Source organism: Ammospiza nelsoni, chromosome 2 (genome assembly GCF_027579445.1).
Source record: "Ammospiza nelsoni isolate bAmmNel1 chromosome 2, bAmmNel1.pri, whole genome shotgun sequence".
Lineage (NCBI taxonomy): Eukaryota > Metazoa > Chordata > Aves > Passeriformes > Passerellidae > Ammospiza > Ammospiza nelsoni.
In genome coordinates, this window is record NC_080634.1 from 84,858,451 (window position 1) to 85,146,808 (window position 288,358).

A 288,358-nucleotide genomic window follows, 5' to 3' on the forward strand; every position below is an offset into this window, starting at 1 on the left:
TTGCAGTTTTGCTCTATAAATATATGAAATACTCTTTATATCAACACCTCTTTCTGTGTTGAAGTCTCAGTTACAGTATACACTCCATTGTACAGTTTGAACAGGGGATGTCTAAATAAAAGTTGACAGATTGTGTTGAATTGTGAATTCCCTCTGAAGAGACATAGAAGACCTTTTACAGTAAACAGGAAATGAGTAAGACAAAAAAGCAGTTTATGAAATAAATTGTTTAAAGATAGACTGAGAATTTTTCTTTCCTGCCTCATACAAAAGTAAAGGGCTATGCAATGAAATCAGAAGGTGGTAAATTATAAAATATTGTATATTTTGTGACATGATATATATAATCATATAAATAAAATGCAGCAGACCTAGAAGAGACAATAAAATTAAAAAATATTTTTGAGTATCACCTACCTATCAAATACATATAAAGAGACAATTAATGGCAATAGGATGAAAAAAAGGATATAAAATCTTCAAGCATTACTAAATAGCAGAATAATAGGTAGAGAAGGAAAGTAGAGATTACCACATAAGAGGTTGTTTGCTGAGAAGATTTTAAACTTCCTCTGAGATACCTGATCCTGGCTACTGTAACAGATATATACAAATCTGTGCTGATTTTCCATCTCATCCAGTGTGGCTCTTCAGTGCCTGATCTTGTCCCTGAACTACAGATCATGCATTCTTCCATATGCATTTCTGAAGCTGAGTAATTTTTTTTTTCATAATATCATGATTTAAACTAATTTTTTTTGATTAGCAGCAGGATCAGTTAATAATTAAATAGAGAGAAAAAAATCAAACTGCAGGTAGAAAAGAGGCCATTTCTTTGAGTCTGATTATGGGCAAATTTGTACACTTTTCTGTAAACAAACTGCACTTTGATGAAGCAGTAAAGATCTCTTTCATTTCATACTCTCCCTATTTATTCAACAACAAGAAAGACAGAACCAGATCCTTGATTGCTATTAATGACATATTGTAAGCATTGGTTGCAAGACAATGCAAAACAAGGGCATAATTGATATCATGACAAACAAAAAACAAGGGAAGCCAGATATGAAATCTTGGCTTCTCCTTGAGAAAAAAATCAAAAACAAACTAATAAACCAACTAAAACACAGTGAATTGGCTGTTAATAGTCTCATAATTAAGAAGCAAAACCCTAATAAAAGGCAGTCTGGCCAGAAGTGAAATGGGTGCAGGACCCAACATGCAAGTTGCAGGAAACCCCCTTGGTTTTGCAATTAGAAACCCAGCTAGTGAAACTATGAGCATAAAGCCACTCATCCTGTACGTAACATATGGGTCTTGTTGCTTATTCTGCTTTCATCTGAAACAGTAGTAAAGGCTTCTGGAGTTACACTTTTGATGGGTAAAAACTTGTTTGCTAAGGCTTGCAACTCCACTATATGGTTACCAGGAGAATTTGGACTCCATCACTGGTGTTTTTGTAGCTAGTCAGTGTTACAACCAATATAATTCCTTTATTCAAAATAGTAACAACGATGTAATGTGATTTATATACAAAAATCCCTACTCTTTTGAGTAAAGAAGTTACAGCATAAGCCAATACCTTTAAACACTTCTCCATTCACTCCTGGGTGCAGAAAATGCCATTCGCCTTCCACAGGCTTAATACAATTTGAAAATGTTATTTTACTCTCTGTACACATAAATGTGCACATACATTTACAATGTATATATATATACTTTTTTTTGTTACTAAAGTAGTCTAAACTCACTTTAGTAATCTAGACTTTGGATAAATCCGCTTTGAAGTGAAGTCAGGGGGTAGGAAAACATCTTCTAGCTGGGATTATGGAATAAAATGTTCTGTATTGCTAAAGCAGCTTATCCTATACTTATCAATTAACAGTTAGAGTGACAGTTCTGACTGGGTGATGGTATTTTTGCAAGTTTTTAGAAAACAAATAGGCTAGTTTTAAGAAGTAGGTTTAAAGGTTGCAAGTCATCTCTTTAATTGTTGGTTGGTTTGGATTACGGCCTTTTACTTGATGAAAAAATACTTGTTATAAAACAGTTTTAAAAGCTTCTTATGCATGTAAAATACCTATGTCATTTTATAATATAATGCTGGTACTTAAACACATGCTCTTAGACATACAAACACACACAAAAAATCCCCGAACTCAGACACTAAGAATTTAACATATATACAAGCAGCAATAGCTGAGTCCTTTAGGTTAGGCTTATTGTCATTAAATACTGAATGTAAATGGCTGATATTACTGAAACAGCAGCAGCAGATTAGAAAGTAATATGAAGCCAAGACTAATCCAGAATCTGAAATGCATCATTTCTAACCACTGCACCTCATAGGAATCTGAATTTCATCTATCAGGCTTGAGCAATTTCATCTCTCAGAGAAGCCAGAGGACTAAGAATTACCCACTTTGTTACATATTTGAGAATATCTAGTGAGAGATTTTAAAAAATGGCCAATGTTTCATTCTGTACTGTCTCAGGAGACTGGGATGTGATGATGATGTTGAATTAAACTGCCATCTTAATAGACTTTCAAATTAAATTATCATAAGTAATGGATTACATATAATCAAAATAGTTTATGACCTCTAAAAATATGAAGACTAATATCATATATAAAATTGGAATCAGACATAGAATCATAGAATATTTCAGGTTGGAAGGGCCTGAAAGTATTATTGATTGCAGGTCCCTGCTCCTTGCAGGACTGCCCAAAAATAAACCACGTGACTAAGAGCATTGTCCAGATGCTCCCTGAACTCTGGCAGGCTTGGTGCCATGACTACTTCCCTGGGGAGCATGTTCCAGTGATCAATCAAAACTGAAAGTGTGTTCTTAACAGCTGTCAGGATGAGCCTTTGGCTTTTTCCATCCTTTAAATTATTTTTATAAGCAGAATGAAATTTCTTCGATAATTTCTAGGGCATATATTCTAGGGGGTCAAACTACAATTCTGGAACATTTGGCACTTCCTCAGAGACAAATAGTGGAGAAAGTGCAAGGTGTAAACCCTGCTGAATCTTCTCTGCAGTTGTTCTTAAGGCAATTTGGCATTGATCACACTTTGATTTGCTTTTACACTGAGAAAAATGAGACAAAGAATGAAAAATAAAGCTCAGTGTTTACCGAGACTTGGATCATCCCAAGGACAAGGAATGAGAAATGTCTCCTCAGCCATCAGATGTCTCCTCTTACCTTGTCTATGCCATATGTGAATTTGTCCTCAAGAATAGCAGGAGTTACTTACTCTTTTGTTTAACTTTTCCCTTCAAATTTAAAATGTTGAGTCTGTTAATTTCTTGGCCATGAGAGCTTTTCACACAGTTCCTTTGTGTTTGGTGAATTAATGTAATGCTATAGAATAGCTGAAGTCCAAACCAGCAGTGCACAAGCCAAACATAAACAAGTTATATAACACTGCAATCATTCATTTATTAAAGTGGAAAATTCAAGGCATACGTAATCTTTTTGGACAACTGACAGGCAGGTGTGATCAAGAGAACAGAGAATCCAGTGATTGTAGGCAGATAGAGAGACAGGTTTGTCTGGGTGATTAGAAAGTAAAGTGAGATGGAATTGGGAAAAATGGGAGAGAGCATTGGCTGTCCCAGGACAAGGAGAAGTAACAGTGCAGAGATTGCTGAAAGGGTTAGAGGAACAAGCTGCAGCAGTATTAAGTGTCTAGGGAGATTGGGGAGACAGGACCTATTGACAAAGAGTAGTGCAAAGCATCTGTTCCAGAGGGAAGGAATAAAAAGAAGGGTAAAGTGGGTTTAAAGAACTGCCAGACCATTTCCCACTCTCAATAATCCCCCAGTGTATTTGGTATAGAAGGGAGAAAGATAACATTGGGCCCTGCACATGTCCCAGCTCAGGACACCATTGCATCCCCCCTGTTTGTGATTTCACCTCTCAGCACATCTCTGCCTGGGGTCAGGGAGGGGCAGCTGCCCCTCGCCCCACCACTGCCACAAGATACATGATTTTACTGCACCAGGCTTTTCATCTCCAGTTGCTTTCAAACATCCTCACCCTACAGACAGAAGGTTGCCCATTTTCATCCTTCCCACTGCATGACATGATCTAGGTTAGCAGTGAGCTGGAACATTTTTTAGCAAAGTTAAACCAAAGTGAACCAACCTCTAGGCTTTCTCACAGTTCCTATCTTCTGTCACCTGCATGTCTTCCTTTGCATCATTTTTGGCCTGATCTTCCCTCCAGCTTGTTTTACACATCTCTTTACCCATCACTGCATTTGCTCTCTCATATGCCACAGTCTTAGAGACAGGCAGCTGGAAACACCCAGTCAGTCTTTAAAAACATCAACAGAAATAAGAGATGCTCTTCCCATCCTTGGGGGAGCACTGATGTCAGAACTGCCCCCAAGGAACCAAGTGTAAAAGCAGTGTGGTCCTAAAGACAACATGTAAGAATCCAATCTAACAAGTCAATTGTCAATTGTTGAAGTCAATTGTTGAAATAGGAATACATGTGGAAAAGTATCTTCATACTGATATGAGACACACACAAACAGTGGGGTCACTTCAAGCTGTATGAAAAGCTCACAACAGGTAAGAAAAACACCTGCTTTTCTGGCAGCAGCAGGTGCCTCCACTGACTGTCTAAAATATCAGTCACAGTCCCAAACTCACTTGCATGTGCATGGGGCACAGTCGTTGCCATTTTGGTCAATTCTGTCCAGCTCTGAAGATCCTGACATTCAAACTCCATCTCTCAGCTTCCCTGACCTGGTCACCCATCTACCATCAGTGTGGGGACACCCTGCTTGTCTATAGCTGATATGCCCAAAACCAAGACTCTCATGTCCTCAAGGACTCAATCCCACTGCTTCCTGAAGCTGACTGGCCAGCTGCAACAGCAGTGAGTGCAATATTCAGGAAGTGTCCACAAACAGCACAGATGAGACCGGGGCACTCTGCTTTCAAACCTTCAATACCATCAGTAGCAGTGCTGTCACATGTTGTAGTGTGTTCAGTCCCGTTTGGGTAAGGGGATGGGCAGGATTACATGCACCTGAAAGCTGGTCTGCTGCATTCTCCCCACAAACCTTGCCATGAGCAATATTATTTTATGTGGCACTCAAGTATTCTTGCAAGCAGATGCAACAAAAATACAGATGCAGATCAACTCACGATCCCCAGTTTTTGAGGGGTGATTCTGCTTTATTATTTCCTTCTTAATAGAATAGTGCTAGCCACACTGATGAAAGATGTGTTTGTCTTACAGTATTGCTAAGGAAGAGATCAAAGACAGGTGGCGGACCTTGGTGTCATGGAAAACTCTTGCTCTGCACCATAATAATCTTTCTATCCATTTACTGAACCCTAACAAAATACCCTTAGCTATGGGCTGGGCAGTGTTGCATAGGGAACGCCACAGGTGCTTGCAGACATCCCTATACAAACATTGAAATAATCACATGGCAGTTGTTGACACTAGATATCTTTTAACACAAATGAACTAAGTGTCAACAAAGCCATTTCTACAGTGGGCATAAATAATCTTTTTTTATTAATAGCGTTATTTTCTTGGTGTTAGAATATTGCCAGTACACCCTGCTTGTTTAAATGTCTGAAATTCCTCTGCTCCTCTCCTGTCCTGACTAACAGAAACACCAAGCCATTATAATGCAATAGCTTTTCCCTTACCCCATCTGAGGCATTAAGGAATGTATTAGCCAGAGTTGGATGTTCAATGGAACCTTGACACCCTATTCTTCTTTTGCTGTGATTTTCTGATGAAAGTCAATTCCTTTGTTTCACTCTCTGTGGGGTTTTGTTTCTATTCTTCTGTTTCACATATATGCTGGTTCTTATCCCCTGACTGCTTATCATCCCTTGTGCACAAGATTTTGTCAAAGTGCTTTTGAAACTTCATGTATGTTAATCAATCAGTTAATCTACTTACAAACATTTTCCAGTAAATCCAGGAATTACATAAGAACTGATTTCCACTGCTGAAATAATGCTGGTTACATCTAGAATTTCCATAAAACTTGTTGTTCTTTCAGCCAAGTCAAGTTGTCCTGTACAGTGTGAAGCCTATTAATACCCTTGCTCAATTCTAAATATATGTAGTATTTTAAAGTGTTTTATGATAGAAGTTTTTAACAAAAGCTTGTGTATTTTTGTTAGCACCTCACCTGCCTTATGTCTCCATGCAAGTTTTGTGGGTAGATATGTTTTGAGATTTAAAAAAAAAATTGTATTTTTGTAATTGCTTTTTTTCTGCATACCTTCTTCTAACTCTTTGGTCTCTGAGTCTTGACTGAGTGGCAGGGGGGATGCTCAGAACTTAGCTGATATGGAGATGGCATATGAGAGAAGGGGAATGTCAACCAGACCAAACTACTCATGCTTCAGGCTTTTCAGACCAGATAGATCCTGAAAGTGTGACATACACTGAATACTTAGATGTACAAATACAAAAGTTGTTGCAGACATGATTGATTAAAAAAAACCAAAACAACTCAGCAGGAACGATAAGCACACTATACTTCTTGCATAATAGCTGAGTGGTTTGAGCATTTTGTGGATGAGGAGAAGCTGTCCCTATTCCAAGACTCCACTGCATTTATTAGTCCCTATTTCATCCTGTTCTTCTCTAGTCTAAAAAGTGTATATTCTTCAGAGAATGTGGATTTGAGCACTGTTGCCTCTTTCCCGTGAACTTAGATGCTAGGCTAAAAAACCTTCAGATTTCTTTTCTTTACTGTGTTCCTGGGTGTCACCTCCTAATAGCCACACTGGCAAAGGTAATTCTTTTCCCAATGAGACCATTTTCTTGAAAAGTGAAATATCTGAAAAAGGCTGATAGGGACCAAAAGCCATCCCCATTCATGGGGAAATGCTGTAGCATGGTTCTGTTACACAGAAGGTTGATCTTAGAGTTGATCTTAGAACAATCTATTGTCTATCTTTCCCAGTGTAACTGAAGAACAGTAACAGTATGTCCCTTCAGATTGCCCACACCAGAGGAGCCTGCTCTCAGTCCCCAGGACTGTGTAGCTTGCAGACACCTCTCCCTTTGGCAAAGTTTCTTTCTAAGTAACTACTACATAGTAAGTAAAAGCTTACTGCTCTGTACAGGCCTGCTATGGTCAAGTGCCCAATATTATGCAAGATGATGTCTAGTTTGAGGGAACCTAAAATTACTCTTCTTGCATAGAGGAAGGAAAAAAAAGGCATATGCCAAAAAAAAAAAACCCCAAAACAAAACAAAAAAGGCAGCCTGTCAAAATTGTCTGCAGGTAAAAAAAAACCCTACCATGAATTCCACATGCAATCCCAAGTGACTGTTTCCCAGCATTGCCTATTACTGTGAGCAACTCCCTACTGAACCTGAAAGCTCCTCAGGCATTTAACTATATTCACCCACACATGTTAAGGAGATCCTGTTCTGGGGAGATAGGCACTTATCTCTTGCCTCAAGTCCCAATACAATCCAGCTTAGGAAGACAGGCATTTAAATCCCTTTTAGAAGCCTGAAAAATTAGCAGCAGTCAGAATTATGTCTGGCTTTTTCGGACATGGGCCATCAGCTCCCACATGGGTGCAAAAGGCTGAGAGCATGACTTGAGCTAAGCACAGGAATGCAAGTGTGCATTTCACCATTAGAGAGGGACTGATGTGTCACTGACATCTTACAAGACTACCCCAACTATTACACCACACTTGGGCAGAAAGCATCAACCTCTGCTACTGTGTGTGGATACAAGGAGTTGTTGGCTCCAGTTCTCATCTCAAGAGAAGAAAAAACAAGGGCAGGAAACTTACATGTGGAAAAGATGTGTCATGCAACAGACAAGAAAAGCAAAGCATAACTTGTAACTCTCCACCCTGTGCCAGAGATTATCTGGGCTGCTAGGCCAGCCTTGGGTTTGCTTGTGTCCTCTGTGATGTGGCCCTGTGCCTCATGTGTTCCAGGCTGCACAGGCGCTCAGCTGCAACACCCACCATCCACACTACCCCATGGTTGCTGGTTCTGCCATTCTGCTGGGAAGTTGGGACTCAGGGCTTAATTAGAGTCTAAAAACATCACCCACTTCCTTTCCTACAAGTTTTTGCATCTTTACGCAAAATGTGGGTGGAAGCACTGTGATCTCATTAACGTCAGTCCTGCAGTGGGGATAGAGGCTGGATCCTGTGTTGATGGAGTGTTAGGAGTGTTTCAGATGAGTTTCCAAGAGGACATCAGTGCTCTAGCTGCAGGCTGGCTTTGCCACTGGCACTGGGAGCTCAGTTCCAGCCCGTGGAAAGAAGCAGGCACTCTAAGTGCCTCAAAGAAAGCTGTCATTTTCTGCAGGTCCTCAGAAGTGCCTCTCTTTGTGTCCTCTGCCCATACAGCAGAGCTGAGGAATTAGATTGCTCCTCTTGCCTTCCAGGGCTAAGACACCTAAAATTTCATTGAGGTAATAATGTCTCAGTGAGGTATCTAAAGTAGATGGATGAGATTACAGCCTGAATATTTGGGGCTTTGGAGTAAATGACTGCAAGAAAAACCGAAGTGTCAATAATAAGATGCAGTTGAAAACCAAAGAAAAGAAAGTATTGATTAAAATAAGGATGTATTCGAGGACTATTTGAAAAGAATCAAAGACTACAGCCTTTTGTAATTATTTTCATTCTTCCTCCATGCCCCATTATGCTTTAGAAAAAAAATTATTTAATATATTGTTGGAAAAAAATTTTCTTATCTTTTCTGTGACACTGTACTCATGAACCATGGAGGGCTGAAAATCATTTGTAACACGCTGAGAAAAAGTAGTGGGTCCAATAAGACTGTAATGTTAACCCATCAGTTTTCTCTCAGTCTAATTCCTTGGATAACATTGCCTGAAAAAAGACAGAGGAGTATTTATTGCAGTAGCTTGAATATGCATCAATTGATTTTATTATACTAGAAAACCTGAGAAAGTATGGTTTATTTATATACAGATTGTGTAAATACACTGTAGGCAAGTTTCACAGTTTAATGTTGAAAGGGCTTTCATTAATGGTTTAGTTCTGAGAAAAGGATGTAAAGCAACATAAAAGAGTCAGGATTTGATTTTTACTGAGATAACTTGAAAGAATAATTCACCTTTAGTAAATGTGTTTCTTCTTTCATGTTGTTTTATGTGTTGCTCTTTCTAGTACTCCATGCATGGTTGCAAAAAATATACATTAAGAATGAATCTCTCATTGATGTTACTTAATGATGTCTATAATTTATGTTTGCCTAATTCTCTGTGTTAATAAAAAAAATCACCAGAGATCCATAAAATTAAATGGTTGGTTTTGTCCTGGAGCAACTACACACTATGCTTTTACTTTAGGTGTATTTCTGACAGAAGACATGAAGTCAGTTCTGCTGAGCAATCTGATACTGAAAAAGTATCTTGTTAATTGTATTGTTTTTTAGAAAGTATGGAGGGGGGGTTTTTTTAAAGGCTAGGAGACTGCATTTCAAATACACTTTCAGAACTTTGTATGGCTTCCCATCCTTCTCAGAGACAAAAAGTTACCTAAAGATTTGGAATTGAATATATGGGCCAACGTCTCCTATTGTGCAATGACTGAGTTTGGTTTGTATCGATACTGAGGCTCATCTGCATTTTTGAAAACCCACCGGTTCTGTAAATGAAAGCCACGGCATCAGGACTAGGTGCTCTATTTCCTGTAGCCGAAACCAGCCACCTAACGCAGGAGCTGGCAGCTAGGACCCGCTTCTCTGTCCCGAGTACTCAGACTAAGGCTAAAACTGAAAACGCGATATAGCATGCGATACACCAGTTATCATTGTAAAGAACGTATTCGTCAGACAGGTGTAAAATTCCGGCTCCTGAGGTAGGAAAGCTCCGTACACCGAACTACATTTGGAGGAATCGGTACCTGCAACTGAGACCTCGAGAGGAGTGAGCCTGAGGGATGCCCGAGGTGAGAGGGGCCGTGCCCAGACCCGGCGACGCCGCGGGAGTCCGCAGCAGCCCCTCATTTGTGCCAGAGTGAAGGGAAATGGTGAGACAACCCGATGAGCGCTTTTAGCCGCGGCATCTTGAAGCAACGCCGTGTGCTCACTCCGCCCAGGCACTGACAGGCTTGTAGCTGTCACGGATGTGGCAGCACGAGTCCCTGCGCCCCAGCCCCGGCGGCCTCACCGGGCGGGCTGTCACGCCGCTAACCGCCTCCCCCCGCCTGCAGCTGCCGCCCCTCTCCGTCTCCCCCTGCCCAGCCGCTCGGGCGTCCCGGCGGGGGCTGAGCTGCCGCCTTGTCGCCGCCGAGGCCGGTCCGCCCGCCGCCGCCCCTTCCCTTCCCTTCCCCCGCCACCGCACATGCCCAGAAGGGCGGGAGCCGCGGCGAGCCCGGGCGCTGCTGTGACAGCGGCGGCGCTTTCCCTTCCGTGGGTGGGTGGGGGCCGCGCCGCGCCCCCCGGCCCGGCCTGGCCCGGCGGAAACACTTCGCCGGCCGCCTGCTCGCCCAGTGCCTTCCCCGCCGCGCCCCGAGCCCGCTGCCGCCGCGGGGCGGGAGGCGGCCATGTCGCTATTGTCTGCGCTGGTGCCCTTGCTCCGGGTGTACTGCATCGGCCTCCGCGTCATCCTGCACCAGCTGCGCCGCCGCTTCCAGCCGCGGCGCGCCCCGGCCTCAGGTGAGCACCGCAGCCGGCGCCGCGGGGCGGGGCGGCTCCGGGCCGGGGGACGGCAGCCCCCACCGCGGAGAGGGGAAAGTTTGCCGCGCCTCCCCCCACCCACCACGGGCAGGCGGCAGGGCGGCAGTTCGGGGCCCTGGGGCCGAGACCGCGCGGCCCAGCCGGGAGCGGCCGGACAGGGAAGGGAAGGAGAGAACAGGGCAGGGCAGCCGCGACCTTGGCTATAGCGAGGGGCGCTCGGGCCGTGCCGCATCCCCCGAAGCGGGGCAGGGGCCGAGGCACCGCGGCGGCCCCGGCACGGGCGCCGCCGCCGGACTCCTCCCCCGCTCCCCTTCGCCGGCCGAGCGGGACCCGCCGAGCTGCCCGAGGGCAGCGGCCCCGGGGGGCTGCGACTGGCGGGGCGCCCTCCCCACCCCCGCCGCACCCCGCCCTCGCTGCCGGCGCCAGGCCCCGGCCCCACCGCCCCGTCCGGCCCCCGGGCCGCGGCCGCCCCGGACGCGGGGCGGGGCGGGGCGGGGGGCCGGGCCCGGGACGGGCGCCTGGCTGCACGCCGGCCTGACTTGTGGCCTCGGGAGGCGGTGTGGGGGTTCCGTGGTCCGGGGGTCCCCGCTTCTCTTCTTCCTCTCTTTGGCTCTCTGACAGTGTCTCCCGAGACCTCGGCTCAGAGCCGCGCGGGCGCTCCCTCCCTCAGCCCAGGTAGGTGCTTGGAAGGCGGGTAGCGGCGGGCAGCTCCCCCGGCCCGGGCGCTCCTGCTGCCCGCTGTGCCCCCACCCCACCGGGCCCTCCGCGACTGCCGCTTTCGGCTTCCCTGTCCCGGCTGCTCCGGGAGGGGAACGTACTCGTGCTTCAAAAGCTTAGTATTTGATACCGGCTGACACTCGCTGACAGCCTTTAAGCTGGCAAGTGAGTGACATTTGCAGTTTTTTTCTAAGGGACTTCTAATTAGTCGTTAGTTTAAGAAGTTAGGTTTTTGCACTTTTCGGATTTGGATCAACAGTGTGTTAAATGCTGACTTAGGGGAAACTTTGAGTTTATCAGAAAAAAAACAATGATCTACTTGCATTACTCTTGAAGGCTAAAACATTTCTGAGTTTATAAACTTAGAGCAAACTATGAGTTCAGGCAGATGTGTAGGTTATCATCAGAGCTGACCATACAGCTGCGTTGAAGTCCTTTAACTTTCTCTCTTTAACAGCAAGTGAGCCTTTGTGGCCCTGTCCATAGTTTTAACCAGAGGAATAGTAAAAAAGTAATATTGAGAGGGCCTAGTGTTTCAGTAAGGAATTCAGGCAGATGAGGATATTGGTATAGACAATATCTGAAGTACTGGGAAGGGGATGGAACAAGTACGCCGCACAATAGGAGCTTATTTGTTCATCTTATCACACCGTGCATCCTTGGGTAGTGTTTTGTGTGCTTTTTATTCATTCCTGATTCTTCTGCTGGGGTTCTCTTCCTCATTCCCAGAAGGCAGCAATGAAACCCTCAAACAAACGAGAGGACCCCGCTGACAAAAAGGGCAGATGTGCACATGGTTTGAAGTCATCTGAGCATTTTTCTAGCATTAGCGTTTCTTGGCAGAGGAAATTTGGGTATTTTGCCCAGGGTGTGTAACACTTTCCAAATCTTTTTTTGAACCACAGAGAAACATCATGATGAAAATGTGACCCAGTGTTTTGTTGCACGCTGCTCTTTGCTGCTAGTGAAAAAAAAAAGCATTGAATTTGGAAATGCCAGAGGAAGGCAATGAAGATCCAACCCAGGAAATGTCACTTACCTAAGTGGGACCAAGACGGATTTGACAGATGTGAAAAGTTTTCTTTGAGCCTTAACTTGTGATCTTTTTTTTCCAAGGACAAGTGGTTTCCTCCTCAGCCAGTTCTTTGCATGCAGTTCCCTCTTGGCAGTTACCTGCTGCCTTGCTTTCACTCGCTGTGTCCAACCATTGCTTGAAGAACTGCTTCACCTTAACATCTGCAACCTTTTTACGCAGATGAACCATGTTTCCATAATAACTTCAAAATAGTGATGTCAGTGTAACAACAGTGTAACAAAAGTGTTGTTAGAACAAGCTTGGGTCAGTAAACTACAGTTCCTGTAAGAAAACCCTGAGTGCCTTTTTCAGGCTGTAATCTAGAAAGGTGTGTATGTTTAAAATTTTCTGTATATTTTCTAAGGGGTGTCCGTAACTCTCACAAGTACAGGCATTTCATTGTCAGGATGCTTTCCTCGGGAGAGCTTGGAGTGGCAAAGGGGAGCTGGGAAGGACAGGACTGGGAAGCAGAGATAGCCATTCCTCTTCCTTGGCCCCAGTTTCCATATCAGAGTTCCCACTCTCTGTGTAACAGCACTGCAGATTTCGCTTGGAAGATTTAAAAGAGAGAGATGTCTGCTGGCTTGTCCTTCAGCTCTGTGGATGAGTGAAAGGTTCTGGTCTCAATGCAGCCCTTCTGCCTCTGAATTTTCCAAGAAAATCTTGCTTTCTTATTCTTGTTGTAAAGAAGGTCTCAAGATTTTAATCCAAGTAAACAAAACTAGTTTCACTTCTATTTTTCCTTACCCTAACTTAAGAGTTGTGTGCTCTTGGCACATGTGCTTTTAAAACTGACCCATGTGTTCTTTCACATCCTACTGGTGTTCATCTGATTTTTATAGATGGAATTCAAGACATTTTTTTGGGGAAAGACTTTCAGCTCTGAAATCTAGGTTCACTCCAAAAACCTGGTAATTGAGTTGCAAACTGAAAAAATAATAACATTCTCTATTCAAGTGAATGTCCCCCACCTCAACACAGAGTAGGAAAGGTAACCTGAAAGTCTGATCTTGAAGCTCAGGGAAGGAAAATACAGAGCTGAGACTACAAACAGCATAGTTTGTAGTCAGTGATTGCTTCGCTAACTAAAATCAGCATAGAGGAAAGTGCAGAAATAAAGGGGAACTTAAGTTAAACTTAAAAATACTTCTCCAAGTACTAATTGCATAAACAGTGTAACTGCTAATACCTAGTTTTAGTGTTCAGTGGTTTAAACTATTAATAGTTTTCTTCGAAATTACTGTTTGGACTTCTTTACAGTGCTTAATCTTAGTTAATTGGAGGGAGGAAAAAAAGCCCTGCATGACTAAAGTTCCTGATTAAAACAGCTTTTTAAAAGCACAAATCTAATCAGTGGATTGATAAAAGATAAACCAATATTAATTGTGACACCAGGATATTACCAGTGGAAATGTGATCACCAAAAGTCATCCTACTGATAAGAAAAATGGTTCATATAATTAAAAACTTCTCAAGGAATTTTTTGGCATCTTTCTCCTGCATATTTTCTTAGGTACATATTTAATTGAAATTTAGTAGGGGAAACCTAAATCCTGAGTGTTACATAGTAGTTTTGAAGTCTTTGTAGTTAAATTTGGAACCTGTAATGTGTAGAAAAGGAAAACCTATCTGAAGAAGGTGGTTATGTGGAACAAGTTAAGGAGGTCTTAAATGTGACTCCTGTTCTTTTTAGAAGTTGTTGAAATTTCATACTTTTTAAAAATTTCCTCAGTTTTTAGTTACTCAGTATCCACATTTGTACCAAGTTTCTTTAGAGTTAATTGTGAAATGTTGATTTAGGATCATGCATCTCTTAATTTTGATTCATATTTTGAGGTCTCTTACTTTATATGACTAACGTGTAGTGGGAGCCTGAGCACTGCCTGCTCAAAGCTGTGTGAGCTCCAGGTAAATCATCCAGAGGTGGGTAAGGAAATGACCAGGTAGGAAGGATTGATGGCAGGCAAAAATGCAGTTACATCAAGCAGTTAAACCCTCTCCCCACGCATGCCCCTAAAAGTCATTAAGTTATTTTCAGAATGAGGAATCACTTGCTCTGGTGACTGAGGCAAAGGTTGTGGGACAGTGATACCCACAGGGTGCCATTGCTGTGCATGCACAGGGAGGCAGAGCTAAGGTTGCAGGGTGTCTGCACACCCCATGTTTCCTCACATCCCCGTGCTTGGTTTCACAATCCAAGTGACCGTCCTGCGGGTTTTGAACCAATTTTCTTTGCCAGTGGGGAAACTGAACCCTACCTGCAAAGGTAGCATGGCTGCCTTCCAGGACACAAGCCACCACTAGCATTAATATTTTGGCCCAAGGCCTGCTCTGGAGAGGGAGGTCTTGTGTTTGTGTTAGGAGAATGAGACAAAGGGTCTGAGAGGTGTGAGGAGACAGCACAGCCTGCCCTGAACAGCCCAGATGAGGTGCTAGGGCCAGAAAATCTGGACTCTTCTCGTCCTGTGGCAGCAGAGTTCGCTGCAAAGCCAGCAGAGGATCCTCTCTGCAGGCTCTTAGAAACCTCTGTCCTGATACTGGCTGGTGGTGTTGGCCAGCTGTGTGGAGGAGGCAAGGGTATGAAACAGCAGCCTCTCCAAAGGTGCTCTCCTCTGGGTGGGAATTCAGGGTTGCTGTTATTTTTGCCAGGAGTAGACTATGAACGCATTTTCTGCAAGTGAAGTTTATCTCCTCCTGGAATGAAAGTAGAGGTATGGGGTTTGGGTTTGTGTTCATAATGCTAGTTATGCTGTATAACACTCATTGAGAGGCAGGCATGATGAGGAGCCTATATCTGAGCTGTTACTGAAGGCAGTATTATAGTGGCACATCCTTAGCTGTGGCAGTGCTACTCTGGGCCACTATTGCCAAGTGCCTGATACATCACAAAATTAAGGCAAAGCTGTGACATACATAAGAATGAAGAGTGGGGTGAGTCTGTAACACTCCCATACTCTGAAATAACTTCTACTTTGTCAGTTGGTGACAAACATTTTATGATCCAAGGTGTGTCATACTAATTTTGAACATTAAAGATGCATCAACTCTTTTATTTCAGTGCCTTCCTCCTTAGTTTCAGGAATTGCCAGATAAACTGCAGGGGAAACCTAAGATTTAGTGAAATGCCATGAGCCTCTGTGCTTCCTCAAGACAGCATGTCATGAATTGAAATGGAGGAGTCTAAAAGCCATGATAGTATGTATCAATATGATATGTCAGTGCACTATCTGATGGCATGGCAGGGTTTCCTCATTACACATTACACCACTTGGTCTTTCAAAATCATCCGTTTTTGTGGGATTGCATACCTTGGTGCTGTTGATATGCACATGTTTGGAATTAGGCAGCATTACCATGTTGAATCAATAGTTTATCCTGGCAACTTAAAGGCACTGAATGAATCACAGTAGAAGGCATGCTAGTAGGCAGAACTTTGCCCCTCCCTCAGGAAAAAATGCAAAGTGTCTACACCCAGAAGTAAATCTTCAGAACAAATCCAATAAAATGCTTGCCCTGCATCTCTCATTCTGCTTCTAAACAAACAGCTGTGTTTAGATAAAGTATTGGTTAACCTGTCTTTGGTTTTCCATTCAAGGCATTCAGAAAATGTTGCAAAATACCAGCTGTAGTTCAGAGAGAAAACTGTCTTTTCTTGTGAATGTTCTCCAACAGCAGAAAGCACCCCAGAGAAGCTTGCACACATGCTTTTTTTTCTTTTTAAATATTCCCTCGCAGTAATATGAAAAAGTTGGATTGTTTCTTCCTGCCCTAACCAGCCAGTCTTACCACCTGAGGATTTCTGGGCTTGGGCACAGGTGCAGCTCCCGAGCAGCAGAGAAGTAGCAGTGCTGTTCTTTTCAGTCTGATGCTCCTTATGTTCCTCTCCTGTTCTCTTTCTCTGAATTTTTGTGAAGGAAGCTGCATCTGTGTCTAACTAATGTCTTCCTTCTCCTTCTCAATGCTGGCCAAGGCCCTGGAAAAAGGCTTGTTGCTGTCACGGTGGAGTGGAAGAAATAGAGAAGTGTTAGTCCAATTGTGCTGTGCTGTGACTTGGCTTTTTGGTGAAGTGAGATCAGCTCAAGTGGGTGCCAGCTGCCAGTACTGTTCACAGAGGCACTGTAGGCCTCAAGTAGCACTTGCATGTGACTGCTCAAGAAGTGTTTTCCTGTGCAGATAGCAAGGTACAGATTGCCAAGTCTTGCCTTATCACCGCATTCATCTCTAGTGTCATCTCCTCTCAACTTCTGTAGCCTTTTGAAGAAAATGCTGCAAAATTATTTTCCAGCTGATATGGATAATAACATTTATTAGTGCTTTTCTGTCTGCTTTTCCTGTAATTATTATGTACTGTTATTCCAGGAACCACAAATGTGAGCTAGTGCTTCAGGAGATGATTTTGATTTCAGAAGAAGAAGGACAGGAAAGGTGTCAGACATGTATTGTTGATCTGCATGTATGTTCAAGCTCCTTTTCCTTTTATTTCAGTCAGAAAACACCTTTGCATTTGAGAGGAGCAGATTATTGCCATAATTTGCATCACAGATTTTTTATTGCAATTTTTTTAAAGGGAAAGCTGGAACAATTAGATCAAGCTTACAAAACTTCTTTCAAAATAAACAAATAAGAAAACCTTTGCTCCTTCAGTATCAGGTTTCAGTTGAAATAAATGTTAACAACAAAGTTTAGTAATTCTTTGGCAAGAGGATGTTGATCTAGTTCTAAATTAAGAGGCAGGAAAATGCTATAGCAGATGACCAATTCTTGTGACAGTAATTTATCAAGTCTGTGGTGGTACTTTGGCTTTCTCTACCCAGAATTATGAAATTCCAAAAAAAATACTCGGGTCTTTTAGCTCTGTTTCACGTAGAATAAGATCTATTAAAACCCCTTTTAATTTTTGACAATCCAGTGGGCTTCTGATAGGTCACACTTGCTGCAAATTTCGTCTTTAAATTTGCAAATGTAATTAGTGAGTAGGTTTCTTGATACATTCACAGAAACGCTGATTTCACATAGTTGAGTGTGGTCAAACTTGTGCTTTCTCATTGTATCTTTATCTTACTGCCTTTATCAGGTACTCATTAATGAGTGAAGGATCAAAAGGTGGGACGGTGGCCAAGAAGCAATGGAGAATAAAAGTTTAGAAGGTTCCCCATCAGACCTAAAGTTAGTGGCTCACCCGAGAGCAAAGAGTAAAGTGTGGAAGTACTTTGGGTTTGATACCAATGCAGAAGGATGCATATTACAGTGGAAGAAGATCTACTGCCGGATTTGCATGGCACAGATTGCCTATTCAGGAAACACGTCCAACCTTTCCTACCACCTTGAAAAGAACCACCCCGATGAATTCTGTGAGTTTGTGAAAAGCAACACTGAGCAAATGAGGGAAGCCTTTGCCACAGCATTTTCAAAAATCAAGCCGGAGTCATCACAGCAGGTTGTTCAAGATAGCCTCATCATGAAGACCTACCAGAACTACGAAAACAAAAAACATCAGGAACTGACATCTGCAGTCATCAGCTTAATTTGTGAGGGCATGTATCCAGCCTCCATCGTCGATGAACCTACCTTCAAGGCCCTCTTGAGAACAGCGGACCCCAGGTATGAACTTCCGAGCCGGAAGTACTTCTGTACAAAAGCAATTCCTGAAAAGTACAGTGCTATTAGAGAAATTGTGCTGAAAGAGCTCACTGAGGTTCTCTGGTGTGGCATATCCACGGACATGTGGAGGAGTGAAAACCAGAACAGGTCATATGTAACTGTGGCAGTTCACTTTCTCAGCAGCAGTCCTGCCAACTGCCTGGCTGTGAATTCACGGTGTTTGAAAACATTCGAAGTACCGGAGGATAACACTGCAGAGACCATTACACGAGTCCTTTATGAAACATTCATTGAGTGGGGGATCAATACAAAAGTCTTTGGTGCTACGACAGATTACAGTAAAGACATTGTAAAAGCTTGCTCTCTCTTAGATATTCCCGTACAGATGCCTTGTTTGGGGCACACTTTTAACGCAGGAATACAACAAGCTTTTCAGCTCCCCAAACTCTGCAGCCTTCTTGCCAGGTGCCGAAAGCTGGTGGAGTATTTTCAGCAGTCTACGGTCGCCATGTACATGCTGAGCGAAAAGCAGAAGCAGCAGAATATTCTCCACTGCATGCTGGTAAGCGACCGTGTTTCCTGGTGGGGAAGCACGCTCGCTATGCTGCAGCGCCTCAAGGAGCAGCAGTTTGTCATTGCGGCTGTTCTCGTGGAGGACAGCAACAACCACCACCTCATGCTGGAATCCAGTGAGTGGAATACAATCGAAGGGCTGGTGGAGCTGCTCCAGCCTTTCAAGCAGGTTGCAGAGATGATGTCTGCTTCAAAGTACCCGACGATAAGTATGGTAAAGCCACTTCTCCACATGCTTCTGAATACCACTCTGAACATCAAAGAGAACGATTTGAAAGAAATCAGCATGGCAAAGGAGGTGATTGCTAAAGAGTTGTCAACCACCTACCAGCACACACCTGAGATAGACATGTTTCTCAATGTTGCAACTTTCTTGGATCCCCGCTACAAGAAACTGCCTTTTCTTTCAGCCTTTGAGAGGCAGCAGGTGGAAAACAGAGTGGTGGAAGAAGCAAAATGCCTGCTGGAGAAAGTAAAAGAAAATAGTTTTAGAACTGAGGAGAAATTCTTCACTGTTTCAGAAGAGCCCCCTATGAAAAAAATCATAATCTCCTCTACTCCTCCTCCTACCAGTGTCATCAACAACATGCTTGCAGAGATCTTTTGCCAGACAGGAGGCGTGGAAGACCAGGAGGAATGGCATGCCCAAATCGTTGAGGAGTTGAGCAACTTCAAGTCACAAAAGGTCCTTGGTTTGAATGAAGACCCATTGAAGTGGTGGTCTGACAGACTAGCGCTGTTTCCAGTTTTACCAAAGGTTCTTCAAAAATACTGGTGTATTCTGGCCACAAGGGTCTTCCCTGAACGCCTTTTTGGCTCTTCTGCTAATGTTGTGAGTGCAAAGAGAAACCGGTTAGCCCCGGCTCACGTGGATGAGCAGATCTTTTTGTATGAAAACAGTCGCAATGGGTCTGAGGCAGAACCGGAGGATGAAGATGAAGGAGAGTGGGGTTTGGAACAGGAACAGATTTTTAATTTAAATGACTCAGTAAACATAAACAACAGTTTCTTTAATATTCGAGACAGTGGGTTTGTTTGACAGGACTGCTGCGGTACATTTAATGACAAAGAAAAGAGGTATTTGTCTTAAGTTACCAAAAATTCTTTTGTTGTATGCTATGAATGCTGTAAATATTGAACAGTTGTAACAAACTTGATTTAGCTTCCATTGTCTGTGTTTTTCCCACTGTCTTAAAACATGAATGACTTGTGATCAAACAGCACTGAAATGAATGAGGAAATAAATTCTACAAAGACCGTGATTTCTGACTGTGGCCCAGATTTCAGAAAGCACTTATCCATGTGCTTCCTTTCCACTTGTTTCAGTGGGAGACAAACACATGCTTATGTGCTTTCTATCATAAAATTATTTTCCTGAGTTAGGACCTTGAGGAAGTTTTTTAAAATTTATGCCTCCATTTGTAAATCCTGTGTGACTCAGGATGCTAGCTTTAAATTTTGGATTTTAAAATGTTTTTAAAATCCATAGATCTGAGCAGTGAATATTTTTAGAATATATTGTTGCTATGGAATGAAAAAAGATCTTGAGCCTGATTTTCACTACCTCATGTCTTAGGTCTGGTCTATGCTAGTAGAGTTCAGCTGGTATAATTCTGTTGGTTAGGGGACTGATGTGTTATTATTTTAACTGATACTGTGCTGGCATAGGCTGTAGTGTGGATGCATTTATACCAGGATAATTTATTTTCCTTTCCAGTGCAGTGTAAATGGTTTGAACACTTAAACTGGTATTGCTGTGTCCGCATTAGTCCAGTTTTACCATTTAACTGCAGCTAAATGGCAAAATTGTTTTTTTTTTGTTTGTTTTGCTTTGTGTCTAAGCAAGTCCTGATTGTAGTCTCTTGTGCTTTTGCAAAGTGGGAACCAAGTGTGGGGTCGAGGCAGTGTTGTGTTACCTTTGCCTTGTGCCGATGCCATGGCTGATACCACACGGTGTGTAGCAGGCAAGGCATCAGCTCTTTGGTGAGGGAGGGAGGGGGAGAGGGCAGGGAGACATCCGCAGGCTACTGGTCTAATGGTTTATCTGTGTTATAAAATCCTTAACCTCTTCATTTAATGGGGACTTTGCCCAGGGTAGCTTGAAAATTTTGTTGGCAAGAAAACAAAATAAAAAGCTTTAATGTTATGTAAATATATTTAAAAGAAGGGGACCCCTGAATTTCCTCACATGTATTTAGTGAATCTTTAAAATTGTTTTTTGTTATGTTAGCACTTAAAAATCTTTTTTCACCTGTCTCTTTTTAATTCAGTTTGTAGAGTGGACTTCAGTCCTATCCAGTCTAATGTTTGAGTCCTGTTTCTGATTAGTTGTGTATTGTAACTACTCCCTTTGTGTCTCTGAGCTTAAGTGTTTTAAGCCCCTTTGAGAACTTGACAAAAAAGAAAAAAGAAACCAACCTGAGATTCCCCCCTCCCCCCCAAAATCTCTTATGAAATACTGCAGGTCGTAAATGGGATCAGAGTTCACGCTAGACACAAAATAGGATGCACCAGCTTTTTTTTCTGAGATGCAGTGGAGAACTCTTGGCATTTTCCAGTTACAATCAAGGTTTGCTTGGGGTTTTATTTCTGTTACTGGTGTCTCACCGCCCCCCCCCCCCCCCCCCCCCCCTTTGGTGTTAGTCTACAACTACGTTGAGCAATATCGATGTGTTACTGTTCTGGAGGAAGAAAGCTGGGGCTTTTTCATCACAATGACACCTGTGGACACTGGGTTGTAAAAAGAGCACAGACAGCAGGAACATACCGAAATGGAAATGGCGATGGAATTGAATCTATTGCTTTAATAATTTTTGGAAGTTTGAGGCCTCTGTGTTCTTTGTAGGTGGTGGGAAGGGATGAGTGAGTGAAGGGAAAGGACAGAGGTTAGGCTGAAAGAACACTGAAGTACTTGCAACTACATATAGAAAAATGTTTAAGCCTGGGAAAAATGCAGTTAGCAAGTGGTGCAGCCTGTGTTTGGCTGTTAGTAAACCTGGGGTTTCACTTTCCAGCCCCCTGAAAACTGATTTGCACTTATACAAAGTACATGCACTGTGCATCCTGTTGAATGTTGCTACTCTCCATGTCCACTGTAGAGATGTATATGTCTGCCCAAGGCGCAAAAACGCAGGCTTGGCCTAAAATTCCATAAGTAAATCTGCTATCTGTGAGGGCAACAAAATCAAATTATGGAAGGGAGTGAGGTACCTGAGCTCCTGTGACACCCCAGCAGTCTGCCAGGAAGAGCTCTTGATTTTTGCGGTCATCACTTGCAGGAGCTGTTCGCACCACTGCAAGCCCTTCCTCCAGGACCTGCACAAATGCTGGTGTGAATCTTGTCTTACGTGAGCAGAATTTGAAGCTGTGCCCTCACAATCAAGGCAAAGCCCAGAGCACCCTTGGTCTGCACTTGGCCTTCCCCTGTTGGCAGCATTGTGTCCATCTTCATCCTCCTAGGGCTGCACATAAACAGTGACGCTTACAAGGAGTTTTACTGAGATCAGTGCAATGCACTACTCTCTTCCTTCCAGCTTCTTTTTATTTTTTGGTATCCAAAATAAAATTGTAGTTGGTTCAATTGATGTGTCTCAGCATTCTTTGAAAAAAAGGAGAAGAAAAAGAAAAAAAAAAGAAAAACCATTGTTAGTCTTACCCATTGTCTGTGAGATTTTTTTTATTTAATGTTCTAAACCTGGAATACTGTTAAATAAACCAGAAAAATAAGTTAGTTACTAGATTATTTGTCTGATGTGTGGTCATATCTACAGCACTTTATGACTTTGAACTCTTCCGCAATAGGGGGAGGTTGTATTCTGAGGATTTAAAGCTATGCATTTATTTTCCTTTTGATCCTGTAAGTTATTTTTTAAAAATGCTGTACAAATCTTTTGGATTAAAAAAAATGAGGATGAAAAATATTGAAAGTTTAGATGGTTTCTCTCACTTTAATACGTGTGGTGTTTTTCATTTATTGACAAGATTTTCTGTTGTTTAGTTGGGTGGAGGAGGAAAGTTCCACAGCTGTTTTAAATACTGCTACAAATTGAGTTAACCCTCATGTTGCTGCTAACAGTGGGCCCATAACAATTTCCTAATAACACTTTTAAGTCAACTTTGTGTTTCTTGACAGCTTCTTTGAATCCATAACCTAATGTTTCCCTTTCAGTACAGATGAGACATCTTTTTGGAGGGACAATAGAGGAACAAACTTCAGCTTTTGAGTACTTTCATGCTAAAAAAGTGAATTTTTGAATAGGGTCTCAAAGTTCCTTCTTTGTGTCAAAAGAAGAATTGCCCTGTCACCAATTCGGTATTGCCAATTCAGTATTAAAACTCAGTGGGCTACGTGAGATTTCTTGGGGTAACAATATAACTATAGGGAGTTTGGGGTTTCTGACCAACTCCTGCACGAATTTCACCTCCCTCTGCCATCAGAGATTATGAGAAGACAAAGAAAACCTGAACCATACTGAAGTTGAAAAGGGGAATTTTTCCAGCAAACAATGTCTGAAGTGCTTTGGTTTAAAGGAGGGCAATAAAGTTCTGTATTATTTATGGAAAGGGTGTATGGTTTTAAGTTTCTATTGCAGCAGTCTGTTAGATTAATTTCAAGCATTTTCTTTAACCAATGTCATGGTGTCCAATTAGCTTTACGGGGGCATTTGTAAGCAGGCAGGAATATTAAAAGCAAAAGAAACACAAATTGGTTATTTATAATATTTTTTAGGACTTCTGAAAACTTAAAAGTCATGTGTAGTTCTTGATTTTTGTCCAGTTTAAAAAGAAGGGTCTGCTTGAGGACATCATTTCTGAAGGAGGGGAAATACATGTATATGAACACAGAAGTAGTGTATTTTACATACTCCATGACAACTGGGTAAAGAAAACTTCATGCTGGAAAAATTACATTTTAGTGTCTGCACACCATCCTCCTTTTGATAGTCTCCATTTCTGAGTGTCATTCTGAAGATCTGGTGATCCTGGCCCTGGTGGTATTATCTAGTCTAGACTGTCTTATTAGCTCTGCTGAAAGGACTCTCGTGGTCTCTTAAGTTTTGTGGCTTTTTTTTCCCCTTTGGACCAGACTATGTGGTCTGTCTTGCCTTATCTCCTCCAAATTAATGTTCTGCTAAATTTAAAACATTTTTAGGGAACATAGGGAAATTACGGAAATTGGTTTTGCTTTTTTAGTAACATTTGGTGCTGTAGAGAGAAGTTGAAGATACAGCTTCATTTTATGTCTGCCTTAAGAGCACATCAGTAAAGCATGTCTTAATGATACTATTTAAACTGTAATTTCAAAACATCTCTGCAGTTGCAGTTTATAATGCTGTTGTTTTTAAATAAAAAAGAATTTCCTTTAGATTGAATAATAAAAATCAATTAAATATATATTTACTGTTGTTGCAGTGCCCCTTCAGTGGCCCTGCAGTTGGGTTAAAATGCCATAGAGGAACTGAGTTTAGCATTAAAAAAAATTGAAAAAATTAAAAACTAACCACTGTTTATGAACTTACCATGTGTTCTAAAAACACAGTTGGATTTATATGTTTTTAAAAATTCAGAGGCTGTTGCAGCAAATATTTTCAAATAAGAGTCCCTCAGAACCTGGAATTGTTAAAATATTAAGATTTTTGAGCATTTCTGCTGACACTTCCACACTGAGTGGTATTGATTTCTCTTGCTGCCACAAGATCACAGAAGTGATATTGCCATCTGCAGTGCTTTGAAATGATGATCAGATGTAACTTTTTTTCAGAGGTTTTGAAAAGACTGTTACCTGCTGCACACGTGTGCTGGTTGCCTTGCATCACAATTACTTATTTCCAGTGACTTGAGTTTGCCAAATCCTCTGTCCCTCTCCCTGGCCCTGCCGGGGCAGAATGCTGGGTGGAAGCAGCAGGGAGGCAAACTCCACCTTCTTCTCTTATAGAGAGACTTCTTCAAGAGCAGATAAAATTCCCTTGAAAAAGAGTTTAAACTAGGTTCTTACTCCAGTCCATGGCAGCTACAGCACCTTTGCCGTGGTGTGAAAAGGCAGAGCTGGTGCTTCCTCTCCCCACAGTGTTGTACACTGGGACACATGGCTCAATTGAACCAAAATTGCCTGTGTAAGGGGAATATGCTGGGAATTGAGCTCAGCACAGCTAGCAAACTACACTCAGAGCCAAAGGCATAATAAGCATGTCAGGGTAGGAATAATATCTGTGCTGCTGGCCTTAGATAGGGGTTTAAGGTAAATATTGTAATAAGATACTGGTTTGTTCTCTGGGCTGAAGCTCTGCCTGGGAAATTTTGTGATTATTCAAGTAGCTATGTGTTTAATACTGACAGAAAAGAGGGTTCTGTGACATTTACATAAATATTTTATGTAGACAGTAAAGCTTCCATTCCTATTTGATAGATATTTTGGGGATAACATTTAGAATGCTTTTCCTAGAATAAATGCCATGGTCAGAAGTACACCAAGATTCAGCTATCAGAAGCAGTAGGGCAGTCCTGTTTTTAAGTATAAGAGACAGGAGGGGATACTTTCATTTGAAATAAGTGGGAAATGTTGTCTTTTATAACACTCTTAGGAAGGAGATAATTAAAATGCATCTGTAAAAGTGTGATAGCCTCATAATTTAGATATATCTGTAGAGAATTAATCCCTTTGTTTTGCTTAGTTCACTGAAAATATGGCTGTATTTGTCCATAGCTGCATGTGCATGATGTCATGTTCAACAGTGCTTCCCCAAACAATGCAGAATAAGGTTATTTTTAAAAAGGCAGTTTTTTTGATTACATACAATATTCTGTCTGTTCATTGTCCCCAAATACTTGCAGTTAGGAATGAAAAACTCACTTATTTTTTTATTTCTCAGTGGATACTGCTTTGCTTTTAAATTTGAGACATTTTGTGTATCACTGTGTCTACAGACACTGCAATTAAAAGGGTTTCATTCTCTTTTTCTTTCTTTTTGCTTTTTCTGTTTGCTTTTTTTTTCTCATGAGTCATTAGTTAGGTTTACAGTGATAGGAATTTGCAGTCATAACAAGGAAGATGTCAAGTCAGCATCAGGAGAGCTCATGCCAGAAACATCCTGTCCCATATTGTGAATGCAGGGCTTCAAGGGAAGCCTTCATCTTCACATAAACAACCTTCTGATGTGTGTGTGTGAAAGAAAAGTGCTTTTGCAAGCAATGCACAGTTCTGTTTTATGGGCGTTAGTGCAGTTTGGTGTGAGTTTGTGCTCTAGGATGCACTCAGTGGTTTGGCACCAAATAAAAGTTTCTTGAGCACACAGAAGAACTTATATGAACAGAAGGAATTTAATAACAACTGGGGAAAATGGTGTTGCTTTACTTATGGGAACAGATAGGAAGTGGGTCCATCTAGGGAAAACACTGAAATTTTATCAGGAGTCTCCAATTCCTGTCCAAAAATCTTGATAGCATTTAAAATGCTAAATGGCTAACCTTCCTGTAGTCTGACATTTAAGAATGCTGTAAAACAATTGTTTTACACACTTCTTGGTGTTCACATGCTGTTGGCAATGAGCTCTGTTAACATCAAAAAGCTCCTGCACTCCCAAATGGCCAGGGAGGAGTTCTCGTTAATGAGGTATTGGAGAAAAAGGGAGATTCAAGCTCTTACTGTGACCTGGACTCCAGCCCATGGGAGTATGGGCTGAAGGGACTGTTTCTGGATGATATTTTGACACATTGATCTACATAGATAAACATTCACATGCAGTCCAAGAACTTGCTACTGATCATAAATCTTTCAGGTCCCAAGGGATTGAGCGCTGTGGTGAGAAAGCCCGTCTTGTGGATGAGTGGAGCATGTGTCCCTTTTGGCCCTCCTCCTAAGCCCCACTTTATTTCCTGTGCAGGCAGGAGGTATGTTGGTGCTGCTCTTTGCTGTGTTATTTGCTGTGTGCCTCTTTTATTCCAAGTGTACGAATAGGAGAGTGTGACCTGCATGTTTTCAAGCCTTGGTGAATGCAGGCAGAAGTTCACCTGCACTGCTAATGATTTGCTGCCTGGTTTGAATGAGCACTGAATTGAGGATAAAACAGCATTTACCCCGTGGTCTTGAGAACACGAGACTGGCGTTGCTGCTCAGAAATTCCTGTGCACCTGCTCAGAGAAGTGAAGTGAGAAAAGCACAACCTTGTGTGTGTTGTATCTGAAGGTATGACTCAATGCCCAAGTGGGCTTAAAGTGCTCACATGAACAAGTTCTGCTGTAGTCTTGTATACAAACGTCCTTGCGCATGCTCTGCCCGCACCACCCCACCTCCCCTTCATCAGTGTTCACGAGGATTTCACAGTTCTTTTTAGAGAGATAAATTCAGAGATAATACATGAAACTATTTGCCAGTTGTTAAGACCATTGCAATATGCTTTTTGTGCCTTTTTTGGCAATGCATGCTAGAGCTGATGGAAGATAACATTCTTATTTTATCCCAGAGACAGCTCTTCCCTGCAGTGAGGGGAGCAGCTCAGTCACAAAGTTGATCTGTTGGCTGCACTTCTGCCTTTTCCCTAGGCTGTTTAGGAAAGTTGCTGTGCTCCACAGAAGGAAAAACAGATTCCTCCAGAGTGTTTTCCCTGTGTTTTTGTGTTGCTGGGGCTGCTTTCTGGTCTGCACATGCCTGAAGGAAGGGGATGGGCCACAGCTTTTGCCATGATTCTGCTTCTACTCTGAGCTGACTGGCCACCCCTAGAAGAAGATTGTGCAGAAGGTGACACTGCCGGGTGATAAGTTCAAACACCAGGGCTACAAAATTTGTTCATTTTATATTTATATTTAGGCTAAGATTAAAATGATACAAAATGTGGCCTTAAAAGGAGTCTGCAGAGTCTACACACCAACTCCTTGACTTAGGTGTCTAAATACAGATTTAGGGACCTTATCTCCAAAAGCAATCCATTTTGTATGCTCTGCTTTCAGATCCTCTAAAAATGCCAGCATCACAAGTCTTTTTATTAATATTATTAATATTATTATATTTGAAAGATTAATTTCTTTCAAATAATGATATCTTGAGGTGGACTGTGTGGACTGTGTATGAAATACAAACCACAATTTTTTATTTTATGTGTACATTTTGTCTTCCATTGTGCTTCCAAGGTTAGTATCCATAGAATTATTCTGTCTAAAAAAGCTGTCAGAACTCTTCAGTCCCAAGTGTAGGTGAGCTTCAGAAGTAAGAGAAATATTCTCCCCCACAATTCATAAGCTGGAAGGCTTAATTATTCTGTTGTTGAAAGAGGCAATTGTAACTGTATTTTACCCAAATATGGGAGAATGTGAAGTGCAAATATTTACATTTTTAGGTAAAATTCTGAGTAAAAGGCTTAAATGTAAGCACGTCATTTTGTGCCTTTACCTGCATCATAGCAATACAGAACCAGACCCATGGTGTTTCAGTGAGAGTACAAGTGAAAGACACTATTTTACTTAGTCATTATTCTGCTTGTGAGATGTTTCAGTTTCAATGATTTAGTCATTGCAAGCATAAAATCAACCCTTCCAGCAGATGTGAATGAGCATTTCTATTGCGTGGATCTTCCTTCCTCAGTAAACAGGAACTTAGGCTCATTTGTTAGTGTAGAACAAAGGAAAGGAGGCAAATGGGGTACACTCTTATAGGTGGAAGGTTGGTTGTTTGCTTTGTGCTCATGCAGCTGAAGCAGTGATGGATTTCAGAGCCAAGTGACGGATTCCATCTGTGCATTTGAGTCTAACGATGGGCAGATGGTATCTTTGCAAAGGATATATGGTCTTTGTCTTCAAATCAGCACTCTGCCAAGCAATGTCTGGTTGTGCAAATTCAAGCTTCTGCAGTCTTTTAATCTCTGCAGTTTTGGGAGCTATTTGGCCTAAGATCTTGTTTAGGTGATAGAGCAAACTGTTAGCTTTAGCGTCTCTGGTGCTAATGATGAGATGCTGCAACTCAAGAAAATGAGCTAGAAAATGTAATTGTTCCTCTACATCCTAAAAAGAGTTGTTTAACCAAATTCCACTCAGCTATGCTTCAGCTGAAGGCACTGGAGCTTGTAGGAGCTCAGCTGAGGAACGTAAGAGCTTTACCAGCAGTAAAAGCAGTTGGGTGGATTAAGGTCTTGAGTTATGCAGGAGCTTGGGTGGACTCCACTGTGAGTCTGCCTGTGTAGCACAAGTTGCACAACCTTGTGCAACGGCCTTGTCTTGTTTGGTTTAGATGTGAGTGCTGAAGCAGCCTCCTAACATTTTGCATGGCTGGAAGGCAGGTGGAAGTAGTGGACCCCCTGATGTTATTTTCAGAGATATTTTTGTAGTAGCTAAGTAATAAGTCAGTTTTCGTAGACCATGTAGGTACTGTCCCAGCAGGAATGCTTTCCTTGGAGCTCCCTTGCACAGTGCTGGAGTATTGTTGAAGTTCCGTGGGCACTGATGTGTGATTCCTGATACAACTCAGTCATGGTAAAACTTTTAATGCATTCAAAAAATGCGTTCTTAGGAAATACTTTGATACCCATGTCACTAAGATTACATGTGCCTTGCCTTGCAGACTGGGCAAGGATCAAGATTTGTGCAGTTAAGAGTAAAGAATGTTACATACCCACACACACATCAGTCCTCTCTTGGTATTTGCAGAAACTGTTGCCTGCCACTTTCAAGCTTTCTATCCTCAAAGTTTCTAAATTACAGATGTCATTACAGACAGTGATTTTCGTTTTGTGGCTTTGTCATACTGTCTGAATTACTGCATTAAAGCTGCAGATGTGTTGGAATAAAGCATGATTCAAATGGGCATTTTGCCAGCAGGGAAAGAATATATTGGAGATCTGTGGTTCCCAAAGCAGATAACCAAAAAAGCAGGGAGATTTTGCTTCACATTAGGATTGCTTTTAAGAAAAAAGAAAGTGACATCATTTTGTAATAAAATAATTATGTTTGTTTTCATTTCATCATATTTGTAGTCTGCTAGGAGAGCTTTGATACTTCACAGAACATTAACTGGGCACGAAAATGACATTCCTCATCCTACCCAAAACTTCCTCTGAGTTGTGTAAAGCTGATTTAGAGTGCTTAGCTCTGATACGCTTCTGCTTTTTGTTGTGTGCCTATTTTCTGCCAGAGTATGCTTTCTGGGTCATGGACATTTTGCTGTCTGAGGGAATGCCTAACCATGATTGCTAACATTGCTCAATATTTTAAATTATCCTGGAGAGGTAAAGAAAAAAAAAGGAAAGGTAGACCAAAAAAATGCACTGAACTTGTTTCTGAAGGAGGAGTTTGAGGGAACAGTTAAAACCTTTCTTTTTCTTCTTGTTGACACACTGGTAACACTGGTAACATGGTTGATATAACTAAACACCTGGTAAACTCTGCTCCAAGTTACCCTCTGACATGAACTTCACTGGCATGAGGAAACAAAGTCACACCAAATCAAAGCAAAGGTCTGGCACCTCCTGACCTCTCATCTCATGCTGGTGCTTCTCTTGTGTACATACCAGGGTCTGAAGTTAATGAACCTTATGAGTGTTCAAAGAATTTGGGATTAGGATTTTAATCTGCTATGCTGTGAGCAAGGGTTTGATTGCCAGCTCTGGCTGCCCAGGTGCGATGTGTTGCAGCAGGAGGCAGGTGATGCTCCATGTTAGCCATTTGTACCAAAACTGCTGGTTATGGCCCCAAAGTTGTGTTCTTTACAAAGCCAACCCACAAGGTGTACTCTGTTGTAGGAAGGTTATTTTTAAAACAGAAGCAGATAGTTCTCAAACATGTCAACCAGTCCCAACTAAGGAAATTACAGAGGAGTTGGAGTCAGACCTCATTCTTTAAAAAAGTTCAGTGGTACCACAGCAAATGGCGTATGAAATCTGCAATAGTCTGAGAATTACACAGAATGAAAGGACTTTGTAAACAAAACCTTACTGGCACTATACTTTCTGCAGACCAGGACTGACTCAGTGATGAAGCTTGTAATTTTTCTACTGAATGTATCCCAGTGAACAGAGTGCCTGCAGAGCAGTAACTGTGGTCTTTGTGGCAACTAACTATAACTAACTAGATAACTAACTGGTAACTAGAAATGGGACATTTGTGCTGTGAAGCACTTCTTATAGCTGAGGTAAAAGGACTTTTCTTGGACATATTTTCCCAAAAGAACATCGTGCTAATGAATAAAGTCATCCAGGTGAATGCAGATATCACCTAGCCTGCTGGCTGGAGTGTTTTCATGCTAATTAATACCACTACCTATATATGCCAGCCTTACTTGTGCATTCTCAGCTGGAATCACCACATTTCACAATGTATAATTTTAACATTAAATAGTCTGCTGAAAATTAGTAGGAAAAAGGTCAAGAAATGCAAAATCCATGTTCTCTTGATGATGCTGTACTTTCTAATTGTATGATACAGATATTTGAAGAACAACTAATTTGAGTCAGAAGTAAGTGTCAAGAGCTGCAAACGCTGCCATTTAGTAGTGCTTAGGTGCTAGCAGAGTTCTTTGCACTTGGTTGTAGGCATGTACTCTTCCTGTGGTCCTCATGGGTTCCTTTTTGGAGTCAATCTATTGAAGACATTATGTGAAGTCATCCAGCACTCCAAGGAGGAAAGGGATATTTGAAGGTATAGGAAAGGATGTAAAACAACAAAATAGGTGGGCAATGTTGAGGCCTGGACTTCAGCTTAAGCATGGCTCTGTTAAGGTTGTACTACACAGTGGCATGTGGACTTACTATTGTATGCTGTAATATAATGACCTTTAATGGGATTTTTGCTATTAACTGTATCTTCTATCCATCTCTTCCGCATCAATTTTCAGAGTGATTTATTTTTTATCAATATTTACTCATTAATACTAGTCATAAAGTATTCTAGTGAGGCACAAGTGAAAACCGTTATTTCTTCCCAGTCTTCTAATCCAATTATCAAAGTATTTGTTTTCTTCCCTAAAGAAGAAAAAACATATACATACCCACGTATGTATACAGAAAATTATTTCAATTTAGCAATGAAGTCCAGTTTTTTCAGTCCAGATTCTTCCAAGCTGCCACCCTTGGCTGTAAAGAACCAAGTAGTCTTGCAAGTTTGGTCTGGCTGATGGCTAGCACGTGGTTTTGCTGAGGGCTGTGGGGACAGGGACCGAGGCTCGTGGCTCTCTGGGCAGCATGTGTCTGGCATGTGTCTGACTTTTCTGCCAGCAGCCTCTCTGCAGGTGTGATCTATTCCTTGCAAAAGCATCAGGGTCCATGTCAAAGTGGCTTCACAGTGTGCTGCTCTGGCTTGGCACATGGCAGCTTGGATGGGGAGATGTTGAGAGCTCTTCTTCCTGCCTGGTCTCTGACATTTTTAACTACAAAAAGGGCTGAGTAAATAAAGGGCTGCCAAAGTGCCTGTGCTCCCTAGAGAAATGTCACTGCTGTCACAGGAGTGTAGGTGATGCCATCCTGGTGAGTAGCTCTGGATGTCCCTCTTTGTTCTGACAGTGCTCCCCTGTGCCTCACATTTGACTGCAACTACTGGTTTTCAACTTGAACACTTCTCTCCTCCAGGATAAACCTGCATGGGGCTGGCTGTGCTGGGGTACTCCATGCTGGGCAAAGCACTGCCCTGTAAAGTTACCACAAAGATTGGCAGGACAGCACTTGCAGAACAGGTTATTCGGTCAGATAATGTTTTCTGTTTTCCCAAGCAAAAGCAGAGAATGCTGGTAACTGCCTGAAGCAGAGTTTGGGCTTTGCTGGGACAGCAGCAGCACTGGTCACAGACATGCTGTCCAAGTGTCTTAGCATGCCTTGGGAGGGAGGTGGTACTGTGGCCAAAATGAAGGTGTGTGACCCTCAGCACTGCTGGATTTTCTGTGTGGATAGTTGCAAAGCTTCGAGTGCAATAACAAAAGAAATGCTGATGTAAGGGCTACAGAAGCTGCTGGTGCAGCTTGCAGAGTTGTCAGAGGTTCACTTTTCTCTTCTTGCAAGGAACTGTTCACCTTTTACCTTCTGTATCAGGAGGATTTTTTCTGGGAGGGGTGCAAAGCCCCGCCAGAGAACCGAGTGTGAGTGGGCTGCTGTTTACACTGTGTGTTACAGGGCACTGATGGAGATGTAAGGATGGAGTCTGAAACAGAAATTGCATTTTAGGTCATATCCTTCAAATCACCTAGAAGTCAGTGCACAGGGTAACACATGCGTTTCAAATGCCTTGTATATTTATGGAAAAGGCCTAGAGAGAAAAGTATTGGAAACAGCAGAGAGCTGCCAAACAAGCCAGTGCAAGCTCTTGGGCTTTTATTCCTCAAGTTCTTTTTTTTCCTCCCCTTGATATGTTTACATTGCTGAATTCCTTTATGCTTCTTAAAAAGAATGCTTCATTCAAATTTTTTAAATTATTTAGCACTCAACAGAAATTAAATACAGCTATAACTTTTTTGCTGTTGAGTGTGAGGTGGAATGCAAATGCTGTCTATTGGCTTAAAATCATGGTGTCATTTAGGTTGGAAGAGACCTACAAGATCATCAAGTCCAAACATAAACCCAGCACCACCATGTTCACCAGCAAACCATGTCTCTAAGTGCCACATCCCCATGCTTTTTGAACAATTCTCTGGGCATCCTGTTCCAATGCCTTCACCTTTGAAGGTAGCTCCAGGTATCAGCTTTACTGGAAACTGATGATCAGCTTGGTATGATGAAAATAGGACTATAAGATTTGTTATAGTAAAGAAAGTAAGAAAGGTTTTTTTTTTTTTTTTTTTTTTTTTTTTTTTTTTTTTTTTTTTATTCTCAGGAAAGAGAAAGGAATCATGCCTTGAAAAATATTGCACACCAAATTGGCTGTTGCAGAGCTGTAACATTTGAGCTAAATCCTCTGGTCAAGTAGAAAAAAAAAAAAGTCAGGCATGAAGCCTGTTTATACTACCAGTGATGCCTGAAAAGTGCTGGCAGTTCTAGCTGATGTCCTGAGAAGGACTGACATGGTGCACTGTGATGTATCAGCCTGTTTGACCACCTGGTTGAAGAGGGAGGTTGCAAAGGGGCTCTGCAGAGGGGCCAGTATAATTCCCGTAGCTGTCACCTCCCTTCTTAGGAGCAGAATGGTTGGAAGGTGTTCGTCAACACAAATGCATATTGCTATATGAAAGGAGCTAATCCCTTAAAATTTTGGCAAGTTATTTATGGAAGGTAATTAAATGTAGGAACAAAAATAGGATGTTTGTGTCATACTCCTGGAGCATTATCAATAATGGGACTTGTTTTCTGAGTAGTTACACATTTCTTCAAAGGAGCATGTGATGCTCTCTACTTGAAATATTAATAGCAGATAATGACACTGTGGAATGATGGCCTCTTAAATGGAGACATACTTTAACAGCTTTTAATCTGTGTGGTAACTGCATATTAAAAATCTTTGACAATTTTGATGAAGAGCAATTATAGAGCATGCACAGTAGCTGTTCTTCTAAGTTAACTAATTCCCCAAGTCTAGTGAATCTGCTCTAGATTGATGGGCTATACAATTTCATTCAAAATTAAGTTTTTCACTGAAGAATAAAAACATCTAATTAAAAAAAAAAATTCCAAACAATTAGCTTTCTTTATTGCAAAGTAGTTGTTTTCCTGTGAAAACTTCAGTGCATATTTTATGAGGAACAAGAAAGATGAAAATTGAAAGAATATCCATGAGTGTAAGATCACTCCAGCATGTGTTGAGAAAGAGGATTTTGAAAATAAATCAGATTTTTCCTAGTAAAGGACTGTTGAGACATAGTTAGGAAATTTTGTATGTAGTATAGTCTGGACCTTTCTGTACATTCATACTCCATTGCACATCATACTCTTTCTTGCACATTCATACTCCATTTGAAACCCCTGACCTGCTTGTGTTATCAAAGAAGAGACGAATGAATGAAATTCCATATTTGGAACACAAATACTGTAGCTGTCTTGAAGACAAAATATGTGCATGCTCTTTGTACTTTCTCATTCAAAGTTAAAACTGATTTTTAAGTAGTTTTGAGTACGAAATTGAGCTCCATCCAGAGGCTCAGGGGCTTCAGAAAACTATTTTTAAAAAATATAAAAATATAAATATAAAAAATTATAAAAATAAAAATATAAAAAATCTTTTAAAATATATAAAAAATATCTTTTAAAATAAAAAAAAACCCTCAAAGTTCTGTTCCACCAGGGATTTTTCCTGCTGGAGGTTGAGTGATGGCCCTGGGAGGGTGGCAGCAGGGGTTGGGCAGCCTGGTGCAGCTGGGGCATCAATGTGGGGCACTGCCCTGCAAAAGCAGCACCTCTGGGGCTGTGCAGCTGTGAGTGTGCCCCTCACTGGCCTGCTCTGCTTCCACAGTGAGCCCTGCTTTCCACGGCTTTGGGCTGTTCACCGGGCGGCACCTCTGGGAGTGACCATCCACACGCAGCTTCTGCCCCTGCCCCGGCTCCTCACCAGGTGCCAGCCAGACAAAGACATAAATGGGCTGGCCAGGGGTGGCTCTGAAGGATGTGGAAGCAGGGCATAGAGGGACAGGAAGGGATGTTGAGATTATTTTCTATGGTTTTATTGAGTGAGTAGCATCTGAGGTTAATCTCACATTAATGTCAATGCTGTAATGGCTTCTGATTTGCTTCAAAAAATTTTAATAATATGGAAATGTGCTTTTTAGCATTTTGTATTTTAATAAATTGCAGGTATCTCAGGGAAATTTTTAGTACTGATTGGTTTATGTGCTATGTTTCCTGTTAACTAGATTTTTCCCAATATTCTCTAATCACCTTGTACCTCTCTTCCTGATTCTAATTACTAGAGCTTTGTATATGATAACAAGCACTTCAGTTCACAAGTGATTGCAGTGTTCTGAAGTGAACTACTCCAGAAACTTTCAATTACCTTTTAAATTCTGTATACCAACTCGTGACTTCTGCTTACTTATTTGATGGAAATACTGTCACCCTGAAGCCATGGGAAGCAGAGGAGACTGTTTGAGTGGCAGCAGAGCATTTTTGTCAGCTGGAAGAGGCAGATCAGAATGTGACCTTCAGCTGGATGCTCTTAAGCTTGATTGGGATATGGAAATCACATTCTCTGTCTCTGGGAAGAGAGGAGGTGCAGTTTAAACTACTCTTAATGATCTTTCCAATGTTTTTTTCCTTCACACACACACCCACCCCCCTCATATTCCCAGAATATAATACAATATAGTAAGGGAATATTTAAAGAATCGACTTTCCCAATGTATTGGTTGCCCAACTGTATCTGTCCATCTGTGCTGTGAGCAAGATGGAATGATTAACTCAATCTTTTAATAGCATGGGCTCAGAATAAGAGTTGCTGGAATTCACAAGCAGTAAAAGTAGGAGCTGTAAAGATGACGTTGGGGATTGTGATACAATATATCCTGTACTATCTAGGAATATGATGATACAGTCAATACTGTCTTAAAAACAAAAATTAAAATATTTTGTCTTTTGAAAGGTATAGATCATAGTGCAAAGTATAAATTGTTTTCTGTTGTCTTTTTAATTCTTCTGGTGAGAAGCTAAGATGCAGGTGGCAATATTTTGCTTTTGGTTTGGATTTCTTGTTTGGCCATAAGTGGATCAGTCTTTCCAGTTTGACCATAAGTAACAAGATCACTGTGCTTCAGTTTCTGCGTATGAAAGTGCTGATGAATCATAGAGTCATTGAATCATTTAGGTTGGAAAATTCCACAGTTAACCCATGCTGCCAAGTCCATGACCAAACCATGTCCCTAAGTGCCACATCTACATGTCATTTAAATACCTCCAGGGCTGGTGACACAGCCACCTCCCTGGACAGCCTGTTCAAATGTTTGATAACCCTTTCAGGGAAGTATTTTTTTCCTAGTATCCAATCTAAACCTCCTCTGGAGCAGCTTAAGGCCATTTCCTCTTGTCTTGTTCACTTCTTACATGGGAGAAAAGATCTACCCTCTCCTTGCTAAAATGCCTTTCAGGGAGTTATGGAAAGCAATAAGGTCACCCTGAGCCTCCTTTTCTGCAGGCTAAGCACCCCCAGCCCCCTCAGCTGCTCTGTGTCTGACTTGTGCTCCAGACCCTTCACCAGCTCCATTGCCCTTATCTGATGTGCTCCAGCCCCTCAATGTCTTTCTTGTCATGAGGGGCTCAGGACCAAGCACAGGATTCCAGGTGTGGGCTCACCAGTGCTCAGCACAGGGGGACAATGGTCCTGCTGGCCACACTCTTGCTAGGATATTGATACAGGCCAGGATGCTCACTGGCATTCTTGGCCAGCTGGCACACACTGGCTCACATTCAGATGCTGTCAACCAGGACCCCAAGGGCCTTTTCTGCTGGGCAGCTTTCCAGCCACTCTGCCCCCAGCCTGTAGCACTGCCTGGGCTTGTTGTGACCCAAACTCAGGACCTAGAAGCTGGTCTCTTTGAATCTCATACCCTTTGCCTTGGTCCATCAATCCAGCTGGTCAAGCTCTCCCTATGTAGAGCCTTTCTGCCCTCCATCAGTTTGACACTCTTGCCCAGCTTGGTGTCATCTGAAAACTGGCTGAAAGTGCCCTCAATCACTTCATCCAGACCATTGATAAAGATGTTAAACAGGACTGATGCCAATCCTGAGCCCTGGGGGGCCTCGCTTGTTACTGGCTGCCAGCTGGATGTAGCTTCATTCACCCCCACACTCCAGCCATGGCCATCCAGCCAGGATTTTACATAGCAAGCACTATGTCTGTCCAACCAGCCAGTTTCTCCAGGAGAGTGCTGAGTTTCAGCAGTCTGAGCTTCAGCAGAAGCTGAATACCTGACTCTCCATATTTTCTGAGCTTTGGGAACTTAAAATGTTCTCCAGACTTGTGGGTTTATGATGGAACCTTTCTTCCATGCAAGGTGTGGGGACAGGCCTGCTTAGCTTTATTTCTACAGTATTTGGGATCAAATCAAGAATATCAGCTGTTCTTTTCTCCTTCTCCTTCTCCTTCTCCTTCTCCTTCTCCTTCTCCTTCTCCTTCTCCTTCTCCTTCTCCTTCTCCTTCTCCTTCTCCTCCTTCTTTCTCCTTCTCCACTTTTTTTCCTTTTTCCTTTTCTTAAGTCTCTTTGTTGTGAAATAACTATCATTTACAGTTTTCTGAAATTAGGTTTCTGCTCTGCAGTTAGTTATGACATTTACTCAGTCTGTAATGAAGCAACAGCAGCATCATGCTTTGCTGATTCATATTTTCTCCAGCATTTCAAACTCACTGCCATTACCCTGGTTTTTGGTCAAAACTGTAACCCAAATGCTAATTTTTCATAGTTAGGCATGAAATTTTAAAACCTTAAGAATTCTGTGCCACATTTCATGCAGATAACTGTCTAGTTTTTTTAGATATATAGGATGTGGTCTTTCCAAGGGAAGAGCTTTTCTGAGATTATTCACATTTCATTTTGGTTATTTATGGCTTCTTCACTGGATTTATGAACATGATTTGGCAAACTCTACATTTATTTGGGACTTTAGCGAGTGGGAAAAGTGTCTTTAAATGTCAAATGTTTGGTTAAAATGAAACTTTCTCTGTAGGGAAGTAGCACTTGGAAATAGGGAATTGCATTTGGGAAGGCTTTTGTGTGCTTGGGGGTATGTCTGAAAGCAAGGACTTGAAATGGTTTCTTACATCCTGAGGGATGTAAAGCATTGTCAGATGCAGCTGCATCTACTCGTTAGCTGTTCGGGAAATCTTGGAGCCTAGACAATCTTCAGTTCTTGGTAGAGAATGAAAAAATAATTCTAATGTCTCAAACTTCTGCAGGATGGGAAAATGCACTCTGCAGCTACTAGACTATGCAGAGCTATTTCCATTGCCCCTATTTAAATATCCTGGGATAAGCTTCTCTTTTTCATCTCTCATTTCACAACAGGAAAAAAGTATAATTACATGGTGACATGACTTGAAGAGCATTGGGAAGTTTTACATAAAATGACATTGCCCAAGGTATTGCAGAATTACATTTGCCCAGAGGGAGGGAGTATGGGAATAAGCATCACTAAATCTGTTAAAAGATAATCAGATGCTTTTTCTTGATTTAAAGATACACCTGTATATAACTTCCCTATCTTTAGTGTGACTGGAGTGAAAGAGAAGAAAGCCAAAGAGTAAGACTTAATAGGTAAATATATAAAAGGAATGAAAGATAAGCAGAGCAGGGAATACAAATGGAAAAATCTCCTTCTCTATTCTTGTGATAGTATTTTCCCATGTAAAAAATGATATGGGTAAGTGGAGCCTTTAAATATATGCATATGTAGGGAAGATTAGTTTTTTCTTGGAGCTAGCATCCTGTTTCTTCTCACGATATTTTTGACAAATCCAGTAATCTTTCATATGCAGGCTGTGTCTGTTCAGTGTAGTGTAAGGAATTAGTGGGATTTCTTCGTATTATTGCAACAACCATTCTGCACTTATTTCACAAAACCCAATGTCATATTTTGTGAATTGCCTTTTATGACTGAGGCTGGGACTGCTCACTGTCACTGAGCTGAGTTAGTGCCGTGCCTTGCCAGTGACAGTGCTGTCCCCCACACCTCTCCAGTCCAGCCTCATGGCAGCAGAGCCCCCCTTTCCAAGCAAAGGCAATGCCCATGGCCTCATCCAAGTCCCAGCTGGCATCTGTCCCAGCACAAAATGATTGCACAGTGAAGCAAAACATGCCATGTGTGGTGTAACGCCAGTGGGTAGTCAGGTGCCAGATATTTTTGCACAAGTTTGTCAAATGTACTATCAGCCTTTGTCTGAAATAATCCTTAAGACTAGTGTTTCTCCAGAAAAAACAAGCAAACAAACAAACAAACTCTGGCTTAAGCCAGGAATAGCAAGAATATGTAAGACTAGGACTAGTGTGTGATGGCAGGAGTTGCTTGATGTCCGCTGGGAACTTGCAGAGCCATAATTTCACTAATATAATTTGTACTTGTTGAAAGACAACTTTTCCATCTCTTGATTCTTTCTCTATCACCCCATGTCCCTCCCAGGAATCAAGTGCTCTCCTTTTCTGCACATTCAGTTGGGAACTTTCCTCCCAAGAGCAGATTGTAGGCAAACTTGAATTCCTGATTAAATTTTAGCAGATTTTAATGCTGCACTGTGGTATTTTCCATCTGACTGATTTGTATAATGGTGTTCAATCTATCTATTTGGCACTCATAAAAAAAAAATTAAATTCAAATATCTTATCTTCAGATGAATTTTGGCAAAAGGAACAAAGTACTCAGGAACTCTGGCAAACATGGCCAGAAGTGAGATTCAGGACTTGGGAACCTTACCCTCTCATCTACCTTTCCTTTCTTTTACCTTAGGGCAGCTTCATATTTGTTAGGATCAAATTTCCTAATATCTCTGTCAAAATCAGCCTGAACTTGTATTGTAAAAAGCTCATATATATGCTTCACCAAACAGTTTTTCAATGCAGCCTTATTTCCCATTGTCTGAGAGAAAGGCAATTCTGAAATGTCAAGACAAATTCCCAAATTAAAAGTCCTCTTTAGTTTTCTCCATTCTCACCCTCCTCTTTCTTGGGGGAGAGGTGGCAACATCCAGCTTTTTTGCTGTGGATGATCCATGATCCTGATGCAGAAGGTCTGCATAGGGTTTCCTGGGGGAGGAGGTTCTTCCTGGACAGAGTGAAGGCAGCATACATCAGTTTGGAAAATTACCGTCTGTATAATTTTTGAAAACTCCAACTATCATTTTCTCCATGCAGCCCTTCTGCCAAGTCCAGCAGCATCACAGAGTCCAAAACTAACATTACTGAGCATCCTATTAGACAAATAAAGCAAAAGCACTCAGGCTCCAGTGGAAAGATATATGAAAATGCATCTTCCCCTGGCTCTTGTAACCAGGCAGGACTTCTTCACTTGCAAACACACCAATCATATGTTCTGAAAAACAGGGCACTGAAAATACATGTGCAAGTGGAGAGGAAATATCTTTTTTATTACTTTGCCAATAGCTGTAGATTACTTTTCTAGCAGTCTGTGGATCAGTGCCTTGACTTACCCCACCAAACCATGGTTGATTTGCACCTGTAGGTAGCAGTGCCACTGTTCTCACTGGGGTCCTTTTTTGGCTTTGAGGACAATAACACTGTGCAGAGGTTTATGATTCAGGTGTATTAAATTGCTTAGAGCTGTGTCTCTTTCATCTGAATACCTGTGAAGAGAGGGGCAAAGGGAATGAGGCACTTGAAAATTACCTCATCTTGACCAAAAAAACCCTTTTCCTGTGTCATATTTGAAAGTCTAACACTTCCTTCTGCTTCCCCTTCCACACCCTGCTTTCCACACACATTTCTCCCTTTATCTGCATTTATGCTGTCTTTCCAAGAATCACTAGAAGAAATGCAGATAGGTGTGTCATGCAAATGAAATTTTTAGCGTAGCTTTCCACTCCCCTTCCCACTGTTAGAGAGATGTCTTTCCACAGGTCTTGTATTTTTGAGTGCCAAAAACTCTTGCTCTGAACAGCTGCCTTATTTAGGGTATTGTTATTTTTCTTTAGTAAAAGGTATTTCTTTCAGGACTGTAATGCTGGCATCATAACTTTCATCTTACTATTGCACCAGCTTATCTTACATATTTTCTAATATGTGGGGGCTTTTTCAAATATAGTTAGGTCTTGCTGTGGATACTCATGCTCCAAATTTGTGCTCTTCGACTCTAACAATATCTGTCGCTCTCTAATACCCCCCAAGGCTCCACAGTTTGTTCATGAGTTGAAAAAAACAAGAGGAAAATTAGCTGTTCTGCTCATTTGTGGTATGACTTCTGCATGTGTTAAATGAGATATCTAGGAACAAGTCCTGTAATGGATTTTGGAAGCTTGTATCTCAGCCTTCTGTGAAGGGCTTGTCATCTTGCCTGCAAACGTTATCACTTCATCCCTGTAAGCAAGCTGGCATGCTTATCAAAAAGCTAAACAAATGTTATAAATTTAGAGCAGCCTTAAGTTTGGTTGTTTTTTTTTAAGTTGTTTTCATTGGCAATTCAAAAAAAAAAAAAAAATCATTAGTCTGGCTCAGCAGATGTTTGCTGCTAACTCTGAAGAAATGTCACTTGTTCCTGTGTTGACAATATCAGGAAGGGATGAGTAAACATCTCCTTAGCTGGCTGAGCACTCTGCTTCTCTAGTTGGTGTATCTGCCAGCTCCTCTCCTTTTGTGTCATTTGCTGCCTTGCTGCACTTTGGCCATTTGTCCAGGCATCCTGGATATGTGGTGCCTTGGCTGGAGTTACAGCACTGGTTGGCAGCCCAGGCAGCCCAGACAAATTGCTCTGCTGTGTTGTGGAAATGTCCACTTCATGGGGCACAGGCTGAGTGTGCGTTCCCCTGAAATACAGGGATGGAACTTCTGTGAGTCTCCAGAATTGATAAGTGTGAGTTGTTGTTTGCTGTTTCACTGGCATGCAGCACTTCAGGCTCTGTGTGTGTCTTGTGCATTGGTTAAACAAGAAACTTTTGTGTGCCAGGGGTTTTGCTGTGGTTTTGTGAGAAGTTGTTACCAGTCCTATTCCCTGTCAGTGGCTGCGTGGGAGCCTTGTTAAATTAGGTCTTCCCCTGGCTGCTGAAATTCTTAGAGCCATCTGACTGCTGCTGTTCCATTAATAGCACCTTGAGATACCTATGAGTTTGTAGGGCAAGGGACACATTTCCATGGTTCGGTTTTCCTGCTGTTCTGGTTCTTCAACACCTTTCTCTTCCCATGAGTGACTCCAGGGCCAGCCTCTCCGATACCTCCACTTCCTCATGATTCTTAAAAGCTGGGAGGCTTGTCTCCTCTCTGATGCAGAACTCCAGCTGTGTTTGGAAACAGATGCTGTCCCTGGACAGATGTCTCCCTTTCACAATGCATCCAGCCATCTGAGGTGTGTTGGAGCTGCTGGCTGTGTGCCTGTGGACCTGCATGCGTGCATGGCAGTTGTTCATCAGCACTGAGCCCCGTGGCCCCAGCTGCTGAAACCGGCAGGATGCCTTCGCACAGAAGGACTCGTCGGGCTGGTTGCCACCTACCTGGTTTCCAGTCTTAAAGGCCTTCAATCTTGATTGCATATTGATGTTCATTAGGAAAGTGATTGGGAGCAGAAAAGATTTTGGTGTGCAAATTTGGGAAGACAATTTGCATTTGAAAAAATCCTCTGCACAGGCTTAGGACAGGCTTGAGGCACATGCAGTTTGTCTGGCTTATCTGTCAGGATTTGAGTACTTAAATTGTCTTCTGTTAGGATAGTCCTGGAATGACATTTGAATCCAGACCCTGTTGGCCTGGTTTCTGCCAAACCAGAATTTTATGGAGATGTTTCTGTAAGGCACACAAAAAAGGCAGTTGCTAAAAGCTGCATGGGCTCCCCAGCAGTTTACTGATTGCCTCTCAGAATGGAAAATGAATTATTTTTCTACATCTGCTTAATGGCTGTAATCTCAACATTGCCACGGTATAAGTCAGAGGAAAAGAGTCAGAATATTTTGCAATAGGAAAAACTACTCAATAATTCTGCGGTACGTTGAGCTATATGATTTCTTTAATCCATGTAGAAGAACTTGATTGTGCCTTGTCCTGTGGTGTTAGATGAGGACTGGAAATTACAGTTTGCCTTCTTTTCTCACTCAGTGTTGCTATACAGGAATCGCTCCAAACTTGGATCTTGTTATTCAGTCAGGAAACTAAATATTCATTGTTAGTTCTTTTCATTTTTTTTCCATCTGTGCTTCTGCCAGTTACCTTCAGGACTAATATTTGCATGTAAATTATTCAGTTATAGGAGGAATGAAAAAAACCAAAAAAAACTGTTGAGATTTGTCTGTAGGGATCTCTCCAGCACAAATAGCACCAAAGTTCCTGCACTGTGTGGCCAGCTCAGGAGGTGCAGGCAGGTCCCAGTGTGGCACCTCACAGGTGGACACCGACCAACATTTTGGATGCCTTCAGCTGTGCTCAGGTTTTGCCTGATAAACACAGGTGACTGATTTAGACACTCTAAATTCTACCCTTGGCCTTCCATGTCTTAAAAGGAGGGTTAATGAGGAAATTACTGGAAAGAAATTCTGTTGCAATGTCCACGTGACCCATAATGTGCTGGATTAGTAAATTAGGAGATGGAATTTTGTAAAAATTTGATGCAATTTGCTTTAAATAAACTTCTAATACTTTTTTCTTCTTTTTTCCCTTGGCCTCAAGCCCCGTGTGCTGTAAAGGTTTCAGAATACCAAAGCCAGCTACTCTCAAGGGAAGGTCTTCTTCTGAGGCTTGCATTGTCTGTGTTCACTTGGTGTATTTTTTAAAAGAAAGAGAAACCTTGGTGCTTTTGTTTTGATTTGGCTACTTCAATGACTTTAATTCCTGCTCCAGAGCTGAGATTTTTCTGGCAGGAACAGGTCATTGATATGGGTCTGCAGACTGTCTTATTTCCATGTGGTTTTGGCAGTTGCAGGGGCATCCTGACAGCCCTGTTTTAGAGTCCCTTGAAAATTAGTATTTTTTAAAATTACAGAATTGCCTTACATTTTTTGTAGTATTGAATTTGTATGAGGGTGTCTATGGACATGCAATTTAATTCTGATTAAGGACAAGTATATTTAAAAGCAAAATAATTCTTTTTAAATAGCCTCATATCAGGACATAGTAAATCTGGCTTATTTTCCTGTTTTATGGTAATCCACATGCAAAGTAAACAGGCTTATGTCGTCCAAATACGTTGGAATGCAGGCAGAACCTGCAGCTTGAGAGAAGCTTCTCCCAGCCACTGGTGTGATAAAGGAGCACCTGAGGACTGCAGGCTGGTTTCTTTGAACACAAGGGAAATTAACAGCTCCTGCTTGGTCAGGGGATTTCATTAGCACAGAGCTGTACTGTTCTCATGTCCCACAGAGATATCACTGGCATTATTCCTCTGAACTTGAGATCAGTATCTACCTCCTTACCAGGAGCAGAAGGAGAGAGAGATCTGGGGTGGTTTAAAGGAGATGCAAGGAGTGCCAGAGGGAACCTCTCTGGGCATTGCAAAGCTGGTGGGTCCCCACTGCCTCCTGCCTGGGGGGCTGTGAGGCTCCTGCTGCACTCAGCTCAACCTCTCACACAAAATAAACCAGTACCTGCTGAAAACCAGGCTGAGCCCAGGTCTGCTTTGAAAATTTCATGCGGAGTTTCATCATGGAAGTGGTGTTTCAACACTGAAAGTTGGGTGTACTGCAAATTCCACATGAGGTTGTAGTTCTAGAGGGAACAGGGCACTAATAAACTGCCTTTCACTGGAGTTGCTCCTGGATACACACAGAACCTATATTTGATCTTGACTGCTTTTGTTGAAATAAATACTAGCTGTATCTCATTTAAATGGAGATTCATTTTATAATAAGACATCTGACTTGATGGAAACTGTGCATATTTTTGAAATTAATAACAGTTAAGAATTAATTGAGGAGTTTCTTTTCTTCCTGTCCCACTCCCCGATGTACTTCAGTTTTTCTCTTTTCATTTCCCATTTTGACTGAAGTGGGTGGATAGACTGAGTTGTGCCATGCAGTGTTGTGTCTATACGAAACCATGTTATGTGGACGCTGTATCTCTTGGAAATAAAATAGATAATGACCATTTATCTGTGTGTCTGCAGCCCTCATTTCTCCCTCCCTGTCTGGTTTCTTAGATCCTTGGGGCTAGCTGCTACAAGCAGTTCTGTTTTAAACTTCTCTGTGATATAGGATTGCACAGAATGCATTTTTTCAGTGAAGTCTTCAAGTGGCCATTAAGACCAAAAACTTGTCCTTTTCTTTGCAGCCACTGTGGACAGGGTAGGACTGGACATCTTTTTTCATCTGCTAAATCAGGTCCTCTGCTAAGAACCACTTTATCACAGTGATTCCTGTTATTGCTTTGCTCTTCTGACTTTCCATTTTCACTTCATGTCATTGCCCTTTCCCCAGTCCTGACTTCTTTTTCTCCTTTTCTTTCATTAATTTTCTTCTAAGTGAATTTCACATTAAAATGTCACTTCTTATTCAATAGGTGGTGCAGTAATGGAAATGAGTGACAGCACCTGTATGCCGCATGTGAAACCCGAATGTCAGGTAGCAATGTGGTGAGAGGCCAGGAAGCAGGGGAGGCATGGGGAGGCAGAAGAGGAAGAGAAGGTACTCTGTAGCCCCACATTTCTCCTCACAGAGAAAAGCAAGGCACGGTTCTCCCAAGAGTATTTCTGGGTTTCATATTCTCTGAACATCAGAGAAAGAAAATACAGTTCTTATCTTATTTGCTGTGCCTGTGTTTGTGCAAATGTGGAATGCAGCATGGAAATTTTTTACCCAAAGTGATGGTGTTTTGTTTCTTGGCCTGTCAGGGCCAGCTGTGTGTGTGTGTTGGGACTGCAGTCATGAGATTCAGAGCAGGGTGTGCAGTGTCAGTGCACACTCAGATTCAGTTTAGATGGAATGTAACATAGTGTAATATAATATAATATAATATAATATAATATAATATAATATAATATAATATAATATAATATAATATAATATAATATAATATAATATAATATAATATAATATAATATAATATAATATGATATAGTAATTAATTAACCTCCTGATAAGATGAAGTCAGATGCATCATTTCTCTCCCCTCATCAGGGTTCCCTGCAAACACTCTAGTACTCAGGCCCAAAAGAGTGCATTTTCTCTTTACAAGATTTGGACCTGTAGGCATTTTGTTTAGAGTTCATGATTAGAAGTATTTTTGGTGGAAATTGCAGGGCTGCATATAGCTAAATTGAAGCCCCTTAAGAAGGCTCCTGGGGAAGTCATACTTAGCTTGAATTACATATGTCAGGACACCTGTGTGCATACATATCACTGTAATTGGAGTTAACCTTCAAAGAAATGCAAGCAATTTCTCTTCTTCATGGAAGGGAAGAACTGAGTTGTTAACTGAAGAGAAATTCATGTTGAATCATGATGGAAAGAACTATGTATTTCAAAAAAGGTGAAATGTGGATCCTTTTTGAAGTTGCTGTGAAGAAAGAAGCTTGTATCAGTGTTAGTCCTGTGTTTCATAACTATGTAAAATATGAGTTGGTGCTGTACAACAAAGCAATCCCCTAAAAACCTGGAAATCAAAATAGAAAGTCCTTTGAAAGATGAAACTTGGCATCTTTTTAACATTTTTTATCTATAGCATTGCCTACAGACACTGCACCACAGCAAAACGAAGTATTCAATACTATTTTTCCTGTGCAAATACCTCATGGCATTGACTCCAAAGCAAATTAGAAATTCACCTTGGTCACCTAAAGGCTACATGGTGCTTCACACGAAACATCTCCACCCCAAAACAAAAATTGTAGTTGATATTAGACCTAATTCAAGCCTTTCCCAAGCAGTTGAATGATAATGCCTTTGCTGTGCTTTGGCTGCATGACTCCCTCCATGGTGGGGGAATGTGCTGTGCAGCCTGCACCCAGTGTGAGAGCTCGTAGCTGGGATGGCAGCTGCTCTGCAAGGGCCATCCCAGAGGCTTCTTGGCTCACTTGGCAGGCTAAGGGCTCCTGGGGAGGCAGGAGACACAGGATGTGTCTAAGCCACCCCTGTAGCAGAGGGAGTCTGGGAGCATTCCCTGCCTGCCAGGCTGTGTGTGGGTCAAGGAGCACTTGGAGTGGAGGCTGACAGCGAGTGTTGGGGATGCTGGCTGCTGTGGGACAGGGCTAATGTGGGTGGGAAAAGCAGATGGGGGCTTTCATGCAAGAAAATTGCTTCCTCCTTTCTTTGGGGCTCAGGGCCTCGTGATTTCAGAAGGGAAAGTGCTCAGTTATGTGGGGAAATTGGGTCAGCTGGTGTACTTTTGAAGGCTCACCTTTGACTGAGATCTTTCCTCCATGTTACTGACAGAGGCTGGTCTTTTGTCATTCAAGAAATTTCCAGGGAATCATGCTGCCAATTGAATTTTTTCCCTGTACACATTGAGTAAGCCGCCCCTGAGCTGACGTAAGTGCCGCCACCTTGCTCAGTAACAGAATTATGGTGGAAATTGTAAAGGTCAGATGACTGCAGGATGATGAAATGAATGCAAATAGAAATGAGAAAATTTCTGAAGTGCTTGTTTGCTTTTCGTGTCGTCAACCTCAGTCTTTTGTGAACTGTTAACACTGGAAAATTATAGTGCGGTAAATAATGGTGGATGTCCCAAAGTTTTTATTTCCATACAGAGTTTATTTCTGAGATTGTTTACTGGCCTGTCTTGAGTGGTCTGTTAAGTGTACACTCTTTAAAATACATCTTAACTTCTTAATTGTGCTACTATTGTGAGCTAACCTTGTGTTATTTCTTTTTTCTCATATAGTTTTCCCTACACAAAATGGAAAGGTTGCTATAGTGACTGGAGGCACTAAAGGAATTGGTTACCAAACTGTGAAGTATTTGGCAAGACTTGGCATGCATGTGATAATAGGTAAAGTCATTATTTTCTTAATATACTTTTTGCTTCATAAAGTCTTTTTTTTTTTTCTTTTAAGGTGTATTTTCTTTCTGGCATCGGGGGAATGTAGAAGAATATTTTGTTAGTGTTTAGCACAACTAAAGATTAATTTGGGTTTTGCTTTGCAAGATCTTGAAAAAAATAGTGGATGGGATTTTTTCTGTAGGACTTGTAAGAGTTGTGCTAAACAATAAAAATCCTTAAAAATTAGTATTACAAAAGTATTTATTTTATTTAGTTCCTTGTTACTGGAGATGGGTCATGCATCAGCGTTGGGGTGTATGTTTTCATTAAGAGGAAAACAAATTAAAGACTTGAAGGAGTATTACAGTGTTTAGTGGGGGATGATGTATGTAAGGACAGAGCAAGCCCTTATAACTTTATCCATGTAAAAATTGCACATTTACTTCTCAATTTTGTCACTGTGAGAGACCTCTCTAGGCAGTGACAAGAAAATAAATACCTGGAGATTCAATCATGTCAGTCTGAGACGGATTGGGCAATTCACCTTCTGGAGGTGCCTGTTCCTCTCCATTGATAATAAAGAGTTGATAAGGTGGCTGAGTTAGAGTGAGACATTTCAAGTTAGGTGAATTTCTCTATGAATTCAAAAACTGTCCCGTGTGCACCATTTCTTCTTTCTACCACAGACACTATTTAGGAGACTTCCTATTTTTTCAAACTTCTTTTACTGCAAATATGTATTTGTAGTAGAGGAATATGTCTACTAATATGTCTACTAAATCAGAATGTAGTATAATGAATACTTTTATGTTTAAACTGCTACATTTGCTCACTTCATCTTTCCTTAACTAGATTTTTACCTAAACCACTGTAAATTGTATTCCATAGAGTCACTGAATATTGCTGTTTCATTGTACACTATCAAGCTGATAATGCCATTTTGTTCAACTTTTATACAGAATTTGCTCTCTAAGGTTCTGTACACATATCAGACCCACTCCAAACAATGGACAAGAGCACAGCAGCCATGTACTTTTAGTGTAGTGCAGTCAGTAACATAATGGAATTGTCCTGGAATCATACAGGTGTAATGTGGAACACCACTTACTCATACATGTTTTAATAGATGTGTCAAACCCAAGCGTTTGCAAAGTGCAAGTAGATGCTTCTTTATGTAGCTAAATGCCAGATGTTACTAATGTAGCTAGATGTAGCTAATGATGTCAGCATTAATATTTCACTAAAATTGCTTTTCATCTTTAAGGTGGATTGCACAAATGTACTCTGGGAAAACAAAAAGGGTAATTTTCTTCTCTTTGCATAGGGTCACAAAAGCATAGAACATTCTTTTTTTAAAAGATTTATTTTGTATCACTTAAAGTTTAGGGTATTCCATATAAGAAAATTCAGTGTGAGAGTTTTGGGAATGGGAAGGTGAGATTTAGGTGCACAATCTCTAAATAAGCTGAATTTTTTTCAACTCACAGTCACTCTGTCATAAATCTCCTTCACTCAGCCTCACACCCTTGTCTCATAAGCACCCAGATGTGTGAGCTCGTGTGATCTTGTGAGCATCACCTGAGTCTGGGAAAAGGTCATGCCAGCTGACAGTGCTTATCCTGTCCCTGTGGTTCCTCTTGATCAGAAGTGACAGGCTATTTTATGGCCATATCTGCCACAGAAGTTGTGCAGTCTCCTTCTCTGGAGGTATTAACAATTCATCTAGATGTGCCCTGTCTTACTTGTTCTGGGTGCAACTGCCTTAGCAGGGGGATTGGACAGAGCTCCCTTCCAACCGCTGCTGTTCACTGATCTTTTATATTGCTCAGCAGCTCTCAGTACATTTTTCCTGGTCTGCAATATTTAGGCTCTGTCTATAGCCTATTTTTAGGCTGGGCTAACAGGGAAAATAATGGTATTGGTAATGAGCTGTAACCTGGAGATGCAATCCTCCTGATGGCAGAGTGCATGGCTGTCTGCTGCCAGTCTTCTGTGCTGTGGCCTTGACAGGACAGCACAGGAACAGTGTCCTCTAAACATGCCTTTGTTTGTCAAGAAAGGGCATTCGTTTAACACTTGGCTCTTTCTTTTGGTGCCTACAAACCCACACACTTCCATTGACTCCACAATTGTATCAATCTTACTGTTTTCATTATGAATCCCTACAAATGTGAATTAATGAAATTAATTATAGGAAGCATTTGATGAGTAAGTCATCCAGCTGATTCATTTCTTCTGAGCAAACTCTGACCTAAACACTGAGCCCTGTGAGTCACAGCCATCTTCCTTGCCTGTGAAACTCTTCAGACCAAAGCAGCCCTGTTGGAAGAATGGATAGTCCCAGGCACTTTTCCAGCTGCAAGATCATAACAGTCTCAAAAGCACAATAAATGCAATGACCTTCCATCCTTGCTCATAACTGTTGGGCCCAAGTGTCCAGAGTATGTTTGAAATGTCTGCTGGCACATTGGCATGCATTAGCACGTTCTGCTTCAGGCCACACAAGGCTCAAATAAGAGAGCAAGCGTGCTCAAGCTTTCTCCTCTAGGATTGTTTTCACCCTATGTTTGTCTATAGACATGAACTTCTGTGAAAAAGGTGTGGATGTTAAGTGAATTTGGGCTTGCAAGAGAGAGTCACATGTAGCTTGCAGTCAATCATGCTCAATCACTGAATGCTTGTTACCCATTATAGGAACTGTAGCAATAAAGGATGATATCCCTGCAGCAGACAAATGAGTCAAGCCTGAATGTCTGATGTGAAAAATGATTCACCATTTGTGATGGATGTGATTTTGATGCAGTTTGACATTTTAGAGGAGTAAATATTTGAAACAACCTACTTTTAAATCCAATCCACCCATGGAAGGAGGAAAGCAAATAAGTAGGAAGCATGTTACCGTGTGGAGCATGAGTAGGCACTGTACAAAAGGCAGTATCTTCACTCAGAGCCTTTACAGCAGGTGGTTTCATAGTTCTTTCAAACCTCCTTCCTTTCCAGTCCCAGCACTGTTGCACAAGCCTCCATCCCCCACTGACGGTTTCCCTCTGCTCACCCTGCCCTGCCCTCAGCCTCTCCCTGAGAAAGAGGCTTTGGTGAATGCTAAAATGATGAAAGTAATTTTCTGTATATTTATGTATTTGTTTGATAGGTTTCATTGAGGCTTTCTTCCAGGCTGCTTTTCTCAGTAGCTGCACTCACAGTCAGCAGGGCTTTTACTTCAGGAAAATCTCATGGCAAACACCAAACCCCTGGTAGGGAAAATTGATGGCTGTGGTGAATCTTCACAATCCAGCTATACAGGGAGCTCCTGCTCCCTCCTATGCAATTTACTTGTTGATAAATAAACTTGAAATTTCATTTTCAGAGACAGAAAGTAAATGACACACTGTATTCAGCAGTGACTGATATTGAAGGTGATGTTTTGTATGCACTTACAAATAAATGAGGACATTGGAAATCAGGATATCCTGGACTATTCTATGACCTCCCCCAGTCCAGGACATAAAACTCAGTATGTTCAGGTCTGGTTCAAGGTTTTTGCCACAGTTCTCTCAATTTAGAATGATAAAAAAGCATAAACTATTCATATTCCTTCCATCCATGTTCACAGTTTAATTTTATGAGGATTCTGTGTGTGCATGTTAAAATTGTTGACTCAAAAAAGGAAAGCCTCAATTTGATTTTTTCTTTTTTTTTGCCCTCAGTATATTAATAAAAGAAGGCTGAGATAATGTGTGATAATATCTAATGTAGAAGTTTTGATAATTCTATCTGAAAACAGTAAATGAAAATCAAAATATTTGCACCTTTAAAATGTTACACTTTTGCTTGGTATAAAACACCAGGTTCAGGGCAGTGTAATCAATCTTTAATGTCTGAGTATATCAGTGTCACAGGTTTCTAAGACAGGCTCACACTTTGAAGGAAGCAATCTCATTATACTTATACATATGTATATATATTCAGGTGACTTATTTGAGCTATGCAATTTTGGCTTGAGCCCTGCAATTTGGCATAAATAAATGTACTTCCATCACCAGATTCAGCACTTCTGTGTGACCTCGGTAAGCTCTGCAGGACACTGAGCAAGAGATATTTCTGTCACCTCTTTCATTCCCATTAGTTTCCAATTCTCAAGCTGGATTCTCTGCACCATGAATCAGACAATTCCTATATTGTATAATACTAAAAAGTGACTTTCGAGGGATAATTAAATCCTATCAAGATGGTGCAATAGTTCATTTTCAAAGACAGTTTGATTTAATTTCAATTACTGAAAATTTTTATGGGTTACTTTAATAGTCCTTTTTAATATACATGGATCTATGAGATGCTTGGGTTATATATTTTTTTTTTTTAAAAGTATTTATCTTCCTAATTTCAGCCAGGTTTTTTAGGCCTGAATGAGTTCTAGAATTACTCAGGAAGTGTCAAAATTTTACCAGCCTATTAAAAGTGGGTGATGATTTCATTTTTCTGTATGAGCATAAAGGAAATGCATGCAGATTCCTTTATAATTGTAATTCAGTTCAGGTTTTATCATATCAGTGCACTGTAATCAGGGTTATGGAAATCTCTGTTTATTGTTAATTACGCACCATACATGTGCACACAGCCACACACAGTCTTCCAAATATGTTTGAATCTTGTCAAACACTTGAGTCCCTAACTTCTGTTGTAAGACTGTCACGTCGGTGCTTGTTTTAACATATGGTGCTTTCAACAAATAATTTTATAGGAAGAGCACATAATGAAGTGACAAGTGCTTCAAATTGTATCAAACTGTTCAGGGTGATAAAGACCAGGGATGTGTGAAGAATTTCAGGAAGACCATAAGAAGCTGAGTGTTAAAAGGCATGTACAGCTCAATGTAGATCAATATGGAGTGATGGACATGGGGAAAAATTTTAATGCCAAAACAAGATGTGATGGATTCTGTGTCGACCACCATCACTTTGGAAGTAGATCTCAGGGTTAAAATAGATCATTCTGTGAAATTCAGTGGTGCTCCATAGGGTGCAAAAATCAAAACAAATATTAGAAATGATTAGAAAATGAACAAACTAAACAGACAATATGAGTTGATTCAACTCTATGAACCCTTCGTGGGCCAGAACTGTAAATACTTTGTGTTCTGGTCTGCCTATTTCAAAATGGTCTTAAAGGGTCTAGGGGAAAACAAGTTTTATCAGGGAGATGGAAAAGCAACCTTATGAGGAGAAACCAAATGGGCTTGAAGTCTTCAATCTGTTCACTGTCTCTGAAGTATATAAAATGAGCAGCTAAAAAGATACAGATCTTAAAATAGTATGGAGATTGTTACAAATTCAGTAACAGATTGTTATAAACACAGTATTAGACATCAAAAAGAATTTAAAGCAATCTAAAACAGGCCACTGTGATTAAAACCAAAATCCATCAGAAGTGTAAAAGTATTTCTGGACTAGTATCTGCTGCATAAAACCTTAAATCATCTTTGGTAAAGAAGAAGTGTAAGGTGACAAATACAGTGCTGGGCAGTTTTGGGAAAATGTTGTGCATAGGCCAGTAAGTGTGTTTTTTATATTGAAAAATAAGTCAGGCATTTAAAAAAATGTAAAGTTAAATATGTGTTATTGGAACTTTGGAAGAGTTAGTGCAGTTTCTCTTGGTGCTTGTTCAATTTATTCATTAAGCATTTTTGCCTAACGCTTTGAAATATTCAACAACTGTGTGTATTAATTTAATCCTGGTTTTCCAAACCTTTTGTTAAGATTCATGCCAAGAGATTTAAAGTGGCTAGCTTGTCTTGAGATAAGAGAAAGATTTCTTGTAGTTTAGTAATGGATTAGCAAACAGAAAACAATATTGAGAAGTAGTTTATCAGCTTTGAGTTGGAGTAAAGATGCTTGTGGTCCCACAGACAGATGTTCAGTACATTTAGCAAAGATAGATACAGAATACAGGGTGAAGAGTGAGATGATGCATTTTGTTTAAATGTGTTTAGGGTATTCAAAATTGTTTGACTATTGATAATTAAAGAATTTGAGTTTCTGACATGTAAGGAGAGGCTGAGAGATTCAGCCTGAAAAGGAGAGAAGGGTTAGGAGTATTTTTTCCAGTGTATAAGTACCTAGTGGGAAAAAAACCACTCCTTTTTTTTCCTTTTTTTTTTTTTTTTTTTTTACATTGTGGGTGTTCAAACACTGGCACAGGCTGCTGAGAAAGGTTGAGTAGTCTCCATCCCTGGAAACAGCTGGGATCTGACTGTACATGGTCCTGGGCCACCAATTGTAGCAGAGGGTGGGACTGGGAGGTGTCCAGAGATGCCTTGCGAAATCTTAACTACTATGAGGAATAGGAAATAATCTCCCAATAGTGGATGACTGTGCTATGAAGGGATGGATAAATACAGAGCGTTAGTAAATGCAAATACAGAATATGAGAAAAAACAGCCACACCTCTGTATTTACAAGAATAGGACCTAAATTAACTGCTAGTCAAAGAGTTAAATAAATATTGTGATTTACTGTTGAAAGCTCAATGTACAACATCATCGATATTTCGTGCCAGTCATAAAGGCAAATAAAATTATATTACTGAGCAGGAAAGGAGATGAAAACAGGGCAGAAAGCGTCTCTCTTCCTTTATAGAAACCATTGGATCATCCTGTTGTGCATACTCAAAAGGAGTCTGGTTGAACTGGAAAAAACTAAAGAGTGATGGTTAGGAGTAGAGGATGGCTTTGTACAAGGTGGGGCCCAGAACAAACATCCTTGTGCTTCCAAAGAGATGACTGAGGTGTGATCATACAGTTATGGACGGTGTAGAAAGTGAAGGCGAAGGGATCATTCCCTGTATTATTGTGCACCTAGTAGAGAACATCCAGCAAAATAAGAAATACAACAACAAACAAGCTACTGAAGAACAACCTTTTAAACATAATTAGGTGTGTCATTAAATCACAGAGCCTGCTGTCCCAGGACTCTTAGGTGATCAAGCTCTTGAATGAACTGAAAGTGCAATTAGGTGAAGCAGCACTTCTTGCCATGTTCATTGAGAGGCCATGTGTGACCTTGGGTTCAGGAAATCTCTGAAACTTCCTGCTTCTGGGAGGGTGTATTGGAGCAAATCACTCCTAGACTTAATGCTGTTGTGTCTTTTCTTTAAGTATCTGCTGCAAGTTATTGTTGGAAAGAGGGCACTTGTCTAGATGCATCTTGGGTTTGGTGAACAGGGTTGTTCTTAACCTCTTGTTGGAACGGGTGGGTAGCTGAAACCTAAGTCAATAATGATGACTTCTTTTTTCCTTGCAAATCAACATTCTCTCCCTTGCTCATTTTTTGCTTCTTTTCTCAAGGGATCACTTACAACAATATTTTCACCTTTCATGTAAGGAAAGCATGTATTTAATTGTGACTGTTGCGTGATGAACTCAATGACAAAAGATGTGTGGTATCTCTAGACACAAGGAAGTTTGTATCATGTTCACAATTTATTTTTTATAGCTGGTCACATCCTTATACCTATTACTGAAATCCATGCCTTAAATGTTTTACATATGAGATGTAAGATCAATATTCTTTTTATTGAAGATTTTACAAATTCCTTTAAAGGAAACCTTACAAATTCCTTAAAAACTTGCTCATATTGTATTGAGTTCAAATTTCTCATCCTTGGAGATTTTGGGGGCAGTTATTCCTCTCTTTTAGGCATGTTCTATTTTTTGTGTACACTCATAAAATCATAATCTTCCTAACACCAGCTGATAGGATTTTGTTTTCTTCTTGAGGCATTGGGTGCCCTCATAAGCCCTGTCTTCAGGCTGGTGCTTCAAAGAAATCAGTTCCCCTTCAATCACAATGAGGATTATGCTACTCTGAGGAGGCATCTTGATTCAAATTTCCATTTAGGAACTTTTATATTCTGTTGCACAAAGGTATCTAACAATTATCCTTTGCAATTCCTTAAACAGATGGTATACACTCATACAGAATTGATTACTGTACCACCAAGCTTTTCCTGGCAAACACGTAAGAGTTTGTGGGCACCACTTCTGAACTTGGGTGGCTCGAAGTCAGCAGTGGGGCGAGGGAAGGGCCATGGGGCGTGCTGCACACCCTGGAAAGTGATCCATTGTTTCAGGGAGTAACTGCTCTGTCATTGTGGCTCCACAGATCGAGGGATGAGCATTATCTCAGGCTCCCCAGGCACTGGTGATGGAGGGGGTCACACCTGCCAGGGTGTGGGGTGTGTGGGGTGGGCTGGGAGGTGATGTACCTGCCCTGCCCCTGGGCAGCTCTCTGTCCTGCCTTCCCCCTGGGGCTCCCTGCACAAGGTGGCTCTCAGGCTCCAAGCTGGAGGAGTCAGGTCCTTCTCTTGACACCATGTTCTGGTTGTTTTGAATCTTCTTTATGTTCATCTCCAAAAGTTTTGTATTTGTCTTCATTTTGTGCTATCTTACTGAAAGTGAGGAAATTTTCCCTTGCCACACTTAAGTAAGCAAGAGCTTTTTTGGATTTGTGGGTTTATTCTCTCCGGGCAACCTTAAGCTTTACAGGCTCTATTGTTGATCAAAGACTATTTTAAATTTTTTATAATGCCCTGAAGTACATTTCCTTGAAACATCAAGATTGCAAATTCTTAGTTTTACAAACCCCATTTGGAAAAGCTCTTACTTTCTTTATCAGAATCAGTTTTGTATATAAATTCAGTGTGTGAGTGGCAAATACTCTTTTGAAGAGATAATTGCATTCAAAGAAATTAAAAATATAGTACAGAAATACACATAGATGTATCAGAACCCCTTAATTAGCAATAATGTGTTTTTAGCCCATGCAGGCTTTCTAAGGTCTGTGCTCTTTTTCAGCCTTGTTCAGACTGAGCAATCTCTGTGACAATTCTGTTGAAATCCCTGAAATAACTTTCAGAGTTAGGATCTACTTAAGTGACTGAGATGACAGAGCCTGGCATTTAAGAAAAGATCCAAAGCCTATTGGTGCTGATAAGAATTTTAATATGTACCTCTCTGGTGGCTTCATATCAACTTGCGTTGACTTGTGATGTTTGTGGAAGTAAATGTTGAAGAGATGAATACATTTCTTTGGCTAAAAGTTGTATTTAAATATGTTTTCCTTTTTTTCAGTATTTTATTAAGAACTATATTTTTTATGCCATTGAAATGATATCTGATTTTATACGGGTGCATCTGTTTACAATGAACTTATTTCTTTATATTATTAGGGCTTTTTTCAGAATTGATTATAGTCAGTGTTGTTATTGAATAAGTCTCACCCAAAATTCTTCACTATTTGTGGACTAAGTGGAAAAAACCCCATCAGGTAGGGCACTGAACTGCTTGCATAAACAGTTCTTGAGAAAACTATATCTATTTTGAGTTCCCAGTAGACATTTTAAATTAGCATGAAAAGCAAGATTATTATGGTTTTGGGTACTGTCATGATCTAAGCTCCCAAGACAAAGAATCCCTTGTTCTCAAAGCTTTTTCTAAGATTCCCTCACTGCATAAAATACATGATCATCTCTCTTCCCTTTCTTACCCTTCCCTTCAAACCATTTGAATTCAGAGTAGGCAGATCTTATGCTACAGATGCTATAACACTTAAAATGGATAAATTCTAGTATATGGAACATATGGAAATTATAGTGAATCATTAAAAAAATGTCCAGCCAGAGGATCAGTTTGTGTATCAAAAATTTTTTAAAGCATCATGACAAATATGATACTGAGGATTTAAACCAGCTGACAGCAGTAAGAATTTGACCTTGGTCTAGTAAACCATCCTGAATTTAGGGTGCTGTACATCTGCTCAGTGCACTTGAAGGTTGTGCCCTTTAGTGACCCAACTTCATCAAGAATATGCAGATTACTTTTGATTTTTCCCAACCCAAAGCTGACTGTGTTAGCTTGATGACTTAAAAAGCATTTTTTAAAAAAATGTTGAATAATTAATATAGCACTTAAAAGGAGGTTGATCTTTTTGATGCCTACCACTCACTTTGCTTAGAAGATCCCAGAAGGATGTGCTAGAAGGGAAGCAGTGCAAAAGTGCAATGGTCCTTTCCTCTCCCACCTGCCCTTGGCAAGGGGGTGCTGATCTCCTTAGCCTAGCTCAGAAGCCTAGATTAGCCTCCCAGTTTCATGGTATGCATCCTTCTGATCGAAGTGCCTTTGAGCTTTTTGTGAGGACTTTGATCATTTGTTCAATGTCTTTATTCTTTCTTGCAGTATTTTCTTTGAAAGAAGGATTTTTAAAACCTCTATTATTGTGGCAGTTTTCACTGAAGCTATTTCAATTTTGAAATACTCCAGCCTTCAGCATCTGGTTTTCAAACTCTGTTGGATCAGGCTGGAAACAGACATCTGAAGTGACTGTTTAGCAAAATAATAATTTTTTTTCCCAGTGGTCTAGAGTGAAAAATATGCAAATATAAATAAAATGAGCTCATTTGGAAGGCACTGAGCTTTAATGAATAACCATTTATATAACAGCAAAATAAAGCAAATTAAAATTTGTTGTGAACACAAGCTCTTTTAAAAGAACAAATTAAATGAACATACTGAGAGTTATATCATGACACTGGAGGCGTTAATAAGCCAGATCTCTGCACGAGAGGTGCTGAATAAAAGAGGAATCAAATAAGATGTTCACAGAATTGGCACACAAGTGTTCTTATTTCTAGCATAACCCTATCCAGCCTAATAAATAACAACACTCTGAGTTTGAAATCCTACTCTAGTACATTACTTGAGATGAAACAGTGAGGAAAATTAATCTGTTGCCCATAAACCCTGTGCAAAAATTTCCCCAGAAATGGCAGAATTTCACTGGAGGGTTTGTTTGTTGGTGCTGCATCTATATCTGGAAATTAGCATCAAACTGAGTGTTTTTCTTCTCTACAAGGCTGGATGGTTTTAAATGGGGAAAAGCAGCAAGAGGAAAATATTTCAAATATCTGCTTTGTTGTTCTGGGTCTTCCTTCCTTCCTTCCTTCCTTCCTTCCTTCCTTCCTTCCTTCCTTCCTTCCTTCCTTCCTTCCTTCCTTCCTTCCTTCCTTCCTTCCTTCCTTCCTTCCTTCCTTCCTTCCTTCCTTCCTTCCTTCCTTCCTTCCTTCCTTCCTTCCTTCCTTCCTTCCTTCCTTCCTTCCTTCCTTCCTTCCTTCCTTCCTTCCTTCCTTCCTTCCTTCCTTCCTTCCTTCCTTCCTTCCTTCCTTCCTTCCTTCCTTCCTTCCTTCCTTCCTTCCTTCCTTCCTTCCTTCCTTCCTTCCTTCCTTCCTTCCTTCCTTCCTTCCTTCCTTCCTTCCTTCCTTCCTTCCTTCCTTCCTTCCTTCCTTCCTTCCTTCCTTCCTTCCTTCCTTCCTTCCTTCCTTCCTTCCTTCCTTCCTTCCTTCCTTCCTTCCTTCCTTCCTTCCTTCCTTCCTTCCTTCCTTCCTTCCTTCCTTCCTTCCTTCCTTCCTTCCTTCCTTCCTTCCTTCCTTCCTTCCTTCCTTCCTTCCTTCCTTCCTTCCTTCCTTCCTTCCTTCCTTCCTTCCTTCCTTCCTTCCTTCCTTCCTTCCTTCCTTCCTTCCTTCCTTCCTTCCTTCCTTCCTTCCTTCCTTCCTTCCTTCCTTCCTTCCTTCCTTCCTTCCTTCCTTCCTTCCTTCCTTCCTTCCTTCCTTCCTTCCTTCCTTCCTTCCTTCCTTCCTTCCTTCCTTCCTTCCTTCCTTCCTTCCTTCCTTCCTTCCTTCCTTCCTTCCTTCCTTCCTTCCTTCCTTCCTTCCTTCCTTCCTTCCTTCCTTCCTTCCTTCCTTCCTTCCTTCCTTCCTTCCTTCCTTCCTTCCTTCCTTCCTTCCTTCCTTCCTTCCTTCCTTCCCTTTCCATAGTTAATGGAATTTATAGACAGCAGTTGTACACCTGTATGAATCTTGATTTTATGTGAGAATTATTTTCTCTCCAGTATCTGGAATGCTAAGTATATTAATTTTGGTTAAATTTATGTAAATGTTGGGTTTTCTTGCATATCATGAAAACAAAGATGTGTTTCAAGTCCTTTTTCACAAGTAAATACAAGCATGTACCAGCTAATCTGAACAGGGGGCTGTACCAGACACCTCCTGAAGTCTCTTCCAACTTCATTTTATTTTGTGGTGCTGAACAGGATACTTGCAGGCTGGCACAAAAAAAATCTTTACAGAAAGTTTGGCAGAATTTTACATAATGAGGAAAATAGGCAGCTTCATGAAATTCATAAGAGATAACAGTACTGTTATCCAATTTAGATAATAAACAATAGGTATTTTAATGTTCCATGCTATGGAAAATATTTTGATGGATAAATTGAATGTTAATTTTAAAAATTCAACTTGTGTTAATTCCTATATCTCTTGTGCTTATGTTTTTTCCTTTGATGTGTTATAAAAAGATTGCCAAACAAGTGTCAGACAATTAGTAACCACCCACCTAAGCGGAATGGTACAAAAAACATTTATGTGATGCCTAATTACATTTTATCTTAGCACTAATAAATCCTCTCATGAGCATTTGAGACAGGGTAGTCAGGACTTTCCTCCAACTGTGGAAGTCTTCATTTTGGAAAAAGAGCAAGGGGAAATCTGCTCTTACCTGTAGTGAAGTTTTTGCCCAATCTGGATGTGATACAATTCACTTGTCTCACAGACTCAAATCTCAAGTGTGCTGTTCCAGTAGATAGTTCTATTTTATATGAATAAATGAGATAAACTGGCAGAACTTGTGGAAATCATAGTGCATTTGTGCAGCCCTCTTTGAAAGCCTCTGCAGCACACCTTTCCACCTAAAACTTCACACTGGTTCTACACTGTGGTTGTCACTTCATAGGTGCCAGTCCTTAAATTGATTGCATTTCTAATTTTTCATTTTTGTAATTTAACAGCTGGAAACAGTGAAAGTGATGGCCAAGAAGTGGTGAGGAAAATAAAAGAAGAAACTTTGACTGGAAAAGGTACCATATTATATAATTTCCTTTAAGAAACCACTTTTCCTCTCTTTTTGCTGTCATCTCCTTTGATATGAGGACCCCTTGTGTAATGCTACATTTTTTTATTTTTTTTTTAATTTGGGGCACTGGAACAGGTTGCCCAGAGCAGTTGTAGATGCCTCCTCCCTGGAAATGTTCAGGGCCAGATTGGATGGAGCTCTGAGCAAACTGTGGAAGGTGGAGTGGAGGGTGTCCCTGCCCATGGCAGGAGGTTTGGAACTACATGCTCTTTAAGGTCCTTTTTTCTCAAATGGTTCTGTGATTCTATGAACTGAATTCCAGAAATAAATCTGACTCAGGGGTAAAATGCATAGGGTATTTCTTAAAAAATGTTTTCAGCCTGGTTTGACTTTACTGTTTGTCATTGACAAAGGGTTGCCTGCAACTTACACTCTGCCTGAGTATCTGTATGTGTATGATTTAATAGATGGGAAAAATTCAGAATACCAGTAATTTTTGCTAAAGGGAGGATGACAGCAGGTAAGAGTGTGTGCTCTTTTACTTTGCTTGTTTTAGGAGCTAGCAGGTTTTTTAAAGATCAAGGCTGCTTGATTGGGTCATTTGACACATGGTAAGAGCTTATAATACTTCACAAATAAAACCATTTTCTTAAACATAAATAGACCTTTCATATCAAACCTAAATTCCTATCTTCTGTGATTCTTCTCTTATTTCTTTTAGATAGATCATCCTTCCTGATGATCTATCATGTTTGTAGAGGTATAAGGACAGCATAGCTTGATAACTAAGAGAAAAGGCGTGTTCCACACTACCTGCTTTGTGATTGCCATTTGCAGTTCGTGGTGGAGGTTAGTGCAGCTCACATTTTTGTCCCTGGGTGTCACTGGGCGTGGTTCCTAATGGTGCATGATGATTCATTCCTGCCACTTTGACGCATAATTTCTTGGCAAAATTATAGAGCAGTGTTGCTAGTCCAAACTATTTGGGATCTTCATGGCTTCTTCTGAGATCTGATTCTGTTTTTGTACCATAATTACTGTTATGATTATCAAAATACATGTTAATTATTGTTTTAAAAAAACCCTTTCATTATGATTTATCTTTTGGCTTAAATAAATGTGCGTCCATTATAGCCTCAGGATACATGTATGCTAGTTAAAAGCATCATAAATTAAGGCACAGTTAGAAGGATCATAAAAGGAAAAAGGTAATTATCACATCATTAAAGTTTTTTGCTGGAAGTTTCTGTGCAGAGACCAAAACCAGTTGGAATTAACAATGTCATGTGACTTGCATGAATCTGAATAAACCAGGGTCTGTGTTATTTTCTCCCTCTGTGTGATCACAGGCTTTTCTAGCACTCCAGTCCTTCTTGCTTTTTCTAGGTAAAGTCAGTTATAGCCCTCAGTTATAAACTTTTAAGACAAAGATGTCAGTTTGAGGAAGCTGAAAGTGTAAAGTCAACTGAAGTTGTTCCTCACTGTAATTATTTTAACTGAGGTTTAAGTAATCTCAGGCCTCGATTGGTTTGTCCTAAAAATAAATTGGAAGAGTATTGTCTTTTCGAAATTTCTCACTGATTGAGGAAAATTTGTATTTAAAAGTGCAATGTCCTGTGCAAAAGACTTGTTCAGAACTGAGAGCCACCCCTGTGTTACTGTTTATCAATGAATCTGCACTTTGCTTTAAATATGATGTGTGTGTAGGTACTGTGACTGTGTCCTTGGTTGGCTAGATGATGCTTGTATCCAAATCAAAACACTGAGACAGGGCTGTGCAATTGTATTACTTTTCAAAGTTCAAGATCTGTTTAGTCACTGCATAAAAACATTATTGGTTGTCTTGACCCTTTCTCCCTGCTTTTTCTTTGAGCATTTTTCATGGCCCATATGAAAACACTTCTTTACAGAAACTGCTTCCATCAGTAACATCAGACTCTTGAAGGAGAACTACTCAAAATAGTACTTTTGGGCAGCCAGTGTGGTCAAGGATTGGGACAATATAGCTCTTATGGACAAACAATGTGAGATGCCATCAGTTTGTTATCTAGATCTCAGATTCCTTAGAATGAAGAAAATCTCCTTGCTTTTTATCAGGTTAGACAGCAACAGGGAGCAAAAGACCTTGTCCTCTCCTTGTTGCCTGGCTGAGCCATACATAGCACAATCATCCCCAGAGACAGCTCTGGGAAAATGCCAGGCTTATTGAATGCAAGTAATTACAATGTTTTAAGGCACTGTCATCCTTCTCTGTCTTGGCCTTGTCTGTCTGGGGCTCTGTCTGATATCTAAGGGTAAGTAGTTTTACTTGACATAATCTGTACTTACTTCTGGGACAAGTGAGATTCAAAGCATGTACATAAGTAATTCCTATGAAGCAGCTGAGGAGCAATAATGTGCTAACATTGCAGAGGAGGATAAAGGATAGTAATAAAAAGGGCTATGCATGCAGGTGATGGGTTTTGGTTTTTTTATTGTTTTGTTTTTTTGTAAAAGCATGGCAAGACATGAAAGGATGGACAAAGCTTCTGAATACAGGGAGGCAGGGAGCCTGGTTTCCCACCCTGGAGGCATGGAAATCAGAGCCAATGCCAAAAGAGAGTACAGAACTGGAGAGGAAAGCAGTTGCAGCCATTTGCTACAAAGCAGTGATGCTAAAGGACTCAGAAAATCTAAATAACATAGTAGTTCCTCTCTTCCACCCACCCCCTATCCTGGGGCTGCATCAGAAACCTTCTTGGTTCCTCTCCCTGCTGATTCCAGACTGTTTAAGTGTCCTCCTTGGTTTTGAGTCTCTGTTCTGGGTAACCTATTGCAAAGTGTAAGGAGGGAGGATGTACGTGGGCAGTTGAGAGGAAGTAAATAAGCTACAAGTCCTTGGGGCATGATAGACCCAGTCAGCTGAACCATCAGCACCTCCTCCATGATAAAGAAATCCCAGCCCTCAGATACCCAGAACAGGCCAGAAGTAGTGCTGCATTGTCATTAAAATTCTCACACTGGCGCTATTTCCAAAAGACCAAGGGCAACACATTGCTACAGCATGAATCATAAAGCTGGGAGAAGCCAGGATGTGTGGACGTTTATCTTGCTTCCATTTGTTAAATTGGGAACTTATGTTGTTAATAGTGGCAATTATATGGCTGGGAAAATTGTTGATGGCTTGGGATTGCCACAGAGATACTCTAATTGGATAAATCTCTGTAATTTGCACATAGGGTGTGTCTATGTTAGTGTGTTCATTATTTAGATCAGTTGGGTGCTTTTCAGGCAACCCTCAGCTCCTGGCTGCTTGCTGAGCACAGGTTCCTATCAGGAAGGGCACTGCAGGTCCTATCCTGGATTCCCTTTGGACAGGACTAGCCTGGGAGGAGAGTTGCAGCAGTAACAGAGCAGTTCTGCATGGGAGCAAACTTCAGAGTTTATCTGAGCCTTCCACAGACCTGCAGCAAGTGCCTATGTCAGGCGTCCAGCGCAAACTGAGCTCCAGAAATGGACTTATATTGATCCAAACTGCTTGTTTGTGCAGCCATAACCACAGTTACCAGTGGTGAACAAACCTCATTGAGCTGCGGAAATGGGAAGTTTCTGTGATAAAGTCAGCTCTCAATGGTACTGAAAAAGAATCTCTCAATTTACATAACAGAGTTATATCTCCTGACTCAGTTACCCTCAGCTTATGTCTCTGCAAATGAAAGCTGGTTTTAGCCTGATGATTACAAACATACAAATGCTGGAAACTCATATATAAACATGAATGAAAACTTCATTCATTCCAGCAAAGGTTCATGAATGCCAATGGAATCAGCAATTAGCAAAACTTTATGCATAAATATCAAATAGCACAGTACCAGGGGAAGGCTCTCACATCCAGAGATTGGAGTTGCAACTAGAGTCAAAGGAGAAAAAAATTATCATTTAGTGAGAAAAGAGGGTGTAAAAGTCTTATTAAGCGTAGACCTCTTCAAAAGAAGAAGCCTGCGTTTAATCTCACCCAACATTTTTGCGGCAATTTAAATAAAACCACAATTACAAAACTACCAGCTAAATTCACAGCCTTCATGAAACTTCCATTTGAAGTCAGGAGAGAAAGGAAGACGAGACTTTCTCCCTCAGAGCCAGAGGAATGCAGAGGTTAGCATAGTGGCAGCCAAATTGTGTCATTTACAGTCTGACCCACATCAAGACAGCATGGGCCAAATAGTAGAATGAATTGTCTTAAAAAAATTTGCAAGCATTTAACAAGCCTGGCTTTTTCCCAGAACTTTCTCTAGAGATGTTTATGCTACATGTGGCTCAGCCAGGGAATAAGGAGATGACAAAGTCTCTTGCTCCCTTTTGAAGTATAACTTGCTAATAAAAAAGGAATTTTTCCTTTTTGTTAGAGACCTGAGATTGAAGAATTGCTGTGAAAGAAGATGGGTTAATATAGTTGTACCATGTGTAATTACAGAATAACTCGTGGGTGGTTTCTCCACCAATGCTTGCTGTGTTAGGCACCATTTTTAACAGAGCAGTCCAGCTTTTTCTGCTCTGTACCAGAGAGTTTGTTGTTAGCTTTCCCTGCAGGCTAGAGGAAGTAATCTGCTGAGTTCTCAAATTCACAAACTTTTAAACGTGGTGGCGGTATTCCCATCATATAAGCTGGAGTTGTCTTCAGCAAAGAGTTCAGTTCAGCAAGGACTGATGCCTGGTTAATATGTGCAAAAATGTCTGACAGGACTTTTTCTTTTGGATGGCATGCCAAAGGCCATCATTATGGAAGCGGTTGTCCAACCAGTCAAAAATAGTGCAAAATATTTGTGTTTGAGACATATCTTCTACAAGTGTGCATAAGCATGTGTGAGTTTATGCTTGCCTTTGTGTAATTTTTTTTTTTTTTGGTGGCGTTTTGAATTGTAAAAGCGTCACATCTTGGGCTTGTGGCTGGACCTAATGTGGTTACTTTGTCTCTTCTACCACATCCTATTGAAATATCCTTTCTCTACCACTGCTGATGCTGAGAGACCTGCAGGATTGGTTTAAAGAGCTTTCTGACAATGACAGCGCAGTTTCCACCTGCCTGGTTTCTGTTCTCGGGCTGGTGCATCATCTCCAGGACTTGGCCTTGGCAGGTGAATGACTGCCCTCAGTTGGAGTTGGACAGCTGAACACCAGGCTTATGGAGACACCTTGAAAGCCAAGGTGGTGATGTGAATGGGAGCAGAGAAGTCTCAGTCTGACAGTGCTCCACTTTGCAGGACCCTGTGTGGAACTGCAGAGTTTTTCTGCTTTGTCACTTGATGAACCTTGCCTAAACATTAAGATTTATTTTCCTTCCTCATCTGAGGTTATACTAGGTATATTCAAGCCATATGAACATATTTGAATATTGAAAAGCATTGGGTGTGTTAATATAGATTTGTGACTGGATCCCCCCCATGCACAAGGATGGAAGACTCTTTTCTGGAGACCAAGAAAGTAATGCCTGGGCTGATACTTTTTCTCTGTGCTCATAGCACTTAAATCTCTTATCCAGTAAAGCTGGTGACTTTTTGCTTCATATTAAGCAGGGAAGATTTTAATCCACAGAAAGGTGTCTCCAGAGCCCTCTGATAAAATCACTTAGGTTAAAACTTTTCAAATCAGTTGTCCTGCTTTTCTGTTTGTTTTACATAATTCTTTGATGCAAAACCATGGTTAAGTTTGTTAAGCCTGTTTGCTTATGTCTTTTCTTGCTCTCCTTTTGACTTCCAGCGTAACGTGATAGAAGATTTCCCCTCTCAGTTCTTGTAGGTACTTAAAACAATAGAGAACCCCCTATTTTTTGTGTTTCTTGAAACACTTTGGGAATTGAGTGGTCATGTTAACAGTGTGGCATATCAGAAATTAAGAGCAATATGAATATGGTTCACATAGCTGAAGATGAGTTGCATATCTGGATTCTGAGATGGAGATAAAGTCTTTCAAATGTGAAATGTATTCATAATGCAGACACAAGCTCTGCCTGTTGGTTTCCTGAATTCCCATTTCCATTGGAAATGTGAAACACATTTCATTAACAGGCTCTGCCACTAGGAAATGTGATTTTCTCTTATTTAAATTATCTCTAATTGAAACTTAGAGACAAAGAAGTGCACAGGTGTAGCTGTAGGCAGAATAACAAAGTCCCATCAGATGTCTTGAAATCATTTTCTGACTGTAAATCACCAAAGCTTTGTGTGACTAATGGCACCAAAGCTCTGAGGTTAGGATTTTGCTGATTGTGCTGCCCTACTGAAGGCAATCTGGAGAAAGGGAGTTTCAAATGAAAATTGCCTCTTCAAGTCTGGAAAAAGCTCCCATTTCAGACTTTCACAGGATTTTGATCCTCTTGTATGCACTTGTAGAGTCATGATGTTGTGCAGTGGCTGAATAAAGGTGCTCCTGGGTTTGTCACATCCTTTAATATGCCATTATTTTTTCCATCTCGATCAGTAGTTGCAGGCAGGTTGTGTGTGAGCCATTTCTAGACCTTGTCTGTTTTCAAGAAATTTGCCAGCATATACTGAAAGACAAAGCCAAGAAAAAAGCAATTTGTGTTCTCTCTGGAATGCTTTCATACTTCTCTTCCAAGAACTACATTATATAGACCTATCTTCTGTGAGTTACATGTAGGGCTTTAGAAGCTAATTTGCTTATAACAAGTAGAATATTTTATGTGGAAATGTCATTGGCTTCTGTACTGGAAGCCCAGCTGCCAAGAGCATGGAGAAGTTGTGGGCGGAAGTAAATGTGGGATAAGCAGAGCCTGTATGCTGTGTGAGCAACCTGCCAGGTATGAGCTGCACATCAAACAGCAGATGCTGGTCAGCCTGTGTGTACAGGCAGTGCCAGGATTTCCTTGTCTGCTCCATCCTTGCAGCAATATGGCAAAGCTCCAGAGGAGGAACTGCTAGAGAGGAGCCTCTGCACCTCCAAGGACCAATGCCACTGTGCCCATGCTTAATTTGTTCTTCAAGGACTGTTTTTCAGTGGCACAGAATTGAAGCTGTGAATAGATGTCCCATTTCTTAAACGAGTTATGAGCCAGGCTCTCCTCAGCAGTGCCCAGTGACAGGACCAGAGGCACTGGGCACAACCTAAAATGCAAGAAAATCCATTTAAAATTAGAAAAACTGTATGTTTTTATAATTTTTTAGCATAAGAGCTTTTGGTTATCAGCACAGGTTGCCCAGTGTTTGTAGATTCTCTGTCTTGAGAGATATTCAAAGGCCATCTGAACACTGTTCTGGACAACCACCTCCAGAGGGCCCAGCATGAGAAGGGACAATCTCCTTCCAGCCCCAGGCACACTGTAACTCTCTATATCTTGCACATTTTAGCTGCCAAACCCACATGAAACCCTGTCTGCTTTGTGTGTCCAGACATGAGTATGGGTACTGTAACTACACAGCTTCAGGGCCTTCCAGACACTGCATCAGTGTTCATACAGTGCCAATATTAAGATTTAAGTGCATATAGTGATAGGAATAGCAATAATTTGACCAGAATGCAGTCTTGGGAAGCAGATATTTGAAAAGAACTTCATAGCAGTGTAAAAAAAATCACATCTATTCAAGTAAAAAAAAAAATTCTGTGGAAAAAAAAGAAAGTAATGCTGATATTTAGTGTAAGAATGACTCTGAAGCAGCTTCCATTCTTGTTTCTTTTGGCGTTTTGGATTTCGGTTTGTTTTATTGTTGTTGCTGTTGGTTTTTTATTTGTTACTGTTGTTTGGGTGTCTTTTGTTTGTTTGGTTTTTGTTTTGTTCTTGATTTTTGTTTGTCTTTATTTTCAATTTTTGTGCAGGGCAAAGACTTTTTTTTTTTGTTAAGACTTAAGTTTTAAAATACAGTTTCCAAATTTAATTTGTTCAAGATTACGTGATGTGTGTCGTCTCTGCCACATTTCCATCATTTGACTGTAAATTATCATGCTCATGTACACTTTGAAACCCTTCTTAGCCTAAAGTCTTGCAGAAAGTGTCCAATGCCAGCATTTTTTAATGTCTTTGTTGATAGCTGGTGCTAGAAATCCTTGCTTGTAAGAAGAAAAGTAAATATTCCTAAAGATATTTATAGGCTCTTCAATTAGCCAAACATTTAACATGATAATCATGACAAGCCTAATAATCATGTCTCAGTTTGGATTTCTCTTCATATATTGAGGCACTGTTTCTGCACAAGGTGATGTGAACTGTTTCCACCACCTGATTAATTTCCCCAAGATAATGCTCATCTGTGTTTCATTCCTTATTTGATTTTAACATGATGTCTGCCACTGACTTCTCTTACCAAGATTACTGTTGACTTCAGGCTGCTTGGCAGGAGTGGCTCTTCACAACTGATGTGACTTGAGGAGACAAAATAAATCAAATCATCTTTCCAGCATTTACTTTGACCTAGTTGAAAAATAATCCTTGCCAATGTTTTAGCTCCCAAGCATGAAAAATGTGGGCCTGTGGTTGGAGAGAGATCTCCCTGGCTCTGGGCAACATTTGCTGTTGTTCTGCATTTCCTCTTGTTGTACTCCAATCTCACTTATGCTCACTTGTGCTTTTTAAAGAAGTAATTTACAACAACTAAGCTTCCCGGAACATGGATCTCGTTTAAATGATACATTGTCTGTACTTCTGTCTCTTTAAGAATTCGATGGCATATCAGAGGGAAAATGAAAGGAGGGAAAAATAATATAAGGCAAAAAGCAATTTCTCCTTTTCAAAACTTTGTCATGGCAGCCGGGGGCTTCTGAACTGGAGGTTTGTAACAAGTTAATTTTCCAACCTAAATATCACAGGCTTTCTCCCAGCTTACACTCAACACTTGAAAGTCAGTCCATGCAAAAATTCCATGGTCCCAGTTGGAACAATTTTTTGTGAAGACAGAATTTTTCCAAGAGATATGTCTGTTTAAATGGGGGTATTTATTGGCAAAAGAGAGAAAGAAACACTTTTACACTCATATCTATAAAATAACACAGAGAAAGTGCAGAATCTCTGTAGAAGGGATTAACTTGAAAAGTGGCAGTTTGTGTTCAGCCCGATCCAGATCAAAGGCTTTTCATCCCAACTGTGTTTCTTATGTCCCAGCCTGCTGTACTATAGAAGACAATCTTTGGTTTAGAATGTAGACCTTTGAATCTTCTTGAATTAATAAACTTCAGCTTATCAATTTGGGTTTCTTTAATAAGAAAGATTTTGCAAAAGTTTGTTTAAAAAACATATTTCGTTTAAAATGGAAATATCCTGTGCAAAACACTTTTGTGTGAGTCTGAGCCCTCTTTCCATCAGTCTATTTGGTGTTTTTTGTTTTTTTTTTTTTTTTTTCCTTTGAGCTGATGCAAAAATTAATTGTTCTGTCCCTGCCTAAGTGAAATCTTCAAATGGGATTTCCTTCCAGGTTTTTGTTTCTGAAAGTAGAAGACAAAGCACACCTCCAGTGCCATGAAGGCCTATACTTTGAAGCACTAGCTATAGATAATAGATGGAGATGTCAAAAAATGTGCTTATTTGGGACAGAACAAGGCTGATGTACTGAGCAGCTCTCCTGAGAATCTTAGGCTCTTCCTCCAGTTAAAATAATCTCAAGTGGCTGGAAGAAGTCTGCTATATTAGAAGATACATGAAACAACTTTTTAGTCTGGAATCATAATACTGTAGTTACCTTGACTACCAATGATATATAATATATTGTGTTTGCCTCTCCAGGTGCCCTTTCAGTCAGCCCTACAGACGAAGAGACAGAATATTGTTTGTCTGTTTGTTTGTTTTTAATTCGCTTGAGTCATACCTCTAGAAAACATGACATGCTAGTTGGAAGGCAGTACCCATTTCTGTGTTTCCACCCAGCAGGAGAAAATAGTATGTTTGCCTTTACTTGCAAAAGAGGCCAATTTGTTGTATCCAATTAACCTTTTCTTCATCTCAGTGCAATCAGAGCATTTAGGGCCATGTTTGCATTGGTTGGTGAGCACTGTGCCCCAGGGTGTGTGTGCCTGTGGACATGGGCAGGACCTGTGGCTGCAGCAGCTCTGGGGAGCTGACAAGCCGAGCTGAGATGTCCCTCACCCCCTCTGAGCTCTGGGCTCTGCTCTGTCTCCCTGTCCAGGCAGAGCTCAGCCCTCTCCGCCTTGTGCAGGGGGTGCACAGTCTGCAGGAGAGACTGAGACAGAGATCTTAGTAGCTTTTATTTTGTTCAGATGACAAAGAGCTCCTCAGGTAATATAAATTGCTGGTGCCAAAGGTAATTTTTCAAGGGTAGTCCAGAAATACCGTTCTTAGGCTGTGTGAAAACTTAGCATCTATATCCTTAGTGTCTTAAATGTAATTTTACCTTATTTTCCAAAGATAATGTTTTGAAACAAAGCCATTCTTTTGTCCTTCCAAAGTGTTTCCATGGGGGTTATTTTTCAGAAGCTGGATGCAAAATGGCTAATCCCTCATTTCAGCTGGAAAAGTGCTACCTGCTAGCCCGTTTTAGGGATTTGTAAGGCAGTAAAATGAGGACAGAACAGGGGATTTAATTAATTTATTTCAGCCTACAGTAAGAAGATCATGCTCTGGGGAGTTTGAGTCTGTCATGGGGGACAGGTGTGTAAGGAGTGGGTGGGGGCTGGAAGGAAACTGTGGCTGTGGGTCCCAGCCTGGGTCTGTTCTCTGCAGCTTGAGGAGGAAAGGACCTAGGTTGTGCTTTCCCTGCTGTCTGGCTTCATGGACCCTTTCCACAAGCTGCCACTGCAGCAACCTTTTAAAACACACCATCTTCTGGTGCTAAAAATTAGTGATGTTTTTCCTCCAGTTCCTTTTTAGCACCAGGTGGGATTGTATGTCACTGATGATATAAAGAGTATTCCGTCTCAGAGGGATGGTATAAATTTATGCTGCCAGAAGTAAATTATTCTTTTACTTGAAAAATAGATTATTTTACTGAGCTATTTTTTTAAAAAACATTTAAAAAATAATTTCTCTTTTTTTGCAGGCTAATTTCAGATTTTGCAGATTCATTTTGGTTAATATTTTTTTAATATAGTCTAGCCTTTGAGTTAAATAAAAATTAGCCTTCTACTGCAATGGATGCTATAAAAAGGAATTGTACCAATGTATTCAAAGAGCAACTGAATCAGACATATAAAATGGGAGAAATGGGTGAAAAAAGGAAAACAGATAAGAGAATGATACAAGAAAAAAAACACAGCATGAATTCCACATTTCATGTACCATTTTCTTTTTGAATGATCATATTTTTTAATTTAGTTTTAAATTTAATCCAAAATAGACAGTTAAGACACTGATGTGCATATTGATGAGCATACTAAAGGCTGAGAGGAAAGGGAGACTAAGGAGAAAACCAGCACAAGTAGTAGGCAAGGATGAAGAAGCATGTGAAAACAGAGAGAAAGAAGAACCTGGAAAGAGGTTGCTGCCACAGGAACTTGAAGGAGCATAAGATCATATCCAGAAAATATGTGCAGGGGTTGACTGTTTATTTAGTGTTTATGCTAAGCAGACTTTTGAGTAGATGGTCCCTGAATAAAGAATTGGAGTTGCTCCATAGTTCAGGATTTTATTGTTGGAAGTTGTATTTACTACACTAAGGTATTAGAGAAACTACACTAAGATGTTTGAGTCATGTCCTGGTCAGCAGTGACAGATCTTTCCCAGCTGTACCTGCTTGCAGGGATGAGCTGGGTTGGCGCAGTGCACACAAGGCTTGTTTAACTCCCCAGGCAGCATGTGTGAGGCTGCAGGCTTTATTCTATCCCTTAGCTTGTATATTCCCCCCTAATGCTCCATCCAGGAAAATTGTGTGCTTTCCTTTCCATTCTGTATGCTTAACTTTTCTTGTCTTCTCTGAAGATCTTCCAAAGTGTTCAGCATTCCTGGCACATTTGTATTTCCATCTCTGTCTCTGTTTTTCCTTTCTCTTTTCCTCACTCTTTCTGTCCTTTCTTTACTCTATCTCTCTTTTTCCATCTTTCTTAAAATAAAAATAAAATACAGAATGGAAAATACAGCTTTGTAACACATATCTGCCTGTTTCATATTATATCTAAGATAGTACTCATGCACTCATAGGAATTGCTTTGCATTCTGTGCTTTGCATACTGCAAGCCAGCATTACATATCAATGGTAACAACCTGTAGTTTTATTGTGCTTTTTCATTTTCATTTTTAAAAATTATCCCACATTAATGGTGCTTGTACAGTCAGAAAAATTGCACATTTTTAAATGGAACAATGTGATTTGCTTTTCTCCATATTTTATCCACTATGCTAAGGTTTTTTAGTTTCTCTTTAGCTGGCTCCTGAGATGGAGACATCCTGCTGCCCAACCAGGAAAAACAAGGTTCTTCATTGATTTTATATAGGATTGGAAGAGTACACATGAATGACATGGATTGCATGATATCTTTTCTCTGGCAACTATTCTGTAGAATTAGTTTCAAAGCTGTCAAATTTAAAAAACATGGAGTAAGAATGACATGTTATGTCCAGTGGCTGTTTTTGTCCTAGGAAGAGGTATCATGCTAGCCTTGGGAAAAGCCTGAAAGATAACTTCCATTATTATTCAACTGAAAAGCAGAAAAGAGTGACTGAATCATTAAGCTAATTTTCTCTGAAGGGGATGAAATAGCTATTGATAGGTTTTCCTCTCTTCTTGTGTTTCTGCCCTCTTCATGTCAATGGCTCCCTGGCATCTCCATTCCCACTGAACCATCCCTCTGTCCTTTTCCAAAACCTACCTTCTCAAGCCTTTCTGGCTTCCTTTTTTTTATATCTTGGAACTACAAATTCTGAGTTTGGCTGCCAAAGGCAAGGCAGAAATAGGTATCAGTGGGCAGACACAGAAATTTAAAGGCAGGAACTTAACCTCTACTTATCCATCAGTGTACTTTCATCATGGCCCCCAACCAGTTCCTTGGCAGTGTGGCTCTCTTTTGCCTTTGACATGGGAGCTTTTTAGTCATTCCTTGCACAGATCAATTCAAACATTTCCTGCTTCTCTAGGTTAGCAGGGAAAGCCCCTGAGTGATGCTGTGAGGAAGGACATGGCATGGAGGCACAGAGCTTGCCCCTGCTGTCTGGGGACTGGAGACCCACACTGCTCCTTGTGTCTTGTACAATGGAGGCTGAAAGGGCATTGCAGATCACAACCACTGAGGTTAGAAGCCCTGTCCATTCCTCCCCCTCTCTTTTGTGGCTTGTGCAATTGAAGTCCTTCTATCAGCACATATTGACCCAATTCTCTAGCATTATTAAAATCTGGGAAGCTATTTTAGTGGTTTTATGTTCATTCTGGACATGAACAGCAAGCAGGTAGAAACCTGTGAAACCACACTGGAGGTCTAGGAAGATAGAATGGGAAAAAAAACCCCAACCCAATTAATGTTACTTTTCCTTTATTAACTCTTTTTTTTTGTTTTGTTTTCCTTTTAAGTTGACCTGTATCCTTCCCACCTAGGGGCCAAGTAACTCCTTAACTCCTAAAAAAGCGAACATTAAAGGAAAATAGATATAATATTATGGTCAGAAAAGAACTTGTCATTTATGCAGGATTAAGAACTGTGAAGCATTCTGTACCTAACAGTTTGTACGATTACGTTCAATAAACATGATTCACAAAGCTACTTGATTGTTGCATTCATATATTTCTAACCCTTGTGGGGGGAGTATTATAGCCTTCTAAATAATGGGGTTTAGGGCTGCAATTTCATGTCTTCTTGAAAACTTACAATTGACTTTAACCTAATCAGGGGTTCTATCTCATAATTTCAAACGGACTGCCTTAATTAGAAACTTGCCTCAGATTTAATGGGGAAGTGACAATTCCAGCAATTCATGTGGACAGGTGCTCAGAGGCACTGAAGGCACTGAGGCCAGAATTTTGATCCTAGTTGGCCATAAATTTGTTCTGGGAGGTGAGTCCCATGGCTCTTCAGATCTGAATCATAAGAAGTGTGCAGGCAGCTGTTATTCCCACCCATGTACACCCTTGCTACTAAAAGACCCACAAACTAAATTTCTCCATTTCTTCAGTCAGTAAGAACTGTAATTCAGCTATGTATTTTAAAATGCATGCCTTGTAATATTTTTGTTTCCAATGAATTTACAGTTAATTGCAAGGATTATTTTGAAGGCTTCTAAACCCTTATTTAGCCTGTACAGTGCTGAATAGTGGTGTGATTTCTGTATATGCCAGAGTTCATATATGCTAATCAGTCTGACTGCTTAGAAAACACTGCATAGCATTGGGCTAATTTGCAGGGAGAGTAGCCTGCAAAAGTTGGCTATTAGCTGGTTTCAGTCACCTTTTGTCTGCACATTGCCTGACAAGCAGCTGGATTCTTGTGCGTTCCCAACAGCCTGCAGTTCCAGTGCAATGAGGCTGAACCAGGCTTTTCTTTATTAAGGAAGAAATCAAGCCAAAAATATTCTCTGTAACTGCTGTTTTCTTTTATTCATGGTAGTTACAGGCAACAAATCAAAGATCCTAGTTGCTTTATGTCGCCCTGGTTTTCTAGGATTTTCTAAGCCTTCTGATGTTGACATTCTTATAGTGAACTTTCCCACACACTTTTTCTGTAAACAACTCATTGTTTTTCATTCCTTTTGGAGGAGGAGAGATTTGATGGACTGTCGGTTTGACCTTTGGCATTGCAGAGGTGTCACTGTCACCTTCCAATCCACTATCACCCTTGTAAAACTATAAATAGTGGAGTCAGAGAATAAAACTTCCCTTTTTTCCTTTCACCTGAAAGCGGTGTGTGCCTGTGTCCTTTCATGTCGGTCGGCGACATCTGGAGAAAAAGTGTGTGGGAAAGTTCACTATAAGAATGTCAACATCAGAAGGCTTAGAAAATCCTAGAAAACCAGGGTGACAGCTTTATACTGTACACCCTTGCCCAGCATATATACACACTTGCAGGCATTTTGCAGTCCTTCCTTTAATGAACTTCTCATTCTGAAGAGGTCACACTCTTCCAGAACATTGTTTGTTTTTCTCTGCTTGGGAGCAACGCCTTGCACGGATCTGCAATCATTCCCCTGTTAAGTGTTGTCTAATTGCCCACTTTTGCTTCATCTTTCAGGAAGTTCCTAATGATCCTCCCAAGACTCTGTTGAGCTAAATATTTCTGTGCTGTCAGCAACTTTCACCACCTGTCTGTTCAGCCTGCTCTACAGAAAATTCCTAACACCTGGCACCCAGCACTTGTTTGGGTATGGAGCAAATGAACCACGGCGTTTCTCTGGGGGCTGCTCAGAGCTGGCAGCAGGTAGAGGCAATGACTGCTCCTGGTGAGCAGGACCATCAGCCAGCCTTAGAGTCAGATGCACAGGGAAAGGTTCTCCTTAGAGTCCAAACAAACCTGACACTGAAAACCTGGTTGGTTCTTTTCCCAGTGATGTGTGTACAGAACAGCAAATACTCAGATAAAACAAACAAGCATGACTTGGAAATAGCCAGTGCTTTTGCTTCAAATCAACCCCATCTTATAATAGCAGTTTTACTAAGCTCTGTGGAAATGAAGAGTGAAGCTTGCAGGTTGCAAAAGCAGGAGCTGAAGGCACCAAGAAGGCAGCACACCAGGATGCACAGCAGCAAGCTGCTGCTGTGTAGCATCTTTGGAAAGAGGATATTTTATTCAGGAGTTGTCCTGTAAATTCCCTACCTCGGTGTGTGGGTGTCAAGTCTACTGAGAAGATGGAAGAGCAAGCAGTCAGACACAGAGCAATGGGAATGCTGTGTCGACTGATCAGAAACCTTGTCTGGAAAGTGAAGCTAGTTTTAAGTGAATGCAGCAAGGAAATATATAGGAAAAAGTTGGATAAATTTGGAGGTTTTCTCCCGTTTTGTTGGAGTGAGAGAAGGAGTCAGGGAAACATGAGCAGCAAGAACATCAGAAGGCTTTGTAAAGTTTTTTGTGAGCACTTCAACGTGTGCCTTTAACCTAGATATATTGAACTGAAAGGGTTGCAGGTACTAGCATGAAGATAGAAGACTGGATAAGTGTAAGAGTCTTTGAGTTGCTCTTTCACGACATAGAGGATTTTTATCTCACAAGGGAGAGGTTCAAGAAACAGATCCAAGCCTAGGGATGCAATAGTAATGGTGGAAGATTTAGCAATAGCTGAAGGATGACTGTGAAGTCAGCTGCAACTGGAGAGCTGCTGGCTATCTTGGACACATTAACTGTTTACACACAGATCCTTCACATTTTCTAACACAATAAATGAACAGCAGTTGGTATTGAATATCCATATTCAGTTTCAAGAGTGATATAAATTGCTGACTAAATGGTCATTTCAGTATCCTGGCTCATTTTGTGAGTCTCAGAAAGCAGAGTAGTATGTATGAGATAAGGAATAGTTTCTAAAGGTGAGTAAATATTGGACTTTTTAATTACAGTCAGCCTCTGAATTCATGAGTATGCTTTGTTCTTTGGACTTTCTTTTTTTAATGTGCTATTTATCATTACAGTGAAGATCTAAAGCTTCATTTCACTATGTGAGTATAGGGAAAATTATAAATTGAGACTTATTTTGGCTAGATATTAATCTTTTCTTATGTAAGCCAAAAGTGAAAACTCATAAAGGAAGTAATATTTTGTTTCTTCTGTAACATGTCAATAACAGCTTGTCTTTGGGAATTTAAGCCTTTCCAAATTCAATTTTATCACTTACGTGTTTATGTTACCTGTTTTAATTAAGAATTGGCAGGCATAAAAGAAAAAGAATCTATTTTATGAGCTGATATGATCTGAATTGAGAATGACTGGCTCTCATTGTCATTGATCACTTATTTTTGTGAGTTATATCAAGGTGCACATGAGTAATATGTAATACTCCCCCATGGCAATATCTAGCAGAAGGAGCTGAGAGAGCCCAGGTGTTTTAACAAAGGGGTTTGAAAAAGCTCCAGAAATAGTATGTGATTTTGGAATCATTGGAGGACACAGGGGCCAGCCTTCCACCTGGACTCCTCGATTCACCTGTAGGATAAGCTTTCCTTGCCTAAGATGTTGCAGCATATTAATCATCTTTGCCATGTTTGAACAATTCTTTGTGGTGGAGCTCCAGAACAAAGGTGCAACGTTTTTATGGAGATCCCATAGAAACATTGCCCCATAAAAAGTATTCTTCCCTGCCTTCTTTCCTTCAGACTTGCAGAAAGACTTTGATGGGCAGGGGTCTGGAGGAAATGGGGAATAAGAGGCCTTAGAATGCTTTAGAAGTTTATGTCCTTATGTATTGTCCCTCTAGTTACAGAGGGAAAAGTACAGATGCTTACCTAAATAATGGTTTGGTTTTTAGCTCAAATGCAGTTTCTGAGTAAAGTCTTTCAAAGTGTGCAGTTGTGATAGATCACACAGAAGCTGGGAGATGTTAAAATAGATAGAAGTAGGGGTTTATCTATTTTTGCTGTGCAGGAGGGAAAACGTGGGCACCAGCAAAGCATGAGAAAAAATGCAGTTGTGTCAGTGAAATAGTTTCATAATAAATGCATGATTTGAAATGTTCATTTCAATTTTCATGTATGCTATAAGCAAACTATTAAGTCTCAAGGTTATTTAAGAAAAAAAAAAAAAAACAAACCATGCAATGTACCAAAAAAGTTGAATCTAGTGAGATGTAAGATAAGATGGTCAGCAGACCTTTTCTTAGATCTTCATGGGAAGAAAAAGAGGCCCCAAGGCTACATGTGATGCAACTTAGGAAGAATATATCATGTGCAGTGTGAAGTGCTTATTAGTTACTGTTATTAAAAAATTGCCTGCTGTTGCCAGGCCTAACTTTAGCTTTTTGAAGTGCCTAACTTACATTTTTGAATCATGTTATTCTTTCATCTGCCAGATCAAAGAGCCTTGGACCTGTTTAAGAATGTTGAGACTGTAATAGGCTCAGTTAAGGTGCCTGTTATATAGTACCTACCCATGTCATGATTTTGGATGATATAGCCACATGGCTTTCTGAGGCTGAGAAATATAATCTGGTCCCAATTGCTCCTGAAGAGCTATGTGCAAACTAAATGACCACAAAGGTGCTTCTGACTAGTGGAATCTGCATCCCGTATCAGGGTAAGACAGTGGCACATATCAGTGCTGATTTTCACCTTTGTTTTTCCAGAGAGGAAATCTGGAAACTGTGGAAATCTACTTAGTTCTGGATAACCGGGGTACAGCACAACATGCTCCCACAAAATTACTTGACTTGGAAGGGGCCATTAAGTTAAAACCATTAGGGATATTGGTGGGGTTTTTTTGAATATTCCGCAGGGGGTGGGATATATTTTGGTGAATGTATCTTGTATGAAACATTGAGATTCTTGAGTTTCTGATCAAAGTGATTGAGGGATAAAATCATATTTCAGTATTATAAGAGTTGGAGATTTCAGGAGCTAACAATGTGGGTTTAGAGGGAGATATATATCCTAGAGGTTTGTATGAGGCATCTCATCCACCCTGCTGAATCAAAACCTCAGTTTCATAAAGACCTCATCTGGTACAAACAAGTTCTTCCAGATATGGCTTTTGGGTATATTTTTCTGAAGATGTCAGGAGACATCAAGCATGTATCTCTTTCACGTAGCAACAGACACCTTTGTAAGATAAGATGGAAGGAACTCAGGAGGGGTGAGAAAGTAACTCAGGAGTACTTAATGCATTTTTTATTCCATGAAAGACGCAAGGCCTTTTATTACTCAGCATGATATCCTCTTTAGAAACAGTTCTTCAGCAAAGCTAATGCTGGGCATGCTCTGGTCAGTCTGTCTAACCTCATCTATGCTGTTGCTTTAACTCAGTATCGGGGAAAGTCTTTGTGGATAGTCTTGAGTAACTTGTGGTCTTCTTCTCACTTGCTGAAGTGTCTCTGAGGTATACCTTGGGCAGTAAGTGTGTCTAAACCACCAGTGCCTGGGAGCTGATGGGAAGTGCTGTGGGAAGGGCTGGACAAGCCCTCCTCCTGCTCAGTTTCAGCAGCACCACTGTGTAAGAAGCAGCTCCGCAATGTCGCTGTGGATTGTGCACATTTGCTGCTGCTGATTGTAGGGCAAAACTCACCTGGACTGGTCCTGGGGAGCTGGAGTGCCCTTTGGCAGGCCATGAAGCAATAAAGAAACCAACAATTGGTGCTGCTGGTGAGGATGATTTTGGGAGCTTCAACTTGGTCTCTTGTGGTCCTGTGCTGTGTTCTCTGGCCCTACGAAACATCTCACCAGCTTCAGCCATTTGAGAACTTGAATCCTTCAAATTCTTTACCAAACACCTTCACTACTAACAGGAGAGAGACCGGCCCACCTGAAAGGTGATTTCCTGCAACTTAGACAACTCTTTTAAGGACAGCAGCCTAAGTGGCTAGATGGAGCTGGACAGCTGACATCTAGGCAACTCTATTTAACTGATCACCTCCTTTCTTTCTGAACCTTTGCTGCCATGCATAATTCAATCCTTTACAGGGAGGAAAAGGGTTTGTTGGAATTAGTGAAAGAACAGAATAAAGGCTCCCAGGTAGTTACATATATATATATATATATATATATATATATATATATATACACATATATATATATATATAAGTATTTCAGTCTGCTACAAAACAGTTTGTGTATCTTCGTAGCAAAATTTATATACTGTTTTTTTTCATATGAGATGAGGAAGAGTAATTTAACAAATAATACACCTACCACTTCCAGACAAACTCAAAGGAGATGTATGCTGGGATAGATGGCCTCAGTCCAGCAAAGCCATTAGACGTGGGTAACCCTTGACAAAGGAAAATCTGCTTAGCTTGTTCTCCTTATTCTTCTGAAGACATTGATCTAGTGTGATCCATTTAGCCTGTTGGGCTGGAGTGTTTGAGGACCCACAAAGGAAAGGCCAGAACTTGGTCCAAGGTTATATTTACCAGCCATCCTCTGCCCTCACCCAAAACCAACCTAGCAGATTTCTTTTGCACCCCTGAATCCACAGAGTTTTCATTTTCTACAGTTCAGTAAGCATCCTTTCTGTATTCTTTAGTATAATATAGTGTAGCATTCTTTAATATAATAGAGTATAATAAAGTAATAAATTAGCCTTCTGAGATCATGGAGTCAGATGCATCATTTCTGCATTTGTCAGGGCATTCTCTTGTTTACAATAGTGTCAAATAGTAGCTATTCATCAATGAGATACTTTGCTATGTAAGATTTCAGAGAAATGTAGGTATGCTGAAAGGAAAGTACAAAAATATTAGGTGCTAATATTGTGGCTGATCTATTCATCTATCTGTTACCTATGAATATGCCTAGTCATACCTTATGCATGTTTGTGCATTTGCTTCATGCAGTGGGATTTTCCTTACTGCCTCAGGAAGAAGCTGTGACCTCTGTGAAAGACTGCTGGTGTGATGGCCACAGCTCCAGCATCCAAGCCTCATAGAGAAGCACATTCTAGTACATGTACTCAGTATCAACATCTATACATGTTGGGTACAGCTGCAGTTCCATAGTTTCCAAAATTGTAATTTCCAGGCTAGCATGATGCTGCAAGTTGTCTAATGCCAAGAGCAAAGGCCAAGTCTTCAGTGTAATGTGAAATGTTTGGTCTGTTCTGAAGTGATTGGCACAGTGCAGTGTCAGTACTTGCTGGTGAGGTGCCTGTGAGCAGCATCAGTGTAATGCAGATGTGCCTTACCTTTCTCATTCCCTACTTCATGCAGATGCTCCAAGCTCAAAGCAGTATCATCTGCCCCTTCCATGAGCAGAGGACCCTTGGCAGATATGTTCCTTCCCACATAAAGGTCACAGGCTGCCACCACCATGAATGCTAAGAATGGCTCAGCTGAAGCCATCTTTAAGCCAGACAGAAAAATAAAGCTCTCACAGTGGAAAGAGCTCTTCAACATGATCCAGATTGCCTCAGCATACTCCCTTGGGACTATTTGTGCAGTAGGATACTCTTCACTGTGAATAGGAGTGACAAAATCTGGCCCAGAGTTAGTTCCCTAAGGATGTAAATATAGAAACTGCCACAGAAACACGTGCAGGGGCACAGAAGTCTTTTTTTTCCACCCATGATCTCTGCTAGTGAGGTCTCTCTCTCAGAGAGTCACTGCAGCAGTTCAAAGCTTCACTAGCACTGGGGGTTGGCAGGGGGAAACATTGCTGATCCAGCTCAGAGAAGCAGGCAATTTGCTTCTGTAAAATTACACTTAGTAAAGCTTTTGGGATTTCATGTAGGCATATCTGAATCACGTGTATATCAAGTGCTCTCAGTCATGAGTGGAAGAGGGGGTCATATGAGGATGAGAAGCTCTTCAGACAGAGAGAGTAACCTTTGATGAAATGCTCAGGCCACAGACAGGGAAGCTGTCTGCAGCTTGTGCAGTAATCTGGAAGTACTGATTGACAGTTTTGTTGTCTTTCATAGAGATTTGCAAAACACTGAAACCCAGAGCACACACATCTGCAGTACCCCATGGATGCTGTGCACCTGGTCCCTGGTGTGGTGGGAGGATCCAGGCTTTTGTGCAAGGGGCATTTCTTTGGCAGGATGGTTTTTTTCTTCCCCAGCTCTGCTGATTCTCAGGGAATTCACTTCACTGACTGAAGCTTCTCTCTATGCCCAGTAAGCACCGTTAAGCAGTCAGGGGCAATCAGGCTAAGGTTTTCTCTGTGTGGAGAATTGGATACCCTTGGCATAATGCTTGAGACCACTGAGTCAGCCTTAACTGAGCTCTCAGCCCCACGGCATGAATTAGCAGTGGTAATCTTTGTGGAGCTGGAAGTAACAAAACTGCTGGTCAGAAATGGGCACACAGTGCTGCTCTGAGCAGTATGAGTGTGTTTCTCTAAAGTTTCATTGTGATACACTCATTTCACTCATTTGCCAGGCATTGTTTGACCTTTCATTTGTGCACTGTATGTATGCAGTGCATGGAGGCTCCATCTGCAGCAACAAAATTTACTTCTTTCTTTAGAAAAGCCTTTAATGCTGGAAGAGATAGGGAATTTTTTGTTTTTGTTGTTGTTAACCTCACATAACTCTTCAGTTCTTTCCCCCCTCTTTTTTTTTTACTTTTTTTTCTTTTTCTTTTTGCTTTTCAATGCCAGTTACAGATCCCAGATGTCAAATAGCAGCAGCAGCTGGCTGCATGACAGATCCCTTAGGCTGCAGCTGGGTGAACACTACTGGACTTATTCTAGCTGTGTCATATAGATGGTATGCAGATGATTTCTCTGAGCTGTCATGCTTTTCAAATGCCTCTAGCTTCTTTTTTTCCCCCTTCTTTTATTCTGTTAATACACAGAGCCTGTAAAATTCAGCCTTGGAGAAATCTTGCATGTATGGTGTACAAGGTCTGTGGATCCAAAGGATGGCCTATCTGTGCATTATTCCTGTTACATAACTAAATTATTCAACTAATAAATATGCAATATTCCTAATACTCTATTAGATTAAGGTTGACTATGTCCTTCAATACTCTGCATTTATGACAATAACATTCTTGTAGAAGACGAGAGGAGAAACATTAATTCAGGAAGTCTGATCTCTCTTAAAAATGATGTACTGTCAAGTGTCCATACTGGTTGAATAGTACTTTTGGTCCTTTTTTCTTCATTAAGTCCATGTGAGTATATTGATTTAATGTTAATGACAGATGAGAGAAGCAGGAGCAAATTTTCAGTAGAAGTATAAATACAATATGCTGCATTATCTACAAAGAAGAGTTACCTCACTATATATTTTTAAGATCATCTGTGCTGGTGAATTTTCTTTAGTAGTTTTGCTGTACATTAATTTTAACTAAATCCTTTTTGTAATGTGATGTAACTCTGCCTAACATTAATGCAATCATAACAAATGTACAGTTTTCCTTTAAACTATAGTGTATGTTTTGCGAAAGTAGTATAATTTAAAGAGAAGCACAATTCTGATTAAACTTTAGTATCCTTACTCTGAGTCAATAATACCTAGAGAGCTGAATTAATTCATCTCAGTTTATTGGAACATATGCTTAAAACTTCAAGGTAATGTTTCAAATATAATTTTCCAATAATTTCACTCTCCAGTGCTGTCAAGGATATTAATAAACTCAAAACAGTTTGTTCTAGAAACATCATCAACTAAGCCATCGTTTTTTCCCTTTTGGTCAAAATCCAGAAAATAGATTTCATCAAGTTGGGCAAATGCACTTTCTCTAAATGATCTAATCACTTCTGTGTTTTTTCCTCTAAACATTACCTGCAGCTAAAATGAAGGTGGTTGTTATAGATACAGAGAACCCTTCCATTGCTCTTTTCAGAAATTATTGATTTTCCTTGCAGACACAATGCAGAACCCAGCTCAGAGCTCTGGGAAAATGCAGATATGGCATGCAAAAGTAGCTATGAGCCAATAGAATTTTCAGCACCAATGGAGGTGATTCCACTGTCATTTATAGTAAATCTAAAGATAGTGTATATGTTTCTTCTTTATAGTCACTGATTTATGTCTTGTGCCTTACTTTTGAGTGGAGTATCATACAGCCTTCACCTATATGGCTTCTCATAGCTACTTCTGCATAAATCTAGCTCATCTTGATGCTTCCTAGTCAGAATTTTCATCTTCCTAGAGATCCCTCATATTTACAGCTCTCCAAAGGACATTGCAAGCAGGGTGTCAATATATATAATTCTCATTGAAGTTATTAATGCTTTTCCCTGTATCTCAAAGATACTTTTATTCTCCCTTCCTAAAGGAAATTCTATGTATTGATCAGTGTTGAAGTCTCCTTTTGATGAAACTATGCACAGTCGACCTGTCCTGGGACACCCTAATGGGAGATTAGTCTGAGCGCATTCTTGTTTTCTGCCCTTGCTAGTCCAGAATAGAATCCTTCTGTTTTTCCTCTGGTCTCTTTTTCCCCAGCAGTACTCCTTCTCCAGCTGCAATTCTGAAGCAGACACTCAATGCAATTGTTTATCTCCTTTAATCTTCTGTTGTTGCCAGTAAACTTCCTGCTGGTCCTTTGTTGTGCTTCCAGTTGGTTAGATTGCTCATTCTCAGCCTCACAGACTGACTGACATGATAGAGTGGCAAAGTATCCTGACTTCTCTGAAACAGACTTGTAAACCTGCAGAAACATTATCTGCTAAGTGTTTTTCTATGTTCTGTTTCATGTCTTTCAGCAGGAGGCTTTATTGCAGAAGCACTTTCAAATTATCTTTTTTTTCTGACTTTTTTTTGGTATCAGATTTTTTCTGATTTGGCTACATTCAGTTATGTCTAAAAAATTTACAAGTATTGTATAAGCTTCATGCAATACCTAAGGGAGTAAGAAGTATTCTGCATAGAAATAGGGTAATATAGAACGTTCTCTTGGTGGTTTTTCCCCCTGTTGTTTTTTTTTCCCTGCTCAAGATATCAATAATTTCTTCTCCAAGTCTTATGCCTTATCTTGCCTCAAGCTAGTCTAAATTGCTGACCATCACCATGATGGATTTTTTTCCAAGTTACTGGTCATATATGCCTCTATTTTCACCTTTTGTGATGTACATTCTTCTGATAATTCCCTCCAGTCATCTGTTCTTCCATCTGCCTGCTTGACCTCCTGCTCCTATATAAGCCCCAGTTTCTTACATCATGGTGTGTTACCTAGCCTTAGTCTGGGTCAATATGCACAGCTTCCCCTAGGACTTCAACGGTCTTGATCATTATCCTCCCCTTTTCCAGTTTGTTCCTCTAAAGCCTCCCACTGATGTAAATGTATCTGACTTCAGCACAAAGAGTATCAGGCTCCACATGCATCACTGCAGGACTGCTGGAACAGTTTGAGATTTGCTTTGTAAATACTCGTGATCAAGCAGGCTACTTCTCAGCTTATTCATGGATGCTCAGTACAAAGAGGGTAGCTCACTTGATGTCAGTGAAAATTTATAAAAGAATGAAAATTTATAATGCAGAGCTTTTCAGTTAGGGCTTTTGTTTGTTTGGTTTTTTTTTTGTTTTGTTTTGTTTTGTTTTTTTCCCACCATAAATCATCATTGTAACACCATAAATTTTCAGTGAGAGCTTGAATTTTATGTCATGGAAGAAATTCTAGTATGCCAGAGATGTGGGATTTGCATTTCAGGTATCATACATTAACAGTAGCATATTGAAATAATTATTCGGAAAGAACCCACTACAGAGAGAATTGTAGAGGAGATCCCACCTTGGAAACACCTAAGACAGACTGTGATATTGCAGCTTTCATGTTTTCACAGGAGGGAAGGTGATGTTTTGTATGAAATATCTGGAAACAGATGGATTCCTCTGGCCTCTGAACATGTATTTTTTTAGTGGTGCCACTACTGCACAGAATCATAAAGGCAATTGCATAGAATTCCCTGTCTGAAGAAGAAATGTAAGTCAAGATAGGGAAAAGTCCAGCCAAGAGAAACATGTCAAGGTGGCATTGAGCTGTCAGTGAGGCAAAAGCTTCTTTTCTGTTCAAATCTCAAAGTTGGAGGTCTAGAGGAAAACGTGTATCAAGGAAAAACAGGGCTCTTCTTGTCAACTGTGATTAAAGGCTCTATTGAAATGCTTGAATTGTAAGTTTTGTGGTGCCATGGTGTGACATGTCTCTGTTTCAATAAAACAGTTTGAATGTGGGTTTGTGCCTTAGCTAATATATGGCATTTCTGCAGCTTGTTGCAGAATTCAATCCTTGTGTGTGAAAAGTTCACTTTTCAGGCCCTATGTATTATATGTAGTAGATAATGAGGAAATACTGCTCTAACCGTAAAACTTCAAGTATCTGCAGCTCATGAGTGTCTTCTGACTGATGAGGGGAGAAGAAACCAAAAGAAAGTACTAAAATATTTATTTTCATGACAGAACCCGATATTTATGTGGCATATACCACATTATTTATTCAATGTATATTTTGGTTGCCTGGTGGGGTTTGGGACTCCTGTGAGTAGTAGTACCTGGGCAGCAACTGAGTGTTCCATCATAATTCTGCATTCCTATAAAGCCACAAAACAAGGAAAAGCCAGGAGTTAATTTGAATAAAAGATAGAGAAAGGCGTGTGCTCTGAGCTGCATTCTGTGAGGGAGTATTAATGTTGTAGAAGAATGCTAATTTTATCTGCTCAGTAATGTTGGTGGCTTTCTAATGCCATTCAATACCACTTATATTAGCATTTTATCGATTTGAGTTCTCTTCATAAGCAACCATGTATTTTAAGGTTGTTTGGTCAGAGTGGTTATGCAACCAGAGAGAGAATAGAAATGACTGCAAGATGTACTGTGGAAAGTAAATGCTGATGTCAGATAGACAGTTTTAAAAATATGATAAACAGGAAAACCTCCAAGCAAACTGGATTTTCTATTTGAAATTCTGAATTAATTCTGCATGAAGTCACAGTGCTGTATAGTAATTATTTTCATTTTCCTACATTTTCCTTTTAAAATTTTTATTAAATGATTAATCTAGTTACCAATTCTGTATTTAATAATTTTCATAGAGATCAAAATCCCTTGGAATATGAAGCACTCCTTAGCATATATTTTGTAATTAGATGTAAAAATTTACATAATGAACTAAGCAGTCAATTTCTGAATGTGATTTGTGTCTGTGTGTATGAACCACAGACCCATGCCCAGTGCCTCTGATAAGAGATTCTCAGCTAATCAATTCCTGTTCTGGAGCTTTTGAGCCCTCCAGTCCTTTTCATTCTAGTCACTCATCTGGACAAATTCACCATGGCTAAGGAGCCGCTAAGTGCTACAAATAAAAATAATAGCCTTTTTTCACACTTCTATTGCCTGTGCTGTCCATACTTATAACTGCTGGGGCAAAATACAAGGAAAATCAGACCAACTATGTCTTCTCAAAGATGTAATTTGTAATACTCTGGCTACCTTCCTACCCAAGTATGGTATAATCTAAGGAGAGCAGAGTTTCTTGGTTTGGAGCTGTTGCCTCCAAATGTGTGTGTCTGAGTACCTTTTGGAAAGAATGTTTGTATTGTGGCATTCATTGCTCACAGCCCTAGCGTGGCAATGGCTGCCTCACAGACAGATTAGAGCCATTACAGTGGTGTCCTAGAATGGACATGTCAGTGGAAAAAGCTTGTAACACCTGAGGTGTCACAGTCCAAGGATGACACAGTTGTTGACCAACTTATATTGGCAATTTCTTCAAGTTTTACTAGGGATGGAATAAAATATGTGAAAGGGAGAGTTTTCTTTGTAGGAAATTATGCTGGTAGTTTCCACTGACTAAGAGTATTACTCTAAATATTTCTTTAGAGCCAGTTTTTGTTTACACCTTACAAGTTTCTGAAATACTTGGGGATTTTGTAGAAGGGGAAGTGGAAGAAGCTGTCCTGTAATTTGAAAAGCCCAGCTGAATAAGAAGTCACTTTAGCCATGACTCCTGCTGTCCTGCAAAGGTGACGTGCCCAGTCAGGAGTCATCAGCTAACCGAAACAGCTCTGCTAGGCAGCAAAGTAGGACAACAAACAATGGACAAAGGAGTGAAAAGTCCACAGTAAACTCATTTCATAATAGATTTGCTTCTCTGAGCACTGAGACATCCTGAAACTGGGGCTATGCCCTGCCTTGCCTGGATAGGACAACCAAGGCCTTATTTCTCTTATTTAGAAGATGGGTGTTCTTAATGTTTGCTCTTCTTAATAAGCTGTTTGAATCTATTAGGTAGGGAGGCTTTACTTGAATTGATTTGCTTTGTTTAAACATGCTCTAGCTTTTGCTCATGTATATAGCTCATAAAAAGAAACCAGTTTGAGTTTAGCCTAGTATTCCATGGTGATTACTTAGAAGTGCTGTCATAGCCAAGAGCTTGAGTCTAGGATTTTGCTGGCAACAGTGCAGCTGCAGTAATTACAATGATATGGAAAACTGAACCACAATTTAAAAACCAAAAAGACTATTGCAACTCTTACAGCTCAGAGATTGCTGAGTAATGTCCATTCAATATATGTAGGTAAAATTCATGATGCTTTATTATTTTTAGTAATTAATGTGAATCAAATCTGTTTCAGAAGCTCTAGTTTAAGCATGCAGGTAGGTTTGTTTGGCTGTTTTGTTTAACCAACCACTTAAGAGTCAAGTAGAAATTTTAGTGAAATTAATTTTTGTTAGTTAATATTTACAAAAGTCTTTGAAGATATTTATTGCCATATATTTGCTAGATTTTTGTCTCATAAGCAACTTCACCCATGAAAAGTATTTCAACAAGTTTTTGTACCTGTCAGCAGTAATTTTTTCCCTTGATCAGAGCCTGAAAAGGCTTGGATTTTCAATAGCTTCTGCCAGGGCAAGACACTGAATCCTTCTGAATGCTCTGTGCCATGAATTCTGATCCTTCATGTTGACTAAAGCTGTCACACATCATAATAACGAAAACCAGTGTAGATTTTGAATGCACAGCTGTGGTCTTGATTCAGTTGGTGAGGATCAGAAACAGTTTTTGAGATGAGTTTGACTAGAACACAGGGGGTTGTATTCAGCACCTTCTCCGAGGCTGAATTCAGATTTCTTATTGGGATTTCTTTCTATGAAAAACAGTTAATTTGCTTAATTAAAATACCTTTAGTTGAATTATTTGCTTGGTTTTAAATAGTTCTTCTCATTCTTCTGATGACAACTAGAGGTTGAATATACCAGCCTTTCACTGAAAAATCTGCCTGTGAATACACCAAACTTGCTTTCATTTCTGCAGTTTATACCCCATTCATACTATAAAGGTTTGTTTAATACTTGGTTTGGACAATGTTGACTTTAAGAGAATGATGTGGCAGTCTAGGAGAGATGGATATAATCTGAAATCTGGTCCCTTCGGTTGTAAGGATTGATCCACTCTGATTGTAATGTATGAACCAAAGAAAGCTGATGTGCTGTGGGGAAGTGGTCTGTAGCCTTATGAAAGAAGCAGCTGAAAAGTAAAATGAGTGCACCTTTTCAAAAAAAACCCATAGGTTTGTTTTCCCTCAACACACAGCTGTATGTCTATGTAATTGAGGAATAAAGAAAAATGAAATTTCTGAATAATTTCTGGTAATTAATTTAAAAAGAGATAGACTTATGGACATGCACACTATTTTGAGCAACCAGGAATTGTGTAAGCTACACCTCACAGACAAACTCTGTCTTCCATGTAACAGCAGGTTTGCCATCCTCTCTAACCAGCTTGTTTGGTAATGTTGAAGAGCTGATCTTCTGCTTTTGAGAGATTGTTTGAAAGCTGGGGATATGATTTTTATGTGTTTGGGCAATCAATCAGTTTTATTGCTTGGCTGCTTTCCCAGCTTCTGGTTGCTTCTACTACCTAATTTTGTGATGAACGAGCAAATGAATGTTCAAATTGTATATAAAGAGAACTGTTCTGATTGTCATGTTTTGAATTCTTAACAACAGCTTCAAGTATTACAGCTGTAGCCTATCAGCGTATCGTGGCAAGTCTTGTGAATTTCAGTAATGAGTATGAGGAAAATGATACTGAAACACTGCAGTACAGCTCTGACATATTTTTTGTAGCTGTTTCCATGTATTTTTCATCTAATGAGGATTTTTTTTTTTCCTGGAAGATGAGTTACTTGCACTGTTTCATCACAGGACAGTGTTTCCAAAATGAGTTGGGCTTGAATTGCACTGCAGCCTCCATCAGTCTTACATGGTTTGGGTGTCCTAAGGGTGAAGGAGACTGTCAACATGTTTGGTAGCTGCTGCCACAAGGAGCAAGGGGTTCTTTGCAGCAGCAGGAGGGTGCTTGCCCCATGGGCACCACGGGGTCCAGCCCCAATGGGCAGCACAGTGAGGAGCAGAGCTGTGGGTGCTCCAGCCCCAGCGTGCAGCCGCCATCCTTGGTACAGGTGCAGGAACTGCCACGGGGAGAAAACATTCCAGAGGGGCTGTTGGTAACCTCAGGAGGCCAGGTGGGAAGGAGGCATCATCCAGGCATTCCAGACTGAAATTTGCTGCAGATCTCTGAGACACCTGCCCACAGCAGCTACTGCTGCTTCATTTACCATTGAATGTCTGTCACCTCCTCTCCTTTTCGGTTGCTTCATATCTTCTTTGTGCTTGATCCCATGCTGAGGTCCATTACTTGGAAAAGCCCAATTAAAATCTGGCCAGCTGCTTCTCAGTTGTATGAGCAGTGTTGATGCAAAATGCTGGCTAGAAAGTCTGCTGCTGTTTCATTGGAAGTGGTTGGTTTCTGGGTGCAGAGTGAGATGGCTCCAATGCCCAGAATTACAGTTTGGCCTGGAAAACAAAGAATAAAATCCCACCCCTCAAATGATATACCTGTTAAATTACTTGCTTTGCATTAGAGTAATTGCACTGTTAACCTTAATAAATTGGGATAACCCATAGTCCACACAAAAGTAGGCAAGTCAAGAATCTGCCTTAAATAATTTTCTGTGTGCTCCTGATAATTGTATGCATCAATCTTTTTTTTCCTAAACCAACAGTGGACCAAAAATATAAGAACCTAAAATTAAGGATGTCAAGAATGCTTACTCTGTGAAGTGCTGTGCAAAATCAAAGGAAAGAGAAGCACTTTAAGTCCCTGAAATCATACTTCAAAAACCAGACTTGCTGCAACAAAATATGTATATGTGTACATACATACATGTATGCATACACACACATAAGGAAATTACTGAAGAACTGTAGAAAGTGCCTTAAAGGGAAAATTAGGTGTTGGAGCCAACTATTGACCAAGTTTATTTGCTTATGCACCACGCGACATCAAATTCCAGACCAGAGCCAGCTTGCATCCTGCCAGTTTACACCCCAGGCAAAAAATCTGTGTTGAGTTTCTGCCTGACCGTGTAGATTTTCCTTGGAATAGCAAAGTCCCTTGTCATAAATTTTAAGAGAAAAAAATGCAAAAGGTACTAAAACTAAAGGGCTGTTAGCAGCAATGGGAAAAATAAAAGGCACAACAAAAGCAACTAAGAATATGTTAGGGAGAGCTGCAAAACAGCTAGTTGTAATACAGCATTTTGCATGGTTATCACAGTGATTGTGTAAAGTGTGGGTTCCTATGAAGATTAGAAGTAGATTAAAGAATTTGAGCAGGGACAGTATCATTGGATGCATGTCCCTCAGTTAAAGAAAGATAAGGTCAAATGAGAAATCGAGTTTAATAACAAGGCTGATAAAACAAAATAAATGAAATAAAAAATTTCCAGAAGAGATGAATTTTTGTTGTCTAGTCTTAAATCAAAATAGCTTTTCTTTAAATTAATGAGCTCACCAACTCTCTGAGAAAGCTGTTATGAGGTGAATAAGAAAATAGTTACATGGGTCAATGGATTCTTAGCAAAAGAACAAAAGCTGGAATAGATAAGCAGGTAAATCAGTTTCATTTTTCAGCATCACTGTAGAAGTAGAATGTGCAAAGAATGCAGTCTCTCATGGATGATTATTATATTTGGACAGAGACTTTTGCAGCAAACAGGAACTTCACAAAACATCTCCAGCTACCACTCTTTGAGATAACTTTGACAAATGTAACACTGGGGAAGTAATTTACTTTCTTAGTACTCATATCCTATATAACTGCTAAAAATTATCATCTGAGAAAGTGGAAATATAAACATTTTTGTTTTCTTGTCATAGTTGTTTATTCTAATCCTCTAGGCAGAGAGTCACATTCCTGAATCCCTCTGACTTTCTACCCATTAATAAGCCAATTAAATTATGCTTTTATCCAACTGTTAGAGGAACCAAAAGCATTTCTTGGTTGTTTTTATCATTAAATTTCTAATGATAAACATGTTAAGTACTGTATCAGGTCATTGCATACAAGACTCGCAGTTAATGTATAATTAAATCTAATTTAAAAACAATTTCTGCTTGTTTCTTGCATGCATTTCATTAAAATTCTTTCCAACATAATGGAATTTCATTAAGAGAAAAATAGAAAACAAAGGTCACATGCAACCTATTTGCCGTTCATGTGCCTAAACATGCCATGCATTTTCTAATCCATAAGCATGGGGCCAGAGTAAGAATATGTCCACAAGTGGCAGCACTGGTGTGCAGTGATGTTGAAAGCGAAGGGAGACGACCCATCTTTGTTGATCAGCATCGACTCCGATTTATTGATCAAATCAGTCACCTTTTATAATAGTGTTAATTAACTTCATGCATATTGCAAAATCCGAGCTCACGATAGGTTACAGAGAAACTCTAACCCCTCCTTTTGTTTACAATACCCCTGGTTGTTTATTGAAACCAAAATTAGTGTTCTCACTGTGATATGAAAAGTTCTCAAAACCTTCATATCTGTTCTCAAAACCTTCATATCTGCTCCCAGAGCAGCCAAGGACTGTTATGAGAAGACTGTCTGAGAATCCTGCTGTTTATAGAAAAGGTGCTTGAGAACCTAGTTATTTACAAAATCAAGCCTGGGAACTGCTGCTTTACAGCTGCCTTTTACTTTCCCATCAGCTGTATACCTTCATGGCCTCTTTCTTTAAGCCATGCTTGAACCAGGCTCTCCACACAGTGAATCCTGTGAGATTTCAGGGTTGGGTTCACAAGCTTTGAGGGGGTACGGTTAGAGAAAGTTTTTCTGTCCTGGCCCCGATCACAGGTCTGGTGGAACGAAGATGAACTCTTTGATGTGCCGCTGATTGCTGTGGGATCCCCCAGGTCTGGTCTGTGCTGGAGAAGGCCTGGGCAGTGAGGTGTATGTTTAAATAACAGGACAGAGAACTGGGCCAAAAGAGGGAGATCTGACCCCACGGGGAGCTGCAGGAAGCAGGAGACAAGATAGCGAGTTGTTGGTTTGGATGTAGCAATCCCTCATGAGCAGATGGATTTCAATTACCCACCAGAGCCTGCACAGAGCACAAGTGCAAGAGCTATCTGTACACTGGGAAAAAACAATTCTTTCTGTGGCAGGTGCAAAATATGAAGGAATAATGAAAAAAGGCTTTGAATCACCAATTCCCTCTCCTGTTATAACTAAGAGCATGGTAAAGAGAGATATGATTTGATACTAGAAAAAAAAAGTAATGGATCAAAAGAGATATGATGGAAATTGTGATAGGACATACACATTGGTAGGACAATGTGCAATAATGACAAAGGGAGTACAAAAATATGTAAAAAATCAATATTATTTGGGTTAATATGGTTTATCAAACAGGAGTGAGGGAATAATCAAAAATATTAAAGTTTGTCATCAGGAAAGTAAAGTTTATTCTTATGTCTATGTAGTTCCAGAACTGGAGTTTGCTTGCCAGGAACTCACCCAAGCCAGAGGAGCTGCAGGTCTGCTGATTGTGATTGGGACAGTGTGTCTGGAGGACTTTGATTCCTCTGATTAGAATGCCAGTCAAAAATGGAAACCCAGCCCTCCAAGAACTAAGTGCTGTTGATAAAACTGGAAAAAAGTTTTAAAATAAATTATTACCATTTAAAAAATAGAAGAAAAACCAACAAACAAACATCTGCCTCCTCAAAACACCCAACCAAAGCAACAACAATAACAACAAAACCAAATACATCAAAGAAAGAAACCTCTATTGCCACAAGTCCAGCCAAAAAAAAATAATACCCCAAACTCCAACCATCTTCATGCTTATTTTTTCTAACAGTTCCTCATGGTCACCAGATGTGTTTGAAAAAAAAAGTTCTTCAAAACTTTGCTGTTTAATTTATCTCCTTCCAACAAAAATTTTCAGCCAAAGTAACTCCTGCCATTTTATTATTCACGTTACTACAGATTATTATACGCTGTGGAAACAGTCTTCATTTTTGTTTGCATTCTTGACATGTTTTATCTGGTGTTTTTCCATTCAATGAGATCAGAAACCTTTACCTCGAAGCACTGTCCTTTCTTCTGCTCTCCCATTTTTCTTCCCATACACCCCCAAAGATTGAGCAAAGGTGTAGTGTGTTGAAAAGTTGTTGTGGTATTTGGTGCAGACTTTTTTCTATGTGCCCTGTATGGGTACAAAGAGCATTACTTAAATGTGAACTTTTCTGAGCCTGTCATAGTTGATTTTTCCATGGATTGGTGTAATGAAACTTAAACGAATTTTAATGGCAGATTTTCCAGCATAGCTTTGTTGAACGTCTTGATATTAAATTTTAATCATCTCAAATGAAGCTCTGTGTGGTGCAATGAAATTCAGCAGAAGTATGCTGTGCTAATAAGCTGCAAAATATTAATACTGGGATGACTTTTTTGTCTGTCTGGTATCAAAAGTCTTCCCTGAGCTGTAACATAAAATAAGATTTTAGCTATAAACTCGAAGCTCATTTGCTAAAAATGGCTGAGGAAAAGGAGGACATCTGTGTGTTCAATGTTACGAGGATGACTAAAGGTGACAAAGAGAAGCCGTGTCTGTAGCAGTTTAGACTTTCATATAGACCTCTGGAGAAGACAAATGATCCTAAGATGTATTTGGTGGTGTGCACCCAAAGGAAATTAGTAAATTTTCAACTTCCATTGCAATCTATCTAAAATAGAAAGTGCTGTCCTACTCTTCAAATTCAGTAAAATGAACTCAAACTGAAATGGAGCAGACTTTCTGAGGTAAAGAGAGTTTGCTGTAACAAAAGAGGACTAAGTGAACTTGGCTGGTTTTGTCCAAAAATAATTAAATGTGAGAGAAGATGCTCTTGCTGCCCATGGATATGTCACTAGGACAAATAATGAAACCAGTAGAAGCAGATTCATAGCAAAAGGCAATTTATGAAACCAATGAGGTGTAAACTAGCCATGAAGGTTAGAAGGTTAGAAGTTATTTTCCCATCAGCTGGATAAGTGAAATTATGACTTAGGCTTCCCATAATACTGCAAGAAAAGATGTATTTCAAGTAGAAGTTGATGAGTTTTTGATGGGATATGACACAGGACATGTGGATATGCCCATTATTAGAAAAGGTCTGCTCACTCCATGCTCCCTACCTTTAAATTAAAATAGGTGGTTTACACATAACTTATTAAAGTAAGATAAAAATAATAATAATGCTGTCTCTTCCACAAACAAACCCATAAGGATTAGATAATATCTTGCATTGTTTATTATTACAGTGATTTCTATAACTCAACCAAGATTTGGGCTCCCATGCGTAAATAGAAGGTGATTAAAGAAACTTGCAATAAACAATTTATCACTAATTAAAGTAAGCCAACTGTTAAATTAATTTAGAAAATCATCATTGTATTTTCATTCTTAAAAGTTCTTAATAATTATTTTTCTTAGATCAATTTTTGCATTTCAATAGTGCAATAATTAATTACGAGTGTATATAATTTTTTTCCTATATTTTACCCTCCCTGATAAACACTGTCACTTTTGCTTACAAAGCTGTTTGAAATCTTGGGTTCAAGGAGCTCTCAAACATTCAGATAACAGGGAATATCTTCCCTAGCTAATGTTACATTTTAATGGATACACCCCACAGACTGCTGGAATAAATGCGGTAAGTGGCCAGGAAACGGCTCATAGGTTAGCGAGATGTCTTTCCATAGTCTGATGAATTTTTAACACTTTTTCAGAATTCATAACAGTTTTTCCCACTGCATTCTTTTCAGGTAGATTGGATAATGTGATATATATGCTGAATTAGTAATTTTTCAGTTCCACACTTTGTTGTGACTCTGATAATTGCACCATTTGTTATCCTCACGGACGAGCACTCGTATCTGTCGGGCCATCCCTGTGCACATTGGTATGCTCTCCACACTGCCCTGCAGAAATGCAGAGCTGGGAACAGATAATGGAAAGCCACAGCTTTTGCCACACCAATGTGTCATTATTTGACTACTTTGATGTTCTCACACAGGATAGCTTATCCTTTGGCTTCAAAGGGATCCCACTAAACTGTAACTGCAGCAAGGGCCTACAGGATTCTCGCTATTTGTAGAAAGCAATCTCACCTTTTTCTATTGTTCTTCTAATCCTGTGATGTTCCAAGTATATAAACCATATTGCACATTAATCTTTGCTAGCTCACCCGAATATTTAGGTCAAGGTTTTTCCATGACTAGTAGCTTTTCTAGAGCTGTGTCTTTTAAGGCTCTGCAGTCCGTGCTTCACTTTGTGAGTGTTTGGAAGTCTTCTTAAAATGCAAATGTGGTAAGTTTGGACAATATTGGTGCTTTACCTGCTGCTTGTGTAAGTAGAGTGATATTGAGTAAAGTATCTATTTAAAACATCTTTCTTCTTAATTGCTTAATTTTTAAAAAAATCCTTGCTAAAGTACAAATTGCTTTCACAGGTTTTATGATACATTTTTGAAAACACTCTTACATTAAAATAATAAAAAAATCATTGCTTTGAGTCACATCTTATGCAGACACAATGCAACTTCTGCTTATGTTAATAAAATAGATGTTAAAATATCAAAACCATCTTGACTAGAGCTAAAGAATGTAATAACTTGGAACAACACAAGTCAAGCATCTTAAAGGGTTTGTTTTCTTTTAGAAATTTAGATCTCTTAAAAAGCATTGCCAAGCTGAAACAAGTCTTTTATTCCACAAAAATAAAATTATGTGGAAAGTGAATATTACCCTCCAGCAGAATTTAATTCCACGTTCCCCAAATGTCTTTAAGTTGTTCTCTGTTCTCTCTGGCTCGAGCTTCCCTTTCTTTTTCATTAACTTTGCTGAGGCAACAGCAAAGACATCTTTAGAGAATAAGAATGGAGTTTTCATTTTAAATAGAAAATACTTATGATAGATTTACCTTTTTTGTCATGACTTTCAGAACAGTTTATCAGAGGATGGGTGTTAGAGATCTTTCCACTTCACTTGTTCTCTTTGGGAAGGTAGCCCTAAAACAGAACTGAAGGCTGAGTATGGTGGGCTGGCACCCACACAGGCTGTTTGCATGTGTATTATAGAAAGCTGTGCCTATCAACAAGGAGCAAATGAAATTTTCACATTCTCACTGTGGAGTTCAGGAAGTTTAAAGATACATTATCAGACAGATGCTGAAGCATTTGGATAGAGACAGCTGAAACGCTGCCTGGATAATATCAGGTGGATCTCTGCTTAGGAGATGCCAGTTTGTACATTGAAATATTTTTCCAAGGAGACATAAAAAGAACCAAAGCAATTCTCCATTGGTGTCATGAGCAGCTCTCCACCCCATTGGTTATCATGCAGGATAACCACTGCAGTCCCCCTTTCTCATCAGAGGCCAGGAAGATGTAACCATGGTCACATGGGCTTTCTACATCTCAGGATAACCAGCTCATGGAGAAGTAGCAGCATCCTTGTTTCTTGCTAGTAGCTCATCAAGCTCTGCCATAGCTCATTGAGAAATTATAGGTTTGACTCAGGAGTGAGTGAGTGAGTGTGGGGTCAGGCCCTGTGTCACACAGGAGGGCAGAAAGGTGGACCACACTGGTGCTGATCTGGGCATTCCTGAATTGTCTTCCCACCTCACAGGAGGTGATGTCTTTTTGAGCTTTTTAGAAAGATTTTGAGATAATTTATGTCTATAATATAATTATCCCATTTTAATTCAGGCCAAGGCTAGTATTGTTTTCAGGCTTGCTGGACAGGGGATGATGTCCACCTGCTCTTAAGTGCATCAGCACCTTGTGGCACTGTTCTTTCCCTGCCACCTGTGGAGAGCTGCTGCCAGTAGCTGGGAACAAGATATATTTCTCAGGAAAGCAGCAGCTGATGATTTGCTGTAAGCTCGAATCTCCTAAAAGAAGATTTTTTTCTGGAGAGACTGGAGATTGGGAGGAGAGGATCAGTGAAGATGGGAGAAGTGAAGTGAGTGTGTATGAAGGATGACTGGATGGGGATTAGTTCCTCCTTTGATGGTTTTGGAGGCTGAGCAAAAGAAAATACTTCGTTTTCCTCATCCATGAAAGCTGTTGGAACAAACAAAACATAAAAGTGGGGTACAGAGGGGAGTGATCCCCTGGGAGAGTACCCTAATGTTTTTGAGGGGCTCATATTTGTTTTTAGATAACATTTCTAATCCAAACAGTTATTTGTACATTAAAGCTATTTCAGAGCCCAAGTGGCATCTGGACACTTGCCTCCCTGCATCCACAAGCTACCACCACTGTTGCAGTGCAGATGGCAGTATGTCTGCCTTGGGGTGTAACTTATAATGGGGAGTGAAGGTCTGCACTTGCCAGAAATTGAATTACCAACAGCCAAAGGTCTGAAAAAGTGGAAAAATTAAATAGAGATAAATCACAGAGAACTGATGGCCGCCATCCAAGTTGTCTGAAAGAACCAAACAACAAAGCAGCCAAGCTGCTAACCCAAATATATAATTTACCATTAAATTAGCACTCTACCTACCTATTAGAAATGTGCTGTTCCAGAGCTTTATACATGGCTAACCAAATTTACTTTGGTTCCCCCAAAAAACAGCTGAGGGAGTCTGTGTCACTCCTATGAAGTAACCAGAGGAAGAATAAGTGATACTGGGCTGGGTCCAGGTCTCACAGCAGCCCCATTCCCTTTTTTCCCAGGCAGAGCTGACAAGCTTTCCCAGGTGGGCATCAGCTCATCTGCTCTGCCCTTTCCTGAACAGGAGAGGGAGGGCAAGAAGGAGACCCACCACCCCTCCTAGCAGCAAGGTGGGCTGTACGATGCTTTCTGTGGCATCTGAGGCCAAATTCAGCCTTTTACAGGTGTAGAGCTGAACCATAAACACAGGCTGATGGAGGAACTTTGGTGGGTGAGAATCTGCTAAAAGCAGGCAGTGTGGGTTTTATGTTATGACTTGCAACACTAAAATTTTGCATCACAGACTTTTGATCTTGCAGCACTATTAATCTGGAGCTCTGCAGCAATTCAAAATGTGTTCAAACAGTACCATTCAGATCCAGACCTGCTGTTAAAGGTTGTCTGCTAGAATCTCATGCTTAAATTAATAAAAGTTATTACCTGATTTTTTTCCCAATAAGTGTGTGTGGGGTAATCTTCCCCAAAAATGCTAGTTTATCAATATGCAGAAATCTAAGACCTTTATGTTCTCACATCCAATATCCTGCCAGGTGCAGATCTCTAATTTATCATAGTGTCAGGATCACAGTTTTCAGTGAATTAGGAGTAGTAGTCTATGGTGTGGAGAATTTCTAGCTTTTTCATTAAGTAAATGCCAATAATACATCAGAAGGCGTAGGAAGAATAATTTCATACATTATTAATACTCCGTAGAGGATGCAAAATTTAAAAGAGGTTTGTTTTTCTGCATTTATTTTTCTTAGGTTAGAGAATGGGGAAAAATCCATTTTAACTGTATTGAGTTATACTTGGGAATAAGAAGACTAATGAGAATCCATTTTCTCCCTCACCTCTCTTAAAGGCTTTTCCCTGAAGGGTGTGCACCGAAGGGAAATAACAGTGCTGTGACTTTGCCTTTTCAAAGACAGGCCATTCTGATGCTGATCTCCTCCCCACTAAGGAGAGAGCAGGTGTGCACAGAAATAGATTCATGCACTTTTTACGTGTCTAACTGTGCTATACATCTCTTTTCTCCAATTCAGCAGGCTTGGCTGCCTTCACTGTGGTACAAGTGACATGTTGATCCTTACCTTGTGTCCTTCCCGAAAGTGAGAAATTCAGACCCGGAGAACTATCTCACCATCATCTTTTAAAAATTAGTTTAGCTAATGAAGCATCTCCATAGAATCCAGAGCCTGAATGGGAATGCCAAGACTTACCTGTACAGGTAGTTCTTTCCCTAAAGCTGGTGTAAAGGGCAGTGGAAAAAGACTGTCATGCATAAGTTTGATTTTTGAATAGGAGAAAGACTTCAGTATCCTAGTTTTGTTCACCTGGTACCTCCCCCAAGATGCACCTTTAGATTTTTTTATTTTTTTTGAGAAAGGGGGTTATAGGCAGTTAAAAGTATCTGTTTCTTTCCTAAATAGTTCCCAAAAGAGTATATCTTTTCCAGCCAGACATAGCCTTCCCAGGGTTATTTTTTCTAACAAAAGGAAGAATTTTCACAACATGTCTAATGAAAGTACTTATCAGCATGAACCAATACTGAACAATACACAGGATGTATATTTATAAAGGAAAGAAATATACTGATGTCCAAAAGTGAGTTTGCCTTCAAGAAGAATGAAAATACCAGGAGCACTGAGCATTGAGATGGAGGAGAAGAACCCTGTGGCTCCTTGCTCAGCAGCTCTGTTTGACTGCCTGAAATTCCAGGTCAGCATTAGCAGTGAAGTGCTATGAAAGATAATTGCTTTAAAGCCCCATTACTGAGTAGGGACTCCACATTAGAGTGATCATGTTAAAAGTTCTGGAGGATCAGCAAGGGAAGTGAGATGAGAAGAACAACAAAGCAACAAAACAGAATGGGGTGAGGAGTGAGATCTAGAGATCTAGTTTCCTAAAGATGAATCCATCTCAAAGAAAAAAAAAGCAAAAACTAAAGCCTTTTTTATATTAATACATTCATAAAAAATATAAGAAATACGTATTTGTATAGAAGTCAAAAGAAAAAGGAGGTGGGATCCAGTGTGCAGGGCAGCTTGTGAAGCAGCAATCAAGAGACTGATTCTATTCTTAGCATTTTATTCTTCTGCACTTCTTTTCCCTGTCACTTTGCTAGCCTGAAAGATCTCTGCAGCAGATTAGTAGCTGTGAGAGGTGTGTGATTTATAGAGTAGCAGCAAAGCTGCCAGTTCCCACCTGGGATGCATAGCTATAGTGTTATTATTGTAAAAATTATGATGTCTTGCAGTTTGCTTAAGCTCAGTCTCAGTTACATGCATGTACATACACAATTTCACCAAAACCAGCCACTACAATTATCTTTGCTCTCTTTGACTCTTGGGATGTGTTTGTGAATTAGAGTGTGCAACAATATTTCAAATTTTCTGTTGTGAAGTCAGTTATTTCAGAGGCATTCACAATAAGGGAGGAATTTAAACACGCCCTGCAAGACTTCTTATCTTTTTCCAGCATGAATTTTCTTTGTGTTACAGCTATCTATGAGCCTTTGGCAAGATTCTTCTCGAAGTTCTCACTCTCTTTTTTTTTTTTCCCCAAAGCTCAAGTATGGTGAATAACACTGAGTCATCTGCACACATTCCCTGCTCTCTGATTTTTTCACCTCCTTTCTGTTTGTTCATTAGCAGTTGGAACTGAACACTAGGATTGCAATCAAGTAACTTTTGAGGTTTGTAATGCAGAGGTTTTAATCTGAGTCAGTGTCCCCAAGCTTCTTTTGCAGTCTGTGGAGAGGAATAAACAGTTGTAAAACATGATTCATCTCATCTTAAGCTAGATTTGTGAAACAGGTCAGATGAATCATATCTTAGAAGCCCTCTACAGACCTAAGCTTGCTTAAGCATGAAAGAGAAACAGTCTCATGTCAGATCAGAAGAAAAAGAAAAAATAAATCTGTGTATCTTGATTTTTGGAGGAGTGGGAAAGGATGACAGTATTGCTCTGCAAAGTTATTGATATTCCCTTTCCATAGCCCAGGTACCGTCCCAGGTACAGGCTGGGATGAACCAGGAGAAGCAGCTGCACCAGCAGACCTGTGTGGGTGGGATGAAGTGGGGTGAGGGTGTGGGGGGAGAGCAGACACCCCACTGGCTGCAACCAGGTGAGCTGTGATCAACCTGGCCCTAAATCTGAAGGGCCTTTTGCAGTTCCCTCACCCCGGCTACCTGCTCCTGCTGCTTTCTGCCACATTTGCTTCCTCTGCTGCCACAGGGGAGCAGTGACTTGATTATCCATGCAAAGAGTATCTCCAAATAAAGAGGAAACAAAAAGAAAAGAAAATGGATTGAAGCTGGATCCGAGAGCCCCTCAAGCTTGCCTCATGAGCACTAGGAATGACATGAGAGAGAAAAGCAGAAAACCTCTGGGAAAAAGGAAGGCAGTCTTTGTCAAAGTATGTTTTATGGATAGTTCTCATGTCTAGATGTTGTATTTTTGACAACTCCAAGTTGTTCTTGCCTGGAGCTTGGAAATATTATTCCCTTCTTTTTATTTTCTTGGACCCTGCAAGGTTTCTATCCTTGAAGTACTACAAAGCAGAGACATTATCAGCCTCTCTGTGGTACCTCAGAGGGTGTGAAGCAGAATATTTGCTGAGGTGTTTCTGCGGTAATACCGAAGCTTATTACAAACATGCTTCTTCACACCAGAGCTTTTTATTTTCGTGGTTTTGGAAGGGTAAGCAACTATTCTCAGAAAATGTATGTTCTTTTCAGGAAATGTAGCCAATGGGAGATATGTTTTGCCATCACATAATGATTCTCTGGTATTAACGTCTGGCCAGGAATCAAAATTTGATGTTATCTATGAAATATCTAGACAGAATAAGAAATGTCCTACTAGAAGTGATTTATGTCAGATCTCCAAGTATTTACTGGTTATTGGCTTACGGAAAGAAACTCCTGCATGACAGAATAGGACATGCTGGTTGCATTCTGAATTTTGACTGAAACATTTGATACTTAAATCTACAATGGCAGGTAAAATTTACAGGACTGAAGGTGACAAGACAGTTCACATCTCTTGACAATTACATCCATGACAGAAGCCAGACCTGAACCAACAATGACCAAGTGGCCCAGCTCAGTCCTACTGTGGGAACTGGGGTATCATCAGCGCTAATGATGCAGTCCAAAAGCAGTCTTATTGGATTTGGAGGTTTGTTATTGTAGCAACTAAAACAAAAAGTCATTTCTACAAATGTTATGGCTCTATGAGTGTCTGCAATTAAGGCCCTGTTTTAGTAAACCCCTCACTTTCTGAACAGCCTGTTTTTCATAGAAGCTCATGTTAATTCTCCCTCATATTGGGAATATGAGGGCTTCTTTCACACTAAAAGTTAAATAAATTAGGGAGGTTGAGGAAAGCAAGATTTAGGGTATACAGATATGAGCAAGGTATCTAATTTGAAGCTGGATTGAATTTGGTAGGATTTGGCTAGCTTGGAGAAAACGTTTTGAATAAATAAATAAATTTAAATTTCTTGTGAAAAGTAAGCTGTTCATGTAGAAAAAAAATCTGCAAGTTGAGACAGAAACAGCTCAAGATGAGTGCTGGTGCTTGTTTTAGTTAGGATACTCATTTAATAAAATATTCTGAATGAAAAGACTATCAGCAAAATGTCTCTGCCCCTTTTTTTGCCATCTTTCTTTCATATACTTGTGTGCATCCTTGTACAAGTGACTTGATATTTTTACTTTAAAGCTTTGCAACCCAAGATGCATTGGGAAAGTGCAAACCCAGAGCTGAGAAACTGGAAACAAATGACAACTCCGTATACTTGGCAAAACTACACCAGTTTAAGTCAGTTGAGGACTCAGCATAATCTCTAGGAAGAATCATGCTCCTTGCTTTTGCTGAAGCACATTTTCTTTTTGTCATCTTGTATAAGCTTTGCTGACTTTTATCTTCATTAACAGCTTGACTCTGTATTACATCCAAAAAGCTCTTCACTTGAGTTTCAGTCCCGACAGTGTCAATGGAGGACAATGTGCTGTGTGCATCACATATGTGCCATGTATTTTTAGGTTTTAAATGAGATAGAAGTCTCACTGTAGAGTTAAGCCATTCCAAGAAGTAAATGCCACCTGAGAAGAAAAAAACCCTCATATCTACAATTCACAAATTACAGCAATGAAATTTAATATAAAAATCTGTTCACCAGGGAGCAAGAGGAAAATATGTCTAAAAGTATAGAGAATCAAAGGGCAATAATAGTAAAGAAGGTATTCTAAACCATCTTCTCTTCTGTCCATATATGGTGAATCTTCAGAACATCATTATGAGCTTTTCTGTCCCCGTGAAGCAGAGAGATTTTACTCTGGCAATGTGCTTTCTGAGGCTGTTCAGGGGTCTCTCCTGTGATGAGCTGGCATTTTAGCAGTAAAGGGAGCTGCTGGTAGTGATGGAACTGGAACATTGCTCTTTGCCTTAAATTTTGTCCATTTTGATTAAGCAGTCCATAAGAGCTACTGGAGTGTTTCTTGACTGTAACAAGTTAAAGGGTCACTGTACTAGGCCACACACTCTCTTGTGGAAGCTGGAAGTAGCTAAGGCTGACTGTTCAGTTTCTGAAAGCAAATTCCTTTCTTTATTTTACTCTTCCACCTCTGAGAAAGAAACAGCTCCCAGATGAAGATGTTTTCTCCCATTTATCTCAGTAGAATGGGGCAAAGCTCTGTGGTTAAGAAATGGCAACACAAAGTGCCTTTATTTTATAATAGCTCTTAGAGCAGAAAAAGTTCAAACTTTCATGAAGAAGAAAAGGAAATAATTTCTAATTTTTGCCTAATGTTATTTCTCTTTATGCTGTAAGACTGATACAGAGCTCTTGTTTCCCTGAAGTGGCTGGAGGATGACACAGGGAGGCTGTTTACAAAGGCTGACATTAGGCACAGGAAGTTCATCTCTCTATACTGCCTTTAAAGTTAGAAGTGCTAGAAGGGATGACTCAGAGAAGAAGCAGCTGAATTTGGGTGCTCTTGCTTGCCTGCTGAAAGGCTGTAGGCAAACTAGGCTGCCTTAAATTGGGAGTGTATCTTCTAATATAAAAAGTACCCAAATGGTATATCTTTAAATATGCTCACTATTTTGATCTGTGCCACTGCACTCACACACTTTGACAGATGGATATCTTCCATTTGTCTTCTTCTTCAGTGGTATATCACAAGTGTAGCTTAAGCAATAAAGCTGCTCTAGAGTTACCCATGCTTTATTATTTCTGTTAATAGTCTATGAAAGATCAGTGGTCTGATGAAGGGCCAAAAAATTATTCAGGCTAATAAAATACAGAGAATAATACTGGGGAGAACTTATAAAATGCCCAGCAGGCCTTGGTCCAAGGTCACATGTTTATAGTAATTTGAAGGACTAGGAGCCAAAATTCTGCAAATTGTCACCATAACCACAACTGGAATTAAGCATCGACCAATGTCATGGGTAGGATTGCACATACTAGGATTTTCTGTGTGCTAATCAATTTAATGTTTCACCCTTGTGAATCTTGGCTGCTAACACAGAATGAAGGAGATTATATAGAGCTTGTGGTGTAGAGGCCATGGAGGTCATCAAGTGCATGAAGGGAGGAGCATGGCATAATCAGGAGACACTGTGCTTGCTGCATTTACGTTGGCTGCCTCTCGTTGTGCTCAATATGCAGTTGGTTGGTACATGCCTTGCTTGCCTGAAGGATTTTGTTTGGTTTTGTTTACTGAGAAGTCCTTTTACAGTAAGCATTTTATGGTCCTGAATAGCATGCAGTGCTCTGTCATCATGCATGTCTGGGCAGAACTTGCATCACAGCCCTTGTGTGAGTCCCAGACAAGGTAGGAAAGTTCTGTTAATGGGAGTTATGTTTTGTAGAAGGGGACTGTGTGTGCTGCTGCACATGCCCAGCTGGCAGAATGATAAAACACAAGTTTGTGTCAGCAGTGTAGAACCACTTTTGCACTTTCCACTCGCAGTAAAGACAGAGTGATGACAAAAGGCAAGTAGACTCCAATCAGTACTGCTTTATGTCTTCTTCTCCTCACAGCTCATGCTCTTTCTTTCCTGAGTTTTTCTCCTCTTCATTTTCACCTGCCACCTTGCTGACAGAGCTACCCTAGCTCTGCAGTGCAGCAGGTAGCAGATGGAAGGTTTTTGACTCATCAAGGGTCCTTTCTGATAAACATCCCCATGGCACTGTCCAGACTCTCAGAATCATGTTGTTTCAGTTGTTGTTTCAGCTTCTCAGTTGTTTATGAGCAGGACAGCATTTCGTTTTGCTGCTGTGCAGATGCCAAAGTATAATTCCTCGGTGGAGAAACAGAAACCAGGGTGTGGTATATCTGTGAGATGCTTTTTGTGAAGATGAATACCTAACTTCTGAACACCATTTTTTTATTATCTTGTCTAGGAAGCATTCCTTGTTCCTTGCTGAAGAAGTAACTCTTCCTTCTGCTATCTTCAGACACTGGATAGATGGGTGGCAAGTAGCAGGCAAAGCAAATCTTTCAAAGGACTCAGCTCCCTGCAGTTCTGGGCAGACTTGCAACTTTCCTTAGAATGTATCCCCTGCATGTTTTTTTAACACAAAGACATTGAATGCATGATAGAAAACTGCTGTGGCATAAGTACTAAAACCAAGTAGACTTGGACCTATTATTTCTGCTGAAGCAGAGCTGTAGCTGTCCATAAAAATTTCAACATGGTGAGTTAGAGCTGAATACATAAAAAATGGTAGTTAGTAGGTGGCCTGATCTCATCTTAATCTGATCTAAGCCATGCCTAAGTGGTATAGTCGTTGAGGGAACCATAACATTGCATTTTCCTCCATTCAGCTGATCAGTAAACATCTCAAAAGTTACAGTCATTCACTGAAATATCTGTCCATTCTTTTTTATTTCTGAATTTTCCTTCCATACCAGACTGAAATTCCCATTTCATGCTTTTTATGCCCTGTGGTACAGACACAGAGGAAATGTGCAGTCACAGTCAACTGTGCTGGTGTGGAAAGCAAAGGAGGGAACTCTGGATGTGAAGAAAGGTGTGGTAATAGTGTGAAGAAGCAGAAGGACAGAAATGGGGAAGTTGGCCCTGAAGGGGAAGCTCCAGGGAGTGTGAGCACTCAGGGGGTGTGTCAGGCTTTCCTAATGCTGGGTATCCTCCTGGATTTCATGGAGCTCAGGGTGTCAAAAGCTCTCCAGGAGATGCCACTCATTCAGGCTCTCTCCTTTTAGTGACCATGACCAAGCAAGCAAGAGGAGTAAAATGCAGGAGCAAGCATTGCACATGTGCTTTGCAGTGTCACACGTGGCAGCCAGCTTGGCTTTGTGGGGTCTCTATGTGCCTCAAGAGGTGCAGCCAGAAAACATTGTGCTGATTCCCTGTGGCTGAAAAGTTGCTGCACCAGGCAGATACATTTGAAAGAAGGCAATTAAGGAAAGCAGCAATTGTAGCACCATCATATATATATCTATTCATATGTGGTTAATAGCATAAGTAATTCTGTCTGTCTTTTGGGAAATTTTGTTCCTTCTGTATTTCATTTGCTAATAACTCTCTGACAACTGAGTCATCAAATTACAATAAAAGAATAGAAAAATGTTTTTAAGAGTGAAAATTTTAGCCAATGTCTGACAATTATGGATGTAGTTACTTTCATTGGAAAAATTATTTAGATAAGAACATGGGGCACATCCAGCATCTGTGAAGAAAGAAATACGGGCATGTCTGTCACTACAGAAGTACCTGAAAGCAAGTAATTCAGGAAAAGGAGAGATAAAATGCGGTAGAATTAGAAATCTGAGTATTTCAGTAGCATTAGCTGCAGATATTCTGTATGTAGCTTATTATGTTTGTATCTTCTACTCTCTATTTTTGTATTTAATAGCATACAGAAAATGAAAATAACTAGGTCATTTTGAAAACTTATTAGATTATTAAATTCTAAAGCAGAAAGGCCACTGTTGTGGTAAAAGACAAGAATTTTGGCATGTTTCAGTTTTCTTGATGTTAATGCACATCTTTTTGCTCATACCTATCCTATATGGATAAATATTGGCATTCTTGCTTCCCTGAAGTAATTCTAGTTAACTTCCTAGTTCACAATCCAGTTTGGTCATTTGCTCACATTATTAAAACCCTGGTCTTTATTAAATAAGGCATCGAAAAAATTGTTGTGCTTAGTATATTTGCGCAAGCTTCAAAATAGTCTAAAAACTTACCGTTTTTCTTAGCTTCTCAATTTGTAATTCTCCAATACACTGATAGAAAAAAAAAATCACTATGGGATGGAGAAGAAACTTGAATTTCTGCTCAAAGCCCTGCCTGTGAGTCAGCACGCGGCTGGGAGCACATTTTGGCACAGTTTCTTGAGGGGAACAGCGCCTCGGTCCGCGCGGTGCCGCGCCAGCGGATCCGCCTCCCTGGCAAAGAATCAGCACCAGCAAGGACTCTGGCCCTGTGAGCAGAGAGAAAAGTTTGGGGCTGGTTTGTTTGTTTGTTTGTTTGTTTCCTTTCCGAAGCATGTTCTGATCTTTTGATGGCACGTGCTTTACAAATGCCGAATATGGTGACATGCTTCCCAAGGAAGCAAGTAAATAAATTTAGTAATGATAGCCTTGGCCTAGTGTGCCATTAGTCTGAGCACTGTACAGTCATAATGAAGGACAGCATTTGTTGTGCAGAACTGGAAAATTAAGGGAGGGGAGATGAGACAGCTGCAGCAAAAAGTTAATTATCAGGAAGGATCAGACTGCATTGGTCAGGCTAAAAAGCACTCTCTTGGCACACATTGTCTAACCACCATTCTTGTTGGCAATGCAAGGCCAGATAAGGAAAGAGATTAAAATTTAGCTCAGTGGATGTCCTCAGAGGTCTGCTTTTCTTGCATATGTAGTGGCAATAGAGTCAATAATGTTGTCAGAGTCCACACTGGTGATGGAGAAGTGGTTGGAGCCTGCACTGTGCCACAAAATACCATGGCTGAAGAAGACCTAATGCCTCCTTTATCAGGATAAATATCTTAGTATTGAAAGGGACTCCTCCTTTGGCAGTGTGACTGCTTCCCAAGAAGAAGGTCATGCTTTTCCTAATCTCTTTCCTTGATGAGCTGCATAATGAAGTAGAACAACAACAGAGTCAGCATAAATCTTCATCTAGGTCTTCATTCCACTCATTGTTGCACTAATTATTAATAATTTATTATGACCAGGTTTTGGATATCTGAGCAATTACAGTGCCATTCATGTGGTTTTATACAGCAGCTAGGCCACAGGTGGAGTGGCCTGAGCAACACTGACAGAAGTTAAAACTTCTACATTTCCTTACCATCTCCAGGTGCAAGGCTTCAGTGAAATTAAAGAAAATTGCTGAGCACCTAAAGGTCTACAGAGAGATCAAGAAATTGTCCACTTCTATTCATGGGACGGTATTGTTGAAATGGTATTACTTTAGAGCCACTTTGAAAAAAAAATGTATTTCCACTATCTTATAAGTGGAATCTAAGAATTCTTGCTTGTTTTTTTGTTTAGAAAATGGCCACTGAATAATTTATACACATAACTACAACAATTTCAGAGGACTGTCTAGGTTCCAAATAGATAAGGATTATTGGAGCTTCGTATTAAGGGAACTAAAGAAACTGTTCTCCTGCAAAGAAATTAAATAACAGTTGTGAATATCTTTTTTTATTTATCTCATTGTTGTGCCTGCAGGCTTTCCTAATCTCTTACTGTAGTGACATGCTGTAAAGAGGCATTATAGCTCAGAGCCTTGGTAGGGAGAGGATGAACATCCCTGATGGACCAGGGAAGAGAGTAAGAAGAAAGGTCTTGTATTACAGTCTGCACTGGAGCCTATTTATCCAATAGTTTAATCCTCCTATCAGAAAGGCATTTTTGAAGAACCGTATCTCTTTCATTTCCCCTTCTTTCAAAGGCTGATTCTTTCATAAGAGGAGGTGGGGGAACCCATGTGCAAGGAAGGGGTGGCTGCTCCTTCCTGTGGAGCACAGGGCAGCAGCCCTGGGGCCAGGAGGAGGAAGGGCAGCAGGGAGGGGGAAAACATGGTGAGCCTCTGAAACCCCAGTCCTCTGATGGGGTGGCCAAAACCATCCTGGAGACAGCATCTGTGCAGAGGTTGCCACAGCTTGGGAAATCTGGGAGCTCTCTGAAACGAAACAGGACAGTAAGGGCTCACCCTGCAAGGACACAGTGAACTAGGGGAGATGGTTTGTACTGCCTTTGCTTTTCTCTCTGATGGACCTAGCCATGGAAGATTGCTCGGTATTGTTTGATTTTTCTCAATTTGAAACACATTTTGGTCTTACTTGGAAAAGTCACTTTATGGAGGAGGTTCAAGCAAATCCACCTCAGAGCCCCAGTGTCTTGGCAGGGTGGAGTTGACAACAGTTGGCTGACTTGGGCTCCCACAGTGACAAGTAGGAAACCAGAAGAGAGACCAATATCTGTGGCAGAGAATCATATTCTCTTCCTTAAAGCATAGCTAATGCTGAAACAAGCCAAAAGTCTGGCATGCAAAACATACTTTTTTTTTAAAGGCTAAAACAGCCAGAAAAGGTCATAATTTTCTTTTTCCTTTTGCAGAGCTTCTAAAGAATTTGGATTGTTTGTGTGGGGACAGCTACTGCTGTTGGCAGGGGGCAGTGCTTCTTTTCACTTCATAACTCTGGCCATGGCTTCATGCAAGGCAAGGCAATCAATGAGGCAGTGCTGTGAGAGCCTGGGTTTGAAAGCTGAACAACTGCAGTAGGAGAATTTTAAGACCTGATGGGTTTAAAGCTGCTGAGGCATTTTAGTAATATTTTTTTTTTTTGGACTAATAAATTTTCTAGCATTTTAGTGCAGGTCAATGCTTTGGACAAAAGGGCAGACACCTGTTTGATGCATGTTCTTTTAGCAATAGACACATACTGGTATCAAATATATTTTGAGACTGACACCCTGCCCCTTGAGCAATCTTGTTGTTTGTTGGATTTCCAGCCCCCTGCCACCCTGCCCTCGAACTGACATCAGCAGCAGCACAGGCACAATGCCCCCCACAATATTCATGTGAGCTCTGTTCCTCTCAAATCACACTGCCATTGCCAAAGCCAAGGGGCAGCACAACTCTTACCCACATTTACAAGGTATTTTCATGGCTGGTTGTTGTTCCCAGGATACCAAATGTCCCTGGATGCCTACAGGAGCCAGAGCATTATTTATGATTCTCTGTTTGCTTGTAGTGATCAGTGGAGTTGCTGTGTTCAGGGTGTGCTGCTGCTCATCTCTCCTACTGGCAATAAAGCATTTATAAACTATTCCAACCACAGGTACTTACCAGATAATCTTGGGGAAAAAACAAAGGACAACATATTTGCATCAGAAGCACAGGGAAACTTTGCAGTGTCTGATGTGCCTTCTCCTCTCCCCATTTGATTTCCAGCTGGCATATCCTGATCACCCCAGTGCTGCAGCGCTGTAGCTCCTCTTCTTAAATGGTAGCAGTAGTAAGAATGGTAGGACTGGTGCATATTTACTTCTTTGATGCCCTCCTTCACCTCCTGACAGCCACTTTTCCCATAGTTGCTCTGTGAAGAATCAGTAGTTTAAAAATAGAAATGTAGGGAAGAAGGAGAAAGAAAGAACCTGAGACCAGCTTCACCCAGGATTTTGAAAGTGTGTTTCCTTTTTAAAACTTTTACTCTACTAGTGACATTATCACAGGAGTCCTTGTTGATGTCTATGTGTTTTTATATCATTGTAAGTGACTTAACTCTGTTTTTATCTCCTCTTCTCTCCCAGTGGAGTTTTTACACTGTGATTTGGCTTCCATGAAGTCTATACGGCGATTTGTGCAGCAGTTTAGAGCAAAGAATTGTCCACTCCATGTCCTGGTGAATAATGGTGAGTTCTGGTTTTTTCTTCACACACCTGTAGGGGAAGATGTGACAAACTGAGGTCTTATGTATCACTTCAGATTTCAAATAGATTATCTGAATCATACAGCAGGTTACCATAAGACTGCATTAACTGGTATGTCTTTCTAGAGTTAAATTGCATTTTTGGAGAGATTAGCTGAGGAGTCTGAACACTGAGCCACACCTGCTCATGTTGTTATTGAAAGTCTGGTTCCTTTGCTGTGATTTTTTAGCTCTCCAGCACTAAAAAGAATGCAATTATACAGGAATTTGAGCATCTCTAAGAAAAATAAGAAAGGAAAGTGATGCTGTACTTTACGCCAGTAGAAAATCTGTCTTTTCACCTTTATTTACTTTCTCTCCCCTTAGGTTTTTTCCCTGTATAAACACATGTTTACTGTGGGTGACTGGTGATCTGGGCTGGGGGTTTAATCCACCTGAAATGTAATCTGACAAATTATCCAGCAAATTCAGAGAAGTCACTGCATAGATCCAGATGCTACTGGAAATCTGTTCATAAAACTGCATCCTCAGTGGTCAGAGCACAAATTAAAAGGACAATATTTATCTTGCATTCATGCAATTATCAAATGAATCTAATTATTTTTAGGGATTTCAGTTTTGTTATTCACATACTTGCTATCTCATTTTGTATTATAGCCACAGTATTTTTGGAAGCCAGCCTGTACAGCAATTTTCTTCCAGAAACCATGGATGCTCTGCATGCACTGTCCTAAAGGGGAATTTTCACCTGTCTATTTAAATAGGGGAAAAACCCACTAGCAACAATTTAGGTTTCTTTTAGAAGTTTGCTGCTGTGATATGCTGCTGTTCTTGTTTTCCCAACTATTTACATATTTTTTTATTAAGACATCCCAGAGAACACTTTCTGTTTCCCTGTGCACACTTCTATCCTAGTGAGAGCAAATGTGCTGTAAATAAATGTGTTTGTTATATTCATTGGTGCCTTAAAGAGCTCTCAGTAACACAAGTAAATACTGTAATAAAAATTCAAGTGTTTTTTATTTGCTGATTGATATAAAACATTTGTGAAATGTTCAGTTAAACATTCATTTCTCTTTGATTAGTCCAAAAAGCCTACCATTATTATTTTAATCATGCAATAATTAGAGGTGGATATATAAGCCTAGTTGTAGTTAATTAGTGAGTATTTAAACCTAGTTACAAAGTCTTTCCAGATTTACTTTTAAACATGCAGAATAAAAACTGTTACACAGATGGGAACAACACTATTTGAAAAAACAGCATTTTATGGGAAAAGGGTTTTTTAATTCTATGTACCCATCAGGCATCTCCTATCCTGCACTGGTTTGCACCATGAGCAAAGCCAGCATTGTTAGCTGGGGCTTGGAGGCCAGTTGGGGGAGAAATTATGAGGGTGAAGCAACTGAGCAGTCCTCTGGAATACAGGATTTTTTTCTGCCCTAGCTGCTGCTGAATTGGGTTGGATGAAAATTAAATGTGTCTTCTTATCCAAGAAACAAAGTTGTATTAAAATTAATCTCTTATTGTTCTTAATATGTTACAAGACCAAAGAGTGTAAGCCCAAAATTTCTTTTAAGAAAGGAGTTTGAAACTAAAATTTATTCTGCTTCAGTCTATGTATTTGTAATTTGCAATAAAGCCATTTGATTTCACTATGCCTTTTTGCCAAATACAGTTGGCAGGAGAAATCTGTTGTTTGATAAAATCCTTTTAGAATCTACAATGAAATGAATGGTTCAAGTAATTTTTTTTGCCTTAACAGAATCACATCCAAAGCACAGGTAAAGTATTCCAGAGAATTAGGTTAGTCTCTGGCCATTGCCTGGCAATGACTCCACTTCTGAATGCTCTTTCCACATATTTTTTCTTTCTTTTTTTTTAAGGTCCTTTTTATTTGCTTTTGTAAATAATCTGTAGCATTTAGTTTTGTTACTAGTGAAAGTACAGTTTCACCAGTAACTTTTGTTTCATAGTGAAAGCCCAAATGTTTCCTTGCTACCTAAGAGGAAAATGGACAAACCCAATAGAGGAGAAGTGGCCTGATGCAAAAACCACCAGCACTGAGCACAGTCAAGACAGGTGCTGACCTTGGGGCTATCTGGTTGGCTTTTCTCTTTCCCTTTCCCTTACTCTTTCCCCCTTTTTTATCTTTTTACTTTTTTTTTGTTTCAATGCACTAAGGAGGATGATTCAGTCCACCGTGGGCTGCAGAGCTGGAAGCACTACTCTCTCAGAAGCCTCATCTCAGTTGCCTGTTCCACTGCCTTCCCCATAGGTTTTGAAAATCAGATTTTGTATGCATCCCATGACTTCTGAATCAAACCATCAGCAAGCTAGTAAAATTTTTTATTTCTGTCTTCATAGGACCAAGCATTTTATTATCAGGCCTGCAGTCTTCTGTTACATTTAGTGTAAAAATGCAAGAACTGTTACACTGAGATTGTTGCATTATATACTAGTATTGTTTAATTGCTTAAGTCAAAATCTTTTAAATTGATTGATATAATCATGTGCATATGTTAGTGAACTTTCCATCTATTATCTCCATGGATATGTATCCTGTATCTATGTGAAGGTGTATGATATTCACTGAGGATTTGTGCAAACCTGTCAAAAGGCCAAACATTTGAAGATGACTTGATAAAAGTTCCAACATTTTACAAGAATGCAAGCTATTAAATTAACATTAAAACATTACTGAAGATAAGGGATTTCATGTGAATTACTGTGAATTCATGTGAATTTCATGTGTAAATTACACATTTACATGTGAATTACTAAATAAATAATCAAGACTACATGTCTGACCTGAGACTGTTATGAAATTCAGCAGTTTGTAAGGTCATTGGTGATTTTTTTTTAAAAAATATCTCTTCACCACTTGCTCTCTATCCCTTACCTAACTCGAGGATTCAGCTGGAAATTAAATTAATACTAAAATCCTGAGTTTCAAAGTATTCTCCTAGACCTTAGCATCCAGATCCCACAATAATCATGTGAAGTTTAGGTATCCAACTAAATGGAGATTAGTGCACTAGTCACCTCCTCTTTTTGTTGTAGCTTATTTTAGCATGTACATTTAACTTTCTAATTTCTAATTTAAAAGGAAAAATTTGGTTGAATGCACGCATTATTTCAGCTGACAAATAAGGGCTTGTTTTTCCATTACTATGCTTTCTGCATCAGTAATGTGCAGAATCAGCTCTTGGTTTTTAAAATAAACAAAACATATTAAAAATGAAAATAGAGTATTATATAAACTTTTTTTAAATACAATGTGCTTGTGCTAGAAAGAGAAAAATGCTATGACATAGAAAAAAATTCATTTTCTGTAGAAAACAAGAAGTAAGCTAAATGGCTGAACTGTAAGCCACAGAAAGAGGGATGCAGCGCAAGGAGTGAAGAAAGCTTTATCTGACAGAAGGTCAGAAGAATGTGTCTTCTACTCTGCTAATTAGCATTTGGGTGCTAATTTTTAGTTTTGTTTTTGAAAGAACTCTGTCTCTGTACAGCTGAAAAGCATTTAGCAAATTACAGCATGTACACTAGTGTTAATTATTTAATATATTCCTAAAAATGGCATTGCTGTTAAAATGCATTAGAAAGTCTGCTGTCTTCTTGTGGTTGAAAAAGGGACAGATACTAAAACACTTTGTAAAATTCCATGACCAGCAGTCACTGTTTCATGCCAGAGATGTTTTTCCCTAGCCTTGAAGGAAGTAATTTTCTCTGTGTGCTAGAACTGTTTCTTAGCACATTGTAGTTAATGTGTTTGCTTGTATGTTGTTTACAGTACTTAATGATCTTAAAACCAACAGAGCCAACACAAAAATCACAAGATATTTAGGGACACCAGGATACTTCTGCATGCCAAACATGCACTGTCTAACTCATTAACAATGAAATGCCAACTTAGAGATTTCAGGCTATTTATTAGTGGCCTATTGCAGGCAGATTACAGTTAATGTATTTCAGGTTGAAGCCTATCTAGGCCAATTTAAAATCAATATTCCTGAACTGGTAGCTAATTCAGATGATCATATTTGGTATTTTGTGGATCATCTGAGAAATTATCAGTATCTTGATAGAACGAATAAGTCTGTATAAGCTTACCTCTTCAGTTCCTAGAGCACATTAAAGCTGTATCAGTAGCTGAGTATGTGAAATATATGTATTTCCTTGTGTTACATACACACAATCCAGCCATGGAGTCCTTTGAATAGTCCCATAGATGCTGTCATGGTTGATCACATATTAAATTATTCTTGCATTTGAGTATTTGCAGGATCAGATCTTCAGAAGAAAAGTGAAATTCAATGGCTGGGAACAAGGACATGTATCAAATGCAAACAATTTTATACATACTTACCTACTCACAGGTCATATTTATAAGATGTTAAATTGTTAAATTGTTTGAAATTATCACAGTGAGATCTATGAAAAGATCCTGTCCCACTGGATTAGGTAAGAGCCAGCTCCCTTGCCTGTAGCAGCTGCAGGCTACACTGGCTGTTCTGATGAAAAGGAAAGAAACCTCAGAGATGTGGAAATTCACTGGAGAAGGCCTTGAGGGAAAGTTAGTGAGGAGGGTTGCTGTTACTCCAGTGAAACTTGGATTTCATTGAAATTAATGCTTCTCTTGCAGCCACACAGGAGAGCTGTGGTGAACTCAGGATATGATATCTCAATAAAGTTCTTCCAGTGTCTTACTTACAACATCATGTTTCATCTTTATCCTTCCTCAAAGACAAATTAGAGCAATACCCAAGCAAAGCTGTGATGGAAAAGGTTCAGAGGGATAGGGGCAAAGACAGAAGGGGATGAACAGAAGAGTAAATAGCCTTTACCTGTATGTAATGGATGATAAGTACTAGACATCATGGGAGAGCTGGGTCTTTGGGAATGGTTTTACCTGGAAAAATCTAATTTGAGGTGGTGGAGAGATTGACCTACAATGGATCTTCCATGTATGGTGAGAAAAACTGGGAAGATTCATAAGGACCTTAGCATACAGTATTAACACATTCTAAAATGAGAAGAAACTCCCAGAGCCATATTTTTTATGAAGTTCAGTGCATGACAGATGCCATCTCCTCAGATTTTTTGGCTGTGGGGAGGCTGGCTGGCTGCTCACACACTGCTCTTCCCAGGTATTAGATGCCTGGGGTATTGTGAGTAACTTGTCTGGGCACGTGTGTCAGAGCACCATGACACCTCTGGCAGTATCCAGCCTGGCTCATCCACAGCAAGTGAGGCTTGTGCAATGCCCACGTTTATCTGCCATATGGACTTTTAGCAGCAGTCATCAGCTGGAGATTTTATTATACTTGGATAGCACTTCTGTCTGCCAGAATTATATGTACCTTATAAGAAGATGTCAAATTTAATATAAAAGGTTTATTATTTATTGGAAGAACTAATAAGTTAGAGGGGTAACCTTAGACTCTTCTGGCTTTCAAAGAGTAAGGATTTCATTCATGAAAATCCTGACTTTTGTTTGATATTATCTTTCTCTTTCTGATAATTTCCAAAGCTTTTTTTTTTCTGTCTGTGATATCAAACACTTTTTGAAGGGGGAAAATATCTGAGGCTCCACATGCTGCAGGTTTTTGACCCATTTGCTTTTATGTCTTCAGTGTGAACATTTTATCAGTGGAAGACAGACACAAAATTCAGCTATTGATGGATTAGGAAACCCAACCAGTTCTACTTAAGTGTGTGGAACATTTGCCACTGGCTTTTCTGAAAGGCAGGAGTGAGCCATGTTTTATTTTTACTTAATCCTTTCATAGATTTTAGGTAGAAATATTTTTTATCCAAAATGCAAACTGAAATACTTTACTTGTGAGAGAATATCCTATTGAATTAGAAAGCTGTGACTCACTTCCCTATTTTCTGATTGTGAGTGGGCTAACTCACCATTGTGCCAGCTCAAATAACCAAGCAGTTACTGAGCATGTTTTTAGGAAACACAGGGTTATTTGAACCAGACCTAATTAGGAATGCTCTGATTTATTTCAGTCCAAAATAAAAATCTTGGTTATGGAATGTATTTACTTTTTTTAACTGACACATTTCCCAAGGAACTGGCTTGTGCTGTGTTCATGTGTTGCAGTGTGACCTTGATTCAGAACGTGAATCTGTTCTTATGGAGGTATTACAGCTGGTTTGGTCATGTTCTGAATCTACCAAGATTTTGTTGTTGTTCTCACAGTCCCTGAATGTGTATTGTCTGCAGTTTTTTATTTTCTTTAACCTAGTGGGAAACTAAGAATTTATTTTTTCTGGAAAGACACATTGCTTTGTCTTTGGCACAGCCAATACAGTGCACGTCTCCCTTGCGAACATTAGGTGGGTCTGGGAGCACCAGCAGCAGACATTACTCAGTTTTCAATTCCTCACTACTTTGCCAAACTTTTAGTGTTTGGGCTAAGAGTTTCCATGCCAATTATTTGCCTTAGGCTGGCTTTGTTTTTTTTTATTTTGTAATACCAGATAAAGCAGTTTATCTGTTTCCAAGAATGATAGGACAAACATCTTAGGAGCTTTTTTTTAATGTCAGAAATGATGGCAAATCTTTTCATAAAGGCTGTGGTGTTATCACACAGTGTGGAATTGAATGCAGACAAGATCTTGCCTTTGTGTCAATGCTGGCTGCATCTTTTGTTACATATGGAATATTCCCCTGATGGATCAAGGCAGAAGCCTGCTAAGCACTGCAATTTGTGAGCCACCTTTTATAAGTTCCTCTCAGAATATTTTGCCTATTCCAAGCATGTCCCAAGTCAATCCTGAGCAGGTCTTTCTGCCCAAATCACAGCCCTGAGCTGTGGTGGGAGATGCTGTGTGCAGGCAAATGCACCAGCACTGAGACTGGGCACCAGCATCCCATCTGCTCCTCCTGCCTGCCTCTGAGCTTGGTGGAGATAGGCACTGGGTCACATTTCAGGCCCCTCCAGTCTCTCACTATCGAGACTGGTGGCCTCAGTCTTCCATGGGCTCTGAGAGAAGTTTCTGTCCCATGAAAAATAGACTGTGAAAAGTTCATGGGTGGGAGGAACAGGACAGTTGGCTGGGAAGCATCAGGATGGACAGAAACCTTGATTGCAAAACATTTGAATTTTCTGATTGAAAGACTTCTGTTTTCATTATATTACAGAAGTTCTATTATCGATACACTGCAAAGGTTCTATACTGCTAGAGTTTCCTACCTCCTTGATGTTTTGTATAGGCAGCTCCTCTAGGCACTGACTCCAATTCCCCTCGCTCAACCCACCCACTCCTTTATCACACTCTTCTGATTGGCTACAGCTGTGGCCTGTTAAAGTCAGGCCTGCTCCTAATCCTTAATAACTGGCTCAGCTGCAACTCTTTAGGGGGTAAAATTACTTTCTATACTACTTTTATTTACTTATGTTCTATCCCCCTACAGATTTCTATAGAGAATTAAGCTAACAATATAGCATATACTCTTGTTAAATATCAGAAAATCAATAAGAGAGCAAGTACTGAGGTAGAGCTGGGGTGGGTGGTGAGGATGAAGAGAGGCATTAGGCATTTCTGAACTGTAGGAGATGTCTCAGTCCGAGGTTGGAAATGCTTAGACACCATATAATTCACAAGGATCAAGTTCTTAACCTTGAGGACTGGAGTCTGTATTGGGTACTAAATGATTGAATCTTTTCTCTATGGAGGCATTCTTGACTAGTCTCTTACTTGCAAGTTTACTGATGTTTAACAGGGATGAGAATTATTGCTCCTGGTGGAGAAGGAATTGGAACCTCTCCTGCTTGATCATCCAATTCAATAGGGTGGATACTTGTGACTTAGTCACATCTGGCTGATACTGAGGCAGGGATGGAGAAGCTGGGAGGAGCCTCAGAGCCAGAGATCATGGCTCCAGCAGGAAACAAGCCTCAGAAGTGAGGGTAGGGTGAGCCAGGTGTGTGACAGGCAGATGCTTGCAGGGTGCAGAGTGACGTCTGATTGAGACACAAATGAGTTACAGTGGCTGGGTAAGAGAATAGGGAGAAGGAACCTACTGTTTGCAGGGAAGCAGAGAGGAAGATGGAGCCAATCTACATGTCTGGAGCTGAGCCTCTCCCCTCCTTCCTGAGCACATGCAGTTCCTTGATAATATCAGCATGGGATCATTGGATTGTGGTAGTAAGGGAGGAGGCTGGGAAGCAGAACATTGTCCTTGGTTCATCATGGCCATGCATTTTGCCCAGCACAGGGAACTGGGGAAGCTGTCAGGAAAGGTAATCAGAAAAGGCAATGGATGATGCAGAGCATCTTGGGAGTAGGAAGCAGGAGGTGAGAGCTCATGGGAACTTGTTCAGTGCTGGAGCAGAGGCTCAGGCAAACTCCTGTGGAGGAGTGGTCCTGGGATGAGGCAGGAGAGACCTAATCCTCTGGAGATGGTTCTTCTCCACAACCCCAGGCTCGGTCCCTTTCCTTTATCAAACCTATTTTCAAAGTGGCCTGTAACTTCCAGGAAAGATCCATGCACAGGACACTGTTCCAGCACTGATGCCAAACAGACTACCAGGTGTCTTTGCATCTCCCCAGTGGTCAAATGCATTGGTGTGGTATCTATGTGTCATCCAGGTGTCTTTGTTGTGCCATGGGGTAAAAGTTCTTGCTTTGTTTCATTTACCTCCCATTTGGCTTTGGAAAATTGCATACACAAATATAAAACTCCAAAAGACATTAGGAAATGCAAGAGTCTAAGCTCCCCCTGGGGAGACAGGGAGTAACAGAAAATAACATTGGGAAGCTGCACCATTTTGTCTGTGTTTTTGTGGTTTTCTCCCAAACTGTTGGGATTTTTATCTTTTCAGTTCTCATGCACTGTTAATCTGGCTTCTCTGCATGGTCCTGTTGAGACTCAGAACATTCCTGGGATACCAAGAGGCACGTGGCCTACCTGTAGCACTGGACTCTGGGTTAGGGATGTGGCTTAGTGAGCAGCCATGTCACAGCTTTTAGAGCAGTGCTGTAGATTCACTGCTCTTCAGCCCAGACAAGGCAGGAAGAAGCAGCATCTGTAAGAAGCAGTCATGCGGGCCCAGCTGTGCCTCCAGTAAGCACTTCTGGGGCAATTCTTACACTAAAGGCATTGCATGTTCTTGTTGCTCACTTGTCACTATAGGACACGAAATAACACAATGTGGACACACAGCTCTCCCAAGGTAAAAAAGAGGGCTTTTAATTTCTGACTCCAACATTTATAGATTTCCAAAAGTGACAGTGGTTTGGAGGCTGACAGTGCCACCTCTCCAATGACACTGGACAAACCAACACTCCATCAAATTTCTCCTCCTCCATAAAAGAATGCAAAACAATAAGTTATTTACATAAAGTGAGTGAGAAAGTTTGTTACAAGAATGTAAACATCAGAAGGCTTAGAAAAACTTAAAAAGCCAGGGCGACACACTAGCCAGGAGAGACCCACAGGGCAGGCATACTCTGGGATTGCACAGTTCAATGGAACAAGGTGGAGCAAGCAATCTGCTACAGACAGCCTAGCCAGGGCATGCTGCTGTATGGTTCTCCTGTCACGTGAGAGGTGGGCCATGCATTTTACATGTAGGTACACCCAGAGGTGTTTTGTTGCATGGGTGTGCAGAACAGAGCAGTTTTGACATTCTGTGAAGTGGGGGTGGGTTTCCCTGTGTGGCTGCACTCGTGGGGTTGGAAATGCTGCTGAAGGCATCAGCTATGGAGGAAGGGCTTTGTGCTTTTACTGGAAGTAACTGTCTCCTCATTTTTCCCCTTGGGAACATGTTTGGTACAGTATGTATCTCTTCCTTGCAAATAGCAAGAATTGGGTGAATGTGATTATAAAGGTTCCCCTCCTGCTGTGAAGGTGTTATGTGTGTTTGTGGCTGACCTATTGCTTTATCTGCCCAGCCTTTGGTTGTCTGGAGATAAAAGAACTTGTGTGAGGGCGATCTGCCTCCAAACCCTCTTCTGTGGACCTGCCTGGGAAAGCAGACATTTTGTTCTGTATGTGAAAAAGAGATTTTAAATTTTTCTTTTGTAGTGAGTTTGAGAGAACTGACTTTAAAAACCTCCAAGCATCTCACTGTAAATAAATCCACATGAGTGAAATACTCGTAATTTTACAGCTCTTAAAACACATTTTATAATGGAGATGGAGGACGACTTTGCAGTGGGAGGTATGGGAGTTAGAGCAATATTTGTCATCATCTGCAGTACAAGCAGGCATAGTGCAAATTCTCCTGTATAATTCAATAAAAATGGGGTATGTCTGGCCTACAATATTTATAACTATCATAAAATTTTTTGTTATGCTGCATGGAGTGTCAGATCCATTTTGTTCTTTAAATTACATAAGATGGATCAGAAACCAAGAGTTTCATTACAAACTTTTATAGAAATTCATCATAAATTCCTTACAAAGACAGCTGTCTTGAAGTGTATTTATTCATTGAGTGAGAAATATGTTTATTGATTGCCTAGTCATAGAATTAAAAAAGAATATATTTTTTGTTATGCATTAAAGTGAATTAAAAATGTGTATAATTTGAACATTGAATTGAATATGACAATAAATGCAGAACTGCAGCACACTGGAATGTGTTGCCATTTCTGTAAGAGCAGTTGTTCAGCATCGTTTTGCAGAAAAGTATTTTCCTTATTCTAATTTATTACTACCTCTGCAAAATCACACATCCATGTTTTGTTTAGTCAGTTTTTTATTCCCATACTATCAGTCTTTTTGCTGGAATATTTCAGCAACAGCTAATCAATTACAAAGTAGAAGCTTATGTTCAGTTTACTTATTAATTCATTTTCCTATGCCATGATGTTATCAGTGATATTTTAAAACTGAATCTTCTGGAGACAATGCAGCTAGATCAAGGGGAAAAACATATAAGAAGGTTATATCAGATCTGAGGTGTTTGGCATTAATGGTTTGTGTGCTGCCTCTTCAAATTTCACATACACTCTGAAAAAAATTATAAGGCTGACTGTTGATAATTAAAATCAGAAAGATACTGAGTTGTGTGGATTCCATATAGGAAGAAAAAGTACAGTCATTATTAGTTTACAATGAAAAGACAAGGCATTTGTTAATGTTTCAAGTAGTATTGGATTAATCTAAAGAATTAAAAGTAGAACCAGCTTTCATTTTTGAGTTAGCATTTGGGACCCTTAAGTAAAGCTGAAGATGTTTCTGGATAAGAGAAAATCAATAGCGTGCCACTTTTAGTATCTACTGAATGTTAGGTAGCTAATAATTTAAGAAAGAGAGCTTGCTGCTACACTTACAAGGTTTTCCCTTTTGTAAAGGAAGGAGACAGGTTCAGTTGCCTGTTGGGTATTCCTTTGTATGCTCACTTTTAGTAAATTAAAAATGTCTTTTCCTCAAATAAGAGAAACTGCCCTCAGACTACAGGGCAAGATTTTTTGACAGCCTTGATATGAACTACCTGAAAGATGGGAGCCTTTAAAAAACAGAACAAGTCTTTCAAAGGTGTTTTGGCTTAACATTATTTGAGCAGCTGTTGAAGACAGAAAGGGAATTGTAATAGAATCAGATTGAGGCAGGGGTGATTGTGCCTGCTCAAGGTCTTGACCAGAATTTCTTCTCAGGGGATGCTCTTGAAGAATGAGCAAAAGAATATTGGGGAGCGTGTATCTTTATGGTTGTGCATTGCGTAAATGAAAATTTTTTCTGTCTCCCGACCTGAGCTCAGATCTATTTTTTTTTTGCTTCTAGGATGCACAGCACAGATGGTGGAGACTAATTGGGGTGGAGGGCAAAGCCTCTCCATGTTGTTGAAATCCTGTGCCCCTCTGGAGGTCGGGGGTGAGGTTGCAGAGGCACAGGCATCCTCGGGGCTAATGTGAGTGACGGCAGCTCCCTGGGCCTGCCTGCTGCTCACGGTGCAGCAGCTGTCCAACACACTTCTGCCTAACACACAGGACAAATTTCTCCATCCCTCCATCTGACCCAACCAACAGAAGTGTGTCTGTGCATGGAGGGGTCCTGTACCGAGCCCTGCAGCAATCCCAGCAGATGCAGAAGCAGCATTTGCCATGCAGATCAGCCTTGCTTGCTGGGGCTCTTTTACATTGGCTGCCTTTCTCGGGCTTGTATTTTATCAGTGTTGCTGCCAACAGAACTCTGGCAAATTGCTGCCTTTCACCTTTTCCAAGTGTCAGAGCTTTGGAGGGCAGGATGGCCTCAGAGATATGCAATCAATTTCCTTGTACTAGGCCTGGTGTCAGAGATGCAGCAATGTTTCCATGTGCCCTCCTACAGCTCATGCTGATCTCTGCCTGTGCTGAAACTTGCACTGTAGCAGGCTGTGACTTAGTCTGGGAGCCTGGGGTTTGTTTCATCCTCAAGCCGTTCCCATCCTTTCCTTCTTCCCAGAAAACAAGAAAAAGTCACAGCTGGGCTTGTCTCTCATTTGCATCTGTCCATAACCTTCATGGCAGTTCTCAGTCCCAGCCACTTACAGATGTGATTATACACAGTTTACAGCAGTAAATCACATAGGGAGATGCTAATCAAAGCTTTTGTGGAGCCTCATAATATAATTTGTGTTGTGTTTCTTTCCCTGTGCCACTGGTCAGCATCGCTCATGTCCAGTCTTAAGTTCTCCATTTGCAAGTATGCTGTGTTCCAACCAAACATTTTGTTTTCTTTGTGGCCTTCTTGAGTTTCTTCCCCTCCCGCTGCTTCTCCAGTTGTTATATTAAATGGCAGGAAGCCACAGGTGAATCCCTATGGCTGTTTGCCATACTAAAAAAGATTCCAAAAATATTTCTCTTTCAGCCTTAGAGACAGCAACAAAGCAGGAATGTCAAGTGGCAGGAACCCCCAAAACAAGTGATGTAGATGCACAGCATGATGGTCATTTAGTGTGCAATCATCAGTTCAGGCTAACATCAGGAAATGGGATGTTAAAGTCTTTTTAGTGGGCACATGAAGTAGCATGAGGATTAAGCTGATGCTCTGTCATATGTTGTGTGCAGGAGTGGCCTTTCTGCTGTATCATATTTATGGGTGTTAGACAGAAGCATCCTATAACAGGATTCTCCATGAGTTGTGTCCATCTACATTTAAATGACAAAGGCCATGTCCACTTGTACAGTAATTTCATTTTAACAAAATAAGAAAAATTTATAGCATTCCAGTTAATGTTATAACTGAGCAGGGTAACTATCCCTCACACGGGATATAATTTATGCATGAGCTCAGAATTCTCTGCAAGATGCTGAAATCAACATCGCATGATGGGGATGTGGATACTTATTTTAGACGCTGAGTTTGAAAATTGTGGTTTGTGGAAATTTATGCAAAAATATTGCCAAAATAAGCATTGAAAACCTAATTTCAATATGCAGCTGCTTGTAAGCATGGTAATTAAGATATATTGGGTAAATTTACTACATCTGTTCTCTGCCACACCAGTGAGAGAGAAGTTGCAGATTTCAGATGTAGACTCACCAGAGCTTTCAACTCCAGCCAGGACCAGGAGAAAGCTGTCTGGGAGAGCAGGTCTGCTGCTTAGCCTGGTCTTGTCTCCACTGCTCAGAGCTTTGATGGGGGGAATGTTGTTGGGATTGCCCAGCTTCCACCTCTTGAAAACACTTTTCACAAATGGACTCACAGTCCTGCAGGGAGGGAGAGAGAGAGTCGATCAGCACATTTTCTGGATAAAGAAACCAAAGTGAGGGTTCAGACATTTTTCTTGTCAGGAATCAGTCAGTGTCGACTTTACATGCCATCACCAGTCACTCACTGCTCAGAATGCTGTGTTTGCCCTCTGCAGCAGGAGACCCGTGCTCCTTTTAGATTGCTGCTCCTCTGAAATAAATCAACAGGTATTACCTCTACTTTTTCCTCCAGCTGGGGTGATGCTGGTCCCTGAAAGGAAGACGGAGGATGGGTTTGAGGAGCACTTCGGCTTGAACTACTTGGGACACTTCCTGTTGACTAACCTCCTCTTGGATACGCTGAAGCAATCAGGAACGCACAGTCACAGCGCTAGGATCATCACTGTCTCATCAGCCACCCATTATGTAGGCAAATTGCACCTAAACGACTTACAAAGCAGGTACCTATCCCTTTTTGGTATTCACTGATCTGTAGTAATCCTGTGCAGATTAAAATACAAGAGAATTGTTACTGACTATGAAGAACTGTTACTGACTATGAGATGGGGTTTTGTTGCCTTTTTTTTTTAAACAAAATTTATGGTGCTTCTCAAGCACTTGCTTAATATATTTAACATTTGATCAAAGTTGCAGCCTTGAGCCAAAGGTACCAACAATTTATAAATTCTGAATGGTGTCTTTTATTCTGGACTTGGCAAACCTCACTTTGCTTTCTGATGCTTATTCTGCGGTGATGCTCGTGGTGCGTGCGGCGCCTGGACTCGCCGCTACCTAACCAGGGAGGGATGCTCCATAGCCGGGATGTTTTGAAATGGCTTGGAGGGATGCTAATAGAGCTTATCCCCGAGAGGATGCCTGCACGCAGCCCTCAGATGAGCTCAGACAGCCGCCTGTGGCTGCATCGAGCAGGGATGCTGCCGGGGCTCAGGGGGCAGCTCGCCCTTGCTGCCCAGCTGCCTCGCACAGTTGCAGTGCCGGCCCTCTGCTGCTCCTGCCCTGCCCGCAGCTCCCTCTGCCTCCGGCCCTCTCCTTCTCCTGCTCCGCTCTGACATCCCAGTCCTGCCCCATCACAGCCCTTCTCCATCATCCCTCAGCCACCCCTGGCCCCAGGCTGTGTCACACTGCCTGTCCTGTCCCAGCCCTGCGGTCCCTGCCCTGCCACACATCAGCCTGGCCATCCACTGCTGCACCCTGGCTCATGACGGTGTGCTTCCCCAAGAGCTCATGGAGACCCAAACCCTAACCCAAACCCACCCTGGGTTTTTAATACAGTAAAACGGGCTTAAATGCATGCATAACTTCTGACCTCCTGCTTTCATTTAGGAAAACTCTGGATGAATGTCTGTGGGGTATTTCTAGCTCTAGGAAGACATCAAATGGTGTGATAAATGCCTCTGATGTCATACCGGAACGACATGGGGTGGTTTAGTAAGCAGAGAAACAGGCAGATAACTGAGATAAATTTGAAAATGTCCCCATGCAGTCATGCGTGGCAATGACGTGCTTACTAACAGGCTCAAGCAGAGCCTGCCTTCTCCTGGGCTCTAGAGAGCTTCTGCCTGCCTGCATGGAGCCAGTCTGTGTCATTTCCATGGCAATCTGTCCCCGTCCTTTGACAGGGACTTCAGCAGGTGATCAGAGGTACCTGGCCCAAGGTTTCATTTCTGAACAAAGACTGAAATTACAGGGCTGGGCTGTTTCCTCTGCAGACCTTTTACATATGAATGTTGCATTAGGCACGTCAAACTTCTGCTTACATATTATGGCATCAGTTTTATTATAAGCCATTGTTTAAACCTCTGCAGGGTAGTCACAATTTAATCTCTTGCTTGTAAAACAACCACAGGAAATTACCCTTACTCTTCACTTGATGTGTGTAGTCATTGTTTCTGATGGCCGTGTGCTGGATGGCACCATGCAAGGGGGCTAAGGGGATTAGTATTTCTTTGGGCTAAAGTGTGGAATGCAGAATTAAATATGACTGTTCTATGTCTCTAGATAACAGTAGTTTCCTTGATTATAGCAAGGCCTTGTACTGTGCCTCTTTAATTTAGGATCATCCCTATCTTTAACTTGTCATTATTAACTCATATTTTAAAGGAACCAGAAATGTTTCGGTTTGGAAAGTTATGATTGAGCAAGATCATGACCAGTCTGACATAAAGAATAATAATATACCAGTGAGATTTACCTGCAGCTTTTGTATCCTTTACCTTTCAACATTATTGATGTAAGGAGGGCCATAAAAGATGACAGACTATTGACTGGTTTTGCCTGCTCGTTCCCACACAGATGCTCTGAATCATTCAGAGGTAGCAGTGGTGCCTCCACATATGCACTCTGGTGAAACCCAGAGTGGGCTGTAAATTCAGTCCAAACCTTTCCTTGGTTCAGGTGTAAAAAGATGCTCCTGGGTTGGGTTTTTTTTTAGCCTAATTGCCAATAAGCCCCCACATAGGCAAATAGTTTGACATCATCATAATCAGTGCTGCAAAAACCAGTGAGATCACTTGTGTGTTTGAGTGTGTCCCTGCAGCATGAGCTTAGGGGGTTTAGCAGGAGCACTGCTGGGGGGTATCAGAGCCAGGCATTGCCTACTCCATGGGGCCCTGGAGATGCCTGGTGATGCAGAGCAACATTCATCAGATTTAATGCATGTGGTAAAGACACCCATGGTGAACAGTTTCCTGGTGATGCCATATCTCATTTTTGCTGCTTATGTGAATGGGAAATCATTCTAAAATTTCTCTACTCTTATTTTTTTTCCTTCTTTATTTTGAGTTGTGCCAGTTGGCCATAATTCATTTTACAACTTGGGTGTATTGTTCCCAGGTTGGCTGGTAGTCCTAACCTAGCAGGAAAGCAGCAAAAATCATCTGGAGTCATTACTGGTGAAAAGGGGATGTACTCTGTGCTGGGGAAATGACTGCTGGCAGCAGGCTGAATTGTTTACCACCCTCTTGTCCCATTATCCTAGATGCTAGTAGGGCTAGTGTCCTGACTAGGGATGAGTGACAGTACTGGAGCAGGGATTCATCCATCAAGCATGGCAGAGAAGGAAGAGCAAAAGAATTGTCTTGCCTTAAAGGAGATACTAAACTGAGGGTCAGTTCTCTGCTTTACCACAGACTTTTCTGTGGAATCATTCTCCCACCCATTTCTCCTCACTGCTTGTACTTGCTGCTGAGAGACCTGCTCTGAAACCAGCCATCATCCATATCAGAGACCACAGGGCGACTGCAGAACAAATAATTGTTGGAAGGCGTGTCCCATGAACAGTGTCAAATGAAGCTGGTGTTACTGTCCCCCATGCTTCCTATTTAGTTTGTTTCCTGCTGTTTTTCCAACCTGATTTATCCCATGTTGCCCCGGTTAGCTCTTTTCAGTATGATGGATAATTTAATTTTGTCTTTTTGCATTTTGCATTATTTTCCCTCCTTCGTGGTCTCTTTCTTCATGCTTGCCTGCTTCTTCATCTGTGTCTTTTGAGCATTTTTTTATTAAATTGCCTTTTCCCTCCCTATGTCTTTCTTTTTTTCTTTGAGGCTGTTTTATTTCTACCCACCAATTTATCTCCTCCTCTCCATTTATCTTCCTCGCATCTTTTCCCCTATCCCTCTCCTATCTCTTCCCTATGAATGCCATTTCTCCCCCTTCCTGCCCTTCCTCTTCACACACACACACGGAGCAGTGGAGGAGATGTGGCACGGGCATATCAAGGCAGGATAGAGCTTGTTCCAAGCAGGCAGGGCACAGCTTGTTTCATGTGTGTTATTGGAAATGCAAACGCACACGCACAAGAGCACTGACTGTTCCCCCAGCTCTTTTGCTGAAGGATATATATGAGGAACATCAAACGCCTTTGTGGTCTTTTAGATCCAGACCATTTTCAGCAGCAATCACATGAGTCGACAAGGGGATCCCTGAGGCAAATCATTCCCCTTCATCCCTACTTTGAACACGACTGTTTTCAGGGAGGTGAAAGTTTAAGAGAAACACAACCTATCTGCAAGCATTTCCACAGGGGTGATTTCAGCAATTCCATGCAGAGGAATTGTACACTGTGTGCTCCAGCAGCACGGCCAGCATGGCCTTCTTTCCTCTTTTGCCTGCCTGTAATAATACTTTGTAAATTGAGAGGAGAAAAGAAGCATGGTTGTGAGAGAATACGGCTGTCTGGTTTTAGCAAAAGCTTGAAGAATAGTTTACCATCCACTTGGATAGAGGTAGGCTTGAGTTCATGGTGTCCTTTCAAGGCTGAGATGTAGGACATTCCTTTGAGTGCTCTACCTACCAAAACAAGAAGGTATTTTGGGGAAAATAAAGAAAAAAAGACCATTCTCTTTCTCAGGCTGTGGATCACACTTGAATATGCTCCTTTCCCAGGGGTTAGCATCCCTGTGTGTTCTGTCTAGCTTTTTCTCCATGACTAACTATTCCTTTCATCATCCTCTCTTTTTGCATACCAAATGGGCCCTGTAATGCTGTGAATCACAGATCTATGAACTCCCCAGCCACAGCAACACAGCTCCTTTTCTGGTTCACATCTCTTGTATATTCAAGAACAGTTAGTCACACTTTCCTGCTCCCTTTCCTCTGCTCTCCAACTGCAGAAGGAGCTGATTTTTTTTGAAACTCTCCAAGCTGAATATAATATATTAGATATAATTTCTGTATTTTCCCCTGTAGCCCTAGTGCATGAATCATGTCAGAGACAATAGAAGTTAAATGAAAAGAATTGCAGAATTCCCAGCTGCCACATGTGTGTCCTAGCTGGTGTAAAATAGGATAAACAGCTCTGCCTAGACCTAGGAAGATTGTGGAGAGACCAGGCAGCTCCAGTTCATCTCCTCTGTTAGGCAGAGAACAAAGAACTCTAACAAGAAGGGTTAGGTACTGATGGAAAAATCTTCCTAGCAAACTGTCTGGAGATCTCCTGTTCTTGGATGAGGGGTGTCCTTCTTCCTTATTTTCTTCCATGTATGTGATGTTTGTTGGTTAAAAATTTCCTATTAAGTTTGGGCAGAAAGTTGAGGATTTTTTCCCATCAGCATTACTGAATTTTTTGAAAATATTTTCCATGAACAGCAACTAAAAGTTAAGATATTGAATTACTTTTGGAAAATATTGATCCATTTTTGAAACCAAAACATTTGATTTCAGTGTTCTAAAATAATTTTTAAAAATTATTTGTAATTATCCCTATGAGTACTTTGGTATTCAGATTTTGAAGTATGACGATAAAACTGAAATTCCCGACCTTTAATTTCTAAACTGTCCTTTTCAGGTATCTCCATCAGTTTCAAATTACTTTTTTTTTTTCGCTCTTTTTTTTTTTTTAAGCTGGACATTTGTGTAAAATAGATTGGTTTTTTACTAAGAATGATTTGATGAGTCAACTTTTTTTTTCTGATTAAAGGCTTCTCTCTTTTAAACACCCAATTAGTTCCTTCAGTGGCTTTTCATCATTGATCTGTCACTTAAAGTTTCTTAATTCTCTCTGATTGGAAGAACTGGAATTATACATTTTAAATTCAAGCAAAAACAAACATGAAGCTGTTGTAGCATAGTAGTAGCATAGCACTGTTGGGTATATTTATATTCTTTTATATAAGGAAAATTTGTAAAAGGAAGTAGGAGAGATTTTCATTATTACCCCTTTTTCGTAAATCCAATTTCATAATAACATATAAAGAGCTATGTCACTGGACTGTTGTTCAATAAAATGCTGGGAAAAAATACAGAAATAGTGATCATAAAAGATTGTTCTAGATCATTAGATAGACACATATTATCATAGGTTTTATTTAACTCAAGGAATATATGGTTCTGTTACAGTTCAGCTGTTTAAGCAGCTTCTGCATGATGTCTTCAGTTGCAAATTCTGGTTCTATTTGCAAGATAAATCATATTGCCTTCACAGGAGCAAATGCCAACTGCAGTACAGTGCTTCATGCATTTAGACATGTCCTTCCTGCAGCGGGTTATCTAGTTTTCCTGTATAGAGTTAGATGATAAGTATTTAAATGCTTACTCCATGCACATAAGTCCTTCTTTGCCAAATACTTTCTGTATAAATGCAAAAGGATTTGCTGCTTTGCAAAATGATCCCTTGTGTTTGCAGCAATTAGCATTAATTGCAAAAATTGACTGGCCTGGAAAATGAGTGTTCTGGGGAAGGCACAGATCTCAAATTCTATAAGTTAATTTAAAAAATAAATGGGCTACTGTATCAGCAGACCAATTCATCAATTCAAAAGACAACATTCCAGCTCAAATGCATCAAGTGTTTTATCTATTCTTATCTGTTCCTGCAACCAATGACAAAGAAATATTTAAGTCAGGATGCCAACTTCAGAAAGCTTTCATTTTACATTCATCAATGTATTTTCATTCTGTCTAATCAAAATGCTTTTAGGGTTGATGGACTTCTGAATCAAATAACAGAGTGTAACACTGATACCACAAAGGTAATGTCAGACTTAGATGTGTTTGGGGATATTAAGTGTAGCTACTTTGTTGTCACAATGTTAAATTCCTTTTTGTCTAAAAGTTATAGTTCTTCACAAAGGATTGTTAATAATGGTTACTGGTTTAATAGGACATGGTGTTTCTGAACTGGTTCAAAACAGCAGCATGCTGGGAAGTATGTGAGATATGGGTGCTCCTGCTGCCCAGCCTGTCCCTGCACCATGGCTTGGGTGGGAGAAGCCAGCTCTGTGTGGCACTCAGGACAGTGACTGTCACAGATGTGCTGTTTTCCAGAGAGGCAAGATGGCTCTATGGTAATTTAAAGTTAATGTATTGCATTCATGTGATAGACAGGGCAAAAGGTATTGGAGAACTGGGAGCAGAGAGAGAGCTTGTTGCCCTTGAGAGGGGAGGATTAGTTTAACACCTTTCTGCCAGCAAAAAGACTCATGAAGGCTGAATGAACCTTATAAGTTTGGAGTTCTGGTCTTGGATGATTATTCCAATGTTTTTAGCATTTCTCTCAATTGCCTTAGCTACCACCATCCTCCCTGTATCTCGTCAGTGGAGTTGCCCTTTGGGCTGCTTAGCAGCAGGAAGGCTGGCACACATGCCTGTAAATCCCTGGAATAATGTCTTAAGAGAAATGGTCAAAATGACCAGCTCACCTTCCAGAAACCCCCTCCAGGTTCAGCCCTGCTTTGTTCCTGGTTCTTCATAGCCATGTCTTGCTACAAGCATTAAGGATTAGGAGGTATTGTGCAGGGAGCTGAAGGCAGGTTTCTGCCTCTGTGATTTAACTCTTAACCTTTTCTCTAGTCCTCATCCTAAACCTCTTTGTTTAGAGAAGGAGAACTTGATTTGTTCAAAAGCAGACCAAGCAGTTGAAACCCACACCTGTGGAGAAAAATTGGTCTTTTGATTAAATCAAGGTCTTGATAAAAAATGTGTTGTGAAAACTCTACTTTCTAAGTAAAATGAACCTCTGTAAACATAAAATATTCTAGCCCCCAGGAATTTTAATACTGCCAGAATGTCTGATACAGTTGTAGCTTTGTTGCTGCATTTCTTCTGCTCTCATTCTGTGTTGGGTGCTGTGGTAGCCCAGCCTTTCTTTTCATGAGAGGTGGAGAGGGGCTGTACACAGCAAAATCTCAGCTTCTCAAGAGGGACAGAGACTGAGGAGCACTGTGGCTCACAGAAACTTTAGGAGAAGCTCAAGAACTTTTAACAGTGATGTTAAAGGAGCAGTGGGCATGTTCAGTGCCTGAATTGCCACAAAAAAATCAATCAATCAATCAATCTGTCAAAGCAGCAGTTTCTTTACATTCTTTTTTCAGCGAGGGCTGGGGCAGGGCAGCTCTGTGACTGTGTGGGTTTTTCAGGACATGAAGCTTCTTGTCATTTCCTGGAAAGCTAAACCTGCCAGATTTCACTAGGTTCTGGCATGTCTGCAAGAGTAAGAGGTCTTAAGCATTCTGGTCCCAGGCCATGCCATGCCCCTTCTTATGAAATGCTTGGTTTTCTATTACAGATCCCTGTTTACAGTATTCCAGGGTCACACAGTGTTGTGAAATTTATAAAGTGAACCCCAAAACTCAGCTCTAAGGCCAAGTGGTGCAGAAAGTGGTTGCTGACACTGTCCTTTACAGTGCTTAGAAATAACCACTTTGCAATGCTGGCTGAAGACTGCTTTGTATCTTACTCCTTTCTTGGTTTTTGTGTTTTGCTCAAGTTGGCATTTTTATGTTCCTCAGATAAGACCCTCCCCCTTCACAGGCCCCTTTCATATTTAAAGCTTATTTAAATCCCACCTGATTTGTGACAGTGGATGAGTGATGCTGTTGATGTGCAGTCTCACAAGAGCAAAAGCCTTTTATGCTGTGTCTGGACTGTGAGTCATTTTGTGGATGCAGAATACTTCCACATTTTAATTCCTCTGGTACCTGCTGGCATTCAGGTGTATCTCTTCTTTAACCCAGGAAGATCTTACAACTGAGGAGAAGGCTTTTTGTGATGGCTTTTAACAAATAGCTTTTTTATGAGTTTGTTCCTTGTCTTAACTCATATACTGAGAGTTAGTCACTTTTATCACTCAGATTGAAGCTGTGATGTTCCTATTCTCACTACATAAGAAAACTTCTAAAAAGCAGAAGTTGTTGAATTGTTTCAACAAGCAGAAACTGATTTTCAAAAGTATGTTGTGACAGACTTGCTAGTTTTTTGTTACTTCTGTAAACAAAGATTTATGGCATAGCATTTTCTGCACAGTAGTTATAGATATCTCAAAGGGAAACTGATTTTGCAGGCACATTTCCTCTGGTAAGACAGACCAGTCCTTCAGCATGGTTAATATTTGCTCTTGCAGAGCACATTCAGCCCCTCCTTAAATCCAAGGCTGTGCAGTGGGTTGAGCCCACCACAATTAAACCTTAAATTATCTTTGCAAATACACCAACATATTTTACTGTAAATCTGCCAACCACAGTAGGTACACTGTGCTGGATCTGAAATGGCAGCACCTCATTTTGCTTATTCAGACCCTACAGTTCCTTTTGAGTCCCAGAATGAGAAGCTCAGAACTTGCGACTCATCTACAAAAGTCTACACCAGTTTCAAGATGCTTTTTAAGAATATCTTGGATTGTTCAAGTTTTTGCTGGGGATTTTGTGGTCCTATGTTCATTCTGGTGGAAGCAAAGAAACCTTAAAATCCCCCATTACTTTCTTCAACTCAAAAGGTGTATTGCAGAAGAGGTAGGAAGCTCTCCACAAGTGGGTGGAGAGTACCTCTATAGGATTTATAATCCTGTAGATAATCTTACAAGATGTGTGACAATCTTCAATAACCTGAGATCCAGGTTACGCAAGAGATAGTATGAAAAGAGAGGTGTCCTTGTTGTTTCCCCATCCCTCAAAAGGGTCATGAAGACCCAGAATGCAGGTCTTGAAGCTGTGATCTTTTTCTTAGGTAAAGCAATGCAAACCCTTTCTTCCTTTTATATATTTACTTATTAATTTGTTTAATGGAGATTTTTAATTGAATAAAGGGATACTATTATGATCAAATGATTCTTCAGCTGTTAGCACATACTTAACACTGCATCAAATGCACTGACTGTAGAAAGTGGCAATTTATATAATTCTAAATAAAGTCATATATTTCCTAGAAGAATAGTTACAGTAATTATACCTTGAATTTGACATTGATATTGAAAATAATCCAAAACATCTGAAGTTAACACCAACTGTACACAAACAGAAAAATTTGACTTTTTAAAGGTACTGATTCTGGTGACAGTTTGAGAAGACCAGCCTTTGAGTTCATGTTATATGCATTTGAGAGCTATGCTGAGCGCACAGCTACTGAGCTGCACACAGCCAGTCTCAGCAGATCAGAATAGCTCTCAGCATCTCACCTCCTGCCATTAGGAGTAGGGATCAGCCAAATGAAAAATGATGCTCTGATTCCATCTGGATGACAGTAACAACCTGGATGATAAGCTCTGGCTTATTTTGCCTTTCGTAAATGATTTTAAAATAGAGACATTCTACATTTCTTTACTAAATGTAGTCCTCAAAGACAGTACGTTAATTTTTGTTCCCTCTGCATTTCCTAAAGGCTATTAGAAGGGGCTAGTCACTGAAAGCTATGTATTTATACAGTGAAGTGCTGAAGCTGGGAAGCATGGCTTTTAAAAAGAAACAAAAACCAAAACACCACCCAGCTTCCAGCTTGTGGCTTCTACTGCATTGAGGATTAAGCACAAGGCAGGAGTCACTGATCTGCTGAAATATCAGTTATTGAGACCATCACCAGCATTTTACCTGTTAGAGAGAGACAGAGAGCATTTCCCAGCTCTGGGCTTTTATGCTTATATTCTAATTTTAGGAAGAAAAATGTTATTTTCCTACAATTGAAAGATGCCAGCCAAAGCCTGGCTTTGTCCAGAGTTGTGTGTGAGCAACATGTGGAACTGAAGAGCTCACTGCAGGAAGAGGAATGAAAGGCAAGATGGATTGGTCTGCCACTGGCCTTTGACCACTTAAGTAACCCCCATGCCACAAATTAGGACATGAAGGATTTGCTTTTTACCTCATGTAGAACCACTAATTTCATGTATTGTTCTGGTGGCCTTCCTTTTGAACAAGTTCATCACAGGGTTGTGAGGGCTCTTCGGGAGTCCCTAACACTGCATTCCTTATTCACTCAAGCTTTCTGCTTCAGCCATCTTAACTGTTGTGTGTATACTGTCAAAATTGATTTTTTAAGGTTATACATCACATACATTGAAGAAATGTACATGAAGAAGTACACGAGGAGTTGCTCAGGGTCACACAAAGTGTCCAGTCATGTACATGAGATGAGTGACTGTGCAATAGCCTAATAGTAGTCGTTGGTAACAGGACAGCTGCTGAGCAAAACATAACTGCAGCAACATCTCAAGAGTAGATAAGTTAATACCTTAGATTTGAGATTTCTGTTTGGTGGGTTTTTGGGGTTTTTTTTGTGGTTTTTTTTTTTTTTTTGTGTGTGTGTTTTTTGTTTATTGGTTGGTTGGTTTTTATTGAGAGAAAAATCACAATTAATGAGACTCAGAAAATGTGTTCACAGGATAAGTATATGTAGTACTGCCAGGAAGCCTGCTTTAATCTAATAAACAATACTTAGGATTCAAGCTTTTTCATAAGAGAAGATAAAGAAACTGTTTAATATAACAGTAAAGATATGTTTATTTTCCAATATTTTCTCTGGCTGCTTCAAAATAAGCTGCAAAATCTATTAAAACTTGAAAAATCTTGTGCTGCATTCCCTGAAGAAAGAAAATCTAAGACTGTGAAAGCTTCATGAGTGTTTAATAATAGACTTTTATAGTCTTGACTAAGCAATGGTGATGATGTATTGCAAGATTAATACATAAATCATTAGGAAGCTTTAGTCATTTTAATACAGCCTATGTTTTGCCTAATTTCCTGATTCATCCTAAGGCACATATTGAAATTTTGTGTGGCCTTTCATTAAAAAGCCCAGCATGGCAGCCACGTTTTGCATCACTTGTCTTTTAATGGAGCACATAGCAGCTGGGCTCTCTGCAGTTTGATCCTGGTGCACTCTGCCCTGCAGGTAAATTAACACCCAGGGAACTGGGGAGCGCTGATGGGTGAGAGGAGAATGATGTGCAAGACAATTGTGAAAGGTTCACATCAGGAAACCTTCAGGGCTAGCACTGGCTGGGTTGAACTGATCTGTGTGCCAGCCAGGATGGTCACAGGTCCTCTGAGCCTTTTGCTGAAAGCTGTGGTGGGGCACAGGGTGCTGTCCGTGAGCCCATGATGTCTGTTAGGTGTGTGCACAACGTGAAAGGAGCCCTCAGTGAGGGTGGCAAAGCTGAGAGCAGCGAGAGAGCCCCGTGCACAGGAGGGTGAAGGGAGTGATCTCTGCTGGGCACCACAGCTTCCCCCTGACCTCACTTAATGCTCTTTACTAAACATGGGATCATCTGATTTAAGCGGGAGACCTCTGTAGAAAACTGAAGCCAGCCTGAGGAGAAACAAGTAAGACTGCCAAGAGATGTGCTAAACATTATTTCAGTTTTCAAACTGGGATAGCAGCTGAGTCCATATTTAAACACCTAATTAGCCACTGCAGGCTCCAGTTTGAAATTTGGCTTCTCATTACTTTTTGAAAATACATTCCATAGGGAGACTGCTTCTGGAGACAGCACCATAGAGATAAGTAGCAAAAATCAGCTAATCAGCTTCTGGTGGAAAAAAGAAAAAAATAAAAAAAAAGAAGAAAAAAAATAATCAGCAAACCTCAAGGCACTCACTCTAGAATGGAATACCTACTTATTTTCTTCTTGCAAAAAATCAAAACAATCCCTTCCTTTTCTCCTCCTGAATTTTTACAGTAGTAAGTCAAACCTGTAGCTTATATTGCAAAAATCTTAAGCCAGAAGTAAGAATTTTGCTAAAAGAGTATTTGGATACAAAATGCAGAACCTGCTTTAACTTGACCCTTTATTCATCCGTATAAAATCCATAAAAGATTATTTTTAAAGAAAGAATAAGGTTTTGTATATTGCTGCTCTCTTGGAGAAATTTCAAAGCAGCAAATTAAATTCTGCCTGCCTTAACTCCTTTTGTACTTTTCATTTAGTGAGTTGTGCACTTGTGAACCTTCAGAAAATATGGAAATTCATTACATCAATATTATTTTACTTAGTATGCAATTATATTTTTATTCATTGTAAATACAGAGCATAAAGTGCCAGGAGAGGCTAGATTTAGATGCATAGGCTTTAAAGCCAGATAATTCCATGTGCAAGAGCAATACATTTTATGGTTTTAAACTAAAACAGGGTAGATTTAGACTGGACAAAAGAAAGAAATTTTTATGATGGGGATGGTGAGGCACAGAAATGGGTTGTCCAGAGACAGTGTGGATGCCCCATCCATTCAAAGCCAGGCTGGACGGGACTTTGAGAGATCTTGTCAAGTGGAAAGATGTCTCTTCTATGGTAGGTTAGAGGAATTAGGTGATCTTTAAACTTCCAACCCAAAGCCTTCTGTGATTCTACAGGTGTGTACTTAGGAGACAGAATTGTGGTGTAAGTTCAGGTGCCTATTTTTCTGATACATGAAGTCAACACTGGATGTAATGAAGTCAAATAACTAGTGTTGATTTATTTTTTCAATGTGGCATTTAAACAATGTGATTCTAATAAAATGGGGTCTGACAAAAAACAGTTGTTCAACAGAAATCCTCAGCAGTTCTGTGTTGTGTTATTCCTCTGTCTTATGCAGTCCATTGGTGTTAGATTCCTGGAAAGCAAAAAACACACAGAAATTGGGAAGAGAAAAGCTAATCGTTGCAGGGCCTCTGCCAAAAGTTTTTGCTCTGTGTATCTAGTTTTATATTCTTCATATCTATATTATTTTATTGAAGTCTGATTCCTGGCTGCCTTGCAGATCATTTGCATCTCTGCACTGTGATATAAAAGGCTTCCTCATTGATTGGGTAGCTTTTATATCTTCTCAGCACTCATGTTTCTCTGACATACATACCTATGCAAAATATAACTCTTTGGAGGATCCAGCCCTTGTAGTTCATGCTTCATTGCCACAAGGTAAGTCAAAACAGCGCTCACAGAAAATGTGGGAATGGGGAGTCATGGGGAGCATTCAGCATCCTCCTGCCTGGCATCTGAAGATTACCAAAGGCCCAAATAGACCCAGGCAGAACAAGTCAGAGTAGTCCCCAGCTCTGCTTCCCTGTGAGCCCCTTGCCAGACACGATGGCTCTGGTTCAGCTCGGGAGCCCGTCCCGTGCCCCAGCTTGCGTTCAGTGGGGAATGGTGGCGCTGGTGGAGCAGTGCCAGGGGCAGCTGCCAGCTGGCTGCCGGAGGCGGCTCGGGATGAAGGCTGCTTCCCATGGGTAGTGTGAGCTCTGCCCCACGTGGCTGTGCACAGGAGAAGCTTGTAGCAGCTGAGGATCTGGTCCTTCAAGTTAAAGGGGTTGGAATATGCATGAAGCATAAGGTGACATTTTGAGCGTCTCAGATCAGAGCATGGACGTTACTGAATTTAAAATGTAACTGCAATTTCCTGACTAATACCAAGTCACTTTCATATTCATGCAGTGATTGTTCTTTACTCTTTAAATAGCCCATTTTGCCCAAAGGTGCAGGTGAAATCCTTATGATAATGAAGATATGTTATGCAGCACGGTACAGCTGAGGCAGCTGGTTGGTGCAAGGGCCACCTGTGATCAGCTGTCCTTTTTGGTCCTCAATTCATACCATGGTTTTGTAGACTGCTTGTGATTTGCTTGTACATAAAAAAAGACAGGAAAAAAAAAAAGATATGCACTGGAGGCTCAGTGTTGTTGTCTGTTGTTGTCTTTTCCTTCCTGTGGCTAAGCTGTATTATTTACTGTGGTGTCTCCAAGTTTCTGAGTTCTTGCAGATAACATGGACAGTAAAATTGCTTCAGTAGCCTTATACCTCTGTAGAGAGTCAGCCTGATTCTTAACACCCAGGGCTTTCTGTGATGAAGTGCACAGGATATTATAAATATGATCTTCAACAAGAATAAGATAACAAAATGAATTCATATGTTTGCTATTCATTCAAAATAAAAAAAAATCTTGCAGGTAGTAACGGCCACAGAAATCACAGGCAGGCTTTCCTGCAGAGTAAGGGCATCCCTAGTGTGGACATTTCTTGCATTTAGGGTGAAGGTGTAGAGGATGGAGCTGTAGCTGTGGCCACCACAGAGATAGGACAACATCTGGGGGAAAGGAAGGAATGAGGAAAGAGAGTTCTGTTCCTGGGTGGGTGCCTCTCACCTTTCACCAACAGGTTAAGGTTCTGCTGCTGCATGGACCTAACCCCTGATTCCACATGGGGAACAGCTGCAGCACCACTTCCCCAGGCTTTAGCAGAGCCAAAGCAGATGGGCTGGAGTGGTTCCACTGCTCCCAGGAGCCTGGTGCTTTAGGCTCCTGCCTGCTTTGCCTCTGAGCTGTCTGTAATGCCACCATTTCCCTTTGGTTCTGCTTAGCACAAAAAAGGTTAGATGAGAGGCTGGGGTAATTACAGGAGTAAATTGTTATGGCATAGAAATTTGTGGAAGTGGTGCTGAGGTCTCAGTCAGGAAGAGCATTTTAAGTGACATGCCTGCTAATTTGCCTGAAAATAGCCTGCTTATTAAAAAAAAAAAAAAAGAAAAAAATAGTACTTTCATTGCGTGCATGCAATGAAACTCAGCTCAGCAGTTCCTAGAGAGCTTGACTTGAAAGAAAGGCACATTTGACATCCAGATGAGAGAGATGCACAGGAGTCTCAACAGGTAATATTTTACTGTAACTCCTGGAATTTGTGTGCCTTTGTCATACCTCTTTGGCACAGACCCTGTCAGCCATCTCTGCTTCAAAGCTATATAAGGCCTGTAAACTATGGTTACACTTGCAGCTGCTCTCCTTGCTCTATCTTTCTATCCATCTCTTAGCTGTGCACAATCTGGTGTGTGACCAGGGCAGCTGCAATGAGTGCCTCACTCATCTGTACTGCTCCCAACACAGGAGCCTTCAACTAGTAGGTTCTGATGAAGTAAAAATAATAATAGCAACAAGAAGTAGTATGATCAGTCATGGATTTAACAGGGAATGGGGTGTGTATGTTTGGAAAGAGCAGAGTGAAAGAGGGGAGAGAAGTTTAAGGGCCTCCAGGTGATGATAGCCTAGAGATTTATGCCTCAGCATTTCTGGTTTAAAGAGTTTGACAGAGAGATTCTGGCAGGTATTGTGTAATTTTATTTTAGTATTTTCCCTGCTATAAATAAGACTTGTGTCTGATGGAATAATCACCAGAACTTGAGTAAACAACACGCCTGCCAGTGATAAGCTCTTTCTTCTGACGACTCAGTGTATATCTGGATATTGCAAAATGTGGTACATTTGATGTTTGTGCAATTCTTTTCTCCTTCTGGTTATTTTTACATGCATCTCCCTCTGTGTTTCTCTCCTGTGTACAGATGTTCGTATTCACCCCATGGAGCCTATGCCCAAAGCAAACTTGCCCTCGTGTTATTTACCTATCGACTACAGCATCTTCTGACTGCAAATGGAAGCCATGTGACTGCTAATGTAGTAGACCCTGGAGTAGTGAATACTGAGCTCTACCAGCATGTCTTTTGGGTTGTTAAAGTGGTCAAATGGATGACAGCCTGGCTATTTTTCAAGGTATTCCTTTTTAAAATAATTTTGTTGCTGTGCTCCTGCATTGTGAAATCTGCAGTCGGCCTGGAGCTGAAAGTGTTTCAGAGTTTATAATAGTGTAAGGTATTTATTTCATTTCTCTGTGCTGATGAGATGTACAAAATCAATAAGGACAGGCTTTCCAGCAAACAAACATTTTTTTTAAATGGAGGAAGCAAGCTGCCACAGTAGGGAAAGGGAATGCCTTTCACAGTCCTTGCCTGTGCACTGGTAATCTCTGCTCTGATCTATCCACGTGCTTCTGGGCTGGAACGGGGGCAGGACATCACCCTTACATGGAGCCAGAATATGCAAAGTGTTCTTCAGAAATGACTTGTTCATTCTCTTAAAGAGAAGCAGACATGATCTGGCATGGTCTACATGTACACAACACGTTACAGAGAGGAGGGCAAAGGGAAGAAGAAAGCTGTACAAAAGTGGCAGTGGGAGGTGGCTGTGCTCCAGGATGTGAGGTCCAGACACTTGTGCTCAGTGAGGTGGGACAATTTTTAATTAGCTTTTTCACTCTAACACATACTTGTAATGGTACTTGATTTTTTATTATCCAATCCTGATCTGCACTAGGAAACAAAAAGTTGTTTAATAAAATGGATCCAGAAGTGGGGCAGACACAGTTATGGGCAATGTTTTGTAGGGGTGTAAGTAGATTAAACTGAAATCAGTTTAGCTGTGTAGGTGAAATCTCCTCATGCACACAGGCCTTTGAAGGGCTTGTGCTGAGAGAATGTACTGCTTATAGCTCTTTCAGAAAGTAGTTTTGGATTAAGTAAATGGAACCTGATTCCATTAGAGAAAATTAAATGTCCTAATTAAAATGAAGTATTTTACATCAAGGAGCATGTCCCACAAAGCAAATTAATTTTAAACTTTGATATGGAAATATCAGTTGCTTTCATTTTAGAAATGAACTGGAGGCTGGAAGAGTGACTGTAAAATAAGATGCAAACAAATAAACCCATATTTAAAAAAACATAGATTCTTGTGAATGCACCTTGAATATTGCAATAAAATTGTAATAAGAATGCTCATAATCTGTAATGCATTCTTAAAGAAGCAGACTGCAGCTTTGCCAAACCATGTCCATTAAACCTGTTTTCCCTCTTGTGATTGCCATTTTAAATATCAGTCTTGAGTGGCAGTGTTTTTTCATTGGACTCACTTCACCTTCCTAATATAAAAGTTTCATGTAGATTTTTAGGTTGTGCTTAGAATTTCTTCTGGAGAGAAAAAATTCTTGCATCTGAGAGTGAGTTTCAAGTCTCTTGTTTTTTGCAGTTCTCAATCCCTCCCAGTTTTATTGACGTGCCCAGGAGACACTTTTGTATTATACTGGTGATGTTTAGACATTGAATTGGATGTTATTGAACATTTAAAATGATTTATCACAAGAGGGATTCCCATGCTTACAACTCTAACAGCCCTGCCACTGACAGTTCCTGATCATTTCTTTCTTCTTTGGATGTGATACTGCTCAAAAGAAGTTCTGCCTTGAAATAGGTGACAGACAGACATACTGATCTGTATGGAAGAGCAATGCCCTTACTGCCTGGAAAGCAAATGTATCAATTGCTTTCTGAGCCAGAATAACCTCAACTCTGGATATCTGAATGCTTCAGTTATTGAGGTTGAGATTTTCACATTTTTGTCTAACACTCAATGTGTTTTTCCCAAAACCCAGAGGAGAGGGAAATTTTTATTTTCTCTTTTCCCATTCTCCCTTTTACCTCTGAGCTCCAAGATCTACTCTTTGCTTATTGCTTAGGATATATCTGTGTGTTTGGGAGCACTTCAGCCCAGAGGAGCACCCTGATTGGCATCACAAGGAGATGTTTAGCTCCACAGCAAGCTCACATTGAAAGCCTGCCTGGCAATTTTAACAGTGCTCTACTGAGGGCTGTAGTATTCAACATTCAAGCCTGAGTGAGACTTGTGTTGGTCTCGTGCATTAGGGTAAATTTTCCCCAAGAAAAGTAAGAAAGAAAATACCAGAAAATTCAGTTTTCTGGTAATATTAGCTGATTGTTGGTAGTATGGATTTTATTCTCCCCTGGAATTTTGTTCCTGAGCACTTATATGAATCTTCCTTCTAGGATTATAGAAGTAATGCAGTGAAAATGAGGTGGTAGCTCTTTCATCATATTGACTTAACTAACTATTGTCACCCTGAAGTTTTCCAGAGTGGGTTCTAAATGTGTGCTGGAAATTGCTTCACTCACTTCAACATGGCACTCTTGAGAGCCAGCCCAGCCCAGAGAGCTGCAGTGAGGAAATACATCACATCGCATTCCCTCAGGAGAGAGTCAGCATCTTGTTTGATTTAATTCCCAACAAACTGCCAGAGCCCCCACCACTTTTCAATGCATTTCTGCCAGCGCTGGTGCCAGTCATGTTCAAGTCAAATACCTCTTAGGGATTGCAGCCTGGCCCCCACCTTCCCTGGGCTGCTCATGTTGGAGGCAGCTCAAAAGTGTGGCAGACAAGGCTGTCAGCTCAACATCCGCCTTGGAGCTGCCTCAAGATATTTAGGTACTTAAATGAATAGACTTGCAGTCTTGTAAATAGGCCATGATACATATGCATAAGTTACTCAAAGTATTAGCAGCTTGGTTTTCTTAAAATTGCAAAGCATGATCTTCTAGACTTTATATATGGCTCAGAAAAGTCTTGGCCAAATCAGTTTGGTGGTTTTTTTTGTCCCCACAGGTTACAGTGAAAGGCATTGCTGTAGAAATAAGATATAGAACAAACTAAAGGTTCTGGTGACAGTCATAAAGTTTGTGAAATTGGTGCTGCCCTTTACAAGTAACATTTTCATTCTTTCTCAGCTCAATTCTTTCTCAGAAAAGTTATTGTCTGCTGTGGTACTCTAAATTTACACTTTTCAAATGTTTTCTCTGTATTTTTCATACACATGGACTGGACCTGTCACACAAGAGACAAATTATGTCTATTACTCAAAAAAATATATTTCTATCCCTATGATTTTTTGGTAAGTAGAGCCTGATGAGCTGACAGAGTCTTCTGTAGAATGCAATGAAGTATGTCATCCTTTAGTAATTTTTAACATAAATTCATCTTCTTTTTGAAGAGATAAAGTCCAAACTAATAAACACTAACTAATAAACACTAACTAATTAATGAGATAGTAATAACTTGAAAAGTCATTCATTGAGCATCAAAATGCAGTTTAGCTAAGTGTGCAACACACCAGCTTTAGCATTGGGTACCGTGCAGGCTGGAAACCAGGAAGTACCATTTCCTTCCCAAGTATTTCTGCATCTGCAGCAGATCCTGAATATTCATTCTTAAACCAGATGGTCTCTGCTTGTGATACAATTAAAATGCCTAGAGCAAACCAAAAAAGTTGACTCTCATTAATGTCCGATAACAGGGACTGTTCTGCTTTGTATAACTTCATTGTGGCATCAAACTAGAGACATTTGACGGATAGCAGTGTTGTAAAATTCCCAAAACCTTGTTTATGACAAGCTTGGTGAACATGTCATTACCAGATATAGAGTATTTGGTCCTTTCAGCCAGCTCAGATTGGTATTTAGGGAGGCATTGTGGAAGGAAGGCTTTGCATCAGATCCTGTCTCAGCTGTCATTTCCAAAGACATAGTGCCAGATAAGTGATTATTGACTGACAAACTGAAAATGAGTAGGATTAGTGACCCTGCCAGCCTTTAAAAATGAAGGGAAAGGCTTCAGGAACATGTGCTAGATAGATATCAGTCAGTATAAACTAATTCTTTCCCTTCATCTTGTCAAAATAGGCTTAACATTAGTGCGATTTTCCTATAACATTTTTTAAAAAATGCTTCCAGTCAGTAAGCAAGTCTAGAAAACAAGATCTAAAGGACCTGGATTCATCATTCATGCCAGAGGACATAGTCATGCAGGTCTTATTGCAGCATTTCTTATTCAAACTGTCCCTTTGGCACTGTGAATATAGTAAATTTATTTCATCCTACCCCCCAGGTGTCAGAAGACAAACACATCACCGCACAATAACACCAGCTGTAAGAGAATGAGAGTAATTAAATCCCACAGCTGAAAGCAGCAATTCATCAGCATCAACATTTTCTGTGCATGAGAGTGTGTGGTCCTCACATAAAGCTAATCTGGGCCTTTCTCACAAAAATGAAAACTTGCAGAAACGTATAATTTGCAGTTAATTTTTACAAAAGGTTTTTCTGGTCAAAAACATAGAGAAGAAAACAGTCTGCTTGAATCGAGTAACACTGGTCTTTCAGCAGATACCATTTTTACACATTGGTACAGGGATTTAAGCTTTCAGAGCCATAGGTATCTTTTTCTATCTATTAAGTATTTTATTATTTGTACAGCCATAGAATGATTCTAGAGGGAAAGATGAGGGAACCATCCTGAGAAGGCTAGTAAATAATCCACTGTTTAATTCCCAAATCCTGATGATCTGGGTTTTATTCTTGTATATGATCTCCTGGACTTGGTTAAGTGTCCAAGATCCTGCCTGTTATGGGGGTATGTGGATGGAGCTTGGCTGCTTTATTTATTGTAACTGTGAGCACAGAGCCCTCTGAACACAGAGCCCTGTGTGGTGCTCCAAGTCAGATCAGACCCTCTAATGCAGGCTGGCCCTCAGTGCACACATAAATAGCATTGCACCCTCGTCTCCACTGAACCTGTGGCCCCCTACATCCCAAGATATCATTATTTTTCTGCATATTTTCTTAGCTCTAAGTGGTTAAAATATTTATTTGAAGGGACACGCTGAGAGTTGTGACAAGATGTTTTGATGGCAGGCAAATGAAGGATTTGTGTTGCTTGCCCCAGTGTATGGGACACAAAGGAGTGTATAGATTGCTGTAGAGGACAGCACAAAATGGGTGGGATTATGTCACAGTTCATCACAGGGAGTCAAGGATGTTGAAGTTCTTGTTTATAACTTATGTGGAGCAGCTGCTGCTGTGATTTATCCCCAAACCACACCCAAGCTTCCTCTTGAAGGGTGCCAGTTGGAACAGGCTGAAATACAGGCATGGAGCAAGCAAAAAATGAGGTAGTGTGCACAGAGATACATCTCACATCCTGTCCTGCAGTTTTAGTTGTTTAATTAAAATAAGCATCCTTTCTTTTCTTTTTCTTTTCCCTTCTCACAGTGTGAAATGGGAATATCGTTTTCCCTCTCTCAAAATTGTTCAGGAAAACTGTCTTTATGTCTAATATCGCCTACAGGATTCACCCTTTTTAGCCCAGGAAATGATCTAAAGGAAGACAGGTTAGAACCACACTGTGCACTATGTGAAAACCCATGCTTGCACTGTGTGAAATTGTTTTGGACATTTCAGTACGCAACTGAAATGTCAGAAGCTGTGTGTCTTACTGTGTAAGAGAGGGTTTATCCTTAACTCTGGTGTGTTAGAGGATTGCTGATTTAACCTGACAGCCCAGGAAGATTATTTATATGAAAGCATTTAAATTTGTATCCAAAAGAGTGGGAAAAATAGTCCCTCCATTGCTTTACTGGGGTGAGAGTAAGTAAACAGTTAAGAAATTGTGAAAATATATGAGCCTAACCACTGTTAGCACATCAGAACCTATCATCCTGTAATCTGTAACTGGTTTCATATTCAGAAACCACAGAGTTAGTTAGGAAAGACATTTTCCATCCATCAATCTATTCCTTGCAGTACTTTCCTAAGTATTTGATTAATACCTTTGTGTGGTAATCTATTGCCAGTCAGACTTGATGAAAATGGAAAAAACACAAAAAAGGAGGATAATTTTCCTGTGGCTCAAACACATATCAGGGACTCTGGACTGATTCCTCTCAGTTTAAAAGAAAGTCTCCTTGATGTCTCTGAAGTAAAGGTCTCAAAAAAGAGCCTGAAAGATTGGGAAATTAGAGAATCTTGAAATTTCCACTGGAACATTAGCACAATCTTTTAAATTATGGGTTATAATATCACACTACTGTAATTCTTCCTCATGCATCAGAGAAGTACTAAGTCAATCACTATGTGCTTAAAATTATCATGGAGTATAACTCTACTTGGAAACTTGAACCCACTGGCAGCCACTACTCTTTCTCTTCAGTCTGTCTCTCAGAGAAAGAACAAAAGAGAGAGAATGCAACCCCAGCCTCAGTGAAATGACCCATTCAGCAAGGGTAGGAACAGGAGTTGCAGGCAATTTCTGTCTTCAATGTGAATGAGTTGGAAAACAGAGTTAAGGAGAAAGAGCACTGGCTTCCCTTGGAAAACTCTCCAAATTAGCTTATGAGTGAGAAGCAGTTTGGAATTAAAATAAAAATATGCAGAAGAGTAAGTGGGGAGTGCATATTCAGGTATATTTTATATATATATTAATATATTTACATAATCATATATATATATGTATATGGTCTATCTAAATTCCTCATTGCTTTGCTATTTGTGAGTTATGTGTCCCTAAAAAATAAATTTGTATTGAAGAGTCCTATTACCTAAAGACCCTATCCACTACAGAAATATAATTTTAGGAGATGTTGGAGATCTGCAGGTCCTCCTTTCCTGCTCTTTGAATATGACAGTCTGTAAGTTAGCAGTCATTGAAGGAGACTGAAAAACGTTCCAGTGTGAAATAAGGAAATTCTTCCATGAACCACACAGACACAATTTTTGGTCGTTTTCCTGAGTTTTCAAAGGCTGACATAAAATATCATGTTCTACCAAGAAGCAGAAAAAAATCCCCTTTTTGGAGGTCTATGGCATTTATGCCTGGAAGTCACCTCTGACAGGTCTCCTGGTTCATAAATCTCTGCAATATAAATGCCAGCATCAGAGGTGTGGTTTCCTCATGGTCACTGCTACAGGACCTGCCTTATCCTAAGATAAATATCTACAGCTGGACAACTGAATTAAGTCCTTCAAGTGGCAGTTTATCCCTGTGAATGACAAAGGGCTCCTCTGGTGACTAGTTCACCTGTAGATGTCTGTGCTGTATAAAGCTGTTCAAGATGAATACTTTCCAAAGGTGAATAATGTTAATTTTCTAGGGTGTTTTTTTGTTTTTGTTTGTTGGTGGTTTTTTTTTTTTTTTTTTTTTAACAAACTGAAGGTGGTAGGATTTTGGATGTGCAGAGGAGAGAATAGGAACTGTAAAGGTTTGTTCTTAGATCTGGAGCACGAGTAATCTGCTATCAATCTGGTTTTGCACATGGCAGCTCTCAGCTGTTAGACCATTTCCCGTATAAGTGGGAAATATGCTCGTGGGCAGCTAGAGATGAGGAAATCCCAGTTACTTATGAAATGTCTTTCTCATATATGCTTATAATCTATTGTGTGCCTTCACTACAGCAGCCCTGGGTGAGGAAATCCCAGTTACTTATGAAATGCATTTCTCATAAGTGTTTACAATTCATGGTGTGCCTCCACAGTTTATCACACAGATATCGCCATGCATTTACATGGGTAGTTATGTGTAATGCAACACAACAGTTGTGTGTACTCCCTGTGATACTTGTAATAGCCTAATGTTTGTAACAAGGGAGAGCCATGGGAAGCAAACACCATCTCCTCTTTGAGGATGAACGGCAAACAGTAAACACACTTTTAAAAATAAAATAGGATCATCTGGCACCCAATTTGTGAGCTATGAAAACTTTTAGTTCAGAAGTCACATGAATAGCTCTGGCTTTGGTAATGACTATAATGATTATGATTGCAAGCCGCAAACTTCTGTGTTGCATTGTAGAAAGACTACTGAGGTACTATGTGATGTAGAGGTTCTTTTTGTTCCCATTATGTTCTGAGCTAAATACTTGGGATTTGGTGGATTTTAACAGGTAAACACAAGAAGAGACTTTGGTTTAGTGCCTCTAGTCCCCATTTTTTCTAGAAGGAACCTGATCTTAGATGTGGCACAAACACACCATTAATTCAATCTCTCAAGAGCTAGTGGTTTGTGGACATTATTACATATTTAAATATTATTCTGTTTAAATTGTGTCTGTGAGTCTCTTCAGGGAAAATTGACTACATCTGTGTGGTGCCATCTCAGTGCTGGGGAAAGGGGAAGTAACCACAGAGTTACATTGCCACAGACCAGGCACTCTGCAGGAGATGTAGAACAAATGCAGAAGAGGATTTGGATGAAACCAGAGCAATGTGCAATAAAACAAGAACAAACTTGGACAGCTTATCAGAGATGGGATTTATAGTGGTATTTATTTGGCCCATTGTGCTGACCTACTTTTCTGTCACTGAAATGGGAAGGAGGTGCTGCTGCTGGTCCTAGGCTCCGGCACAGTCTGAAAAACTGAGTTGCTCCTCATGTCTCCTAGTTGGTCATCTAATCTTGGAGCTAGCCACTACCAACTTACAAGCTTAACTTCCAATATTTTACTCAATTTAGTTTATCTGTTATCTTTTGAATCAATAGCAGGGGCCAGAGTTGGTGCCCTGGCAGGCCTGTTTTCCCAGGGCTTTGCTGCAAGAGGCACTGTGAGCCCCAGCCCAGCCATGTCACAGCCCTGCAGCCAGCAGCAGTTTGCTGAGGCTGGCTATGTCTCAGGAAGAGACTTACTCAGTATTATTGCCTGCCAAGCTTAAGATGCAAAATTCAGTCTTCTACAGTCTGTCACTTGTCATACACTATCCTAAGATGATTAAAAATGTAGAAAGAGAAAAGCTGTCTTGTTGTTTTTGGAGCTCAGAGTGTTGAAAATAAGCTTATACAGACTGTTAGTATATTTGGGTTCCTCCCACCTGGGGTGCTGCATCCAGCTCTGGGCTCCCCAGCACAGGAAGTGCATTGAGCTGTTGGAGCAAGCTCAGAGGAGGGACACCAGGAGGATTAAATGGATGGAGCATGTCTCCTACAAGGAAAGGCAAAGACAGTTAGGATAGTTCAGCCTGGAAAAGAGAAATCTTTGTGGTGACCTAGCTCTGGCATTCCAGTATCGGAGGCAAGCTTACAAGAAAGACAGACAGAGACTTTTTTTTACAAGGACATGTAGTGACAGGACAAGGGGAAATGGTTTCAAGCTGAAAGAGTACAGTTAGATCGGATGTTTGGAAAAAATTCTTTGCTGTGAGGGTGGTGATGTGCTGGAACAAGTTGCCCAGAGAGGCTGTGGATGCCCCATTCCTGGAAGTGTTCAAGGCCAGGCTGAATGGTGCTCTGAGCAACCAGGCATAGTGGAAGGTGTCCTGGCCCATGGAAGTTGTGTTGGAAGTAGGTGATCTTTAAGATCCCTTCCAACCCAAACTATTATTCTAAAAATGATGTAGGAAGGACACTGTGGAGCTGTATACTTGTTTTTTCTGTCAGGGCTGTACATAGTCCAGTTACAAAGGCTGTTTTTATGACTGCCCAAGCTGTGAATGTAGCCTGGTAGTTTTTTCAGAGAGGAGTTCAGTTATCACAACTCTCATGCATCACAACCAGTAACAAGAGCTTAGGTCCCCATTTTCCTTTGCACATGAAATGATGACTTCCATCACCATGAAGTTTGTGGTGCGCCATCGGTGGCTTTATACAAGTGTAGCTGATCAGAACCTGCTAAAGAAGTAAATAAGATCTGAACACAAAAGCATCCAAGTCTGAATCTTACTGCATATTCTTCTACCAAGGATTATCTGATTTGATTTCATATCCTCTGTGTGGAGTTCTGTTCTTTTGTAAAGCGTGTAAGACATGTCTGATCCTGCTCCTTAGAGGTTCTCCTTGATCTGGGGCTGGCCTTTTATTTTTCTTGCCTGGTTTAGGTTGTGCAGCATGTGTCCTATTTTATATGCCTGTTATCTCGGGAAGTGGATTAAGGCTGGCACAGATACACTGAACCCTAATCTCTTTAGAGAGCCTGCAAATCTCCAGAGGTAGTAAGTACTTCAAATGTTTATATTACTATGTTCAGCTGATGTTGCTTGAAATCCATTCAGGAAGATCTGAAAGAAAGGAAGCAGGGCATTTTGCAATTGTCTTTTTTTTTAATTACCCCGTTAATATTATTTTATATACACCTAATTCTCAGTTTTCATTTTAGTGGGTTTTTTTTCTCCTTATTGTAAGGAAAGCCTCAGGCACTATTTTCACTGCAAAATATATCTAAAACCTAATATCTTGGCTGTACAACTTCTCCCATGAGAGCTTTGACCCATTTGTTATAGTTCTAGGTTAAAGGCAGATTGCTGGTGTCATTATTTCCAGCTTTTTGAAAAAGTGATAAAATATGAAATGCATTTGTACTCAGTTACCTGGATTTGTCATCTACACAGTGGTTTATGCAGAGGAGGCAAGGGAATTATAAAGTACCTCCAGTGCTCAGAAGCAGCTCTTGTACACTTGATGTACAATCTGTCACATACTCTCCTGGTTGGAAAGAAAGAATTTGCAGTCATTAGGCTTTATAGATGTGAGCAGGTACCATCCTGCTCAAGGCTGGCACCAGCACTGTCACTCTTACCATAAAGACAACACACCTTTGGTGAGCTGGAATCAGTTTGACTCTGTAGAAACTCTTGGAAATTTTTTCCTTCTTTTTATTGTCAATTTATATCAAAATATCTAGTAATAGTCTCTAATCAAACAGGAGTAAGAAAGCTTTTAGGTAAAAAATTTACTCAAGATAGGAATGAATGAAAGTAAAGTGGATATGTATTTACTTTGAGAAACTGAGAAAGAAATAAGCAAAAAGAAGAAACTTGTTTCTATCTGGGAATGGCTTCCACAGTGTGGCAGCTATAAGAAGAGTGTTGTTTTTATGATGGAGTAGAAATAGGTTTTGGAGAAGACCAGCTGATAGGTTGTCTGCAAAATTAGATCAGAGATGTCCCAAGCTCAATTGTTGCTTCTGAATCCTTTTTGTATTTAAAATCCTGGGGTTTTTTTTGCCCCAGGTTTACCTGGTTTGCTCCCATGCTGAGAAGGAAAAATGAATCCAGTATAAGAGTACAAAAGCGAAGATTTTCTAAGAAATGTCCATTGTGATTTTGAACTTGTTGAGTACCTAGCAAAGTCATCTTTAGGAAAACCTTTGGTGAATATGCACCATTTCTTGCACTCACCTCCATCCTTGCCTTTCTTGACAGTAGTTCTTCCAGTTTGCTCATGAGCTGTGTTGAACTGTCCAACAGTCTCGTCCTTTCTTTTGGTTAGAGAAGTAAAAGGGAAGATGACAGCTATGGATCAGCCTGAGGAGCCTTCAGTGAAAATGAGATCAAAATATCTCTGCATGCTCTTAAAAAAAAGGACCCAAGATAAATTGCAAATGGAGCTGTAGAGATAACCAACATAGCCAAGCTACATGTTTTAAAATTAAAAAAAAAAATCATTTTTTAAATTTGTTTTCTGATTTTTGTCCCTTTTAATTTAAACCCTGATGTGATATTATAGGGAGGTCAAAACTGAGTGCTTGATCTTTCTTGAGTGGGTCTTTCAAATCAGAGCAACAGACTTGCTGCAGACTACTGGTCATGGATCTGTTGTGAGAGCTGAAATGTGTCAGTGCTCCAAAAGACTGAGTAAAAGTTTCCCCCTGATATAAATGACTGTCTAGATTTGAAAATAAATCCTTTGGATTATACAGAAAATTTGAACTGTCAAGAAATAAATGGTGTGGTGAACTGAAACATAGGTCTCAAGATACCTGCAATTTAGCTGTATTTCAGTAATCTCTCACTCACCTTTCATTGCTGTCAGCGGCCTGGGGGGTTTCTGTTATATTTATGATGGAAATATCTGTCAATGAATCATGTCACTGAGATGCATGTGGTTTTTCCACTTCAAGGAATTACTAAGCACTCCATAGTTTCTGTGGTAAACACCATATTTCTGGGTCATTTGTACTACTAGGCATTTCTTTATGTAAGTATCTTTCTTGAATAAAAAAATCTTTATTTTTATGTGGTAGGTGGAAGGTATTTTTGTTAAGCAAGCGCATATGATTTTATTTCATGGATTTACATGTTTTCACTCAGCTAGTATTTCTGTAAAACTTTGGATGGCAGTAGGTATTTATTAACAGAATTTTGCAAGTATTAATATGGCTTCTTAGTGCCTTTATCACAGAAAAATAGATGTACCTAAAATTCAGGAGACTGAGTACCTCTCATGTTTTGGAGTCCCTTTGCTTAAATTTGTGGAGATTAGAAAATTTTCATGTTAAAATATTACTTACTTTCAAGTATAGAAATTTTTAATATACAAAATTATGTTAATAAAATGCAATTTCCTTTTTATTCATATACTAACCAAAAATGTAACCTACTGTAGGTTTACAAGATAAACAGATATTACTAAGTAGTTTTCAATAATATTCTTCTACTCTTAACCTTACTCATCTGCAGTATCCAAGAATTTTTAGGGAAGATAGGTAATAACTCTAACAAAATGCAAAGGGCTGAATATTTTGGGAGACTGGAAGATCTGCTGTTTGTTATTGTCACCATAGGTTATAGATGAGAACATCTGCAATTGCCCTCCAGCTAATATACTTTTGGAATTAGAATAAAGGGCAGAGCTACAGAGCAGCTGGGAAGTGCTCAGTTAACCTCCATTGCAAATGCTTAAAACTCCTCTTCAGTGGGGCTTCTTAATGATGAAATACGTGGGGCTGGCTCTTCTGACAACTCGTGGAATGAGATCGATGACTGTAACCTTTTCTCTAAATTAAACTGGAAAACCAGGCCCCAGCAGGGCTGTATGCTCAGAGCTTTGGAAGAGCAGCTCCTTTCCTGCTCATCACCCCATAAATACATTTTTAATGTTTATTTTTAAATTATGTGAATATATTCTGGGCTATGCTCTCATCTCCATTTCATTGAGCCTACTTCATCGTTTATAGTTTTGAAATAGCTATACTTGAACTTATTCAATGTAGCAGCAGTTAGCTCCAGCCTGAGTACTGTCTAGATTTTATTTCCTTTTCAACACAAAAGTAAGCTTTATGAGATTGAGCAGCTGTCTACTACTTGCAAATGAGGTGTATGCTGGGACAATTTTCAATCTTTATTTTATGATTTCTCATACTTGCCTGAATAAAGGAAAAAAATACCCTGGGTGAGCTCTTTGGAAATGAGTTTATATTTTCAGAGAAGGAGTTAAAGAACAGACTTGGCTCAGGTATCTATTTTCCCTTAGAGAAACATGTTATGTAAAGATGTGTACTTAGCACTATTTTCTCCCTGTATTTCTCCTTGTGGTTATGTTTGTTGTTTCGCGTGCTTTTTTTCTGCTGTGGTCATCTGAAAATATTTGTAAATTCTTTTTAATATTAATTTAGACTAGGAGAGGAATCTCCCTGATTTTTCAAGAGCCAAAGTGCTTTTCCTCATTTTATGTTAGTAATTAAAAATGATTGCTGTTTTCTTATGCAGAACTAAAGCAAACACCCAGATATGCTTCTAGTCACAGCTGGGCATTTGTTCTTTTGAAAATCTGTCCCTCCTATCAGGTGCTGCTGGTAACTGTTGTCAGATGTTTGAGTAGCTGTGCTCCGATGGCAGGCATGATGTTGTTTCAATTCATTTCCTAAGCAAGGACCAGATGTTTGTTCTGGGCTAAGCAGAATTGATTTGCAGTTAAAACCTCAAGTAAAGGAGTATCATATCAGGCTGCAAACCAGCCATGTCTCAAGCCACGTGTGAATCAAAAAGAAAAATGTGAAAACCAGTGGTAATCATCTTCACTGCCCTGTACATCTCAGGTATTTGTTTATACAAGTGAAGAACAGATGTGTTCTTCTCTCCCCTGTGCTAACAAATGAGAATTCAGATTTGTACTTTGGACTGTTTCATGATTTTCCCTTGCTCTACACAGAGATAACAATAAAAACAAGGCAAATGGCTATAATTAGAGAATTAGGCCAATAGGAATTCAATGGTTCCCTGTGAGAGTCAGTGATAAATCTTCTCCTTGGGACACTTCAATAAGCCTGAGGCACACCATCTCCAGCTCTGGCCACCTCCTGTCCTTCCACTTGCTCTCAGCAGTAAACCATTGCAGGCAGAAAAAGCAACAGGGAAGACAGAAAATGAATTCCAGCAGAGTTATGCTGGACCTTTAAGAGGTGAGGTCTTGATCATTCTGTGACAAAAAATGTCTTATGCAAGAAAGAGCTGTGCATGGAATCCCATGGCTACAGTGCTCTGGTGATAGTCACACCACTGCTAATAGTTGGATTTATCCATCAGGAGTCTAGCTTTTACATTTTATTCTAGTTGTCATCAATATATTCACACTAACCTTTAATATATTCACAGTATAACAGGCAGGAAAAATTACACTGGGACTAAGGAACAAAGACAAATATTGCTGAAGAAATTTTAAATAATGTGCAGATCTCTAGTGGGCATTGATTCATGTGCTTCGTGGTGTCAATAATTGTTTGTGAATTGCAGTAATTTTTTTCCTCTGAATAGAGCATTACTTGTGAAATACAGTCATTACCTATTGATTAGCTCTGTAGTTATTTTCAGTAGTGCATCAGTAGTGCCAGTAAAAAAAATGAGTAACATTTACTTTACATCAATGTGTAAGATCTGTATATTGTTCATCAACAAGTGAAATGACTCTTTAAAATATATATATTTTTGTTATTGTAGAGACTACATGGGCATTTTCAGTAGTCCTAAGTCTCAGGATAAATGGGAAAAACCTAAAATGCTCATTTGGGTTTTTAAAGGTTTTTTTATCAGGGCATTGTAAATGTTCTGCTGTATCAGGACAAGAGTGCAATAAGAAGGACATATTTGTCACTGGTTAGTGCTAATGTAATTTCCTATTTTCCCTACTGTATGTCTTTCCATTTAATCTCAATTGGTGGTAATGTGCTACTTTTTGATTAAATGATGAGAGCTGAAATTCACCAAGGAGAAAATAATTAAAACTATTTGTTTCACAGACTGTCAGCAGCTATTAGGGAAATTAAATGTATTTTTCCCTGAACCGTGTTACAGACTTTGCAAAGTTCACAATCAGTTCACAATCAATCAATCTGTTATTGAACACAGATTTAAAAGCAAAGGTCAGTTATGTTTTGGACACTAAGGAATTGATGCAATTGATAAAACCCAGCCATTTAGATTATTTTTATATAAAAATTTCACTGCTTGGAAACCCTTGCTTTTTGACTGTGGCACCCTTATGGCCACATCAGCTCAGCAGATTTGCAGAGTGAAAGAGGGCTTTGCAGCTTGTCCCCCAGCTGCAGCAGTGTCCATGCCCTGGCAAGGGCCAAGCAGCAGAAGGGATTGTGCCTGATGCTGGTGGTGAGGACTGGCCTCACTCCTGACCCTTTACTGCAGCCCCACACATCCAGCAGGGTAACATCCTCTCACAGCCCTCTTTTGCTTCAGAGAGGAGCCTTGCTGTCTGACCTGCTCTAGGGCTTTGGCCCTGCTTGTGGACCCACCCATTTCTCCTGAATTGTCAGATTTGGCTGGGTCAATGTACTGACAAGGTTTCACCTACTATTTTCCTCTCCTTTTTCTACTGCAACAAGGCTTGGGCTTGCTCCTTTGTTTGCACCACAGATTGTAAACACCATCTACCCCAGCAGCTCATGCTTTGAGGTTTGCTTTTTACCCCTTTTTGCCTTCTGAAGGGGCTCAGTGGCATGGATGGGTGATATGAGGAAGGCAAGTGTTGGTGCTGCACTGGCAAACCCTCCTACCTTGAGCCTCTTCCTCCTCCACATGGCATGTGGGCTGCAGAAAGGGATCTGAGCCAGTGGGGCAAGGGGCACACTGATGGAGCAGCCACAGTCAGTGAGTTTGGAGTGAGGGCCTGGCAAGAGGCATTTTTTTCATGAAGAGAAGGGAATGAAAAAGCACTGGGACTGTCAGTGTGATTGTTGTGGGGCACAATGAAAAGGCAGGTGGAGAAATGGATAAAAGTTTTATCTGCAGACATGCTTTGCATACCACATAGAGAAACAGAACCTAATCTTGATTGGAACAATTCAATTCCACTGTGAAGTACATGTCAAATAACAATAGGTGGCTGCAGAGCTGTGCAGACTTGCAGGTGAAGAGCAGAATTTTAAACAAATGGCTGTGCAGGCAGGAGAGGCAGAGGAGAGGGCTGGGATAGCACCCAGCACTGGTGCTTGAGCTCTGCTCAGACCTCAGCCTGTGCTTTTATGAGTTAAAAGCAGTTGCTTAAACCTTAGCACAGTTCTGCATTGATTCAGCTGTAATTTTTCCTGGGAAGCAGAAGTTTATTCATTTGGAGCTTTGCTGCTGGCAGAGCATCACCTCAGGTGAGAGAGCGAGCTGGGGTAGGGGGGCTCATTGATTGAATTGTCAGGGCCAAAGGATGTGTGTAGCAAAATGACACTACCACAGAGCACAGTTCAATGCTGAGCTTCATAAATAAAGTGAATAATTTCAGCACCAGATGAATCAGTAAAATGTATTCATCAAACCACAAAACCTCACAGTATTTGTTTCCCATTCTAAACAACTTCTCTAAATTTTATGTCAAAAAGCCCTATGAATGCCAGTGCAACAGGAGCTCTCCTGGGGAGCTTAATGAAAAGAAAAGGTTAATTTTTGCTATTTTGTGTCTCAATAGTTCTGCAAGAGCAAGCCTTTGTCCATGGCTATGTAAGCCCTGAATTACTCCAGTATCAAAACCCCAGTCAGAAACTCTCAGAAATTCGTCTTCAGGAGCTACCTGAAGACAGAATAAAAGGAATAAGAAAACTTTCAGAAATATTGTTGGGATTTTTAACATTCGTGCCTCACAACCCCTTTTTTGTAAGGGTTTTTTCTTCTTCTTTTTTTAATGGCTTATTGGGGAAATATGCTTGGGATATGAAAGGGATTAAATGGTTTTCTCCTTTCCAGTTTTTCATTGTTCTGTTTCAGTTAATGAGATTTGATCATTTATAACAGATCTCATTTTTGGAATTTGAACCAATTCTTCCTCCAACAAAAGCTGGGACAATCAGTGTAGTCATTCACACAGGAATGGGGCAGGCCACCTCACCTGTGCAGCCATGTGACGCCTCTGCTGTGACTTCTGTCATCTGGAAAAGGAAACAAGAACATGGCAAGGACCACATCTGTCACCAAATTCAATCCTGACTTTTACAATGGAGTCACAATTTTTTTTTTACTCCCATCTGCTACGTTAATGAAAATTTACAAAAAACCTTTAGAAATAAGCCTAGGAATTAAACTGGAAAGCTCCTGTGTATAGTAGATCTGGGTCTTCCTACTTACCAGTAGTTAACAATTACATATAATAAGTACAGGCCATTTCATGCTTTCCTTTATCTGTTCCACTGGCAAGAACTGACACCACTTTTTTCCTTCAGAGCCCCTGCAAATGAATAGCTGTATCACCTCTCCATAGGCTTATAGTCCCCTCTGCACTATGAGTACCAGTCTGCCCTTCCTTCAGACCATTTAGCTGATTAAAGGTGATGAGCTTAAACTCTTGAGTAATTGTTTTCAAGATGAAAGTTTTTTGCTTCTGTTCAAACCTTGGGAATCATTTGTTTGGCTGAGGGTCTGCGTGTTTTCTCTCTGTCTAATGAGCTCTACAGTTAAAGATATGATGCCTCAAATCTTGTCTGACATAGTTTTAGAGACTAATCTCATTGAAATCAATGGCACTCTTTGCCTGTCTAAAATTATACATGTTTGTGGGTCTTTTCTGAATTTAAGGCATCAATAGATTCCTTTGCAGATAGTGAAGAGCCCTGGGGTTAATTGACTTAAACAAAAGGATTTAAGTTACAGAGCTTAAATTCACTTTCAGTCTACACAACAAAAACTTGATTTGAATAATCAGATTCAGTCATCCTTTACATTTGCATTTTTTGTTGTTTTGTTAAAAACAAGTTGATTCTGTCGAGTTAATAAGCATTCAGATATGTCAATTTGCAACTGAATGTTGCCTTTGCTTCTAAACTTAGAACTTCTCTTGGGTAACAAAGGATAAGCTATATAGACAGCCCCATAATGGTATGGTTTCTGAATCTATCCATCGTTTCATGACTTTAGCAATCTGATAACATTGTGATGGAAAATGGGAAGTGGTAGTTCTGTTTACAAGATTACATTTTGTTTTAAATTATTTATTTTTTACAAACTGCTTCCTGATAAAAGAGAGTTTAATTATAATGAAGAGAACTGTAATTTTTCAAGGGTTTTATTGCTTAAATAGAAAAGCCCTGAGCTTATTGGGCAAAATTGAAGATGTAAAATCTGAAATTACTTCTTTGAACTATCTTTTAAAAATACATGTTTAGAAAATTTGAGTCACTCTAGGAGTTGCACCTAATTCTAGTCTTCCACTAAAACAACTATAGAAAATAAGTCTGGTCTTCTTGTTTTCCATCTTTTGCTAGGTTACTAGGGACAGATGTAAATTAACCCTCTTGTTTATATCTTTTTGGTTTATCATTCAAGATTAAAGGATGAAATTGCCAGCAACTGGAATTATGTGAATTCCAGAATAAGATTCCTTCCCTCACCACCACTTTTATCTGTCCTCCAGTTTGGACTTTCTCGTCTCAGTCTGGGGAATACTGTGAAACTATAATTTAAGCACAATAACTCTATAAAAACCAGAAACTCAGACCAGCTGGGACATGGACATTGCTAAATGGTTGTTCTGGTTCGGGTTGAGATGGAATTAATTTTCTTCTTAGCAGCTGGTACAGTTTTGGATTCAGTGTGAGAGTAAGGTTCATAACACACTGATGTTGTTGATGTCCCTAAGCGGTGCTTACCCTAAGCCAAGGCCTTCTCAGTTTGCTGTGCTCTGCCAGGGAGAAGATGCACAAGAGGCTGTGGGGTGGCATGGCCAGGACAGCTGACCCAGCCTGGCCTAAGAGATATTCCATAGCACAGAGCATCAGGCTATGGATGTTTAAACTGAGGAGAGCTGGCCAGGAGCCATCGATTGCTGCTCACGGCGCTTCAGTCAGTTTGTAGCGAGCAATCATGGATTTGATCTTTTCCTGACTCTCTTCCCCACCCCACTGGGGCATGGGAGGGGAGTAAGTGCTTTAATTGCCAGTGACCTGCTTTAAACTCCTTTTTTCCCTGGCAGCTCAGGGACAAGGAGACAAAGGCTGAGACCCAAGGTGAGGATAAGCACTGCAAGGTGAAGGTCTTTTTCCATGCAGGAGCTTTGTGTGGAGCAGACCCATCAGCAGGACATATTACAGCCCAGCTAGCATGCCACTGCAATGTACAGCTAATACATTTGGGGGAAAGTGTATTTTGCTTTCATCTCTCCCATCTTCCCAGACACATTTTCATCTTGTTTGCTATTAATGCATAGATGTAGCACCCTGTAGTCATTTTGAGTTAGTTTGTGCACCTCACTAGTTCTGGTCCTCGTCTTTGGCAGTGCAGGCACATGGCTTGCCTGAGTCCCAGGGAAGGAGTGTTCTCTGCTGGGCTCACCTGGTGATCCAGGAAAGGATTTGCACTTTCACATCTCCACTGTCTGTTTGCAGGAGGTGCTTCCAGTGGGAAAGGTAGAAAACTGAGGCTGGCAGCCACCCTCTCCCAGCCCTCCTCCACCTGGCTGAGCCCACAGCTGGAAACAGTCCTGCTGCTGTTTGGGGTGCAAATGGGGGTTGGAGCAATTTAAAACAGAAGAGGCTGTGAAATAGCTGCTGGCTTATGTAATTTTGGGTTATTTCATGTTCTCTGTGTTCTGCACAGTCTTTTTGCTTTTTGATCTCATCATAGTTCCTAAAGGCTTTCTATATTGTGGTTTTCTTTTAAATATTTAGGAGTTCCATGCCCATCCTGAGTTTTTATAATAATTAAAAAATGAATAATACTCATTATGAGAAAGTTATGAAGTGGGAGATGTTTCAGTTTCTATTTCCTAACAAGGGAAAAAAATATATGTGACTTGTCAAATATTAAAGAGTAAGTAAACAAGTAGAGATGATGGTAGATGGCTACAAGTCAGAAGTTACCATATATATTATCCCTGAAGTCTTATGTTTTCACCAAAAGCCAGCAAAGATATTTTACTTTGCATGAGCAAGCAGTAATAAATTGTTCAGAGGTAAATGTACTCAGGAGCATCATCTTAGCACCTTGAGCCTTGCTGTGTCTCCTATTCTCTAGGGCTGCTAAAAAGGCAGCTACCACTTCAGACACAAATATTTCTTTGTGTGCTTTGCTGTGTTGTTTTGCTTGCCAAGATCAATCTTCTTTAAAAAAATTCAAAAATCTAAGGCTGGCCTATGTACTTGTGTAAGATAAGGCATTGAAAATTTAAGCTGGAAGTAAACACTAAATGATGCATTTTCCTGTACAAACACAGGAGTTACAGCCTAGTGCATGAGGCATCAGGATTAGGATTTCAGAGACTCATTCTTTCCTTATCTCTTCTGACCTGTGCATTTGCTTCAATAAATATCTTGTGGGTCTCTGAATGGAAGTGTTGCAGAAAATTCCAGATTATGTGAGCATCCAGGACAATTCTCAGTGATTTAACCCAGGCATCCTCAGCAATAGGTAGCTGCAGGATATCACCTGATTTGCAGAGAGTTCATTAACCAGGCAGAGTGTTGTGCTCACAGAACAGGATTCAGTATTTTGTGAAGTACACATACTTTTCATCTCTCTCTGCCTATTATTGCCTGCCTTATTTCCTAGAGACTGGATGTTCCAGCAAGTGAATGTCTCTGGTTGGATGTTTATGCAATGTCTGGGGCAGCAGGCTCCTATCTGTCAAATTTTGCATACAGTTACTGAGCTGAGGTAACAAGTGTGAAGTGATTTCAGTGGCTGCAGCGATATCTCAGTTCTGGCTTTGAAGACATCACTGTCTGCTGCAGAGCAAGCTTAGGGATCAGCCTGCAGGCAAAGTAATATTCCTCAATGCACTTGACAAAATGAATAAAGGAGTCAGTCATGATTAATGACTTTGACCCAAAGTTTCAAGTCCCTGCTCAAATTCAGTCATGTAAAGTTGGGTTCTTGTTACTATTCAAAATTGCTTAAAAGTGAACATTGTTCTTTTAGTGCTCTCTTCAATATCTTAGAAAATGCAAAGTCTGGATCCACAAACAATCCTGCTCACATCACCAACATTATATTCCTTTTCTAACCTGAGAGACTTTCAGTTAGAAATTAAGATACAAATATAATTTTATTATTTATATATATTTTTTATTTATAATATTTATTATTACACTGTGAAGAAAATTAACTCTGCCCCAGCCCAAAGCAGCCCACCTGCTTAGCCTGAAGTAGCTGCTGTAGAGGAAGAGGGCTCAGAGTCATGGCAGATGCCTTCCTCAGTGAAACTTTGCTCATGTTCTGAATCTGCAACCAGACTCACCCCCTGGCTTCAGAGCAGAGCTATTTGGCCATTTTTCAACAAAACAGATTTCTCAGAAGGCATATCTCTGACACAAAACCAATTAAAACATTCTACTGCCAACTCCATCAAAAGATTCATGGGAAATGAGGCGTTCAGATCTGGGCACGTGCCTGCTCCTTGGGTTCTCTGAGCAACAGGCTGACCCTGACAGGCTTTCCAGGACAGCTCCTTTCTTCCATAGCTTGCCTTATCTACAGGCATCCCAGCCACCCATGCAGGGGCTGATCTGAAAATAAGATGGGACTTCCCAGTCTCTCCATGTACCTGAATTTTTTAAGGTCTTTCCAGAGAATTTGCTTTCAAGAGAAAAGGAGATTTGGGATTTGATATTCTCTGTGTCTGTTTGCCAGCTGTCTCTGCTTCTGTTCTTTCAGTATGTTTGTGCTCAGGGAAAACTTCTCTTTTTCCCTGAATAGTCATGAATTATTCAGATTATAAAAGCTCCTTTCCTTCCAAATTTTGATTCATTTTTAGTGTGAAAATTGCTTTGTGTTCCTAATTCATCAGAGTTTCATCTTTTATTATATATTTATAACTTGATTGAGAAATTATTTCTCTGTGGCCACAACATTGTCAGGAGAAAGGCTTAACGCTTTAACTGAACCATTTCTGCTATTTCTTTCAAAGACAAAATCTGAAGAATTTTATTATGGAGTGAATTTATTAAAGAATTCTCATTGTCAGAAGTTGGGGATTGAAGAGAAATTAATTTGGTTGTGCTGACTGGGTATCTAGGGAGAGTTATATTCAATAAAATATCTCTTTCTAGTCTATTATCAAGGCAGAAATTGGATAGAAATAGCATAATAGCAAGCTACATATAAAGAATAGAAGGAAAGAGAGAGCACAGATGGAAACCAGGTTTTTTGAGTAAAGGCAGAGATTGCTGAAGAGCTGTGCTGCCACACTTGTCTGGCAGCTTTGGCTTCCTAGGGACCTGAGAGTTGGTCCTGGCCCCTGGTGCCACCAGGACATAAAGCCAGCTGCTGCAGCCTGATTGATCAAAGGCGGCTGAACACGTCCGCACACCTGCGTCATGGTTTCCTTTCTAGCCTTTGTCTTCGTACTCAGGATTTCAATGGATTACTTTTTGTCTGGAATTTTCAAAGCAGCAATCACATTAGGAGGTCTAGACAGTGCAAGTTACACAATGCACACTGAACACACACAGCCCCTGTGCTCACCTGGAGGCTGTGGCTCTACAGCAGCTGTTGTTATTTCACCTTGGACTCTTGCACCAGAAAGTAACCTGGTGTCTTCCCAAGACTCCTGGCTTTGAAATGATTCAGTGGTTCACTGATCATAGTAGTCAGTGCATCCCAGAACACAGGTAATATGCTTCTCACAAGCTTGTTTGCTTTAATATTCGTGGGAACACAATCCCAGCTCCTCTGTTTCTGAAATTTTTCAAACTATTCAATGTTTTGTGTTTGCCTTTGTTGTTGAGAGTCAAGCAGTGCATTCAGGGTGTCACCCCTCCACTAGCTGCCACCAGGTAGATGAAAGACTTTGCTGTACCAAGTAAGAGCAATTTCATGTTCTCATTGTTGTTGCTAATCCCTACAGTGTATATGCATAGGACTCCTCCGGTATCACAGATGAATATTGTCTTTCCTGAAGGAAGACAGAAAAAGAAGGAAACTCTTCACATACAGATTTTTCAGTACAGAAGTAAGTCAGTAATAAAGCAGCATTTTAAAAATATTACTAGAATAATGATCATCGATAAAGGTGAAGGAACACAGGATAAAGGTGAAGGAACACAGGATAAAGTGTCTGAGTACTGATGCCCAGAAGATGGCCTGTTCAGTGCTTTCTGAGTTTTCCCAGCTGGAACCAGGGAATTTGTTACCCACTCCAGGAAAGGCCTGATGGAACTCACTCTTTTAAAAAAGTGAAGCCGCAGAGCAAATACCATGAACACCTGTGGCAAAAAGAAAACCAAATCAAAAAACATCGGCAAGCTCATTTAACTCATCAGCTTATGAGTAGATTTTTCACATGAACTGAAAAGTGCATGATTTAATGAATGGTATATGAGCTAGGACCAGTGTTATAAGCTCACTTGTGATGAAAGTTCCTACAGCAGCGTCCTGGTTTAGGGAAAATTTGGGAGAGAATCTCCAAAGGGGGGGCCCTCCAGAAAGCAAACCCACAAGGTCCCTCCCCACAACCAGTTCGGGAAGAATTCCTCAGAGAGAAGTAGAGACAACCTGTTTATTTAACAGGCACAGCACCCCCCAGCACACAGAATGACCAATACCGGATGACACTGCTCTGAAAAGGGTGACGAAATCAGAAAGTCTCTTTCGGGGGTGGTTGCTCTGTTCTCAGTCCCTCCGGCGCTGGGGCAGCTGCTGCAGCCAAACGGTGCAAACCCTTGGTGTTCCCAGGTCCCAGTCTGGAGCAGGTTCGAGATGGTCGAAGAAGAAGGAGAAGAGAAACAGTCCAGGAGGGAATTTGGACTGTTTAGCTAGAACTAGCTAATGAGCAGAAGCAAAAGCAAGAAGAAGCGAGAGCAGAGAGAGAGAGAGAGAGGGAGAGCAAAGCAGCAAGCCGAAAGCAAGAAGCAAAAACAGCCCTATGTACTGCCCGTCTCTGTGTCCCTGATAAGAAAAACCCAAACACAACTTTCACTCTTCAGAGACAGTCTTAAAGGCACAGAACATATGAATGGGGATACAAGCATCATAACGTCACCCCAGGACAAGCAGTCTACCTAATGTTGCTAACTAGGGTTATTCCATCAATACTTGATGTATTCTGCAGCACAAATTATAGGGATAAAGGTGTTTTAACAGGTTTTTTCTCAGCATTAAGTGATCTTCCAGCTTACCAGGCAGTCCTGTGTGCACATCTCTCTGACCCCTTGTTCAGGTCTCTCAAAACTCAGCTGTGATGTCAGTGACTAATTCTGTCAGCATCTCTGTCCTCTTCACCCAACCTTCTCTCCTATAATCTTTTGAGATGGCAGACTCCTGAATTCATGGAATACAAATCAAGTGCAATTTTCTGATTGAGTGGGATGAGGAGAAGCTATCCCAAAGTCATAAATCCCCTGATACCATGGCTTGTATCACTGCTGCTCTTTCAATCATATGGCCAACTCTGTTAGCCAGTAGAAATACAAGAATATGCAGGCTGTCCATTCAAGTTATTTGTCACAGTGTTTAAGACACATAGAACAGTTGTCACTGTTTGCTGGTAGCTGCTGCAAGTGGTACTGAGAAAATGAAGGGATTACAGAGGAGGAATTATAGGAGCTTATTAAACTTTGTCCTGTCCAGTTTCTGTGGCTTCTGATGAGCATAACACACTGGCTACCCAGGACTCTGAGCTATGAATTCAGGTGAAGGTGGAAGTGAATGAGTACCTGGATTATCATGGTACTCAAAACCATCACACAAAACTGATGGAGACACACGATTTCTAAAGAGTTAAGCTGTTATTCCCTCTTTTAGACAAATGGAAAGGATGTAACATTTCATGGTGACATGGCTGTAGGAACTGACTGTTGTCAGCTAGCACATTTTGCAAGAATTAGCATTTAGTATTGACAAAATTATATTGCCCCTAAAATTGGACTAATTGAAGTGCATGAAGTAGCAAGTCCTAAAAAAACAAGACTAAAATACAAACCCTCTTAGCACTTGTCCCACTTTTTCTAGAACAGAATATGCCATTTCATACTGAGGGACAATTATTCTTTGTCGATGAGTTATAATTGATGAATATTTAAGAAAAGAAAGAAATATCAGAGCTTCTGTAAAAAGAAAAAGGCTTTTTCTTTGGGAATAGATAGTGCAAAAATAATGTCATTTTATGTATGTAGGCTACATTTTGCTTAAGTAAGCCGGTCACAGGCTATCTTTTTTCTCCTTCCACAACTTATATATCTAACAAGCAAAGATGTACCTTCAATCAGACTTTTTACTATTTACTTTTGAAGACAAACATAAAGGTAATTGAAAAAGAAAGTAAAAATTGTGATCAATACTATAACAAGCAAAGGGAAGTACAGGTTCAGAATTTCATTAGGAAGAAGTTAAGCAGAAATCAGTTTTACCTGTATATTACAAAGGCATTAATTACAGTTCCTTGGATACTAATAATATAATAGTTTGTAAACAAAAATCCAATTAAAAAAAATTCAACACCAATAAGTTGGCAACTGAAGAGTGAAGAATCATTGTGCAATTTATAGGCATACCCTTTCTCTTAGGACAAGTCCAGTCAATTAATGAACAAGATGTTACTGATTCTGTGCATACAAATATTATTCTTTTATTGTTTTTTAAGACTTTTTTACACTGGCAATGTGTAGAGAATCCTCCCCTGCGATTAGAATTATACTTGCTATTACCTCCTGTCTGCCTGGAACTCTTGGTATGATATTTCATGGAAGAGACTTTAAAGTCCATCTAGTTCCAACCCCCTGCCATGGAAAGAGACATCTTCCACTAGTCCAGGTGGCTCAGAGCTTCATCCAACGTGGCCTTGAGCACTTCAAGTGATGGCTAATTCCTTAATGTAGCATAGTTGGGTTTATTTCATTGTATGTTTGTATAGAGCATCATGACGAATATCCTGGGGTTTTATAGGTCAAGATATTTGTCCATTGGCTGGTGATTTCTCCGGTCCTTTATCAGGGGCTCTCCTTCTTAGAGAGCCACTGGCACCAAAGGGTGGGTCAGATGTGTTTCTTTGGCAGTAGTCTCCTGTTTGTGACCCTTTTGTTTTCCAAGGTCTTTGTGGTTTCTCCTCATCTTTTGATGGCCTATCATGAGGTAAAAGAAAAGCTATGGAAAAGCTCTTCAAAGGAAAGTTGACAACCAGGAGTGAGTCTGCCACTGCTGGAACAATTCATCCTGATCCTTGTCCAGATACCCATTAATTGCTCCAGTGGTTGCAGCCTGTTGCCAGCTCCATCCTTCCTGAGAGGTCCTCAGGCACTGGGGCACAGACAGGATGTCTGCTTGTGTCTGTGTGTCTTTGTTTGTTGCAGTTGATTTTTTGGGTGTGTAGTGGACCCAACACTTTCCCAGAAAGAATCTCAGCTTTGTGTGTGGATGTGCTGTTGTGTCATAGTAGGCATGGACAAGATCCACAGAAGGAATCACAGCATGTTCTTTACTTCAGCCTCTCAAATCAAAAAGGTCAAACTCCCAGCAGGAAAGTCAGGGCACTCCTGATGCAGGATTTCATTTTTACTTTCACTAAAACAGAAAACATGTCAAAACAATGAAGAGGTTTTAGAGAAAGGGAAAATAAAACTTTCATAATTAATTAAGCACTCAGAAGACAGAATAAGACAATTCATTAGTCACACACAAGCATCTCACTCTCTGTTGTACTGAAAAAACTTGTTTTCCTTATTATATTTCCATAATATCTAGAATCCTAAAATCATAGAATGGCCTGGGTTGGAAGGCACTTTAAAGTCCAGCTAATTCCAACCCTCCTGCCATAGGAAGAGAGGTCTTCCACTAGACTAGGCTGCTCAGAGCTGCATCTAACCTGGCCTTGAATGCTTCAAATGATGGCTAATTCCTTAATATAGTGAAGTTGGGTTTATTCTTTGTATGTTTAGATAATTGCTTCTAGCATCAGATGGTAAAAGCTAAATAGGAATTTAGCATACACCTTTCAATTCAGCATATTACATATGGTGGATTGCAAGAGCAAAATAAATCATATGAAAAGTTACACAAGCTGACTTTAATTGATGGTCAGTGTTGCAGTGCTTATAAGTCAAAGTGGGGGCGTGTAAGTACTTTCAACCAGAGCATAATCTTTATTTAAAATATTTTATATAATTTTGAATAGAAGAGAATAGAATAGAGTATTTCAGTTGAAAGGGACCTACAACAGCTGTGACCAGGTCATAACTGACCAAATGATAAAGCACATTCTTAAAGGCATTATTCAAATGCCTGTTCAAATGCCACTGACAGGCTTGGCATACACCACCCACCTCTCTAGGAAGCCAGCTCCAATGTTTACCACCCTCTTGGTATAGATCTCCTCTGGTTGGGAACTTAACTGGCATATCATCAAAAGTAAAAATCTTGGGAAATTCTGCATATCCTGGCAGAACCTTACCACTGAATCAGCAGAGGCAGCCTGGTATTTCTGATGCTATAACAATATCCATACAGACCAGTCTCTGACGTGGTAGAGAGCCCTGCTCATAAGAACATAATCACACAAATTCCACCCACAGGCAATTTTTCTACAGCATTTCAGTGTTGAGCTGTTGTCATTAAGATTTGGGAGTCATGATATTGACATTTATGCCTGTTTGTGCTGGAGAGCTGATAAATGCAGGAACATAAAGTCCAGTGAACCGTCACATGAAGTAATGGTTTATCTGTGTCACTACTTTTTTTAAGTAGAGCACAAGAGTACATAAAAAAACCTTTCGGTTATTCTCTGTCATCCAGAAAAAGTTATGTAAAAATAGGAATGCTCATAATCATCGTTGTTCTGCTACTTTACAATATCAAGATATTTTATACTGCTGTTCATAGTTGATCATTATCTTAGCCACTCTATGAACAAAAAATTGTGCAGGCCTTTTATGTTATTTACATAATGTAGTGAGTATGAATAAGCACTATTTTCCATAGAATAAAGAAGGGTGAAATAGCACCCTTAATAAAGTACTAAACCAAGGTAAATGAGCATTTTTAAGTGACTTTAGACAGAATATCATAGTACAATAATTTTCTTAAAAAAACCAAACATAACAAAAAGCTTCCACTTACTTAGATTTATTAGTTTTTATAAGGCAATGAGTAACCTATTCACTACTGTCTCATTCATCAAGTGAGGTCTTCAGGAAAAGACACCCTGTCAGGATCTGCAGAGAAAGCTCGGAGCAGCATCAGTACTGTTAATGCCTCAGATAATGACTGCAAGGATTGCAAAATAATACATTATTGTCTAGCAGGCATTGATCATAATTATATCGCTGATAAAGGCAAAGCATATCAAATGTTATGTTTTGAATATTTCCTTTAATTAGAATAAAAATGCCATGGAAATAATTTTAGTGGTAGCTGTGTGATTCTTCTGAATGCAGAATGTAAAATTTTTGCATATACTCAGGATGAAAGGAGTTATCACTCTAAGCTGTTCACTTATTAATTTTCATTTAATACTCATGGTATATCAGAAATTATAGATCATTCACCATTTTTCTTTATGACAGAGCAGAACCCTGATAACTATGCTGTGTCTAAAATGCAGTTCCCTCATTTACCTGCCTGCTTGGACTGAACTGCAGAATCTTAATTTGCTGTCATGGTTTCCATGATCCTTTGCTCATGTCACAATTGTTGTTACAATGAACACATTGCATGTACAGCATAGCCTTCATCTTCTTAAGGCAAAGCACAGACCCTTTCATCCTTGCAAAATGAATAATTAAACTAGGATTTTAATATTTGTGCTTGCTTTTGGGTTTATTAGCTCTAACTGTGAAAGCTAAATCAATTATTTTGTATGCTCCATCTGACTAACTCTTGAAAAAATAGACTGGAGTTTTCATATATCTGTTCTGGCTTTAAGCTATTTTAAAATAGCTCTATTGAAGAAATGGACTCTGCCAATTGAATAAATGACTTTTTTATTATTACAAGCTTTGGGTTCGCATAAAAACCAGAAGTGTAAAGCAAAATTAGGGAAGATGTTTGTCACTGATAAGGTCCTTTGGTGGTAATATAATTTTTCTGCTGTACCTGCCTCACTTGGATTTGGGTATATTTTCATTTCTGCAGAGCCCAGAGGAAGGAGCCTCTACAACCATCTATGCAGCAGTATCACCTGAGATGGAAGGAGCTGGTGGCTGCTACCTCTACAACGAGGAAAGGACAAAATCGGCAGACGTAGCATATGATGAGGAGCTGCAGAGAAGGCTCTGGACAGAAAGCTGCAAGATGGTTGGGATTTCTGATGAAGCCAGCAGGCTTCCCTAGAAGAAGCCACTTTCAGCTGGGTAAATGAAATGCATTGAAAAGCACCTTAGGTGAATTCTTGCAGCATCAGTCATCATCCTGGAAATCACTGTTCAGTCCCAAAGGCAAACGTGAACAGCTCTGTTCTTCACTTGAATCCCTAATCTGATAGGGTGTGGGGGGAATATTCCCACAGAAAGGTGTAGTGGTTGGTTTTAAATCTAACCATCAGTTTTGTAAATCATTCTGTTTCAGTCCGTGATTAAAATACAATCTTTAAACATGTGCAGAGATGAGTTTTCATTGTTTTGTTCAACAGAAATAATGCTTGAGCATGTTGTGCTGGGAGATTTTTGAACTTAAATCACCTTTGTACATATAAGTTACTCTTTTAAATCAGTTTTAGAAGTTGCAGCTTTATTTCCTTAAGCTTCATTAATCTTTAAGACACTTTCATCAGCTTGTTCTAATGCAGAAATTTGGCATTCATGATCATGATGTTGTTTCTGTCTTAAAGTCAGTTTTATATGTCAGCTTTTATCCAAAGGTATTAATTGAAGGTCAGAACAACAACAAAAAGTAAATAAACAAGGTCTTCTTCAAACAGGATACTGAATTCACTTGTTTCCAGTTTAAGTTCATCTCTTCTACAAAGGTGAGGAAGGGATCAAACATCATCATGGGAACACTGGCTTTGGTAGAGGATGCAGCCAGCCTATTGTCTTGTCAGTGGGCTAAGATTTACTTGTCCCCTTTTTGCCTGAACCCCTGTAATGCTGCATCTGCAGTTTCATTCATTTTCTTTGACAAGGAGAGTCACTCATGTACTGTTGCATGAAGGATCACCTTCTTTTTTTGGTTTTGATCCTAGCTCATATTAGTTTCAGAACTAGAGGTTCATGGTTTGGAAGAGACAGCAATTCATGCCAGCCCACTTTTTCCTGTCTCTGGAGATGTGCAATGCATCCGCCCTAAACTGTGTCTTTGCCGTTTTTAAGAATAGCCCCTGCCTACTCATCCAGCTTTCATAGGAGCAAGAGGGTATTTTCCCATTAGTTGTGTATGTCTTTCCTGAAATTTCCTAGCAACTGTTTTATTCTAAATTTTATTTGTCTGTCTCTGAGTGTGGAGCTGATGTATTTTATGAAGCTATTTTTAGCAAACACTTGGGTTTCCCCACTCAGTGGGATAGCACTTGGTTCAGATGCTATCAATTCTGAACACACTTCAGTTGTGTACAGTTCGGGGAACTCCAGGAATTCCACCTATGTCTACCAAAGAGAATCTTTAAGAATGATGTTCACATTCATGGAGTAAAAACCTAAACAGACATTGGGCAGTACAAAGATAGTTTGAATTCATACAAGCTCGAATAACTAGAAGGAAAAAAAACTAGATTGAAGATAGAAATATTTTGATGGGAATGGTTTGGTAAGCCATGAGAATAATTTGCAGAGAAACTTCCCTGGACACTTTCAGTCAAGATTTTATGTCTCACAAAAACATCTGGAAGTGTCTGGGCAGACTTTACAGCAGCCTTAGGGTACTTATAGGGGCATACAGGAAAGATGGGGAGGGGCTTGGGCAGTGTAGTGATAGAATGAGGGGTAATGGTTCTAAACTGAAAGAGAGAAGATTTAGGTTAGACATTTGGAAAAAATATTTCACTGTCAGGCTGCTGAAGCACTGGAACAGGTTGCCCACACTAACTGTGGGTGTCCCATCCATGGAAGTTTTCAAGATCAGGTTGGATGGGGCTTTGTCTAGTGGAAGATGGCCCTGCCTATGGCAGGGGAGTTGGAAACAGATGATCTTTAAGGCCCATTCTGATCCAAACCATTCTGTGATTCTTTGATGTCTTTTCAGTGAGTCTTTCCAAGCATGGGACCTTTGTCTAGGGAGCTCGAGGTCTCATTGTTAATGGAGTAAGGTCTACCCTACTCCCATCTTGTTGATTTTAGGTGCCATCTAAAAAAGCCACATAATCCTGTAAATGTCCTTGCATTTCCTTTTTTTCAAGATACACAGGGAAAAAGACTATTAGTTGGGCATAAAGCTTATATTCATTTTGGGGAGATGGAGATCCCTGCATGACAGAACCAAGTGCAAACACAGTGTTGTGCTTTCATTTGCAGCAGACTAAAACAGTAGGAACATGTTCCTATGCACTGAACCCTGGACTAATATCCTTTTTGGGCTCTTTAGCTCAAACTTAGTACTTCACTCCAAGTGACCTTATCTGCAGCCTTTGGTTCAGAGGAAGATCACATCTAAGAGAAAGTAAGCATTCTTGTCTCTCCAGAACCTAGGAAGAAGATGCACTGACGAAAAAAAAAATAGTATGACCAAAGAAGAGCATCTGGGAACAAAAACAATAAACAAATTGAAGGAGAGCATATTTCCTGTCTGAATTAAGCCATGGATGATCTATTTTTAGCTTCTTAGAGTTGGTATATACAAGGGTTAACAGCAGGAGATTTATCACTCAGTCACTATAGCACTTTCTCTGTGTGACTGGCTGACTTTTTTTTTGGTAAGTGAATGTAGTGCTTGTGAAATGTGCCAGACTGACACTCCAGGAACTAAATTCCTCTGTTTATTCATGGATCATGCACAGGATGCAGTAAGCCTGCTAGACAGCCAACATTTTGATGTTGCCATAGCATTCCTATGGAACATCATTGCTGCTAACAGCATGTCCAGGATTACACAAACTAGATGGGATGAGATTATCATCAGTTTTAACTCTCTTGAAGCTCCACAATATTTGCCCAACCAGTTTCAAGTGGCATAGGGATTAGTGAATTAACAAAAATAGTAAAGACTCATACTTTCAGTGTAATCGGAACTAATTTATTAACTTCCTCAGTGCAATGAAATCTGTTTAAACACTGAAAACATGGTTCGTGAGAACCGAAAACATGGATGTGGCTGAGTGAGGGGAAAAAAAAAGCATCCTAAGGCCAGGGATTTCTAGAGCATTCCAGTTCATGAAAATACAGTTGAGCTAGTTGCAAAACTGTTATCTCAGGAACTAAAAGCAGAAAACTGTGTCAGCTTTGCAGTGTCACACAAGCGCACGTGAGCTTATCTGGGGCAAAACCTGGTGTTGTTATAAAAGTACTTCCAGGGTGAATGAGAATAATCACTCGGGATACTGCTGTAAAAATCCAAAATAGTTCTTAACATATCTATCTAGGGAAAAAAATACATGAAACGTGTAAAAAGATGACAATGATTTTACTTTTGCACAGATAAATGGTTAGAGCTGATTTAATTTCACATTTTAAAGTCATGGGATTTCCAGAGATCTGGACAAGGCTGTATTTCACCACTGAATATGTGGCTGAGTAGTACATACATAGGTATAGAAAAAATACCTGAGAGCTCTTTAACATTGCAAAGAAAGGCTAAACAAGCCCCAATAATTGGTAAATTGAAAGTAAACAAATTAACCTTCCAGCATGAAAGCAGATCCTTTCTGAGAGTGATTTTATATCGGAACATGTAGATCTGATAACCGAAGATAATTAAAAATGCCTCTGAAAGGACACCTGGCAAATAGGCCAGGTAGGCTCCGAAAAATGTAGGTCACTCACAGGGAAGCCATACGTAGATTCTCCCTCACGTCCACAATGACAGCACTTATTTTGATTAGTGTGAGAGTGACTCATTGCTCACAATTTCTACAATGGATATTTCCTTGCCAGTATTCCTCCCAGGCTAATATTTAGTTCAGAAATCAAAGTGCCTCTACCTTGGCACAAAAAGGCACACAAAATCCATTGTCCAGTTCAAGTCTGAGATAAACAGAAGCATCCACTAAGTACCAAGGTGATCTGAGCCTACTGCCTTTGGTAGCAGAGTGAAACAATGGCAAACCAATTTTTTTTTCTCTTAAAAAGGATTATAAATTTAAAAGTAAAATTAAAAAATCTCCAAAGAGGGACCAAAAAAGATGACTCCTGTTATGAAGAATAGTTCAAATAGATATAGATCTTACAGGAATGAATGGATCTTATGAGAATGAATACAGTTGTCTAGGAATTGGGTAAGGCAATGTTATTTAAACAATGAACTTGTACAGGAAGTAAAGAACTTGCTGAAAAAAGCACTCTAAGGTTATTAGAAAAAATTATAATTTCCTCAATAATTAACTACTTTGTCAACTGTGGGTAAACTGAAAAGGCAAGTGCTATAATTTGTGTGTGAATACACTGTTATTTGCACATAATAAAGTAGCTACATTCTTGCTTCCAGTTCAATACTGACTTTAGGAACTAGATATGGAGCCACCAACCACACATCTGAAATGATATTTCATAAATATTTAGACTTCATAGTTGACTCTTTACACAACTATCAGTTACTTTAGTACACAGTGAGAATTGATATTGTAGAAACAAAGGATGTTGATATTTAGCATCAGGTTTGCTGCTGCCTCTTCCAAATGCACAGTAGTGTTAACTCTAAATATAACAGCACATGGGAGATATTTTAATGTTCTTCCTCAAAAAATTTTCTACATACAGGCTCTTATTCAGTTCTGGTGTTAGGCTGCCCTTGCTCGTTCTATGACACGGTTTCAGCTTCAGCTGCCTGCATGGAAAGACAAAAATCAGATTCCAGTGAAGTTCGCATGAAAAATCTGCCATAGATAAGATAGAACTACCATGATTTTAAGAGGGTGAGGCTGAGTATACTGACCCATTTGCAATAACTGAGGAAGCCAGAGCAAAACATATACTGTGCAACATCAGGCCAGGCAAGATGGCTAAGCCACAAACAATTCTTTGAAGGTAATTTTATTTCTTTTTAAAACCAATGTACTGGGCTTTGGCAATCTACTGTGGCAACACTGAAGGAAGGTAACAGGAAGAAAACAGACCAGTGGCCAAGAGTGCTGTTTCCAAATACATGTAGTTATTGGTTTCCATACTGTACCAACCCTTGTTGGCTTCTCTCCCTTTGTAAATGGACCTTAGCCAAGAATTCCTTTCACACATGCAATCAAGAAGAGTCAAAATGTAGCACTGACTCATTTATTTAGACAAACTGTCTAGATTGACAAACTGTCACTTTAAAGTACAAGATTTCCTAATTTTGGAAAGGAAAAAGTAAAAAAATAAAAAGAGCCAAAACCCAGGGTATGGCATTTTTTGAGTGGTATTAAATCTGGTCACCTCTTCACAGTCAGAATGCAAGACACATTAAGATGATAAGCTGCCTTATGTCCTTTCCAAAGAATAGAGATCAACAAACATTTCCTTCCCCTCTATCTTGGCATTGCCTGAACCCTCAAAATTAGCTCAAGTAACATCACTGTTTGCAAACAAACAGATCAATTTCATTTATCACTTTCCTGTTTTGAAAGTAGAAACAAAATTTATTTCAGCTTGCTCACATTTATGGAACTGATTATTTAGTCCACATTGATCTGCATATATTGAAGATGTGTGCTGTATCTCAGGCTTTTTTAGCAATACTGAAGGAAAAGAATAAATTCCTTTTACAATGCACAGGATAGCTAAGGGCCAAATCCCACTTCCTTTTTTTTCCTCAGGGCAAGCTTTCATTGAAGACAACGTCAGTTCTTTACAAGGAAACTAAGACCATACTCAAGGAAGTTAATGTAAAACATTTGCACAGAACTTTTCTCTTAACTACATTGCACAGCTCTGCTTAAGTTAATGAGACATCCCAGAATCACTGTATGAAGAAATGTAACTTAATAGCACAAGAAGCTATAAAAACCTTGTATCATTTAAATTTTATAATGCCTCAGAACATTATCTCTGGAGTGAAGGATAATTCATGTTTCTGCTGTATTATTTTAATATATTAAAACCCTCTCTTTGTCTTAAAGAAATTAGTCTGAAAAAGTTCAACCTAAAAATTCCACTGATATGGTGTATTGAGAAGAGAGAGTAGCATTTATCTCACTTAAAGTCATCTAAGAGCAGGATAGATGGTCTGAGCCTATGAGCTAGGCTCCATCTGTGGTCAGTGAGTATAATACTCCTATGGGACAACTCCTCTGTCTGCTATTGGAGTGGGAAATGAGCCATGATGCCATATCCCATGTCCAGAGAGGGAAAACAGACTAGTAGGCTGAAGTAAATTTCCAGTACCTGTACATTGTAGAATCACAGAATCACAGAATCAATTAGGTTGGGAAAGACCTTTGAGATCATCAAATCCAACACCACCCTGTCAAACAGACCATGGCACTGAGTGCCACAGCCAATAATTTCTTTAACACCTCCAGGTGATTGCACCTCCTCCCTGGGCAGCCCAGTCCAACATCTAATCACCCTTTCTGTGAAGAACTTGTTCCCAGGGTTCAACCTAACCCTCCCCTGGCACAGCCTCAGATTGTGTCCTCTTCTCCTGTTGGTTGCCTGGGAGAAGAGACCAGCCCTCACCTGGCTACAGCCTCCTTTTGGGTGGTTATAGGGAGTGATAAAGTCACACCTAAGCCTCCTTTTCTCCAGGTTAAACAACTCCAGCTCCCTCAGCCACTCCTCATAGGACTCATGTGAGCTCTTGTTGACTCAGCTAGCTGCTCTCCATGGACTAAAACTACCTGAGAATAAAGTTTTTCTTTTTTTCTTGTTTTTTTTTTTTTTTTTTTGGTCTTTCTTCATCTTCCTCCCCCCACAGTTTCTTAGCTCAAAATGCACCATAGCTAATTTACAGTAAGTTTAGTCTTCTGCACAACAAAGATCATCTAACCCTGACTTGAAATGGCTGGATCATCTCTTCTAGATAGTTATCAGCCCAAGTTTAAAATTTTCCAGTGAAACAGAGCACCTTAAATATATTCTTTTCAGCCACAAACTTTTTTCAGCTTAAAAAATGATCTTTATTTCACTTTTGAATCAGAGTAGCTTTTCAGCTCCCAGCTATTTGATGTAGTTACACTTTTATCTGCTGGGCTGAAGAACCCATCTTCTGATCCTGGTACAGATGGACAGGCAGTGAAGAAGGCATCTCTTGGCATATTTTTGATAAACTAGCTTGATCTTTGAATCTTTCATTGGAAGTCATGTTTTACATCTTGCAACCATCTTCTAGTCTCTTTGTGAGTCTTATCTGATTTTTCAACTTTCCTCCTGCTTTTGAGATTTTAGCAGCTCATTTTGATATACACTGGTAATATAGCCTCACTAGTCAGCTTATTTTTTTCTGTTCCTATGCCCCAAGACCTTATGGACCTTCTTCCCTGAAGCATCATAGAGGAACTCAGATTTGGAGATTCTATAAGCCTTTTTTCAGACACATAAAACCTTATCCTATAAATAAAGCCCACTTGATTTGTTTCAAGATGCATGATCTAATAGAACTCTAAATGCTTCTTTTATTGTGATTTATTTCCACCATTAAAGCCCTAAATCTGCACTGAAGAGTGCTTGAGAAAATTCTGGAGCTGTTGAGTCAGAAGATGCAACAGGGACTGAGAGTCAGAGCACTGACATCATGAAACCATGCCCTAGTTCAGCAGCTGAAGTCATAGATAAAACAGCGCACAGTGACTTGCTTCATCTGGAACATAACAAATTTCAGTAATTTCCTTTGTTTTAGAAATTATTTCTGTTATTTATCACTCTGACAGAATCTCCCAGAAGATGTTTCTCTCTCATCCCAGACAGAACTAGCAGGATAAATGCATATTGCCCTGCCCCTCTGAAGCAAAGAGATCCCCCAGCAATTACACAGTACTTCAGTACAGTGCTGGAGCTTCAGCAACTTGGCTACACACACTGGCTCTAACAGTGATTTAGAAAAGAAGATTAGGCTCTCAGAGATTTTTCTCTTTTTTTTTTTTTTTCCTAACCTCTTTCTTTTTTTCCTAACCTCTGTTTTCCTCTCATATGTGATTTCTCTTTATGGCCCTCAGTAAAGGTGTGGGCTTCTCCCAGAGCTGATGGAAACAAGTTTTGTTCTACACAGTCACTTGGCAGAGCAGTTGTGATTTGCAGTATTGTAACTCCCTCTTGCCCTGCTGGGTCTTATTCCTGGACACTGAATTCAAGCTGCAAATTCACAGCTTCTCTGCTTGTTATGAGGAGAAGCATTACCATCTGCTTTATGGAACTCTAAACCACATTTCATACCACATTTACTTGATCCACAATTGCTGCTGCGTTTATTGCCCATCCTCTTGCAGAGCAGAAACCATTTTACCACCAGCTCATTGTCTGAAATACTGAAAAGTACAATTCTCATTCTGTGTCTGAATAAAAACCCAAGATGCAGGTATTTCCTGAAGATAACATTGAAAAGACCATGGTATTATTCAAATCTCAAAATACGCAATCTTCCAAATTTTACTCAAGTTTGAAGTGACCTAGATCAATATGACTGTGTTCCTCATATTTTAGATGGTGCAGCATTTTGCAATGAAACTCTTTTTTAAAAAAGCTCAGAGAAAAGGCCTTTGGTGAAAGGCATGTCCTTCATTCTACTCTGAAAATTAAATTCTGTATCTTTAGCAGTTGTACTTAAAAGAGATTTCTCCTTTTGACAATGAAGACTTAATGACTTAAACTATAGGAGAAGATTCAAATTTTTCTTCCACTTCAAACTGCTGGGGTCCATGAAGATCCAGAAAGGAGGACACAATATATATGCTTGATTTTTCATCTTCTCTTCCTTCAGTTGTTTCATGTCTGAAGGCTGCATGAAAACAGAATGAAATTAGTAGTAATTTTCTTCCACTGGAGAAGAGCTGTTATGGAATATAAAAATAAAAGAGCAGTTATACAAATCTTAATCAGACTAAGTACTTCATATAATTGATGTATTCACTGGGATTTTTCCAGGTTGGATATCAGAAAAAACATCTTTGTGGAAAGAATTGTCAAACATTGGAACATGCTGCCCAGGCTGTGTCCTCATTCCTGGAGATATTTAAAAGACTTGAAGATGTGGCACACAGGAACATGGTTTAGTGGTTTAGGTTCATCCAACCTAAGTGATTCTGTGATTCTATATCCCAGGTTTGATTATGTTCTTGAAGAGTAGCTCTCAGGGTCAGAAGAATTAGAAAATTTGGTCCCATCTGCTAAGGGTATGACTTACCTTCTCTTAAAATGAGTCTTAACTTCTGTGCTTCTTCACCTTTGTTTCACCATAGCTGGTAGCATGAAGTGGCTGCTGTTTTCAGTACAGCTGAAAAGGTCAAATGCTGGGTGTTGTTCTTTTTTGAAATAGTAACTCCTTACTTCAGTGACAAATTCATGCAGAATCATTCAATTCTTTTTTCAAAGGTTTTGAGGTCTGAAGACAACAGCTTTTGAACTTGAATATCTGCAAAATAGTTTTATCAATGTTTTGATCCTACAAATACCTTTCTATCCTTCATTCTTGTAAAGCCAATGAAAAGATCTGGGGAATAGATTAGACTGAATTTGTAAATTTTCCTTTCCATGAAGTTCCATAAACCTACATGACCTATTTGCCCTGAGAGTAGATGTTTTGGGATATTGCACTTATAAAGCACATTAGTACAAAAAACATGTGCTTGAGCATATTCTAATAAGCCAATTCCTTTTAAGCATATGCTCAAATTTCTGCATGTGCTTTACTGACTTGGTGCTACAGTGTGTTGAGCTTCAAATGTGGGACAGGTGACAAAAAGGGTTTGAAATCACCCCTCAGTAGGTAGAATACACAATACAAGTTAGAGGGCTGATTTTTCTCTGAAATAAAGAGCAAGATAAATGGTCTCCATGTTTGAAAGTTTTTTTTATAAACAACAATGCTAAACAAAAGATAAGTTTAAACTTTAAGCCCTTTAGTTCAATCTGTTTCAATCAGAAAATCATTGTCTTCATAATCTCCAGAGAAAAACAATACAGACATTAAAATACATTTTGAAAATAGAAAACCAAAACTAGTGCTCTATTGCTGAACAAATAGTCATACACCATAAGTTCAAACCATACATCAAAGTTTGCTAAAGACAAGAGGCACAGAATTTTTATGTACAGTACTACAAAGGAACTCAAACCCCTGCACTTCTTTACAGGGACTTAAACTGGAGTGGTAACCATATTATGCCAGCATGAAATGGTTTATTTCATGAATGGAAAATAAATTCAGAACCACTTGGTTTTCATATGTTCAAAGCAATTGATTTGCGGAATACAGATGAACAGTTGTACTTCCTCCTATTTTTCTTTTGTCCTTTTTCATTTTTAATAAGTCTTTTGTTAGTCAGATGTGATAAAAAACTTTAGATCAAATCTCAGGAGGTAAAATCCAAAACTCTGCGGAAAACCAAGAAAGATTGATTTGTTTGGTTTCTAAAAACATAACCACATTGCCAAGAGCCTCCAGCTGGCAGGATAGAAAAATGTCTCTCCCGATTGCAAATTGCCAATTCTAAAATGGCACAGCAGCAGCTTTCCACCCTGACTACCTGCAGCTGGCCTGCTTTCCACCTGCTTTCTGCCAAGCAAAATAATAGCTGCCTCTTGCCATCTCTTCCATCCACCTCCCCAAGAATGCACATCAAGTTATGAAACACAGTTAAAAATTGTGTATTTGAGATGGGCCTATACTGTGGCCGTCAGGATCACAAACAGGAGTGAGATGAAGCACACATCATTCTCCAGACCAGCTGATATGGCTGTGGGGAGAAACAATCAGGCTTGCATCTCATAAAACCTTCTATGGGTCTGAAAAATTGCAATTACTGATCTTGGGACTAATTGCTCTTAGTTTAACTTCATTATGTTAGTCAATGAAAAAGCTTTAGTGACAGCTATGGGCCTGAAGAAATCTTCTTGGTAGAAGGAAACAAGAGCTTTCAATCCTGGGGGATGGAGATAGTTGTTCAGAGGCAACCAAGAAGTAGGACTAGTTTTTATGGGATTTAAGTGGCCTGAATGTTGCTGGAGATGAAAAAAAATTAAGAAAACTGCTCTGTAGATGTTAGAAAAAATTGGTGAGTCTGGTGGGGTGAGATGTGGGTGAGATAGTGTGTGAATTCTCTTAGTAACAATGAAAGTAAACACAAGCTTAAAATAAATGTGGGCTGAGATGATGCTCCAGACACCAGGAAACAGCAAGGCTGGCACCTCCCTGCTGCAGGTGAGTGCATGTTCGGGAGGCTGCAGGGCTTCAGACTTACTGTGTTGCTTTTCCCCCATTTTTGTGCTGTTCTGCAGCCTGGCAGAACTTCAGCGCTGGCTGTGAAAGAGGAGCCCACCTGCCCAGAGCACCTAATCCTTTGCTGTTTGTGCTGTGCTCCTGGAAAGAGGGAGATTAATTGGAAGAGCAAGGAAAGAGGGGGAGCTCACTCCCCTAGCACTGAGGAGGTGTTGAGCTTGGTAATTTATGAGCAAAACAGTCCCAATGCTTGCTGCAGGCATCCAAGAGAAACTTGGAAGAGCTTAGAATATAGTTCAGACAGTAGAAGATTTAAGCATGGATTAGCTTAATTCCTTGGTAAAAGAGTTCATATAGGAGCATCAACTATCAAGATGGAGAAGGTCCTTGTCATGCACATAAGCAGATTTCTGGGTGCCTGAGGGAACCCCAGGTGAGACAGGGAGTCTCTAATGAGTTAGACTGCTCCTACATTTAGGCAAGTCCTGAGCAGGATTTTTTTTTTTTTTTTGTGGAATATTTTGATATTATGGTGTTCATCCCTGTCTTATTTTAGAGGTTTTGGTTGTTTGGCTTGTTTTCACTGGAGCATAGTGCTAGAGCAGCCAGATCATTTTTCTTGCCGGGAGAAAAGTAGTGCAGGGCTGGTGGGGGGCTGAAGGGTATCTGCCTGCCCTGGGCATCCAAAATCCTGTTCAGAACATTAAAAGGAACTGCAGGAGACACAAGGAGCAATCAAACCCAAAAAATATTAAATTAATACAAAATCCCTGGCAAAAAATATTAAATTAATACAAAAATCAAACTGTTGCAAGGGATGGCCATTACACTCTCTCTGTGTGTTCTCCTTCCCTCTTTCCTCCAAAAAGTCATTACAAACAGCATCTATGTCAGGTGAGACCTGGATGGTAGGTGTCTAAACATATCCCAGCTGGGTACAGGAGTGTCCCTTTGGAGCAGCCCAGTGCCTGTTTCTCTGCAGAGAAACTCTAGCTCTCATCTGTATACACCCTGGGGAAAAGGAATATTTAAGTTAAAAGACAGGGGTGTTGGCACAAAGAGCAATAATTCAGTGATAGATAAATAAGCCTGATCAGCAGCAGAAATTTTCTTATGATCTGGAGTTTTTTCCCAGGAATAGTTTTAACAGAACTAGGGGAACTAAAGAAGTTTAAGTATTTTTAAACCTGGAGCCCCATTAGAGCAGAGGTGGCTAAATACACTGCAGCGGGCCTGAGCATGAGTGGCTTCTTGCAAACCTAAATTCTTTGACATACTTAGCATCACATTATTTGGAGAGCAGTTTGCATTCTGGTGAATGCTGGTTACTTGTGAAAACTGTTGAAGGATTTTTAGGAATGACAGCCCTGGGCAAGCCTTCCACTAGGAAAGATTTCTTGCACTGACTAGAATTGCAACATAAAGGAGAGATTAACAAAGCTCCTATTAGAAATTCAGAAAGCAATAAGACTCTGCCTTTAAACCACATTAGAGGCTTGTGCTGTAGCTCAGCATCCAAGAACAGTGAGGGAACAGAAGAATCCCCTATTTTTACTTTGAAGATTCCTCTTTCCAAGGGAGCTTGGTCTCTCGCACATTAATTAAGGGTAATCTTGACCAGAGTGTCTAGTCTTTGTCTGTGGTGACTTTGTGGTCCTCATACCTGTAAACAACACATAAACAATCTGTAAGTGTCTGAATTAACCTTCTCAGGGCAGGAGGAGACTGAGGGAATGGTGGTGGGAGAAGGGTCTGATAAAATTTGGTTTAGCTGCTCTTGAATTCACATCCTGATTTGAGTGCTTTAAATCCATGCCTACATAATACAGGTTTTGACACATACTGATCACATCATAGGTGATTCTTTTGGGTCTAGAAGGTCCTCAGAAGCCCTATGGGATGCTGTGAAAGCCTGGTGCTCGCTATTCCAAGAAATTGGGAAACCTCCTGTGGTTAAACTCCTTCAGCTTTCCTACTGACTTCAGTCATACAGTTCTGAGAATTTTTTGTTGGCTAATTTTATATAGAAATGCCTCTTCCCCTCCCACACTTCCCAAGTGGGTTATTGTCTTGGTATAATGTCCTCAGACATGAGTGATGAGGCGCAGATAGCAGTGAGCACACTGTGCTGCCAGCAGGGACTCTGGGAAGCTGGGGCTGGCACGGTGCTCTGGTGTCCCTGCTCATCTTCTGCAGGTGTGCAAGGATGAAGGTAGTGAGTGATGCTTGTTTGTCAGCATAGATCATATGAGCTCAGCTGAGATTCTAATTTTTTGGTCGAGCCTTGGCCTTTTTAACTTTTGCTATGAGTGGGAGTAGGATAAAAAGACATTCTGTTGGCATAAAGGGCAGAGATTTGCAGCTCAAAAATGGACTAACACACAGGAGTTTGGGTCATTCCCAACAGTAGGCAAAATAGATGGCATTTGAGAGAAGGTAAAATAGAGCATGATTTTTACTTAAAGGCTTCACTTATGTATCTGAATTATATGTGAATGCAGAAAGAACAGGAGATGGTCTTACTGCATCCAAGTTACTTTTCCAGTGTGGGAACTGCAGCAGAGTTCAGAGGCTTTGCTCTCCTGTGGTGCCCCAGTATTGCTGCAGGGCCAGAGATGAAGCTCTGAAAGAGAAATGCTTCAAAGAAAGAAGGTTTTGTGTTCAGATGTGAGGTGTTCAAACCAATCCAAGTTTGGGAAGGGCTTTGCTGTCTGTGCAGACAGTTTTTAAAGGGATGTAGGAACTGTTGGAGGAAAAAATCTGGAGAAAGCCAAAGGATACAAGTGAAAAATAGTAGAATGAAGGGATTAAACTTCAAAAATCTGTGTGACAAGAAATGTTAGTTCCCTTCATCCAGCTTGCTTCTAAATTCCAGGGTCTTAGTGAAACCAGCCTCTGAACTCCAGTAACTCCATTGCTCACCACAGAGCCAGTGGAGACTGAGAGGAGTCTGCAGTTCCCCAGAGGGAGATCTTGTCTGGCTGTGTTAGGTAACTGGAGCTCACCAAGGGCAAATTGCAATAGGAAAGTGGGAAAAGGCAGAGCAGAAAACAAAAGCAAAACATAAATATGCTGGCTGAGGAACAAAACAAGAGGTTGGACAGCAATTTCTAAGAAAGGGTGAGATAAAGAAATATGAATGATGCAAATATGATGATCTATGAAGGAAAAGGTAAACTGCCAGGGATAAAAGAGACTGTGGAGAAGGCAGCTGAAGAAGAAAAGAGAATATAATCCCAGCTAAGCACTTTGAAGAAAACAGAGTAAACAAATAGAAACTTTCTGTTTGTCTTGAAAGGTTGCTTCAGACATTGCTGCCTGGAGAGCAACACCTTTTGCTTATCACTATTTTATTGCAAGAGAATAAGAAGCTCTAATTATTCCTGATGTCTGTTTTGGAAGAAAATCTTCACATATTCTGTTTTCTTTATGCACTTTTAAATTAGTGCCCTGATCTTAGCATAAAATCAGAAACGGGGAACTGAAGCAAACATTCTCTCAATCTGTGCTTCTGAAACGGAAAGAAAAAGTGAAGCTTCAGTTACTAACAGACATTTAACTAAAAATAGTGAAACAAACAGCTCAGTGCTGGGTTAGGTGGGTCTTTTCCCCAGATTTCAATTCTAGTTCAGAATAGTAATCCTGAGATCCTCTCCTCCAATTTGCTACCACATTACTTCACCAAAATAGCTTAAAAGTTCCTCAGCTAGCTTTAATTATGTCTCTGCCCACACTGTGCTCTCAAGCCAGCTTGGTGTTTTCTTCTCGTTTGGCTTAGGTTGAAACCCCTGAGCCTGGGAAAGGAGCTATTCTCTGAGGAATTAAATAGGCTGCAAGGTCTATAATAAGAGGAGAAAAGTGGCACACAATTCACTTTTAAAAGCACCTATTTCTTTGTGGCAGACTGAAGCCTTCTGAAGTGCAGGTCAGATGCCCAGCTTTTAGGCTGGATGAATCTCCCTCTGGGTGTTCCTGCCAAGGAGACAGGCTCAGAGCAGAACTGGGGTAACTCAACAGGATTGCATTTGTGTTGCCCCAGAAAAAAAAGGAACGATGAATCTGACTCCATGTTCTCAGAAGGCAAATTTATTATTTTATGATACTATATTATATTAAAGAATGCTATTCTAAACTATACTAAAGAATACAGAAAGGATACAGACAGAAGGCTAAAAAGATACTAAATAAAAACTCGTGACTCTCTCCAGAGTCGCTACACAGCTTGGCACTGATTAGCCAATAAGTAAAAGCAATTCACATGAAACCAACGAAACTCACCTGCTGGTAAACACTCTCCAAACACATTCCAAAGCAGCAAAACACAGGAGAGGCAAATGAGATAATTATTGTTTTCCTTTTCCTCTGAGGTTTCACAGCTTCCCAGGAGAAAAATCCTGGGTGAAAGGATTTTTCAGAAAGTATGACTGTGACACAACAGGGCCAGGAAGTGCGCGGTTTTCTGGAGGTACCTGACTGCTCAGAGTGGCTGGGAGGCACCTTAGCCTGGGACTGACAAAGCCAAACAAGGTTTTCTTGAGCCAGAATTCACTCTACTTTGAGCAGAGAGTTGGACCAGGTGGCTTGTAGAGATCCTTTCCCCTTGGAAGGGGTCACCAACACTATGAGGTCCACATGTCTCTGCAGAGCACCTTGATTTTCCTCCAGGGAGGGGAGGAGTTCTGTGAGTCAGGAAAAACATGGCTTGGGGTCCAGTCATCTTCAATTGGCCATTGAGTCTGGAGTAAGGAGGGGAAAAGTATGCTAAACCCAATCCAGATATAGTCCATAGTTCTTAAACTTTGTGTTAATCGTATGACAGGAGATCTGTCCTGCCTAACCTGTAGTCTAGGTGAGACAGTAGTGTCCAGGATCTAAAAAAAAAAAATTAGCCTTGCACTTCAACCACCATGGAAATGTAGCAGTGTGCCTTTTTCATTCTTTCTATGTGAAGGTTAAGAGCATTTAACATTTATGGCAGTCTTCTGGGCTGCACCTCTGTAGTAGTCATCTGAATGCTGAGCTGAATGAGGTACCTGGAAAATGAGGCCCAAAGTTTCATTAATGCAAACTATTAGACAGCTCCTGACTCAAAAACCCCCTCCCTTTTAATTCCCTTTGTAAGGGAACAAATTTTGACCATAACAGAGACTTATTCAGAGGCCCAGGTTCAGCTCTGGAGGACCAAGAGCCTCAAAATTGACCATGAGACACCAGGGTCTTTGGTCAGATTGGGGCCTGGGAGGCTGACTTCCGTGTTTTCCATCCAAAACCAGAGCTCTATGTAAGAGATTTCTGTTAATTTTTTTCTCATGGAAGGTCCTTCAGTGCCAGTTGATCCAATCCTGTTCCTTTCTTCCCTCTGTGACCTTTCCATAATATTGCAATGTAATCCATAGGGTGTGTGTGTCTGAACATAAGTTCACATTTGAGTCTTGTGCTGCAGGATGGAAAAATTGCAAGAAAAAGGAAAATAAATTAGTGACATAGAGTCTTATTAATTTTATGAGCAGAATCAGATCCTTCCTCTTCTGCAACAAGGGCAAAAACCTATTTCTTCAGAAAGAATCTCTGATGATTAAAAGGTTGTTGGCAATAGAGCCACAGAGGCTAATTATGAATTCTCTCTTGCAGTTTTCACTGCTGTCTCAGATAGTTGGCTGGCATAATGGAAAAACTGTTTCATTCTAGATGAGGAAGTGGGAAAAAAGGGTTTAAGGCTAGAATCAGACCTGTCTTATCAATTTATAACAGTAAATCCTATCATGGAAGTAGATGGAAGTGGTATACCAGTTCATAATCTGTTACTATTTTATGTTTTTATGGTAGGTAAAAGATGGGGAAGATACATACAAAATAATACAAAACAGGAAAACAGGTAACGGTTCTTTAATAGTAAATGTCTGTGATTGCCCCACAGGGGATTCTAGATATCTGCACACTTATCCTTTTATTCCCTTCTCAAAGCCATTAAAAGTGTTTGTATATGTAAATGACATAAAGATATTCAGTTATCTTCCCTATAGACATACTGATTTTGGAGGAAGATAACTATGGCACGTTCCAGGCTATGTGTTAGCTATTCTTTGCATAAAAGACAATGGTTCCTTCTTTCCCCACAGAAAGATCAATGCTCAAAAAGGCTTTTTGTTCTATTTCAGCCATGTGTGGCAGTTATGCATTCGATTCTGAAGATCTTTAAAAAGGTGTGCGGCTATATTGCCTCTCAATTATGAGCTCATAGCGCAGACATAAGGGATGAGGAGACTGGATAAAGTACGTGTGCACAATGACAGCATTCTGGCATAGCAACAATAGGTTTGTGAAAGAGCTGAGCTGCCTTAAAGGTCTGACCTCATGAGAATAACAACATTCAGCCTTTGAGAAACACTGGTCTATTCAGGGTTTCTTTTCTAAACTTTTTTCCCTCTTTATGCATGTTCCCAAACACACTGATTTTGCCTCGAAAATAAAATGCATAGAGGGCACAGGGGGTTCTTTCACTGTTGGAAAAACAGCTGAACACCTATCTCTGTGTGGATGCCAAACAAGGACAGCCATGTTTGTATTCCAGTCATATTTCCTTATTGTTTGTGCTGTCCTGCCCATTACCAGAGAACAGGAAACTGCTTAGAGGGATGTAATTCTGTTTAAAAGTCTGTCACTATGAATTACCAAGGGGGAAATGGCAAATCACAGGGTAGCATAGCAGTACTTTGGTGCCAAAAAAAATCCTAGACCTTTGCAGTGTCAGGAAATAATTTGCAGTGAATACCCAAGTTCCCCTTTAAAATTTTCTTGAGGCTAGAAATATGCTAAAATATTCTATTTAGAGAATACTGCATATTAAAGGCAGATTTGAGGAGAGAAGACAGCACTTCCAATTCCTACCACTGCCAAATTTTAGTCCTTACAACATGCATGTAAATAAGTGCCTGGCATTTGACATGATCAGGTCTACCTGTTCTGTGTAAGGTTTCCTCCAGTGACACAAGAGCTCCATTTGCAGTTTGTTTGCCCCAACCTTTTTTTCATCCTTGTTCAAAAGTTGCATAACTACGTTGTCTTCAAGAAACAGGATGTTTATAATATAAAAACAGATGAGCCTGGGGTACTTTGGGATACTGTAGGTCACATTTAAAATAGCTTTCATATAAAATTATTCAGCAGAAAGTGGTAGCCTGGAGTTAGTCTGTGGTTCAGATTTGCTCTAGTGCAGCTAAGCAACCTAAAAGAATTTATTATTGGTCTTTTTAGAATTGTCATTAATCCCTGAAATGAAACCAATTCTGCTTGTATTTTCAGAAGTTTTATTCAGGAAGATTGTCCCTATGGGAAAGATCAGCAGAAAGCCAACGCATCAATGAAATTTTATGCTAATCCTCAGAAGAGGGTAGGAGAGAGATAGAGGTCAAGAATACAAAGTAAGAAATATACCCTATGATGGTCTATGCACAACAGCAGATTTAACTTCTACAGAAGCCTCAGCAGGGGAAAAAGACCCAAACAAAAACCTCCCTCTTTCATTTACTGAATAATAATTAGAACTAAAATTCAATTCAATTCCAGCCAGTAGGCAGAATGTCCAGAAAATGCCAATGTCAACAGTCTATTCAGACAGACAAACTTGGCTAAGAACCACATGTTCTTTATGGCCATTAGATTCCTTACATTTTTTTAAAATAAGATGCAAACTCATTATAGAGAATTTTGAGGTTTTGTTTATTTTTTTTTTAGATAAGGTCAGTAATGGTGGTTGAGCCATCACCCATTTGCAAGTGTCACAATGTGACTTAAAACCAGAATCTCCCATTTCAAGCAAACAGATGCAACATCACGTGAATGAATTTTTGAAAGAGACAGTATGGACAATGATTTACTTCTTGTTTTTAAGTGTAAATGTTTAATATGAAGGCATTTCTTTGCCTAGAAGTGACTGCTTGCTCTTAGTATTCAACAGGACCTAAATTGGATTGATGTTAAAAGATTAGATTTGCCAGTGAAAGGATTACCCTTGAACTGCTGACCAGGAGTCTGTCAAAAGACTCATGTTTTGTCCTTCTTATGTCATTTTTGTCCAATCTGAAAAAAAACCAACTAATTAACTGTCAGATTTACAAATTAAACATCATTTTCCCAATGAATGCAGGGCCTGACTGAATAGGGCTCTGATTAGCTGGCCAGGGCTTACCATTACAGCACAAAGTAATGAAACTAGTTTAAAAAAATCTGCTTCTTACACTATTTCAATAGGAAAAGAGAAAAAAAAGTAAAAAATTGTCTTCCTAAAAATTGTAAAAAATAAAATTTTAATCCCTGAAATTAACATTTTTAACTGCCTTAATTCCTATTTAAACCATTTCATTTTTTTCCATCCAAAAAGTGATAGTTTTTTTTCTCCATGCTTAGTTCAGTGAAAGAAGGTGGGGATTTGGTGTGTGATAGTCTTTTTTTAATCATTTTTAAATTATCCTTCTTGTGATTTTCCCTGCTTTTACCTGTTTCAGACTTTAAATTTTGCATTCTTGAAGAATCATAGAATATCCCGAGCTGAAGAATCCACAAGCATCACCAAAGTCCAGCTCCTATTCTCTCCAAAGAGAGTAAAGAATGAAAGAAGAAAAAAGGAAAAACTTCAAGACAAATATGTTTTAAAATTTGAGTTTTTAAAAACAAAGAAATCACTTTTATTTAAAAGGATCTTTTTAAAATTACCTGTGTTCCAAATGCACTTACAGGACTAAGATTTCCTTTGGCAATCCCTCTGAATTAACATTTGCTATACCTGACACGATCTGGGGAATGTTCTTTTACTCTTCAGGTGTTTACAACAATCACTTGATTCCATTACCATGACTTTTCAATGTAAATTCAGTTTTCCATTTTAGTTGCTCTACTAATTTTATATAAACCAGCAACTTCACAGTTTGCAGTGAAATCAATACTATGTAAAACAGCCAAACATGTCTATCAGCTCTTTGATGGGCACTTCTAATAGTGTTTTGTGTTTTAATATGCCTTAATATATCCAATATCCAAAATGCTTTTGCAGGGCTGGTTCAAACTAAGAAGCTCTATAAATTACTTTATAAGAATGTTGCATAAAATTGAAAAACATTAGGCGCAAGAAAGGCTGAAAGAGAAAATTATTTTGATTTGTGTCTTGAAAAATAATTTCAGGCCTCTGAAAGCAGAAATTATTAAGCATCTCAGAAACAGGCTGCAGCACTTGGAGAAAAGCACAAGATTGCAGTCTAATTATAACGTACTGTTGTACTATTTTCTGCATTTATTGCTATCAAAATCATTAAAATAATTTAGCATCAATCAAGAGAATAAGCTAGATAATTAAGTAAATTGCTCCCATACCTCAGAGATGTTGTTATGGTATTTCATGTGATGCAGAAGTCTCTGACCAGTGAGAGACTGCAGTGCTCTGGGAGGGTGCAAACCGCAGAGAGCCCTTTGCCTTCTAGGATCTATTCTGTGGGGCAAGGATGTGTTTCTGCTCTGTACTGCATCACACAGTCAGGAAAAGAAAGGGCCTCTGCCCAGGTGTGCAAGGAAGGTCATCCCTGTGGATCTGCTGCTGGCCATCCCTTTGGGCTTGGTTTGAAGCTCTCAGCAGAGCAGGGAGGGCACAGCACAGTGGCTGCATTCCAGTGGGCAAGGGGTTACTGTACCCTCTCTGTGAGCCATGAAAGGAAGCTGAACTATCTAAAGAAAAGGGGAAAGAATGTAGCAGGGGCTGATGGAAACTGAAGGCAATGGAATATTTCACTTCTGCACCTTTCTCCCATCTCTTAAGTACAATCCCATAGCAGCCCAAATATATGGAAGTGCAGCTGCCTTGGCCTTCTGGGATACTTTCCACACTGGGGATATGGGAAGCTGGATAGCAGTGTGTCCTGGTCAGACACTGCCATTGCTAGGCTCCCAAGTGAGAGGCAGCATTGTCATTGTCCTTATCCAGCCTTCCACAGAGTCAGCTAGATGTCAACCAGTGTCCCTTCTTCTCTCTAGACCCTTTTCCCATACCCCCAGTATTCCAAGAAACTGATGAGCAGTAGAGGTCACAAACACACAGCTCCCCAAAAATGCCCACCTCAGTATGGCAGGGAAGCACCAATGCCCAGGAGAGAAGCCTGTCCCTTCCCTCTGCTCCTAGCAGAGCAATTAGAAATCCATTTCTTCAGACTCTGTTGGAAGCTGTGATATTATCATGGTCAGGCAAGGGCTTCTAGACCTCCTTCCTGGCCTAGCAGAAGTGGCATTTATTTCTTGTTTCCCTGCTGGGCACAGAAAGGCTAAATCACCTATTCTATTTACACCATTCCCCTGGTCTGATGCTCAGTTGCCTGTGCAATCCTGGGCTGCCTGTTCAAACTTCCCTCAGTTGTCCACACAACCAGATACAACTGCAGTTAAGGAAGCAGCCTGGTTGCTCTGGAATTTTTACAAGACTAAATATGTCCACCGAGACTGACTCTTAAACTACAGTCATTTTATATTTACTCATCACGTTTAAATATCTTTAAGCCACCCATGTGCACAGATTTTTCATTACATTTTCAATGGGCTAATAACCACTCTGAGCCTGTGCCCTACTTGTGCACATTTTGCCAACCCTAAAATGCCAACTGGCACTGCTTGGTCATTTTCAAATGCAAAGGCAGATGTCTGCTCTTGTAGGCAACATGGCCTGGAAGGATTTTTGTTGTTCTTGTCCTTTTTTTTTTTTAATTTTTTTTTGCCGACAGGGTTTGTAGGCATAATCATCCTTTTCACTGATACAGGAGCATTTTTCTGAAATGAAGTTCAGCTTCCTGGCTCTCATGAGCTCTCTTTCATAAGAGAGCAAAGGGGGATTCCTCATTAAAGAAACAATCCTGTGCAGCTATAGAAGAAAGATGCTGGTATTTCATTTTCACTTTTTCATTTGGTTTGCCAGAAAAAAAAAATTTTTTTGTTAATTTTTCAGTCAAAGGAGATTGGACTGAGTGCTCTGTGTGTGATCATTAGTATATTATTTAATTGACCTTTTATTGATAGATATAGAATATATTTATTCTCTCTGTCTGAAAGAGCCTCTAACAATTTCTCTAAGAGATCCTTTTCTGTAAAGCACCTTGGCACAGCTGAGCTCAGCATCACCAGTTTGTTGCACTGCCAACATTAGACGGCTCTGGGCTCTTGGGGAGCGTGAGGAATGTGAGACCATTCCCCACAACAGCATGGAGGGGACCATCATTGGGGAATTCAGGTCTGCTGGCACAGCCTGCAGATCTTCCTCCAGCTAAATTCCATGACAGAATGAGGCTTCCCCGTCCTGTGACACCAGCTCCTGGGATGCATTCCTGTTCCCACCTACCCCCTTCCTCCTCATCAACTCTGTGCTTTTTTTCCACTGGCTTTTTATTGCCACTCTTCCCTGGCTTCTCCCCTGTGACTGGGAGTCCCCTGCCCACAAACAGAGGGTGCATCTTCTCACAGCCTTAGTCAGGCCATAACTAGGATTTCATGCTATGCATACTTCATACAACATACAAACTCAGAGGGATGCTTGTTTGCCATATTACCTTGACATATGCAAAATAAACCAAAGGGCCCACAGGGACCTTTTTCTGTAGTCATTATTCTTTCGTTTTACTTATCCCTGTCCCATCTATTAAATGCAAACAAGAATTATAAATTCTTTGGGACAGAGTGTTTAATTTTATTTGCCTATTGGCAACAACAATCATCTGCATGAGCAACGAATAAATAATAATTGCATTTTTTAATATAAGAGTGAGCAATGGAGGGGTTTTATTTTTATTCAGAGTACAAAAAATCAGCTAAAAAACTCCATCCTTTGCTTTCTGTAATGACTCTGGAGAACTCCTTCAGGGTTAATTTCAATTTGTGGGAACCTCTATTAGAGGGTTTTTCTTTACCACTTCAAGGTAAAAGATTATTGTCATAAGAGGATCACTCCTCTGCAATTATAAAAACATTTTAAAGAATAGACATCTATTTTTAAAAAATTGTGTTGTTAGTGAAATTGAAGATAAGTTAATCATCTTGTATTTTCTGTCTTTCCTGCCCTGTTCTAAGAATTTCATCTCCCTCTAGATTACTAACAAGACAAGAGTTAGACATGAGATAATTTACCACATCATTTATTTATACATTTTAATGAGGGGAAGATCATAGAAGCATAACAGGCCTGAAGTCTGCTGTCAGTTGGGTTGGGAAATGTATATAAATTCCAGGAACAACTTAGTCAGTACTGACACTATTTTAATTTTAAATGGAAATTATGCATCTGACAAGTCATATCCTGTGTTCTTGCTGCTGTTGATCTGCAAAGCAAGAATCCTAGAGGCCGTAATGGAGATCTCACAAAAAGTACTTCTCAGACCTCAAATCCCATATGTTATTCTCATTCAGTTTTAACTGCACTGCTGCACTAGTGCAAAAAAATTAAACCCAGGTATTTTAACATGCCTTTGATATTTAATTTTCTTATTTTGGAATCAATTAGGACCGTTATCTTGATTCATATCAGATCATTGGAAGTTCCATCAATGGATTGATTTAAGCCTAGTGGCAACTAAACATCATGCAGCTCCTCCCTCACACCCACATTCTGCCATGTCTCCATGGTGGGGTGGAAAGAAGAATTGGAGAAAAAGGTAAACCCATGGATCCAGATAAGGACAGTTTAATCATTGAGATGAAAATGTTACTTCTACTATTATTATAATATAACTGTAACAAAACAAGCAAGAGGAATGGAAGCTGAGAAAAGTGCTGGCTACCTGCTGACCAATGCCCAGCCTGTCTGAGCAGAGATTGGCAGCTCCCAGCCAGCTCCCCCCAGTTCATATTCTGAGCATGACATTCAATGGTGTGGGATATCCCTTCGGCTAGTTCGGGTCAGCAGACATGGCCTTGTCTACCTGGGCAATGAAAAACCTACAGATGGGAGCCGGTGAGAAAGCTTTAGAGAGCTGATAGCTAACTTTGATTGGTGCTGCTGCTCTCCTGTGCATAGTGCTAAAAAAAAGATGTGTTTAGTGAACACATTTTGAAGTCCCTGTGCTCCATTTAGGCTTTTGTCACATTCTTTCGATTCCCTCAGGGACCTTCTTCTGTGACAAGTTACTGTTCATGGGGAGATAAGACGTAAATTAAACCTTAGCTTTATTCTATACTTACAAATCAGATGACAGGCAATTCTGTCTATTCTGTTTCCCCTATAAGAGGACAAGGATCAATTAACCTTCTTTTCAATTTTCTCTGCTAGAATTTCTATTTTCTTATTAGCAGCCAAATAAAAATGTCAGCATTTTATAGTTATTCACTTGGCAAAGGGAGATAGAAAGATAAGGAAAACATGTGTTATCAAGTTAAATTCTATGAAATCATCAGAAATATTGAGGCTTGCTCTTTCATTTCTGCTGTGGTAAAGTTCAAATTTAAAAAGAACAAGTGTAGGTTTTTCATGATACTTGTGATTTATCATTTCATATATGCCCTGAAGTTATCTGTCTGAATTGTCACAACCTTGCTAATAAATCCTTTCCATTATCTAGGTTTACTTTCCCATATTCTTCATTTCATGACATTATTTCTTTGTTAAACCTCCAGAAAATTCTTATGAATCCTTCCTTAGCCCCATTTATTGCAGCAACATTTGGAGCCCATATCATATGGGGGGGGGGGAGGGGGGGATCTGAAATCTCCATTATCTAGCCTATCAAATATTTTTCCAAAACTGAGCCCATAATACTCAAAATTATATCTTGGCAAATACGAGAAAGGGTTTTTTTTTCCCCTATGCTTCTCCCTTTGCATGGCAGAAAACTGCAAAGTGGCTCCACTGATCATATGCAAGTTTCCTCTCAAAACTTATCTCAATTGAAATGCCAAAAGTCTGACAGTCAGACAGCTGGCATGTTGTAAGTGTTGTTTTTTATTACCAACCAAACTGAATCATGTAACAGAATTATGAAATGGTGCAAGTTGGAAGGGTCCTTAAAGCTCATCTAGTTACAAGCCCCCTGTCATGGTCAGGGACAACTTTCCCTAGGCTAGGTTGCTCAGAGCCACATCCAGACTGGTTTTGGGCACTTCCAAGGATGCAGCATCTGCAGTTCCTTTGAGCAACGTGTTGTTGTGGCCCCACAGTAAGGAACTTCTTCCTAATATCTAACCTAAACTGATGAAAGGATGTTCTAAGTTATCCCTAAAACCTTCTCTTACCCCGTTGCAGTTGAGATGGCCGCAGTAAACATTGTGTACATCATCATACAATTTCAGGAGGCTTTAAGCATTTGCCCATACAGAGTAATACCGTACCTCATCAGAGGGCTTCAAACAACTCCATACAGAGTGACATCACACCACTTCAGAAGGCTTCAAGCAGCTATTCTTCCCTGTTCTTCAGCCCAACCTTCCATACCTTCATGGTTCGTGCATTGCACCTGTGTGCCTCTGTTCCCTTTGGTGGTCAGTGCCCCTGGGCACTCCATGGCTCATTTCTGTCAATGCTGCTCACCTGCTGCTCACAGCTGTGCCCATTGGGGATGAGGCTTGGCCCAGCCCCACTCCCAATTACCACAACCTGTGTGCCTGAATTACCAGTGCTCTCAACCTGACTTCATATGAGAGCTGCTCCAGCCCTCTCTTCGTTTTTGTGACCTCTGGACCCACATGCAGGTCCGTGCTTATGTTGGGAGCCCCAAAGCTGAATGCAGGACTCTGGGCAGTGTTTCATGATGGAAGAGTAAAAGGGGAGGACACCCTCCCTTGCCCTGCTGGCCACATTGCTTTTGATGCAGCCCGGGACATGATTAGCCCAGTAGTATCTTATCCTGGTAAAAATATCTGACTCCAAATTAAACTGCAACAGGGTAGGAGAAGTCCCTGGAGCCTTTGAAACAAGTATATTGCTTATTTTGTGAAGTTATTTACCCCTGTTGAAGCAGGTGACATTGAACCCTCTATCAAAGCATTCAATCTCTAAAATGCTGGTGTTAATAAATCTGGAACCAACATCTGAAAGACATTATACATTACTAAAATATTCTAATGTTTTGATTATTGCAAATACTGTAGTTTCCATTTAATAGTCTACAACTTCCTCATGAGGGGAAGAGGAGGGACAGGCACTGATCTCTTCTCTGTGGGGACCTGTGACAGGACCCAAGGGAATGACCTGAAGTTGTGTCGGGGGAGGTTTAGATTACATTTTAGGAAAATATTCTTCACCCGGAGGATGGTTGGCCACTGGAACAGCTTCCCAGGGAAGTGCTCATGGCACCAGTGTGACAGAGCTCAGGAAGCACGTGGACAATGCCCTCAGGCACACAATGGTGCAGTGCAGGGCCAGCCAGGAGTTGCACTCAATGATCCTTGTGGGTCTCTTTCAGCTTGGCATATTCTGTGATTCTGTGCTTATTTCTTCTGCAACCATCAGATATTTCATTAGTCAAGTATCATTTGACAAATGTTTCCCTTATGGGTGTTGTGAGCAGATCATGATTAATGCAGAGGTAAAATTCTGTGGTTACAGACAAAAGCAATGCACAGCTTTTATGGGGTTTAGTAGATTATTAAGATGTGACAGTTTTAAAGTCTGAGAAATGAATTAAGCAGATGGAAGTACAGCCTGAAAGCACAGCTATAGCCAGGGGCCTTCATAAAGGTAGCTATCTCAAGTGTACATGGCTTTGAAAAGCAGGTATAATTAATGGTCAGAAATAAGGTTAAAAAATAAATTACTATTTTTTATTTCAGTTATTATAAGCATAATATTAGGATCATTCAGGACAAATCTAATAAACAATACAAAACATGTTCATCTGCTTTCTGTAGAAAGTAAACAAATTTGGGTAAAGAAATAATTGTAGTAGGAGCTGGTGAACAAAATAACCTCACCATTTGAAGTTAGTGCTCTGAGCAGAAGCAGAAATTCCTTCATAGCGAATAAGCATTCCTGTGAATCTTGCTCCCAAACCTTCATCTGTCACTGTCCTCAGCATTCTCTAAGGCTGGCTCTGTGATGTTTTCCAGCTCTGTCCTCACAACAGCTTGTCAGGCAGCTCTCCTCGAGCTGCCAGCTGAAACTCTGCTGTTTCAGTAATTTGTCAGAAAAAAATTTTGCTACCTTTTTGCCTTAGTTCAACTTTTCTAAAGAAACAACAAATGTGGGTGACATACCCTTGGGCAAAAAGACACAGTCAGTTCCTAGGCACATGCCCTCTGTTACTTTGCTTTTACAGGTGGCCTCCCCCACCTCTGCCCAAGCCCAGAACCTGCCTACCAGCCTTGCTCTGAGTAGGAAGAACTCACAGCAGCTTTGGCCAGAGTAATCAAACCTGCAATCAGTTTTGAGGCAAAGCTTTAATTGCAGATGAGCAATGCACTCCTTTAGTTGTCTCTACAGCCCCTTCTGATAGATTTGGCAATTAGAGCTGGGTGATAAAGCTTTGATGTCAAGCAAAGGAAATGCTGACTTGTTCAAGCTTCTGATGGGAACATATGGTTGCAATTAAATGTTTTCAGAAGGATTCCTCGGGACAGAATGGACTTCTGGTAACTGTGACAAATGGTTAGGGCACTTACTTGAGGTAAGGAAACTGGTGGGTGCAAGGTGCTGATGGCACCACATGGAGAGCAGTGGAATCACATTCTGTCCGGGACTCCCAGAACTTTTAAGGGCACAGTAATTTGTCAGTGATTTCTATCAATGCCTTTCTAATGCATGAACTTTTTTCTAGAGCTCTATCTTTCTGTGTCAGTTTACCAAAGTTTTTGATGTTATTAAGAGTTATTTTGTCTTTGATCCTTCCTTATTTCTCAGAAGAGACTGTTTTGAGCATGCCCCTTTCAGCTTCCACCACTCTAATACATTGTGAAGAGTAGCTTTTATTTCAGCAGCTCAGAAATGTTCTTTCCTGCATAATCACTCCTGTGCTAAATAATCCCCACCAAACCAAGAAGCAGAGAATTATGTGGAATAACTGCTCCTAAGCAGCTTCTTCCCTACTGCAGTGCCAGCCACTGCATCCAAATTAAAACAAATGCTGCAAATATTCACAGCAAAGGGAGACAATAACAGGCAGTGAGCAGAGAGGGGTAGAAAGCACTGTCTGTCATTAAACAGGCACAAAATACAACTCCAAAATCACCATCTCTTTACCAGTCAAGATCAATGAACAGAAATTAATGAGTGACATGGCCATGACCCCTTGCCCGTTTCACTTGCATCTTTAATCCCTGATGTATGTGCGAACTTGATTGTCCTGAGCCTAACCATCAGCACAGGCAAGCTGAGCAAAACAAGTAGCACAACAATAGCCTCAAGAAGTGTGCAACAGCTTTTTTCTGCACTGTAATATCAGTATTCATGTTTGACAGGTGGTGACTTACTTCTGAGCTGTCCACCCCTAGCAGAGCCAGAACAGAGAATTAATCAGAAAAGGGGGCTAATTCTGCAAATTCTAGAAAGCATTTCAAGAGGTTATGAATGGATTGATGCTGCTGGATGCTTGAGACTTTCATTTACAGTCATCACTTCACCACATACTCTTTTTGCCTGTTGATCCAGGACTTTTGAGGTCACAAAGTAACAGTCTTACTTTATAACTATTTTACTTGTCTCAGTATCAGTGTTTTCATAGTCCTGCTCTGTCACAGTCCTTTGATGTGTAATGCCCCATTGAAGTGCATATTCTATAGCTATGCCTTGAGCTATTGTGTTTCATAGGCTTTCTCCTGGCTTTAAAAAACATTAAACATATATAAGGTTTAAGAAGATTCAAAGGCCAGAAAGAGAGTATGCACATCCATCGCCTACAAGGCTGAGCATGAGAGGATGAAACAACTTCAAAGCTTCCAAACACAGAATTCAAAAGGCTCAAAAAGCTTTTGGCCAAAAACAAACTTGTGATCAAGCACTCTTCCTGAATTTTCCAATGTAGGGTGACATCCACAAGTGTGGTTATTGTGACGCTTTTTGTCATATTTCTCTGTTCTATTTCTCTGAAATTTATTTGTGGATTTTTTTTATCCCTGACTGTGCGTACATTACTGCTTCTTTGCACCTAAAAGCTAAATAACATTTAAACAAATTATGAATTCAAAGCACAGTTATTGCATCTGAATTATGTCATAGGTGGATGCTGCTGTTCCAGAATGGCTGAATTGCTCCTGCTCAGCTGGAAGCTGGACCAAGCCCAGATTAGTGTAATTCACTCTGGAAGACATGAATACTTTCATAGGAGCCACAATTCCCATTATTTTGCATAGAAATACACTTGAATGTGTACTGCCAGGCAAAGAGGAGTTGTACTCTTTTCTATTAGAGAAACCAACAGAACAGTGACAGCTCTTATTTTCTCTTTAAGATGGGCTATGAAAAAATCAGTGAATGGGAGAGAATTCTGCCCCATTGTTTAGGTCTCTAACTGAGGTCCCTTACCAGTCACAGTCACACAATTAATGAGGTGTGGAAGACACATTTGCATTTCTCCAGAGACAGCTCAAGTCCGTGTCACTTAGTGTTCCTCTACTGCACAGAGAACTCAGTCACCTCCAGAGATTGTTCTGGTCTATTGGACTTGAGTGATGTCCTCAGAGAGTTTCTAAGAAACTAGAAAATATTGACTGCATCTGTATACCAGCATTTGTTCTGCCATGGGCTGAGACAGAGGGGAAAAAGTAATGTGACACAAGAATAAGAGTGAGAGCATATGTGTGTGTGTGCATTGGCTTTTCTTGTTTCTTTTCTTCTTTGCTTGTGGAGCTTTTCTTGAACAATCCATGGGTGCCACAGCACGTCTCCTGAGGTGATGCTGAACTGCACTGCTGTGACATTGGTGTGTTGGGTGCTCTGCTCCTTCTCCTGAGAGCTGCTAGAAGTCAATCCTCTATGGTCAAATACATGCACCTTCAAATGTGTTTGGTCTGGAAGCACATCCTGTATCCAGCCTTAACCACTCAGCAAGGATCTGTAGTTCATTTGTTTGTTTTTCCTCTGGTACTCCAAAAATACTTTGTGAAGGTGAAACCCCATGTTCATGGTGGATTGGTTTCTGCTGGTCTGAGCAGTTCCTAGCATAAAAAGGGAAGTATTAATTGAATTGAACTTTTCTATCATTTAGCAATCCTGGAAAAGCTGAGTTTTTTGAAAGTCACACAGCAACACAGATATGTAAGCTCTACAAAGGCACTATGGAGCCTGACAGGATCCTACTGGAGTTGCTACAATATATAATCAGGTATTAACTGTCAAAAATCAAGAAGTTAAAGGAAGATTATATTTTCTCTATAACATTTCTGTAAAAAAATATAATTTATTGATCTTTTCCTAATTTCTTCTTCTTATGACAGGTGATACTTGACCAAAATATGCATTTTTGTGATTTTCAAGTTTCACATGTCACAACTACATCTTGCAGGTATCCCAGCTGGGAAAAAGAATAACACTGCAGAGAGTGGGGAACAGGAATTGGGATGGAAATGACAGAAAAATTTGGGTTTTAATTATTTCATCCTTCAAATATTTTTTTGCTGCTTGATTCCATGGTGGTTTTCTATTTGGTTTGTTTCAGAGTTATGTTTGGTTGGTTCATTGCCAATAAGGGCCAAAATCTGGGAGATGCAAAGTCCGACTAAATAGTGTTTGCAAATTTATAGGAATGAAAATAATCTGCCATCAAGAGGAGCACATTTGTAACTGGTGGCTGAGCATTTCCATTTACATTTCTGTGCTTTCCTCAAATTATTTCCACTGAGTAATCAAGACCATCTCAGTGTTATTGATCTCTAACTTAAAAAACCCCTACAGACTCTTATGCCACTCTTCTGTTTTCTTTCCTTTCTGCTTCTCTTTCCATCCAATTTCTCATGAGCCATTCTGCATTGTAATGTTGCTGAGTTTAAACACTGAAGTACCTGAGTATCTTGACAAAGCATTGTCTCACAGAAACCCAAGTATTTATAAAATGGGCTGATGTGTCAAAACAAATGTACTGGTAGAAGCAGAACAAATTGTTGGTTGTGATGTGTTTTGAGTAGAGCAGAGGTAATATTTGATGGACAGACCTTGTTTCTCAAAATGCAGAGCATTGGGAAGGCCAAGATTTTGTTGTGATATTGGGGAAGCCTTGCCTACGGGTCACAGCCAGTTGGCAGCAGCTGGAGCTTGCAAGATTTCCAAAGCTTCCATCTGCTGAAGGCCATGAAATGTTTTTTCCCTTTCTAAATAAGGAAAGTTTGTTTTTTTTTTTCAGATTTTTTTTTCCAAAGTATGGGTGCAACACTTAAATCATCCCCATTTCAGACACTATGATCTCCTTTTCCTCCACCACCATTCACATACGGATGTTCCTGTGCTAAAACTGATACCCCCTTTACTGAGTAAGCTGGAAAAAAGTTGAGCAAATGATGATTGCTACTAGAATTTCCCATGTTTAGAAATCATCTTTGAACATGAAGACAATATCTCTTAGATGTTTGTAAAAGAAACAAAAGGAAAAAAGAAAACAATACAATTTTATTCTCATGTTCCCTAAAACTATCAAACTAAATTGCAACAGTGATTACCAACATTTTTAAAAATCTGTTGAGCATTAAATTTAGGATTAAAAGGAGATTCAGTTGTCTTGAATAGAAAATCTACTCCTCTCCTAACAGGCACTGGAAAAAGATTAAACAAAAAAACCCAAAACATTGAGAAAACTTAAGACCATCTCTTTTAGGTGTTTTCTTCCTTCTTTTTGATAAGATAATGTTAAGTTACTTTTTTTTAAATCTTTATTCCAAAGCACTGCTTACTCCTAGGAAATATTTGTTTATGATTTTTGTCTTAATATGATAACCATGATTTGTTCCCATCTCTTGAATGCATTATTACTGCTGGAGTAATTAAATAAAAGGGGAAGTAATATCAAAAATAAGGGATTTTTATAAAATTATGACTTTATGACTTGACAGGATATTTTATGTATTCATAAATAATGCATTGTTCCTTATTCTAGTCCCAGTATTTGTGCTGCTATGCCTTGAGAAGTAATAAAACATTTATTTTTCCAAACTGGCTTAAAAAAAAACTGCAAGGTAATGTCTAGCCTCCATAACCCTAAGAAATAATGCTCTTATTAGGAAGAAAATACTGGCAGTGTATAGTTTTGGGTTTTTTTTATAATTGTCTGCTCTGAAGAAAAAAACAACCAAGCACATCCTCTGATTTCAAGTGTCCACAGGAATCTGGGTTGCACACTGCTCTCCTTTTGGGTAGACCTTCCACATCTTTTAGAATCATAGAATATCCTGAGTTGCAAGGGAGCCATAAAGTTCATCAAATCCAGCTCCTGGCCCTGCCTAGGACAGCCCCAGGAATCACACAGTGTGCCCAAGAGCATTGTTCAAATGCTTCTTGAGCTGTCAGGCTGGTGCTGTGACCACTGCTCTGGGGAGCTGTTCCAGTGCCCAGCTGGGGGAAGAAACATTTTCTAATATCCAACCTAAACCTCCCCTGGCACAACTTCAGTAGAAATGCACCTACCCACCCTGCACACAGCTGAGTCACCACAGTGGTAGAAACCATCCTCAGTTTAGAGAGCACCACAGAGATGCCTCCAGTGATTGCAAGCCCTTTCAGACTCCTTTCCGACCACCTGGGCCTTTCCCTGCCCCACTAACAAAAATGTTTTGCTAATCTGTGTGATAAGGGGGGCAGAGAGGGGGTAAAGCCCTCACTCCAATCCCTTCCTGCAGCCAGACAGAACCTGTTGGTGGCATGAGCAGAGGTGCCCTGCTGTGCTGCTCTCTCCTCCAGGGGCAGAAGCAGGGAGAGAAGTGCCCTCAGCAAGTAAAAAATAAAAGCTGCCCACAGAAACAACCAAGCGTCAGGTTCACTCAGCATCATCTGATAGCCCCGTGGAACAGGTGATCAATATTCATCAGCATCACAGTTCTCCTGCTAGTGATAGTTAATGGGCTGATAATGCCATCCTCCTTGTAGCCAAATCCCATCAGGGACCTGACAGCTGGAGCTAAAGCAGAAAACTTATCAGATCTGGCAGGAGACAGTTTAGGAGGCTAAAATTAACCTTGAACCATTCACAGAAAGAACTAATTGTTTGTGACTGCTAGATTCCTGCCAGTGGCAAAGGTTTATAGCTGCACAGATCTTAACCTGATACTAGCTTTTCTGCAGCATTAAAGAAAAAAAAAAAAAAAGAAAGAAAGACAGGGAAATATATATATCAGTGCTCTTTTTAACCCCTCTCGCATAAAGAAATATAAATTCCTTACACATTTTAGAAATTAAAGCTGAAGACTTATGAATTAGTGCTATAATCATTCAAAGTGTTTCAAGACCCCAGCACATAATGTGAGGTCCTGAGCTTGATAAAGCTTTTGTCATGAAAAAAAAAGTCTCTCAGCAAAGACCAAGTCTGCTGAATTACTTTATTAAAACCTTTGGTAATATAATTTCCTCCCCTTTTGCTGCCAGCAGTACACAAGTACTCATATTGGTTTTGGCTGTAGAGTTATCATCTGGAACTCAGTAAAATGAAGAGAAATAAGTGGCATAACCAAAAGTGGTGACAGACTTCAGGATTGAGGATGACCAAGAGAGGGAAGATGTATTACTTGGCAATATGCCTGAGCTATAGATCCCTTGAATTTTGGGCATATTTATGTTCAGCAAATGTGCTGCATAGCAGAACTACAGGGCAAACTCCAGAACAAGAAAGAGAATCTGAAAACACAGGAAAAGAGAGAACTCAGAGCTGGAGAAGAGGTCTGTTCCACAGAAGAAAAAAAGGTGGGAACACAAGCTTAATTGAAAAATGAGAATGTGCACACCTAATGTACCAAAGAAAATGGAATGGAGAGCCAAGGAGTCCTTGGTAGCTGGTGTAGAGAAAACCATAACTTGTACCAGGAAAGAGCCCAAATTATGAGAAGTAAAAGTAAAATCCTGTCATAGAAGCTGATGTAAAGAAAACAAGAACTGAAAAGCAGGATTGGGTTCTTGAAAATATCAGGAAAGACTCTACTGAGTGTTTTTGGCATCAGGACAAGAACTTAGACTGGAGCGGGTCAAGACTTTCTACACTTGGGTAAAATGTGCAAAGAAGAGAAGGTTTAAGTTATATCTCTGGAATCCATCCATTCCCAGGTGAGGAATCTAAGTGCATAGCAACAAGAACTAAAAACAAACAACATGAGTTGGTATGATGAAAAAAATCTGCCTTCCAGTAACAGGTATGCAATCAGGTAAGAAGAGCTTATCTTGAAGGATTGACACCATGCAGGTGTCAGAGATACTGGGCTGTGACGTGGATGACTTAAAAATGAGAAATGGAAGAGGAAAAGTGAAATGACACTTCTGAATCACTGCAGTATTAAAACTTGGCTGAAGAGGGCTCAGATGAATGAGGGTTCAGCAGCAAATTAGAAGTTGGAGAGTATGTAGGAAAGGATGTTAAAATGTTTCTTCTGAGAAAATTTGATGAATCACTGAAAAACCCTGAGGGTTAAACATATACACGGATCAAGGATCTCTATATTATGATATGATATGTCTAAATACTGAAATTTATGCCCTCAATGACAGATTTAATTATTAGATGTTTATCACCTGAGATTGAAGAAGGTGAGAACTGCCAGAAATCAACTCAATTACACATCTGAAAGATATTCACAAAAGTGAAGGAGTTCTTTACCCATAAGAAAGAAGGAAGATGATGGAAATTAGTGTCATTTTTTTCAACCTACCAGAGTGGTTAAAGAGAACAAGGAAACTGTTAAATGTCTTTACTGGTCGTGTTCAGGGAGTCATGTATGTACCTGATTTCTTTGATTTTTTACTCAGAAACATCAGTTAACAGTAAAAAAATTAAATTGATTACAAAGTCAGACAGCAATACAACTTTCAGTGTTAAGCTAAAGCATTAGTAAGAGCAGTGTTGCCCACCCATCAAAAGCAGTTTGGGCAGGCATACAACAAATCAAGATTTCAAACAAATGTCTGTGTTTCAATGGAACAGGCTGTGTAAGACAGGTGGACATCTATTTCATCTGAATCTCTCACATGGAAAGCACACTGAAAATAAGCAGAAGAGGTAAACCTCTGGATTCTGGCTCTTGGGATAAGCATGTATTTGAGGTTACTTCATTTGAGTTTCTTCCAGCTGAGATATTTATGCACGGCAGAGGAACAATTTCTTCTATGTCCCAGTCAGCACCACCAAGATTACCCAATAAAGAAAGGTAATAATGAATTTATTTTCCTTGGCATACATCAAAGAACCAAGCATTTTGGCCCTTTCCTCCACTATTACTACTTCTTTCCACTACAAGCCAAGATCATACTAGAAAGTGTTGCAGTAATAACAATAATCCTCTGTCCAGAAAGAAATATGGCTGTCATTAATATTATATAATGATGGTAGTAGATGTATTAGATAATAATTAGGGAAACTTGAATAGCTATATTATGGAAATACTTCAAGCTAACTCTTTCACTCTGGTGTGCAAAACAAAGAGACAGCAAAAGTAAGATGTGAAGCTAATTAATGTATTGATGACTCAGAAGCAGAGATAATATATAACTATCACCTTATATGCAGGCAATGGGTATGAAATACTTTATTCATGGATAATAAGAAATGGTGCTCTTTTTAGTGAAACAGAAGAGAGAGACCAAGCCATACAGAAATACCTTCTTCAGTATTGGCATGCAAATGAGATGCAGAGAATTAAAAAGGTCCAAAGTACCATAGACAAACATTGAGAAGGCAGAGGGAAAACACAGCAGAAAGGCATGAACATCAGTCAGACTTTGATGACAAACATGAATAGACACAAAAGTAAATTGAAGGCCCCCTACCAACCCTCCAAGCTAGCAGAACCAATATTTTCACCTGAAGAAATGGCAATCAATTAACCACTCCTCCCCAAAAGCACATAATGAAATTAAAGCAAAGTTAATTGGAAATATTTTTTGTCTGAAACTGTCTAATTAAAATTATTTCAAATCCATATGATTCTGATGATAAAGATTAATTCTGATTAATTAATAATTTAGAATGTTTATGAGGAAAAAACTCCAAGACAATATGACAAAGTCCAGTGTTAATAAATCCAACCAAGCACACACACCCATACGCCCAAGCCTACATTTAAAAGTGGTGTAATAAAGGGGTGAATCCTGTTTAGTGCTGTGCCTGTGATCATGAAACATTTCATTTATATATAACACTTTAAAATATATGCCCTGGCTTTTTTTCCCATGCTCAAGAACTTGCAGAAAATCAAAGAAATCAAATTTTCATTGATTCTGGTAAACAGCAATAGATGACAGACACATGGATTTAAAAGAAATATCCTGTTTCTTCTAACAGTTAACTCTGCTTCTTTCTTGGGGGAGTAAAATTAATTCCTTCCCTGTTAAGAATATTTGGCATTTACTGTGGCGATGACCACAATAGGTTTTTGGTTGGTGCTCAAAAAGAATTTCTAAATATTTTTCCCAAATTAAATTCATACAATTTTGTCAATAAAGTTACCAAATCAAAACAGTGTGGATAGGCAAAATATTTAGCCAAGAACCCTTCTAAAAACCTAAAAAGCTAGTTTTAGAATACATCCATCATTGAATGCCCTCATTACTGAGAGATATATGAGATATATGAGATTCTGTGTTGTTTTTTTTCATTCTCTTCTGCTGCAGCTTTAAAAATTCTCATTAAACATTTAATAGTAAAGAAAGCATGAACTGAAATTAAGACCTCCCGCTTCTCATTGAAGAATTCTAACATTTTAGATGACTTTTCAGTTCCATCTTTGACAAATAAATATTTATTATTTCTTTTTCCATTTTGCCTCCAGGTTTATTGAAATAGCATTGAAATTTTTTGAGATACTTCTTTCAGAACATATCAGGATGGCCTCTCTCAAAGTTTCTTGTATATCATTTTATTTGTTCAAAGCTATCTTGAGAATCTGACTAGAATTTTAAAATAACTTTGAATCAACCTAAACAGTATTTTTGTATCAAACTTTAAAATCACTAGGTTCTGCTCGTGACAATTCACTTTTGTTGGTTATGTTATTTTCATACTGCATCCAAAAATATCAGCTGTTCCTGAGGGGAACAGAACAAAAATAACCCTGACAAGTTCATTTTGAAGTGCTCCTCCCACAAGTCTATCAGCTTAAATAGTCAAAACAGACAATTTAGCTAAATAACTTTATCAGGAAAAAAATTTCTGCTAAACCAGTGTAGAACAGACGTTTTCAAAGTATGTAATGGCTTGCATATTGAAACAACTTTCCTCACTTTTACTGCAGATTTCTGCTGGCTGTGCTGTACCTGTGCTAAATGTCAGAACTAATAGCAAGCAACTTCAGACATTCAAAGGCCAAAGTGCTAACAACAAGTTGCCTTCATGTTCTTTATCATTCATTACTCAAGTGGCTGCTTGTAATGTTTAACCTCAGCCAAGTCATAGCATTCACTGCAGAAGCTCATTAGTGTTCATTATCTTATGACCACTAACCAGCCAGGCAGGGCAAGTGGCAGGGGCAGTGCACCAAGGAGAAAGGGTTAAGTGACAGAGACAGCTAAAAAGAGGAAGAAGCTTTTTACCACTCAGAGAAAATTGCTCCTTTCATTCTGCCAACAGCTTCACAATTGCCTGCAGGTCTTTTGCTACCAGAATCATCTAGGGCTCCTTCTAGGAAATAAACAAATAAATATATTTAAATAATTTTGGAATTTCCCCTGGTTTTAGAATCCTGAGCTGAAAAAAAAATAGGCATTGGCCAGCAGTAGTAATGTCCAGGTGTGTGCTCATATTTATACTGCATATCACAGGGATGTTAATTTTGTGATATTATATTGTGATTTCACATTCAACTCCAGTTCTTCTTAATCGTAGAATACAAATAGAAAGCATTCCAGAAATAACTAAACAAAATATCTCAGAGGAATTTGTTTTTCTTTTATTGTGCATTCACTCACATTTCTACTGTGAGGGACCATGAAGCTGCTGAGCATTATTGGCAATTCAGACCTACACTAGAGCAGCCAAACACTTTATGAGATTTTGGTCACTCAACAACTTTTTCCTTTTCTCCCCCCAGCTGCCCCAGCTTTTTTGAAAAAGCACAGAGTGGCAGCTGACAGCCATGGATGGGCACAGGGCTCATCACAGCCACCAGGTGCCACCTGACTCCTGGCCTTTAGCCTCTAATTGCAGTTTGGCACCTGAACTTGCAAATATTGACTGGTGAAACATTTTATTATAATCACGTTCAAACACTTAGCTGATCACTCCTTAACAATATCACTGGAAACATTCTGTAACTCATTTGGCAACCCCTTATCTTGGCATTTAGAGGCTTCACCTTCTTCCAAAGAAGGCCACACTCCACAGAGGATTTCACACCTGGGCTGACAGATGCCAGCCATTTACACAAATGTCTGCTGTTCTGCATAGAGCTTGTTTGTTGCAGCAAACAGGATGATTTAAGAATGTGGAGAGATAACTGTGCTTAAACACATATATACATATAACTAGGCTCATAACTAGGCATAAGAAATGGAATGAGGATTATGAATCCAAAGAGGAGGAAATGACGGCAAAATATAAAACTGAAAAATAAGGATATTATAATTTTATTACACTCTTACTTAAATCATACATGCTTTTCTAATTTTTTTATGACTAAGGGTAACTGTATTTAAAAGTGTTCATCATACTGAAAACACTAACATTCTTTAGTACAATTATCATTGTTACCTCTACAAAAGTCTCATGCATGCTATTTTGAAATTGTTTTGGGGTATTTGGAATCCCACAACATGCTGCAGAATTGACAGTATTTCTTTGAGATTTAAACTCTGGTAACAGCAAGGGAATACAAGGAGAAAGGTTCTATTGTGCTGGGAGCCCTTAGCAACAGCATCCCATTCTCAAAAAGGTTAATCCCCTGTTTCAACACATCCTGATGCTTTGCTGATACTTCCCACTGAAACTGTTCAGGTGTAGCCTTCTGCAAATTCCTAAAGACAGAATGTGTCTGGTTTCATTGACAGGGAATGTTTCCTTATTTCAAATGACAAAAAATGAAATTAATTTTTTCAGTAAGAAGTCAAAAGAATTCTACAGGGCAAATCTCCTTTTGTTCTGTGTGTGAAATGGGTTTCAGTAGAACAATGCACAGAGCCATACAGCAAGCTGATGAAGACAACTGGAAAAAGTCTTGAAGCTCTTCACATGAAATTATCTAAGCAAAGACCATGGAATACTGTATTTAAATGATATATTCAAGAAGTAGATAAGCTTTGAAACAGATGCTTTATTTCCAATCTTTTATAATATGTCTTCATTTTCTCTGTTCTGTATTATATTGCCAATAAAAAAGAGCAGGTTGTTCTTTAATTGCTCATAAGCTGCAGAGCATCAGGAAAATATGCCTTGTGTTCCACGTGACTCGAACATGATATATGAGTTTTCTTTGCAATTTTGCTTTAATGCTAAGCACTTGGAGAAAATTCCTTGAATGTTAAGAGCCAGGGTCACAGATGGAAAATGGCTGCAAAGAACTGAGTGGATCTTCACTGAACAGGGATGGAAGCCATGTAGGTGTTTCTGCTTGATATTTTTGTAGGTAGAAAGCATACGTAGCTCCCTATTTTAGGCATCTAAACCACCCTCCTTTCTTAGCTACAGAGAGCAGTTGTATGGAGATTCAGGCCATCCAACTATAATGGCTGAGGCAAGGTTTTGAAGAAGCCTCTTTTTCTCACTGTCTAGCAAGGAAAACCTCACCTAACCCTGGATGTTTGCAATATGATGTGTGAGCTGTCGGCAGTGTGCACTACATCAAATCAGTCTAGATTCTAGAGATTCTGCATGCAAAGTCTCAAGAACTGTATCTAAGGGGTACATTTTCATATAGGTGATGTTGCATACTACCAAAACTACAGAGAAATTCAGGAAAGGAGTCAGTGATGCACATCCACTTTCCTAGGATGTGAGCTTCAAAACCTTGTCCTCAGAGTCCTGCTCTGCTGCTGCTCCAAATGGGAGTTCTGCCAATGAAGCCTGGCAGCCTATCCTTTTTGTGTCCTTACCCTTAATTCACTGTTGAATGACAAAACAGGCAGCTCAGAAAAGTCACCACACACACTTTTCCTTGGTGCAGTGGAAAGCAGAGGATTTTTTTTCTGTGGGTTCTGCCTGTACAATCAGCAAACAATGGGCTCTGGCAGCTGCTGCTATCCCTGAGCTGTCTCGGATGAGAAGAAAGGCAAAGAATGCCAGGGTAGGCTGCAGGTTTTTACCTGAGCTAATTTACCCCCTTGAGTTTCACAACAATTTCAGTATAATTGACACAGAAAACTGTAGAATTTCTTACTAATGTATGCTTTGATTGGCCTTTCAGCTTTACAAATCTTTAACAGCCCTCATAATGTTAGCTATAGACAGCAAACATTCAGTAGAGTATATATACAAATTGCTACTTGCATGTCCAAATATCCAAAGGAATTTTGTGTCAACATTAAGATGACTTTTCAGATTCTTTTCTGCATAGCATGGAGAAAAAGAGCCTGATTTGTAGAGCAGGACCCTAATGGAGTTGGTTTTTTTGTCATAATTTGTGCCAACAGTAACCTTTGAATACTCAGTAAATTAGAGCTGGGTTTTTTTCCAAGCAAATCTGCTGTCTTAAGAAAAACAAAGTTCTGTGAAACTTGCAATATATAGAACTATTTCCTTCACTGTCTATAAATCAAAATATGCTTTAAAATTTAGAAATGAGTCATGCCAGAATTGAAGATGTTGCTGTTAGTTCCAAAAGGAGCTGACAAGAAACAAAACAGATTTGAAAGATACCTTCATTAGAATACCTCTTGCAGCAAGAAATGCAAAAAAAAATTCTCCATCACCTGCAGGGAAAAAATAAGAAAAGAACAAAAGAGAACAAGAGGTTCTTCATTTATTACTATTTTATTTTACATTTAACACTAACATTTCTATGGTTTTGTTTCAGGTATTTGAAGTCCAGTTCTCCCTCAGAAACATCTAAAATTCTGTGTACAGCCTGGCCCAAGATCCCTGCTAGGCAAGACTCAGGTCACGGGAGCAATTTATTTTTTTTTAATAATGTACTGTGGTGGGCCTGGGAAAATCTGGGTCTTCAATGTGATTTGTTTTGTTGCAGACTAATGTTAATGTGAATGTGACACACAGAGAACACATCTAGCCTATTGCATGTGGTCCAAATTAACATGTGGACTCCGTGGTAATTCTACTGGATGTGTCAGGGGATACGTACCAGCTCTGGGGATGCCTGCCATGTCCACTGATCACAAGAGGAGCCTGATCAACTCTTCCAGAGGAGATGTCCAACAATATCATGTTGTTTCAGCAACATAGGGTAGTGGAAATTAAAATTTGTATTAGCAGTGGAATTTGATGGGCACCTCTTAGAACAAAATATGCCATGAACATGTGGGTTTCCTGTGCCACTGATGGCAGCTCTTGTATGTATTCTCTGGATCAAAAGTCTTTTAGTGAACTCAATAAAATGAAATTATTTTCATCATAACAAGCAAATGCAGTGCCTATTTTCTTTGGGAGAATTCTCAGAAATAGTGAAAAAAATGGAAAGTTAATTTGGTTCTTTGGACATTTGATATTGGATTTCAGAACAGGATCTATTGTAAGCACACTCTTTTATCTGTTGAACCACATCTTTATATATCCTACCATTCCTGTTTTGCTTGATTTCAAGATTTTGGAGCTATCCATTGAGTACAACAAGTTGAAAGTGTCTTCTTAGATCCTCTATGCTTCTGGATTTTTCCTAGATAAAACTCATAGTTCATAATTTTTCCAGTCATATTGAACTAATTTCTGTTACATCCAGCCACGATTCCAGTGTTCCACACGGAAAACTATGACAGGGCATCAACTAGAATGGCTTTTTCATTCTCTACTGTACAAAAATAAACTACTACACTTAAATATTTTGAGTTGTAAAAATACTTGAGTTAGTTTGATATAGACTGCATAAGTATTTACTTTGGGATCGTAATACATCCTATAGTCTGTCCTCAGCCTCTTGGTGTCTTGGCCTCACTGTTGTCAAGACCCAAGTTGGCAAGTTTAAGATTCTCTGTGAGCTGCAATTTATCTTCTAAGTTCTGTCATAGACATAACCTTAAAAATAAGAGGCCGGCTGTGCCTCTTTCAGAGGAGGCTCAGCTTCTATCTGCTGCAGTTGTGACCTCTGCAATGTGCCTGACAACTGGAATGGCAGAGAGAACGTGAGAGGTAATCTGTTATTAGAGAAACACATACAACACCACGTGGTGAAAAAGAAAGTCAAGCCTAGGTAAATAACAGGCAGCATAGGAGCTTACATGATCAATAAAAGTGGAGGCAATCAAACACACTAAAACCACCACTGCAATCTGACTTTATATTGTTTTGAATGCTTCAACCTGTGAAAGGGAAACAGTGGCTGAAAATCTACAGAAATATGGGTATGACTCAGGTATTAATTTAGGCAAGTGGCTGGAATGGAGCTAACTTTCTTCTTGGTAGCTCCTGTAGTGCTCTTCTGAATCTGGGACCAGATTCAGACAGTGCTGATGGCACAGGGATGTTTCAGCTGTTTCTGATCAATGCTTACTCACAGTCTCTAGTCTCTCTCTGTTTCTCCCTCTGACCTGTCAGCGAGCAGTCTGGGCTCTGGCAAGGATCTGGAGTGGGGCACAGCTGGGACACCTGACCCAAACTGACTAAGGGGACATTCCCTGCCATGTGGGATGTGTAAAAACTGGGTTAAACTCAGTAAAAACTGGGGAGGGGGACTAGATTTTCCAAGGTAGCTGCTGCTCAGAGCCTGACTGAGCATCGGTCTGGTACTAGGAGGCAGTGAGTTATGGTCCTTTCATCATTTGGCTTTTTTCTCCCCTGTTTGCTTCACTTCAACTGTCTTTATCTCAGGCTTTAAGAGTTTTTTTCATTTGCTTTTCTAATTGTGTCTCCAGTCCCTCTAGGGGAGTGTGAGTGAGTTGCTGGTTGGTGTTTAGTTGCTGGCCAGGGTTAACATTAAACTTCTAAATCTGCCAGTTCTTATTTTTTTAGAGAACTATAAAATAGGAGACAACACCCTAATTAGACATCCAGTCTTTTCTCATAGTTGTTGTTTTGGAATCATGTCACCCTAATTGCTGAATGTAAAAGTAAAATATATTTAAGAATAAAGGGTTTTCAGCCTTCTCCTAAACAAAAATTGTGGAACTGTACAACTATAGTGGCAACTGGTATTATATAAAAAAAAGGTCATTTTATCAGAGGATAAAGTATGCGAAGACCATGTGTGTGCATAAAATTTATTCACAGCTTCAGTTTATGTTCCATATAGCATATTACTGAAATAATGAACCCTGTGCACTCAATTTAACACCTTTGACACTTTCTACTTCCTTAGCATTTTTCAAATTGGAAATCTTTTTATAGGGAACCCTTCCCTTTAACTGCAGAAAGTTGACAATCCCATGTCAAAGAAACCAAGACTTTCTGCCAAAGGCAGAGACCAAGGACAGCAGCAAACCCTATTTCACAGTACATCTCCTCCCATTATTTCAGGGATGGGCACAATTTTCAAAGGGAGTGAAAAAACCCCATCAAATACATGAATGTGTCTTCAAAATTCTTCCTGTTTTCAGATTTCCCTCCCTTTACTTCAGCTTCTTATCTTCCCACAGCTTTCACAATACAAAAGGCAAACCACAGAATAATCTGATAAGTACTTATATATTTGTAGATGCATTCTTATCCAGGTGAGGACTTCCCACAGCATGAAGGTCTAAAAATACACTTCCCACAGAATCATACAGCCTGAAGAAAATTCACAGAATTAAAATAATAATTCTAAATCAAAGACATGTTATCCTTAAATTTCTGAATTAGGCAATCTGAAATATAATGAAAATTTTTGCATATTTTTATTTTATCCAAGCAGTTGGGCACCTCTAATTTATATGTCAGTGGCTGAAATTGATGGGGAAAGGACAGCTGGGTTGATTACTTTGCTTCATTCATAATGCAGTTCTCTCCTCCTCCCAACATGTGAAACATCTCAGTGATTTTATGTTCTCCCTCCCTTTCTCAAAAAGTACCAATGAAAATATCTTCCCCCTGACTGAGCAGATAGTTAATTTTAAATTAAACAGCTGCGTCCAGGCACAATGACTATAAATCTCTGCTGCATAGTGAATGAATTGTAACTGGAATTACCAATGTTTGGGGGTTTGACCTCCAAACAGTGAATTAACAATTGTCTTAAGTGAGTAATATGAGACTGATCCTATCAGTGATAATGCAAAAAGGTTTTGCAGTTTGAACCCAGCTCTCAGCGTGCTAGGATAGCAATACTGGTAGCTGTGTGAATGAGCTGAAAACCTGCTGGAGATTACAGCAGAGACGTCTTGGGAGATATGGAGTACAAGTCCTTTGCTTTCACACTGGATAAAAAGACTTTTGGAAGGTGAGAGTTGTTGCTTTACTGGAAGAGTAATTGCAGAAAAAATTCCAAAAAATGAAAGTTTAAAAGTATTTTGTGGGACAGAACAAGACTTTGAATACGTGATCCACTCCATGATGATAAAGCATCAATAAAACATTATGTTGCTTAGGTACATAGCAGGGGCAGAAATTTTGAGCTGAGATGGAAGGAACCCCCTGAAATGCTTCAGTTCCTTTGGCACAAAGTGGGAATTAGCATCTCTGAAGGTCTCAGCTCCTCGGTAGAGGCACTTAAGACAGTCCAGTTATCCCTCTGGAAGCTTCCAGTTGCCTTTTCACATGCAGATAAGAAAGGACTGGAAGAGATTGCAACACTGGACTGGAAAATGCTAGGTGCAAGTTAGATACCTGAGGTGGGCAGCCTGGTTCCTTGCCCATTTTTCTTCCTGCAAGCCTGCTGTATTTATTCGTGTAGTTATTTTCTGTAAATTGCTCAAGAAGTCAGTTGATCAAGTGTGTCATCAACATTTCTTCTGTGTGAGTTAAGTCATGTGTGAGTTAAGCTCACCTTCAATTCACCTGTGTATAATATAAAGTAGTTTCACAATGACTGGCCACTAAACAGTGCTTAATTCAGCCGTACAGAACTGCAAATCACAAAACAATGAATCATTGTTTATGTAAACCAGAAAATCTAGCTCTGTGCTAAGAATAATTCAATCAGTCTATAAAAAGGGCTGTCCAAAAATAGCTTCTACTCTCTAAAATGCTTCACATTTGTTGGAGTTTTCCAAGGACTGGTTCTTTCCTTTCATCTTCTGAAAGTTCTGTTATGAAAGAAAAGTCAAAATTGCTACTAGCAGACTAATTGAGAAAAGCTTGCGGCTCCCCTGACCCCTCCGTTTGTACATGCTCTCTTTTTCAAAAAAAAAAGGTATTTTTTTAAAAAGAATTATAGGAACATGCTTAAGCATTTGGTTAGTCTCTGATCTCATTTCTATGTTTTCAAAGTCTAAAGTTACTTTAAATCAACTTTAGGTTCAGTCAAGCACTTGAAACCAAGCAGAGCATTTCCTCTGTGTGTGGCATGTCTCTGGGCCTCTATACATGTGCTAATTCCTTTAACACCATTGTGGCTCTTCATTCTACTCACTCCAGAATGTCCACATCTCCCCATTACAGCTGCACTGAGCTGCCCACAACTGGACCTTCCAGATGTATCTCCAGGGTGGTGAGAGCTGTTGGCAGCCCTGCTCCTAGTGCAGAGCAGAAAGCTGCTGACCTTGTCTGCCCTGAGGGGACATTACTGGCACAGCCTGACTTGCTGTCCACCAGAATCCTCAGCACATGTTCTGCAAAGCCACTTTTCTGCTGCTGGGTCCCCAGCCTGGTACACGAGGCTATTCCTCTCTATTCGAAGGGCTTTGCTTTTCTCTTTGTTGGACATCATGAGATTCTGCTAGACCCATTTCTTTCCCATCACAAGGTCAGTATCAACTTGAACCCAGCTCTATAATTTGCTTTTCTTGTAATGTATAGTGAAGCCAGTTCATGAACTCAGATTAAAAACCCAATCCACATCCATCACGAGGACCAAAACTTAAATTTTGTTTGAATTAGAGTTTCTCTTTTAGGGAAGTCTTCAAATGTAATTGCCACTTCCCAGTAATGAGTGCAAACTGACAAGCAGAAAGCTGTCCCCTCCCCAGACTATGACCCTTGACACCTTTGTGGAAAATGCCATTTCAGTTTTTGCTAAGAATGCATCTGTCTTTGAGTGGCAGTTAGCAGAATTTAATCTTTTACATTGGAAACCTGTGTATTCTCAGGCTTAATTTTCCCATATGGAAACTTTAGCCTATGGTCAGTTGTACTTTTCTTTAAGTCTCAAAATATTTTCTGAGTTTCCTGTAGCCTGTAGTTTCTTGTAGCCATCACAATAAGATATTGGAAGTAGAGCACAGTACCATGTCCTGGTAGCAGTTACACTGATACTAAAATTCAGTAATATCAGAGGTAGGGCTTGTTTGCCTAATTGTATGTTGTAAATATTTTCAATTGTAAATTGAAAATTTAGATGGTCTCTTGATTAACTTCTATTTGCTAATCCAGATGGGTATTCTTCTCTGGTAGGTCCTTTGCCATATTTTTCAACCCTGGTCTTGGGTTTTGGGTACTGAACAGCCTCATACAGCAGTAGACACCTATTCAGGCAGCTGAGTTCTGCTCACAGTGTCCCTACACAGTTAATCAGTTGATGCATACATGCACCTTATCATGTTAATCTCTTGATCATAAAATTCCATGAGAAATTATGTTAATCTAAATATTTTCCTCTGGGTTGTTTTCAGAGCAATTTTTTTTTTCTCCCAGGCTGGCAGCTGTTATTCTGCTTGTCCTACAATCTCATTCTTTTTCTTGGCTTTGGTAGTACACTTCAGTTGGTGCTGAAATTTCCACTTTGCTGAGCAAATTAGAATAGCCCCTAACCAGGTTCTCTTTATGGTTCCAATTTTCTCAGTCTTTGAATATCAGAAAGCTGTATAATAATATAAGAAAATTATTTTAAAGTTGTATTCCAAAGGCTAGAAGAATCTAATTTTTTTAAATGTCCCTTTAAAGTGATTTACTCCTTATGATTATAGGTAGAGACATCCCAATCATCCTTTGAATGAAAAGCATACTTCTTTTATATCATTCATTCTCCTAAATGATTTAGTGCAGTAACATTTTAGGTGGCTCACAGAAGTCTAAATATGTCAACACCTTGTATAATCTCACTCTGTCTCATTTTCTTTTCTTCAGTTAAGAGAATTACAGAGTTCCCTGTTTACTGGACATTTTGTCCCTTGGCTTTGGTTTGGTACGTACTCAAAGGAAGGTACATCAACATTAAGACTGTCAGACTGATGGAGTCATACAGATGCAAGAGATTTATTTAAATGAAAGGAAAAGTGGATTTTAGTCTTGCTGATGCTAATGGGCCAGTACACTTTCATGAATCATAAAAGAACAAAGTGCCCTCATCTACACAAATATTTAGCTAAAGTCTCAAAGGATGGCACCCTGAGGGTGCCTTAAGGACAAGGAGAGCATAGAAGCTGAAGAAGAAAGACCAGCAAAATGCAATTTGTGCTGCACCATCCTACTGCTTATTGTCCCAGGCTAGGAACTTGAAGAGGATTCTAAAATCATATAGAATATGATAAAGATAAGATATCCATGTTTGAGATCAATATCAAAGATTCCTGCTAGGAGGAGGTGGGGGAGAACTATCTCTTTCTGCTTAGTGGCAATGACTTTTGGATTCTGTGGGCTCAGCAAAAGATGCAGAATGGTTCTGAGCTGAGGGAATATTTATCCATCTGTCCCTAGTATACTCTTTGTGTTTCAGTGGGAACATGTCAAGGAAGGAAACTTGGGAATATTGTCAAATGGAACTTTGTGCTTCACTCATATGGAAGATGACTCATTACTGTTTGATTCATCCATCTCTCAATTTTTTCTTTTCTAGCAAAAGTTAAATGTTAAATTTCTAAATTTGTTTTAGAATTAGTACTGCTATGTCATCGCTGATATTCCTCAAAGGTGTTTCCTTGTTCATGAAATTCTTGAACTGTAAGAAAAACCAAAACCAACCAACCAGAAAAAAACTAACAAAATGAAACAAACCAACCAAAAAGCTCCAAATCAAACAAAACCACAAAACACAAAAACCCCCACAAAAATAAACAAAAAAAATCCAACCCCCCCCAAAACAAAATAAACAAAAAAAACAAACAAAAAAAACCACCATGAAAAGCAAACTCCAAAACCAATATGAGCATATGCAATATGTGTTGTATGTAAAATATTTACCTTAGGCTTCATTTTCAAAAACATTGTCATGTTTGGTTACCTTTGCATAACTAAAAAGCCCACCTAGATGCCCCATAACAGGCACTTAGAACTGAAGAGAAACAGTAATATTTCCATTAGAATTAGTTATCACTTAAATGCTTATAGCTGTATTTTAAGTTTTATAGGAAAATTTGATGGTAAAATAAAATGGGACAGTAATTCCACATAAAAAATATATGTTCATTTTTTACATTTATACATTCAAATCAATCTATTTCTATGTACTTTAAATGGAGTAATTCACTATATTTCTCCCATTCATTTGAATTGTGCAGAAATGGAATGATAGTGCTATTTTACCCCACTGTCTAGGTTCAAATATCTGTTTGGAGTGTGGATAAGATAGAGAGAGATTACTTAAGCTACAGTACTGTTGGATGGTGGAAGCATGAACAGGACAGATGCTCAGCCCCTCCAAGAGTACCCAGCTGTTCTTTTCCTCTCAGTGCTAAAATTGTGGCTGTTCTTCTAGCCTTTACTTCTAGCCTCCTCTTCTAGCCTCTTCCTACTTTTAAAAGGTTTCCAGAATATCTTATTCAGCTAAGCTGGTGTTTTTCTTTAGTCCTACTGTACAATCAACCTGCATGAGTAACTGTCTAAGAATGTTTACAGGGCATTTAATCAGCAGGAGATACTTACATTTATGAAGGTAATAGGAAATCCCCTGTGGATTTGTATCTAATTCAGTCATCTTTAAAGCTCAGTGTATTTACTGTTGCAGCTGGGGATTAGTACTGTCAAAAGATTCTCAGCAGAGAAAGAAAATTCAGCGCCTCATCTGTCTAAAGCAAAATTTCCCAGGCTTCAGGAAAGTCTAATTCATCCACTAGATCAGGGAATTATAGTCATTGTGCCCTGAAAAATTTGAAGATGATTTTTCTTTATGGATAGAGAATAATGAAAAGGTAGGTCTTTAATACTTGGTATTGAAAATGGAACCTACTTTCTCAGCACAGAGAGAAAGAAATTGCCCCAAAATTTAAGAAATAAGCATCAGCACTTCAGTAAAAAGACTGAAATGCCTCCTTGCCATATCCTTCAAATCATAACAGATTTGAGCTGGCATGGCTAGCTGCCAGCCATTAGTACCACACACTATGTTTGGTCCCTGTATCTTTTATGCTCAAACTCTGCTTATTTCACCCTTACAGAGATGAGAATCATGTATCTGAAAACATTAACAAATTGGAAAAAAAAAAACCTCTCTGGGATTAGCCAGAATGTTGTGCCTACTCGTTTCTTTCCAGCCCATGTTGGAAAATGGGAGCTAAAATGTTGTTCTAACCTTTTGATTAAAATGTGAAATATCATATGAGGATTTGTGCTGAATTAAGTTAGGAAAGATGCTGTAGCATTACATAATACCACAGGTACTGATACAGCATTCTAAAGCACAATATAAACTTACAGATCTTGTCTTATTGTTCTTTTAATTTTTGCAATTCTAATCCCAGATGCTTTGGACTGAACCTTTCCCTTGGTGCTCTGGGGGAGCACTGTAGCTTTCATTGCTATTTTTGCTTGCAGGCAGATTCCATCTCTGGTATTACACCACATTTTGTTTGACAGAATGAGGAATAGACCAGATTGCTTCATAAAACTAAGAAATGGAGAAAATGTGGTTTGCAGTACCTATTTTAACAATTTTTAAACAATCAGCTAGGTACTTAAGCACATGTTCAAGGACTACTGGTGTCATTAATACTTCTGAGGAACTTAATTGAAAATGCTTAATTCTCTGTCAAGTAAAACCTGCTATATCATCAGTAGTAGTATCAGTGGGGAAAGGGAGGCAATAACGGTGCAGCTGTTTACAACCTAAAGTACAAATTGCAGAATCATCTGGGGGAGTGGAGAATGGTCATGGAGCATTTTTGGTATTGAAAATCAGATTGCATCCCTGAAAGCAGGGATAGATCTGTACAGTTCTCTTGCCTTGATTTTATATCTAAGAAAAGAAATATTTGTGACTGAGACTGATCTTCAATAAATATCAACATAGGGCTCAGTTCCTGAATGTAATGTAACTAAATTTCAGTTAATCACACAAAATAACCCAACAAATGGGAAGCAGAAACTTTGAAAAAGTCAGCCAAAGCAGAAACTTATCAGAAAACCAGCTCTGACATATGATGCCTCCGTTTCCAAAAACAACTAGAAAGTTATCCAGTATAAATTATCTCTCTCACAGATGTCTCAAAGGGAAAAGCTATAATGATCATGATGCTTAAAAATAACAAATTATATTTCAAGCTCCTGGCTTCTGGATACAAGCCTTCCTTCCCATTCCCTGGCCCTCAGGCTAACTTTAAAACAAGTTCTGGCCAAAATTTGGAGCATCTTAATAGATGTTTTAAAAGATGCCAGTGCGGAGGGCAGGAATGTTTGCCATAACTTTGCATCTACAGTGTAAATAACTTGTCTGTAAGTTAGTTAAGCTCTCTGCCCTGAGATCCAAATGTCTTATCCTCCCCTAACCAGCCACTGTGTTGCACATACCTGGTGTTTTCCATGAACACTTGCCCTTGGCAGTGGATGTCCTAGGCTGCAGACAGGTATGTTAAAAAGCTGCTGCAAGTGGGCACAGCTCGTGTTCTCTTCCTTGTGACCTGCACAACATTGTCAGGACCACACTGTCCTGGTTATTCTCCAGCTGCAGGGCTTCCTAATGTAGCATCCACTTGGGCAGGAGATGCTCAAGTCTGCTGCAAAACACCCTCTGCATTCTCTCCCTGACTCTAAAAAGGCTGCCTAAGCTGAGCCATGGTGCAAACTGCAGCAGAGAGCCAAGGATATTCCTTACTTACACAGGGGAAGCAGTAAAGGGTGAAATTGTTATTTCTCCTTTAAGCAGCTGAACAGCATTCCTAATAGAGCAAATACAGCCCTGTTTCCTGTGAAGCACGGAAAGAGTGGAGCAGAGCACAGAGCGGGAGCACTAAAAGTCACCCTAGAGCCAGCTTTGCATTACGCAATGCTGCAGTGCCTGTGCTGTGAGGGTGACTGAGCAATCTTCTAGATGAAAATCAGCTGTGAAGAATAAAATGCCAGCACAATTTTCTGATGGTTGGTTTTCACTTCTTCCTCTGTTCTTATTTTTGCCTTTATAAATATTTTATGCTTAATTGGTTTATTACTGGGCTTATTGTTAGAGTGAACATGAGGCCAGAGAGGCAGGGAAGAATTAACTGCTGTCCAGCTACTGGACTTGGTTGCGGGTTTCTTAACCAAGAGTTTTCTTGCATTGATTTAACTGATGTGATAAGACACACCTGTCAAACCTTTGAAAGGTGACTGGTGACTTTGTGTACTGCCTGAAAAGGCAGCAATTAAGAGTGATGAGCACTGAGAAACAAAATTCTTTCAAGGTCTCCCACTGTGCATGCAAAAGTACCAAGGAACGCATTTGAATTTCTTTGAAAATAAATATACATAATATTAGAGCTATGATTTAATCATGGCATGACTGATTTCTAGGTGCTGCACAGATTTGCTTACCTCTGAACCACTGTTTTTCTCTTTCCAGTATATGCCTCTGTATAATAAATGTTGTCTGACTTCCTGTACCTTGGTCTGTACTATATTATGCTGCCTGAATGCACTGGGAACCAGAATGTGCAAACTCTTGGGATAAAAAATAGCATCAGAGGCAAAACCCCAGGGCAAGTATCCTTCAAAGAGCTGCTCCAACTATCACTGAAACCAAGTGGATTCCTCTTACCTGGAATTATGAAGTTTGGGATGGATAAGTGACTTTTTCTAAGGCTGAAATTAGGATGGAGAAAAACAAGGCCAAGGCAGCTTCTCAATGGGATTTTTTGGGTATGGTTCTCTGAACTGCTTGGCAGTGTCACTGGGGGGTAGTGGATGCATACAACTGGATGCCTGCTTATATTAAAGTTGCTTCAATCAAATTTTTTGCAGACAATTTCCTGGAAAAAACCAAGTCTAGATGTTCGGAGCCAAATAGACATTGGATTTTCCTCCCTCAAAATATCAAAAAATAGTGTTATATTTCTAGTTCAATATCCCTGAATTTGTTGGAATGATCATTGGGCAAGGGCCCAGCAGTTTTTAGAGGATCTTTGATCCAGAATCCCTTTCCAGTGCTGTGGAAGCACACAATCTTTCCCTGCTTCCCCCTCGCCCATTATGCATCCAGATGTGCCATGGGCATAAGCCATTAAAGATCCCACAGTTTTCCCAGAAAAGGTTTCAGGAGCAGAATGTGGCCCTTCCCATCTTCCAGCATGAAATAACAGGGAAAGTCTATTTTGTAATTTTCAGAGACTGTGGCTTATTTGGTTATTTAATGGGGCTTTGGTTCTGTTCTGTTCTGTTGTGGTTTCAGCTTTGTTCCTTTTTTTTTAAGACTAAATTATAAAAATCTGATGTGCCTTGATGAAATGTTAACTCTGGTAAAACATTAAGTATAAAAGAATCACCTCTTGAAAGATTTTTTTTAAGTTAAAATAACATTATTATTAAATATTTGCCAGCTGTAAAGAATGGAGCAGTGCAGGCAGTGTGTTTGCCTTATGTCAAGGTGTGCCTGGCATTAGATGTGATTCCTGCCTTCTTGGTCTCTTGGAGGTGACACTGGCACTCCACAGCTGGGCATGGACCCCTTCGTGACTGCCAGCCAAGGGGAACAGAGCACAGGCACATGCTGGGACTAGAGCTTCAAACCAAACACTGAGGTCTCTGGATGCTTTACTCGGGGGTGATAGCTGGTGCAGGGAGTGAATGGATCCCAGTGGTGCTGAGACAGAGAAGGGAGAAACTCCACCAGCTTAGATGTGTGTACGTATTTTGTTTCCTGCATTTGAAGCTGAAAAGACTCTTAAACACTAAAGCTTTGCTTTTAAGGGTTGTTGTAGACTAGAGCAGTGTCCTGGTTGCGCAAGGTGTCAGGCAGTACTGCAGCTGATGAAGTAGCTACTCTAAGACTTACAGGAGCCTGCAGTAGGAGTCTCATTTAGGAGAGAAATCAGGGTTAAGCAACAAAGATACATGCCCTGGAAAAAGCCAGAGGTGATCTTCCTCTCTGGACCTGGTGAGAAACCAAAACCTTTTGTTTTCACTTCTCAAAATGATGTGTTGTTTACCAGCTCAGAAATAATTGTAGAATTTACAGAGACTTTCTGGAAGCTTTTCTTTTTTTCCATTCTGGAGTGGAAGAAATTTTGAAACAATGGTAATGAATCAGTTCCACCCCATCCTTCATCAGCAAAAGTTTCATTCTGCAGAGGCACCTTGGGTGACTATCTTTCACCTTGTGAAAGAGTGGCTCATAACACCAGCCTTGATATGATCTGTTAAACACTGTTGCCTCGTTCCATTCTTGTGCCATGTTAGAGCCTAACAGTGAAATGTCAGAAGGTTAAGAATCAATTTTAAGCAGTAAAATACATCAAAATGTGTAGTCTGCTAAAATGTTCTGATACAGGTGAATGCTTTTTTAAAGCAGCTATCAAGTGCACAGCATGAAGGATAAATCTTCTTGAATCTTCTCATTTTCTGTGTGTTTTGATGAACATGTCTGCAAGACTAACTTCTGCCATTACATTTTTGTACTTGCATGATATTTTGCAGACAGGACACAGGAATATTTTTGAACAAAAAAATCATAATTCAAAATACACTATAATAGAGGAAAGGTGGGGACACATTAAAAAAAAAAAGTATTTCTTTTCAAAAGTGAAATAAGTGGGATAAGAAATCTTGTGTTTATACTACAGACTTTACCTACTCTTAAGACCAGGCCTCGAAGACGAAGAGCTTCACGTAGCTTTTCATTTTTTCTTGTTAAGAAAATTCTAGCTAAGCAGAATTGTTTAGGTGTTGCCTGGAAGATAACAGTCATGCAATGACAGTAAAAAAAAGTGAAGATGGAGGTTTGCTGAGTAACACTACTAAAGACAGAGAAAGGAAGAAAAAAATGCAGGAAATCATAGGTGCTCTCTTCCATTTGAGCATGGATCCAGCTCTGACTTCTGTCAGTAGTGCATGGCTGTAAACACAGCCAGAGGGATTTTACATCCACCTGGACCTTTCTATGCCTGTCACCAAGTCAAAGTTAGTTTCTAGGCTCCCTCTACAGTCGATGGAGAAAAATCATTACCTCTGGATGGCAGGTTCCCCTATTTCCTTTGGACATGTCTTTTCCAGCCCTCAAGGTGACTTGGCACAGAATGAATTGTCTGAAAAGCTGGGCAGCTTAACTGTAAAGGTTGGACTGTGGAAATGGCCATCTCAGCTTCTACCTTTCATTCATCACTTAACTATTATACATATTCCTTCAACAGAAAAAAGATGCTTCAGTATTTCTCAATATCTTCAAAGATGCCTTCTATCCTCTTTGACCTATGTGTAATAGGTAATATTTATTATATTAATAAAATAAATTTTATAAATATAAAATAATAAAATATATAATAAAAACTCATATATAGTTTTTGAGTTATTTCACTGAATGTCATTAAGTGAAGCTAAGTTCCTCCTCATCTACAACCTTAACAGGAGATCTGTCCTTTGGGGATTTGTTTTTATTAGCTGACATTGATATGGGAAAGCCTTTATGGTGCCATTTTCTACACTGCACTAGCCATCATATTTGGAAAATACACCAGGATTCCAGGAGTTTTATTCATCATAACCCTCTGCAGATTTAGCAAGTCTTGTTCAGTCTCTTTCTTAAGCTATTCCTGGCTGTGACCTCATATCTGTTGAATGATAAGGATTTGTTCTGTTGTTCTTTTTTTAACCTTTTTTTTGGGGGGGGTGTAATTATTTTTTTAAGGAACACTACTGAAACCATTATTTTCTCTTGTTAAGAACTATGTTGTAAAAGGAGATCTTCAAGGAGATCTGAGTGCTATATTCATACAACAGACAAGAACAAGTTGTTCCAGTGACAAATACAAAAGATGAAAGTTAGGATAACCTCTGTGATAAAGACTCTGTGTGAATTTAAATAAGAACTAAAATAAAAGGGTCAGACTAAAGGCAATGAGATAAATTTTCTCATGTCAAAACATGCAAAATTGATTCTCCTTTGGAGATCTAAATTAATATGAATCTTGCAAATGTGGTAGCCAACTGCAAAAAGAGGGAGGAAAAGGCTGTTTCTGCCCTCTAAAATGGACACTGTCAAAGTCAAAGTGCAAACAGCTGAAAGTAGCTCCTGAATTAGTATTCACTGCTCCCAACTCCAAGTGCTAAGCTCTGCCAGCAAACACTATCAACAGTGACAGAAAATGGACCTTATTAACACTTACAGACAGCCTCAAAAATCAAAGTTAATAAATTACAGCACTCAAGATTTTTTTTTTGTAAATAGGAGAGAACAACTACTCTTGCAACATACTAGTTCTTAGAACTACATACTGAATAAAAGTCAATAAGCAGTTGTGAAACAGAGCTTTGTTTTCACAGGGTGCATTATTGGCTCTCTGTTGCAATGTCTCACCACAGCCACTGTGGTTTATGTAAAAACGTCATGCTACAGTGATACTGAAAACACACAGGCTTAAACTGCTCTGGTTTGTCCCATACTTTGTCCTTAAATTAAACAAAAAAAAAAAAAAAAACAACCATCCATAATCAGGATGTAAGGACTGTCATATTTCTGAACTTGGCTTTGAAAAGGCAATTTTTCTTAACATTGTGTACATTAGATTCCAGTTTTATTGTTGGTGCCAAATGTTCTAACAGAGCAAAGGCAGGAGTGGAGCTCATACATCAAGAGCACTGGTAAGATCTCCAAACTGTGACATATAGAAGAAAGCAGTAATTGCTTTTTTTACCCCCCTCCCATTTTTGTTTTAACCTTGTAGAAGATATAAATGCTGAAATACAAAGTTCCTCAAATATCATAGAGAGTAAAGACTAATTTTTTTTAAATGCCTCACAAAATAGGATTAACGATCCCAGGAATAAATTTGGGATCACACTGAAGTTCTTATAGAAAATGCACTGTATTCATAAATAAAGACAGACTATGAAGTGGTACAGTACCATTAAAAAAATCATAGGAGCACTCAGGATTGTGGAAACCAAACTGACACTTCAAGCGCCTGTGTGAAAACTCTTACACTACTATGCAGGTATGTCCTAAAAGTGTAAGAAAATGAGTTTTGAGCTCTGCAGCTGCCTTACACATCCAGAGAGACAGGCTTGCTCTGCTCAGGTTTGTTCTGCCCTGGAGTCAGTACAAAGACCTACTGGAGGAAACCTAAAATGAGGCCACAACAGTTCTCAAATCCAACCCTAGACAGCCTCTTCAGTCCTCTGGCATAACCTGGGAGCCCCAAGCTGCTTTAATGACTAAGCACACTACTTTCTGGGAAGGTGACTGGTGTTACTGCTGTTTACAATGTAACTTTATCAGGGGCACATGCAAGTGTAATACAGCACAGACAATCTGTCTATAATGTTGTAAACATAGCAAGCTCTTTATATCTATGACAGAAATGTACAAAGATATCAGCATATATATAGATACAGATATTAATCTACCCTTTCCCAAAGCTATCAGGTATGCTTTGGGTGCTTTGCTCTGCTACTGAATAATTTTCCACACTCTTTTCCATTATATTTCTAAGGTGAAAAAGCTTTTTATTACCAAAGTGAGAAAGCTTTTTATCCCTGTGCCCTCTCCACTCTGGCAGTGGAATAAATAATGATGTCCCCTGCCTGGCTGATGAACAGCACAGCACTGCAGACAGAGTTCAAACTGTATATTTATTGTGGTCTCCCATAACAGTTCAGATTTCTAATAAATTAAGGGTGCATACACTTTACTTATGCAATTCCCTCAGATCCCTTTACACACACTAGAGAAAAGGCTAGTACAGGCTATTTTGCTTCTGTTCCTCAGAAGTAGCTATATTTTATTCCCCTCTGCCTTCCAAGGCCCCTATTTCCACAGATGGCCTGGCACAGCTCAGATGGGTTTCAGCCCCACTGCCTCGTCCGTGACATGGGTTGAGCAGGATGTCCTTGCTCAGGATGAGCTCCATCACACAGCCAGTGTGTTCCTCAGGCTGGAGTCCTTCAGTCTGGCAGCTGCAGCATGAGCCTGTCCCATGGGGCTGCCCCAAGGCTCCTCTTGTGCAGCTGGGATGAGAAACTTCAAATTTGACCTGGTCTACACACAGGAAGGTGCCCAGGCATCACTGGGCTGATCCTCAAGAACTCCCCACTGTTGTCATCTTATTGCAAAGCTCCCATACCTTCTTGGTGATGTCTCACAGGTATCTCCTTGCAGCACTAACTCCTTCTTCTTCACAGCACAGCCAACAAACTCCAAATCTCTCCTCATTCAGCTAACCCCCTCTTTTATAGCACTCATCCTCATTGGACACAGCTGTGGCCTGTTAAGGGCAGGCCTGTTCCTAATCTTTGGTGATTAGCACAGCTGCAACTCCTCAGGGATGAGATTACCTTCTGCACTGTCTTTATTTTCTTACATTCTATCCCCCCACACCTCACTAAGCTGTGACTCATTCATGGGGCTGTCCAGAGAAGGACTGAAGAGTGAGGGGTGAGAGGGGTCAGGGGAAGAGCTCCTTGATCCAGCCCTGCTGCTGAGGCGTGCCATGAGATTGTGGTCCCAATGGTGAGGAGGCTGCTCAGGTATTCCAGGTGGGACTGATTCAGATCTTCTCATTCAGAAGTGGCCACACTGCCATTTGCAAATGCCTGTTGGCTTTCTGCCCATGTGCCTATGGAAGCACCCAAACTGTTTTGTGTGCAGACAGGCTGAATGCAAATGCACACATACTAACTCTCCAAATTCCAATCCTAATTCACGGGAATAGTTTTAGCTTTATAAAAAAAGGGATTCATTTAGATTGTCTATCTGCTTTTAACATTATTATTTTCCCTATAAATCTTTGGTAAGGTTACCAGGTGCCCCAGTTTCATAAGTGCCCCATTTTCATAATGACAGTCATGGAGACATTAAGGCGCTCTAGTTTTTAAAACTGTTGGAAAATCTGCTATGTTGGATGGATAATTATTAGGCCTTTTTGAAGGAGAAAAAGGATTGTCACAGGAAACAGAGACATTTTAAGGTGAAAGCAAAGTAAAATAGTAATTTTGGTTTCCTGTTGAAAGTGCATCACACTCTCCCTGATCATTTACTCTTGTGTTTTCCTGCTATGGCAGGTTGCTCATAGTCATATACATTTCAACCAAAATTCAGATTTAAATTAAGAGTAATTTTATTCACTGTCAAGACAGATAGTTATGACTGTCAAGAAAGCTATCAGGTTTTATTCCACCTGAATTTTTCCCCAAAGCTACGGTAGAAACTGAAACCAGAACAGTGATCCAATGCATCTTTTGATTTGCAATGAAAATCCTTTTGCTATTTTTTTTTCCAATTAGTACTTAATTTATATCACACTTACACACTGAGCCAAACTCTTGCTCATTCTTCCCTGGTTTCATCTGACAGGTGAGTGAACCTGAAGCAGAGACTGAATGGTGCCAAGTGTTTGATGGTGTCAGCCCCATTTTCCATAGCTAGTTCTGGGTCTGGCTGCTGAAAGTCCCACCACCCCACCTTCCTGCCCATGGTCAGATTCATAAACATTAAAGCCAAAGGCATGTGAAGAAGAAAAAAATAGGAGTATGAAAGCCTGAAAAAGGCTGTCTGTCTTGGAAACAGCAACAAGTTCTACTTGGTTGTGGATGGATTTACATACCTTTTTAGAACACTGCCATGCTTCTGTTTAGATGTCTTCATCAGAGGCAAAGCATCTGAGCCAAGCAAAGAGCCTAACATCTGGCATTCAAAAAAACAAGTATCCTTGAAACTATATACAACAGCAAACATCATTCCTCTCTTCGCCCTTTTTTAAATTTTGTATTTGTTTAATACTTTCCCTAACAGTCAATGAAAATAATTATTACTTTTGTGGATTTGTTGTTGAATCCCTTAAGTCAGTTCTTTCAAGTCGGTATGCTCTCCACATCTCCAATTATATCAAGGTAATAAAGCAAAATTCAGTCCCCATTCTGACAAACCCATGCTTTCATATCACTCTTGATCAAGTCGAAGCCCAATGGCAAAAGCAAAATGGACCAAAATCTGCCATTCCTTTTTTATTTTTTTTGATTAGAGAACACATCAGTGATAATCCATTAAATAGCAATGATGATGTTGAAATGCATAATAAACTATAATGCCATGATTAAATGAAATAACATGGCTCCAGTATGCTTAATTTGTGTACCTTATTTCTTAATTTCAGCTCTCAACTGGTCCTGCATGTCTGTCCTTCAGAACTTTAAATGTTTTCTAAAGGGAATTTGATTAGATCTTCACATTGAAGACAGTACTTTGCAAATGTCTAGGAGTCCTGCAAGCAGATTATAAACTCTATAAATGTGTTTCCTCAACTGAAATAGAAAAATCCCAAACAACCAGATTGCCTTATAGCTCCTGCTCTGAAAGGGAGCAGCAGCATGCTGCTAGCTGCCAGTGCTCCCTGCACAGACTGATTCATTAAAACCTTTCACCCTCCTAAAGGTGGTGGGGAAACTTACCCTAAGAGATAAAAAGCCCACAATAACTGCACACAATTTACTTCCCTAATGGGGTTTAATATGATTAAAATAATAAGCATCACACTGTGCTCAACAGTACTTCAACTAGTATAACTATGGTATAGAACATGAAACATATCTCCAATGCAAAATATTTAAATTTAAAACTGCAACAGCAAGTCTGGGACAGCATTGCTGGATAGGTTAGAGTGCTGTCAAAGTGTGCTGGTGAAGATGGGGACATGGCCAAAGTCTGTCCAAAAATACAGTTCATGCCTTCCTCCAAAGAAAACCATATGATGGAAAGCTCAGTCCCACCACTGAACATGAGTCTGCAACCAGGTTCTAAATGCTGAGCTTTTCATGGTGAAAATCCTGGGATCCTTGCCCAGATGCCAACATGGCTATAGGCTCTGGTTCCTCTAAGGCAGCAGCTGTCCCCCAGGACACAGGTCTGGGGCTGCTGGGAGAGCTCCCAACAACCAGGTCAGCAGGGAGCAGTTTTCAGAAGGTGCACCAAGTACTGGGGAGTGTGATGGAAAGAGAAGCAGCAAAACAGCAGCAGTCTCGTGGCTTGGTACAAACACAGTCTACAGGGTGCTTGCATCTTGAATGCTAAATAGAAATCTTGGGTCTCCATCCAGTACAACAGAAGTGGAAAAGATCCACTGAGGGCAATGACAAGGACCAAAGGAGGGAAATGGTGTTACAAATAAAGAATCACTCGATGTAAGAGCTCACCAGGTGGTAAATGGGGAGGAACAGAACACAGGTAACATGCTGGCTGAAATCATTGTCAACAGGGAATGGATTTTCCCTGTCATTTTCAGTGCAAGGGGGATCTAGTGAAAGCAGTAAATGGCATATTTAAAACATCAACCAAAAAAAGAGACTATTTTTCACATCTTGCACAATGAATTTTACAAATGGATATGGCAGAGTTAAAAGTTTGCATGATGTCAAGGGACAGCTGGACTAATCAAGGGGGCAAAAACCACATTAGTGACTCCCAAAGGCAAAGACTCTGCCCCTGCCGAGGAGGTCTCTGAGCCATGGCTTGCACAGACTGGAAGAGCATTCTGAGGAAGTATTTCTGAGTGTGTCAATATTGTTAGATAATTATTATTGATATTTTTTTATACTGCTAATATGTTCCTAGCCCTTCCAGGCATGCTGAAGGACACAGGACTGGATAGACTTTTCTTGGCCTAATCCTTCTTCATATTTTATTTTGAGTACATTGGAAATGGAACTGGAAAAATGTAAAAGGGAAACTGATGGTTTAAAATATGTGAAAGATACAAGGGCAGATTTTTGTGGTGTTGATGTTGCCTAAAGTACAGCCCACCACGGCTCTTGTGAAACGGATTTTCCATGGTCTCAATCATCTTGGGGGCAGCAAAAATATACAACTCTTCTGCAGCCAGTAAGTGCTGTACATAATTTTCCCTGGATGATTGGCTCTCTGGAACAGCCACAATTGCTTTTGACAATTCACTGGTCTCTCTGGGAACAGAAACAATTTCTGACATACTAAGCTGTGTCTAATAAAAGGGCTCCCATGATTTTCTATCATATGTCAATTCTGACTTCTCTGACAAACAGAGAATCTTTTGATTAACAGCAAAACCATCCATAATACATGGAATGCACTGTGGTACATACCATGAAATACTTGCTCTATAAAGTCATCATTAATAATACTATTTCATCAGATGGTCTCTCTGGTTACAGAAAAATAAAATATGTCATGTTAAAAAAGCAAATGTGCTTTTTTTCGTGTTATAAAGAGAGTAGGGTTTGCAGCCCACACATCAGACCTGTACTGACGACTGAATTCCAACTATCTTTTGTTTGTCATTTTGAGAATGGAGGCATACATTTTAAATGTCTGAGTTTTACTTGAACTTAAGCAGAAATTTGTTTTCTGTACCAGAATTTATTCCCCTGATTTATGGCATTGATTCAGGCCCCTGAGCCTTTCAAAACACCGGAATGTACTCTACGTTGCACTTCCAATTATGTAACTACATTGCCTGTAGCTGCAAGCTTGAGGTTGATTTTTATAAATTTTCTTGCTTTCTATAATAGGAACAGGAATGTTAATGGCATCTGAAACAGTTCAAGCTACTGCATTTCTGAACTGAAGTAATCTATACCTGGCCACAATACGGTCTTTACACAGTCAATAACTTTTATGACAGCAGCTGTCTGTTGAATCTGGAAGAAGGGAGCTGAGTATACTTGTCTGTAATTATCATTGAGCATAATAGAATAGAATTTCTGGTTCCTATTGTTCCACCCTCATTCAGGAACATCTGAGTCTCCATTTTTATGTGAAAACATTGCTGGAGGAATGATATGCACCAAACACTGTGTCCTTGATGTGATGTGAATTGATTTTCTTCCATTTACAAAAAATGAAGTCTAATATAGAAAAGTGAACTAAACCAATTTCATCCATTGATGAACATTTTAGGGTGCTTTTTCATTTGAAAAATAATGCTCATTTCTACAGAAAGGAAGTGATATGCAGAAAGCAACTAATAGTCCAAAAAAAAAAGCATGTGGGTTTTTTTCAGAGACAAGTTCTGTATCTTTGTTGGTGGATTTTTTTTTACTACTTTTATGAGTAAAACCTTCTGGAGAAGCAGTAAGTAATTTATTTGTGCCCAGGTTAAAGAAAACACTAGTATGAAAAAATAAATAGAACTTACAACTCCTTCAGTTGCAAAGTGCATTTTGTTTTTGCTGATCATACTTCAGGAAGACATATTTTCACTGTCTGTAGTAAACTCCCTCATTTCTAAAGTACTTTTTATTTTAATCATTAACTGTACTGATATCAGAAATAAAGAGGAGAAGAGGAAGGGATATTATGATATTACTTTTACAATAATTTTTCAGATTAGAAGTATTTGAGCTGCTGACTTCTGAAATATTGTGTGCACTTTCAAAAGATAATTTTTTCTCTGTAAAAATATACTTGAGTACCACTGTCTAGAACAAAGATTGCCTGAACTTCTGCTGAAGCATAAACAAAATAGCCGTCTTCAAAAATTAAATCAACTTTTGCTTCGGTGAATTGGAATTCATTGTTAATCTCGGTGGGATCTGGACTGCAAACATAACCTTTGTGAATCTGATATTGTACTTCTTGAAGACAGGGATGTTTGGCATACTTGGTAATTTTTCTGACATGCACCTATTTGTCTGTTTTTATTTATCTTTCTCCTGATGTCCGTTCCCATTCTTCTTGCTCATGACTTTTTGGTACATGGTGTGACCTGTACTTGATAACTCCTAGCAAATTATGATATCTCACATTTTAATGAAGTACAAAATTTATAGAAAGGGATGGACAGAGCCACAGGGAAGAAGAAGGCTGTGAGGCGAGAAGACAGGCTGTTGTGACTCTGCAACTGTCATAATCCAATCAAGGCACAAAGGAGCAGACAACCTTTGGAGCTCGGATGATGACTGGAATTGTGCTGGATGCAGACCTGGGCAGTGAGGGGACAAGGAGTGACATTCAGCAAGTCATCAGAGAGTAGAGGCTGTGTGACAAGTCTGTATGATCCAGTATCTTCCATTGCTAAGAAAGAAATAAGGATCTTTCATGGTCTTGTTCTAAACTGTCATCAAAAACTGCCCTTTTCCCATGGTAAACCTCTGAAAAGTTGAGGTGTCTGCCCTGGCCCCCACAGTAGGTGTTTGCTTCTTCAAACAGATCCTTGGGAGTGTCTCACTTCCGCAGCAGAATTACAACATTCATACTACAGTGGTGATCAGCAGAAGATTTTCACACCAAGACCATGCTTTAAAACTCCAGGGAGAAACACTGCTTGGGGTCTGAATACAAAATGCTTAAAATTCACAACCCAAAGGAGTGAGTCTCAGAGTGAGGGAAGAGCTATTTTAGTATTTCAAAAACACCATATATATTCTAAAGGTATTTAAAACCCCTCAAAATGTTAGCTTTTCCCAAAGAATGGTCCATGTTTCTTGCTTGAAGTTTGGCTGGAAGAAACTGCCCTTCAAACAGCTTTCAGGACATGCTGTTTGAATGTTATTCACCATGGCTTCAGATGGATTGCCCCTGGTAGGTGTCCTAGGAAAGGTCTTGGGGCTAAAGTGGATGACCCTGTAAGAGATCCCCAAGTTTTCAATACTGTAAGAAAAGCAGAACCTGAATTTTAACCTTAATGTTGAATTTTATATAAGTAAACTTTGAATTAAAACATAGTTCTTCACAGGACTCATTCCTTAAAGAAAATTACACTAAATTAAACACAGATGTGAAGAAATAAATATTAAAATTAATTCCCACTTAAATGTGTATTTATCTAGTGGGATAAAGATGGCTTTCACATATGTGCATAACAAACTTGTACAATCTTTACCGGTGAATATGCACATGTGCACATACACATACATATACATAAGTGTGTCTATATATCTGAAACAACTTATTTCTAGTTCTTCTCAAGCAGAAGGGTTAACTTAAGTTCATTGTCCTACTATCAGCTAAGACAAGTTGACAGCAGCTTCCACTTTGCTGGAAGCTGAGAGATGCCTGATGAACCTTTGTGGCCCCTGATGGGACGAGGCATTAGCAGCTCTTTGTGTTGCCAGCTTTCCTCTCATGGTTGAAAGTGGTTCTGGCTCTTAGCAAACAAGTTCTGTGCAGCAGCTATGACAGAGATGCAATGAGGAAGTCTTGTTTGTCATTGCACAGACAGCTGAAGACAGAGGGCTGAGCTCCTGCTGTAAAGGAGGTCGGCCTCGTCATCTGGCCATCTCAATGGTAAAGACACCTGGACTACTGAGGAATACTGCAGGTACACAATAAAGTTTGTTTTACAATTAAATTAAGTTTTGGTGAATGTTTTGAGTTACAATCCACTTCACTGAGACTTTATAGACATGCTATCTGTTTTGGTTTGAAGTATGTTAAGTGAATAAGTACGCAGCTGTTGGAATTTAGACATAACAAATTGTTTTCTGCCTTCTTTGATGTTGATATCCTGTAGAGACCTCTAACTAGCTATCAAACATTTGCCTATTTGCCCAGTGGATTCTGCAAAAAACTCTAAATGCTTCTTGATTATGCACTTGTGTACCTGTTTATCATATTTCCAAAGCCTCTGTCATTCCCATGAGGTATGGTTTAAGACTGAAGAACAAGAGAATTTAAAATAAGTGGGTGGCAAGGCTGTCTTCCTGACATGTTTCACTGCCAGCAAGAAGAATGCACTGTCTTAGGGAAAACAGTACTATGATGCTATGGTCAATAGAGATACCTGGAAAGCAATAGCATATCAGTGTCCATTCATTTTAGACATGTTTCATCACAGACATTGCTAGTTACTGCTTTCAGCAGCAAAACCACAGACATTTTGTCATAGAGTATATTTTTAACACTGCATGTTGCAGGTAAACCTATAAAGCCTGCAATCTGCTAATGGAGTTTATATCCCTGATGTTGTAGCTCAGTGAGAACATAACTAGTTGCTATTTTTTTACTCTGAATTTTTTCCTCTGCTTTTTTTACTATAGTAGCAAAACAAATGCAACAGCTGGAAGAATAACTATACCTCAAATAAAATAGTGCATTTAATAAAGGCAAAGAGGATAAATTAGCTTCTGGAGAAGACATATTTAAATGATAGCAATAGCAAGAACTGATGGATTTTCCATCTCTGTCTCTGACAATTTCAGATATGAATCAGGTGGTGAATTGAGATACTGACCTGAAAACATACGAGGCATTCACATTCTCTGAAAAAATCCCTTCGCCCAGGATTTTCCTCCTGGGAAGCTGAGAAGCCTCAGAGAAAAGGAAAACAATTCTTATCTCATGCGCTTCTCCTGTGTTGTGCTCATCTGGAATGTGTTTGGAGATTGCTTACCCAAAGGTGATTGTTTCATTGGATTCTGGTGTGAGTTGTTTTGACTCATTGACAAGTTATGGCCAAGCTGTGTCAGGACTCTGGAAAGAATCACGAGTTTTCATTACTATCTTTTTAGCATTCAATAAGTATTCTTTCTGGATTCTTTAGTATAGTTTAGTATAGCATTCTTTAATATACTATAGTATTATAAAGTAACAAATTAGCCTTCTGAGAACATGGAGTCAGATGCATCATTCCTGCCTTCATCAGGGCATTTCCCTGCAAATACAATAACCACTATCGCAGTTAAATGGAGTAAAGCAGAACGCTTAGGACCCAACTACACTAGACACCTCCTGAGGCCCCTTCCAGCCTGAGTTATCCCACAGGGAGATGAAAGCCATGTCAGTGCCTTGCTGGCACGCAAACAAACATGGGTTATGCACATGTGCAGCAAGGACAGGGGTGACAGTCACGGAGCACAGCTCTGTACTGCAGTGTGAATAGGAACTATTTAGGCTTAAGAAGAAAAAAACCCTAATTATAAAATGTTCATTAGATAGCTGTTACCTTTGTTTTAAAATCATATTACAATGCCACTTGCTATTGTAATTATGATTACTTTGACATTCTCTAGACACAAATCTCTGTATTTTGAAACTAAAACAGTTTCCCAAATAATGCTTGCAAATATCCTTCCTGCAGGAGTTTTGGAAGTGTCTGTCACTTGGTTTGTGAATTAAAAAAACCCTAGAAAAATAGAAATTCTAAGAGTCTATCTTTAGTGTTTTGGCAATGTTCCTTTAAATACCTCTACACCCTCTATAAAAATGGAAATGACACTGTTGGCATTAAAGCTGCTTCTTTATCTTAGAGTAGTGTGGGGAAAGAGAGACCAATAAGCCTTGAAAAGAGTTTTGCAATTGTTTGTAACAAATGCAGGGAATGTGAGGGGAATGGAAGTTGTTCTGCTTTGTGCCTTAATAGCAAAGTCCTCTTTATTCATAACCTTTTCCTTGCAGTTAGTAATTAGCAGTTTATTATGCTGAGAACGAATTTCTTCTTTCTGACTTTTAACCAGCCTAATTAAACACAGTCATTAATGTAAAGACTCTGTATGAAAGAGACACTTCACACCTGAACAAACAATTATTTTGGAAGGTGCTGATCCTCTTATAACTATTCAGTATATTTTTCGGTTGAGTGGAGATGTGGCAATGGCAGAGTATATTAACAAAATAATGGAGATGAATGGCTATGAAATTTAAAATGATATTTCTGCTCTGTTGCTTCAATGAAAACTATGTAAAAACTGTCTTGCAGTGATGACGGGCAATATTTGTAAAATTAGCATGCAATTTTCATTGCTTTCAATGAAGGTCTTAAGTTTTCAATGGAAAAAGTGTTCTTTTGAAATTTCACAGTGCATCAGTAAACATTGCAATGTGTGTTACCACAGTATACACTATATCACTCATGATTGTTGTACTCATTTTTCTGAAAAGATTAAAATTAATAGTCTCTTTTGTTTTCTGCCTGTCCCTATGTGGCAGGACATCTCCCTCACTCCCTCTATACCACAGATTGTTAGTGCATAAAGAGATAACCCAGGCTGAAAGGCCCAGCAAGGGGTCATCTCTGCTGCCAAAAGGGCTCAGTCCTCAGCTAAGAATCAGCATCTTAGTCTGGAGAGTAGATATGGGAATAGATAAAGGAAATATTCTTGACTAAGAGACACAGTTTTGCAAACTGTAAAAGACACACAAATTATCACAGAGGCAGAAGCCTTCTACATACACACCCTGAAAGTGTGGGAGACCTGCCCCTGGAGCCTGGCCCCAGTTCTGTGGTTACTTCCCAGGGGACTGAGGGAAAGGATCTCGATGTGTGCCCCACCAACAACTGGATGGCAAGATGCATTGAATCCTAAGTTATATTATTTCTTCACTAGCTGTAACATTAATAGGTACCTTTAACCTTGTGCTGTATATATCTATTAGTAGTCTCTTTTTGTCCTAATTCCTGTGTAGTATGTCTTATGCCTGTTAGTTTTATGTCTATTGAATAAATAATTCATTCTATAACAGACCAAATCAGAATTAAAGCACTTGTGAATGAGAGTGGGTTTTGGGGTGCTGGCTGCCTCAGTAAAGCTCTGGCTGCTGCCTCAGGCCTGGGCAAAATCCAAGGACTTATCTAAACCCCCCACATCCATTCATGACACCCTATGGACAGATTTAACCAGATTGTTCATTGTGGTATTTAATATGCATCCAAATGGGTTTGCTGCCAGAAGAGAGGACTGGGCAGTGAGGAGATTCTCCATGTCAGTGAGGCTGCCAGAGATGGGAGCCCAGGAGGGCTACAGCAGGCTGAGAGTGGGCAGGAATTAACACTGGGCTTTGTCTGGGCCTCGACCTTGGTTAGGTCACATAGTTCTGGCTGAATTGCAAAGACTTAACGTCTGGTTAAATTAGATGAAAATAAAATTGTCCAAAGAGGTGATACTGGCCATGGTCTGTGTATAGGAAAGGATTGCCACTTCTTTCAGAGCTTCCGACCAAACAACAGGGGTGGCTGCAAGTCTCACCCTCCATACAGCCCCAGGGACTTCTCCAGACATACTATCCAGAAAGGGAGGAAAATAGGAGGAAAAAGGCAGGATTTATATATTCAGAGAGAAGTGCCCTATGAACACTGAAGTCTGAAGTACCTTAATACCTGAAGGTATTATTCTTAGTATATCCCTGCAACAAATTGCCATTTTTTATGTCTCCCAGCTTCCAGACATGAAGGGTTGTGCCAGTTGCACACATCCTGCCTTTAGAATAAGGGTCTGGTAGCTAAAGTATTGCCATACACTTTTATATGCAAGTATTTTGGTCTTTCAAACTACTTAAAAAACTCACACAAGCAAAGAGAATGATACATAGCTTGAGACCCTGTGTGTATCTTTGATAGGGAAAAAAAGCTGCATCCTCAAGCATATTGAAAACCAAACCAAAGACTGAAAGAAGGAGGTTATCTTTATGCTTCAGGCATTGACAAATAACAGACAGTAGGAATTGGGAAAGTATTTTCCCTCTGAGCAAATAAAACATCAATTTTGTGGACTTTATTATTAGCCTGTCACATTATACATCTGTTACTGATCACTGTCACACCTGGTGGTACCAGATGCAAAGGGTTAGATCCTGAATGGTTACACCTGGTTTCATATTTTCTGATAAAACAACCCCATTGCATGAAATAATGTAGGAAAAATAATCCCTTGACTTTATTTTTTGACAAATTATTGGTTATTTTTGTTCAGTAAAGTAACAGGAAGCAAAGTTGTGAGGATTTTTTTCAGCTTTCTGCCCATTGCTCATATCAAGGATAACACAACAGCTATACATCTGTGTTATTTCCAGGTTCTGGATCCAGTCTAGAATAAACCTTTGTAGTGTGGGAAAAAATCACAATAAGTATTGCTTAGGGAGGGCATATGAAACACACAAAAGATGAGCACTTACCAATAGTAAAGATAACAAATCCGTGTTTTGTTTGAAGCATCCCCAGCACCACTGCAAGTGAGGAAAGGGTAATTGGAAGAGCATAAAGAGCAGGCTGTAACCTGCTTAGCATTCCTGAAGATGCAGGACTTAAAAGTGGACATCCACTTCTTATATGAGGAGTCCAGATCTGCATGTGTCACATCCCACTACACAGGTTTCTCATTAATGCCAACTCAGAACCATTTGCTACTTTGTGATTAGATCTGCTCCCCTCAAAAGTTTCTGTTCAGCACCTGAATTTATTTTTTTTTTGGTAGGGAAGGAGGAAGACAACATGATATTTATAAATAAAATGAGAAAAACTTATAAAATCATAGAATTGATAATGGAAAATACCTCTAAGATCATTGCTTTTGACCCTTAACCCAGTACCACTGTCTTCTCCACTAAACTGTGTCCCCAAATGCCACATCCACCTGGTTTTTGTACATTTTCAAGGATAGTGACTCCATGACTTCCCTGGGAAGTGTTTCCCAATGCCTGACCACTGTTCCAGAGAATAAATTTTTCCTATATCAAATCTAAATCTCTCCTGGCGCAACTTAAGGTCATTTCCTCTCACCCTGTCACTCATCACCTTGGAAAAAGGACCTCCCACACCTCTTTCAGGTATTTGTAGACAGCAATACTCCTCCCGAACCTTCTTTTCTTCAGGCTAACCAGCTCCAGCTCCCTCAATCCCTTCTCATAAGACTTGTTCTCTCATTCTCACTTCCATTCTATTGTATTCTTCACTAAACTTTCAGTTTTGATAGCGTTTTAATAGAATTTATTTTGACAGAATGAATGATCTATTAGAAAATTCCATACATGAATGGGTATTTATGCCACAAATCATGAAAATTTAAGTGGAAAAGTAGATGAAATTCTGTTGAAAATTCATATTAAAACAATTCATGCATGGCTAAGGACATCACTGTGTATGGTTTATGGGGGGTGTTGCCAGGTACTACATTGTTTACAGATCAAACATTCCTAGAAAAGAGCACCTAATCAAGTAAATGTTAAGTTTCTGCTCATTTAAATAGTAAATGTCCCCAATGAAACATCTTTAAAAGCATTTTGCCTTCATGTTGCCCCAGTCCATTCTACTTACAACCCAACAACAGTTGATAGTTCCCAACAAGATTGTTATGAAACAAGCAGTGAAAAATGAGATTTTGATTGAAAATGAGCACTTTTGCAGTCTTATTTCCATCAGCTATACCCTAGGTGTGTTTCTACACTTTAAGATAGGAATGTACATTCTTTGTAGAATGAGCTCCTTCACCCTGCCTGAGGTTCATGTGAATAAAGGGTAGTATTTAAACAATTTGTATTGCTATTCCCATTGCTCAGGATCTCCAGTGCCTTACTTTATCATTTTTACCATAATCTTCTCTGCCTGTTGATTATGCTTTCCATTATCTGTGGATGAGATCAGATCCCCTGCTGGTGCTGTTGCTTGCTGGCTTTCATCAGCAGCAGACTTCTGCTTTCAGGACTCATGGGTGTAGTAGATACTTATGTCCCTGATGAAGGAGAGGAATGATGAAGAGGACTCCATCTTATCAGAAGGCTAATTAATTACTTGATTATACTGTATTTTATTATACTTTATTATACTGTATTACTTTATTATTCTATACTATATTACATTACATCTAAATTGAATCTGCCAAGCACTCAACTGCCCAACCGCACAGAATCTCATGACTGTCATCCAACAGCCCCAACACACACATGGATTCAATTGGTCAGTGAATTAAAACACTCACACCAGAACCCAATTATCAATTCCCTTCAGGTAAACAATCTTCCACAATGCATTCCACTTGTGAACCACTAAAGGAGCAGTAAATGAGATAAGAATTGTTTTTCTTTCTCTGAAGTTCAGAGAATGTGAAACCCAGAAATATTCTTGGGAAGAATTGTGCCTTGCTTTTCTCTGTGAAGAGAAATGTGGCAACACGTAGGCGTGCACTGCTGGAAGTTATCCACTGGTCACACCTTCACTTAGGTTTCTGAAACTTCTGCATGTGAACTAGCCACTGCAGCCTCTGTCTAGGAAGCTCATCATCTTCTCACACAGATGTCTACAGCAGTGGAGAGGAGTTGCCCTCTAAAGCGGTTATTCCTCCATGCTGACCAGCGCAACTGAAGAGAGCACTTTTGATCTGACTTACATATCTGCATTTTCAGTGGTCACAGACAAGGGAGATGAACTTTTCCCCAAAGACTATTTGGTTTGAAATACGCTTTTTGGCTCCACTGATCATGTCACACCTTTATGTTCATAGTTAAAAACACCTTGTAGGCTTGGATTTCTAGAGTGAATAGCCTTAGTTAAAATATGATAGTGAATTTCTTCCATATTTTGCTATTTATTTTCAATCTGCTTCCCTGGGTTTTGGAATATTCATATACAAAACATGAAAGTAGAGTAAGATGGTCAAAGCTAATTAATTTGAAAATTAAGAGCTGAATTTCCTGGATCATCCAGAAAATATTATTTTCTCATCTCTAGTCACACTTCCTGTTAGATAATACTGCCTAGAGACAAACAAGTGCATAGGTATTAAGAGGAAACAGCTGCATGAGGTACTTCTAGCAGTGCAGATCCTATTTGAAGTCCACTGCTTGTGTCATAAGGCTGAAGTAGAAACTAGGAATGTGTCCCAGAAGACATCCTCTGCTAAATGAAACCAGGGAAAAGTAATTAGAAAGTGAAGCTTCTTGTTAGCTCAATTAAAAGACTACTTTGAATTTGCAAACCTATCTCTCTGGCCAGCACAGCTGATGGAGAGAAACAGGTTCATCCAGGGGGCAATTCAGAGCATGAAAATTTAGATTTTCAGTAAGCAGAGGTTTCTCAGGTTAAATGATGGCCAGTAATTTTTAGTAACAAAAATCATCTAGAACACCTGTCCTCATAAGAAAAATAACTTTCAGCACTTGTTACTGCTGTACCTGCTAAACTGAGTCGGACTTACTCCAAAGAGTGAGGTCTCAGGAGTATGCAGTGTCACAGTGGTTAAAAGCTGCAGAGTTGAATGCAAACATTCACATCCTTCATCACTCTTAATCGCTTTCTCATTTCCAGCTCTGCTGAGTATCACAATGAACATTTCCAACTTCATGTTTCTGCTGGAGCTTTCCAGTCTCCAGCAGATCAGCTAACACTGTTTGGATTCTAGGATTTATAAAACTAATTGGAGATATTTCCATGAATTATGTAATTTTAAATATTTTTTGACTTAGATTTTGGAACATTAGACTGCTGATGCAGATAGCATGTTTTATACCTCTTTGTAATCAGAGAAATACCACCAACAACTTAGTGTTCAAATATGCTGAAAATATAGTAGGCATTTTCATCTGTTCATATACAAATACATTTATACATGACAACAGCATTTTTTTTTACATAGGATAATTACAGCAACATTTATGTGTCCCTTCTGGCAGACTTCTTAGCCTCCGTTATTACAAGAAAGATCACCTTCAAAGACCATGCTTTCTAATTTGCTGAAGGGTTGTTAGATGAAGATTTTACCATGGGGAGATTAAGAAACAGTTGTTTTGCATGGTAGGCCAAATGACAGGATATTACGCATCTTTACATCTGCATACCTGATTGAATGCCCCAAATCCTGTTCCTTCTACTCATGATCTGAAAATTTGTGTGGCTTCAGTCTAGGCATAAAAACTTTTTTTTCTCCCCCTGTTCTAATAATTCAATCCCTACTAATTTGGTTGCCTAAAATTAATCCATAAAGAGAGCAAAAAACCAGTGTTGGTAGGTGGATATGATCCTGATAGAAACAGATTACACACACAATCATTACTCCAAAAAAAGATTAGATGCAGATCACTGAATTTTATTGACAATTTTAAAATAAACAGTGAATTTATGTAAGAAAGAGGTATAAATAAGCATGCCACGATGAAATAATTTTCAGCATTCTCAAACCAATTTGATCAATATTGCAAAATATTAGAACAAAATAAATCTGTGGTGTGAAATCAGTGCATTAAAATTCATTCTACATGTACATTCCTTATTAAGGAATAAAACAGCTTTATGATGTATGTTTCTTTGAGTAAATTTTACTGAGATATACACCATTAGTAGATATTTCTCAAAGACATTTTCTTAAGCCTTGAATTTGGCTGCATTTGAAAATGTGCACCGAATTTGGAGAAGAAAGTTTGCAAAATGTACATTCTAGTTTAAATTGAATATTCATTATTTCCTTTCCACAACAGCCTTGAGTTTTACTGTCACTTTTCAGACAAATGCAGGGAGACATTTCCCTGCTCAAAGCACTAACAGAAAGCCTATGGCAGTGATCCTGCCACTGATAGCGCACAAGAGGAAAGTTGCCTCTAAATGGAGTGTCCTTGAAGACAAAGGGTAGTTTGAGGGTGAATCAATCAGATCATGAGCTATCATTTGAAGTGCTCTAAGCCTTAGACCTTAGCTTTGCTTCTCCTGATCTCTTACAGTTACCTTCAAAGGCTGCAGGATGAGCCTACATCCATAGTGGGTACAGATAAAGAAATAGAGGTGAGATATAGATAAAACACAGAGGAAGGATTCTGCACACTCTGTAAGCCCTCACCAGAGCCAGCCATAATTAAGTGTTATTGGTAAGGAAGTGAAGAGTTGAATAATTATGGCCTAGAGACAGACTGAGAAGGCAATTTTGTTCTCATGGGAAATCTGTTCAGACTTGTGCTTCCTTTCGAAATTTAAACAACAGCTAAAATTCCAAGTTTTTCACAGACCAACAGGAAATGCCATAAGATCTCAGTTCAGAAAACTGAAATTTCCTTCTCTCAATAGGATAAAAATCATGTAGAACAAAAAACTGTATGTATCTGACTTTTAAGATACATTAATATGTATTATGATAATCTAAATAAGATTGACTAAGCTTAATGCAATTCCTATTTTCATTTTTATCAAGGAAACATTGTAAATCAGGTTATTGATCCTGATAGATTTGTGTTTCAATGAACAGCTGTTTTTTCTCATCTGTAGAGTTACAATATTTGTAGGTCCTGAATCAGTCATGGGGGATCTTCTGAGTGCATCTTCTATATTTGAGCTCACCTCCATATTTGAGCTTAAGATCTGAATCCTTACAGACTGGCTAAAGGTGGGCTTCACTGTGCTGGGAACCAGCCCAACCTGGACACCTCTCCAGCCTGGAAGTCTCTGGGATGCAGCACAGAGGTGCCTCCTGTGAGCACAAGAGATACTGGGATGTGCAGTGCTCTTCCATGCAGCACATGGCTTTGGAAAATCCTTTATTAGCAGCTATGATAATGCAACCAAAACTGATCCAGAAAAACAGCCAAATGCTGATTTATTTTTAACTCTGCTGTTACTCCTGTGTGTCTCAATGCCAGTTCTGTGCTCTCCCTGCAGTCACTATCCCTATAGAGGAGGCACCACAGCGGGTACAGCCAGAATTAATGCTCAAGAGCACTTCCAGCTTACTCAATTTATTGTAGAAGGAGTTTGGGGAGCCCTACTGTTAGCTCTAGAGTGTAGTGCTTGCTGGGTGCACCTGCATTAGTGTTTCCATTCAGGCTGGAATGGAAGCTTGGAAGCCAATCTCATAGCTTCCTTGCCTATTGCACCTTGGTTCTGGTCCAGAAACTATTCATAGTACTTAGGCTCTGATTCTCAGGTGAAACTAAAACAAAGCAGGAACCCAAAGCACTCTTCAGTCAGTGTTCAGACACCGGGACAAAACTGGTCCTAATTAGAGTTAATCCAAAGAAAAGAGCTCCTGAAATGCAGATAGTTTGGATGTCAGGTCTCCAGCAGAAACTAATGCTCTGGAAATTGGTTCCTATTACACCACAGTACTTTCTGCTGGATGCAAGGCTCCCCAAGCAGATCTAGCTTGGCAGGGGATAAGACTTATTCCCATTACAAATCTACCACAAGGTAGATTGATGGAAATACACACCAAATAATTTTGTAATTGTTAAGATGTGATTGGTGAAAGATGCCTGTGTCAGCATTAAGGTTCAAGCAAGATCATATGCCAAAGTCAATAATACAGATTTTATTTAACAAGCAATGTGAGGTAGAGCCATAGAAAAAAATAGACAAGATAAATAAATTGACAAGCAATAGACAAGAGAGGAAAGACAGAGAGAGGGAACAAGAAGAAGATGGTCACCACACCTGGATCCAGAGGCCTCTCCTTGCTCCTGCTTTACGCTGGGCTTCTCAGTTGTGGGGGGCTGCATTGTTGTTCAAAACTTTTCACTATTTATACATCTTAGCAAATATAGGAATTAAGGCTCATTGGATACACAGCTCTCTTACACTATTGGTTAAATGATTGCCTCACATCTAATGCTCATTATTCTGTGTGTTCAGTCTTTTTCTTCTTTTGAGTCTGTGGGTTTCTTGGGGTGATAGGCTGTGAGTCCATCATTATGATCTCCTCCTGCCAGAATTACCTTTTTCCCACTGGAGCTGATTTCAGCACAGTTTCAGAGTTGGCTTTCCTTGTGGTCCATAAATTCTGCATTCCTTCTGTCCATTATCAGTGATAGATTCTTCTCCCCAAGCTTTGTTGGCCTCTCCCAAGGTCTGAGACAGCACCTGGAAAATAGTATCACCTATTCTTATCTCAAGTTCCCACAGTGGTGACTTCTCTTACAGTCCAAGTTCCATGCATCCATGGAGGCATATTCAGGGGGGCTTTAGTGACCATTGGTGGTCACAGATGCCATCTGTCCCTTAACTTGGGGGACATTATCTTTGTTTGACTAGTGATATGCATATAAGTAGCTGCTTTACACTGTTTGCCCCAGTGGGAATTTTTGTCTGGATGCATTAACTAGGATGACCTAACCAGATCTGGCCTCCACCAGACCTTGGGTTAGCACCACCCTGTTACTCCATCCTGTGCCTATCTCATGGCAAAGTCCTTCTGTGGCCTTAAGAGTGTTTGAGACAGGCAGCTGTGCTCCTTAAATCCTTACAGTAATTGAAATTGCTGTGCCAGTTAGCTAACAGTGATTCTCCTCATCATTGTTCTCTGCATAACAATTCTGAAACCAGGACCCTTGGGAAACAGGGCACAAGAACAGACTCCATGACAGCACTGTGGTTCTTTGGAATGACAATTACAAACGTATTATGAGAAATTTTCACATGTGTTATATTGTTTCTTTTTTTCTCAATGTCTGGCTCTTTTTTCCTAGTGGATAAAAGCTTTTCTAAATGCCTTTTTTTTGTGCTAAAATTAGGTTTTAAGTTAATATCTTTGGCACTGACTCTATCCTAATTGTAAGATTTATGCCATTTCTTGGTACTAATAGAGTGTTCAACTGTTCAGCCTGGGAGGTTTAGTAATGGGTATGTCCTTGACAGAAATCAAGTCAGTATAGTTCTTTCGTAAGAAATCTGAGAAAAAAAAATCTTATTTTTATATTTCTTACGGGGAAAAAAAATATTTAATGTTATATATATATATATATATATATATATATATATATATATGGAAATAACATCTAAATACTTGTGTTTAAAAGTAGACTTGAAAGCAAAACTATAAGTCTTGGAAATCATATTTTCTCCTTCTCTAGGTTTTATCTTCTGAATTGATATGCTCTATTCTGACTAATGTGCTTGTCATTTCAAGCATACTCTGTAAATTAAAACAGATCTTATTACACCTGTGTAGCTGTTATCTTGCCATTGTTTTTAAGGATTCCGTTTGTAATCCCATTTTCTGTCTGAGCACTTTCAGAGGTGCTGGTGCATGAACTGGAAAAAACACAGCAGAGCTGTTGAAATCTGGGATGAGTTTGAGGGGAGAGATGATAAAATCCTTTTTTTATTTGTGCACACAGAAAGTAGGATATGGAAACTGGTAACACCTTGAAGGTGGAAAGCCACTATCTCATTTAACAGAGCCCAATTTTACAGTAGAAATGTAATTCCATTGCTACAATTGTGGAAGCAAATGTGTCCTTGATAACGATTCCAGTGTAATCACCAAGATATATAATCCTAGATAATTTTATCTGTATGACCTTGAAATTACAAGCAGAGCCATAGAGATGTGAGGTGAGGTTCCTGAGACATGCACCTAGAGTCACTGCACTCAAGGTAGGAATGGAGGCACTTACAGAAGGTGATATGCAGGCAGATGTGTGCAGCAGATAAGTAAATTACTCTCTAGAAATACTTAGAGGTGACCAAATAGCTCATATGTGTTTGCACAGGCTGCAAATGTCAGCAGATAACGAGACAAGTGCCATCTCTACAACCATGATCCTGGCTTGAATTGTGTCGCCCAACAATTCTGCTTGTGTGAGAAGAGGCAGTACAATTGACTATTTAACTTTTGACCTTAACATAGTGTTAGGGGAGGGTGTTGTGTAGGTCTGTGTTAAGTTTGTTTAAAACAAAGATGGTTACTTCGCGTTTGTTTGGTTTTTTTGTTATTAAATGTTTTTTAAAGGATCATTCATTGATTTGTGATTATAAGTTTCATATGTAACTCAAAACTTCAATTTGAAATAAATCACTACTGGACCTAGGGGAAAAAAAAAAAAAAAAGCATGATGCATGAAGAAGCTCCAGAATGGGAAAACAGGATGGTCACTTTAAATGACTTTTGTTCTGGTCCTGAGACAGGTTTGTGTCCTGAGAGAAACCAGCTTTACCAGGTCATCTGGTACAGCCATGAACTGAGACACTAAGGAAGCAAATCCTTCTCTCTCCCAAAAAATAAGGTGTATTTGAAAGAGAAGTAGTCCTTTCCAGGTGAAATAGAACTGATCAATGAATTTTGGCATCTGAAAAAGCAAGCTAGCAACAAGAGGGGCAAAGGGTGAAACACTTCTAAGCCACAGATAAATACTGAGAAAGCTCAGAACAAGACGATCAGGAAAATGAGTGATCTAACTCCAAAGAATATTTAGTTATGAATAAGGAGAGACCAAGTTCAATTTACAGATTATGATGATGACCATGATGTTCCCTGTTTGCACAACACATTTTGTATTAAAAATCTCTCTCTAGTGCTTACATCAATTTATATCCCCTGCTGTGTCTCCCAGAAGAAGGAACCACCAAACCAGCCTAGACTGAGACACAGAAAGGAGTATTGCCAAGCCACTGGACTGTTTGAGAGGTGTGGGTGTATGACTTTGGGAAAAGCCCAAGCCAAAGCCTTACCAGAAGACTTAGCAAGCACAGCAAGCCAAAGTTAAAGTTTTGATGTATGCATCATCTGTATGGAGCCTAAAGACCCATATGGAGCTTAAAAGGGTTGTAGCTATAGGGCTACAATGAGGATTTTTTCACCTTTGTGATGCCCAGAGAGATTTCAACAACAAATAAAGAAGTGTGGGTGGAAGAGACAGAAAACACACTTGATAAATTTCACCTTACATAACGACTTCCTGCAGGTTTCCACAGGTATAGAAAGGCATGAACACACAGAGAATAGAATATGTCAACAGTTGATGGTTCACTTTAAGAGAGACCTGCATACAGTCATCAAAAACAAATATAAATAATGACAAGTCATTCTCTGAAGAACATATATTACTCCAGGAAATTACTGTAACCTGCTGCAAGGATTTTTTACTTAGTCAGTGCTCTGTACTGGTCTTTGCAGAGAGTGAAGGCACCAGACGAATGAGGGCTGTGGTGGAGCCCTTGGCTGATGCAAAAGAATAGCTCCCTGTGGGCCACCCTTCCAGTTTCAGACTGAAAAGTGCACAGCAAAGCACAAAAGGAAGAAGCAGTAAACAGAAAAACAAAACCCCAACACTCTTCTCTTTTCCATAAAACCCCCTGCTAGGGTACTCTCTCAAAACATGCATGCACTGCTTTATTTAGTACTATATTACTCATGCAAAAGCTCAATTTATTCATCGGGTCAATACCCAACTGCTTTGTGCCTGGCAAGGCAAGTCATTTATTAATTAGAGCTGCCCTGCAGTCTGTCACTCCTGTTCCAGTACACTTTGTTTGTGCCATTCTCCAGCTGGTACAGCCATGATGTCACTTACTTTCAAAGACAATTTTAAAATGTGGGGAGAAAATGTGAAAAACAACAGAGTTAACCATGTTTTAGGCAAGTTTCTGAAGCATTTCCCTGTTTTACATCTCCTGCAAGAAAGAGACAGCTCTGTACATGTCTCTTGAGAGGGATTTTTCTTTTAAAAAGTTGCAAACACTCTAAATTTCATTGTTCAAAATGTTGTAATACATTTGTTTGTCAAATCGTATTGCTAATAATAATATGGTTCACATTTGGCTTTAATCTGCTGGTCTGAAAACACTTTGCAAAAAAGTCTGCACCACTTCCTTCATTTCTATTTTTCTGTTTCCCCTCGATCCCCGCTTTTTCCCAAGATGCTCTGTGGAAGGTGTGTGGATAGGAGCAGCAGCTTTGTGCAATTCTCTGCCTCAGTGATTGTTTCAGCTCTTGTATTTGATCACTCAAGGGAAGCAGCCCAGTGCCTGCAGCACACCACACAGCCCCATCTGCCTTCACTGGCAGGGAATCAGATGTGTGAGGTCGTCCTGTGGCACTGTCATCTTTCAGCAGGACTGCTCTGTGCAGTCTGCTTTCTGAAGAGTTTTCATTTCACTATCTCCCAAGCTACTGATAGCATCTTGTGACTGAAATCTGTCATTTTTATGTGAATGGTAAATCTCACTGAAGCCTCATCTTACCAGACCTCTGATACAGTCTGTAATACAAGTGAAAGGAGCATTTTCAAGACATCCCAAAACTGAGATCACAATGAGAAGGCTAAGGCCATTGACGGGCCTGGATAGTATTTTCTACTAAAAAGAAGTTAAAAGGATATATTTTTGCTCTTTTGCCATTTCTGTTGTCACTATCTCTGCAGTGTCATGTTGAAGAGACTACAGGCCTTTTCCTGTGTTCCTGTCAGCTTTTACCAAACCCTGCATTCTAAGATTAACACAAAAAAAAAAAAAAAAAAAAAGAAAAAAAAAAGAAGAAAAAAAAAAAAAAGTCAGTGCCCTTGTCCTGTGTATAGAGACATAGATCTTCCTCTTTCATAGACTTACATAGATTTGCCTTCCTCTTTCATAGCTTTCCTCATGGGCAGGAATGTGCATATGAGTGCATAGGAAATGGTCTATGGTCACTACCTAAGGTTAAAAGTCAGACTTAAAATGTCAGGCAGTTTTCTGATACTTGCACCCATATTTCATCCCACAGAAAAGATCTAGAGTGCCTCTGCTATATGGGCCAGACCTGTGCTGGCCAACCAGCAGGAGACAGCAGACATGCTCACAGTAAGAAGGCTGAAAGGCTCCAATGCCTCTGTCAAAACAGGACCCAAAGGAAACCCTTCTTTAAATCTATTTCTCTCTATTTGGCAAATCAATGGGCAGACAGCCTGGATTTGGTTTGTATTGTAGAAATACAAATTTCTGACCAAAATTTCTGACCTGGGTCACCCAGGTGATCTCCCAGCCAGGGAATAATGTGCCCTGATTCCATGATTCAGAAGGCTGAACAATTGCTTTATTAAGCTATGCTATATTACACTAATACTGTATTAAATTACATACTAAAGAGATACTATCCTATACTGTACTACAGAAAAACCCAAGACTGTCTGAGACAGTCAGGACACAGCTTTGAGTGCTTGGCTAATCACTCAAAACAACTTTCACCAGTGTCCAATAACCAAATCACTTTGGGTAAACAATCTCCACAACACATTCCACATGTGCAACAACAGCAGCAGTGAATAGAGATAAGAATTTTTTTCTCATCTTCTCTCTGTGGTTCTCACTGCCTTCCCAGGAAAAATCCTTGGAGAACTTGTGCCTGCTGTTCTCTGTAAAGAGAGCTGTGGCCACAGGGTTTGCATGGTCTGGTTTGGTAGTGAGTGGGATGCACGATGGCTTCTGTGAGAAGTTGCCAGAAGCTCCCCCCACACTCAGCAGAACCAAAGCCAGCTGGCTCCATGATGGACCTGCTTCTGGCCAAGGCCTATCCCATCAGGAATGATAGTAATGCCTCCGTGATGAGGAAGGAAAAAAAAGTTATTGATAAGATGTCAATCTTATTCATAAGATATCTCAGAGAAGAGAGGAGTGATCTCTCAGAGAAGAACTCTCAGACAAGAGAGGAGTGAGAATGGATGAGAGGAACAGCTCTGCAGACACCAAGGTCAGTGGAGAAAGAAGGGCAGGAGGTGCTCCAGGCACCAGAGGTGAGATTCCCCTTCAGCCTCTGGCACAGCCCATGGTGGAGCAGCTGTGCCCCTGCAGCCCATGGAGGAGCCCAGGGATGCAGAGATCCACCTGCAGGTCATGGAGGAGCACAGGGATGCAGAGATCCTCCTGCAGGTCATGGAGGAGCACAGGGATGCAGAGATCCTCCTGCAGGTCATGGAGGAGCACAGGGATGCAGAGATCCTCCTGCAGGTCATGGAGGAGACCCACACCAGAGCAGGGGGGGTTCTGAAAGAGGGCTGTGAGTCCATGGGAAATCTGTGCTGGAGAAGACTGCTGGCAGTGATCTGTGGACTCGTGGAGAGAGGAGCCCAAGCTGAGGCAAGTTTCCTGGTAGGAGCTGTGACCCTGTGAGGTACCCACTGTGGAGCAGGCTGTTCCTGAGGGACAGCACCCCCTGAAGAAGTGACCTGTGTTGCAGCAGTTCATGGAGGACTGCTGCCCACAGGGTGGATTCATGTTACAGAAGCCCATGGAGGCCAATCGACCATGGGAAGGACTCCTTTCAGTGTCTGGAAATATCCCCTGCACTATTTAAACTGCTTTCTCTGTGCATCCTCTCTGTTGCTGTGCTTTTTAACCTGCTTTTTATATTGCATTCAAGGCATTTGTGTGAAAACATTATTTCTCTGAGGAGGAACACTCTTTCCCACCTCTGTGAAGGGACTGGCACTACTCTGAACTTGTAAAATTACTATTTTTTAAAAACTAACCTATATAACATTAAAATTGTAGCACCCAGTCAGCAGACTGTGTACCCTCAGATTTAAAAGAGATGAAGTGAAAGAGAAACCCAGGTGGAAATTCGAGGTGGTCAGCTGTCACAGCTAGAGCCTAGCTGCATATAGCTCCAGTCTGATTTTTGTAAGTGGTTCTGGAAATAGAGGGTGGATGACACTGATCAGGAAAAGCAGTGTCCTTCTGTTATGTCAAGATTTTAAAAGATTAATGAGAGCTGCAGTGGTGAGAAGCAGCTCTATTCTTACTCAGTGCTCCTGTCAAGATGAACACTGCACCTAACACATGGGGCTTGGTGGGTTTTTTGGTTGGTTGGTTGTTTTTTGTTTGTTTTGGTTTTTGTTTGGTTTTTTTGGTTGGTTTTTTGGGGGTGTTTTGTTTTAAGAAATAAGATGGAATCAGAATTATTTGCAAGGCTTTACTTCCCAGGGAACAGCACAGGGGAAAAAATGTGACATTATTCCTTAAGAAATGAAGAGGAAAAAATTGTAACCATCTTTCCTCAATGTACTTCCTGAAGAAGTAATTTTTCATCAGAGGTAACATTTCTCTCCAGACACTTACAAGCCTAAACTGTGTCAGGTGCAGATATTTTTTGAGGGAGCAAAACAGAGGCTGTGCTTAAAAAAATTTAGAGTGCTTTCTCTTTAAGTTTGCTGAACAAAGATGTGATTTCAGCGAGCTCTGCCATCAGTTATTACAGTGTAAAATCAGATATGAGAGGTCATTCCCTGGCACTAACAGCTCTGGGCACACTTGCTCAATGACCTCTGTTTTCCTGATGGGCAAATTCATTATGTGATTGTCTCTGCTTCAAATTAACAGAGCTCTACCATTCTCCACATGAAGAGATCAAACAGTCCCATGTGACTTGCAAATTAGTCCTCTAAATGAAGGTCCTCACACAAACAATTAGGTTGTTTTATTGTGAGATAGTAACATTATATATTTTCACTAGAAATGTCAGGAAAGTTCTCTTCCATTCCTCTTTTTTAAACTGAAATTTCATTAAGCTTAATGCCACAAAGTATTTCTGACACTACAAGCTTATCAAAACTATTGCATTTGCGGGGTGCCCTGTGGCAGGAAGGAATGATGAATATGACTCCATGCTCTCAGGAGGCTAATTTATTATTTTATGATACTATATTATATTAAAGAACACTATACTATACTAACGAAAGAATACAGAAAGGATACTTACAGAAGGCAAAAAAGAATGAAAACTATGATTCTCTGTAGAGCCCCGACACAGCTTGACCCTGATTGGCCAATTAGTCAAAACAATTCACATTAAACCAATGAAACAACCACCTGCTGGTAAACAATCTCCAAAAACATTCCCCATGTGAGCACAACACAAGAAAAGCAAATGAGATAAGAATTTGTTTTCCTTTTTCTCTGAGGCTTCTCAGCCTCTCAGGAGAAAAGTCCTGGGCGGATGGATTTTTCAGAAAATATGACTGTGACACAAAACAACTTAATGAAGAAGTAGAAGCTGTAGTTTCAGTGTCAACTGTAAATCTTAAAAATTTTTAGTGGTTTGAATGTTGTTTTTGAGACTCACATACCCTGAATGTGTATGCGGGTGTCTGTGTGGATAGAATCTCCAGCCTGGGGTGACCAGCAGAGCCAGAGCCTCTGCCTTGATGACCCCAAGATCAGCTCATGCTTTAGCAAGACTAATCCTGCCTGGCTCATTGTGGGTATTCCCTGCATTTGCAGGGAAAAAGTCAGGAGGAAGCAGTGGAGCATTGATTTAGCTTGTCCCTCTGAAAGGGAGAAAGGAATCCACCAAGGGATGAGGCTAATGGGAAACACAAAGCTCAAGCAGAAAGGACAGCCCAAGGCAGAGGCAGTCTGAAGGCTGGTTATATAAAATTCAAATATATGGACAGAAATCAATCAAAACATTAACATTAAATTATAACTTCTGTTGTTGTTACCTCTTTTTCAGTTTTGCGTCTTTGTTTATCTTGTTCCCATTCTTTGTGTTGAATTAGCATGACACGACATCTTATGTAAAACCTGTGTTTTTTACTAGATACATGCATTTCTGGTCTCAGCTATAAAGAATCTGACCCAGATAAGTGATCATTCCATAACTTTCATGGGTCACATTTTGGGGAAGAAATGTTACTTACACATTAATTGAGTAGGTGATAGTAAAATAAGAATTGGTTAAATTGACCAGATTGTTCCCTCCCACAAGATTGTGAGAAATGGAAAAATAAAAAATCTTAGATTGTCTGCAGATTTGTACTTTCTTTCAGTTACAGTCTTCAACCCGTAGAGCCATGTGAATGCTAAGATGCCTCAAAAAGCTGTGCCACTCTCTGCAATTTCACTCGTCTCTATCACCACCACACCTTTTTTCTTGCTTTTACTTCTATAAGAGACTTAAGAAAAAGCAAAAGCAGAAAAAGTAAGGGAGAAGTAGGCTGAAGAGGCAAATCTCCTTCATATTTTAACCTCAAGTGTAAGGTATTAAAAGAAAACTCAGATGATCACTCTCTGCAGTTAGAATAATGAAGCAGAATCTTTTCAGGTCAAAATTATCATAAACCCATCGAAACCTCTGTGATTATGACAGCAAATAAGTTCAGCAAAACTGAACTTCTGTTTCAGTTAATGTGAATTATTTAGTCATTGTTCCCTTGCACAAAATGCAATGCATTCACACTTATTTTCTGAATGACAGGTACAACACTCACTTTTGCAGTACCTATTTTGTTCTAAATAGCATAGTCCAGAACGTTTGTAAAGGAAATCTAGTGAAGACTAACCCTCCTAATAATATTCTGCAAATCAATAGATTTTTTTATTTAATAACTACATTACAGGAAATCACAGTTTTTGTTCTTGTAACCTGAAATTATCTTCTGATTTAGTCTTTCAGACCTTGAAATGTCTAACAGTAACTGAATATTGAGCCACTTAATGTTCATTTACTTGCAGGAATGCACATTACTGTGTAGATCTGAAGACGAAATATGGGAGAGAATGTTATATTTCCTGCTCACACAAAAAAATTTAGTATTATGCAGATAAAGAGCACAAATTCTAGGCCTTTACAATAATAACAGTCTCTGAAATGGTGCAAATACCCTTTCAGTAATAAATTTGAGTGGTATAACATTTTGGTTTTTATGAAAATCAGTCAGTTTTGAAGCCTGTTAAGCAAAATGGAAGAAATACAATGAATTTTCCACCTATTCTTTTGGATTTAGTAAGGAGATGGAAGTGTCTGCTTAGAGAATAAATAAAGACATGCGATGCTTCTCCCCTAAGTGGAGTAGATTTCCGCTTTTAATTGTGTAGATCCATGGAGTGAGCTTGTCCCCAAAAATGGAAAGTAATTTATCACACTAAAGAAAAGTTTGCACAAGTTCCAAAGACTTAGCATAACTTTTCTCTAAGCTGACAAGGCACCCTGACCCTGTGAGCGTCCCAGTGGCTGCCCTGGTGCCAGGATATGGCAGCCTGCAGGACCACCAGTGGAGCCAGACTGCGGCACTGGGCGAGGCACCACGCTTGGGGTGGCAGACGCTCAGAGAGAGAACCAGCTGTGCCTGGGTTTTGTCCTAGGAACACTGCTGGCACTGCTGCCTAGAGAGGGAAGATGAGAAGGCAGGGAAAAGCATGATGTTATTGTTTCCAGGATCCTGAATGAGATTTTTACATGCAGACAAAGTGCTGAACCCAGTGGCAGCCAATCTGAAAAATAGCAGGAAGCCCTAATGCTGTGCTGTACTCCTTTTTGGGACTCTCTGAATGGAGTAGTGCACACAACTGAACCAAACAGAGACAGTAACAGGCAGAAGGCTCTATATGTTTATTTAAAACACAACTGAGTAAGATTTTCAATCACATCTGGCTCACTCTAAACCATGTCAAACTTGAGAAAGTGTCTGTGGGGAATCAGTGTGCTATCATACAATGGACCCTTTGTCTACCCAGCTGTTTTAACCAAAAAAACTGCAACAATAAATAATCTTAAATAATCCAGATCTTGTGCAGGCAAGACCTGACAGTCAAATTAAGGAAATGGCAGAGTTCACTTCCATTAAATGCCTGCGTCATGGCATTGCTCCACAACATGCTGCTCTGACCCAGGCAAGAGGCTGCAGGGAGAGCAGCTACATGCACATCTCGAGAGCTCCTGCTCTGAGGTAGCAAAGGCAACTTCAATCTCAATATCTTCATCCTTCTCAATGTTCCCTTGGTTTGCTTTACTATACTTTGGGCACTATTTTCTTTATTCAGTACAATTGTGACACTATATTTAAGAGTATTGAAGGATACTGTGATGAACTCACCTGCTCAGGAAATGCAGCAGGAGAACAGGATTTGTCTTGTGCCCTTGTAGCTGCACTGAGTTACAAGTGTGGTAATTTGTTCATGGACTGTGCAAGGGACCAGGCTCATTTTAAAACAGAAGATTATTACAGCGCCCTGCATGGGTCGCTGCTGGTGAGAGAGAGACGGTGAATCTTGTTCCTAGATCAGAAGGCTGGATTTATTGATATATCATATATAATACATTATGACTATACTAAATAGAATAAAGAGAGAAGTTGCAGAGCTGCTGCTAGGCTAAGAATAGAAAGAAAGAATTCTATAACAAAGTTGTGTCCAAGGACTCAGTCCCTAGCTTGCACCCGTGATTGGCCTCCAATTATAAACATGGGAACATGAGCCAATCAAGGTGCCCCTGTTGCATTCCACAGCAGCTGATAATAATTGTTTATGTTCTCTTCTGAGGCCTCTGCCCTCCAGAAGACACAGAAATCTGAAAGAAAGGATTTCTGTGAAAAAATGTCTGTGACAGAAGATTGATTGTTTTTGTACAACTTTGCCTGAGAAAAAAATTCCTCCCCCTCTCAGTGGACGCAGGTATGTTGGTTTAGCTGCCTATAACAAGAAAAACTACCTTGACTAAAACAGAGGCACAATGGAAAATGGAGAGGAATGTCAGCAGGGTAACTGCCAAAACAAATTTGTAAATATGTCAATACTTCAATACATTAGCAGTTAGAAAGACTGTCTCCTTGTCCCAACACTGGTAATTATTGCTTATCTTCCAAGCCTGATACTGAATGTATTTTGAAGCCTTCACTAGGACATTGAACACTCAGAGCCCTACTGGGCTCTATGCTGTGCTGAGAAGCATTTAGAGGCAGAGCCAGCTGAGTAGGAATGGTGCATTTACACAGAATGTGTTTGGCTCTGCTTGGCCGAATGCCAGTGAGAGCCTAAGCACAGCACCAATCTCCTATGGCTGGGCTGGAGGTGCCCTGTTTTTCATCAGCTTGGGCCACAGTAGAGGTGAAGCTGTCTCAGTCCTCCATGTAGGTACACTGGTGGCAGCTGATGAATTTTGCCAGGCCTGATCCATGATGCCTTCTGTGCTGAGAGCAGCATTACAGCTGTGTGTGCCTAGGTGTGTGCCCTGCACATGGCAGGAGGCCATCTCCTGGGCTCCCCTCCTGCCTGCTGCTTTCTCCCAGTGATTTTTGTACTATCCTAAAGTATGAACTAATCTTTACTTTACTATCAGCTCAGGCAGATGATTTCTTATCTCACTGCTACAGTGTTTTTTTGTTGTTCTGTGTTGGTCCTTCACAACACTGGGGAGGTGAACAAGCAGCTTGAAATTCCCTTGCAGCCTTTGAACCACCAGTGGGCCAGGGGCAACAGCTGCAATTGGAATAATCAGTTTCCTATAAAAAGGTTCTAATGTTAATGACAAATGGGTCCTTATATGTTGCAGAACTGACCTGACTGAGGAAGAAAATTAAACACTTTTTGCACTGGAATAGTCTCTACTTCTGTAGGTAATTTAGTCTTGAAGGTCTTAGGAAGAGTAAGCTTGTCATGTCATCTTATAGCAACAAGAAAAGCTGCAGGAGCAGCAAAAGCAGTAGATCTAAACAATATTTTGGCTGGCCAAGACATAGCCATAATGATGGCTGCTGAGAAGGCAGTTTTCCTTAAATATGTACATCTTATCTCCTGTCTACGAGGCAACTTCCTAACATCTTTTTGAAATTACTAAAGACCAACTAATATATTCTAATACTGTGGCAAGCCTTATCAAGCCAGTGCAACGCCACGCCATTTTCTGAGTCCTATGCAATAAACCAAACCCAGTAACTAAATACTGATGGCTGTAAGTATTCATTCCCATATCACCATGTAAATAAAGGCTACATTGTTTTCACATTTGACATGAAAAATAGTTGAATCTGTACACTGAATTCTAGATAAGCCATACATCTAATTCTGTTGCATACAATATGAAATTCCTTGGAAATTATTTTCTCAATGTTCATATGCTTTAGAAAATATATTTTTATTAAACCAACAAACTTTCATTTCCCAGTACCAAAATCATATCTTGGTATTTTGGAACATTCAAAATAATCAGTATTTAAAATCTATAATCAGTAGCATCAAAAATACAGAAATATTTTTTCTCCATCTGAAAGTACTTGAAAAATACATTAATTAATTAATTAATTAATACACACAGTAAGTCTTGACACAGTTGCTTATGGATCTCATAAGATATAAAGGCTGAGTTGAGATGTAGACTGTCAGCTCCCACGGTATGACTTGACACAGTAGAGTGCACTTTTCAAATATTATTAAAGATTGAAAATGATCTTATTGTCTTAATAGAGCTGATGCAGAAATAGAGAATAAGATAGATTATAATTTTTAATTTTATTCAGAAAACAATTCTCTAACCTATACTCCTATGTAACAAATAAAAATATTCTGTACCTACAGGGGGAAATAGAAAAAAAATCAAACTCAACAGATCCATGAACATGGGAAAAAATCTCTATTTTGAGATATATTGCTGCTTCAAATAATAAACTTCACAGAAAAAGTTGTTTTAAGAATAACAAAAGTAATACCTCTTTTTAAAGAATGGTAGTCTTGCTCACTAAGCTGTTAGAAGACAGGAATTCCCATTTTTAAGACTGATATTTTTTGTGTACATGGTAATGACTGCCCTTGGCATGAGAGGTAAACTCAGTATGAAGAGAGAATGAATTCAATGCTTTTAAAATCCTATTCCAGACTGGTGAAACAAGAATGGATCTCTTTTCTGCAATCTCATTATCAAATTTGCTGTCCCTACTTTGCTGTGAATAAAGAATACTTCTGGATCAATGGTTTCTTTTAGTTTTACTACAACCTGCATCTTACAAAGGAGTCACAAACAAGATTTGCTGAAACTTGGTATAAGTTTTGTATTTCTGAATAAGATGCTCATACTTACCTTGAAAAATATTGCAACACACTTTACTACATGTAGAAAGTTAGAAAGGAAAATGAACAGCAGGGCTATATCTTAAGGCTAGTCAATCCATATACACCATATGAGCTGAGACAATGGTTTGTAACAGAAACAATTTTTAGTGACACATCAGGCTCAGAATGGTGTTGCCATTTGATTTTTAAAGAGCTTGAATTTGTAGTGGAATGGTAAAAACCATCAGTCACTGGAGGCTGCCTAGAAGAAATGCAGAACACATATGAGGGCAGAGGATCAGCACAGGTTCATTCTCAAAGACTGAAGGGTTTTTTCATTTGAACAAAACAGAATGAAGTATTAGGTGTGAGTTGCTTGCTCTTTTCCACGTTGCTATATTTCTGCCTACAATAAAACCTTTGTTGATGCAGTCAAAGACAAGGGGATCAAGTGCACTCTCAATCAGTTTGCATGTGACTAAGTTGGGCAGCAGTGCTGGTCTGCTGGAGGTTAGGAGCGCCGTGTAGAAGGACTGGACAGGCTGGAGCAATGGGCTGAGGATAATGGTGTGAAGTTTATTAAGGTGAAGTAAGAGGTCCTGAACTTGGGTCACAACAATTCCGTGCGACACTACAGGCTGGGGGCAACGTGGCTGGAATACTGCCTGGTGGAAAAAGACCTAGGAATGATGGTTGACAGCAGCTGTACATGAGCCAGGGTGTGCCCAGGTGGCCAAGAAGGCCAGTGGCACCCTGGCCTGTAGTGCCAACAGTGCAGCCAGCAGGACCAGGGCAGTGACTGTCCCTGTGTGCTCAGCACTGGGGAAGCTGCATGTCAAACCCTGTGATCACTTCTGAGCCCCTCACTACAAGAAAGACACTGAGGTGCTGGAGTGAGTCCAGACAAGAGCACTGGAGCTGGTGAAGAGTCTGGAGCACAAGCCCTATGAGGGAACTGGGATTCTTTAGCCTGGAGTGAAAGAGATTCAGTAGAAATCTTAGTGCTCTGTACAACATGAAAGGAGATCACTGTAAGATGAGTGTCAGTTTTCTCTCCCACACAGCCAGGGACAGGACTAGAAGAAATGGGCTCAGGCTGCACCAGAGGAGGTTCAGTTTGGACATCAGGAAGAATTTTTTCACTGAAAACCTGTTAGGCATTGGAATGAACTGCCTAGAGAAGATGTGGAGTCAATATCCCTGGAAGTGTTCAAGAAACAATTGGACATGGCACTTAGTGCTATGTTTTGGTTGATGTGGTGTTGGATCAAAGGTTGGACTCAATGATCTTGGAGGTCTTTTCCAACCTTAATGTTTCTAAGATTCTATGTCAGAATGTGGTTAAATGCACATTGCTAACCAGTACAGTATGCTTCATTGCTAACAGCTTTAATTGTGCACACCTAAGATTGGGAAACTTGGGCTGCACTGCCATCGCTGCTAGGCATGCTCACATGCCTGCTGCCAGGCACCAGGCACCAGAAATAGTTATACAGAAACCTACAGCTTCTCATAGTTCCTACCAAAACCAATAGGACAAACAGGCTATTTTTAAGGAACTAAAATAAAACATAGAGTAATAGCCAGAATGAATTTTATAAAAACACACCATATCAAATCAAATCAGTTTCTTAATACTCAAGGTAGCAGAGAAGGTCTGCTACCAGAGAGAAGAAGCAAAACATGCCATACCTTGGCTAATGTAAGACTTTAACACTATGTTATCTAGAGGTCTAGTAGCCAAGCTAAAGAGTATTTTGATGAGAAAAAATATTTCTAAAGTCAGGGGAAAATTTCTACTTGTGAATTCATTACCAGTGGTTCAGGTACACCCTGAGAAGGACTGAATAATGTTCTGCAAGGATCAGTCCTAAGGGAGTGGTATTATCAGATATTATTTTCAATTACTCAGATGATCAAACACAATATGTTTTCATTATATTTGAAGACACCAATAAGCTGATAGTATAGTTGCAAAATGGGAATAGAGTTAATGGAATCCTGATACACAGGGAAATCACATAAAAAAGGGAAAAGATGCTGTTTATTACGGACAAGTCTCAGGCCATGAACTTGGGTAAGAACAATTAACTGCACAAAAATAGGGAAGGGAACAAAGGGCTTGGTTTGAGCTCTGTAGAAGTATATTTAGAATTGTTGTGAATCATAGCTTCAAGAATTGAGTAAATGCAAAGCCCATGTGATTAATCACACACAATGATTAATAAACTGTCACTGCTAACAGGACATTTCAAATAATCCTTCTCCTTTCAGTGCTGACCTCTGCTGCGGTGCAGCAATACTGATTGTTGAGCAATGAAATCCAAGGAAGACAGGACAGCCTGGATGGCATGCAGAGCTAAAATTTTCTCGGAAGAGCATTGAGAAGGAAGAGAGGACTGGAAAACAGATGAAGAGGAAAGTTTGGGTAAGATAGAGTTCTATTGCTTGTTGCCTAATTACTTTTAGGATAACAATTAAGGCTTCAAGTTTCTATCTTTGAATGTTGAACCCTCTTACAGGGAAATAAAATTACTCATATGCCCCACAAAGTCCTGTCAAGGCATTTAATGGCTTTTCTCACTTCCCAGAAATGCTGCAAGTGACAATGAAATATCTTATAATGTGATGTGATCAGGTTGCCTATCCCAGTTTTTTTTCAATTCTTAACTAATTTCCCTTCTCATCCTTTTCCAAAAATATTAGCAACATTCTTTTACTTCATGTTCAAGCTGCAGAGCCTTTAGGAAACTCTTATTTCACATCTTCAAGCCTTGAGCATCAACCACAACATCTTGAAGTATCTTTTATTATGTTCTTTTGAATCCAGGACTTTGTGTCTGGGTCTTAGACACTGAAACTGTTGCCAGCCATGATATGATGGTCCTTGGCTTTGAACCCAGCACTTACTGAACCAGGTGTTCACTGCTGAAATTATTTCTTTCAGGCTATACCTGAGCTCAAGAACTGTGCTTGGATTGCACTCATTTGACACAACAGCCAGTGCTTTGTCTTAAAAGAAGAAACCGTGAGAGGCAGAGAACAATCAAAACTTCAGCTCCTTCTTCATCCTAGTTGCTTTCATTTTGCCAACCCTATCCAATGTGAAACCCCCAGAAATGGAAGACAACTTTTTCAATCTGCGGATCATATGTAGCATAAATCCCACTTGCCTGGTGGGAAAGAGAGGGGATGATCCTGGTCCCTTGTTGGCAGTGCTACAGTTTCTAGCTAACTTTGTGCTCCTCAGAAGAGGCTGTCACAGCAGGGCTGCTTTCCATGGCATGGTCACCATGTTTACACCTGGTAAGTATCATATTCTTGGCAGGAGAGGCATTAGTAAACCGTGAAGTTTTCAATGCCTTGTGTTACCCAAACTACACCAATTCTGGTGCCTTGACCTGATGGGAGGTGTTCATTGCCCCAGTTTTCTTCCCCAATAGAAGCAAGGTGTGGGCTGAGAAGGGATGGGGCTAGCTTGATCTTGCCCTGTCATAGCCTTGGCATTCAGCCTGTGCTTGCAGGGACTGGGAGTGCTCCCAACATCCACCCTATAGAAACAACTCCTGAGACCTCAGTTTACCTAGAAATAAATCATTAGTCTGACAAGAAAATCTCTTTATGTAAATATCATTGTTAGCATCCAAGTTTCCACTGAAATGCATGAAATTTCTATTCAGCTGCAATATGCTATGAAAAAGGTCTCAAGTGCCTCAACAGAGATGCCACTGATTATTCTCTTTTACTGCTACCCTTCTATTTCTTGGGATGGATAAGGACTGATATTCCAGAGGCAGGGAAGGGCAAGAGAGAATAAAGGGTGGGAAGTTTCCCACTGACAGTCACAGTGTGATACTCTTCTGGTTGCTTTCTAGGAGAAAAAGCATCACCTTGTATGATTCATGTAACAGCAATCTCTGCTCCAGATGAATGCTAAGCACCTGTGCCCCCTGATAGCTTGCTCCCTTGTCACTTCTACCTTATCAATTATGGTAAAATAGGTGTGGCCCCTTCCTATTTAACACAGCTTCTCTGACAGTGCTTCAGCTATCCATCTCTCCATTTTCCAGGGCCATTTTACCATAGTAACAAACAGCCCCAGTTTTCTCCCTTCAAAAAGCATGATAATTATTCAGCTAGAATTAGAAAATCACATCAAATGCTGTCACCAGTGACTAGCCACTAGGTCTTAACTTGTGTTTTCCCATGACAACAGTCTTTCTACCGTGCTTGCTTTTCCATGGTGTCCAGAGTAATTCAAGCTGCCTTCTAAGGCCTTGGGTTTTCCCATTTCCTGGTAGTTTCTTGGCCCAGGGATTTAAAGAAACTCTCTTTTTGCCATGTGCAGCATATTCTACACTGTGAAAAAAGTGGAACAGATCCAGTACTTGGCATCTATTAAGCATCTGTATTCCAACTAACAATTAATTAGGATTAAGGGATGTTGAAAATATATCTTATAGAAGAAGAAAATAATTACCAACTATTAATCATGTATTATGATTATGTATTATTCTTTCAGGTACTTAAAAGATAATTGCATGCACTTTCCAGAGGATCTAAGGAGACTTGTGAAATATTTAAATTGCCCTATAACCCAGGTTCAATTGAGAAACATCCAAGTTTCTCGCAGGCGAACTAATGCTTTACTGCAGCCCTTCTGTCATGTCTCTCTGCTCATGCTGTTATTTAAAACACAAGCTACACCTTGCAGCACCCCAAATTATGGTTTACTGCTGCACAGCAAGACAGACAAGCTCTATCTACAAGACATTGTTGTAGTTTGTAGAAGCACATCCTCTGTCAGTGAGCAGAAAAGAGAGAACCACTGTAGGATGCCATTGCTGGGGAAGGGTCTCCTGCATCCACTTGTCACTGGAGAGATTGTCAGGTGAGGTTACAGACCTTCCAGTTCTACTTAGTCCCTCATAGATATGGACCTGATGTTGTTGTGGTGAAACAGGAGGTATCAGGAGAGCTCTCCTGATATACCTCTCCTGATACACCCTCTCCTCCTCATATAGATTGAGAGGAGCTCTTCTGCACATGGGGCATTTATATCCTTCAAGTGATCTAGGCAGGCAGTACCCTCTGGTCTCACAACAAAAGATCAATCAAAATGTTCCTGGGAAATCAGTGATGAAGTTGAGTCACTCTGGTTAGGCCTCCAGCTCTAGTAACATGATGTATTTCTAAATTCAGTGTAATGAACCTGAGCATTAACCACCTGGAACTCTTAATAATCCATTTGAAGTCTGATGGCTAATTAAACTAAACATAACAAAGTTGCCTGTAACTAGAACTGGTTCTATGCAATTTGAATTAAAAAATAGCAAAAGATTATTTGCATAATTATAAAAGTTAGCACCCACAAAAATATTCAATAATATAGCAAATCTTAGTTTTTGAGTACTAGATCTCACTCATCAGAATAAAAAGAATGTAAAAATAATTATGCAAAACCTATTTTAACTCCAGAATTAGATTTATTGAGTATCAAATGTGAAATACTAGAAAATGAAAAAAAATGCTTCTGGGTACAGAGTTTTTATTTTGTATGTTGTTGATATCAGAAGCACATATGGTACTATTCTTTCTGATTCTTTAGGTACAATGTGTTGTACTCAGAACACTGATTCAATGAGTTTGTATTTTTCCTTTCCAGTTTGTCCTTTCCCCACATCAAATGTTTAATATATACAGATTTATTTTACTAGGCACTTAGATTGCTGACTCACTTTAAATGAAGATGAGTCCTCTAAGAGAATGACCATCTGTTTCAGCCATTTATTCTCCATAATAAAATTGAAGTGATTGTAACAATGGAATTTTAACAGCCAAGTGACTTCAACTTCTAGCGGGGGTGGGGGAAGTCTTGAGCCCTAAGTTATTATTGAAGAAAATACCTTATAATTAAGTGATTTTATTTATATTCTTACTATTGTTAGGAATAAGCATACTTCAGCCAAAGTGTAAATAGTAGGATGGCATGATAGGTAAATACTGAATGGGACCATTGTGACCATCACAGCTGTAAACAGGTCTGACCTTACAGAAAATTTTGTGTGGAAACATTATGAGGACACGGGGCACCATTCAGGAATACTCTGCATTACTTGACTTTAGTCCTTAAATTATTTATTTTAGTCTTTAAACAGGCACAGATGCTTGTGCTTAATAAATGTTTGTAACACTTATTGACTGCTTATCATGTGACTCTGACTAGGAGTTAGCTATTGATATATAGATTTGAATATTGATCTTAAAAGTTAGGTGTTGAGAGTTTGGGACAAGGGTCCTCATTCACCTTTTTAAACACAGGCCTCTAAACCAAAACATTTCCAAGGAATTCATTATCTCAGATCAACTTAATTCTTCTTTTTTAAAGCTTTGTGCCTCAGGACTGCCTCACCAGAAAAAAACATGTCATCCCTGTGTTATCAACACTGTTCTGTTCACAAATCCAAAATACAGCACATACTGGGCTGTTCTGTGGGAAATTTACTGCACCCCTGCCAGATCCTGTATGGAGTGATATTCAAACACACACATGGAGAATAATTGAAACAGATGATGTACTGTTGCTTCAAACATGCATGTGTGTTAGATACATCATGCACTAATACATTGTAAGCGTGACAGGTAGGGATGACAAAGGTAATTAAACCTGATATCTAGGTCATAAGTCATTAGAAAACCCCATAATTAATAAAGAAGGAGTAATCAAAGTCAAATTATTCCATAGGAGTTATAAACAGTTAAGTCTGATTTAATTTTTCTGCATTTTCTTTAATCAGAAGATGAGATTTCTGTTAGATGTTCCAAAATTTTTTTTGCTAAGAAATGAAGGCTTGATTTAAATACTGAAGTCTCCTTGAGTATAAATAAAAAATTGAGTTAAATCTAATCTGTATGAGAGTCCTTTTAATCCAACATTTAAACAGCTAAGTTTTCTTTATAATTTTAGAAAGAAATATTCTGAAGGTCCACGAACACCTCCCCAGATGTCAGACCACCCTCTAGGACTAGTGTTGCTGTCAGTGGGGATGGACAGGCCATGTCCAGGGGCTGGTGACCCAGCCAGGGCCACCTTGGCACAGACAGCTTGCCTTGGGGCTGGTGGGACAGCCAGAGCAGCAAGCAGGGCTGTCTGTTCAAGCAGGGGCGGCTCTGTTCTATTCCTGGGCTGCCCAGCCAGGTGGTGTCAAAATGATGTTCTTTAACTGCTGAGGTGACTGACTGAGGCCAACAAACGTGTGGCTGCCCGTGCCAGTGGCAGACTCCAGCATCCCAAACAGTGGCAAAAAGGAAAGTCAGAGTGAACGGTGGCCAGGCTAGAAACTCAAATGCTCTGTTCTCCTTTTGAACTACAGACAAGGATGTACCACATGCCCCTGTGGATTGTGATGGAATACCTGATGTCACAGCACCATCTTACTCTGTCTGCCCTTTTCTTCCAATTAGGGATGATAAAGTTATAAGATTAACACTGTCTCCAATGACACTGACAAGGAAGTCTGGTCATGGGGCGGGAGGGAGAAGAATTACTTCGGTAATTAATCCATTGTTGCTCAGGGATTCCAGTAGCATTGCTTGGAGTAATTCCTGCACAGATACTGTATTTGGTTGGTAAAACTAATAACAATTTCATTAAGCTAACAGCTCCTAATGATCATAATAATTCTGTTAAATCTTAATGGATACACTTGTCCTTGCCTAACTTTTTCATTTACAATTTATTGCAGATACACTTCACGGTCTCTTGTGTCTCAGATTAGTGTTCTGTATTGCCAAAAGATCATTGTCAAGTCTTACTGTGACTTTTAGACTGTGAAATATCTGTCTCACACTGTCCTCAGGAACTTCAGTAAGAGCAGGAGAAGTCTTTATCTCAGTTTGAAATCTATTAAATGTGTTTATTTAATTTTTTTGCTTCTGAAGGCATTTTTCTTTATAGGTATTTAAAGAATTTTAAAACAAGTTAAAATTAGGAGCAATGACAGGAATGTGAAAAATTCCTATGAACAGGAATGTAAAAAAATTACTTGCCAAGACCTTCCCAAATGAAAAATCTACCTTCCTCATTCAGCTTTCACTGGGGATGTCTGTAAAAGAGAGCTTTTATCCAAAATTCAACCCCTTTACAATTTTAATAATCTTATGCACTCTGCAAAACACTGTGAGCTGCAATGCTGCTAGTAACACCCTACTGAGTGCTATAGCAGCATTTTATGTATGAGATCTGGCAAATCAGATCCTAGAGGGATGTTACTGGCAGCAACTCACACAAACCAGCCATGAGAAGGGAGAAGGAGGTAGCCAAAGGTAGCAGCAGCCAGCTGGTGCCAATGCTCCTGTGATTTCAACAGTGACACCTCGGGGAGGGAGGAGAGGCAGAGAGAGCTAAATGTAGCATGAGACAAAAAAATACTCATTTTCATCAGAAGAGGTAAATTAATAGCAACAGTATAATTTCTGCCACTTCTCAGGATTAAAATAAGCCACATGCATAAAATCCATTTCCAGATAGTATGGGAGTCTTAACCATCTTACCCCCAAAATTAATATTGGGTAAGGGAAGTCATTGGCAAAAATACTGACATCAAAAGAGTGCCTTTTGGGTGGATGTTTTTCTGGGGTGAACTGGCAAGGGAAGAGAATTTTTAGTCATTATTTATTTTTTATAAATTTATTAACATTTATATTTTTTTTTAATTTTTGGAAGTCTCAGCCTGTGAGGAAAAGAAGCAGGTCTTCAGTGAGCTCTGCACGGCCCAGCTGAGGGTGCAATAACAACCAAGTAGTGGTTCCCTGGATTTGTCCTGCTCTTTGTCATACTGCTTGCACACATATCCAAGGACTGTCTGGCTCAGTAAGGCCTGGACTGAGGAGCTTTGCTCTTCTGAGGTGTTCAGAAGCTTGTAAAGAAAAGGTTGGTGGGCTCTATGCAAAGCCCAGTGAAGAGGCAGATGATGCCCACATTACTGGAACAGTACAACATTGGGCATCTTCAGGGCTGGTTCACCAAAAAGGCTTAAATGGCAAAACATCCCTTCAATCCTTCATGTGATTTCCCAGCCACAGGGAATGCTGACAATTATCAGAGAAGGATGAACTCCCACAGCCTACTCTCTGGTTATGGACATGGCTGAATATTTTACAAACACTGAATTTACTCTTCCCAAATATTATTGTATATGTTTCTTCAAATCTGCATAGAGTTAATTTCTCCCTAATATCACAGTACCTCCCGAGAACATGAATCATCTCTTAATTTACTTTGCTTGGTAAGGATGAAACAGCCTGGTGCAATTACTTTTATATTTGTTAATAAAAGTGTTAAACTGATCATGCATATTGCTAATGCAAAAAGTACCATCCTCCTTCTTCAGTGGACTCATTTAGATTGTCATCAGAGAGGCTCCAATCATTCAGCACTATGTAGATTCAAATTAAAATTTTGGGGAAAAAATAAATGTGTTATTTAATTATGTACTTTTCCAGATGTTAGATTTAAAATAATAGAAATAGATTTAAAACAATAAATTTCCATCTCAATGGAATGTTTCATTGTCTGAGCAATTTTGCTGCAGATTAGATTTCACAGACATATACAGCATTTCTATTTGCTGGCTTTTTATTAGATTTGGCAAGAACTATGGTTATGAAAAAAATTTCTCAAGGCAAAACTGTGATTAAAAGATATAAAAGATCCATATCTGAGAAGGATGGTGATAGAACTGCCAATGAGATCTGCAGTGGCTCAGTGGAGCCATCCTGTGTAAGAATATTTAAATTATACATGTAAGAATATATAAATTTAATTTTTTTTTTTTGTGAAGGTAAAATGTGGAAAATAAACCTAACAAAGGCAGGGCAGGTATGTTTATACTATGTTTCTGAAAATAAATTTAGATAGACAAGCAAAAGAAATTAATAGATTTATGGTTATGATTCCACTAAATGACATCATTTTTGTAAAAGAAGGCTTTTAAATTAAGTGATCAGAAAAGGGCAATGGTTTTATGAGATGTTTAGTGCTGGCAGAAGTGGAGCAGAGGTTTGAGGCAAAGTTCAGAAATAGGCAGAGCCTCTCTTGGTTGGGTCATGAAGCAAAGACATGAGGTAGATCTGGAATATGAAGATGGGCTGGAGTGAAAAGGGAGGGAGCCCCAGTTTTGGCTGTGTAATATCTTAGAGGTGTTCAAAGAACACCTGGGGTCCTAGGAGAAGGAAGGTGGAGGGACAGGCTAAATGATCTGGTGCAGAAACAAGGCTTTTAACACTCTCCATTCAGACCTATATTGATTGTAAATTATTAAAGATAGTAAATTTGCACTTACCTCTTTTGCTTCACATGATCAGATCTGGAGGACTTTATTAACTAGCTGTGCGTGTGAATGCAGAGAAGTTTAGGGAAGGAAAACATGATCTGGAATACAAAAGTATCTGAAGGATAACTTTTACTTGAAGAAAAAACAAGCATGATCAAAATTTTAAAAATATATGCTATTCCCAAACAAAAAATCAGGAGCTTATTTTATTATCTGCACTCTTTTGGTCGAGACATAGCCTAGAAATTAAAAAAAAAAAAAAAAACAAAACCAAAAATAACACAAACAGTGAATTATTGCATTGCTGGAAGGAGAAAAGGCAAATAATCATATATATCTACAAAATATTAAAGGTAAATAAAGAAACTCCAGAAAGGAGTGAAAACAGATACAAGATAAAGTATATTAATCTCTTCTCAGGAAAAGGATAGTTGCAGGTTAAACAAAAGCAGTTGACCAGTATTGTATTTGATGGACTAAAGGAATTTTCAGTCAAAATAAAAAATATATTATAGAAGTACTAAACAAGGAATTAATATTTTTCCAAATGCAAGTAGACTAATTTACAGTGTTCCACACTATGCTTTTCCCAAAGGACTTTCACTAGAAAGAAATGGAAACAAATACTGAACATTTCACTCAGCTGAAAATTTTAAATTCTTGAAAGCTGGGAGTCTGGAAAAGGCCCTTTTCTATCTATTCTGTTCCAATTAATCATTTACTTTTGGATTGTGTAGCTGGCATTTTATGGAGCATCTTTATAGATAAAACAATTATGTTACTTTGTTGAGCTGGATCAAGCATAAAAAGCTATTTCTTTTCAGCTGGATTTTATTTTAATGAACTAAATTTCAGTTGCATGTAAAAGTCCCATAAAAATAAAATACCAGGTACTTAATAAGCACTATTGCCAAAGTAGCTGCATTTTGCACTGTGTTGAGTCTCTGCAGTGAGAAACAGGAGTATTTTCTCTTTGCCTTGGTCTCTGGTTATCATGGCTCCTACTTTGATATTGTTCTAGTATGGTGCTGAATTCCTGAAAGGATGAATTCACAGGAAGGTGGTTACCCCTCTGTGTTCCATGACTAATATTTAGTTGCAAATAAAAGTAGTTATGTTCACAGCGTCTCCAGTTCCATGATGTCTAGTTCTCTACTAGATATGAGATTTCAGGAACATAATGTCTCATACATCTCTGTCTAAGTTGGCATGTGAACAAAATAAAACAGTGCTACATGTAAAATAAACCCCTTTGAAGATAGCAACTATTTCAATCTGAAAAAAAATTTAATCTGATGTACCTTGATTCCAGCCCTCAGGATATGACTGATGTGCTCATATTGTGGTGAATGTGTCTGTCAAACACCACTACCACCTAAATGTTTTTCCTGTAGCCCAAATTTTCAGGACTTTTTATCTGTTTCTGGGGTCATGATGGTCAAGAAGACCTTGAGAGCACAATATTCTGGCAAAAGCATATTGGTTACAAAATATAAAACTGGTATTTGTGCTGCTTTTCATCAGAACACTGGCTGGTGTCTGCTTTTATTATGTAAAAGCTGGAACTGAAGTATCCTGGCATAAAAATGATGAAGATCTGCTTGAGAAAATACCTGTGCTTTTACTTATGATGAATACAATAAATTTATGAATTCTAGACTCCTTTAAAAACTTTATAAAGGGGTGTAAGGTAATATAGACTGAATAGTTTATGCGTGAGCACAAAATAAATGCACGACATAAAGATGCACCCAAAACTTGATGTTCACAATTTCAGACTGGATGCCAACTTTCTCAGTGTCTAAATCCCCTTATATTTGGAGTTTTCTTTTAACATGTTGTAAGTACATTGAATTCATCTTAGTCTGTCACTTAGGATCTTTCAAGAGACTTGCTTTTGCCACTTAAAGAGTTGATTTTATCAACACCTATTCAAAGTAATCCATCTGGTAACAGAAGAAAACTACAGGTTATGAAGAGAAACACACAGAAATACTCAATAATTTCTCTTTGTAGGCCTCTTCAACAGTCTGATTCAGTACAGCTTGGCTGCTCTACTCTCTCTCTATGCCAAAATGATATTTCAGCTTTGTTGAATATTTAGTGGGCCTATTTACTTACAGCGTACAGTATTCATCAACAATTTATTTCAGACCAGCCAGGGTCACTTCAGATCCCTGTGATATGTCTTTGTATTTTTACTAAATTCAGGCAAGCAACACAGACTGTGATGTATTTTGCCATCAACTAGCAGTTAGTATTAATGATACCTGGAAAGATCAGTCATCATTACTTTGGATTATTCCAATATGTGCGTAGAAAGTGAAGTGGGCATCTAGCCAGTTACACTGGCAAAACCTGACAGGAAAAACAGTGGATACAGACAGCAGTTGTTTGCACTCCTAATTCCCAGTGATGCAATGATTATGATTCCATTACCTCAAGTCTGATCAACAGAATTGGTACCAAACCAAATGGTTGCATTTGGACTGCTACTGGTCAATAGAAGAGTTTGGTGATTAAATTCTTTTAATTAATGAATAGACAGAAAAACTGATACTGGCAATTTTTTTCTGCTGTTAAAAGGGTCTGGCCAATCTTGGTATTTTTGTAAACTAATAGCTTTTATTAGAGGGATCATGTTAGAGTCAAGGTGTCAGGTGGTTGCCTGCTTTCTGACATTCACTAAGTCTGAATTTTCAGTTTCTTTTAATTTCTAAACAATACTTCTTCAGACCACTTGTGCTAATAAATGTTCAATAGACCTATCAAATATACATGAGGTGATTTTTGCAGCAGGCATTGCAAATAAGAATCTCTGATAGAATGTCATCTGAGATGCTTATTAAGAAAGAGAAGAAAGGTCATCTGACTTCAAGTTTAGAATACTCTCAGCTCATTGCTCAGGAAAGATTGTATTTGACTTGAAATGCCATTTGAAAGGCAGACATAGTTTCTTTAGCTTTTATCCAGCTGAATGACATTTGTGTTCTGCAGAGTGGTAGGCTGAATAATTTACTGTATTGATGGAAAAATCACTTTGAAGCTACTTACACATATTATCATGCTTCCTATGTGAGCAGGAAGGTGCCTCCAGCCAGAAAGAACGTGAGATCTCAGCCTACACCCCTGCCGCCCTCCCCAAAACTTAGTAAGGTATCAGAGCTGATAAGATCACTGCTGGTGACAGGTGAGTTTTGTATTCAGTCAGTACTCCATTTTCCACAAGAACTCAAGAAAGGTTCTGCTTAAAAATGAAGAGAAGGACTTGCACAGCATCTGCAGAAGCCCTATCCTTTGGTCAGCGACAGTGAGTAAATATTGCTTTTGTACCCATGCCTCAGTCAGCAACAACCCTTGAGGTAAAAATGGAAAATTTGGTGTGGATTTAGACCAGATGTTTCGTCTTTCACTAAGTTGCACAGAGGTTTTCTAAGGAAATAACTGGGTTTGATGAGACATATCCCATCCCTTTTTTTCTGTTTCTTGTTAGGCACTTGATTCAGCACATCACAAATGTCTAGAAGACCTGAGGAAGTGACTCAAAGTCCCAAGGAGAAGTTATACTGATGAAAGAACCACTTAAGGGAATAGAAATCTCTGTTTGTATGAATGACAGCTGAATGTCATTTTTCCTCAGTTTCTGTGGGTGCATGGCACAGCCAAGTCCGCCTGTCCTGACTGTTCTCAGCTGATGGACACACTGGAAGAAACAGCTGTTTGTGAAATTATGTTGTACACAATTCTGCTTAAAGAAGATCTTAGATACACTGAGGGCATTTGCCTTGTGCTCTCAGCATGGAGAAGGCAGCTGACAGTCAACTTGGTGAAGCAAAAAGCAATGTGCAGTGGAGGAGAAATTGTGTATCGGAGTGTTGACATATTCTATTTATAAATCTCCTGTTAGTAGTACATGTTCCATGAACAGAGATCACAGAATAAAAGAATCCCAGAACCACAGCATTACAGAATGGGGAGTGCTGGAAGGTCACCTACCACAGTAGATGATCTTGTCCAGCATCCCTGCTCAGAGATGGACAAATGCTGCTTGTAAATCCTTTTGCAGTATGTTTGGTGGTCCCATTTCCACACTCAAATCTCTGGCTGAAGAAGTAAGTGTTATCAGAGTGAACTGCTGCTTATACATCTTCTTTTTAACAGCTGTGGTCTTGTACTTCCCATATTGTCACTCATAATACCAAAAATGGATAGCAAATTCCATCCTGTCTTCCTAAGATTCAAGACTTGTTCTTGAAGATAACTTGGACACAAATAGGTAATACCATCATCTGGTTTTAACAACACAGACAAAAATATTAAAGTTGTGATATTATTCAAGGGTCTTTAACCCCTAATTGAGCACAAATTAAAACACAGTATATCAGTCCTCAGAAATATTTCTGAAGTGCTCTGATATTTTAGATATTGCCAGTTTCAAGCTGATAGTACTGTTGGTTTGACAAAGAAGTAGTTCTTTGGGCAGAAATAAAATATCTTGTTAATATCTAATTTAGTGTGTTCATGAATTAACATTTTATAAGAGCTTAGTTTTTTCTCTTTAAAAGTCATAGACAAGTATATGGAATAACAGACTTCCTTATTTACCTTGAATACTCTAATATGACATGCCTTAAGGCACTGGTAGTGCCTTGTAGAAAACAATGGTGCTAAAGAAGGATGCAAGCTAATTAAACAGACAGGAAAAGTTTGTATGTATGTGACAGAAAGGAGGCAAAACATATGACATGGCATATGTAAGGTTTTCTGTGTTGCTGTTCTGGTGGCCTGGAAAGGCCCAGGGATGGCCTTGGAGAGCCGACGCTTCAAAGGACGAGGAGAGACTTCTGATCTTGTCTCGGTCTTGGTGTTTATTAATTGTTTATCTAAAAGATTTTCTTTCAGCCCGACAGAGGTCTGCACAGCAAGTCAGCCATGGGCACACTGCGAGCCCCCGGGGCGGTCACTTATCTTTATACTCTAAGTTACGTGTACAATATTTATCATTTCTCCCCAATACCTTCTACCCTTATTAACCGGTGCACTTTTAGTAATGACCAATCCCAAAGTGCCACCACCACCACAGAAGATGGAGGCCAAGAAGAAGAAGAAGAAGGACAGGACACGCCCCAATTCCTCCATCTTACTTCTTTAGACCCCCCTGTACCAAAATCCAAAACCCTGTGTTTTACACTTTAACTAACTTATCCCTTCACCATTCACCCAGTGAATTCCTCCCAGTCCTCATACAGGTCTCATCTCCTGTGTAGGATCAAAATCCTGCCACCAGACACTTCTGGCAGCATTCCAGGATTCCCGAGCCCCCCAAGGGTGGTCTCGGCCTCTCTGCACCTCCATCCTGAGGTGCTGAGATCCCACAGGCATAAATCCCTATTCCTTCTCAAATTAGCAGTTAATTCACTGGTTGAGTTACCCTTCCAATCATAATATGGAAGGAAGAATGAAGTGGCATTTTTTTTACTTTGCTTTTAACAAAATATAGGCTGTATGAAATAAGAAATTGTCACAGAATGGAAGCAGTTTTTATTTTTAACCTTTGAGTGCTGACCTTCACTTACAGTATTTGAAATAGAATTCAAAAGGTGTTTGCCTGTGAAAGTATGGCTGTGAAAACATGAATTATTTTAATTACTATATTTAAATATTTTATAATTGCTATTATTTTTTATATTCTTAGCTTTAAGGAAACAGACTATAAATGGTCAGAAAGCAGCCAAGAAAGATGGATACTTTCTTTAGAGAAAGTAGGATTTTTGAATAGTCAGTGTAAAATTGCAATGAGCTTATCTACAAGTATTACTTCTTGAGCTGTTATCCAATTCAAATGTTGTGTAAATTTACAGTTTCATTGGAAAAACCCACAGATGAAATAGATTTCCATAGAAAAGGCTTTTTTGTTGAGCTGGTGGATTATTCTGTTTGCTTTGACTGAGCACTGGTTCTACATACTTTCCTTCCACTCCAGACACATATAACTGATGGACGTTAGCAAGCAAGAACCTGTTTCCTGAGGGATATGAAGGCGCTCCTATGAAACCTTAAAGTTGGAACTAAATCTTCTTTAAGCTATGAAAAATAGTTTATCTTCTGAAGGACCACCTTTATCATGGAGAAACAAATAACCCAAGCTAAACTTTAGGCTGTTAACTGGCCATCAGCATTTCTGAGGGAAAAAAAAATAAACTTGTGGGAGGCTACATCAACATTTTCTGATATCTTTCAATGCTTCTAAGCTGCAAGAACTGGGGCAGGTGAAGTCTTGCTGTAAAACATGCCAGGACCCAGGAACATGCAGAGATTTTGTATCCATACAATAAATCCTGGTTGCTGGCATCCCTTGGGCTAATAAAAGAGTAGCGAGCTATTTGCAGCCCTGGTTCTCTCTCCCATTGCTTGTCAGCTCTCCCCGTGGGTCCTGGCTTTGTGTGTAGGGAACTGGTGCCTGTTGGCAGTGGTGGCTGAGCCAGTGCAAGGCTGAGCCAGGGCTTTCCCAGAAGGGAGCTATGGAAAGAGGACATCCATCCACTCAGTTTTGCACTTCCTGCCCTGGACATGGAAGGAACCGACCCTCGGCTAACACGCCTCTCCTTGCAAGAGGCCCCTGGGAGTGTATTTAGGGCATTCTGCATTTGTGGAATACCAAGTCAGGTATCTGTAGTGCTGCAGCCAAACAGACCCTGCACAAGGCGCAGTGAGGGGCATCGGCCTCAGGGGCATACAGTGCTTTCTGCACACTGTTCCTTCCCTGTATTAATAGCCCTCTCTTCCAAACAACAAATATAACTTTCTGCTGCAGACAGAAGAATTCCAGCAGAACTGGGCTGTATTCTGTAAAATCAATATTAATCATTTTCAAATTGTTTGCTTGTTGACTTTCTGAGGACAGAAAGAAATCCTTAGGGCAACTTAAGCATAGCACAAACAAAATGTTCAACAACAAGAAAATGTTGGCTTTTTTTTGCCTCTTACATCTCACATTTGACCTTTAGAATACTCTTGTCATTTAATCGCATAAAGGGCCATAAAATGTGATGAATAACTAATGTCTTACCCATAGTCACATTTGTGTAGTAGAATTCCGAAATTCTCTATGAATTGCATTAATGCAGGTTTAAACAATTTATTACACAATTTTGTGAATTTGAATTCTTGACTGTAGCTTATTTGTTATGAACCATACAAATAAGAAGATAAAACCCTTCTTCATTTTTGTCCCCAACAGCAACTCAATAACAGAACATGAAGTTCAGCTATGCAATTTGGGCTGAATTATTATATTCTTTTCAATAGGTAAACTGTTTGCATTTTACTGATCATCTTCAAAGTGGTTTTTTATCACAATTCCTCTCATACTGCTTTTACCATGACAGTATATTCATAACAGTGATTGGATTCTAGCGAGAGAAATATTTACCCCTGTTCTCTGATAGTTCTCCTTGTGGTTACTGTTTCAAGATGAATGCTACTGGAATACTTAAAGAAAACATAAGCTGTCTGAGATTTAATCAAATTATATGAACATAAAACTAATCACTGTTCAGAAATATAAAGCACATTAAATATTGCTACTGAGTCTATCCTTCTCTCTGGTGCTGGGATAAATTCTTGGTAAATTCATGTAGCTGGCTACACTAGTTTTTTGGCAATATGCAGGAGCAGCTATTGCATCACTTAGCCATAGGAAAACAAAACTTCACCTGCCTTCTGTGCATCCCTCTGAAGGCTGATATACTCCTCAGGGGCAGTTTGTCTGAACAACAATTTCACTGAGATAAGAAGGCTTAGTGTGGGTAAGAAAATTAATAGAGTAAACCTAAGAATGTTTTGTTTAATAGGCCTTCATTTATATTTTGTACAAATGGAATGAGACTGAACAATGCTACAGAAAGGGAATACTAATACATATATTTTCCCCAGAGCACCATGTGGCTCTGATCCCAGAATCAGATTTCTATCCCACACATTGTACTCAAACATAAACAGGAACTACCTCTGCCCTTCTTTTAGTCCCCAGCTTTTGAAACATTAGTGCATCTAGTGCTTTTTGTTCAGTCATGCTCTCTTCATCTCTGCTGTGATATGTGAACAGACACGTGAGCATGAACACATTATGCTCACACATTGGGCTTTGAATTAGAGTTTATTTTGCAAGTCTATTTATCAAAAGTCACTAGTATTTTTAATGCCTTTTGATGGTCTATTGAGTGACTTAATAAGCCCAAAGAGCTTATTTTTCAGAGTGTCATTGTATGAAGTATGATAAACCATATCTGTTACACACGGATAAAGCACTTTTCTTCCACTGGGCAGTGTTTTTCAAAAGCTGCTTCTCACTAATTCACAGTTCTCTTGGATAAGATTTCACCAGCAAGCCTGTTCTGTCTGGCACATCTGTGCAGAGGTATTATCATGGGTAGAGATGAAAATGTTTCAACAAAGTAATTGAGGAATAACATGAAGAGCTGCTGGGCTCTTGTCTGTAAGGTTTTGGCCATATCCTGTATTTCTGCTTTTTAATTATTTCAAAGAGCACCTTTACCATATATTGAAACAGAGAGATATATTCTTTTAAAAGCTTGGAGTTACTGGCTACAGTTTTATAGCTCACGGCAAGCACCCCAGAGGCCTTATTAATAATTGATGAATCCCTCTCAATGTCTCACCAGTGAAGAGAAGACAAACAACCTGCTGGATGATTGATGCTGTGCCTGCCAAGGAGGAACTTTAAAGCATGATTCTCTCTTGCAAAATCTGTGGAAGAAATCCGGTCTGATCCGGTGTGATCCTGCAGTAGCGGCAGCGTGAGCTGAGTGGAGATGCAATCTCTGCCCTATTGCTCAATGGAAAGTGCAGTAACAAGTGGTGTAAGTCCTTTAGCAAGGCTTTCAGCCTTCATCTTTGCCTCCTCCCTAACCACAAGGCTCCTTAGATTTCCATGGCGCACTGCTCTTCAGCAATTTGTGGTTGCATAACTGTGTTAGGCTGCACAGGAAAACTCTACATTTTCACTACTTTTAAGTTTTGTTTGCTCGCTGAACCATAAAGATTCAAACAGTCTGTTAATCCCCTTTTTCATTGTTTTTCTTCTCCAAATCATGGACTCTCTGCTTTCTGTGCAGCTGTTTTCCTTTTGTTCTGTTTCTTCCTGCTCCCCTCAGGTGTCCTGACATACATAACCTTTGTCAGATGAGACACATGGTTGGATTTACTGAGTAATCTCCTGTGTGCCTGCCCAAACTCTAAAAATCAGGCTTGAGAGAGCCTTACCTAAGCATGATGCCATATGGGCAGAGAATCACTCACCTTTCCTGCAGTTTGATGGTTCATAGGAAATTGCAATGTTCTGCAGTCTTTTACTGGAGTAGGGCCATCAAATGGGCAAAGTGAACAAACCTATATTTATTCCAAATGAAATTTTCAGTCACATGGGCATCACAAAGAATCCCTCATATCAAAAAGAATCCCTAAACTGCACATGAACTCCTCAAACTAGAGTAGCCAAATTGCAATTCTGCTGTGTGCCAAGTCTGCCTCAAAAGGGATGATAATAGTACATATATATTTAAAAACTATGGCCATTTTAACTTCTGCAGGAATATTCAACATCAAATACGAACAATTTAAATAAAATACAATTTAATTTCAATTAATACATCTGGGTCCATAAATTTGCCTTTTACTTACTTCATTTTGTTTTTGTAATTGCAACATACTGAAGCCAAAGGGGAAAAAAAAAAAAGAGATTCTACTCCAGGGCATAATGAATTATTGATTAAGGCAGCTAGAGCAGTATGAAGCCTTATAGGAAGCCAAAAGTAAATCAGTAAATGAAAGGGTTTTAAATATATACTTAGAAAAAGGGATTTTGGCAAATACTGAAATGAATATTAGAAAAATCTCAAACTGTCTGAATCACTACCCCTAGCTGTCCAGTCAGCCCATGATTTAAATAAATTGCAGTTTAGAGTGAATTGTGTGGGAAAATGAATCCAATAAAGAAAACAGCTTGTAGAAGAGCTAACACTGAAAACGTGGCAGCGTTTAAATCCTGATCATGTGAAAACATTTGTTATACAGATCAGACAAAAGACTTGTGAAGAATAGAAAGACTGAAATGCTCAACAATAGCATAAAATGAATGTCCAGTGAAATCAGCGCTCTTACATGGATAGTTCATACCAGAAAAATGAGAGGTTCTCTTTTATCAGGTCTCAAAGGCAATATATTGGGATAAAGTGATGGTAAATCAGGAAAAAAAAATCAAAGAAAGAAAAAACCTCAAAAATCCCCAACAAGAAACCACTTCATTAATCTGATTTATGGCCAAACTCTAAGGGAAATTTGTCTCAAAAGAGTCTGAGGGACATAATTAAATTATTTTCTTTTTGCTCTCTTACAGCAGAAAGTGTACACCAAGATCCTTCTGCTTAGAAAAAGTGAAATCTCTAATTTGGTGCATAGAAAAATGGGGAAGTACTGATATTCCAGCCAGTAATCATATTCAGAAAACATCAATATGGGTTTTTTTTTAGGAAAATAGAGAACAGGAAACACATATAAAACCACACAGATTTGCTAAATTTTCTCTCAATGATCATTATAAAATTAGGTTTAACATACCTGTTTAGAATTTGGAAGGGCTGTAATACTACTGAGGACTTCAAAGCAAACTCAGATGTGAGCTCTTATTTCTCAGTATTTTAGTGGCATAATTAGTATGTGGAGCTTTTTAGAAGAAATGTCTTCTCAGAGAGACCATATCCATGGATAAAACTGACTCTCAACCACAATAGTTAAAAAGCTTTCTTAATCTCTCTAAATCATACAGAGACCATTGAAAATTAACGTCTACTCAAGAGGCTCCACGAAGACTATTAAAACTACCAGGAATCTGTAAACAAATCATTAATGTGTCATGATATCTTTTAAGATTAAATGTGTTTCTACTCTGAAAATGGATTCTGCCAAATAACATTTCAGCATTACGTGCACCCTGGAACTCAACACTTTTCTAGTTGGATTTATATATACATTAGAAGGATATATACATTTCTTCTGACTTCAAGTGAAAATTCTTCAGTGGGATATGAATTTCAATTTAATTTCTTTCACCTTTTTAAAACTACAAGTGAGGTAACCTGCAGAGGATGTTGTAATCATAGGGAAATTGGATGAAAAGTGATCCAAATAAGATGAAGTGCCAAATAAAAGAGAATCAAATTGAAATGTTATGCTGGAAGAAAATGAAGGTTTTCAGGAACAGAATATTTTATCTTCAAGTCTGGGAGAAAATCCTCTTCTTTTAGAAGTTGTTAGACTTGAATCTTCGTCCAAAATATAGTCAGCTGTTTTCTACAAAACTGGTGGCCCAAAAACTTAACTCCTCACACCTGTGCGGATGTCCACACAGCAGGCTTTCTTGTTAGCTCCAGTCTGCATTTTACTAATCCAACAACATTAACACATCATTTCCTCTTTATTCTGCTTGAAGTTTGTATTTTCCAGAAAATAAAGGTAATTTTTTTTTTTCTGCAATGAGAAACCAGCTTTTGTAACTTTTGGGTTTATCTTGTAAGCTTTAATTAAATAATTATGGTCTTTAGGAAAACACAACATAGTTAAATTCCCTTTGCATAGATGAGAGTGAAACAGGCATCCCTAGGGGTCATGAACAAATTAATAAAAGGAAACAACAACAAAACATTGCTCCGTTTGTGAATTAAGTGAATTTCATTTAACATAGATGAGCAATAAGCAGAACGAAATTTAATTACATAAAGGAACACTTATCTCCAAGAAGTTACACACTTGTAGCAATAAAGAAACAACATTTTAAAAGTAAGTTAAAACAAGGTTCTGCCTTACATCTTGATATATCAAGTGATAATGATAATTCAGAGCATTAAACCCAATAGTAACTATGATAGAAAAGATACAATATATGTATGAGAATCACACTATAAATCCTCTCAGGCAAATTAAATTCTGAGAATGAAATCACTAAAAGGCAAAAAGATATTGATATAAACCTGTAAAATTAGAGGAGAAAAAGATATTCACCACACTCGTAAGAGAAATATTGTAAGGAATATCCCTACAAATCTGTGTTATGAACAGTCAAGTACCTGAAGCAATCTCATGTTATTTCTGAGAGTTGCTAGAAGGAGCTATATGAAGTATTTTCCCATTTATATAGGACTAATTAATCAATATTTTAATAACATTTTCTATTTTACCCAAGCAGCTGATTATTTTCTCTTTTAAAACTGCCTCTGCCCCTTAGTGTGCAGTAAGGATGTTTATCTCCCACATTCTGAGTTAAGCGTTAAGGCCATAAAATTGAAGGATAGTTCTTTTTTAGCACTCCTATATGCAAAGCTGTTTGGCTTGCATATTATTTTCCATATTGCTGGACAATGTTTCCACAGCTTCTTTTCTTCTTCTTCCCATTCCCTAACTTTAAAGATGCATCTGCCTGTGTGCCAAGCAGCAGCAGTCACTGCCAGCACTCACCTGACCCCACGGAAAGGCTCTGGTGGCTCTTTTGGGGGACGCTGTTAAGCTGGAGATACCAAGAACCTGGGGTAATGTCACAGGGGGTGTTTGTCCAGAGCGCTGTGACCTTCCAGAAGAATCATCTTGAAAAAGACATCTCTGGGGCACAGGCACATTCGTGCTCACACTGGGTGATTTCAGCTCTTCTGCGATCGGGGCAACACAGAAAGAGAGACAGGGTCTTTGTGTGGGGCTCCAAGGAGAGCCTTTATTGAGCCTCGTCCTCAAAAAAATGCAGGAACAAAGAGCCACAGAGGAGCAACCAAAGCAGGGTTTATATAGGGATCGCAAGGGGCAGGGCAGAACACCAGGGCCAATGGGATGAGGGCACAGGGGTGGAGCAAGGGGGAAGGCCCAATGGGATACATTTAATCTGCATGTCACAGCAAGGCATGCTGGGAGAAGTCTTTTTCCTCACCCTAGCAGAGGTGGTTATTGCTTGAGAGGTTTTCTCTCAAGGGGCAGGGGGTGGGTTCCTTCCCTGCTGGCCCACTGGCCTCCACAGGATACCCTAGCCTCAGGCACAGCCCATGAGCTGTGGCTCTCCTGGCTGTGTCCTACATTAAAATTCTCAGGAGAGAGGCAAGGAGGGATCTGTGACACCAAGTTTCCTGTCATTTGCTTTCCATTCCTCCCGCCACAGAACTTAAGGGCAGTTCATTTCTCTAAGGTCATGAAGGGATGGTGGCAGACCAAGGATGTAGGAAACAGAGAGATTCATGTGGGGAAAAGTGCAGAATTCACCAAGGAAGTCACCAGCCTCACAAAATTTCTTCTGCCTCATGGTGTTCAGCTGGTAAATCACAGCACTCCTTTGCAGGGGGAGCTTTATTGATGGGGAAATTTTTGAGATTTGTCGAACTTTCCAGTTGAAGTCTTCACACTTAGCAGTAGAAAACGATTTTTGAAAGGTTATCTTGTTCATTTTTACTTTATATTTTGGGAGGTACCAATATTTGCTATTTTTGAGAAGTTCTGCTAGTTGCCTTTCTGTTATAGTAAACATAAACCCTGACAACTTTTAGCAATCATCCACATAGCATGTGTGTATACATGGATTTCCTGGGAAGATGGATCTTCCTGGGAATGCAGAGAGCATGCAAACATTGGAAGCACCCTCATTTTTTCAGATAGAGGCAGAAGTTTCTATTTGTATCCTTCTAGTGAGATTTCATTAATTAGGTCACTAAAGAAGGAAAATGGTAAAATTTTATTAACAGTTGCCTTCTGCTTTTTGTTGTTGGCAAATGTCTGGCAAACTGCTTGCCAGAAGCAATATCTTTGCCCAGCAAGTACACAGCCATAATACAGGTCTGGGGGCCAAAAGAAAATCTTTCCAGGGCCTTTCTTCCAGACAGTATCCTTAGTCTCCAGTTGCAGAACCAAATAGCCCATCTAAGGGAGATGTTCATATTTATTTAGGAACTGTCAGTACAACCAGAGCTGTGCTTTCAATTCTCAATTTTCAGATTTTCTTTTCTGAACATGTTGTTTCTTCAGTCCTAAGTCAACAAGTTCTACAACACATTTTCACTCAGTGTCCCATTACACCAGACAGTCAAGAGTGCCTTCGGAGTTCTGCTTGCATGTTCGTCAGGCAGGGTTATCTTACGGGGAACAATATGTAATTTATGTCTGCAAACACTTTTAATACCAAAAAGGTTCTCTGTTCTTATGAGTAAGTTGTATTCCTGGAGTTATTACATTCCTAGCATTGGAAAGTGTTAGTCTGTCTTTTGCTATCAATGGAAAGATCTCTTTGACAAGCATCCCAATTGCCTCTGCCCGTGGTTGCTCACTCAGCTGCAGCTAATTGCTGCCAGTTACCCAGACAACAATAAAGTGATGATTTCTCCTTGTCAAAAATTTCTGAACCACAAACCACAAAATATGAGCAGGATGAGCAGCTTCTAGTTTATGATACTGGATCTGCCAAAAAAAAAAAAAAAAAACAACACCAAGAAAACATGGCTGATGTACACTGATGTACAGATTGTTTTTGCTGCTTATCTCTATGCCCAGTGCCTTGAGTACCCTGCACTGCCACTTCCATCTCTTCTCCCAGCCCTTGATTCCTCCCATTTCAGTGTTGGGTCTGTCACTGGTAATTACCCATCATTTGAGCACTGACATGTAACTACAAGCAGAGGACACCTGATCTGTCATTGTGCTTGCTGATGAAATGTAGTGGTGTTGTACATATCACAAAACTGCCAGATAAAGTCCAGACAGCTTGTTCAGTGTCAAGGATGCCAGAAAGCTGAATGTGAATATAGGAAGAGGGAAATACATTTTTAAAAGGGCACAGTTAATTATTAAAGGAATTTTTCTTTTTTTTTTACTGATGAGAGCATTGTAAAAATGAAGTTTTTTCATATTTTGGAAGAAATCACAGAAAACACAAATTCAGACATGTTCTTCAGAAGTTTTGGGAGGCTAATTAACCAGATAATGAGTAGTAACCATAACATACTTTTCTGACCCAGTACATGTAAGGAATACAAAAATCAAGGTCAGAACAAATGATACCGGCACTATAGATTGAATAATTAATATTTGTGATGCAATATCTATCTTTTTGCAGTTATTATTAAAAAAGATTCCATTTGTTGGATATATCAATCCATTAATCATTTATTAGATTTTAATTATAATTGTAACCTCCAAAACACCGAGTGAAAATACACATATCTATTCCTATTACTCTGATCTGATGTGTGTTTAAGTTCCCAAATATTTCTCATATTTCTTCCCTTTAGCTGATAACATTATGGAATTCTTTATTGATTGCGGCTTGCATCATTTTCAGAAAAGCATAATCCTATTGATGTCATAACTTATTTCTGAGGTTGTTAGACATCAGGCCATGGATTAGAAAGGTCCTTAATTTAAGTATCAAGAACACAGACAGCCATAACAACCTCAAAACAGCAAATCTAACTTAATTTGTTGTGACAGAAAGTGAAGATGAAGGAATTAAAACTGCAATGACTCTAATTTGAATTGTTGTAAATCTTAGGGCTTATGTGGGTTGAATTTGAATTACATAAAATCAAACTAATTTCTTTCATAGTCCTTACTGAGAATTGTAACTTCACTCAATATATTTAAGCAGTTCGGTGAAAAGACTGGGGTAATAGCAGAATATTGGAAAAATCAAACCAGAAAGCAGATATAACTTAAAAGAATACGTCTTTGTTGATTAGGTTGTTGGTAAATAAATCTTGCAGAGTCATTTAGCCACTCATGCCAGGAACACTAAATCTCTCCCTCTGGGACTTTCTAGGGTAGACATCTCCTGCATTGCACCAATGCATTGCACTGGTAGCAGTGATACACATATCTGCCGTAGCAAACACAGCCTCAGTTTTCTGCAGAGTTTGTCTGTAAAATAATTTCAAATCGGGTCCTGGAGCACATCAGACGGCTTTATTGTTAGCATGGATTGTTGAAATTGTCTTTATAACTGATGCAGTGTGGCACACTGAGCAGCAGAAATAAGGGAAACAAGGGGAAAAGGGTGTCCTTGTCTTAAGCAGAAACTTTATAGCTCACTTCTGCATTCCAGGAAAACTCACAAAATGAGCTGATAAATCCTCTGGAGTGTTTATGAATATGCATCTAATTTGCTGCAGGGGGAGAAGGGATTGGCAGGAGTGCTGCAGATGTGATCCCATGTGTTTCTGTTCACTGGCAACTGACAGCTTTAAAGAGAGCTATTTTTTCACTCTGGGTATCTGCTCACATGAGTCAGGTGAATATATGGGGCTGAGGATTTGTGTTAGGTTGATATGGCGTTAGCTGATTCACATGAGTGGAAAACCATGAACAAAAAGGAAGAGCTTTCTTTAAAAGATGACGGGTAGTGCCGTCTAATAAAAACAAGATCCTTTTTTTTCATCCCTTTACCTTTGCTTTCTACAGGAGTGAAGGTGTAAAGATTAAGATTATCTTGCAGAATAAAGCAAGTCAACTATAGGTGTA

At 39.8% G+C, this 288,358-nt stretch overlaps 2 protein-coding genes and 1 long non-coding RNA gene across 6 annotated transcripts; 2 read left to right on the forward strand and 1 right to left on the reverse strand.

Moving 5' to 3' along the window:
• Positions 1-10,432: 10,432 nt before the first annotated feature.
• Positions 10,433-22,388, forward strand: ZBED1 (zinc finger BED-type containing 1). Of its 4 annotated transcripts, none has more exons than XM_059494075.1 (2): positions 10,433-10,662; positions 17,550-22,388. In XM_059494075.1, exon 2 carries the CDS (start codon positions 17,601-17,603, stop codon positions 19,686-19,688), a length of 2,088 nt encoding a protein of 695 aa, XP_059350058.1. In that variant the 5' UTR covers positions 10,433-10,662; positions 17,550-17,600; the 3' UTR covers positions 19,689-22,388. The 4 variants fall into 4 exon arrangements, with proteins under 4 accessions (XP_059350058.1, XP_059350059.1, XP_059350060.1 ...); XM_059494076.1 differs by lacking the exon at positions 10,433-10,662 and adding an exon at positions 11,321-11,358; XM_059494077.1 differs by lacking the exon at positions 10,433-10,662 and adding an exon at positions 12,715-12,803.
• Positions 10,451-171,900, forward strand: DHRSX (dehydrogenase/reductase X-linked). The gene is made up of 7 exons (XM_059494079.1): positions 10,451-10,662; positions 47,991-48,098; positions 60,983-61,051; positions 112,288-112,389; positions 126,304-126,511; positions 142,079-142,286; positions 171,443-171,900. Exons 1-7 carry the CDS (start codon positions 10,551-10,553, stop codon positions 171,638-171,640), a joined length of 1,005 nt encoding a protein of 334 aa, XP_059350062.1. The 5' UTR covers positions 10,451-10,550; the 3' UTR covers positions 171,641-171,900.
• On the reverse strand, positions 163,479-165,586 carry LOC132070159 (uncharacterized). Its single transcript, XR_009417895.1, has 3 exons — positions 165,544-165,586; positions 164,846-165,275; positions 163,479-164,755 (listed from the first exon to the last, which is right to left on the reverse strand). It is a non-coding gene; the product is annotated as an uncharacterized LOC132070159 (long non-coding RNA).
• Positions 171,901-288,358: the final 116,458 nt, after the last annotated feature.

What these genes read in the sequence shown, in the direction of transcription:
- ZBED1 (XM_059494075.1), top strand. Translation starts at nt 17,601, where the DNA reads ATGGAGAATAAAAGTTTAGAAGGTTCCCCATCAGACCTAAAGTTAGTG.
- DHRSX (XM_059494079.1), top strand. Translation starts at nt 10,551, where the DNA reads ATGTCGCTATTGTCTGCGCTGGTGCCCTTGCTCCGGGTGTACTGCATC. An exon ending in TGGCATGCATGTGATAATAG is followed by an intron (nt 48,099 to 60,982) that starts GTAAAGTCATTA and finishes GTAATTTAACAG; the next exon opens with CTGGAAACAGTGAAAGTGAT. An exon ending in CTAAACGACTTACAAAGCAG is followed by an intron (nt 126,512 to 142,078) that starts GTACCTATCCCT and finishes TCCTGTGTACAG; the next exon opens with ATGTTCGTATTCACCCCATG.